The 243793-nt window shown below is 32.6% G+C and overlaps 9 protein-coding genes and 1 pseudogene across 23 annotated transcripts; 5 read left to right on the forward strand and 5 right to left on the reverse strand.

The window, feature by feature from the left end:
• The first annotated feature begins 10304 nt into the window (after positions 1–10304).
• Positions 10305–10793, forward strand: LOC139100598 (S-phase kinase-associated protein 1 pseudogene; annotated as a pseudogene).
• A 32944-nt stretch (positions 10794–43737) lies between these two features.
• oaf (out at first) lies at positions 43738–94583 on the reverse strand. The gene is made up of 5 exons (XM_070653251.1): positions 94107–94583; positions 68574–68687; positions 54899–55033; positions 53210–53390; positions 43738–45814 (listed from the first exon to the last, which is right to left on the reverse strand). Exons 1-5 carry the CDS (start codon positions 94203–94205, stop codon positions 45519–45521), a joined length of 825 nt encoding a protein of 274 aa, XP_070509352.1. The 5' UTR covers positions 94206–94583; the 3' UTR covers positions 43738–45518.
• Positions 94584–97318: 2735 nt separating this feature from the next.
• On the reverse strand, positions 97319–113877 carry Mad (Mothers against dpp). Of its 2 annotated transcripts, none has more exons than XM_070653103.1 (3): positions 113624–113877; positions 99296–99585; positions 97319–99229 (listed from the first exon to the last, which is right to left on the reverse strand). In XM_070653103.1, exons 2-3 carry the CDS (start codon positions 99560–99562, stop codon positions 98099–98101), a joined length of 1398 nt encoding a protein of 465 aa, XP_070509204.1. In that variant the 5' UTR covers positions 99563–99585; positions 113624–113877; the 3' UTR covers positions 97319–98098. The 2 variants fall into 2 exon arrangements, with proteins under 2 accessions (XP_070509204.1, XP_070509203.1); XM_070653102.1 differs by lacking the exon at positions 113624–113877 and adding an exon at positions 99758–99824.
• A 691-nt stretch (positions 113878–114568) lies between these two features.
• On the forward strand, positions 114569–116769 carry Sou (required for meiotic nuclear division 5 protein souji). 2 transcript variants are annotated; one of them, XM_070653124.1, is made up of 6 exons: positions 114569–114770; positions 114858–114906; positions 114978–115087; positions 115154–115864; positions 115965–116110; positions 116337–116769. In XM_070653124.1, exons 1-6 carry the CDS (start codon positions 114684–114686, stop codon positions 116425–116427), a joined length of 1194 nt encoding a protein of 397 aa, XP_070509225.1. In that variant the 5' UTR covers positions 114569–114683; the 3' UTR covers positions 116428–116769. The 2 variants fall into 2 exon arrangements, with proteins under 2 accessions (XP_070509225.1, XP_070509226.1); XM_070653125.1 differs by having other exon boundaries at positions 116358–116769.
• An 811-nt stretch (positions 116770–117580) lies between these two features.
• On the reverse strand, positions 117581–118503 carry LOC139100545 (putative defense protein 3). Its single transcript, XM_070653167.1, has 2 exons — positions 118054–118503; positions 117581–117991 (listed from the first exon to the last, which is right to left on the reverse strand). Exons 1-2 carry the CDS (start codon positions 118470–118472, stop codon positions 117760–117762), a joined length of 651 nt encoding a protein of 216 aa, XP_070509268.1. The 5' UTR covers positions 118473–118503; the 3' UTR covers positions 117581–117759.
• A 2778-nt stretch (positions 118504–121281) lies between these two features.
• LOC139100578 (uncharacterized) lies at positions 121282–129381 on the forward strand. Of its 10 annotated transcripts, none has more exons than XM_070653224.1 (6): positions 121282–121492; positions 126649–126717; positions 127322–127345; positions 127421–127514; positions 128348–128473; positions 128681–129381. In XM_070653224.1, exons 2-6 carry the CDS (start codon positions 126669–126671, stop codon positions 129216–129218), a joined length of 831 nt encoding a protein of 276 aa, XP_070509325.1. In that variant the 5' UTR covers positions 121282–121492; positions 126649–126668; the 3' UTR covers positions 129219–129381. The 10 variants fall into 10 exon arrangements, with proteins under 10 accessions (XP_070509325.1, XP_070509322.1, XP_070509326.1 ...); XM_070653225.1 differs by lacking the exon at positions 121282–121492 and adding an exon at positions 123694–124453 and having other exon boundaries at positions 126647–126717; XM_070653223.1 differs by lacking the exon at positions 121282–121492 and adding an exon at positions 123696–124456.
• A 1067-nt stretch (positions 129382–130448) lies between these two features.
• LOC139100577 (serine-rich adhesin for platelets-like) lies at positions 130449–133894 on the forward strand. Of its 3 annotated transcripts, none has more exons than XM_070653217.1 (4): positions 130449–130606; positions 130790–130963; positions 131550–133366; positions 133444–133894. In XM_070653217.1, the coding sequence occupies exons 1-4, from the start codon at positions 130536–130538 to the stop codon at positions 133605–133607; spliced, it is 2226 nt and encodes a 741-aa protein (XP_070509318.1). In that variant the 5' UTR covers positions 130449–130535; the 3' UTR covers positions 133608–133894. The 3 variants fall into 3 exon arrangements, with proteins under 3 accessions (XP_070509318.1, XP_070509317.1, XP_070509319.1); XM_070653216.1 differs by having other exon boundaries at positions 130452–130606; positions 130754–130963; XM_070653218.1 differs by having other exon boundaries at positions 130460–130597.
• Positions 133895–134978: 1084 nt separating this feature from the next.
• On the reverse strand, positions 134979–136095 carry LOC139100558 (uncharacterized). Of its 2 annotated transcripts, XM_070653187.1 has the most exons (4): positions 135869–136095; positions 135594–135803; positions 135345–135530; positions 134979–135285 (listed from the first exon to the last, which is right to left on the reverse strand). In XM_070653187.1, the coding sequence occupies exons 1-4, from the start codon at positions 136059–136061 to the stop codon at positions 135080–135082; spliced, it is 795 nt and encodes a 264-aa protein (XP_070509288.1). In that variant the 5' UTR covers positions 136062–136095; the 3' UTR covers positions 134979–135079. The 2 variants fall into 2 exon arrangements, with proteins under 2 accessions (XP_070509288.1, XP_070509287.1); XM_070653186.1 differs by having other exon boundaries at positions 135345–135803.
• Positions 136096–138018: 1923 nt separating this feature from the next.
• On the reverse strand, positions 138019–145694 carry LOC139100563 (uncharacterized). The gene is made up of 9 exons (XM_070653193.1): positions 145555–145694; positions 142567–142684; positions 140819–141250; positions 140513–140755; positions 140384–140443; positions 139974–140327; positions 139872–139901; positions 138944–139156; positions 138019–138862 (listed from the first exon to the last, which is right to left on the reverse strand). Exons 2-9 carry the CDS (start codon positions 142628–142630, stop codon positions 138753–138755), a joined length of 1506 nt encoding a protein of 501 aa, XP_070509294.1. The 5' UTR covers positions 142631–142684; positions 145555–145694; the 3' UTR covers positions 138019–138752.
• Positions 145695–160179: 14485 nt separating this feature from the next.
• On the forward strand, positions 160180–237883 carry LOC139100562 (tyrosine-protein kinase Dnt-like). The gene is made up of 4 exons (XM_070653191.1): positions 160180–160735; positions 234991–236294; positions 236368–236444; positions 236509–237883. Exons 1-4 carry the CDS (start codon positions 160624–160626, stop codon positions 236618–236620), a joined length of 1605 nt encoding a protein of 534 aa, XP_070509292.1. The 5' UTR covers positions 160180–160623; the 3' UTR covers positions 236621–237883.
• Positions 237884–243793: the final 5910 nt, after the last annotated feature.

A 243793-nucleotide genomic window follows, 5' to 3' on the forward strand; every position in this document is an offset into this window, starting at 1 on the left:
AGAGACACAAAATTGAGTTCAATGGTCATATTTCAACTATTATTATGAGAATATGAATCAGTCATGGTCCTGGATCAACAATAAGCCTCAATAATCCTTAGATCACCTCCTAAGGGAGGTCATGAGTCACAATTGATCTGTACAACCAGCGAAGTAAGCAAGTATTCCTTAGATCCAATTTAAGACTAAAATTTTCAATATTTATCCACAAATCATTCTAAAAATTAAGTTCCAATACCAAAGTCTTCATAATTATTCATCCCTAGCATGACATATGCTCAAACAAGCTTTGACACAATAGCATAGATTTGATGTCATGATTATGTAATTAGGCTTCATACATTCACCCACTCACTCACTCGTATGACATATAAGAGATGTTTCTATGTGAAATTCTACAATATATTTTTATTCCTCATCTATTCCGCATCTCATTGTACATTCATTGATCTTTTGATCGTATTATGCCTCATCCATTATCCAACTCAGTGTTTCATTTCTTATCCTGATTTTTTTTCTTATGTATGAATAAGAAAGGGTGAATGAATTTATCTTGATTTCTTGTTCTATATACGTTATTATTATGTACACTGGATGGATGGAAAGAAGACAAAAATTCAATGAATATATTGAATAAAACATTTTTTTTGTGTTAGGCAAGAAAAGGAAAACATGACTTTTCACTTCTTTTTTTTGGATCACATCGAATTTCGCTTGATGATAAAAGAGAAAAAAAAGTACGAAGAACTCTTTTTAAAAAGACGTGATTTTTTTCTGCTTAAATTTCCTTCGAATTGAGCATGAGAAACTTTGATTGAATTTGAAATTGAAATTAGGTATGCCAGCATTGACTGTGGTGATGAACGAGGTGTAGATTATGGAAGTTTTGAAGCATGTCAGTGGAATTTTTGGAAATTATGCTTGATTAGGTTTTGTGACTTTAAATTAGTCGTATTTTGACTTTAGTCGCTATATGAAGTCCTTAACTTGTCAATTTGACATCTTAGTTGCTAGGACAACTAGTCTTCCGAGTTAAAGTGTCTCAGAAGCATGGTCGACGCATCTAAAACTCAGGAAACACAAGCATGCAGTTTTGGACAAATTCTATCCAAATTTAAATCAAATCTGACTGATATCAGCTCCATGTATCCTGCCATGCATCTGTCTCCAAATCCCATAAAATATCCAAGCCAATCCACAGTCTTTTCTCACAACTTTGCACTCATGCGGTCATTACTCCGCTAGTTCTCGAATCCACCGTGAAAATCGACCATGTTAATACTAATTTATATCCATTAAATGAGAAAATAAAGCAATTGCTTGAAAACCTCTAATATGTACAAATGAATTAATTACACATTCGAGCACATATGTATGCATAGAACTAGACATAGATAGAACATTTTAAATTAATTCGCTATTAGTAACACCCACAAAAGCCATAAATTCACACTTATGTGGATATCATGATTCTCAGACATTGAATGCCGCACTTGAAAGCAAATCGTGCAGCATAAAAAGAAGAAATTCCTTTTTATTTCACCGACTGTCTCATTTATCTGCAAATTCTCGACAAATCTAATCGATAATAATGTTTGTAATGACACGAAATACAGACGACAAAAAAAGTATTTTGGCTATAAAAGGACACAATTGAGCTCAGGTCTTCTTGTTATTTTCTCAATCTATTGCTTCATTTCCATTCCCAATTTCTCTATGCTGCAATAAAAAAATGTCCGAATTTGTAAATGACATTGCCGTTTGTGACCTACAAAAAAAAGAAACAAGGGAGAAAAAAAAAATTGTCTATAGGATAATGGCAAGGAGACAATCAGATATAGACAAATAATCGATAAATAAATATTCATAGGAGAGAAATAATTTAATTTTCGATCCATTTGCTTGCTTTCTTTTCACCTTCGGTACATTTGCTATCTGTATTTTGTTGGGTTCCATGAGACTCGTTTCTTCTCTGCATCTGCTTTTGTTCTTTACAGATAGGGGGAATGTAAGTTGAGAAGACGATGGCTAAGATAAAGATTTCTCACATCTCAATATAGTACCTAATGACACCTTAATCATTATATACCATTTTGAGATGTGAGGAATCTAGGAACGGTTTTAGGCACTGTTAAATGAGCGATTTTAGGAAACAGTGGAACTTAAAGTTGCAAATTAGGGAATTTTGTCTGAACAAGGAAGGTTGACTCATGCAGGGCATAGCAGACAGGAGATAGCAATAAAGCCAGCTTAGGGAGACGTCTTAGGGAGATCATGGATCGCAATCGATTTGTATGACCAGTGAAGTAGGTAAGTAAGAAGATTTGACCCCAATCCTAACCTTTAAAAGTCTCTGTCTTTACCACAAACCTCCTTAATGCCTTACTTACACTTTTAGCCCATAACATTCACATCCACAATTACATGATTCTCCATTCCTTAACTTCCCATCTAATTAAAACCCCTTCAGTAAGCTACAACCACCTAACCTAAAACAATATTTTTCTTCATTCCAGCTCAACTTTTTTCCTTAACTTTATTGGTATTCCCCTTATTTTATTTTACAGTGCTTTGTGTTATTGTTTCTGTCATTATTTTTGTTGTTCTATTTATTTTTTCGATGTCTTCTTTATCTTTTTACTGCATTAGAGAAATACTGACACCCTTGGGATGAGTTTCGTCAGATTAGTTGAGAAAGGGAAATGAGGCTTTTAATATTTGCTGGGATAATTGCTGTATTAAGAGATTATTGAAGGCTGGCTTTGTGTTTAGATGGCTTTTGTCAGTTTAGAGTGTCCTGCATGTTGCATTGTTGCTTAATCAGTTGTTTGATGAGTTCATCAGTCTTTTTTGAGATGGTTTATGATCTACAAAGTCGGATGTTGTCAATCTCAACGCTCAGGTTTCTACATAGCTGTTCATGTCTTCCTCATCTCATAGATAGATTAAAAACTGTATCTTTGAGTCAATTCAAGTCAATGGACATGTTGTAATCTTAGTCAAATCAGGCAAAAATACCAGAAGACATTTCTATTTCTTTTCATAAATTTCAAGAATCAGCAAAGTCATCCACAAGCACATTACAAGAAAATAAACAAAAGAACCTCAAAATATGATCCAAACCTTCATCAAAATTACCTTTGATCCTCTCAAAAAACTTCACAATCCCAGCTAATTCCTCATCAAATTTTACCCAAAATTTCGTCTAAGATCTAAAAGCGAATATAAATTGCTCGAATATAGGAAGTAAGACTAAGTGGCTTGCGGTTAGAAAACACAAGCGAAACATACACAAGAAAAGTTTATTCTTCTTGAGCATATACAGTATTTTAAGATTAGGGAATTGGAGGATTATGATGATGATGAAAAATGATGTCACAAATTCATTTGAAAGTTTTCTTTTTATTTGGCATTTTTTTTTATCTTTTTTTTGTCGGTTCCTCTCATTGTTTTTCGGCAGCTGTTTCATGGGAGTCTTAAAGTTTCATTTTGTGCCTTTTTGTATTTGTATATGTGTGTGGGGTTTAATAAAAACATATTTTTTATTTTTTGAAAAATTATTGTACTTTTGGTGCGTTGGGTGATGAGAAGATTCGCAAGTTTCTGACGATTTTAGCATGGAGATTGATTTATTATTGAGGAGGGAAACAGAAAAAGTCAAACTTGATAAAGTTTTATGCTTGAGAATCAGAGGAAGTAAGGAGCAATTTTCAAGATTAGAAAAACTATAAATTGACACTAAGATTCCCATTTATTTCAATTTTTCGAGCAATAATTGACGTCACAAAGCTTGAATGCCAACTTTTCAATATGAAATGAGCAGGAAAATTGCCAAAAAGCTTATGCCAAAAAACATAAATCATAATTCAGAAATTATTCATTCAATATTTTTAGCAAGATATATAGATGTGTACATACAAAGTATACTCGACCATACTCGACCATACGAAATTTCGTATACTAATGTAAACAATAACATTTGAAAAATATTGTAAAATTTCATTCAAAAATTTTCAAACAAATATAAATAGATACATTATTTTTGAACTTTAGTCAGTTAGATTAGCATATAATAAAGCATTTACAATGCTTCTGTACTAACTAAACTCATCTAAAAGTAGAAAATTTTGCAAATCAAATTTTTATAAATTTTAGCAATTTTCTTTCGTAGTGTTAGTGTTTACAAAAAATTCAAATTTTTGACCGTTAAAAACGACCGAATTTTTACATGAACACATCTATATATCTTGATTTTTAGTTTAAAATCAATAAAATTCCTAAATTCAAATAGTTTTCAAACAATATTAATTTAATTAAGAATATGAAAATCTAAAATTGTTTGTTTAGAAACCAGAATAATGTTTATGATTTTGAGTTTAATTTATCTTATCATGTCTATGATGATGTATAGTTTGTGTATGAATTAAATATTTATTAGGAACAAATATGTTATAATGGTCTGCATTTGAGTTTAAAGTAGAATCATCTTAATTCAAATGAATTGCTGAATTCTACTCAGCTTTAAGCTCCCCGAGCAGCTCATATTAGTCATTAGAGTATGACTGCGTCACCACGCTGACGGTAAGTCGTGAATATTCCCTGATTATACCTTGACGACTGATTTAGGCCCACTTTTAAGGCAATATAATGAAATTTGCCTTGAAATTTGACACATCGTGCTGTTCGAGCTATGATCCACACATCTATATCTGCAACTCCTAAAAATACCGAATTCATTCTGCTATACAACATCCAAATGACCCCATAATATTGAATTATTCAACTGTATACATCCAAAAATACTCAAAAGGTCATAAAATGCATCGGAAACTAAATTCTATGTAATTAAATACGAGGCGCAAATAAACATAGAAAAACAGACACCAAAAAATACACGTAGTTGCTATGATCGTCATCACTTAATGACAGCAAAGCACTAGGCAGCATAAAAAACTGAATATTTCATTTTCCATCAGATAATTTCATTGTATTAGATGAAAGTACGGATAGGGAATGGGGGTAAATGAAAATAATAAAAATGTACGGCAAAAGCCCATTAATTTTCTCGCTAATGGAAATCAATTTGCATAAATTTGCGTTCGTAATCCTATAATAATAGAGATTTTATACAATCAAACTATTCGACAAATGACTATCATTTTTGTTTCAAGCATTTTCATCAAATCTAGTGTATATAATGTCTTTTTTCAGGCTTCATAAAATATTATTAGAGTTGCTGAGCTTATGGTGGGTTATGTGCGGATGTGTGAACGTAAATGTATTGCTAGGGGTTCTCAAGATTAGGAGGGTGGACATACCAACGGTAAATCTAGTAAGGGGCAAGCTGTAGGCCAGTCCTATTCCAATTTTAATGAATTTTTGACTGCTTTGCTTAGTTTTGTATCAGATTTGTCAAGCTAGGTAAGAAATATCAGGATAAAGGTCAATACAGCAGTCAATCGACAGCTCTATGGATCAGTACCTAGAAATAAAGTACTTGACAGACCACAACGCCATAATGTCGACATTTATCACCCATAGAACTAATCGACGCAACTCATATAGCTTCAATCTACAACAAATCTTCAACCTTAACCCCTAGAAATCAGCACATGCCGAAATCACTCTACACTATTGTCAGCATCGATTATAGCCAAATGGAAATGTATGACGATGATTATAATGAAAATAAAATGAATGAATGAGAAAAGTTTCATTTCGTTTCATTTGACAATAATCACTAATCATAAAATTTAATGGGCAGATATACTGACATTTTTTGATAATTCTCACTCACTATTCTCAGTCTGTCTCGGTCTATATCCTTTTTGCGAATATTGCAGATATCATTTAAATTTATTCGACTGTCATTAAAATTATGCATTATCGACAAATGTCTATATAGAGTGACAAAATTTAACTGCAATAAAAGGAAATTAAATTTAAGATGCAACAAACGGTTGTGCATTATGAGAGAGAATATTGTTCAGGATGGAAGAAGGCGAAGGAGCATAGAGAAAATGATAATAAATGTAATGACCTGATTAATGAAGTGAAGATAATTTATGATCATTATTTTGAGCATTCTCGATTCAGTAATCATTTTAAATTGTGCTAATAATGATTTAATGCTGTTTGGTAATTGTCTGTATTTAGTGTTCAGTTCTGCAGAAGTAATTAATCCTATTTAATGCAGTTTTGATGTCTTTTGACTAGTTTGTCTTAATTTTAATTAAGAAATATGAATTATTAATAAGATGACTAGGTGATTTGATGTTCTGGATGAATTATCGATGTCTTTGATCACTTTATGGCATTTTCATAGCTTGTAGCATGTATCAGATGTCTAAAATTGTCCACATAACCAATGATCTTTCATAGATGACCCCTAATACTGGTTGTTGCTTAACAATTTCCGATTCCAAGTGCAAAACTGTCTCAATCGACAGCTTCCTTTCTTTGGACGCCCACGTGATCTTATGCCATCCACAAAGTCATACATACCAACCACAAAACCTGACAATTTTGACGAACAACAATCAAATTACGAAAAAAATTCCAATTCAAGCGTAAAAATTAAATTTTAATTAACATTTTCTACCCAGAAAAACCCCGAAACCAACAATTTTCAATTAAAATCAGAAAGGAGAAAGGAACCAAAATTAAATAAATCATAAAAACTGAGCATTCAAAGCCTTGCATTCACCGAAAAGCCAATGCCAAACAATCTTCTCGTTCTTTTCAATTATTTTTAATTTACCGCTTGAAAAACATTTCATAAAATACAAAAGGAAAGGAGGCAAAAAATACATCATCAGGACTAAAAAAAAACAACAGTACGAGATGGGAATGGAGTAAACAAGTTGCGTTGGCGTATCTACAAAAATGAACGGTAGAATTTTTGATTAGACATGAAAAAAAAGTTAAACATAAACATGCCCAGTGCGAGTTGTGATTACATCAATTTTTTTCATTCTTCTGCCTCTTGTTCAGCTACGCTTTATGTAATATTTACTGAACAGTTCATTCGTTTGGCAAACAAAAGTTTATCGAGCACTCAAACAGCTTCAAGAGGTGAGAGGAAAAATGGAAAGTTCTGGGGATGAGAACTAGTTGAGTTATGGAACAAGTCTCAATATATAGGCAAAATTGCTGGGAATGGTTGATCAGGGTCATACTATAAGCTAGTGAATTTTTGACACTGACATTTGGAAGCCATATGGAGTCCATTTGGTGTTAGAAGGAGCAATAAAGCATCAAATTCATGGAGTCTTGAAGGGTCGTGTTCGGGTCTTTTTCGATCCACAAAATCCAAATAGAACAGGCTGATTAATCAATTTAAAATCTGGCAACAGGCCAGCGTGACTCTGGTATAATCTCTAGCCAGATTTATATCGAACCGGACACTAAGTAAGATTCATTCCAGTCTGTTACCGTATTTTTGATGGATTAATTGACTGTTTTGTGCAGATTGTGATGAAAAACTCAGTTCCGAACAACCAGCCCTTAATTAAGGCTAACCGTGTAAAGGTTCATAAATATTAAATACCAAGAAAGCATATGGCATAGAAATTGCTGAAAATCAGACACTAGTCAAACGTGACTGAGACTTTAGCCCAATTCGATAAAACCCAGCCACAGAAACGAGTAGGTTGGATTTTCAGTCGTTTGTCTGACGATTGCTTTCTTGAATAGTTCCCATACCTTTAAAAATCAACTCAGGTATGATGGAATTTTCACACAAAATCTGAATAAAATTGAACTTATTTTTTTTTATCCTGTATAAAATATCAAGCGTTTCCAAAACGGAAAAGAATTGAGGATTGAATAAATATTTTTGTAACCAATTTTCTCCTTATTCACTTTTTTTCACAAACTCATCAGGAACAACAACTTTTTTTTGCCTCACTTGATTGGATTATGCTTTCGTGTTTTTAATGTTTATGTTGCAGAATATCTACATTCGTATGTACACAACAGAAAGTTTGAATGGGCCGAGATTGATTTTGTTATTCGATGATTTTTCAGAATACTTCCAGCAAAGCTTCGCTATCGAATCCTCTTAAAATGAGTTTATATTTAAAGTACGTAAAAAAAGTGTTTTTTACTCTCAACATTTTGATGATGTTGTTGTTTATAGAATGGAAGTATGCTTGACTTTATAAATGTAAAATCGATGTTGAGGATTTTTTTTTGAACAGGTTGAGTGCCTCAATTTATTTTATGTTATTTTTTCGTAAATGAGGAACATTTTTAATGATGATGAAATGAATTTTGTTCCAACTATCAAGTGGTGCTTCAAAATTGTGATAATAATTGGGAATGTATTTATCTTTCTAGTAGTTATCTTAATGAGAGGTCAATGGAACAGCATTGATTAGCTAGGTCAGCAAAGATAAGCACAAAAAGGCCTCAAATGTGGAGTACGGTCATTTTTGGTGCCGCTTACTGACTGTTTTACATTGAGTTTAGCTTCACATCGACCCTAAGCAGACTTGGTATCTAAACCGACGTTTTCTCTAGCAACAAGCTTCACCAAATCTCATATTGCCTCCAAAATGCACAAAAACTAGTTATGATGCCGACAATTGGGTGTAGAACTGATCAAAGAATGCCCAAAATTGATAAAATGATGACTGATCAGTTCACACCCTTAAATGCCGGAATACTTCCATGTCACATAGATGTTTCACATCCAAAACGTCCACATAACAGTATTCCAGTAAATTTATCTTGCTGATCAATTTAATTTTATCGCATCTACAAATTTTCTCAATATTTATTACCCCAAACAAGTCAACAATCTCACTAATCATCCATAAAATTCCAACACATGTCCCATCGTCTCAACATCAATTATTTTTATTATTCAATCAACATTTTAGTTCCAACTCCATTATCATCGACCATATAATTCAGGGATATAAAAATAACTCAAATTACTCAACTATCGTTTTGACTGTGTTCAATTGCCTGAGTACTAACTCACCCTCATATTCCCACAATCACATTACCATCATCATCATGATCTGAAAAAAATAGACTGTCTAGTTTCATCAAATAAAAAAAAAGTATAATGAAGAAAATGGAAACAATAAATTGTAATCAACGCCATAAAGTTCATCTCACTGGATCATGTACACAATTTCATTTCATAAAAAATTCATCATGACAATATAGTGGAAGTAGAGTGTAGTTGTGTATATGTGCATATGTGTATAGCTATTAATGGCAAACAGAAAACCACTCATTCATTCTGTCTGCTGACCACTGCTGATGTTGCCATTTTTACCCAGGAGAATTTTTTTTATATTCCTGTACTAACCTCATCTGTAAAAATATAAAACATCATCATTGCATCACCGTCAGCATCATCATCATGATTGGAATGTATGTAAGTGTATTGATGAATAATTGAATGAGTGTTATATTGAAATGCACTGACCGTAATGTTATCGTGATTACATAAATGACATATCTAAAAGCTCTGATGGACTGGCTGGCTTTTTTTATGATTCATCGTGAATGGACAGGATTAAATACATAAATTTTGTGAAATATTTAACTATGCATTTATTTTTTGAAGCTTACGGTGGAGTTTTATTGAGTTGGGTCAAGGACATTGTTTAAAGCGTGACTCGATTGGGTTTAGAATTGTTTGAATTGTTTAGAAATTGTGGCATGATCTTAAGTTTAATGAAGATGGAAAGGTTGAACTTTTTCAACGGTTGACCTTATTTTGAACAGGATTTCTTGAAATTTCTGCAAAATTCCGAACAGCAAGATGCGGCAAATTCATTTTTGGTTTGAAAATGATCCAAAATAAGCCGTCACGGCTCTTTTAGGGCATTTGTGTACCTTGTCATCAACGTGGCTATTAAGCGATGATCCAGCAACTACAATTTTTAGATTGGGATTATTGGGGTAAAATTTAGGTTGGAGTTCAGTGAAATTGGCAAATTATTATCGTACCTGCACATTAGGAATCGTTATCCTGTAAAGAAATGCAAAGGAAGAGATGGGGGCGTCAAAAATGCTCAACTATCCATTATTGAATTTCTGAGATAATCAAACGTGTTTACAGGTAGATACAAGAAATTCCAAAAAATTTGCCGATTTAGGTAGAAAAAAAAGGAAATTTGTTGTTTTTGACAAGTTTCAAAAAATTTTGAAAGTCAAGTTTCTAAAGAAAAACTGAATATAAGGCAGCAAGATCACATTCATCCATCATAGTTCAACTGTCATCTCAACAAACAGTATCTATTAGTTTCGTCTATAAACTTACACTAAAAATACAAATCAACATGCAAATAATTAAGCTTAAATCATCAGACAACGTAATCTTCGAATGCGAACTTGCCGTCGCAAAATGTTCAGCTACAATTAGTACAATGTTGTCAGATTTAGGAATTGACGAGAATACAGAAGTTGAAGTCGTTCCTTTACCAAATGTCAATTCTGCCATTTTAAGAAAGGTCATTGAATTCTGTACTTATCACAAAGATGATCCAGTCACAACAACTCCAACAGATGAAGAAAAACGTACAGATGATATTAGCGTATGGGATGCTGACTTTTTGAAGGTTGATCAAGGAACACTCTTCGAGCTCATCTTGGCAGCCAATTATTTAGATATCCGCAGCTTATTGGATGTGGCTTGCAAGGCTGTTGCTAATTTGATTAAGGGAAAGCAACCAGATGAAATCCGCAAGATGTTTAATATTGTAAACGATTTTACACCAGCCGAAGAAGAGCAAATCCGCAAGGAGAATACATGGTGTGAAGAAAGATAAAGGAATTGTCATCTGTGCTATAAATTTCTCATCGATCGTAGGTAAAAAATATTAAGAATCCTTTGAATTATTTTGTATTAGCTTCATTTTGGAATAAAGTAATAAAATAAAGAGAATTTATCAAAAAACATCCTGTCTTTAAATAAATCATCCATCCCAGTCTGTTAATCACCAATTTCACAAGTCACTCAAGCATCCAGTCAACCAATCAGTAAGCTATCCATCGAATTATACGCTTTAAAGATATAAAAATTGGAAGTCATAAATGTCCAACAACAATTTATCACAAACAGAACCGACATTCCATAATTCTCATCAGTTGATCCTGCACACTTGTCGACTCATCCATGGCGAATTATTTCATTTTTCAATAATTTAATTGCATGAAATTTTTTTATTTTATTTTCCACAAAAATGTCCCCTCCCGAAAATTGTTGTTTCCATCCAAACGCACATCTGAGGCTATCCAATAATGTGAATATATCCAGTGACTCTTTATTTCACCGTTCATTGCATTATTATTGGCTCGAATTGAGCCTTTATTTTTTTTTTTGCAGGAAGCGATCACTATTTATGAGTGTGGCCACAACTTTAATTGCGGGTCACTGCGCAAAAATAAAGATAAATAAAAAAAAAGTTCATGCTTTTTTTTCGGGAATTAATTTTATGATATTTGCATGCTCACATGAGAGAAATTGGTTTGATATACAGGCCTTACATATCTCTAGGGTAAATTGACACAGAGAACTGAAAACTCATTTTTTTTGTTGTGCTGTCCTCGTTGGATGTCCTCATAAAATATCCCAATGAACATTATTATTATTATTTATTCATATACGTGTATGTCATATTTTGGTATTTTATAGCCAGTTCTCATATTCATAAACAAATTGATTGTTTTTGCATCAATAGATTTTCTATGCTACGGGGAGAATTTAAGTCATTTGGATGTTGAAAAATTTTTGTGCATCGACTGTGTGTTGAAAATTTTTTGATCAAATATTTGGGATATTTTGTTGAATTAGGTAATTGAATATTTTGAAGGGATATTAGGTCATTAGAGCATGCATTTATGAAATTTATATTGGTAATAATTTTTGGAGGTGATTTATGCATTATTGATGTGACTGTTTGGTATTTACAGTGTTACTTTGTATATTGTGATTTATATGATTACGTGCTATTATATAGGCTTGCTTTGTAACCTTAAATATCAAAAGTAAGGATACTATCCTGATCATCATACACTCATATGCTGTTATGGCGACAATATGGTAGCATTCCAAGAACTATGTGGCAATCAATAGGTTGATTTGTTATTTAATAATCTCAGCAAATGTCCAAAAATGACCTAATTTACCAATTGATGACTAAAAGACCTTGGTTTTCACTTGGCAATCAAGAGGCAACAATGGAGTCATTTTTAAGCATCATCTAAGTGAACACAAGAATCAAAGAGGACTGTATAGCCAACCAAATAACTGTAGGGTTAGCTAAGTAAGCTAGAACTGCAGAACATTTGCTTAATTCCAGAGCTTGAAGTCGATTCGGGTTTTGGTTGGAACCATCGGTTTGAGTCGATTTGATTCCATGCAATATATGAGTCGACTTTAAGCTCTGCTATGCTTTATGATGCAATAATTCCATTTAAGTCCATCCTTAATAAGAAAGCAAATAATGAAAATTGAGGTTAAAATTCCCAAATAAATACCTTTCCTTCCATTTTAAGCCATCAACATATAAGACACTCCTTGCAACATTTTCCAAGCCTATCACTGTCAATCCTCAACATCACCAGCTATAACGACTCATAAGTATTTTTTCAAAAGTGATAAAAACTCATTTTCCATCATAGAAACATAAAGTTTTTCCGGTAAAAAAGGCGACAATCCTGTTAGCTATAGACGAAGATACGAAAGAAAAAAGCTGTAAAAAATTTCATGTTATATTGTTTTTCTTTTTACCTAACACATTAAGTCCTCGCCTATGGGTTACAAATTATTAGTTAAAAGGAAGAAAAAAAATTAAAACATAAAATTTCCATTTCCAAGATTCTTTATGGCTGTGGCTTCGAAAAAAGAAATGGATGTAATTAAATTTTATTATAGTTTGCCTACATTTGCCTAAAAGTGGCTATAAATTCTCTTCCTTAAGTCCATAATAGCTTTTTATGACAAAACATGCAGCAAAAAAATTGTTTCCCTTCCTTTTTCATCGCAAATCTACCGTGACTTAATGAAATTCTTAATATTCCATGCCGAAGCAATAAAAATCCAATTTGGCTATTAATAAACTATAACATGTACAGGCCTGTAAAAGTTCATTTAAAAGTTAGCATATGCCGAGCTAATAAAATAAATGCTCATTAGAGCATGCGAGGAACAAAAGAACAGAACAAAAAAAAACTTCGGATGACAGTCAGTAAACTATTAATTTATTAGAAGGAAACAGAATGAGAAAGAAAAGTTTCGTGCCATATTGTGCAAGTATTGAAGCTACAATTCCCACCTCATTCTTTTAATAAATAATTTTCTCTTTTCTTCATCTTCGTCTCTCATTTCTGTACACAATATGGTCGTGTGACAAACTTTTTTATTTGAATTGATTAGCTGGTTTTGGGGTAGAATTGATGGAGGTAGTTATTGTGTCATTAAGTCATGAATGGAGTGTTTTCTTAGCTTTTTGACTAAATCATGGCTTTTCGACTTAATCGGAGCTTTTTGACTTAATCGGAGCTTTTTGATTTAATCGGAGCTTTTTGACTCAATCGGAGCTTTTTGACTGAATCGGAGCTTTTTGACTGAATTGAAGCTTTTTGACTTTTTCAGAATTTTTTGACTTGATCAATGATTTTTGACTGAATCGGAGCTTTTTGACTTAATCGGAGCTTTTTGACTTAATCAGAGGTTTTTGACTTAATCGGAGCTTTATTACTTAATCGGAGCTTTTTGACTTAATCGGAGCTTTTTGACTTAATTGGAGTTTTTTGACTTAATCGGAGCTTTTTGACTTAATTGGAGTTTTTTGACCTAAACAGAGATTTTTGAATTAATCAAAGCATTTGACTAAATTTGAGTATTTGGACAAAATTAGAGCCTTTGACTATATCAAAGCTTTTCAGCGTTCTATCCATCAAGCCCAGATAATTCCCCAACTTTCAACCTCATCTCCATACATGCTAAACGTCCATTTGTACGTCCATTCATAATGGCAAGCAAAATTTTGTTCACTCATCGAATGTGTACAAGCCAAGCAACAAACATACATACATACATACACAAAAATTTCACAAACTGCATTCCATTGTGTGCGCCAAGCTCAAACGATGCTTGAATCGACGTGACCAAAATAAATTTAATGGATAAATTGCTCTCCTTAGAACATTTCTGTACATTTTACTAAATGTGCACAATGGTGTGTTTCATAGAATTGAAAGCTGTTGTATGAAAATGTGTTTGAGGATATTAATGACCGACGTCAACGTTCATTAAAGATTAAAAATTAAATTGTTTGCAAGTTCGATATCTTAGTGCAGCGTTTCCTTCTCTCTTTAAATGTTTGCTTTCATTCTGTGCTGTTTGCTTTCACGCCCTCAACCGATTTTTAATTAATGAAAGTTTTCTTGTGCTTCTATTTGTGTGCCATTCTGGGAACGTACTGGGATACACTGAGAGGAAATGATATTGTTGTTGAAATTATGGGAATTTCTAGGAAGGTTAGGGAAGCATGGGACCAATATTCAATGTCCTCGATGTCAAGATGTAGTGCTGGAATGGCTTGAATAGTATAAATCAGTCAATCAATCTAAAATCCGGCACCATGTCGACGTGACTCAGCGATGGTGCCGGATTTAAACCAAATCGGGTACCAATTTAGAGTCGAACCGACTCGGGACCAAATTTTCGATCGTATAATCGATTTGTGCTTAACACGAATTATTTAAGCATTTATCAAGTCAGGTAGACAGTCATGAATCCAATTCAAAATAAATTTTAAGCTCATTTCAAAATAAAATTCAATTGACACTCGACTATGTCATGATAAAACAAGCCAATCATCCAATAAATGGATACTGAGAATCATATAATGTGATTTTGAGAGCTTATGCAGTATCAATATGCCAGTTTAGGATATATTTACTGGAAGAATATTTATTTCAACTGTAGAAACAGTGTGTTGAGGAAATTGATTGGATGATTGGATTTAAATTGTTTCCTAAATTACTCAATTGGCAGATTTACAAAATTTGATTGCTGTTGTTGATGAATAATTATTGCTTTTAGGGAAGAAGATGAGTTATGTCAATAATCACTTAGTCGTCATGTTCTATGAAGGGTTACATACTTTTACATCCTACTGCAGGTTTACTCCCAATCAAGGCTACCTCTTTGAGCAACCCTAATTCAATTTCAATCAAAATTCCTTCCAATCGGATCAAAAAGGCTCGAAATTAAACACTCAATTTGTCTTCCAAGAAGTCACATTCCTAGTCAATCGATTGGAATTTATTTTTATTTTTATCGATGACTTTCAAATAAATTCGTCTCAAGGTCGATTCCTTTTGATTTTTTAAGAAGCTTTTCTGATTAAAAATACATATTTTTTTTTGCAACATCCAACGACAAGCATTTAGGCACATTTGTGAAATTGCTGACATGTGATTTATTTTTTGTGGGGGATGTAAAATGATTGTAAGGTAGGATTTGGATCTTATGAATCAAAAAAATTGATTTTGACGTCAATGAAATTGAGAGTAGGTTGGATTGTAGCCTTTTGAGGTACTTTTTAAATATAATTGGATGAACAAATGATGTTTTGGGTGAAAGGATCCTGAGGTTATACCAAAATTTACTCCGAATTCATCAGGGCATATGCAAATTTCATAGGAGTTGTGCCAATGTCTGGCTTCAAGCACAATTGACTTATAGTGACACTTTCTACTGTCTTGTAGCTGATTTTGAGGCACATTTCACTACAAAAAATGGGTCGATGACAAACGTTTCGGTTCCCTAAGAACATATCGACAATACATCGACTTAACAGTGCCTAGCGAACCCGTTACTGGTGACAATCAACGTCATAATGACCTAGAATACATTCTAAGAACAGCGTTGAGCCAGCTTGGTGACTGGTCCACTATAAGTCTGGCTGAACACTAACAAGACGCGTGGATGATGTAAGATTATTCCTACTTGCATCTTTGGGTATTTAGCACTTAATTGTCTCCTCAATTCCATTTCTCTGAGTGTCGTCTTCTACTCAAGAACTCAAAAGCGAAAAATTTCGCAGGAAAAAATTGACATGAATCATATTGAAAACAGAGAAAGAATAAGAACTAAGCAGAAAAAACAAGGAAAACCGAGGGAGCAACAGACAAGCACGTTGTGCACGAGATGAGATCACGAAAGATTTTTCATTTTTGAAAGGGCAACGAAATGAGATTTTTATTTTTTTATGTACCGTGCACGAAAAGTTGGAATGAAGTAACAAAAAGGAGGGAGGGGATATTAAAGAGCAATGACTTTAATTCCTTTGCATGATCCTTTCGCTTTTTTTTATCGAGATTAATTAATGGAAATTTCAACTAATTGAAAACCTTCTCTTCTTCATCCTGATCTCTATGCTTCACATCCTTATCTTTTTTCAATCAATCTTTATTCGTATGTTTACCTTTCTAATGAAAAAAATCCAAATTGAATTAAGTTTCAGCACAAATGATTCTTCAATGAACCATATCTTTATGCTGCTACTGTTTTGATGCCATTCCTGATGTTTGCCGATATCAGAGTTTCTGTTTTTCAAGGGTAAAGAATAATAAAAAAGTACAAGAACGACGATGATGATGATAGAAATAAACTAGGGAAAAGTGATTAGAGGCATTTAGAACGTGGATGAAATTTTTTATTTATTGCTTTGAGCACGATCCAATGTAGATGCTCTGACTGTTTAGCATGCGGTAAAATGAATATAAAATCTATGGCATAAATTTTTATAGGTGAAAAAAATCTGGGGGATTTTATTGATAAACGTTATTCCATGATGGGAAGGATTTTAAGATGGATTAGCATGTTTTTCGTTGAGAAAAAGGATGGAGATGCTTAAGGCAGAGATGAGTCTAGTAATATTGATGCCGCAACACACAGATTGCCTACCACTGACTCACATAGACACCTAGATAGGGAAACGATGTGGAAATGATCGTAGACACCATCCCAGGCTAATTTAATGCTGGTACCAGTCTAGATTCTATTAAATCCAGTTTTAGGCCAGAGCCAAGTCGGTCTAATGCCAGATTATCGCTCATTTCAACGCCTTGTGCCTTCTGGACACGCTTATGAGTTAGAAATAAGAATTCAAATCTAAAATTCCAAGAAACATTGATTCAAACCTCAACATCCAATAAAATGCTTCTCAAATCCGCAACATCCAAAATTCCCTTCTTATCCACAGCTTTCCATGATGTTTCACGTACTGTTCTTCATAATATCCTTCATGAAATTTCATTATACTTTATTTTTCATACACATTCACTCACACACAAACAAACAAGCCATGCATAGCAATTTAATCCAAACATTCGTTCGATTTATTGCTAAAAAAAGCGAGCAAGAAGATGAAAATGGCAGCAACTGAATGTGAAAGAATAAAAATTTTTGAATGGTTAATAATTTTCCGTTCACGCTTACCTTTCTATCTACTGGCTAGGAAGACTAACAATCTTAGCAGTTTCTTTTCCGCTTCACACAAACTCAACTCATTTCGACTCGACGCTTCCTTGCTATTGCTTTTCTGAAATTATATGCCATTAGAACGTGCCTTGAATTTCATCCATACTTTTTTTTTGGGATTTTTTTATGATCCCTCCACCGTTTATGGCACTTCTTAATGCATTCATTGATGAATTTTACTATCAGTTTCGAAAGGTGAGGCTTAAAAGGTATTGAAAATATGAAATGAAAGAAAAAATGGAGATTATGAGGCTCGTTGAGTTTGTAGTTTACGATGGTTGTAGGATGTTGTGTCAGGTTTGTTATGCTGTATAGTAAAATAATCAATTTAATTTTTCATCATGGAATTTTGTTGTTCTAGTGAAGTAAGGAGAAGAATTTGTGTGATGATTGGGATATTAAGTTGGTTTATGAGTTTGGTGTAGGAGGTAGACAGAAGCTTAATAAGAAGAGCATTCAGTATTTTTCTTAGAGTAATTTAGACTCTCCAGGAGCCCAATAAGCTTCTTGTGTCGTAGCTAAATGTGTCAATAGACAATATCTACAAACTAGAAGAAGGAGTCAGCAACAGAGTCTGATGGAAAGCCTTTTGTTGCAACCTAAGCTCCATATATTAACATGGTTGCAGTAAGTAAGTATTTAAGTAATTTAGACGCTCGCTATGACTCCCTAAAGATCCTAAAACAACACAGGAATCTGACATGGTGTTGTCAGGGCAATTTCAAGTTTTACCATTAGTACGGCGATGTATAGTGTCCTAGCCACACTTGTGTTGCTCGGGGCAAATTCTCAAAATAAAGCAAAACTAATTACATTAAAAAAGGAACGAAAGCATTCACAATCACTGCACTTTCATTATAAAAATCACTCAAATAAAATTAAAATGAAGAAAATAATTCAATTGAACATTTTTTTTTATCAGTTCCCATTCCTCAACTTTTTTCTACACTTCCCTTTTGTACTTCTTCAAAATTCTTTTTTTCAGCACTAAAAAAAAAACTCAAACTCATTGAGCTTGAAATCGCAATCTTTGCCATTCCATTTGAGTAGTTTCTGTTTCAATTGAATTGTATTTTTTAGTAAAGGAATGAAATAAAGACAGCAGTGTGAGACATAGAAATGTACACGATGTGTATTGAAGTGTATAAATAAAAAGTTTAAAATTAAAAAGGAGGAAGGAAGACGATACCTGATGGAATGAAATGCATTTGTTGCAGAATAGAAAAGATGAAAAAGAAACAGAAAGTTTCAATAGAATTAAAAAGAAAGGAACTTAGAAAAAGGATTCATAACAAATCACTGCACAAATTCCATCTCATGTTTCATTCATTCAACAGAACTTTGGCAGCGTTACTTAAATAATTTTAAGTTTACTTGCGATTGAAGAAGGTTTAGTGCTAGGACAAGAAGGTGGATTGGAGGCTCTAATGTGGTGTTGGCTCGACGACTGATGAGCTTTTAGATCTGTAGCAGCTCCTTTAAATAAGGCCTTCAAGTATGACTTTGTAAGATGTCAAAATATCACGAGAAAGGCTAATAATCCATGGAACGACATCACTGCTTTGGTATTGGAAATTGGAAAATTTGATTTTTGGCTACTATCCTGCGATAGGACCAGTTTTAGGCGACATCTGAGGGAAACCATGGACTCAGAGTTGATTAAATCCAGGCTTTGTCACTTGCCACTCCATCTTCACGCATGTGGCCCTTTCCACAGGTTAAACCAAGTCATAGTCACGCGGACTTGATGCCAGATTACTGATCAATCATATCATCAGCAAAATAAATAAGTGAAAAAGATACTTTAAGATTTTTCATTCTCAATTCATTCTGTAAACAAAGTATGACAGCCAATGTAAGTAGATATAAGGTATCGAAGAGAGAAATAGAAGAAGAAGAATAAAAGTTTATTTTTATTTAAGAGCCCTTCTCAAAGGCACCTCAAGTAAGTACTTCTATGTCATAATATTTTATACCTACATATATATAGATGTGCTATTATGGTTTCTATCTAAGAATGAAAGAAGTAGAAGTAGGGTAAAGCTCTTTAGTATTAAATACCGTTTATATTTACCGCACACACACGTCAGTACATGAGAAGGAACATTTTTTGTGATAGGCATGAAGTGCTTTTAAAATAATGAAAACCCGCAAAGAAAAGGTGAACAGTTTTGGATGTTGAAGTTATGGATAGAGTAGCGATGATGAAGGCAAAGGGTGTGTTCCTGAATTTGTCAATATGAAGCATTAACCTGAAGTACCTCCTTATGTGTCTTCTTATACACCAAGCAATTGTAAAGCTCAAAGTAATTCTCGTCAAAGTCGATCGATACTTCAAAATATCTTTCCATTCATTTTTCACGTTCTTAACAGGCTTTGCATCACCGCTGAAGCATTCACCTCTAAATAATGAACGACTCAAAACTGCCTAATTTTAGCCTACACCGTTTACCGTAACAATCATACTAAATTTAGACACAAACGCTTACTGCTGCTTTTAAAAAAGCATATTGTTTGAATGTCTCAAGCTCCACTTTGTGTATATGTACATAAGCCCATCAAACATAAAGCGGAAAGAAAGAAGAGCTGTAAATAAGAAGCAACTAAAAAGTGCTTTCAAATAACTTTCCTCCTTTTTGACTTTCATTTCCTTTGAGGGTTACGAAACAACCAAAAAAAGAGAAAGAAAAAGGCAAAAAAGATGTGTAAGTGAGTGAGGAGACCTTAAAATATGTAATAAAATTAATAATAATGCTTTCCCATGCCAAAAAAGACTCATGCAGACATATTCTTTCTTATTATGGCATCCCTTGATATTTTAATATAAAGAAATTGAGGCAAGAATTTTTCTCCATATGCGATTTTGTTGTGAGAAATGGGAAATGGGGGGATGGAAATAATGCTACCAAAATATATACAAACAACTTTTTTTTGCTCATTTTTAGGAGGTTATAGACTTGAATGGATGGTGGCTTTGACCCCATAGGGAAATAATATAAAGAGGATGTTTTGTGTGGAAGTTAGTTGAGTTTTTTGAGGCTTGAGCGCATTTTTTGTTGATTTTTTTGCGTTGAGGTTTGACTTACCTTGAGTAGTTGCTGATTCGATTGATCTTGAATTTGCTGTAACTGATCATATTTAGGGTGCTTTGTAGGTTTATTCTCACTCTTATCAATTTTCTTTGATTTTAAATCAAACTGGAAATTTGATACTTTAGAATTTCAACTGTTGCTGAATTTTCTCATTTTTTAAGCATCCTTTGGGATCAGTTAGACTCCAAATTGATGACAAGGAGGTCAAGCCAGATAATTTAGAGTTCTTGATAACTGCTTCGTTGAACGTGTTGATCAATCGTGATTTTGATGACATTTAAAGCTCGTTTGATTGCTTAATTAAGCTTACTACTTGCCAGCTGTGATACTGTCCTGAATTGCATAAACCAGCTACTCGATTAACAGTCCGGCTCTAGACAGGCATGACTATGAATTGAATCTGGAATCATGACAAAATCACACTGATATGTTCTTGAATTTTGGATCGATTAACCGCATCTTCATCAATTTCAACAGCATACATCACAATCTAGACTCAATCAGACAAAATAAAGCCACAAAACCCCTTTCATTCCCAATCATGCTTGCACTAAAAATCCAATAAATGCGTATTATATCACATTATTATGGGATCAATAAATAAATCAATAAAAATCCATTTATTTTTTGATGAATTCCACAAAAACTTTATTCGCACATATGCTTCAACATTCAACAAAGGATGCAGTCATTCTTTATCGCCATCTCTTCCGTTTCATATTTTTTTCGGGGGAGAGAATAGCAAAAAAATATCCGGCAATAGAAAAATAATTTTTTTTGTGCCTTTTAGGCAGAAAATTATGCCATGAACATATGAAGCCAAAGCAAGCGATGATAAAGCAAACGAGGAGATTTATTAGTTAATAATCCCGAGTGTACAAAGAGCACGCTAAGAGCATGCTCAAATTTTCGCTGAGCACGCTAGTGTGAGCATGCTCTTTCATACAAAACCTGATGTCACTACTTTACGCTTCTGAGCACGCTCAGAGAGCATGCTCTTTTAACGTGCTCAGAGCACATCGTGAGCATGCTCTAGAATGTGGTGTGACATGAGACATTTTTTGAAAAGTGTCATGTGACATAAAGTTGAGCATGCTCAGAGCATACTTAGGAGCATGCTCAATGAGCATACTCAAGAGCACACTCATTGAGTATGCTCTAGAGCGTGCTCACTAAGCATGCATAAATATGCAAAATTTAAAAAAAATTAATTAATTTTCACTTATGGAAGAGAGAGAGAGAATGTACTTTTTTTAATCATATAATATTAGTTCTATTAGAAAATGTGTTTGTAATAAATTCTGTTTAATTAATAATCTGAAAAAACCAAAGTTAGAAAATTTCGCTTTTAACTGGATTCGAACCTGAGACCGCTTCGTTGCTATATAAGACCATCGCCTTAACCATTACGCCACCGCTGTATTTTACCTAATAATTTATATTTGGCAAAAACCATATATAAATGCTATGAATTTTACTGATTAATTTTAAAAGTTTTTGGTTATTTTTTTCGGTGTTTCACTGTATTTTCAGGTGGATAATTTTCATAGATTTTTCCAAGATTTTCCACATTTTCTTGTTGTGCTCAGGATGTGCTCTTGAGCATGCTCAACGATGTGCTCAGGTGAGCATGTTAAAATTTCATAAACTACATTTCCACGCTGTGCTCAGGATGTGCTCTTGAGCATGCTCAACGATGTGCTCAGGTGAGCACGCTGAAATTTCATACACCACATTTTCTCGTTGTGCTCAGGATGTGCTCTTGAGCATGCTCAACGATGTGCTCAGGTGACCACGCTGAAATTTCATACACCACATTTTCTCGTTGTGCTCAGGATGTGCTCTTGAGCATGCTCAACGATGTGCTCAGGTGACCACGCTGAAATTTCATAAACCACATTTTCTCGTTGTGCTCAGGATGTGCTCTTGAGCATGCTCAACGATGTGCTCAGGTGAGCATGTTAAAATTTCATAAACTACATTTCCACGCTGTGCTCAGGATGTGCTCTTGAGCATGCTCAACGATGTGCTCAGGTGAGCACGCTGAAATTTCATACACCACATTTTCTCGTTGTGCTCAGGATGTGCTCTTGAGCATGCTCAACGATGTGCTCAGGTGACCACGCTGAAATTTCATACACCACATTTTCTCGTTGTGCTCAGGATGTGCTCTTTAGCATGCTCAACGATGTGCTCAGGTGAGCACGCTGAAATTTCATAAACCACATTTTCTCGTTGTGCTCAGGATGTGCTCTTGAGCATGCTCAACGATGTGCTCAGGTGAGCACGCTGAAATTTCATACACCACATTTTCTCGTTGTGCTCAGGATGTGCTCTTGAGCATGCTCAACGATGTGCTCAGGTGAGCACGCTGAAATTTCATAAACCACATTTTCTCGTTGTGCTCAGGATGTGCTCTTGAGCATGCTCAACGATGTGCTCAGGTGAGCACGCTGAAATTTCATACACCACATTTTCTCGTTGTGCTCAGGATGTGCTCTTGAGCATGCTCAACGATGTGCTCAGGTGACCACGCTGAAATTTCATAAACCACATTTTCTCGTTGTGCTCAGGATGTGCTCTTGAGCATGCTCAACGATGTGCTCAGGTGAGCACGCTGAAATTTCATAAACCACATTTTCTCGTTGTGCTCAGGATGTGCTCTTGAGCATGCTCAACGATGTGCTCAGGTGAGCATGTTAAAATAAAATGTGACATAATGCATGAGCATGCTCAGAATGTGCTCAAGAGCATGCTCAACGATGTGCTCAGGTGAGCATGTTAAAATTAAAATTGTCATATTGCATGAGCATGCTCAAGACGTGCTCAGGAGCATGCTCAAGAGTGTGCTCAGATGAGCACATTAAAATTAAATTTGACATAATACACGAGCATGCTCAAGATATGCTCAGGAGCATGCTCAAGAGTATGCTCAGATGAGCATGCTAATACTTAAAATGCCATTTTGCATGAGCATGCTTAAGATGTGCTCAAGAGCATGCTCAGTAGTGTGCTCAGGTGAGTACATCAACATTTTGATTTTGAGTATGCTCATGAGCATGCTCAGTTGAACGTGCTCACCTGAGCACGCTCAAAAAATTTTATATTTTTCGAGAGCACATTCAGAGTGTGCTCATGAGCGTGCTCAGTTGAGCATGCTAAGGTGAGCACGTAAAACGATGAATTTGAGCATGCTCAGAAGCGTGCTCACAAAACTGAGCACGCTCTTTGTATACTCGGGAATTTTATTTATGACTTCTGCAATTTCTCTCTCTCTCTCCCTTTTCTTCCTCATTGGGTTTAATTTATGTATGTACATTTAGCATCCATTAAGGATATCCCGTACTCGTGTAATGTAACCATTATCTTTACTGAACACTTTTTATTTGGTCAATTTTAATTTAGTATCCTCCTCCATAAATACTTATTATTCGATAAAACTGTGAATTATTTAATGCTTAAAGGAATTGGGTATATTGGATATTGGATATTTATAGACAATTTTATTATCATGAGAATATTGAAATTGATTTAGATTAATTTGAGGATTGAATGGTGTTAATTGAAGGGATTAATTGAAATATTAATGTTGTTTAATGCGATGTATTAGATGGTAGATTAAAAGGATGAATGAACTAGTTGTTTGGTGTTGGTAGACTATGCGGGACTGAGATGTTATGTCAATCAATGTGATTTAATTTGTAAGTTTGCTGTAATGTTAAGTTTAGTTCATGAATTTGGGGTGGTTTTTGGATGTTAAATAGGAAGATTGATGTCATTTGAAGTAACGTACCAAATATTGAGTAAAGTGTTAGACCTGAGCTCAGAAGTTGAGATTCATCAAGCTGCTAAGTCTAATAACAGTATGCTGGCTCATTTAGGCCAATTTCTTTGGTACAATTGCTGCGTGCTGTTTTGATATAAGTCACAAAGAACATAAAAATCTTCTGATTCAGTTATGTCCGCATTTTATGAACCCATAAGTCATTTCAAGCTTGATTCTATTCCACAAACTAGTGCCATGCCAAATCATAAATTTAAAGTTAATAGAACTAAAATCCAAAACTCTAAAGTCATTAAAACATTAATCCATAGATCAAATATCCTTTTAATTCCCCACAGACTCCACTCAACTATAAATAATTTAAATTTCCATAAATCGATGAAACCATAAAGAATGTTTTCTAGCCAAAAAGAAGAAGAAATTCACAAACAGTCCATGCCATCCATCAACCTTTCACATTTTATATAGCAAGTCTCCATAGAAATCATCGACCACATTTACAAGCCTTTTCTATGTTCATTCGTGCATGAAGGATATAGTGTGTAGGACATAACAAATATAGCTAGATTATATTTACATTAATTCTTTAAGCTACTGACAAAACAGAGAGGATCGACCCGAAAAATAAAGGAGGAAGGAACTACTCATTTTTCTTTATCATTTCAACACTATAGTAAGTTCGAATAAATATTTTTTGTGTTGGATGAGGACTCTTGACATTCTTATGGATAGAAATGTAAATTATTTTAAGGCCAGCAGGGATAACAACAAGGAAAAAATCTCATCAAAAATTTGAGATTAGTTCTTGAGCCATTCATACACATCAAAAAGGTTTCCCTTTTCAATTTCCGTATATTATGAGCTATGCGGACCAAATGTTGATCCCATGCCAAATGACTCATTTAGTTTGAGGTATCATTTCATCACTTGATGTAATATGGAAGGCAATTATGCCTTTCTATCCCCTTTTTTTAAATGGCACATTTACCGCAATCCTTTAGATCTCCTCACTCATTAGTTACAGTCAAATTGAGTGAATATCATGCCATGAATGCTTAATGGTCCTCAAAAATATTTTTAATTTTACTTCTTTCTCGCTTGCCATTTCTGTTGTTACTTATTACTTCTCAACACCACATTGCACAGTAACCGCAATGTCCCCGTACTATCCCATCGTCAACATCATCACTCATTTTACCAGCAACACATAAAAATAGCTACAAAAAATAATGGAATGAGGATAGACTCTCTTTTTTCTGGCAGGCATAAAGGAATGTCTGGTGATGTGTGAAAGATTAATGTCGGAGGGGAATAAATTTGCCTAAAAGGTCCATCAATATTTTTCTTTTTATTCCTCCTGCCTCATCTATTATGACCAAAGCTTCAAGAACTGAACAAAAAAGAAAAAAATATTCTTTTATTTTCATTTTTGTTGAGAGACCTGAAAAAATATCATCAGCTATCCATTGGAATTTTTTTCTCTGTCCTTTTATTACTGTTATGGAAAGTGTAGGAATTGAGGGATGAGATGAGAATGAAGGACAGAAAATGTCATTATAGGTAAATTGAGATAGCGTGGTTGGTGAGGAATTTTAGGACTTGTAAGTTTAGATTGTTGGAATGCTATGCAGTGGGTTGTGGATTGGCTTGAGGTAGCTTTTGACAAATTTAATTTAGAAAGGATATTCTTGGGTTTGGATGACGACCTGCTGTATTTTTGGTAAGATATTGGTGTATATTTAGAACTATTTTGTCAGATGCACAGCCAGGAAGTGGATGAAGCATTCAAAAACTCTCACGTCTAGCATAACACACTCATCCCTTTCTTATAAGTGCTGCACGTCGTCAAAGAACAATACCAAAGCTAAACGAACCACCCCACAACTTGAAAATGTATTTCTTCATCCTTCCATTCCACCCTTTCTGATCAAATCAACTGACAACTGATCGTGTCCACAGAATAACCCATAAATAAAACACAATCAACTGTACAATCTAAATCATGACACTGAACATACATACCAAACTACATCCAACAATATCTCAATTATATCTCAACAAATTGATTCAATTTTCAATATTTCCGTATGAGAAATCAGCGCTAGAGAGAAAAGCATTCATAGAGGACACAAAAAAGGGAAAATGAGGGTAATTTTCGTAGTGAAAGACCGAACGAGCAGTCAGAGAAAAAGGAGAAAGAGAGAAGCATAAATGAATGAATACGAAAAAAAATACACATAAAAGGGTTTTTTTGCATGGCATGAAACAGTTAAGAGAAGAAGAAGTACAAAAAAGTGACAAAAAGCTTTTCGATAATTGCCGTTTGGCAGTCATTTAATGATTAAGTGCTGTATGGTTAAATGCTCGAGATATTCAATGGAAATATTCTCTCATTATGGAAGGGTAAAAAAGGGTAGCTGTGAAAGTACTTTACGCTTTATTAGAGTAATAAATAAAAAAAATGGCAATTAATCATGAATTTTATGTCTGAAAAGGGAAGGAATAAAAATTGTAATTCAACCATGTGTGCACGTTCCCTTCAAAATTTGAATTGTAAATTCGCCCAGAAAATGGAAAAGAAGAAGAAGAGCCAAAAAGGGTCAAAAAACTTTTTAAATTTTATTTTAATTTATTTGAGCTTTTAAACTTCTCATCGATCGATATTTTTTGCTGCTTTTATGAAAATACACAAAACCAGAAAATATTTTACATCTCTTTGATCTTCTAGTTTGTAAGCTATTCGAATAAAATTTCCTCTTTTGGATTTCTCAAGTGACCTAAATTATTATTGAAAATATATATTTTTAAGGGTCATAAAAACTTTTCATTCTCAATATGAGAATTGGAAGTGAATGGGAACAAAAAAAGGGACTGATTAATACAGTTTTGGGTCCCTTAAGTGGAATTTCATCTGATTTTTATGGGTGAGAAGTGAGGAGTTTTATTTGTGTTCGATGTGCTTTGATTTAGTTTGTGGCAGAGATTGAAGTTGATTTGAATTTTAGCGTGTCTCTTGCTCCAGGCCAGCTTGACTTCTGTATCAGGCCAGCATGACCCTTGATTTAGGCCAGTGAGACTCTTGACTAGGCTAGTGTGATTCTTGTTCCAGGCTAGCGTGACTCTTGTTCCAGGTCAGGATGACTCTTCATCCAGATCAGTTTGACTCTTGACTAAAACCAGTGTGACTCTTATTCCCAGACCATCGTGACTTTTGTCCAATGCTATCGTAAATCTTGTTCCAGACCAAGTTTGACTCATGCCCCAGGCCAGATTTGATGAAATTTGAGCTCAGGCTAGATTCAGGACGACCTGGCACTGAATTTTTGAATTTAAACTATACCCTTTTAAAATGACACAAGAAATCGTAAAAGTTTATCCAAAAAAAAAACCTTAAATTTATGATTATGAGAGCATCAACAACTAACTTAATATGCTGGTCATCTGTCTTTTTTATGTGCTACTGATGAATGAATTTATGAAGGAACTGTTTAAGGTTTTTATCATATCTTTAATCTTCATGCACTGAATTACTCTCGCAATGATGATGGAAAATTATGAAAATTGCTCGTAGCTTAATTAAGAAAAAATACTAAACGTAGTCATATAAAGTAATTAAGAGAATTTGTGGGACGGTTATAGTCTTCATCATAATCCACTTCAAAGGTACTTCAAAGCAATAATGACACTCGAGTGAGTGAGAAACATCGTCAGCTATAAACGATTGCAATTTAATGAGAATTGTCAAGTGTCGTTTTGGAATCAGACAATTTTAACAGAAATAAGAGGCTGTCCGAGTGGTTCTTGTAATTGCAAATGTTCTTAAGTGTCATGTATGAATCAGGGTTGATTGCCTGGACCATCATTGTAGCCATGACACTTTTATTCTTTTCAATTTCTATAACACTGACCTGCCTCAACAATTTCAGTTCAACAACTACACATTTATTCGATGCTTCTTTCATCTCTCGACATTTATGCTTGAGCCACTTGCCTCTTATCTTTAATTCAAGTTTTTTTTTGTGCTCTCTCTCTCGTACGACCATAAGACAAAAGCCTCTTTTCCGACCCGAAGCAATAAATTATTCTCTACTTTTGCCTTCTTTTCTTTATTTCACGTCTGTCTTTGTCTGTGTGTTTGTCCGTTTTCATTCATGTTTTTCAGCAGCAAAAACCACAGGGTGAGAGCAAGAAATAAAAAGTCCGGGCGAGAAAGAAATTATCGGTTGAATTAAAACGTTGGTGATTTGGGGTATCAAAAGAAGGAACAATGTGTGAAAATTGGAAACTGAAATAAATGGACGCAATGCAGTCTACATGTATAATTTTAATCATGATTTATTGTAGTTGATGTTGAATGAGTCCCGTGCAGATACTGACCCCGTTGAAAGATAATTGGCCTGATTTCTGGCATGAATTGTAAATTATTATATACACGATATTACTGAGGAATTCTTTATGGATGTAGGATGGAAGCAACGGTGTATGAAATTTTTTGAAAGGAAATTGTTATCTGATTTTGCCTGTGGCTAGACGTGGAAATTTAGAGCAGAAATGTAAATATTTTTCTTGAGTTTAGTCCAGACTGAATATTTTTTGAAATTTAAGGTACGTGCTTGAATAATAATTTTTTTTGGAAATTATAGTGCATGTGTACGTGAGATATGAATGCATATTTAGGTTCAATGACCCTTCTTATGGCTTTAAAAATTGAGGTAAAATTAAGTTGAAGCTAAGAATTCCAAAAATATTGAATTTTGATTACATAAATTGCATTGCTTGAGAATCGAGGAAGTGGTTAAAATTTCTTAGTAGCCTAGGAACTTTACATGGTTTCTTGGCAACTCAAATGGTCAAGGATCCTCCATAACTCCTTTTAGACTACGCAACAGACTCATTTAGTAGCTCCAAATGTCTTCAGCTAAGAGAGTAGCAAAAGTAAGTTATTGCTCTACCATACGGTATCACATATCAATGACGTATCCCCTGAAGGAGTCGCGAAGCCTATTTCAATTGTGTCAATCAGTCTGAGCTACTATGCATGCTATGACCTCTTTCAGCCATGTCAAAATCCAGCAGATGACTACAAAACATCACATATCCCAAACTCAATGCCTAATCTGAAATAAAATCATCAAATAAAAGTCTTATATGATAATGACAGCTATATTTCTTAATGACAGCATTATTACAATAATCAAATGACTATTACAGCTATTACAGCTTAACTGTGTAGAAGCATTCAATGGTAATTTGTTCAGTAATAGAATTAGTCATTAGGATATAAAAGCTTTATCTAACATTAATATTTCAGAAATAGCTCAAAAAAAAAAATTTTTTGAAGCTGTTTTATAATTAACAATGAGCAGCTGAAGGTTTCTTTATTCAGTGGAGGTGTAAAGGCGGAAATTATGATTTTTTGGAAGGTAATTTTTCATGTTATGTCTGTGGGCATTTATGATTTGTGAGCCCAAATTTTTATAGAGGCAAATAACTGAAGGCAAGATGAAAGATTCAAGATATGAACACCCACATGATGTACATAATAAGAATATTTCGAGGTTAGGTAATGCCAGCTTGTCTTGAGCATAACGGTATCGGCTCTGAGTTGAGCTAGATATAAGTTTACATGAGAAATCGACTTGCATTCGACTCAGGAAATGCAAATTGAGTACAATCGACTTGAATTTGCTTGAAGGACCCCAAGACCAACTCAAGGCAACTAAGCATGACATGAAGATTTCCTTTTATAATTTTAATCATCTCCAGTTTTGCTCGTTCATTCATTTCCATCAAAAAAAAAATTGCAGAAAAGAATTTTTCATCTCATTTATTATTCCTTTTCATGTTATTCACTTCCACGTTGTAATCTATTTATGTGGTTCTATTTCGTTCACAGCCAATGCTCTTTTTTTCTCTATCATTAAAATCTATTTCGAAAGCTGTCCGGATGCTTCCTTTTTTTCTTTTGAGGAAGGAAAATTATTGCTGTAAAAAGAAAAAGATGAGAAATTTTTTACGATAACACAAAATGGCTTTTTATCTAAATCTATTGCCTACATACGGACATACATTCTGACTATTTTTTATTATTCCTTATCATCTCTTCCTGGTCTTGGTGTATGCGACTGTTGAGCGGAAACAGTATTTGCAGTAAATCATAGATGAAAAATGTTGAGGACGGAATTTGCTGAGGGGATGCTGCATAGAGTAAGATGTTGTTTGGGGGTTAACGTAAGAAATTGTGATGCATATTTTGGAAGTGATTTCAGCTATGAATATTCAAAATGACATTTTTAGGATCAATGTCGGTTTACTAGGGTAATCTTGAATGGATTTATAACAAGTGTGGGTAGCCTGAGGGATGAGAATGGCTTTCTATTATTGAATTAAGGTTGTTACATATCTTTATTCACCATAATTCATGTGGATTAAGATCTGAACTTAATAATGGCTACATTTAATCCAATCGATCTAGTTCTTTGTTGATGTAGGACATTTGAGCTAGATTGCAATTAATATGAAAAATTATTGACATCATTCAGGCCAACTTCAACCTAAAATCAATGACCCTACCTCAATAATCTCCTCAAATGCGCCTCCACAACCTTAACCTACTTCCATCACCCAAATTAAACCTTCAACAAATTTTATTTTTATCATGAATGAATGAAAATTTCTTTTCTATTTTTGGGTTACTGCCTGTAGAGCTACTTCTTTTCTGTACAACATTACGCTTATCTAAAAAGCTCTTCGAAGACCATGAGACTTAATATAGCAAAAGCACAGAGTATGAATGAAATAAAACGAAAAATAATTTTTTGAGACAATAAAAATTTTCTCTTGCAATTATTTCTGTTCCTTCTCTTGCTTTATCTTCATCATGCAGTAAAAAAAGCAACAGCAGTCGCCTTTTTCAAATTACAATCGTATCTCATCTCGTTTGGGAATTTGGGGGTCGAGTTGTATTGGGGGTTTTGAAAGTTGATTTGTCGGGAATTGAAGCAAGATTGATTGGTGTATTCTAAGCTGTAGCTTAGTCAGAGAGACCTAATGTACTTATAGACTTGAACCCTTTCTGAGATTGTAAACTAGATCATGTTAAATATGACTGAGGTCCTGCATGAGGGACATATCAGGGCTCGAATTTTTATTGACTTAAACTTACAGATTTATAGTTTGCAGAGGGACATGCTGGATAAGTGTCCAATAATTCACCTCGAGTCACACACCCTGGCCGAACCTCTTCATCTCCTTTTACTCAGTCACCACAGGAACCCCCAAAAAACTCCAACTCCCTCCATCTTCCTGCCACATGTCCATTAAAGGAGTTGTTGCTTCATATCTTAACTCCTTGCTATTAATATCTTGCTTATCTCCTATGAAGATGTAGCACATAAAAATAATATGAAAAAGGAGCAAACAAACACAAAAAAAAAAATTGCAATATTTTTACTGCTTCCTTCCAATTCATGAGATCTGAAAATGTAGAAGACCAAAAATATATAAAAACTTCCATTTTCAGCAGGAAAATTCAGAGAGAAATTTTTTTTTATTTCTTCAGTACATGATTATTTCCTTATTCATGCCATAATACAGAAATGTAAATGTTTTATATTTTATTTTTTTCAGTTGGGCTTTATGTCTTGTTCAATTTTGTATGTATATTTTTATAACATGAGCAGCATTGAGTACAACAAAAAAAGGAACTATTTTAATACATTTTTGATAACATAAAATATAAATGGACGTATTTGTTTAATATTATCGCATCAATAAGCATGTTTATTTATTTTTAGTTTTCTCATTAAATTTTGTTTATTTATTGGATATCCTTTCGGGGCCTCCGATACATTGTAGGTGTTTATCTAAATATAAAATAAATTGAGATTTTAATGTTTACTTTGTAGCTGTAGCTAACAAAAGGTTACAAATTTGTGTTTACTCATTTATACAAATACAAAGTCATGCAATTTGGACATTTCAGCATAACAAAAATTCTTACTGGGATGTTTTCTTGTTGCTTGTTATGTAGGTAGAGGCTAGGTGTTGTACAAGAGCTTTCAAATCGACTATAAAACAGAGATTCAAACACATTACCATTTTAATGACGTCATTTGCAAATTGAGTGTGTGTACAGGTGCTTATGGCTCGTTACATCAAATCAGGCTACACAATATTCACACATTATCAGTAAAACAACTTTTATCCATTCCAAGAAACAGCTTTTGTGTCAATATCAATATGGAATCTACTCCATAAGACTGATTTCACCTCATCCATAAGCCGTGTCAACTCGAGCTTATCCAGTCGTCAAAATCCATAAAGTTTATCATTCTCAAGGAACTTCATGTAGCGCGTCGCATCCATTAACTTTCAAAACTCTTCTCTATGTACAGAAAAAGTTTTACGACGTAAAAGAAAGCTTGTTTTTTTTTTATCCTTTCTGGCCTGCTGCGTAGGAATTCACTCGATAAGAAAAGAAATTTTTTTAAAAAAGGCAAGGAAAAAAATGATTGAATCGACTTTGAGGCCATGTAAACACAATTCATGAGACGTTTGTAAAGAAAATTCTCGCTCTTTCTCGTCTTTTACAATCCCCCATCATCTTCCATCAGTTTCATCATCATCCCTTTTATGTGCATCGAAGCAAAGGCTCACAGAGAAAAAGTTTTTTTTTTCACTCTCGTTTGAGGAGTTTGATAGCTGGATATTGATGGATTTGTGGTTGTTGGGGATGGTTTGTCTGGATGGATGTAGGTGTATTAACTGTAATATTCGAAGTTGCATTGACGGCATATTGACAGTTCATTTCCATCAATATTTACAACGAAATATGCAATTCGCAGCATAATGCCGCTTGAAATACACTTTTAAATTTAAAACAGGATTAACAATCTCTTCCAGGGTGTGAAACTGATCAAAATTGATCCAAAAGTGGCTTATCAGTTCTGTATGTATCTGATTAAAGTAGATTTGCATGGCACAAATCGATAAATCGATCAAAACTCGATCCTAGGCCAGAATGACTCTGATTTGGTGCCAGACTCACCGGTTTGATGCCGGATTTCAAATCGATTAACCGGTTTGTTTTATTCAAGATATCACATTTAAATCAAGTAGTTTGGGTATTAATACATATAAAATGTTAGTCTGATATGCTTCGAAGGAGATTGGATAGGACTTCACGAGTCGAATTGAGCTGAATTCTAAATGGATTCCTAAATCTTCCCAATTCTACTTTAAATTCTCATCATTCTTAAAACTGAACAACATAAATGAATTGCCATATGCATGCGCCATTCAATCCAGAATCCCCATCTCTCATCTTCTCAACTTGTCTTATGTATGTTTACTTAAAGTATCGTAAAAAGAAATTCCAGGCTTTTGTTTGTCGAGGAATTTTTTTTCTCTCTTTGCTCTATTTTAAGAAAATTGAATTTTTGTGTCCTTGTGCATGTGTCGCTTTCACGATTATCAAGATTGATAGTCATACAAGAATTTTGATCCCATAGAAAAGAAGAAAATTGACATCGAAAAGCTATAAACATACATCTACAGAGCAATAGCTTATAAATGGGAAAATTATGTTCAGTAAATTTCCTTTCCATCCTGAAAGCGCACTGGGGATAAATTTATTTTCAATGTTTTGCCGAGAACCAAAAAAAAAACAGCAGTAAGCAGAACAATTTTTCTTCCGATTTTCTTCCACCCTTCAAGCTTATTTTATTGTTTTTGCTGTTGTAATTGTATATGAAAGATTAATTATTGATCAATAAAATATCCATCAGTTGAACTATAGAAATCGAAATTTTATGTCTTTCCATCTAAGGCTTATCAGATTCTATTTCTTTTTATTATTGTGAACATTAGAGATTTATCTTCTAATATAGACCCAAAAATATCCTCATTTTATTGTTATTGGATTATTCGATTTTCATTCTTACTCATTTCTTGTTTGATGTCAATGGGATGATTATTATGAGATCCTATTCTATATATGGGGATACGATAGACAGATAGGATTGTGGAAATTCAATTCTTTTTACCTTAGCTTAGCAAATGTTTTAATGAATTTATAAGACGATTGGATTTTTGATTGAATGATAAGGAGGTTAGGAGGTTAAGAGGTTGGAAAAGTGAATTTAATTGAGGCTATAAATGAGGTTCGACCAAAGAACTCTTGCAAGGAGGGTATACTTGGATATTGACGCTAATCAGCGATATGGCCTGCTTTCTGGGAGCCATCTGAGTAATGCCGTAGATCACAATTGACCTGTACGGCCAGTGAAGTAAGACAGGCTCGAATCATAGACTTCCTGCTCAAATTGACCATAATTTTTCAAAACTATGTCCCAATTCTACTACTTCAACAAGTCATTGTCCTACTTTCGAGTAAATTATATTAAAACTAAATGAATATTTCACCTACATCTTTCAGTTCCACTTCATTATTTGCTCTGCAATATTCAAATCCAAATTTAATCCTCATTTCATTTCAAGAAGATCAAAACCACAAAGCATTTCATTTCCTTAAACAAAGTTTAATTGGAATAAATTCCGATTAAACCTCAACCTCCCTAAAAACGACAAAGTTGAAAGCTGCAAGAAAAAAGTATCATGAAACTACAGCAATCTACATCCTCATCCTTCCATCTTTCCTGACTTCAGAAATAGAAGGAAAAATCCTTAATAACTTTCTTATTACATCTTCAAACCTGAATTTAATATCCACAAGAAGGACTTATTATTGCACAATAATTTCTCTGCAATTTTACTTTGTTAGTGAGAATCTAGATATTAAATTGAATAAAGTACAGGAAAATGAAAGAAATGTACAGAATGAAAAAAGACTTAGAGGTGGATTTGTGTAAAGATAGGTGGATTTTAGAGGAATCCCTGAGTCTTGATCTGTTGAGGAACATAATTTGAGGAACTAGTGGTGATGGTTAGAACCATAACAAAGTGAGGTTATACAAAACTGCAATGTCAATTTAGTTGCTTAGCAATTGAGACAACCTGGAAGACAGACAACTCTGATGACGAGTGACAAAAGTGACAAGCTTTGTCACCTGAGCTGTTTGCCGCTTCCTTGTCCTGGGACTGCCTAACATGAATAAAAATAGAATAAATATAAAGCACGTCGCACAATTCCTTGCATCCAAACCTGTGTACAATTCAAAAGCATCAACCAGAACTCGAAATTGACTCAAATTTCATATGGAGTCGACTCGACTTGATTCAACTTTTTCATACAAAATCCGAGTCGACTTCGAGTTCTAGCTTGAAGCTTCAACATTACAGCTAACTTCCCACAAGTCCAACTAAAACCAAGACCATATTATATGTTCATTTTCTTTTTATTCAGCACTATCACAAGAGGTTGAAAAAAAGGAGAGAAAAGTAATTGTCATAGTGCTTACAGCAAAGCACAAAAATATAAATTTAATACTTTATTCATGCAATGTTCGAGAGAAAAGTTATTCAATTCCATCCCATTCATGCATGCAAAATTAAATATTCTTCCTTAAATATATATTTTTTTCAAGTATGTACGTTCATGCAATAAGAAATAATACAAAATAAGAGCAAAGAATAAAAAAAGAAGAAGCTTAACGAGAATGATAAAGTGTAAGCAAAATGCATGTGCACATATCTTGAATAATTCTAAATATTAGATGAATATGAGGAGAAATAATTTATTTATGTAGATTTTCTCTTCCTTATAAACTTCTTTTCAGGTTTTTTTAGAGATTCATGACAAAAGCAATTGCTATGATTGTAATGCTACGAGAACATTTATTTTGAATTATGAGCAAATGCAACAAGTTTCTTATATGATTTCTTTTATGATTCTGTGGATTTTGGATTTTTTTTGTAAAAGAAGAGATTTTTAAAATTTATGTGATTTTATGGAGAGCTTTTGTGCTGGATACTTTATTTATAGTATTATTTTGAATATAAATTGATCAAAAATGTAAAGTAAATCATCAAGAAAAAGTAGGGTTCCGCCTAGAATTGCAGACATGCATTTTATAGGCACATGGCTGCTATTTTCTACTGTACCTAATTTGGTCCGTTCAAAATTGAAGGCTCGCAGTCTTAAACGTCCATAATTGCAAATTTGCTGCCTTGGACGTCCATAATTACAGGTTTTTTACGTCCATAATAGAAGGCTTGCTACCTTAGACGTCCATAACTACAGGCTTGCAACTCTTTACGTCCATAATAGCAGGTTTGCTACCTTGGACGTGCAAAATTGTAGACTTGTTACCTTGATTGTCCAAAATTGCAGATTTGCTGCCTTGGACGTATAAAATTGCAGGTTTACTGCTATATTTGTCCATAATTGCATCCTGCTGCCTTGGACGAACCTCATAGAAAAATCAGTTAATCTTGATCGACTATGATTTTGATTGGATTCATCGACTATAGTCAAACCAACTTCATTTAAAATTCTAGTCAACCTCTTGCTCCGACCACTGTTGATTCCAATGTGCAGCTCTAGAAATATTCAAACCTAATTGAATCTAACTCAGTTCCACACAACTCAATTACTCACATTCATTGAACTATGAACAAAAAAAATTGATAATCGTCTGCCAATATCAATTCCAATAGAATATTAAAGCTTCAGTTTCCATTACACATCAATATCTTAATTACATTCTTCATAAGCTCAATTCTTACATCAATATCAGTCAGCATTTTGATGGAAATATTAATCATGCTTCAGTTTTTCATAAAGATCTCTCAATTTTCTGACAATAATAAACCCAAGCAGATTCATAAGGAGTTAATTTATACGACACATCAATCATAGATTCTATCGATATTAATAATGAGTTATAATTCACCTTACATTAAAGCAAATTGATCATTATTGCTGAACGGTCTCCATAATATACCTCAAAAATCGATAATAAATTGTTTAGCTGACCTCATTGTTGCCACATTCAATCTATTGTTGGATAGTCTAATAAAGTTTCAGCCTAAAAATGTTGAAATATTGATGACTCATGACCAGTTTCTTATTTTTCGTCCTTATTATTCATTCCCCATATCTCAATATCCATTGTTATTGTATAATAAATTCCATTTTTTTTTTCATGGACGTATTCTTATATTACAAGTGGAATGCAGTGGTCATGTCATGGCTTTATTATGCTGAATAAGGATATGTGAGAAAATTCCATTAATGCTAGCTATTTTTAATATTTTCTCATATTATTGCATGGCTTGTCATGTTTACATAAATAATCAATATTTCTTACATTCCTGTAAGGATGTGTGACGGTTACTGAACATAAAAATGAGAAAAAAATAAACTTACAGTAAGTTTATAGGAATATTTATGTAATATTGCCATGTCATGATAATTTAAGGAGAACAAAAAGGGTGGTTGTGGTAATTCAAGGAGAAAGTTACATGGTAAAGGTGTAGAGGGGTCCTCGATTTGGATAAGTTTGAGTTTGATGGAATTTTTCTGAAAATAAAAAATTACTTAAGGGTGTTATAGGTTAATGTTGATGCCTACACAGCTTTGGGTTGAATTTCAATGGAACGAAGACAAATAATCTGGTTTGAGGTTGGATTTGTGCCATTTTTTGAACCGGATTTGTATTTAAATTCAGCTCTGAGCTAACACAAAACTAGGTTCATGTAGAATTAATCATTCTTATGGCATTCATGGAATATTAAGCATACAATAACTATTTTTTACTAGATAATACAAGATTTTGTCCAAAAATGCAGGTCTGCAGACAAAAAATGCTGGTCTGGAGCCTTGGACTGTCTATAAGGTACAATTTTAAATTACTGTCCTGCACACCACAACCTTAGACTCTTATTTGGTGCTAAGTCTGCTTCGCAACAAGACGACTAGTCACTGCTTGAACGACATTGCCGTGTGACATTAGTCTGGTCTATTAGACTACATAGTCATTCCAAAAACCTGAAAAACACCTGAAAACCAAAGAATTTAAAACAAATCTTCAATTTTTTTGGGATAGAAAATTTTTTCATCATTTTTTTTCTTTATTATATAGGAACAGGCATCAATTCAATGACATTATTCATAAACAGAAGAAGAAAAATTATTTTTCTCAGTTAAAATCCTTTTTTTTGTTTTATATAATGAAATAAAATATGTCCATAGAGATAATGATAGAGAGATAGGAATGGATACAGGATAAATTACAATTAGGAACAGGATAAAGTTGTTTCATATTCTTGAATTTACATAACAGTTTGTGATGAAAGAGAAAGTTTTGAGAGGTTTAAAAAGGACAATAAGAATTTCGGCATGGCGAAAAAAACAAAAAAATTTGATTCAGTTCTCTTGAATTTCATAAGTATTCATAAATTGTTATGTCCATTATAATTAATTGCTAACATAATTCTTTCCTTCCTTTTTTTGAATATATTCACATTTTTTTCGTTAATTTTTTCTCATTATATTTTTATTATTTATTTTTATTCTCTTTTTTTGTACAAAAATAGACATAATCAACACATTGTTGTTCATTATTCATGATTGTGATGTGTATGTGTGTGTGTGTGTGTGTGAATTTTTATTGATGAATGTCAGTAATTTTCTGCTCATCATTTTACTTCTCCTTCTTCTGCCTCGTACAACTTTTATTGTTCTTTCATTATACTTTTTTTGCTCTATATATTTTTTTAGTAATTTTCTTTTATTTTTAATTTTTTATTATTTTGTGATTTTTGTTGTTCTTTTAAAAGCATATGTATGACTGGTTATTACACTGTACAAAATTATAATCATAATTATGTATCTCTACAGGGACACATGGGGTGAGTGCTTTAGAGTTGAATTTTTGAATTAGAAGCAAGTAAATGATTGGAATTGTTAATGTCCTGTGGATGGAAACATTGCCACTCAAACGATGCTTCTTTCCTTACTTGAAAGGCATACGGCGTAGAAAAGTCGAATTATCCGGTTTGGCTTGACGTAAGTCTGCCTTGAGGCCGGATTTAACCGAATCTAACCACAGGCCAGAATGACCTCCCTCTAATGCCAGATCTTCAGAAATTTCCACCCCGTGAGCTTTCAGGGATGTTTTTTTATGTCGAATGCCACACTAGATGAGTGGTTTATGGCATTACATTTACACTCCTAACCTGCTTATGTTCTCTAAGCATCCCTCAATCACTCACCAAATTCAACTCTAAAGCATCCACACCTTGACTATATCATTAAAAGTTTTGTATTCTATTATCATTATTAATTTAATTATTATTGTATGCACTGCACGATGGGTAGACTGGTGTGACATTTTCATTCATTGATTATAATAACTTTATTTAGTATTTCCAGTAATAACTTTTTTGAACTTAATTGTGAATGTTAATTGAAAACTATGCAATGAGAAGCTGTTTTTTGTTGAAATAAAAGTAATTTTTGTGGTCATTACTTGATTGTTGATTGTATGACTTGACACTATTGGGGGTTGTTTTGAGGGTATGATGAGATGTTGCTGGTTTGGGACTTATTCGTTCATTATTTGACTTTGAGGGTATGATTTAGAGAAACATTTAGCATATTGAGGTGGTTTTACTCAATATTTCAATTTAAAATAGACATAAGGCAATGACGATAGCAGTGACATGAAACAATGACTGTAGCACCATCTTAGTCACTTAATATTGCAAAACAAGCTTTAAAGCCATTCCAAAAGTTAACTTTTTTCGAAATAAATTGAAAAATTCCAAGAAAAGAATGTCAAAGCAAAAGGTACGACAAGCAAATCTCCATCTGATTTAAATAAGAAGATACACAACACAATTTCAATATCTTCCAAGATATCCTACCCAACCTTAGTTGAAACTTTCAAATTCCATTAAAAAACTCATTCATTTTACATGAGATTGCTCATTCGAGAGTCAAATACTTAGCCCATTGAATTGTTTATTAAAATGAACATTTCTAGTCCCCAAAAAAAGAAAAAAAGATGAGAGGAAATCCAATAATGTGTTGTAAACAACCATTCAATGAGCTCAGCAACTATTTAATCTAATCAGAAAGGTTCCCTCATTAATGAAAATAAAAATTCATCTCTTACAAAAAAAATACTCAAAGTCCTTTGAATCCTTCTTCAAACTCGAGCTCTATATAAGCCCTAAAGGAAAAGGGTTGAGAAGCTTTCAATACATGATACTTTGATACATTTAGTAATCACACATGTATTCAAACTCACAAGATATAGGACTATTCAGAACATTGTGAAAGGGTTAAGTGCTATTCATTTTTCAACATGCTGGAAAACGAGATGAGAAAAATTGGATTGAAAATGAAATAAGTCTATAAGAAGAAAAATGTATCCCTAAATACTACACATTTGTTGGCTGAAGAACCATTCATGTCCTCTTATCGTAACAAATCAACACCTTTTTTTCTCTTTTTATTCCTATTTAGTAGACTTTTTTTTCTATATATTGGAATTACGTTTGTAGCTTGATTGGGGGGATAAGTAGTGGATGAGTCGACAGTTTGGGTGAGAATTTGTATCGGTTTCTTTGGTTGTTCATATTTAGAAGCTCAAATGTCAAAGAAAGTATCACAATTTGGATGCTATGGAGCTTTGGACGCTATGAAGGCTTTGGAGATAATTGAAGTTAGCTATGGACGTAACGAATATGGTTTAAAAGGCACTGCAATGAAGTTAGTTATCAAACGACGTTGAAGTGCCTTTAGAACAGTATTCTTTACGTCCGTTTCAACCTGCTAACACATTCAATGCCAAAACTAACGAAAAACTCAAAATTCTAAGAACAGTGATCCAATAGCTTCCACAATTCCATTTAAATTCCACAAAAACTGCACTCCATCCACCACCATCACTTCCTTAACCACCACTAAACTTCCTACATCTCTCACATACATGTATTTGCCACAGTAATTCTTCCAAGACTATTTGTAGTTCCCTTTTATGAAATATAAAAGAAGACAAAACTTCTTCATTTCATTTTCTAGTCATTGTTTCCTTAAGAAGAAAAGAATAAAGGAACAAAAAAGTTTATCGATAGGGCGAAAAAAAATGGCTTTGATAATAAAAATTCCATGAGCTTCTCATGCATAGAAAAGAGTAAAAAGGGATGATGGAATAAAGAAAGACCGGATTATTCATAGTGTAAGGATTTTAAGTGCTATTGAGACTAAAGTTGCCGACTATATTTTTTTGTATGTGATGTGCTTCCACCCCAACCTCCCTACTGCACGAATGTCTGTGAAAGGACTTTACACTCTGTTTTTTTGCACTGAAAATTATGTGAAAACTTTCTCATAAAAATCTGAAAGCTCCACTCTTATTTTTCATCCCCAACAACCCGTGCACTCATGAGAGACTTCACATTTCTCATGATATTTTATTGCACTGTTTGCCATTGTGCTATATGCTTGAATGAATAAGAAAAGGAAGCTAATCTTTTGTGTAAATAAAAAAGAATTTTTTCTTTTCAGCATTTGATTTTTTTTTACTTGCTGTGCTCGTCTACCTCCACCAATTTTCCACTGCATTGCATTCACATTTCTCTTTTTTGTCTGTCTGATCTTTTGGGAAGCACAAAAAAAAATCATTAATTTTGAAGTATTTTTCCATTTAAGTTCATCCGAAAAGAAGTCGAAAATGACAGAGTGGATGAACAAAGAGACACAGACAGAAAAAAGTTTCTCAGAAGTAAAGGAAGATGTAATGAGACGTGCAAATGAAATTAAAAATTCTAAGCACATTGAAGAGATTTTCACATTGCTGATTTTTTCTACTTTTTCAATTTCAATTGCAATTTTGAATTTCATTATTTCCTTTCGTCATCGTCTTTTTGTGTCTGATATTGAAGTGCTTTCATGCAACATTGAGTCTGATTGTAGTGATTTTTATGGGAATGCATTTGTACGTAAATTAGCTGTTAAATGGGTATTGGAATGAATTTTTTTAGGGGTGGTAGAATGGGGGTGCATTTTTATTGTGATTTGAAGCTTCTTTGTTGAGTTCTCTGATAAGTTTTTATGACAGAATCAAGTCTGGACTTACAATTTGTTTGAGAATCTCAACAATATCCTCTAGTTTGTTCGAAGTTCGTGAACTTTTCTTGTTTTTAGTTGGTTTCTTGATTTTATACTAAAAATCATCTGATAATCAGTATTGACTCTCAATTTGTCAAATCTGTTTGAAAATCAGAATCAGGTCCACAATTTCGTCCTATAAATGAGATTAGATGTTCAAAACTATCTGACAGCTAGTGCTAAAGTAAAATTTGCTTGAGAATCATTGATATGCACTCAATATCTCTAGAAACTGAGATTTTAATTGAAGCTTCATCAATTAACTGCATTCCTCATCAACAGCATATCTCAATACATCATACAGCACCCACAACAACATCTGACTTCCCGCTTTTCTCATGAAAAGAACTAATTAGTCTGAATCTGCACAAAACTTAATTTTATTTGCCATTCAATTTATATTTTTTTCCCACTCATATTTGACTTCATTCATTAAAAAAAATTATGATGATGTCGACAAACATTCATTGCTCATTTAGACAGCGTCAGTATGTCGATTATTTATTTTCTCCCATCCTCGACTTTATTAAAAATACTCGAACGAAAAAGGAAAAACTTTTCGTAATTTTTCAAGCTCACAAGCACATTCACTTCATCAAGCAAAACTATTTCTTGTGTTGTGATATCTGCTGCAGATTTTTCTCCTTATTCCTTCTGTCGTATCATCGTCATATTTGTGTTTGTTGTTTGCTTTCATCATTAAATTGAAAAAACTTTTTATTTTTTTATATTTTCAAAAGTTGATTTCAGCACAAACAAAAAAGCAATCTTTCATCTCTTCCTTTTTATGATGCAAAAATTTTTTTTTCGCTTAGTTTTTCAATTAAAAAAGTGGAAAACATCATTTGAATTTTAAATAAAGATTGATGGGAGACTCCATTGCAAAACTTTTTCGTCTTATTAAAATTTCTTTTTTTTTGTTTGCAAAATAGTGGTTTTATAGTCATTACTTTTGTGCATAAATTATTCATTATAGTGAAATAAATTATGCTTAAAAATAATTTATAATAGCTATGAATAAGACAGAAGATAAGCTGAATCAGTTATAAATAAATTAGTATTGTTTTATGGGTGGGGTGCTCGGTTCCGGTATGGAAATTATTGTATGACCGAACTAAGATTGTAGCTTAACAGAACATGTTCTGTACGCATTTTGTGTATTGATACTACCCCAGTAGCTGGTGTTTAACAGTTTTTGATTGACTCTTCTGTAGTCGATTCCTTTGAAGATTTTCAAATTAATTTTTTTCATCAATTCTAATTCCTTCCAATTTATTCTATTTTAAAGGCCCTCCATCTCCAAAAATTTCATGTGTTCTGCTCTAATAATCATCATTTACGATCGCCTATTCCAGTTTTTATGTCTTTCTAATCGAATTTATGCTTTCATTTATACTAAATAATTTATCGAAATTTTATTGATTTTTCAATCTCAATAATCCTCAAAATCATCAAATAAATATCAAGTCCGATGAAAAAAAAAGTCAAATTAACATACAAATTGTGTCCTCTAACAAGCACAAAATAAGGATAGTCTTATAAACATCAATGTTTATATCCCCAAAAGATCTCGAAAATTGGCCATTATCGTGAATGACAATAACAACAAAAAAAGACTCAAAACAATGGAAAATCCACTTCTTTAATTATTTAAATCTTCTCATTGCATTTTATAGACGTAATTGTCCCATTCACAAGAGTCGGAAAATGTTTAGAGAAATTGAAATTTTCCTCATTTTATATTGAAAAGTGTGGAGGAAGTGAGTGAAAAAAATAGAATTATATTCCACGCTATGTCACTTCAATCACATCCATCGCATTTCTAATTTATCAATAGACAAATTGATGTCAATTATTTCGATGTGGCAAGACGATAAAGACTGTTTTCTATCCAATAAAAATTGTATAAATAGAAATTTTTTTCTCATTTTTTTTTTGTGTTCGATTTTTTATTTTGCGTGGATTTTATTTTGTTAGCGCATTTCTTGGGGGAAGTTGGTGTTGGGTAGGTCGGCAGATTGACTAAATTAGAGATGTGGTAAGGAGGAGGAGGCAGTATTGCTGCATTTGCTAGGCAAGTCATTTAAAAATGTCTAGATTTGCATTTGAACTTACTTTTTCAGTTCAGATCAGTTTTTGAGGTTATGGACTGACAATCATGACATAAGGCTCAATTAACTTGCTCATACTTAAGTAGCCTGCTCTGCCGTTGACACTAGAGACTTCAGAAACTCGTCCTCTACCTTCTGAAGCCGTAAATTAGATTATATGTAATAAATCGAGTAGAATTAAGTGCCAAACCTCGGAAAATGTCTATTATTTATATCCAAAGAATAATCTGATCCCATGCTGAACTCCTATACCAAGTCACACCTCAAATTTCTCTTGAATTCCTCCCAAAAATTCCCCAACCAAAAAATGCGCCATCAACAAAATATTCATCCACATTCCATATAAATCATTTCACATTCTTTAAGTCTACGTATATGGCAAGATTTCTCAGCTTCTATATCGAGGGTGAACAGGATGGAAATGATTTCGTCTCGTAAGAGAAGCGAAAAAAAGAGAGAAGAATGAAAAATCGAGATAAAGCTTCTTTTATTTGAGCGCGCTTCACACAAGGACAAAAAAAAAGTTGTTTTTTTCCATCCTTAGCTTAAATTATTTCTTCGTCGTTGAAATACACACCGAAAGATGGGAATGAATTGAAAGATACGAAGAGGAAGGATGAGAAAAGAATAAATTGTGAATGACATAAACATTGAGCGCGCCCCAAAGGGACATAAAGGCAAGTTTTAGATGGAAAGAAAAAAAAATTACGAATAAATTTCATCAATTTCCGTCATTCTGTGCTGGCTTTCATTCATCGAAACGATGACTATGGTGTGTATATATAGTTCATTACTTTTTTTGCGGCTATAATAAATTAAAATCAAATATTTTGTGTAAATATCTATTTAATACAGAATGCGGATCGGCAGCTTTGGGTATTATTAATTTTCTCTTATTTCTAGTCTTACTATTACTAATCTTTCTTGGTCATTCATCCCACAGGCATTGTTGCTTTTGTCTTACATAATAACTAAAATTATTACATTTTCGACATGTCTTTATGCCACATCGATAGCTCGAATTTATTTGATTACTGTTTAATGGATTATCATTCTTTCCTTTACAATATTTTAGTCCACATGGATACCATCCAATGCATAACTCCAGCGAGCATATACATGGCGCCCATATACTTGATACTTCGTTACATCGTGATATCACTTTATGCTGTTGTGCATTTGGAAATGACGTTACTGAAGATTCTAATATTGACATTGATGAGCCTGAATAAATAGAAAAGAAGTAGAATTTATTATTTAAGGATATAGAACAAGGATTGTCAGTAAATATTGATTTTTATAATTTTCAACCGGATATTTGCAATCCTTGAAATCTATCAAATCAACATTTACGGATTGTTTTTTAATATCATGCATGAGTACCATCCATATCCAATGGAAATTAGATAAGATGAGAAACGCAAAAAAAAAATAAAGTAAAGGCTGTACATTTCCGTTCACAAACAAAAAATACACACAAAAAGAAAAAGAATCCAACGGATTGTTCCATATATTTGCCTTTTACGCTCTGACAGAGACTGATTAAATATTTATATAGCGCTAGCTAGCTGCCACACTGTTATTTTGTGATATCATTCGAAAAAAATATTCGTTGGATGTGTCTGCATGGATTACGAGGGTTGAATGTACACTTTTTTGGTAGGATTTTGTGAGTTGTATTGGTTGTTGTGCATGGGGTTAAATCACAGTGAGGGTTACAATTGCGGGACTTCTTTAGTGTGACTGGAAGGATTTTAGGTGTTCTGATGACTTCTTATGCATTTTAACAACGAACTTGCAAGCCTAAATGAATTTCGTGATGAATAAACTTAATCAGTTATGCTAAGGCTTATAAGGACGTCTATTGTCGTGCCTAGAACTAGACATACAGCTTCCCAAGTAAAGCTCTGTCTTCCTGGAATTATGACGGAGTTTTATGCTTAAAACCAATTTCTAAGAATAGATTTCGACCCAGAACAACCTTTCCGATAAAAATCAGAGCAAGTCTAATCAAATAAGGAACAAATCGTGAGATTAAGTCAGAAAAATCAGCAATCATATCGAGCTTAAAAATCTCCATCAATAAGTAAAATTGTTTACTCAATAGATTTGTTCTATTTCTGTTTTGAATGTGTATTTTGTTATGTATATCCCATGAAAAAATGCTTGCACAACATGTGCATGTCATGTATACATTAAGTATCACAGAAATAAAGAAGCAAAATCGAAAGAAATTGATGTCATGTATGGCAGAAAGAGAGAATAAGCCAATGAAAATTGCCATAAAATAAGCAAATTGGACAAAAAATTTGTTTTTTCGAGATAAGCAAAAAAAGAAGGGAATTATTGTTAGTAGAAATCTATTGAGATAATTGGAGGAGAGGAGTAGAGATTAGCAGGGAGTGGAATGTTGAGATTACAATTTGAATTGGCAATAATTTTGGATTTGCGGATAAAAAGAAGATGCGAATGGCGATGTGTAGAATATTCGAGTATTGGGCTGGTTTTGTGTTACTTTGGGTTGATTTTCTATCACGAATCAGGCTGTAAGCTAGTGCTGAGCCGACTCAGTGCTTAGATTTTCATGATGTCTAATTCCGGTGTTTAAAAGCTTCCAAATTGAAGGAATTTTGTATTTTAGGTACTTACTGGCTGAAAATGTAGCTTCATTTTGTCTTCAAATGTCCTCAACCCTAACAGCCAAAGAACATGCTCTTGAGAGCATGCTTACCTCAAATATGCTAGATGAGCATGCTCCTAAGTGTTGCTCTTTGCTTACTCTGCTATTGACAGCATACTCATAGTCTGTTAGGACAAGTTATGGCATGCATCGAATGCTGAACCTTACAAATACCCTTTAACTCACCAAATATCCCTCCAAAATATCGCAACACAACAATTAAATATCAACATTTCAATCTCATACTAAGCATCCCTTGTAAAGTCATCACATCCTATCTGTTCTATCTGAAAACTTCATCCAAACTCTCGACATATTAAGAGACCAACAACGAAAAAATCCTCAACATATAAAAAAAGAAAGAAATAAACATCACGGAACAGCAGAAGATGATTCTATTTATCCGATAAATGTTTTCCTAGCCATTCTCTATAGTTTCTTCTCCTTTCTCCCTGTAAGTGTACAAAATAGTGTGCACATATTTATGTCTATCTCGAGACCAAAACAACAAACAGCACATAGTAAAAGGTAAAAATTGCCAGCTAACAGGAAAAAAAAAACATTTTTTTTTCACATATTTTTGGACATTTTATGGGGATGAAAAAAAGCTTGTTGTTTGTATAAATGCTCCAAGCATGAACATTTATAGAGCCAATATTTATGCTGATAGCAATCTTTTGCGTACATTTAATCTGTTGAACGTGAAAACGATTTACCTGCCTTGAAGCCATTAGTCAGGAGGAGATAAAGTTGAGCAAAAAATGCTATATTTTTTTTATATATCTCGTTCGAAATGGACAGAATAAGACTTTTATTTACACAATTTAATTTTGCATCTCGAAAAATGTATTTTGAAATGCATGAATGCATGTTGAAGTGCTTTTTATTGGGGGGTCAGGAATGTTGAGGTAATGGGACTCGGTGGTGGTAATTTGGCACTTAGTGTGGTGTCTGACCAGAGTGGAATTTGGGGTATCGAGTCATATATAGGCGAATCTGTCAGAACGAGGGTAATTCCTGAGTAGCTGAGTGATTTGAGTACAGCTGTATTCAAAAATCTGTATGAATCTTTTGTGAGTACGTAGGTTCGATTCCACACGAGACTGACTAGTATTTGCTCTATTATACTACTTTTGGGCTATTAGACTAGAAGATCCAAAATGTATAAGAATCTACAAATTTCATAATTAATCATTGCTTAATTTGACTGCTTGAAAGCATCAAAAGCCAATATTTCGTCTATGTGTGCCGACAATCCTGCCTTTTTCTTCCATATCAAATGACCAACTGCATCTTCCCTATGATTTCATTCAATTCCAACTCTCAAATCCCTTTAACCTCCTTCATTCCCACAATTTTTCATCCCATTATCCTCAATTTTCTATTTATACCTTTCCATAAATGCTTTTGTACACAAAAGTTTTCTTCTTTTTTTTTTCCTGTGTAATTGCATTTGATTTCATATAAAAAATGGTCATTTGCAATATGTTCACTAAAAAACAACAATATATAGATATTGGATATGAAAATGGCAAAACATATTATCTGAATCTGACGATATGGAAAAATAAAAGAGACAAAAAAGAATTTTTTCTGTTATTATATTATCGATGCACAATGGGAGGAGAGGGCAGGTTTATGGTTATGTCCAGAATTCTTTTTTTTATCAATATGTTTCTATTGAGTAAATTTGTGCAATGAAAATTGAAAGCTTTGCATTCTTTTTGTATAGCAAAACAAATTTTCTAAATTAAAAGATTTGATTGCATTTTTTTGTGCAGACAATGGGATTTTTTTTTGGATATTCTAGATAGCCAATCAGCAGAAACAAAACAATAAATGAAATGAAAATTGAGGGATTTCAAAGGGATCAACGTTGAATTTTTATTGAAATGGATTTTTTTTGTTGAAAATTTTTTTAAATATATTCTTTTGTGTTATTGTATCGATTGAACTGGATGAAATGTTGCGTATGATGCAGCTGCATATGCTAGGGATGGTAGTATGAGTTGTTTGTTGGGAGACATTTCGAGTGAAAATTTTTGTAAAAATATGAAATATTGTTTTTAGAACTGCACATGAGGAGTTAAAGGGGTCATAAACTGAACAATTTATATACATTAAGTACCTTGACAGACAAAGAGCATGCTTTCATGGTACAGAATTGCCAATACGGTATCTAAAGTGTTCTCATTTACTATTAGGGATAGTGAGTCTTAACAACACCCTAAGGATCAAACTATAGCAATTTCTAACTTTCTAATTCACATCACGAAGAACTACGACTACCTTCACAGCAATTCTCATCATTTACTTTAACTTAAATCTTTAAAGTCTGTAAATATTTCAAAAGTAATTTTCCTCATCTTCCCCATTTTTTTAAATGAAAAATATTCCTAGAAAATTTATAGTAAAACTTTTTAAACAACCGAGCAGCAGTAATTAAAGCCCTCACTAATTGAACCTTGCTTTAAAATTCACCAAAGTGCTTTTTGAGTATTCGAGAGAAAAACACGAAAAAAAAAGTTTCATTAATTGCCATTTTGTGTCGCTAAGGTATAATTTACATTCTATGTGTTATTATTTATTGTTGAAACACTCGAGTCAAGTGTAATTATGACTTTAGTTAAAATTATCTGAACTAAAAGGAACAAGTTTTCTTTTTTTGGATTTTAATTAAAGTTTAGAGGAAATTTACGCGTATTTTTGGGGTGCAGAGTTGGTGTTGAGGTTGATTTTGAGTATGATTTGCTGTAGCTGATGTCAATCAAGTGTTTTATCTAGTTTCAGCTACTGTCGAATCGAGTTGAACATATTATAGATGTTCAAAGGTAGTGTAGAGTCCAAATACCTTTTTTGGATGAATTTTATTGAATAAATTTACATCCAAAACATTAAAAGTGCCATCAACGTACACCCAGACACATCAAGCAGCATAAAACATGTAATTTTTCAAAAGATATCCTCTAAGAAAATTCACAGACATTCAAATGCAAGTGTATCTTTTTACGACAAACACGACAATCCAAATGCTACAAAAGCTAATGGAAGATCCTTATTAAATATTTATTTAGAAAATTTGCACGTCAACCCTGCTTCAATATACACCTAATAAGCTTATTAAACCTTTATTCTGAGAACACCCAACGCCTCTTTAAGTAGCTCATACCCCAACTTATTCTATGCTGCTAATATTCAAGGAGAAAAGTTTCCATTTCTCATCATAAATGGTCGAATTAGTAATATGCTACGGATGCGTTTTGACGAGGGTCACGGATATTACACATTTGTCCTTTTCAGTGCACTTTTTATTTTTATTTTTATTATTGAATTATTTTGTAAAAATTTATGAATTGACATGTGCAAGAACTCTAATACCATTTTGGTAAAATAAACAAATCATCATCATCATCATAAATGTAAAATTTTCAATGAACTGTTCGAGCTTAGAAAGATCGAATTTCTCAAAGGAATCTGCATTGCTTATAGTCCCAAGGTAATTTCATTTTATGAAACTTTATTGACCTTGAATGCTGTAATCCTATTTTTGGAAATGAGAGCAATTTTTTGGCTTCGTTTCCATATGAAAAAAATGCTCAAATTTTCCTTCATTTTCCATTTCCAATTTTAACTAAAATTTATTCAACGAAAAGATTTTTCCTACATTTAGATTGGGAAACCCTTGATATGAAACAGCAACTGCAGTGTGGGGATTTAAACTATACGACTATGAGCTCATAGCTCTAGTTCAATAAAGTCATTCGTCCGTATACTGCACAAGATTATCTAACAAGTAATTCCCAATGAGAAATTTCCTTTCTTGTAGTGTTTTTTTTATTCTAGTTCCATAAGCAAAGGAAGTAAGAAGAAACAACATTTGTACATACAAAAGCACATATTTGCTGTAAGCATGTAGCAGATTCCTATTTAAGAGAATTATTGTTAGATGTAAAAAGCAAAAGTTTAGTATTCCTTAGTCTTCTTAATTCCCTTCCTTTTTTTGAATCAGATAAATATTGTTTGTGGCATTGAGGATGGAAACTTTGGAAGTCATTAAACTCAAGTGAAGTTTGGGTTTGGGTTTATTAGCTTTTGAAACTCTTTGTTCTGTTTAAATATTTTGGTTACTTTTTAAAGGATCGTAAAGATGTTAAGGAAGGCGCTAAGGAAAGTGGTGATGAACAGAATAGCATCTTAGATGGTCTTTGCTGGTAGTGCTGAATTTTGGCGAATTGACCGAATTTTATGATTTAATTTTGAGATTGATACGAATTGAACCTGCATTCACTCAGAATAGTGGACTACAGATGTGCATCTTGACGCCTAACCATTCGGTCCAGCCAGCATCAGTAGATCCTTCCAGAATCCACTGATCACCAACATTATTATCCAGAATCCTCATGATTTTTCATCAAAAATTACTCTCAATTCACCAATTTCAACTCTAATTTCATCCAATTTATTCCACATTCTCTGGCAACACTTTATCAATCTTATTCCACATCCCACCAAGTGTTCTCAAGATTTTTCACTCAACACTCAATACCCTCCAATTATTACCCAAGTTTCCAACTCTAACAACGAGTGTGAGTTGCGAACTACATTGAAAAATCTGCTGTTGTTATAAAAAGCAATAAAAGTTTTGCTTCTGCTGTTATTGTTTGAAGAATCCACTTCCACTTCCCGAAAAAAAAAGAAGAAACAACTACAGAAGAATAACATACATATTTATATACACAGAATGAGAGGAAAATAAAAGAGTTTTATGCTCTCAATTGTGCTTGCTTTAGCATATAAACTTAGTTTATAGTTAATTCAGTTCCCTTTTTTTTCATCCTCTCCATTCACTTTGTGTCTATTTTGTGTATATTTGACTCTTCAATTTCCACAGACTGAAAAATTTTTCATCATTGTCGAGTGAAGTGGATGCTCAAAAGTTTTTCCTTTCGTACTTTTTATCTTTACTGGAATATAAACAATTTTTATCCGCATTAAGTTCTACCACAGAATTGCCATGTGCTTGGGTATGGATGAATGAAATAATTTTTTGGTATTGGAGTGTCATGGAATAGTTGAGTTGAGATTAGGATGGCCGGATTGCCTTACAAGGGCTTTAGATTGTGCTTGTTGTTGGCTGCTGTTCGACAATTGGCTATACCGAATTGCTGTCTCTATTGACAATTTCATTCTATTAGTTGTTCTAAAGATATGTCATGAAGGCACATGCCATAGAAATGACAAAAAGTCCAGCTTAAAGTCTACCTGGTTCTAGTTGGAGGCTTGTTTCCTGAAATCAGAATTTGTACTCAAGATTGTCCTCAGGACAAATGCAATTTCTAAGTCATTTGCCTTTCAGGATGTCATAATAAGGGTCTGCTCTTAAGGTAAGCCTAGTCTAATAAATTTGCACGACATCCTCACATTATAGCGAACAGTATTGCCTGTGACTGCCTAAATTATCACCAACAAGTCCCATTATCCCTCTAAATAATAAACATCAGATGACAATGACTCCCAAAACATCTACATCATCCCTTAATTCCTCCTAAACTCGACTATACTTCCCAAGCTCGTCATCATCCACAATTCAGTATATTAGTCAAGTGAGCGAGACAAAAAATTCCAAACGAAGGATAAAAAGAAGCACAGAAAAAAATGCCAAGCAGCAATTGAATCAGAGTGGCAATAAAACCCAATTAACATGGACCAAAATTGTATTTGGTTTCTTCCGCTTACTGCTTCTGTGCTTTCAAGTTCCACTTTTTTTTTACTCTCATCTGACTCGCAAAATCCTTTTTTTTCTGTGCAGCTATCATCTTGTGGATATATGAATATGTAAAAGGCATCGTTGGATTAAAATAAATTTAATATTTTTGTGCTGGTTCTCATCATCTCATTTTCATTATAGCTGAATGGAAGAAAATTACATCCGTTCTTACCTGGCAATTCAGCCCATGATTTCAAATCAACATCACGAACATATGTGGAGTCTTTTGCCTCACTGCAAATTGATAAGTGTCTTGATATGGGCGATGACCGTTCCAAATTTACCCATCCAGTCATCGTAAAATTCTCTCGACCCTTATCCTCCTCCGGCGTTCGTATTGTGCTCGGATTTTTCTGTACGAAAAAGGAAAGAAAAATTTTTTAGTTTATTTTTTTATTTTCCCTCATTTCTTGCAAGCATGTCTATATCTTGCATGTGGTGATTCCGGAATTCCGGTATGTGTATGTGCTGCTGTACATAATGTAAAAAAGAAGGATGAAAACAAAATAAATCGAAAGTGAGGGTTGAGCAGGAATAAAGGAACGAAAAATTGTGGTACATATGATATTAAGGTAATTTGTTGAGCCACAAAAGTGAAATTAAGAAAAGCGGAAAAAGGCAAGTTTATGTAACAATAGTAATAAGGAAAGAAAACGTTTCCTACTGATTTCCCATTTATGTGCTTTCATTGTGGATAAATGTTGTTGAATTTGAGGTGAAATTGGGTGGGATTTTGTACTTTTTTTGGGGATTTAATCTCTTTTGTGGTCTATTGCTAATACTGGATTTTTATTTTGGTGTTATATAAAGTTTCTTTGCAGTTGTTTGAGGATTAGAATTGAAAGACTGTCAGCTGACTCAGCCTGACGTCAGGCTTCAAACTTTGTGATAGCTCTATATGGTTCCATATATATGGTTATAGCAATAAAATTCACTATATATTGATTCAGGAACCAATAATTCTAATACATATAGAAGAGTCTGGGGCCTGGTACAACTTAAAATGCATCAATCCCTAGTTCAACATAGAACAGGGATATTTAAATTGGGTACAGCAGCATTTTAAAATGATATACAGCACAATTAGGGGTAGATTGTCAGTTATATCTATTTTCTGGTATGCAGGGGTGTAACTATGGGGGCAATTTTGGCTCTCCTGCCTCTTTTCGGACGAAAACTCATCAATTTCCAAAGATTTTTCGATACTAAAGTCCCAAAACCTCCTCAAAATTCAGGAGTTCCTTCCAATTTCAATTTAAACTTCTATCCTTACTTCTTTATTCCTCAAAAAGTATCCAAATAAATTTCACTTAAGCTCTAAAAGACTCCAAATCCAATGCAAATTTTGCACAAACCTCTCCCATTTCTCAATAAATCCTCACCTAAGCGTTCCTTATCACTCTCATCTAAATTTTTAAACAAAAATTTCACTTCCTCTCTATCTTTACATAATTCAAAAATAATCTTGCCATTTTTGTCAACAGCCATACACATCCCAACAGATAAGAATTCTAGATAAAAATTTGAATGCTCAGTGACTGAGAAAAATATTTTTTTCCTTTCTATACAAAAGCTTTTCTGGGAAAATCCAGCCAAAACTTTTTCATCCTAAAAAATATTTCCATTCACTTTCTTCTAGTTCTTTAAGCTTAGCAGCCTATCTATCTGTATTTATCTTTAAAATGGAAAGAAGCTTTAACAAAAAGGAATACTTGATACTTAATTTATTCGTATCTCATCTCAAAGATACAGACGATTTTATAAGCCCATAAAGCACACAAAAAAAGAAAAAATCGATTTTCCGATGGATTTTGGTTCCTTTTTTGTTGGATGTAACCCCTCTTTTTTGAATAAAGCTTACCTGTCTTAATTTTGCCATGGCATCTGATGTAATAAAATCACCCTTTTGAAATTTCGTTACGAAACACATCACTTGATACTGACTCTGACCTCGTTCCTCTTCACCGAGCACAAGGGCCTTTAACACTTGCGCTTCCTATTATTTTACAATCAATTGTTTTTGTTTTTGTCGTTCATTTAGTAAGTGATGATGATGATAAAAAATACAGCAAATGGTCAGCAAAAAAAGCATGAAAAGAGAAGAAAGAAGGAAGAAAATTAGTTCAATGATTATAAAATCGGAAGTAAATTATACATCAAGGAAGAGTAGTGTAAATGCCCTGTGAAGTTTACAAAAGTTTTACTATCATTTAACGATTATGTTACGGATTATTAAATTCCCTTCTATTTTCCAATTCCTTAAAGCCTCTCGTTCCACTTCCTTACTTAAAGTTTGTCTGATGCAACAGAATAAACTTTTTCCTTCGTCTGTCTAAACTTTGAAGTAAAGTTCCAAAGATATAATAAAAAAGTTGGAAAGCAGTGCTTTTTATTGCAGTAGAATGAAGTTTGTTTCATGCACTTTGGTGTAGACACAAAGAGACATTGTCATTTTGGAATAAAAAAAGTTTAGAGCAACTTGAGGGGTGTTAATGATACTTCGGTGGTGGATGAAAAATTTGACAAAAAAGTTTGGTATAAAAAGAGTGAAGATGATTATGTTTCAGGACTCGAGGGATTAATTGGAGCTTTTGGGAACTTGCATGCTTTTCGGAATGGAGTAAATTCACATTCTAAGGTTGATATATGAGCGTCTAGCCTATATGACCCTCAAATTTCATGCTATATCAATGAACAAATGATAAAGTCAGCTTCAGGCACCATCCAAGTGAGTCACTAGATTGCAATTGATCTTCTAGTCCAGTGAAGTAAATAACTAAGCGATTCGACTCAAAATTCAAACCATTAAGACACCAAAAATGCGTCCACATCACCCAATCAACCATTCATCACCAGCCTCATCTGTCCCAACATCAAACAACACATCCATAATGAGAAAACTCTGTCTACATTCTCAATCAACATAAAATTATGTCAATCCTTTTCCTAGACTAAATTACAGGCTTCGTTATAAAATTTCACGCCTTCATGATTGTCGACCGACTTCACTTTTTTTTTATCCAACAAAGAGCAAACACCGGAAGTTTAAAAATATAGGAACGAGATTGTGAAAATTACAGGAACAGTCATACAAGCATAACATCGACAGTAGATGAAGAAATCTGCAGGGGAAGTTTATGAAAAAAATATTTCTAGTCATAGACATGAACAAATTGCATTTATATTTATTGTTGACACTTCTACAGCTTGACGTCTTCATTTTGTAATGTTGCAGTAGTAAATTGCCGTTTTACAATCGACAAATTTCTAGGATTTTTACTATGGGGGTGTTTGTAAGTGAGGTTTGATTTAGGATTAAAGCAGGAATTTGATCTTAATCTGTGTTTTAGTCAGATACGGAGTATTCAGTGCTTATTGTTCAATCCGACCTATTCCTAATTTATTCCTAAGATCTAAAACATTTCATGCAAGGATTTAATATAATTAGAGGTAAGGTACGTCCAAAACTGCATGTCTGCAGACCAAAAATGCTTGTCTTTAGCCTTGGATACCCAAAATTAGCAACTCACAACTTCAGGCTTATGCAGACCTGTTGCTCTTGTCCAAAATGTGTTAAATGGGTGTCAAAAACCCATAAATCTTCCAATAGACGTCATTTCCAAATGAACCCCGAAAAAAGCTCAACAATATGTCAGCAATTTTTTATTCTCGTTCACATCGATATTGCAAATTTCATCGCCCATTCCATCCTCGCTTTATCTTATTTTCAATATTTTTTCTTTCATTCCTTTAAGCTCTGTCGTCTTCCTTCTTCTTCTTCTTTTTTTTGTGGCAATGCACACACAAAAAAATGCTGTTATAAATCGTACGGATGGTGTAAAAAAGTAATGAAATATCTTTCACTCCAGAGAATATTAACAGGAGACGTAGAGCTTTTTTTGCAGCATCAGGAATCGAGGATGATGAAAAGAATGTCATTATTATTTTTTTTATTGAGCTAGTCGACAATCAAGTGACGATAGCGTAAAGAAATTCTTTTTCTCTCTTGATCATTTTTATTTTATTCGTCGTGAATGGTTCAGGGGGTGAGTAATGCTGAAATCAGCTTATAAGAAGCTTAAAAGGTGAAATTTTTTTGTGAGATGGAATTTATTGAATTATTTCCCATTCTACATGTATAGAGAGACAGATTAAGAGAGGAGTGAATAAGGAATAAATCCGTTAATGGAAATTACTGAGGGAATTAAAACTTATAATTGATGAAATATGTTGGAATCGATATAAAAAAAAAGTTTTCTACATGTTGGGGAGCTTTTAACTTTAGCTAAGCTATTTGAAAAAGTTGTGGTAGCATTTTTTTTTCTCTCTATTGGTTAATGGATTTACGAGGAAGTTTGTAAAGTACATGAGAGAATATTTGAATTAGGAATGTTGCTGAGGAATGATGGAAGTTTCAATAATATTTTCATTATTGGGAATAGCTTGGAATCTTATGCATGTTCATTCTTAGAAAGTTGTGTTTTAATTGGATGTTTATCCCGAGCCAGACATGTAAATCGTCAAAATATCGTGAAAAATTATTTTCCAACGTCATTATTAAGATATGCCACTCGGGATGAATAGTTGAAAATCAGATCTAACACAGTTTTGGTTCATTTTATTATTAGAAACACAAACAGTGTCTAAAATAAGACCTGAGGTTCACGATTCTATTCTTATTCTGAATTAACACCGACCTGGCGACGGTATGGTGTCAAATTTTGACCATTTGTGCTGGGTTGGCTATTTCATGGTTGTATGAGAGCCTGAAAAACTCAAAAAGCAAGAATTAGTGACGTGTGAAACGTCACGGATCATTGTTATACATCGAAGTATTTTAATGATGTCCAAAGGATGTTCAGGGATAGTTCAGAGACTACATAACGATTAGAGGTTTGCAGGACCTCCAGAGAGGGAGTCTAAAATGCAATTTTTGGCTATTTTTAGCGGTTTTTCGTGTCTTTCCGTCTTTCTTTCCCAGATTTATGGCACAAAACAAGACAGTCATCATGCACTTAAATATAGCTAACCCATTTCATGATTATAATCATGCTTTGAGATATTTTCATTCAAAATCCAAATTATAGAAGTTGTTTTTCACAAACCTTCCATAATTCCTCATTCAAATTTTCCTAAACAATGTTTATTTCCCACAATCATCAACGAAACAAAAGAGATTGAAACAAAAAAGCTGATTATTTTTTTAAAAAAACATCCAAAAATTCTACAACAATCTCATAAAAAAGTAAAGTAATTATGCTCAACCCTTTCAATCTGCATCCATCGCATGAAAAAAATTTACCCTAAAGCATCTTCAATAAGCGTAAGCTCAAAAAAAAATTAATCCACAATGATTTCATAATTTTCATTTTATTCAGCACTTTTTCAACCCCTTATTTTCATTTCCATCGCTAAAAAATACGAGAATTATTTTTTTTTGTTGCTTTGCAACATTTTGAACCTCGCCTGAAAGTTTAATTAATAATTTAATTCCAATATAATCGTCTCTCTTTTTTTATATGCCATTTTTTTTGTGTCTAGCCGACAGCTGTCGATCGATATTGATATAATGATGAGAATATTGTGAAATTTTTTGGTGAGATATGAGAAATTTATACTAGACGATAGTTCAGCATCACTTAAAATTAAATTACAAAATCATCAACGACAACGAGGGATGAAGCGACTTGCTGGAATTCTTTAAACATTGTCAGCAAAAAAAGAAGATTAATAAGATGAAGAATAAAGTTGTGTTGATGATGGTAGAATAAGTGGGAATGAGATACGAAGCTATGTAAACTATGGTAGACATTCATGTTATAGCACATTAAGGAAAATGTTATCTTTAGCGACCGCACACACACAAATTCTCACAAGCAGTAACAAGAAAATTTTTAATGAAAATTTATGCAATGCTTAAAAATAAAAGAAAAGAAAGCACAAAAAAGTCGACTGAGCAATTTTCCATTACTCATGCAAGAAAAAACCGCAAATTCCTTAAGCATGAAATGGAAAAAAAAAACTTTCTCGTTTCCATTTCGCTGAAGAAGCGAATTTGATAATCCTAAAGTACTTTATGGATATGCTATTTATTGCTGATCTGATTCACTTATTTTCGGTTTTTTATCTTACACGCATATCCATTATTTTTATTTATAATACGCTTCATCATACCTTATCAAGTTCTTAAGGGGGCTGGATTTAGGGGGTTGTGGTTAGTATTCGGAAGACTTTACAGACCTTATTTAAGAATGAGAAGCTGAAGTTGGTGATCTTATGTCATTACAATTAACAGTAAGACAGTCATGATTGCTATTGAGCATAATTCAAGCAAAAATGGCAATCCGGTGGCTGCAAGCAGGAAAAATCCCACCAAATCCCACTTTTTGTCGGCAGTCACTGGCAGTTGGTCGTAGTCGAGTGTTAATGACACCGTTCACCACCAGCTGCAGACAACCTTTTGTCATATCTACTTAGAATTCAGCAATTTATACGATTTCCATGCTTATGCATGAATGTTGACTCGCATAACTTGATAAGAGAATAAATGAAATCAGATGTGAGGAGCTTAATTCCAAAATTCATCTCAAATTCATCTAAACCTCATCTTCTACCTACATCCCTCAACATCTCTCATCTCTTGACTACATAAAAACTTTTTTTTAAGCATCGTCTGCCAATTTTCTTCTTAAAAAACGCAATCTCGTTGTTATTCTCATGAGATACCCACTCTTGCACATACAGATCCATTGGCTTAATCATTAAATCCATCAAGGGAGACTTGCACGTTTTTTTTGTAGCTTCAATGATATTTTTCTTTTAGAACGCAGACATGTGAATAGAAAATGACTTTGTTTTAACAAGCTTGTGTCTTATATTTTTGGGGGCGATGAATTTTAATTTTTATTGCTGCATGTTTTGGGTTTAGAATAATTTTGCTTGAGGGGGTTGAAGATGAATATTTGTGTGAATTCTGGTTAAAATAAAGTGATTTTCTAAGAAGATCAGACTAATTAATTTTTGGATAGAATGTACGATTTGATGTTATAGGCTAAGATGGGTTATTAATTAGATTATTATGGATCAGAATTAATAGTCTCAGAGCTTTATCTTTGTGGAATATGGATTGAGTTTAGTCAATGAGTCTGACTAAGGTGGTACGTGTTATGGTACCAGCATTAATTACCTGTACTACACACAAATCCATGTAATCCTTCAAATGAGATAGTTCACACGTTATACCAGTATTAGGCAAGAATAGAACCCGAATGTACAGAGAGCCTGGGAATTATTTGCTCTAAGCACGGACTGAGTGCATGCTCTTTGAACTACTACTGCTTTATATCCTAGGAACCTTAAAAATTGATCCGTTATGCCAATTTAAAGCCAGCTGCAGACCACTTCTCTCAAATAAGATCAAATTCAATTCCAATCTCATCTCAAAGTAGAATTCCGAGTGCCTGAATATTTACCAAACAACTCAAAACTTTTCATCTCTTGCCATTCTTACGACAATTTTTAAAATTGTATGCAAATTCTGTCAATGACATAAAACCTCAATTTCTTTCCATCTTCACAAATTTACATATTGACTCGTGACGTAATAATTTATGCAGCCAAAAATGAAGTGTTTATCAAGCGGAAAGCTTACTGCTGCCAAAGCTTTTAATTATATATTCCAATCCGCTTTTTTTCACTTTTAATGCTAATGACTCCATAATCCAACCGCATGCTGTTGTGACTTTTTTATTCCTGCATTTTCCTTCTTCTTAATTTTATTTCCACATGAATTTTTAATTAAAAAAAAGTTCAATTTGAATTTAAGTCGTGAGTGTTCACACAGCTTGGAGATAAATTTATTTATGTACAAGTAATTCAACTTTTAATTTTTTTACTGCTGCTTGGTGCTCATTCAAACTGTTGAAATGGGCAGAGAAAATATTTTGTGACATGTCATAATGTTGACACTGCAATATGGCATATAAAAGAGTCCTTCACATATAGCCACACATAATATAAAAATTGGTGAAAGAAGAAGACGCAAATTGGACAGGTTGTTTAATTTCACCTTTTGCTGCTGATGACAGCAATCAAAAAAAAAAATTTATTTTTCATGTATTTTTGCCTTCTTGTTCCATGACATGTCTACCGTCTCCGCAACAGCACATAAAAAAAAGTAAACTTTTCATTCCTACATCCTTATCTACGTGTGTTCATCATCATCATTAACAATTCTGATGTCGTACATTGCAGTAGTTGTTGTCTTACTTTACTGCTGATGATGTTGCCATAAAAAAAAATTTTTTAAAGGAAATTTTTACGAAGTGAATCTTAACGGCATAGGAAGAACTTTTTCTTCTACAGCATCATATGTGAGATGGATGAAAAATTTTATAAACGTTTGTGTCATTTACAGAAATGACGATATACTTACTTCTTAAAATCATAAGTAAGTGGTAAAAATGTATGTGTGCATGCATAAATTTGACTTCTTGTATGACATGGTAAGACACGGATTGATTATTTTTTTATAAGATGATGTTCATGGTGATGATGATAGGGGAAAATGGAAGAATTTTTTTGGATGTTAGAGCTTTGTTGGAATTTTGAGCTTTGACTGTTTGGGAACAGTCATTGACATGTAGGCGGAAAGCAGCATGAAGTAGTCAAATTGGTGTAAAGCCAGATTCAGCTTGGATCAGACATAAAGTCTACTTTTTCGAGCTGTTTAGAAGCAAAATGTGATTTGGCTCGGTTATGCATCAGTCTTTGGAATCTCAAAACTGCCATATTGTGCCAATCCACTCAATGATCCTGATTTTGTGGATAATCTTCATACTGTACATAAAAATTGATCAAATAGTAAGTTATGATCAACAAAAGTGCTGCTATAATGATTTTGGGGATTAGTCAGCTTAATCAGCATATTTGAGCTTATTCTACGTCCCACCAGTGTGTCGCTGCACAGTTTGGATATCTTTGCTCTAGATGCTGCATTTTTAAATCAGTTCATTGCAGATTTCTAATGCAAATTCTCCAAAATTCGCTCTAAACTCACAACCTCAATTTCATCCCTAACTTATTATAAATCATTCATTCCCATAAGAATCAGAACAAGATATGAAGAAATATGAACTGAATTTTACTTAAAACGTCAGACACGAAAAAGAGTTGACAATTTAAACTAGGTATGAAGAATACATCTACATAAAATTTTTATGCTGTAAGGTCGTTGACTTTACATATGAAACTTTTATGTCAAATTCCCTAATGCGAAATCATCATACCGTACGTGATTTTCAATTTTATCATTTTTTTATAAGCTTAATTTTTGAAAATGGAATTTTCAGCATTAAATTTTGCTACTGTCGAATTGATTCCCAGTCGATTGCTGATTGTATACGAGAATTGTATGATTAACATCATCAAGGTTTGGTGTTTCTTTGTAACAAGCTTTAGAAAATAAGAAGAAGCTTTCTTTCCATTCTCATGATGCCAAAGAGCCATGATTGGAGTAACTCGTGTGTGAGATTGAAGTAATTTGAATGTTCACAATTCGTATCTTAATATTAAGAAGATTTAATTTTAAGGCATGGCAGCTACTCTTTGTTACTTACTCATTGATGAAAAATGATGCTCGTGAACGGCTTGGGAATTGAAAAGAAGCTTTGAAAGTTTTTTTGATTGCGAGTTGGTGGAATTGGCTCGTTTGGGAGCTTAAGCAGTTTTCTGGCTTGTGGATTCAATGGAAAAATTTTATATTTTCAAAAAAGTTTATCTTTCATCGGAAGTTGTGGCTTAAGGGCAGAGGAGAATTAAGTAGAAGCATGTGACTGTGCAAAGAGTGTATTGTAAGATATTAAGGAGATTGTTTCGATTCTTAGTAATGTCGGCATAAACAAGATTAGTATACTTTTTAGGTTTTATAGAAATGCAAGCCCAAAAGGCACACGGTGTAGTAAAAATAGTCCTCCGGTCGAAGTGACTCTGGCATGAGAGTGGATTTCGATGAATCTGATTCTATGTATTACTACAACCAGACGCCGCTGTAGGCTAGTGCCACTCCTGGTTGTCCTGACTTTAGTGTGTAACTCAATTCGGATTATGCCTATAGAATGCTTTAAAAGATTCATTATTCCAAAATCAGTTCCAAATTGTCTCAAGAGTACCTCATTAAAAATTTGGCATCAACCTACCCACAGACACAACAAAAATCTTTAATACCTTCACAACTTATACCTTTAACCATCTTACTTATCATCCCACAATCCTTCAAACCTTCAAATCCTAATTAAACTTTTCAAAAACAAAAAAACTTCTTTATCATCCTCAACTCAACACGAGCTAATTCCTCATTCCTATCACAGTCTCTATGGTTATTTTTACTTTTCATTTATCCGGAAAACATAAGACTCATCATCCTGATTATTATTTTATTATTATCTATCTGTAAAGTGATTTAGTTTACAATGTATCACATAAGCTAGTCAGTTCTGATGAACAGGATAAGACAGGGAGAAAGACTAAAAAATTACAAAATGCCAATCTCAAATCAGCTTACGATGATGATGATGATGACAAAGAGAAAAGGGATAAAGTCATATAAACATCCAGCATATGGAATAAAAGTTAATTTATCAATTTTTTTATACGAAGTGACTTTTCATGTAGCAGCAGACGATGGCAGTAATGGCATGAGTTGGAATGTCAATCTTCTTTTCCTGTCAATACATTCTTTATCGTTTGTAAAAAACTTTGTTGCCTTTTTTTTCTCGCTTCCCTCTCAATCTAGTCTGTAGATTTATTCGAGCTAAAGGCTACGGAAGGAACTCCATATAATGCCAATAAGACGATTAATTTCCTTCCTTTCATAAAGATTAGCTTTTTTTTTCATTCTTTTCATCTATGCTATATGCTATTTATTTCACGTGTGCTTGTCTGTGTCTCTATTATAGGGATGGATGCTTATGGGATAATTTTATAATTGAATGGAAGTTGCTGTAAGAAATTGTTTTGAGATTTTGTTGGGAATTGTGAGAGGAAATTGAGTGGATTTTTTTGGAAGAGTGAATTGATTGAAGGGATTTGAGGTAATTATTGGAGATATTGTGATACATGCTGGGCTGTATTATAAGTCAAACTTATCTTACACAAGGGATGCATCTAAGGAAGGTTCCGCTCCATCCATTTGACCTCAACACGAGGGTGACTCCATTTGGTGCTGATATAAGAGCTTTAAGACCTCTGTTACAGAGCTTCCTTTCATATGAGTCTCTCGGGCTAAAAACCAATTTTTTGGAGAATTTTTGATATATTTTGACAGCTTCAAGTAAAAAGCTAACGACAAACTGAACTATTCCATCCCTTGCATCCACCCACTTCAAACCACACCTGCCAAATGCCCTGAAATGGGTTAACAGTTGGTTTAAAATGAAAAAAAGCAAATCTTCATTTTTCATATCATTCAAAAGGTTCCCTTCAATTTCAAAATGTGTGCTATTACTGCTAATTTTCATTCCATCAACCTTCGAGACGTAAATATACAAAAAAGTGCTTTTCAAAGCTATAAAAAGTGGATTTTTTCATTCATTCATATTTCCGTGAAGGTGTGAAAGGAAATGAAAATGAAAACACAAAAATATTTCGAGTGAGAGAATAAGGCTCTGTATTCATGTGAGTATAAAATGAGAAAATATATTGGAATTAAATAATAAACAATGCAAAAAGGAAGAAAAAGCTTTTTTAATAGCATTCTATATTCGTATGCATACATCACGTTTTATAATCATGTGAAATTCCCGGTGGATGAAAATGAAATGAATTTTATTTCTGTTCTGTCTGAATGCTTGTTGAGTGGATTTGCAACTTTTTATGATGATGATTGCAAAAAGATTGAAATTTTATGGATCATTTTGGGAAATGAAATAAATTATGTATGGGCTGGATTGGTCTTGGCTATTGCTTGGGGAGATTTGTTGTTGGAATTAGATTAGTCATTAATTTTTATGAGGTTTTAAGTAGGATTGTAAGTTAGTTGGATAGATTGTAACACATTTTACAAATGTGGACCTTAATTAGGTCTTTGTCAGCCAAAGCAAACCTCATTGTAGTCCAAAATATTCAGTCTTACTCAGAAACCCTAAACTCATCCAATAACTATGATCATAACAGTTTCCTACACAATTCACAGCCAATTCCATCCAAATCTCAATAACACATTCCTTCCCCTCTGGTGTACTCAACTCGTTTTTATATAGCTCTGTATTCAATTGCTTTATTCATTCACATATTCGCGTATTTTTATGATGCTACAATATACAATGGAATAATAATCACATTGAATTTTCATTTTCGCGTGTACGAGGAGCGAATAAGAATATCATTTCATCTTTTTATAGTTGTCTCGGTGTAAAATGTTATACACATTCATGCATATAGTATGAAAACCAGGAAGGCAAGGATAAAGAAGGGAAAAAATTCATTTTCATGTGTAGCAACAGTAATAAAAAATATTTTGTTTGCATTTCTCGTAATTCAGAATTATTTAATGTCTTCATTTATGGCTGCTGGGTTCGAAAAATGGGAAGCATCGAGGAAGAGTTGAGAGCAAAGTTGAGATAATTTTTTTGTGGAACGTGTAGTGTAGGTACAATAAAAATTTAAGGAACTGAAAAAATTACACAGAGGAATTATGTTGTTGTAGATTTTTTTAATGGTTTTATCATGCCACAGCTTGCTCTCTATCCGACGATGTTGATAACATGAAAAAGATATTTTAAATTAAAAATCCAATTATCTAAAAAGGGTAGTTTTTGCTGGTTTGTTAGTAACTGGATATTAATCTATTCAGAGAAATACGAAATGAAGCCCTTTCTGTGGGGGTCAATCGTAAGTGACGTCCAGCAGTTATAATTAGAAGGGATATGGTCAAGGGAAGATTAGCTCTCAATTCAAGAGGCTGTTGATGGAGCCTTTAGGTATTGGTAACGGACAAAAGGCGATCAGCTTCACAGTTGATATGTCCAACCAGCGAAGTAAGCAAGTAAGTAACTTGACATCATTCATGAACGACCCCCTCAATCATTTCTGTAAAAGCTTTATCCAGAACCGAAAAATTTCATTAACTTTTGCCAACTTGATGACCCTTCCTTATCTACATATGGCTCTTAGTAGATTAATCTACAATTTAATAATGTTTTCCGTTTTGGAACCAGCATTTAGTATGAAATTAAATGTGGTAAATACTGGTCAATTGAGGTTTTTTTTTGCTGCCTTCTCTATTTAATTGTATGCAAAGATACACAGAAGGGTCGATTCACAACAGCACAAAAAAAATATTTTATTTTTTCATGAATCGTATCCGTTACAATAGAGGATTAATGATAATGGAAATGATATGTCATTTGAAAATGAAAATTTTAACTTGGGTTGAACGGAATATATAATTTGTAAAACGTGCTGCATATTTAATCAAATTATATCTTTTTTGCTGTTAAGCCTTTGGTTTTGTGGAAGTTTGGTATGGTAATCTGAGTATTAGGAAAGCTAGCTAAGCAAGTAGCAAGTAAGCAAGTAAGCAAATAAGCAAGTAAGCAAGCTAAGCAAGTGACACGAACAGCACAATGTATTAGGTAGTTGACCGCTAAGTTAACCAGAAGACGCAAAGTTGCCCTGACGGTAACGTTTATGCTGATTTCGCTGCATTGTACAGCTCATGTAAATAACCTAACTGAACTCAAATATACCAGCTTAAAGCCTGATTCAAGCCAGAGTTAACAGGACTCTCAAAGCACTCTCCAGCATGCTTCAAACCCAGCTTTAAATTCTGCATCAAACAAATCATTTAATTGGATAATTTTCAAACCGAATCCATTACTCAATAACATAGAATTCCATTGAATTTCAATGGACAACATTACATCACAAAAAGCATCACATCTCATCGACATCCATAAATAATCTCAAATTCCAAATGCATTCACTTATCGCACATTACATACATTCATCAAAGGCCAAAAAGAATCATTCATTTTTCACAAAAGTACTTCACATTTCCCTTTATAGTTTTAATTCCGTATGAAAAGTGAGTAGAAGCTTTCAATAGCTGTGTATATGATTAAATTTCAAACGAACAATATGAATGGATATGCTCACTTTTTACTATGGTACAGAAAAATAATTTTCCACTCCGCATCGTAGAAATTTAATTTCATTTCACTTCTCCTTTTTCATCCTTCCTCACAATCACCTTTTTTTCTCAGTTTCCCTTTTTGTCGTCGTTTGAATGTGCGTTACATATCAAAAAAAGTGGAAGCAATGAGCACATTTCTCCTGTATATGAAGGCATTTCAAAGCATACCCAGCAAAATCGATAAAAGCAAATTTTCGGTGAGGGATTTTTTTTTGTTCCTCATGTCTGCCATTCTTCCCTTGCACATTCACATCCATGAATGTATGATAGAGAATAAAATAGTGTGAAGGAGGGGAATCTCTCGTTTTTTTTATGTGTTTGATATGCCAGTGAGATATATGAAACTTTTTTTTCATCCGACACTTCATGCATATCATTGCCGAGAAACATTTAAATTAAATTTGTACATTCTTGCTCATCAGTTTTTTTTTGTTGCTCTTTTTCTCTCTCTGGCTTGTATTGTTATTGTTATCTCATGTTATGCCCTCAATGTATTGTGAATATGCCGAGTGCGTTGTGGGGGTTCTGGTTGAATTAATGCTTTTGTGAGATTTTTTTTTATCGGAGTTTGAAAGCTGTCTAGACGAGATTATATGTATTTTTATGGTTTCTTGTGTGGTTTTTTTGGTTGGTAAGTCGATGAATTTTATGGATTTATGGACTAAAGCTTTCAAAGTTTATTTGCAAAGATTAATGCTGAATTATTCAAGCTTTTATAGTTATGCTAGTGAGGATAGTAGGGATTATTAGAATTAAAGGCAGTAAAATTGGAAATTTGCTTGATTTGAGGATGTAAATTCAATTTTGCATGATTAGTAGCTTACTTTTAGGAAAAAAATTGAGAATAAAGGTAATTAGGCGAACTGTGCTTGCCTAATCGAGCAAATGTGATCTGTGATCTCTCTTGGAAGACTCCTAAAGCTGTCTGTGCTTCGGAATAACAAAGCTACAATACTATCTCTATCAACAGCGTCCTTAGTTACTTTACTCATACAACATTCGACGAAAAGCTATAATTTGAACCCCTAATCTCTCAAAATCACTCAATTTAAACTCCGAATCCCTCATAAGCATCGAACTGCTACTTCACATCTACAACTAGAACCCCTAATCTCCCACAATCATCCGATTGCTCATTCGCATGCATCATGACGATGATGAGAAGGCTCACATCACAAAACAACATAAAATATTGTGTAAGAAACATAAAAAGGGTCGGGCACTGACATTAAGGATTATTGAGTGAGCATGAAGAAAAAGATGGGTCGATAATGTAATTTCTCAATCATCTCTTCCTTATAAAAAAAACTTTTAGTTATCATAAATGATATTATAATCGACTTACACTACGAAAGTCTATAAGTTGTGTTATTAAAGTGCCATCAGTCCTCTGGAACTCCAACATAATTATGTCATCATGAATATTTGATGTTATTGTCTCTTGTACCACCTCGCCGCCCTGTAATGAGAAAGAAAAAAACAATTAAAGCTTTTCAATATTTTGAGTATAGTCCATTCATCTCAAATGACCATGACATGTCATGCTGCTGCTCGGTTAGTTTATCAAAATGATGATATGGTGTTAATAACGGTAACATGAGGATATATGTAGACAGTATGAGGAAAAGAGGGGAAAAAAGCCATTAAACTATGCGATGTGTTTAGACTACCGCATACAAAAGTGGCAATGGTAGCTGCCTTTTGTATGCATCGAGAGTGAAAAATGAAATGAAATAAAAAAAGGAAAATTCTTCATTCCTGCTCGTGGCAACAGCAAACAATGAAATGTGCCAATGTATAATTTTTTTTTTAATATTTGCAACACACGTAATCCTATTATTTCATTTCAACTCATTTTTCATGAATGTTCATAAATTTGCTTTCATTTTCCATACTTTAAATAGTCTCGTGTCTATTTGCGTACTTCCTTTTTTTTCCTAGCAAATTTTCAATTTTTATTAGACAAGCAAAAATTTTATTTTAAATCCTTTTTTTCATACATTTGAATTTTAATGGAAAATTATTTCCCTATCGTGCCATTCGTGTGAATCGAGAGATTAGATAGGAAGTGCTGAAATTCATTTTAATGTTATATATTTTGAGTAGATAATTTTGATACGGCAAAAATTATTGAATTTTAAATAGAAATGCTTTGAAATAATTTGTCTGGTTTTGTTGATTTGTTTTATGAGTTATAAGTTTGAATTAGTCTGAGTATTATCGTGTCTGGAATGTATAGCGGCTTGTCAGGTGAATTGATTATTAATTTTAGGTGTAGTTTGTAGAACATGCTAAAGTTGAAGTTTGAATTTATTGCAATTTTAGGAAAGGATGAAGGAAATTTGAATGTTTTTGAATTCTAGTTGACTTTAGTCGACTTGTCGATACTTAAAGTCTTGGAAAACTTCAATTTCTGATATTTCGAGTGTGTCATGTGATTTTGTGATCTATTTATGAATGAATTAATAAAGAAAGCTCCGCCAAGAGCTTATAAAGCTCCGTTAAACCTCTTTCATTAACATCAAATGGATGCCACCCATTTGTGGCAGTCATATGGACGCCAAATGGACATCAAACGCTCCATGGCTCCCTTTTCATTTGTGTTTCTGGTTTCTTACAGTTTAGTCAACTTTTAACTATGTAAAATTGTACAAAAATTCAATATTTTCTCAAAAAACATGAAAATACTCTCATGAATAACTCTACATGCTATTTTAAGCTAAAAATAATAGTTCAGATGGGTTCAGACTTGGTTCATTCATAAAAATATCATTTCATCTTAAAACAACTTCAACAGATTCTCAGAAAATTTGTAATTTATCAACTTTTTCATCCAACAAAACTAGAGTTATGAATAACAATAAATAATTTTAAAATAAGAGCATCAGCATTCATGAAATATAATTGGAAAACTTTTTCAAGCCCTTAAGATGAAAATCCTACTTTGAAATTTTCTTATTTCAACTTTTCTCATTGAAGTCTTCAAAAGTAGATGGAAATATTGTAAAAATAAATAAAATCGCGTAAAAAATGACAGTCATAATTCCCACAAAAATCATTACTATAAGACTACGCACAGCTCAATTTTTTGATCATATTTCAAACATTAAATATCAATAATTTCCTTAAGCGATTCTACTTCGTGAACAATAAACAGAAATAATATTTTCAATATTTTTCGCCACATAATTTTGTAATTATTCGTATAATTGGATCGTCATTACTAGGCAGTCAATTAGCATTTATTACAATAATGAACGGCACGTTGTTTCAACAATGAATAAATATTGGTGGTGATAGGAGGAGACATAGACAGCTTAAAACTCATTAAGCACTGTTGGAGAGTAAATTTCAGGTTTTTGGAGTGTTTTTCAGTATTTTGAAGCAGTTGCTGAAGTGACGACTTATTGCTAATCTTTAAAGGGATGATTTGAAGTCACGCTTTAAAGCAAAGACTTAGAATCGAGACTTAAAGCTTCGATTTAGTCAAAAATTTGACCAACGATGAGTAAGCTTTAGAAGCAATGACTTAAAACTCATTTTCAAAGCGATGACTCAATTTTGAGTGATTTAATGACGAAAAATCAAGGAATCTTTAAAGCGACGGCTTAAATTCAAGAGCAATTGTACTGAGGACTGAAGCCTTAAAGCAACAAATCAAACTGAAGTCTAACAGAATGAAAACTTAATGTCAATCCTTAATGTCTAACCACAAATTAAAGTCAACTTTTATATCAGAATTAACCATACCTTTCAATTCATAATTCATTTAATTTAATTCATAAAAAAAGTCCAACATTTAAATAATTCACTACAAAAGCCTATAATCCCTAATTTCAGCCCCTCTATTCAATAAAATACATTAAAGACTCAAAGTAAATACACGTTTTTTTTGTGCTGTTGAAAATACACGCGATTATCGCCGTCGAGTAATTCAATCATGAAGCCTATTAATTACCATCGTAACCATATAATTCCATTTACAAAGCAAGCGATAAAGCACGAATATCTGCCAAAAAAAAAAAATACAAATTCTAAGGGCAAATAACACAAAAAAAGCGAATGCCATTAAAACCGAGCGACAAACAGTAAACAGTATAAAATATTTTGTACATCCGCACATAATATCAAAATTCATCAAGCTCATTATAAAGTACATTCGCGTTGTGTGCTGTCAATGAGTGAAAATTTTGTGTCAAGAGACATAAAGTGAGAGAGAAAATTGAAATTCAATATAATGGCGTGTCGCAAATGTTTTTCTCTGTCGGAAGAGAAATTTTTCCTTCCTTTGACGTGTCTATTTTTTTTACATTTACTGTTTGCCTTCAATATTCACGCTCGAAGGGTAAATTTCATTTCATTTCATTTTTTTGCCACTTCTCCTGTTACTTCAACTTTTTTTCCTTCTGTGCCTTCTTGCTTTCACGTAATTCGTAATAATGTATACAATTGTGTATAAGTCTATACAGTTTAAGCATATTTGATTAGGAAATGTGTTTCGTTTTTCTATTACTTATCTAATGGTATTTTTGGCGATAATAGAGTTCTGTGTTAATACAGTAAATGCTTCATATCTAATTAAGGCGGTGCATAAATTGACAAAAGTTTAAGCTTGATTAAGAAGAAGGAATGGAAAATGTGAATTAGGGTAGATATTTTTGGTAATTACTGATATGCTGTTATCATTTCTAACTGAAGGAATGTCAAGGTATACGTTGTGGAGTTCGAAAGCACATAAAGGCCAAAAATCTGAATTTAGGCTGATTTAACTCTATTCTGAGGCTATGATGGGACCAGAGTCTCGCTGGCCTGAGGCTCTATTTTCATCCATTACTGTGCCGTGTTCTTTCCAGCTTTATTTAGGTTTAATTACTCTCTGCCTTAAAACTTTACTGAAAACGAGCACCACGTTGCTTTAAGGTCACTTCATCGTCTTGCTTTTGAAGCGCTTCCCTAGCTACTACATTGTGCTGCCCGGGATTGCAACTATTGCTAACTCAACTCTATTAAATATGCATCTAAGATAACTATAAATTATATATTCTTTTCTAGATTGGTTATTCCACTTGGTTTATTCGCGTTTTTTGCGTACACAGTATCAATGGACTAAAGTCGACTATTTGATCTTTTGAAACCACCAAAAATACTTTTAAGCACCCCAATCCCTCAAATTTCTAACCAACTCCCACCTTCAAATCATTCCTCCAATTCTAAAATACACAGCCAGCTCAAAAAAGATTAATTGTGCGGATAATAGAGCTTTATTGTTGCCCTATACGTCGTAATAAATTCCATATCAATTTTTTTCTCTCCTTTTTCTTCATGTTTTTCGACTAACGAGCGTCGAAAACGCAAACTTTCTAAAGAAAACATTTTTTTTTTGTGACTTAAATATACAAGCTCTATGTTTTACATGATATTATGCAGAATATCAAAGGACAAATCAGCACATTGACTTAGAGAGTCTATGGATTGTTTGTGAATGATGTTTGGGGGTTTGGAATGGAGGGAGAGGGGTTAGGGGTCTATGTGGAAATGTCATGTTGCAAAAGGCTTTATAGACAGACATAACTTATGAACAACCCCTTTAAAAAATCATAAAAATCGAAAAAGAAACGAAAATTGTAATTGATCACGCTATGGATAAAAAAATACACAGTAAGATATGAAAAAGGAAATGGACAAAAGGAACGGAAAGAAAGGAAAACTTTTTGTGTCGATTGCCAACTTACACAGAATATTAATTTTGAAATTTTCATTTTTCTTATGAATGTAAAGAAAATTTACTATGCAAATCTACTTTAATGTAACGAGAATTGAGTGGGGGTGTAAGGATATAGCTTTCTTACAATTTATGAGATTATGTGATTAAATTAAAGTCGTTTAGAATAGAAAAAAGGTCTTCTATTGAAATTCAATAATATTTTTTTTGTGTCGCATGGACTTTTTGGATTTTCTTTGAATATTGAATTTTACTGAATAAGAATGAATGGCAAAGAAAAGCGATAAATAGGAACTTTCTCCATTTCCCATCAAATTTTCATTGTTAACGTCACAAAAAAGTTCTTTAAATGAAAACGAGAATATCCTTGAATTTATAGCGTGATAATGGTTAATGGGACAAAATCATGCACGTGTCGGAAAAATTTATGTCCATTTTTCGTTATCAAAAATTCTCATTTTTTTTCGGAAGAACATCCAAAAATTAAACATTTTTTAAATGAAACATCAGAAGAAATTAAGCTAATGGTGATTAGACATGAAATGAACTAGATATGAGGATTTCAGCACACGCATTAGAATTTAATTTGGGTAGAAATTATGACTGCGTAAATCACGATGTAGAGTGTTTTTTCGGACATGGTAAGGGGTTCCTTTGATGGAATTATAGCCGGTTGTTCTAGTTTGCGATGATTTATTCTTGAAAGTGGTGTTATGTATGGCTATATATCATAGATTGTTTAAAGATTGCATTATTTTTAAAGCTGTTATAGTTTGTAGTAGTATACGGATGTAGTATAATTAATGATATGATTTATTATCAGAGGTACTTAAAAATATGATGACTATTAAGTTTTCTGAATATATACTGAATTTTTTTAGAGAAATCAGAGCATTCTGTAGCTTAATCACTACAGCAGGTTGTTAAAACAATACAGTAATGTCCAGGAAAAGTACAGCAGATGTTCACCTTACTTAAAGCTCAACAGTGGGATTTAGACAAGGAAATGTGAGCTTCAAGGACCACAAAGTGCTTAAAACCATAACATTCTTATAGATTCTAGCTACATGCCGCGAAATCACTTGCAAAATTGCCCTAAATATGCACAATTTACTGAAAATCCATCCAAGTATTTCCCCATAAATGCATGTCCTTAAACTATACAACTGAAATTCCAACCGAAAAACAAAAATACAGACAGAAACTTTCCAAAAACTACAACACGTGTTCACAAAAATTCACACGACACCCATTCCAAAAAACAGCATAAAATCATAAATCTACCAACAAAATATTCAGCCATAAGTTCCAAATTTCAACTGACATACAAACCTCGATAGTATTTAAACTCTAACAAAAAAGAAGAATGTTTTTTATGTAACTTTTTTGGAACTCTCTTCAAGCAAGCATGTACAAGTAGTAGCAGGTAGATGTTTGTACGTGGTGAACATCAGGTTACGTGCTTCAATAAAAGCACAACATTTTGTACATGGCAGATATTTTATAGAATAAACTTTAAAGATGAATATTTTGTAATATTTAAATAATTAATTAGCTGAAGTATTTTAAAGAAAGGGTGGGTTGGGGTTGAATGAACGGTTTTGAGGTTATGGAGTGTTCTTGAGAGATTTGAATTGAAGGATGTGGTTGTTTCTATGGATTAGGTGACAATGTTATACAGCATTCGATGTTTTGATGACTAAAATTGATGAATTTTCCAAAAAACTGAAATTTATTCCACAGTCAACCTTAAATTCAATTCCATCCAACAAAATTGGACTCCAAACAAAACAAAATGCAGCAAATCGTCCTAAATTCATTACAAAAATTGGATTGAACCTCTCTCAATTCACTGCAGCACTCCCTTCACATCCTATTTACAATAAAACTATAAAGTTGAACTTTAAATTGCTGCAACATTTTTGCCATCACCTCGACAGCCCCCCACCCATCAAATTGAGTTTCAAAGTTTTATCCAAAAAATAAGTTCAAATTATTCTCATGTGTAATTTCAGCTTGCATAAGTTGATACATCTTTCATTCATTCATGTAATCTCATTCAAGTCGATAGAATGGAAAGTCAAAGCAAATAAATTTTATTTGGTTTACAGTCAATTTCAATATTTTTCTCGTTCAATTCTTCTTATTTTACTTTTTTTTGCCATTTTCATTCCTCCTTGGTACAATTTTCAATTTTTCTAATACATCAACATGTCTTTTGTGCTGAACGTCTGCTTGTATTGTTGATATTTCAGCATTTATTTGTGCAAATTGAATATCACTGTAATGATATGCATGAAATTAAAGAATCAAAAATCAATCGCAGGTGACAATCAGATTGAATTAAGAAGAAGTTGTGTCTGACTGCTGATTTTTTGGATTTTTGCTTGCAAGATTTTGATAAAAATCAATGAAAAGGTTTCAAGTTTGGCTTCTTTTTTGATCTTGTCTTGATTATTTTGGAAGGATTGAAAAAGAAGTGTCCAAAATGTGTCTGAGATTGCAATTGATTGCAGGGTTGGGATGTTTTTGGAGTCTGTACCTTCAGTTAAGGTTATTTAAGCGGCACAATTTGGCGAACCGCATTGTTTGTAATAATAATGGGCCGAAATCAGCCATCATGAAGTTGTAACCGTTAATAAAGGGATGTAGCAGTGCCCTAGCGTACACTTTGTGCTCTTCAGGCTAGAAAGTGCGTTATATTGTAATTTTGTTGGATTTTCTTTCAAAAAATCCTAGAAAATTAACGAATTCAGTCAAAAATGGAAGAGAAGGAAGTTTGAACTGCAGACCATGATATGCCTCTGCACAGGCTGATTCAAGGATCACTGTCCACTTTATTTATATTTCATCACTACCCCCACCTCTGCATCAATCATTACATTTTATTCAACTTGAAATTTCTTCAATCCAAACAAATTGAGAATAAAAAGGGAAAAATTGTCGAAACTACAGACACAAACGATGAGCAAAGGAGTAAGTGAAAAAAGGGCAAAGTGCTTAAGACAGCATTTATTTCATTACATTTTCTCTTCTCTGATTGTTTGCACATCATCATAGAAATTTATCTGGGTATTAAATGGATAGTTGTGATACTCATTTACATTTAAGAGAATTAAGCAACTTGAATAATATACATTTATTTTAGGGATGTCATAAAAAAGGGCATAAAAAATTTTGAAATAATTTTATATTTTTTGGCATAACAAATTTCTGTTGAGTAATCCGTTTTGATGGGAAGAGGAAATGTAAACAATTTTATGAATATGAAAGCGAAGCAGTTTGACGTGAATATTATAAAACAATCAATATTTGTCAATCTGAATGAATATTTCAAAATTCATTACGCACATTTTGTGAATAATAAACAGAACAAGCTTTTATGTTTATGGCAGGGGTGTTGCCAAAGTTCAGGGGTATGCCAATAAACTTTATGACAAAATATTCAAATTGACCCCATTGAATACCCCCCTGACTCTAAACATAAAATCAATGTCGCATAAATTTGTGAATATCAATCATATACACACAGAACTGAATGATTGTCAATTTAATAAAGGATTTAGATTGAGGCTTAGAAGTGCTTAACTTTATTGAGCCTCTTTGAGTCTCTCGACAGCATGAGATACTCAATTATTTTGCGATTTAAAATCTCATTAGAATTTATTCCATGTAGATTAACTCAATGAAATTAATCAATGTAATCCTCGTGGGCGCACTCAGCTCGAAAATTTTCTAGTCAGTTCTTTACAAAAAAAAAAAAAAATTATTTTTCTCACGAGATCTTGTCTTGATTAGTATAGAATTTAGGTCGGGGGTGGATTATTACTTTTATGTGATGGAATTATCGCTAATGACTTTCATGGTTTTATTACCTTTTCCTTGAATTCAATGTGGGTGGGATTTTTAAAGGCAACGGAGTGACGTTGAAGGACAATTTCTTCTTATTTTTATTAATTATAGAAGATTTTATTTGTTAAAGAAATGTAAATGACTGATTTTAATGAATTTTCTAAGAGGTTGTTTAAGATTCTTCCCAAAATAGCTTGTGCTATGGCTGTACATGTGTTTAAGTCTTAAAATAAAGCACAGAGTTTTCATGGTGCAGGTTTAGTTGACAACACGATTTAAATTAGGGTTTTTCAAGAATTGCAAGTCTACCAAGGCTGCAAACCTGCATTTTCGGACGAAACATACTTTAAATTGACTTCAGGACATTTCTGTGCCAGATTCATTCTTCATACGAGCTAGTCATGCTTAAAATTGCTCCAAAAAATCATACTTCACTTCCCTGACCTAATTAATTCCATCTCAAAGAAAATTAATTATAAAAATCAAAATCTTCATTGACTTGACAGCCCATCATGTCCAACAATCAGATTGATTATGGAACAATACCAACATTCACAAAAATTAATCATTATCAATAAAATTTGTCAAATTTAAATTTGATAAAATATTTTTTTTTGTCTAAATGAAATCTTCACTCAACATCAATCAAGATGAGAAGCTTAACATGACATTATATCATTCTATTAAAATATGGAAAGAATAAAAATATTTTTCCATTTTAAAAAGAAGGAAGTTTGAAAGGATTCTTCATCTTATTACTTTACATTTTGGCACAAATCATTCACTTCTTTTTAGCGTGTAAAGGATGAAGAAGAAATGCGAAAGAAAAAAAATCAAATCAATCACTCGAATAAAACATTTCAAAAGAATCAGTGAGAGAAAAGATGGCAGCAAAGTTTTTAGGAATACCAAGAAGAAAGTCACTGATTTTGAATTTTTAACGGACGACTGATGCGCGTTTTTTGCTTCAATTAATCAACATTCAGTCAAATTAACAAATTTGGTAGCTTTTGGATTGGAAATATAATTGTTTTATGCTTCGAGGAATGCGAAATTGGCATGTCTTGGGTGACAGGATGCTTTAGGTGTGAGGTAGATTTATTATGAGCAACTGTTGGCTCTGTTATCTTGATGACTGTTGCTCTTGGAAAAAGACTGTGGTCTTGGAGTGAAAGTGCCGGCAAATAGACTCTAATGACTCGATGTTAGGGAATGTTTGGTCAGATTCGAGTTTTTCTTCCAAATCCCCAAATAACTAGTCAGTTTATCAGTTAAGTGACCAAAAAACCATCTTAAAAACTATGATTTGTTCGAAATTGCTAGGTTGCAGTCTAAAACGAAACCTGCAATCCTACGTATCTATAATGCAGGAAATGCAAGCCAGCAATCTTGTCATATCTTGCAAAAACAAACATCCAACAAACTATTTCTCATTAAAACTTCCAATCCATCTAAAACAACAACAAATATAAAAATGGCATCAAAATTGATTGAAACTCTTATTGTATTTTTATTAAGTTTAACAAAAAAAATTGCATAGCTTGAAGATGTTTAATGTAACTGCAACTGCTACATCTTCATCTCCATCAATAGAATATTTCATTACAATGCATCTCTATACTTTTATTGATATACTTTTCACTTATTTTCCATTCAACGTAAATATATCTTCGAGGCTTCATATTTCAGATACTTCATACTTGAACCAACAATGGATTTGATGTTGAAAAAGGGAACAACGCAAGGTATGCAATGAATGCAATTTCGATGCTATTGTTATATTGTAAAATAAGTATATATACAGCATTCAAGTCGACATTGTATGCGGTAAGATGAGAAAATTACTTTTCAATAAGCTACAGCAAAAAAAGCTCATCTTTGTCGTCATTATAAATAAATTTAACTTTGCATCTCTCTATCCAAAAACCATATCTCATTTTATTCATAAAATTTTCATTTAATGCCACGGGAATGTCAAGGAAAAGAATGAGATAGAGATGGAGGAATGAAGGAGCGAAATGATGGTAAACCAGATGCTTAAAAATGAAAATTTTATGGTTTTGAAATAGCGAGATGAAGAAGGATCAGCAAAATTGTAAAGCAATGAATAAAATGAACCGATTCATCTTAAAATATTAAGGAATTTTCTTTTATTCTTATTTAATGGTTGTTGTGGGTTATTTTAGGGAGTTGAGTATCTTGTTGTGAGTTTGGATTGAACTATCTACTCACAGGACTGGAATCAGCATAGTAATTGATATCAATTTGAGGAAATTTGAGTATTTATCCAAAGAGTCTAGTCGGAAGTTTGTAATAGAATCTGAACATTAAAAACTGAGCATCTTAAAGAAGAATGTCCCTAAAATCTCCAGTCCATCCAATAACATGATCAATTACAGTCCACTCGTCTGCACAAACTCAATCCCAACACCATTTATCAAAAACGTTTTCATGCTTCAATTTTATTCGCAAATACAAGCTATAAAATTGAAAGAGCATGAGTGGGGAATTATAGAGCAATGATGCCAAACCACACTGAACGGGAGAGAAAAACGAAGACGAAAGGAAACAAACAGCAACAACTTAAAAACTATTGAAATAGAATAAGGAGCCAAAAAATGCATGCAAGAAGATATACTTAAGGTTGGAAAAAGGAGAAATAATCAAGCAATGGTTAACCAATGCCAAAAGTTTTGCTTATGCTGCATACAACTATAAAAGAATTTTTCAATTTGAATTTTAAATTGAGGAGGAAAATCTTATCGTAATGGCAATTATTCATTGCTTTTTTTACTCAATGTATGCACATTGGGATATGATGATGATGATGATGATGAAGAATTTATCGAGATTGAGGAGGGAGTCGTTTAGGAGTTATGGTCGTGATTGGAGATTGAAGCTCATGATGGTCAATTGTCGTGATTAGAGAATGTTTAAAGCCAGTTCTTGAAGAACAGGCTGCGATTAGTCGACTTTATTTCAAGTTATAAACTTGACATTTGCATTTGTATAATTTGACATGAAATGTCAAGTTTATAATTAGAAACGAGGTCAACTAATCACACTCTGCTGCAGTCAGTCGATTTTATACTTATTTACTTACTTCGTTGGCTGGGATACACGGGGGCCCATTTCCGCGTTTAAAGAATGTCTGTAGACAGCTCTATCTTTCGATAACTTCTGCCAATTTGAGATATTGAGAACTCTAGTGTCAATTTTCGATTTCATACTTTAAAATAATCTAGCACATGTCGTACCCAGCAATTCAGAAAGCTTCAGATGCCATTTAAGAATGCATGGATCACAATTGATCCAGTAATGGCAATAGAGACTTAAACTTCATCACAAATGAGCTTTTAGGCAATACATCCAACTAAATTAGCAGCAGCTGCTTGAAACCTCTCATATTCCATAGACATCATTTATCAAAGCCTCCAAAAAAAGGATGAAAACTTTAAAGAGCTTTTCATGGTGAACAGCAAAGATGTATATAAGAAACTGAGAAAATCATTTGTAAAAAGTTCATTCCTCTTCACGTACACGATGTATTTTGCATACCTCTGTGTGTTCCAGAAAGGAAATTTCTTTTCATTTCATTTCATTCATTCCTTATTCATGTATATTTTGCTTTCTCAAATGTTGATTTTTCCCATGCTCCCCCTTTTTTGATCCCCTCTTCGTTTGAATATATGATGATGTTGATAAAAGACAGAAAATGTAAACAACCATGACGTACAAGGCAGAGGATTTAAAATTTTCTTTAAAGTTTATTTCTTTTCAACTTTTTTTTACTCTACACAATCAAAACATTTTAAGGAGTGAGTTTGTAAGTGATGTATTACCAAGTTGTAGCTTGAAGCTCATGTCATACATGAATCCGCATAAAAAACAAAAACTTTTTTTTGTTACAAACAGGAACTAAACTTTGTTTTTATGGACGTAATTTATTCACAATGCCTTAAGAACTTGGAGACATAATGGATGTTTGTGGATCTTAAGGAAAATTTAGGTTGAACAAATTTTTAATTCCTCTTTTGAGTTTGTTGACTTAAGACCTGTCTTATAAAGGTTGAAAGATGAGATTTTGAAGACTACAAATACTTTAAATTTACCACTTATCTTCAATATGAGACAAAAATGGAAGGGATTATGCTTCGGGTCAATTAAGTACATTTAATTCTTATACATGATGTATTTTGTGTCGATGAAGGCTTGTGAGAGAATTTAATCTGATGTGTTTTTGGGGTTTATAGACTGGTATGTGCTGGTTAGAGATTATAGACAGCATAGATTCTAATGGTAGAGACTAGAGCAGTGGTGGGTAACCTGTGTGCCACAACACCCTTGTGTACCGTCAAAATCGTTGAGAAATGTCATGAAGCATATGTCGTGTTTGGTTTCAGTCAAAGCCAAGATGTGCCGTAACACAAAAAAGGTTTCCCACCACTGGACTTGAAGGTTTCTCGAATATTTTTCAAAATTAAGGTTTGTGATTTAAGTTTATTCTTTAGAAATCGCCACAGGACTTTCAAACTACAGCACCATTTCTACACCATCCACAATATCCCTCGAGACTTTTTTCCTTCTACAAAAACTTTTTCTACAAAACTCATCATAATAATTGTCCGCTATATCAGGAGGGACTCTAAAGTGAGTAGAATAAAACTGCTCAAAACATGAAATGGAAATGGTTAAGGATGAAAAAAGGATGAAAAGAAGAAAAAAAATCCAATTTAATGCTGATGGAAGGAACATTTTTTCGAATGGGAATATGATGCAGCAGCATGGTTTTAACATAATCAAAATGATGAAAATAGAGAAAAATATTTTTTATTCTGCATCTTGGATCTACATTTCCTGGTTGATGTGGCCTTGAGATAATATTGCTATTAAGGGAGTTTGAAACATGTTTCTGATGTACTATAAATATATACACAGTCCAGCATGAAATATTCAACACAATCATCCAAATCACAACCCAAACATCATTCAGCTCCTATCCCATCTATTAAAACAGAGCTAATTTATATTGACCATGATGAAAATCTGTTTAAGCCCCAAAGCAAAACGGTTGAAAGAAAAATGAAGGAAAAGTGTAAATTTAAAGAAGATAAAAGGTTCACCTTAATTACGTAGTAAACAAGGCCTTGATTAAATCTGAAGCTACTGTTGATTATTATTTTGGGATCATGAATGGTGGACTTTGATGAATGAAAGGATGTGTTGATTGAATTTTTTGGGATTTATATAATATTTTAAGAAATATTAATGTTGCCTAATTAAAGGCAAGGCTGCAAAAATATTTCTATGCTTCAGTAAGACTTGATAAACTTAATCGATCCATAATCTGGCTCTAGGCCGAATCCTCCGCTAAATTAGAGTCAAAATGGCCTGAAGTCAGGTTTCTGATCGATTAACCAATTCATACTACTTCGAGAACGCAAAGCTCAAAGTTAACTTAAATTTTGTATGGTGTTGAGTCTAAAGGACTTGACTTATACATGCAAAATGAGGGAAAATCCAAAATTATGAACTTTACCGATTCTAAAAATTAAGAGGATCTGAAGAATCTCAAAATATTGATTCCATTACACGAGCAACTACCAAAGTAGACGAAGAATTCATACAAAATCCAGCATATAGTCTTCAGTTACAAGAAGTCCTTCTAGATTGTTCAAAACTCTAAAGAATAAAAGTTAAAACCTATAAAAATTAACTTGAAACATAAAAGTCCCTAAAGAATTCATTACAATTTCCATCATCAAAGCATCAAGCTAATCTGCAAGCCCAATAAATTGCCGTCTATAATCCCAAAGCGGGTCATAAAAGAAAGTTAACGTAGACATCTTCTGGCATTGTTTTATTAGAATTAGTGAATCTTTTTTTCGTGAGAATTTCAACAATTATTGTTATGACTTGCTATATTTAACTTTGATAAATTCAAATTATTTACGATAACTTTTCAACTTGTCAAGTTCCTTTTGGCATTCTTTGTCTCCTCCATTTTAGTCTTTCGTTAATCATTTTTTTAAAAATAAAGTTGAAAGAGTGAAAGAAAAGGAAAGGATGAAAAATTGGTAAAAGGGTTAAAAAGGAAATTTTTTTTTCGCGACCTTTTTCTTTGTGCTGCTTTTTTGCTGTATCTAACCAATTTGACCTTTTTTGCTTGAACATGAGAATTTTTCTTCATCATTCTTTCAATTTTTTTTTGTTCTCTTTTAACCTTACCCTTCATCCGCGACATCTAATTACTTTTGGCAGCAAAATCCTTCCTTCTTCTTCCACTGTTCCTCAATATTATTTTTTTTCTTTTTCGTTAGCACAAAATACTTCCTAAATGGAAGGCAAACATTATTTTTTTTTCTCTCGTTTGTTCATTCTCACAACTTAATCTTCGTTTATTTCTTTCAACTCCTCCTCCGTTATTATCCTTTATTATTTTTCATCTTGCCTCACATGCACGACGCTTGTATGCGATATTAAAAATTTATTTAAATGATAGAACAAAAGTGAAGCGACAAGAAAAGGAAGGAAAAAAAGAAAAACTATATTATATAGAAAAATATCTCGTACGTAACACAGTCAGAATAATAAGAAGGAACAACATGCAACAAGTTGGAAAAATAGAGGAGATGAAAAAAATCACGAATGGCAGCAAAAAAAAAAACTAGTTGAAACTTTAAGAAACAATTTTCAGCATGAAGATGTAGAAAAGGGGATTTAAAGGCTGTTGGTGCATTTTGTTCTGCAAAATGAGGAAGGCTTAAGTGCTGCATTGAAATTGCTTTAGGAAAACTGTATGTCTTTGGAATTTTGTGATAGGTAATGGATATCATGTCTTATTATTGCTGGCACGAGTAGTTTTACATTCAATATTGATGATTTTTTATGTGCTTGTGCTGGATTAGTGAACATTTAGGTGACTTGAACTTTTTTGTCGTCTGTTCTTTAGGAGTTTCAATGGATTTGGTTGAATAATATCTCTGATGAAGTCTAGGATGATCTAATATACCAAAATTCAGGATTTTACTTCAGAAAAGGACACTTTAAATGATTTAGCGGACTTAATAACGTTGTCAAATAGCTATGGAACCCATTTGAATGCTTTTGAGTCTTTGGATCATTATAGACTCTCGAGAATCCTCAAAAGTTCAAAATTAAGTCCATCACTTGGAATTTTTATCACATTTTCCTGAGAACTAATCAGAAATCGACACAAAGACCGAAAAATCACACCCGAACCCCTTTTAAACCCAAAAGTCCACCAAAAATCTTCCAAACAAATCTCTTTGTGCAATTTATTTCTGCCAAACTTAACACAAATCTTCATCTCCTTTCTGTAAAATACAGTAAATATCCTCTTTGTTTTCATCTGTTACGAAAACACAAAAACGAGAAAATTGTCAGAAAAAAGGAAACAAGAAGAAAGGTAATCGATTGATTAATTTCACTTGACTTTCATGTCAATCATGTAATAAGAAAGAAAAGAAAGAAAAAATCGAAGACTGAACAAATTTTATGGATTACTGACTGATGTAAAATTCATTTGTATCGAAGCTTGTTGTGTTGAGTAATTGAAGTCACTTTGTATCGAATTAATACACATCTAAGAGGATCACTTGCAAAGATGAAGTGACCAATATGGTATCATGAAAGCTTGTTTCTTACACTTTGCCATGTTGCATGTCCTCGTGTTAACAGGTTTATTGACAATTTGACATTATTAGTCGAGCATCTCCATGTTTCGAGCAAATTGATTATGTGTCAATGACAGTGTAGTTGATTAGCTTAGTTTTTTGGGGTAGAGAAAGTTTTCAGTTTATTGATTTATTTTTTGGAACGGATGACAATTTTTGAAGCATATGAACAGATTTTGTGAAGTGAATGATGATGAAGGGAAGTAAATTGAAAGTTTAACAAAGCTTTGTGTGGGAAAATTGAGTGAAAAGTCTGTGAAATTCATGACTATGACACTTTATTATTGAATGAGCTGAAGTATTGAATGAATATTGAGCAGTAGAGAATCAAGTTTGCATGAATCTGGCTTTATCTATGGAAATTTTATTCAATTGAAGTGTATTGGGCCTTCAAATTGTCCAAAACAGTAGGAAAATGGGAAAATAGATTGACTATTCTAGGAATTAGATTGGAGATTGTGTCAAAATGGGAAGAAGGACTCTGGTCGACTTCCAGGCACCCTGATTCATCAATTTCCTTAAAACTATATCCTCAAGTAGCTGCAAAGCTCATAAAACCTCTTTTAATACAAATGTTAAGCTGTGAACTCTCAAAATCCGTCTTTCATGAAATTTTAAACAATTTCCAAGAAGTTTACATCAAAATTTCCATCAATCCTTTTAAAAAGCTCTTAAAAAATCTAGCTCATTAAAATATTCCAGTTAATGTATTCCAATTATCATCGAGCACATTTAAGTGTAATAAAATTAATTATTTTTAAAAAGAAATTGTCACATTCTTTTGATCACCATAGCTATATGTTTGTCATGCGTAAATTTTTAACATTTCTAGAATATTTTGTGCCTACACTCAGCCATTGTAATATCATTAAGTATTCATTTCAGTCTATGCCACATGTGAGAGCAACTTGAGATTTAATGAAGTCAATTTCAAAAAATTAACGTTTCTTGTCTGAATTTTAATTTAACAAGATTAAACTTGAGCTCATGTAATTTAATGAGCTACGCAAGTCAGCAACCATTCACAATAAAATAAGCAGATTCCTTAGGGTGAACCAAGAGTATTATTTATTTGTAATTAATGTTTCATTCATATTCTAAGAAATATCTTTGGGATATACTGTATAATGTATTGTTAAAAACATTTTTTAATGAGATTCAAGATATATTTAGCTTAACAAAGATGTATAGAATTTTCTACATGCATATTATGTGATGGAATGATAATAACGATGTTGATGAAATGGATATGCTGATATTCATTGCAAAGACGAGTGTTATCATGGAAACAAAGTCTTAAAAAAGAAATGGAGAGGAACATTTTCAAGGATTTTTTGGCGACGCGAATCTTGCTTTGTAGTATTGTGAATTTGACATGAATGAAAGGGACATTTTAGATGGAAATAAAGCTTGTTGTCGCCATTTTCAGGGGTGGGGATGTGATACGTGACGGTCATTTATCTAAAATTCTGCATATGCTGCACACTCGACATATGTTAAGCATAAAATTCAACAAATTATCTCAAAAGTCACAATAAAATGTCCTTAAATCCCCCAAAAGTATTAACCCCATCCACACCCAACCAACCCCTTATAAAACCTCTTTCATGCCTCAATCCCCATCAACGCAATTTTTCCAATCCATCACCATGACTCATGAGTCTAAAACTTAATAAAAATAAATTTAATCATTAAATTTTTCATCAGTATGAAAAGGTCAGACAGCCTCCCATTAGACATCAATTTCATTTCAGACGATAAATTTTTGGATTATTTTAACAAAATTAATTTACTTTACAGCATTAAATTTACATTAAGCAACAGAATGAAGGAAGTCAAATAGAAGTGAAAGAAAGATGCTTGTGAATGTCAAAGGCTACAGTCTTTGAAATTGACTGGAAGAAAAAAAGAGAGACTGTGAGACTTTTAATGACAAAAAAGAAAGTTTTTATTTTAGGAAGGGGGCAAGGTCAGGAAATGGGCTGACAATGAGAATGAAGAGCTTAATTTTTGAACATTAGATTAAGTTTTTTAGCTGATTTTTCAACATTTTGCTTTAAAAATGGATATATTAGGGCAGTGGTGAGTATCATACGTGTCGCAACACATTGTTGCCAGCATACAGTGCCTGACAAAGTCTCAGATGTGCCATGGCATTAGAAAAGGTTGCTCATCACTGTATTAAAGGCTTAGCTATAGTCTAGGGTTGTCAATTACAAATACCAATATTTGGGTATTTGGTCCATTTTGAAACTATTTGGGTCACCAAATAATTTGTATTTTGAAACCAAATAATTTGTATCAAACAACATAAGAGTTAAATGTAAAGCAAGTATGAAATTTTTCCTGAAAATCTTCAAATATAAAATTTTGCAATATTTTTTGAAAAATTTATGTAGTATTTTTTAGAATTTTTGAGCATTGTTTTGCTTAAATATCTAGTGAATACAAAAATTTAACACATGTTGTGGTTTTGAAAGTCAGGACGAAGAGATAGAAAATCGCACTTCATGTCCTTATGATTAGAATGACTGTATTCATGAATAGACATAGAACAATATATATAAAGTCATTTAAAGGTACTAAAAACAGGACTGAGAAGTAAGAGTTGCAGTTTATTTCATTGAAGCCCATTCAAGCTACGTTATCAAGTGTTGAGCCTTCACTGCATAGAAAGTTTTAAGTTGAAATTTCCTAATCATATGACTGAAAAGAAGTTAATATTTTAGTTATTTTTTGTTATTATTCTTTGGAAAATAATTAATTTCATTACTTCTATGTTGATTGTTATTACTAATTATACAATAAGCGTGAATATACAGGCAATTTTTTGAAAATTCAGATGTTTTTAGGGTCATATCCATACTTTCGAAAATATTTGGTATTTGTACAATATTTGGGGGTCTCGATATTTGGGTATTTGGTATTTGTACAAATAGTAAAAACCCAAATAATTGACAACTCTACTATAGTCCTTTGAATATAAAATTCTCAAATTCAAGAAAAATATTCAGGCACTCAACAAATTATTTGAACAATGTTCAGACATATTCAGGATCAGATATCGATTTTTCAACAATTTTCTTTGACACATTCCAAAATCTTTCATCTGATAGGTGTCAAAAATTTTGAAATAATATCCTATAACCTTAATTTAGTAAATATCAAGGACGAGATCACAAAAGTTAATAACCGAAATTTGATATCAGAACATAATAAAGAGTCTTTGAAAGGAGAAGGTTACGACATTATCTTTTGAGCTTTTAAATAGTAAGATAGATACAAGGTTATTGATTTTAACCTTATAAGACTTTTAACAAGAAAATTTTGGCATTATTTTATTCTATGTCTTCATGTCTTAACAATATTCATTTAAAATCCTCAAAGGGATGTTCAATAATAGATTAACACAAGAGATTACAAGAATATTGAATTTTGAATATTGAAATCTTTTGATGAAAATTACATACAATGTGACTTGGCAAAATTAATTTCTATAGCTGCAGACTAGGATTTTGTATAGAAAATGTCGAGTCGATTTCATTTGAAATTCAAGTCGATTTCAAGCTTTAATTAGCTTGATGTTGTATTTGGGAGGAGTTGAGAACACCCAGCAGCCTACTAAGCCACCAAACTCCTTCCATTTTTACGCACAATTTCCATTTGGTAATCCAAGAATTGATTCACAAAATATTTGTTAATAATTTCCAAGAACTCATACATAAAGCCACATTTTAAAACGAAATTTACGTAGAAAAGCATCCTTCAACTTTCCATGAAGTCTATTGAATTTCCGCTTATACATATAATGCCAAACGTCAAATCTGAACAGAGAAAATACAATTTTCCGAGAAGGATTTTAAGAATAACTTGTTATTTTTTTGGAAAGGTGCTTGTGTTTGAAAGGTCATTTGGAGTTACATTTTTGACTCTTTTGAGTTATTAGAATTCTAAATTTAGATTTTTGGGAATTATTGAGAGATTTTCTAGTCAAGCTTTTCTGAGTGTAGTTGCACAATTGCAGGATTTGTTCCTCTATGCAGGTACTTTTAGATATGCTCTGTGACACAATTCAGGAGCTTTTTTCGTAGTTTAATAGAAGCAAACTATTCTTGAACTTATTAGCGGATCATATCTGCATCATCAGCAATAATGACAAGAATTAAAATATCTGAGTAGTCTAAAGCTTCTGAAGCCTCACGTTAAGTATGTCGACACACTGAAATCGTCCAAAATAAATGGATTAGTGTGCCTTGGATCTATAAGAATTGAAAAGCACTACCCTAATCTCTATCTTAACAATACATTTAAATCAATATCCAAAAGGTCATAAAAATGTCATTCAAAAATCTCAACAGAATAACCTTGACAACTTCTATAAAATATCAGCTTACAATCACCGCATCGTCAGCATTATTTTATTTCTTAATATTTCCATGTCCAAAATTTCTTGTTTCTTCTTAAGTTCTAAACTTGTTTCATATTTTGTTATCACAAAATGAAGCATGTGCCTCAAATATAAGCTGACAAAATACAGCACGTTTTCTATAGCTGAGGTTTAAATTGAGATTCTTCCACGAATTTCCTCACAAAATGTAGTAAAACAATAAGATAAATTCAAAAGAGTATAAAGAGCACCGACAATAAAAATGTAGAATCACAAGATTCCTCGAATTTTCCTTTGTCACATTTGCCTAGAGTGAGCAGTATGAAAGTAAATAAATAAAGGAAGTTAAAAAGGGATGTGGAAAAGCTGAGGGGAGAGGAAAACTGTCAACATGGCAACATCATCAAAAAGGAAAGAAAATGTTTATGCTCAGCTATAAACTTGACTTTTTTCTCTTCTAATCTTTACTGCAGCATCAAGGCAAACGAAGTAAAATTATCGATTTATGAAAAAGAAAAAAAAGATATATTTATGCATTGAATTACGTATTTATGTAGTTTTCATATAGCTCAGGAGACAGTTAGTCTAGAACATGCTCGAGAAGAATCCTTCAAGTTGGAAGAGACTTAAGATTTGAAGATGACTTGAGTGACGCTTTTATTTGCTTGATTATTATGTGAAGCATAAAGCATCATATAAATCAGACTGCTTTACATGCATCAAGGATTTTTCCATTTCGAGTGATAATCTTAGTTTAAGACTTCGAGGAAGGATTGTCGAGAGACAGTTGTGAATACTTGAATATTATTGCAATTTCAAGTTGCTTTTTACTTTCTGAACAGGAGTCTGAGGAGCAGAATGGTTTAAATTGGCGATGTTGTGAAGCTTTTGCTTTGAACCTGCATAGACTACGGGTCAAGAGATTAAAGGAGAGTTCCCAAAAGCTATAGCCTAAATGGGACTCAAACTCTACTTTTCGATTAAATATTAACGGTTTCTACTTAATGAGTCACTGGAGGTTGAGGTAGAACATAGCACAATGCTCGTTTGAACTATTCCAGAGCAGCACAAGTGTTTGCAAGGATGCAAGGAACAATGTTGCCATGATGTCACTGTAACGAGTCATTTCTACTCATTATTATGACCGCAAAGGGCCGCTCGCGTTCTTTATGCATTCCTTACTGTATGACTGAAAGTGAGCTTTTGAACCTCATAATCGTGTTTATTCCTATAATTTCCTTAACATCAACAAAACAACATTAACGTAACTTCATGAAAAATCAATAAATCCCCTACCTCATCTAAATCCACATCCAGAATTCCAATTTATTCTACCACACACCATTTTTCCCCACTATTTCCAAAAAAACTGCCATCAAATCCCATCAACATGTCATATCCATACCGACACACAACAGCCAATAACACATCATTCCAAAGTCAAAAGCACACACAGCATACGAAGAAAGAAAGGAAAGTGAAATAAGGATGATAAGAGAAAAGTTATGTTGTTTTCCTTTTGCTCTCTTATTTTTTGTATGTCACAAAAAAAATTCCCATCCCTTACATCTATCTCCATCTCACTCATTTGTTTCCTCTTATCGTAGAAGTAGAAAATTATTATGATTTAAGTATCTATAAACATAGAGATATTTTTTAAAGAAAAAAAAAAAGTTGCAGGAAGTGATAGTAAAAAGTAAGTAGCAAGGCATCATCATCATCAGCATCATCGGTGGAAGAAAACATATAAAATTTCAGTCAATATTTGATACGATGAGATAGAAAAATTACATATATGAATTTGGATTTTTTTTTTGAAGATGATAAGGAAGCGAGAAACTTCCGTTTTCTATCTTACGGCTTGATTTTCTTCTTACTACTCACAACCTGACATATATTTTTATGATTTTAATGATGTCGCTCATGTATCCCGTATGGAATAGTACTGTTATGTATGCAGAGATGTTTTGGATGAGGTTTAGTGCTTTTTGGATGGATGGAAGTGATTAGATGAGGATTTAGGGCTTAGTGCTTGACGAAATTGAGACTACTTATTGTCAGAACTCGAAGTCGATATTTCATACAATATCCGTGCTGCCTTTGAGTTCAAAACTACAAAATGAACTTTAATCCACAAAGACATCCCCTAACTACATCCCAGCATGCATGTATGCTCATACAGTCAATGATACACGGGAGAAGATAAGCTTTTTATTATTATTCTACATTCTTATTTCTTTTCTTTTCTTTAATTTTCATCTGTGATTGTATGAATTGAGTTTTATGTACGTACACATGTATGTAGCAAATGAGGACGACTTGAAGAACAAAACTGTATTCAGCAGTTAATGTTGCAATATTTTCATTTCTCTCTTATTCTCACAAACATAACACACAGTGAGTTATGTATAGCTCTTAGTAGCATTGTATGTGAGAGATGTGTTGATGCCTGAATGAAAGAGGAAGGAAATTGCGAATAACACAAATAATGTATTGTGTCAATAATATTATTATTCAACAATATATTGTACGAATAAATGGCGTGAGGAGGCAACACAAAAAAATATGATGTGTGAATGATAGAGATTCCATGAGAGAAGTCACGTTGCCAGATTTTTTACTGCATGATTTTCGGGTGTGATATTTTTTTGAGGGATTTTCATAGAATTTTTAGATGGAAGTAATTTTGATTCTATTGATAAGGGTGATACGTGAATGTTGAATTCTCAATTTAGTGACTGAATCTTGAAGCCTACTTCCATATCAATTCTTAGTCTTCTTCGTGCTCTGATAGGAATTGCTTGAAAAAATTGTCATGTTTTGTTGCTTATCCTGAATAAATCACTCTATAAGCATAGCTACTTGATAAAGGATACATTCCCAATTTCCAACATTAATTCTCACAATTTTCACAGATTCTGGATCAAAAAACACCCAAAAAAGCTTAAAGCTTCATAAAACTCTCCCAAATTCAACATCCGTGACAAATGTCACACTATTAATTCCAAGATAAAGATCTAAATCATCTTAATATCCTGTCAAAATATCAATATCCCCGACTCTATTATGTCAATCTTAATAATAACTATAAACTATATCCAGAACCTGATGACAGCATTAGACAACATTCTTATCCATTAAAGATCAAACGAGAGAAGATAGCGATTGTTTGGATTCGCCATAAATACGACAAATCCCTGGAAGGAACAAAGAACAGAAATTTACACAAAAGATGCCGCAAACATTCCCACCCAACATTTCATATTCTTTGTTCCTTATGAAAATAAAAGAAGGAAATAAAATTGTTGTTCTATGTCTGAATAAAAGCTATAATTAGGCTAATGAAAGTAGCATAGAGGAAAAATATGCTTATCCATCACAATTTTCTTCTTCTTTTTTTGTGTTGCTCACTCCCTCCATCTATATCTTTTTTCCTTAATATTATTGATTTTTTTCTCATGCTGTGCCAAAGCTCCCTTCAACATTTCTTTTTCCTGTGAAATCGCATGTATAAACATACACACATTTATATCAATGTGCCGAAAATAGGCACAGAATTGTGAGTGAGAAAAAGTACATAAAAAAAATTTCATTTAACATTTTTATGTGGCTTTTTTATCATTTTGTTATCAGTCTCAGCTGATACTTTGTCTGTCTCATATAAATGTTGACTTACTTTATATGAATGAATGGAACTATTGAATTATTGTCTGGTTACTTCTTTTTTTCGAAGGGATTAACCATAAAACTACATAAGTACGAAGGCACAATCATGTTGTGCTTTGTTATGATGTATCCTACATTGAATTTAGGTCATAAACACGAAAATTGTTATGTTGTTAAATTAATTTTATGTATAGAATTATGGATGTTATTATTTTTATTTTTATGGTGAATCCTGGAGTTGGGAAATGCTGTCATATCCTGGTTTGGAATTGGGGTAAGTGGAATATGTTTGGTTGTTAGGAAATTAGAGCAATTCGAAGGGGTAGCTTTTTGGTATGCATGAGAAAATTTGGGTTTAGCTTTGGTCTGATGGTTCAAATACCAAATGTTCTTAAAATGCAGCAAATTTAAGAGAATTTCAAATTATTGATTTAGTTCTTGCGAATATCAATCAAATTGCTTTACTTATTTGATGAAATTTTTAAAAAATCACTCTGCTTTGATTCTAACTTGAATCTAATAAAATCTGTTAAAACAGAAATTAAACAAAGTGTTCTCTATTAGACAGAATCGAGACCGAGCTATCTCTGGATTGTGTAAGCTGTAAGAATTTGTTGGAGTCAAGACATGAAGCTAAACAGCACAATATGTTGGCTAGGGTACCGCTACGTCGCCGTTTAACGGCGGACTGAAAGAGCATTAAGCTCGAGTTCACGGCGGACTGAGACCGGCCTCCGGTGTGCCTTCTGAGTTTGCTTTTCGCGAAAATGAATGAATCGTAACTCATGACATTTAAATTTTCAAATACTAAGAAATATTAAAAAAAAAATTTGAAATTTACTTCTGAAAAATTTATATTTAAAATCCTAAATTTGCTGTAAATTTGTCAAAAGAATGAATTTAAAATATTCAAAATTTATAAATTTTTAACAAAAATTTATAGATTTGAAAACATTCACAAGAATCAAACCAATATTTAAACTCAATTTTGACAAGCTTTCTTCTTAAAAGGTTGAAAAAAGTAAACAATTCCAAATCTCTTAATAGGAAATTCAAACAAGAGTTAAAATCATCGCCTATAACTCTAACACAAAATTCACAAAATTCCTCATTAAGAATCTCACGAAAAAAGCCTCTTAAAATACTACTTGCCACACGGCAAGGTTATCAACTCAACCGAGAGAGCAAAAAAATCATCTTCTGTGCTCAGCTGTCGCAAAAATACACAATTCACATGCCTGAAACAATTCTCTTCTTCTTCCGCAATGCAATTTCATCGAATATTTTTGATATAAATAAATGTCTTTATTTTTACATCCACAATTCATCTCATTTATGTCCACTTTCCCTAAATTGATTCCGAGAGACAAACTCGAGGATTATTAAATTCAGACGAAAATGCTTCGCAGGCAATAACAATAGTAATAATAATCAATAATGTTATCGAGATGTATAGCTACAGACATTTTTTTGGTATAATTATTTTGTTACGACTTGCATGACATGTCTCACATGATGTATGCTTATGTATCTTGATTAATTTAATAAATTTACCTGATTTTGTACATTAATTGTGAGAAGTTCCGCACTTCCACATATAATTATTTGTAGAAAATAGATTAATTTTTGTATTTTTATTGTTGATAAATGCATTTTAAGATAATTTTTTATTCTATTTACAAATATTTAATTTCACTTATTATTTTCACTTTTCACACAAAATTTTTTTCACATTTTCTTCCTTTGCAATTTCCCGAAAAAAAACCTTTTTTTTTTGTTATTATTTTTTTACTCTCACAGTAATAATTTTTTTTTGTTGTGTATAAATATTTTATTTATTCTCGTATCACTGCATTATGGCAATTATTAGGCTCATTTTAGCAACAATCACGACTTATTTCACATCGTGCACGATACAGAATGACTTGATCACTTGAAATTGTTGCTTAAAATCACAAAACACAAACTTTTTCACCGATTGATAAATAAAAATTGAAAATGAGAAACGAAAAATTCCGTCTTGTCTTTATCAATGCTATTTTTACAATAGACTGAGTATAATATGAGGGTGACGGCTGTAAGTTACGTTTCGATGTTGTGGGTTCGAAAATTTGAATTTTTTTCAGCCGTTATGGAACATTTGCACAAGTTTAATTGAATTTGTGCAATTTCTTTGAGTTTTCATCAATATTTTTAATTGATAAAATTGATTCCACTTTATAAAGCCACACTAGCTTCAATTTTGGACCTTAATCATCAATTTAAATATTTTAAAAATTCATCAAATCAATAAAAATCTCCACTGAACGACAATCCTTTTGTTTACCTCAAAACCCCTTAAATGTTATTCCAAAAACCTCTCAAATGTTCTCATATCCTCAATATTTGATGAGATTCTACATGCTGTAGCCTTAACACGTGCGATGTTACTCCAACACATACAAATTATCCATTCACAAATTTATGATTAATATAATTATCGCATGGTGAAAATCATAAAGAACACATTATTTTTTGTAAAAGAAATTGATTGATTGCCGATAATTTATTAAGCATGACAATTTCATTCAAATGAATCATATAGTATGGTGTGTAATTAGTGCTGCTATTTGGTAATTATTAATTGACTTAATTAAATGATGCAGTATCAACTGATTAATAATTATGTCGATTTATATCAATTATTTTAGAATAATTTCTTAATAATGAGGTTATTTGAAAGGTCATGGCATGATTTGTGGATGAATAAAGGATGAGTTTGAAAAGATGAATATGTGCCATGAGACACGACACATGATTCATTGAACTTTGGATTTTGAATTAATAATGAGGGTTAGTTAAGGTAACTGAATGCATTCAAATTCTGAACTGCTGAGTTCCGAAAAATTGCTAAATATTTTGAATTTTGATGAGTAAAAATGTCAAATTGACGTTAAAATTTCAAAGATTTCGATGAAGTGACACACGATATTGAAAAGACGTAAAATAGCGATTTTGTGGAATTCGATCCTAGATCAAAGAATTTTAACAGGCATGAGCATTCATCAAATATCAAAACAATTCACAAACCTGAAATTTGAGCTCAAAGTAGATTCGAATTTTGGATGGAGAAGTGTTGATAATGATCACATGGGTGGCCATAGATCCAATGGAAAGAAGCTTTTCATCGAAACAGAATTGCTATTGCAATCAGGGATTGGTGGGATGGACGCCGTTCTGTCATGGTTATCTCGTCTTTAGATCGGGCTAAGAAAAGCACGAAGTAGTGTTTCACTGCAATTGCCTTATAACAAGAAGCAAGCAGCAAGGATTAGCTTGTATGTAAAAAATAAGCCTATCCGACAAACCCGGGGTCGCTACAAAAGTGCAAAATTTCGTTAAAACCTGTTTTAGGACACATCTATGCAAGGACATGGATCACAATTGATGGTACGACCAGCAGATTAGCAAGTACGAGTTGACATTTTGATACAAAATCAGAAAGAAGAGCTTCAGCCTGAAACAAATAACTAAACCTGAAAAAAGATAATTCAAAAATCCAACAACTAATTTACAATTTTTCAAATCCATTTTTATTGATTCAATATAGATTTTTAAGTAAGTATCGACAAAAAAAAATGTTTTCTATCTTAAACCTATTAGATGCTTAAGACAAAAATTTATTTATATATCTTCGAAGAAAAAAAAAGAGGTTCGTTATTCTAATCTTCATTAAATATATATATATTCTCATCATTTTCATTTAAATTCAAATTTTCCAATTTGCAAAAGACAAAAAGTAACTTTTTTTTTGTGTGTGTAAAATTGAAGGCGCATGAATTTTTTGCAAAATATATATATTTTTTATCAATATAGGAATCGTTATGGCATTAATAAGACATCAATATATCTCTGTTATCAATTGCACTTTACAAGTTTTTTTTTTTGTATATTACAAATTTCATTTTAAAAATAAAGTTTATCAAGGCATTCAAAGTCACTTAGCTGAGAAGCTTTATTATGGCAAAAATTAACATTAAACTAAGCATCATCGTATATTGAAATAAAAAGAAGTTATTTAAAGAAAAAAAATATATAAAATTGTATACTGAGTTTTCACTTCATTTTGTCATTCCTTAAATTATTTAACTGCACATTTTTTTTATATTTATTTAAATTTTATTTTCAATTCTTCGAGATCAAAACCATCAAATTCATAATTTTTTTATCATATTTATTTTACGTATGCCTAAGTTGAAGAAAAAAAATCAATATAATCAGTAAAGGAGCAAGTCAAGTATTCCTTTTCTTTTCAAAGAATTTCTTTAGTTTTTCAATAAAAATTTTAAACTTTTTTTTCTCTTTCTTTTTGTCTTAGAATTTATAATAATAAAACAGTTTTTATAAAAGAATTTTATCTAAAATATAAATCAAATTTTTTTTGAATTTCTTTTGAATTTTGGGTGGAATTGAAGGGGTTTAGGGTGTTTGTGAATCCAATTCAATTTTAGAAATTTCTTTAATTTTTCAATTAAATTAAGTAAATTTCTGAATTTTGAGTGAAAATCAAATCTTTCTAATTTTGTGAAAGTTGCAATTTTTGCTAATTTTTTTTTTTTTAAATTTCAGATTTTGAAATTATTTCTTTAATTTTAAAATGTCAAATTTTAAAAATTTGAAATTTTGAAAATTTAAAGATTGAAATTTTGACATTTAAATTTTGAAAATTTAAAATTTAACGATTTTAGAAATTTAAAATTTTAAAAATTTCACTTTTAAATGTGGAAAGCTTAAAATTAATTTTTGAAAATTCAAAACTTAAATTTTGAAAATTTAAAAATTCAAAAGTTAAGCTTTGAAAATTTTAATTTTGAACAAATTTCAAATCGACTCATTTTATTTGAGTAAACTCATAAATTGATCATCAAATTAAATTCCAAACACCCATCCAAACCCATATCAATCCACCAGAAGACAACTTCCATTACAAATGCACATTTTTTTTCAATAAAATTTTAATTTTTAATATAAAAAATTTCAATAGAAAAATACAAAATGTCAAGAAAATTTTTTCAATAAAAAAATCAAGCACCAAAAAGGCTAATTTAAAATTTTGGAAGAACAAAAGTAAAGATAATAAATTTTTTTTCCAACTTCCGCGCGGAAGTTTGCTCAAAATTAAACAAGTGCAAATGTTAAAAGGAAAATAATGAAATTTTTTTTAGTTTAAATCTCATTTTAGAAAAAAGAAGATTGTGCAGAAAATGTCTTTTCCATCTCTTACATGCTAAACATCCAAAATTAAAGTGGGGCATCTAAATAATTTCTTCATTTATAATTTCACTGACTGGACTCACAATCCAGGATCTCTCATTCTTATATCTTACAATTGGATTTAAATGTTTCTTTAATTTGTGTCCTGAATTGATCACGAAGCAGGAAGTCAGTAGCTGATCAATACTGCATAATTTCGAGTTGCTCTATTCCAACTTCCCAAAATCTCCAATATACTATTCAGGATACAAACTTCAATTACAAACTAATTAGAAATTATTTCGAGAACATTTTTATGAAACTGAACTAATAGCATTATGTGGTGAGCCCATTTGAATGAGAACCTTATCAAGCCATTGAAGCGGACCATGCAGATGAATTTCAATCCAACACGGTGTTGATGTGACATCCTGACGATGATATTCAGCTCCCCATCCTTTCACAAAACTCATTCGAATTGTACACATTTTTGTCAATTCATAAACAGCTTCAAATCCATGATTGACTGATTGTGACAATAGCTGCGCAAATTCCTGATTATTAAAAATTTTCAATGAGCATCCAGGTGGAATTTTACAAACTGTACTTGGATGAAAGCCATGATGATGATTACAATTTCTTGATTGAACGAAAATAGCTGAGTCTGATAAACATTCGGCATATACTTCACCGCCGACGTAGTAGAGATGTACACCTTTGCCTATATGTCGTCGAGTATTCTCAATCGTACTATTTCGATTTACATTACTCAATTGTCCCAAACAGAATCGATCAGAATTGTTGCTCGGATTTGTAAAGCCATCGACAATGATTGATGTTGAGTTACAATGAAAGACTTCTCCGACACGACAATTTAATTCATAATATGCAATACTGGCCCAATATGGTGGCTCTTGATAACTTACTGGTGCAACTTCACTCATATTTGTATCCATTGGTTGATCCTGATTACCGTTATTATTTCCATTATCTTCCGGCGGACTATACGCAGGCGGCGGTGTCTCCGCTAAATAGGGACTTTGAGGATTTGAATTTACAGGTCCCGGACTGGAAATTGAAGACATTGGAGATTGTGGTGCCATATTATGAGGCGATAAAGGACTTTGTGGACCACCCATATGCGGCGATCCAAAGCCAGATGATGAATACTGGACATTATGTGGCATTGTTGGTTCAATCATTTGATGCATTGGCAATAGTGAGTGTCCTGGTGCAAATTCAGAATGACGTGGAACTAGAACCGGTGGTAAAACAGGACTTTCGACACGCTTATAATGATAAGGATTTATGCAAACTTCTTTTTGTTTTGCACTAAATGGAAACTGACATGACTCTATTGGCTTTAATTCATGATGGCTTTGTAGATCAGGCCAACGCCATACACGACAATAAATGACATGTGGCAAGCCTTTTCGATGTGATACCTGAAGTGAAAATTATTAAAAATTATTATTTGATCCTGATTTGAAAAGTTTTTGTGATTATTTTACCTGTAAACGTCCGTCTAATGATCGTGGAATTGTGACACATTTTGATGGCTGTCCTGGACACGAAAGTGCTCTTTCTAGCTCCTCAATGGCTCCTTTCCGTTTCTTAAGCTTCTTTACTAAGCTATCAACAGCCTTCTCAGCCCATTTCTCTTCCTCATCACCTTGTTTCCATCCCAGCAACTTCTTCACAGCCGGACTTGTAAATGAGAATAGGCTGTTCAAACTTGACATGGTACTGCTCGTAGACGTCTCAACATCGTCATCCATTTTACGAACTTTATGATAATATACTGTAAATAACAAGAAAAAGTCTTTTGTCACGTTTAATTTATCAAGACAAAATGTCTACGAATGTAAATAACAATCTGTGTATGTGATTAAAATTGAATTGATCTAGTATATTTGTCGATATATATATTCGTGCAATCTATAAATACAACACTTGTAACTGATAAATCTTACATTTCGACTTTAACATCTTTTTTTTTTTTGTTTTGTTATTTCTCTCTTTATAACTTTCACAGCACAAATATTTCTTTTGAAATCTTCTAAAGTTAATTAAAGAATGAGATCGTGTGTCTCGAGTAGCAAACTTAAAAATCTTTATTTCTTTGACTTCTCTCTCAATTTTTATTTGTTACTCTCAAATTTAAATATTTCTAAAGAAACTTTTTTTTAGCTTATTATTTGTTATTATGGGAAATTTGATAAGCTTTGTACACTTTGGAGAATATGTTATCGGGGATGAATGATTTATTTAAACAAACTGAACTGTAGACAATATTAATATTATTTTGTAGAGTCGTTTGGGTTAACGTCTCTCTTGCTTATCATCGCTTATAGGTGTGAAGCATTTTGATTTTTTTATATTTCTTTAATTGAAATGAATAATAAAGAATGCAAAAGGTTATTTGACTTTTTTGAGTGGCTAGAGAGCATTTTTTTCGTAAAATATTATTTTTGCCGAAAGTTTGTGATTGGATTTTTGAGGATTTCAGGTAGTTATGAGAGAAATTATTGTAGGTTCTCTTGGTAAACTTATAGTTTCTTTGATTTATTGATGAATTCTATTCCAATTTAATAATTTAATCAGTAAACTTACGAGTAGACCGAAATACGTTTTAACTAGTTAATAGCTAGATAATGTCTAATGATTGTCTTATTCTTGTCTACTCGAGAATTGTAGTTTAATGTACCATTTGGGAAACTTTTATACTTGGGTGTATCATCCATAATATGAATGCTAGATCAAAACATTGAAAATACGTTAGAATTAGACATTAACTTTCGGTCAACTCCACATAACGTATTTTTGTCCACTCGAGGTTCTTATGGTATACTTTAGGCCTAGCTTCATATCCATGTCTAGCTCTACTATAGTCACAAAGTGTCCTAGGCAGATGTCGAAGTCAGCATTAGTCGACTAAAGTCAACTAACAATCATCCGACTTTAAGCTCTGGTTCTAGGTCGATGGCATCCAAAACTTCAAAATTCAACCAAAAAATCCAGTCATACCCTAACCAAAAAATGCGTCACAACCACAAAAAAAACCCATTTTTATGTAAATTTTTTTCATCACATTATTCTTAAGTGTAAGACTAGCTTTTGAAATTCTTTGGCATTATAAATAGTTAAGAATTAGATACAATGAGAAGAGTCTTTTTTTAAGGAAGACGCCTAAAAAAATTTATTATTTATTTCTTTTCGTTGTTCAGTCGCTTTGCTTTGCGCGTTAATATTAAGCAATTATTAAGTCACATTTAGTAAAATTAACGACCTTTGACAAAATGGAAAGTCCTTGGAGGAATAATTTTTTTGTGTTTAAAAATAAAAAAATCTCTTCAAATTATTTTAAAAGAGAAGCAAAAAGAAGACACGACCGAGACAAGATACTTGATACTGTAGTATGAATAAGTGAATCTTTTTCAGTCTATAAAAATGATCAAATACTTGTCTAATATTAAGTGGAATGTTTGGCTATAAAAAAAGCATGTAAAGAATTCTTGTTAATATGCCTTACGGACTTTATGTCCCATCAAGAAAATGAAATCAATCTTTAATCATGCTTTTTTTGCTAATATCACTCATTTCAAGATGATCAAATTAAAATATCTTTTCATTCTCTTTTCTCTCAACGAACTTTATTGCATTTAGAAGAGAAATTGAATCTTTTTTAAAATTGAGAATCTTTTGTTCATTTTGAGATGATCTACAAAAGCGCAATTTTCTAGTTATTCAGGTGAATTTATGCCAGTGGTGGGTAGTCTTTAATTTTTCGCGGTACACTTTGCTCATAAGCATTGACCGAAATAGGACACGGCATATGGCTCATGGGATTACCACCATATTTTGGGAACACACTAGTGTGCCGCGGCACACAGGTTAGCCATCACTGATCTTTGATAATCTGATGATCTAGTGCTCGAATAGTGTGTTCAAACATGAACATCACTTCAGTCATGAAAGATTCTACATCAGGAAGTAGAAATGGATTAAAGCCTATCCCCAGGCCATCGCGACTCTGGACTAAACCCAGATTCAATAAAATCCGATCACTCAAGTCGGTCTGTTGTCGAATTTTCGACTTTTGTTCACTCCGTGATTTTTAGGCAGACACGCCTAACCCCTGGCATTATAAATGGCAAAGAATTGGAAATTCTTATCAAATATTAAGCTCATAAGTCTTGGTTTTTCCCTTTCACTTTTCATGCTTCGCCAATCCATCAATACCCCACAATAAAATGTAAAATTTCCAGCAATTATCTTCAATACAGCAAAAAAAAAAAGAATTCAGTCAGATTATTATCGTAGAAACAACATTTTTATGCCGAATCAATCACACTCGAAACATGAGCCAATAAGATTACTAATAATAAGTTCATTAACTAGTTCAATTAGATAATAATTCCAATCTAATCGCTCATTAACTTAATTTTATGATTCACTAATCTTATCATCCAGTCAAACAAATCAATCAGAAAATTAGCTACTGTATCATTATTATAATTATGTAGATCCCATCCAAAATGAACATTGTTGCAGTTTTTCTTTATGCAATATGCGGTCGAGAATGTGTTCGAATAATAAAAAATCAAATACAAACCATTAAAATAATTTGCCATCGCGTCACGTTAATTTATATGCTTTACTTTAATTCCTGCTCTATCTATCTCTCTCTCACTCACTCACACTTAATGCTCTTACGATAACGGAATTTAATAAATAAAAAAAAGCTTGCAAATAATGTTATTTATGTATGGTAGGTCGATAAATAAGTAAAACAACTAATCAATTCATTTATATCAATTGCAAGCGAGAGATTAATGAATACTAAGTGCAAGATGTAAAATTAAATTAATTTGTTACAGCTTAAAGGAGGAGAGATAGTGAGCGAGAGTAACAAAATAGATGAAAATCGTCTATGTCGGGTATTAATGAATAAAATAAAGAAAAGTCATTGCACAATTACACAAAAAAGAAATAGCAAGCATAAATTAATTAAGAGCAACTTTATAGCGCATTAAAATATTTAATTTGATTATTCTGTGACTGAAATGATTTATAAAAAATCTGTTAGAAAACAATCTTGTGTTTGGACCACCCTAACTGTAAACTGATGCTTATGGTAAACATCCAACCCACGGTAAACATTTCAGGGAATTTTTCCTGAGTCAAGCGATTGAATTAATAATTTCTTTAAATGATTCAACAGAACTGCAACGATGTACGACCTTGAATGTTTTTATTTCTGGGTAAAAGTTATGAAAATGTACAAAGATCAACAAGTCTGAGTCAATAGAAGTTGGGGATTTTTTTTTGTTTTTGGATTATCTGTTAACTAGTTGCTGAATTGGCAATCGGTGCCTTTAATATAAGCTTTGTTCTTGGCCGACAATGTCGTCTATTGGCGGTTTAGAGTCTTATAGTATTTAATTTGCTTTTGTGTCTTGTTGTCTAGACTTAAATAGGAAGTAAAATCTGAATTGTAATTTTAAGAAACATAAAGTCTTGAAATCTGGAATTTTGTTCCTAATAAGAACTTTTATGGACTTAATTTGTATCCTTAAAGTTCTATTTGAAGTGAATAGACCCAATAGTAAGGCAAAAGTAGATTTTTCCAGTTTTTGTCACAAAACTTAGCATTGAAAGCCTTAATACATCATTTGACCTTTAATGGTGAATCCTTATGTCTTCGGCAATCACACATACAGCAATATCATCACTCTAGATATGCAGAACCTCCAAAATCTACTCAAAACCCCTCAAATACCACTTCATGAACAACATCAATACTATGGCCACCCAAAAAATTTCAGAATATTTTCTTGAATCACTCGAATGTAAGAAAATATGAGAATTTTTATATTTTCAAGAATCAACAGGTTTTTGGCAGCAAAACTAATTGAGTCACAAAAATTGCATTCAATTACACGCAAAACTTTCAGAATTCGAGACAAAAAAAAAATATCTCAAGGACACCCCATCCAAGGCGTTACAATTTTGGATTAATCATGTCAGATGAAGCACCACAACAATGATATCCATATGGCACCTCCTCTAAAATACTAACAGTAGCTTGATTTCAAATCAATCGATATATTTGAATATCAGCAAATCTTAATCGACAATCTGTCACCAAAACCATTTCACATCCAATCAAATTCTCATAAAATTTGGCTAATGAAAGAAATGAAAGAAAAATAATGCCAGATGAGAAAGAGAGCCGCATGATAAATTTAAATCAATTGACGATTTCTGCCACTACATTATTTGATGATGACGATGAAAGTGATGGTAGAAAATTTGGCATCAAAACTTGTAAGTTAAAGTTGAATATCCCGCTAATTATTTTCGGTGAAAGTTTAACGATTATTTTTAACGCTGTGAGATTCTCACTTGGCTTGTTTCTGCTACTGCGATAAACGTCACATTTATGAAATGTTAAGAAAGAATAAATAGAAGGAAATATTTTTGCTGTCTTTAAATTGAATATATTATAAAAAGCGCTGCAATAACTTGACATGCTATTTATAGATTTTAAAGAAACATAACTTATGTAGGAGTATGTTTGGGCGAAATGTCGCGAAGTGAATGTTTCTTTTTTTTATTATTGTGAAATGATTTAAGTGCTCTAAAGCCCCTGCATTTTGAGGCGATAATGAGATTGGATTGAAAGATTTTTGCTTTGCTTTGTGAAATCTAATGAGAAAGGATTGACAAACTGATTTTTATGATTTATTGGGTTTGGTGGGATTAGAAGCTTAGAGAGGCATATTTTGTAAAGTGGGTCTGTCCTTAATTAAGGGGCCGGAATCTACTTTCCGATCAGGGTTCTGCATTTTTCAGCTTCAAAACCTTGTGAATCCTCTTAACCAGAGCTCGAAGTCGATTTGAATTTTATATGGAGTCTAGTCGATTTAGTTCGACTTTTCCATACAGAATTCGAGTTGATTTTGAGTTCTGCTTTTATGGAAAGTAGGATGAACTCTCTTAAACCCTAATTTGACTAAATGCAAGACCATTTCCCATCCTTGTTATAATTGCCACAGCCTGAATGGCTTCATAATGATTAGAATTTGAATTTTATTCGAATATCGCAAGCAAAATTCGACTGAAAATTGCTTAAAATTCCTACAATACACAAATCAACTATAAGCACTGATAAAATAACCTCAAACAAAGAAATGCGCTCAAAATTTGCTAAGCGCAATAATCTGCAATCGGGTGTCGTAGAATGAAGCGAAGAAAATACATGAATATCTCTCACAAATGATCGTAAATCTTCGCCAATATGTATCTTTACATTCATACTTTCATATGCATTTCATTTTGAGCGAAGCTAAAGCGAATAAAATAAAAACGGCTAAAGAACAAGAAGATATACATTCAGTAGGAATGATATTATAAAAAAAAGCCAGAGACACGAGTGCATGAGAAATGAGAAACATTTGTTATTATTTTGTATCAATCTGATCACATTAATATCGCGATCAATTATAAGCGAATTGCGACGATTCTGATTTACAAGCGTATGTATCGTGTGCTTCACATTTATGTCTATACATATGTAAGTAATATGATTGAGATGTTGACTATAATGATTTCTTGCTGAATGTAAAATACATGAATTATGACATCTTTCAAAGATATAAACTTAGTTGATAATTTTCAATTTTACCGTTAAAGCTCTTATTAAAATCAAGTTTATGTTCGTTAATTTTAATGAGATTCTCTCAATCAATTTTATTACTTGATATATGTGAATACGCGCTCTTTTTATTTAGAAAGGAGGTGCATTTTATTTATCGTCTAGGAATGCTTTCGTCGAATTGACCTTCTTTCTTTTACATAGAAGCATCAAAACAAAGCTTAATTGAATTCGCGTGGAAGTTAAAATTGCAATTTTCTAAGGGGTTAATGCGCATTAATATTTGGGTCATGTAAAATGGGTTAAAACGTATTTAGGAGCTTGTTGCATTGATGCAGGGATCAAAGTTGACTGGGATGCTCTATGCGTGCTAAGATATGAGTCAATTAAAGGCTTTGAGCCAACTGAAGGTATATTTCAGTCCAAAGCAGCAAGGATGCTTGTATCTTACAGATAATTTAATCAGCATCGCTTATCAACAGCTTAATCTCTTACAAACAAAGAGAATGCTCGCCTAGATAAGCGTGCTTAAGAATTTCGTGACGATGCTCGTTGCATGCTACCCATCTAAATTCTAATGTCACAGACAACCTCCTTACAAATTTCTCACAAATGACACCTCAATAAATCAAATTATTTCACAACCTTTTCGCACAACTTAGCAACAAACAGAACAGAAATATGTCCATGTCAATCGATCACTGCCTCTAAATTGTGTATGACTGCATCGAAAAGTTCATAGAACAAGGCAAAAAATTAAATACAATACGATTCTTTAAAAACAATAAGTTTCCGCACACCTACAAAAAGTCATGTCATGAATCATAAGAATAATAAATTTTCTATTGTGACTTTAGAAGGAGTTACCACACAGCTAGTAAATTTTAATCAATATTAAATAGAAAACAGCTTTTTTCGCGGCATAAAATCCGTTAGGGAATAGAAGGTATTGGACCCGAGCGACACAATCGAAATTTTCGAAGTAATGGTCAAAGTAATGGATCAAGGTGCCTTCAGAGCAACTCAGCGTCTGCCCGTAGGGTCGGCAACATAACGGTGCCCTAGCAAACAGCTTGTGCTGCTCGGCCAGAACTCAAAAAAGTTTCTTATCACAAAAAAAAATGTTTATATTTATTATGAATGAAACAGCAACAATAATCATCATTATAATCACAATAATCGTAAAAATCAGATGAGAAACACCGCCGTGAAAATATGCATGCGATAGTAATAAAATATAAAATCTATATTTCCCATTGGCATTTCAATTTAGACTCTAATTGCCATCTAATATTAATAGTTTAACGATTAAAAATCAATTTTTGGAATTGAAAATTAAAAATTAAAAAAAAATTTTTGTGCCTTATCATGCTTGAATCGAAACTTCATTGCATAATTCTTTATAGGCAGCACGTGTTCAACAGGAAAAAGAGACTCAAGGACGGATTATCGAGTTGTTGAAGCGCTTACAGAACATTATATAATGCTGCATCTTCTTAAAGGTGTGATGTGCCATAAATGCATGCAATAAAGTCTTTTTTGACATAATTCGCGATATTGGAATCCGGAACTGGGGCATTCAACCGGATTTGTTGGTAAAATGATTAAACTGTTCGAATCATAAAAGTTGTAGTTTCGAATGACTGTCCTGCTGTTGGGACTGTTGGAAGTATGAATTGACCATCGATTTTGTGGTATTATTAGAGGAAGAAGAAGTGAGACAGAAATAAACAGCAGAGGTGCTGTTTTGATCGATTTTTCTTAATGTTTCGTGAGCTGAGCATTCGATTAATACAGTTTGCATGTTCGATATTGATTATTTGATAACTTAAAGTTGCTCTTTTGGATGTTTAAGTTAGAAAGCTGAAGAAACTCTGATAAAAAAGTTTTGAATGAAGGTTTTTTGTGATGATAATTTTTATTGAAAAATAATGAAGGCAATTTTAAGAATGAAAAGTTTTTTAATGGCTTTTTGTGTACATCTGGGGTGTATAGTGCTGCATGACACTGAAATTTCCAGTCTGAGAATGAGTTTTGTGTACAAATTTTGTGATTTTGTGGTTCAGATGCGTAGTTAAGAAGGGTTAGGGGTGACTTTAGGGGTTTTGTTGAAGATAGTGACTGAAACTGACTCTTATGCCATCGACCAGAGTGAATAGGTCTAATTGAGTTACTACATGTCTCATTCTTAAGACGAAAAATCGGATTACATCAGCTTTTTAGGGCTAGTTTGCCTCATTTTGAGCTGAACATCGCCTTAACTATTTCATAGATTCTAAAAGTGCCTAAAATCGTTTACAATCCCCAGCAATAATCTTCAAAACATTCCCATCTAACTCAACCAACTCCAATACACTGTCTAAACTCTCAAACACTCTAACCAAAATTCCTATTCCCCATCTCATTATTCATGACGACTAATGACTTCTAAAAAATGTCTTAATTAATACTCAAAAAAAATTCTCAAATGTAAAATTCTTTTGTCATTCCGCACATTTCAATTAACTAGTGAAGTAAGAAGTGAAAAGAGTTTTTGCTCCAATGATTCCATAATTCACTCAGCGACTATAAAGAAAGGAATTTCACACTTCATGAATAATCTTCACATGATACATGTGACATCTAATTACTATTTCGGTTTGGATATGTATGTGACTTTCATGGATGTTATTTGTATTTGACAGAAATACCTCAAAAATTTATATTTTATTATATTTTGCTACAGCAAACGACGAGTGAGATGGAGATAGAATTAGCAGATCTATAAAGAAGGAACTTCTATTTAAAGTGCAAATAAATTTTTTGCCGATATTTACTCAACGTCGTCACAATCGTCGATAGAGAAAAAAAATGAGAATTTCTCATAAGTGGAACTGGCTATTGAGAAATAGACATAACACAAATATGTATGCATGCAAAATCTGACAAAACAAGTGAAATTCAATATCGTTATTTATATGATTTTTTATAGCATATCATATAATAATTTTTATGTTCATATCACATTTAAATTGCACCATAAAGCAATTTTATTCCACTTTTTTTTTTTTTTTTTTTTTGAAAAAGATCCGAAAGATCCGATGATAAAGGAGAATAATGTGTGCTATCTATATGTGAATTTTTAGCACATTTGTTCTTATAAATGCAATTTATCATGGACTTTATTTGTGGCTGACAGATGCAATAAAAAAATCATTGTTATTTGTGGACTAAACTTGAATTTTTTCTTCATTTTTTTATTGACAATTTCGTTCAAGCTTAAAATTTCTTTTCAATCTGCGTTTCATTGAGTATGATTGAATAAATCGGATGAAAATCAGTCCTGAAATATTGAATAGAATGTGATCTACATAATCAATCTTGTAAAAATAGACGTATTGTGTTGAATTGTTTGGACTACTTTCGCGTTCTTATTCTTTTGAACGTTGAGGAAAATGGAAAATATTTTTTTTAGGTCAATATCGCTTGTGTTCCATTGTTAGAATATTTTTAGATTTTTTTCTGCTTTTATTTTGAATGTTTTGAGGGAAAAAAGTCGTCACTTTGAATTTTGACTTTGAAAAAAGTCGTTACTTTGTAATTTGAGTATCAAAAAGTCATCGCTTTGAAATTCAACTTACAATAAGTCATCATATTGAAGTTAGACCTTAAAAAATTGTCGTTGCTTTAAAGCTTGGCTTTAATAAACGAGTCACTTTGAAGCTTGGCTTTAAAAAAGTGTCACTTTGAAGCTTGGCTGCCAAAAAGTCGAAGCTTTTAAATTTCTTTTGTAAAAGAAGTGTTGCTTTGAATTTTGTACTTCATATAAATTTGTCGCTTTAAAGCATGGCTTTGAAAAGTCAATGCTTTGAAGCGTTGCTTTAAAAAGTCATTTGTTTGAAGTTTAATATTGAAAATTCGTCTTCGTAAAAGCACAACTTCTAAAAATCGACCCATAAAAAATTGAAATTCTCCTCATTACTCCAAAGTCGCTCAATCCTCAACAGCACAGAACACTCAATGCATTTCAAACCAGCACAAACATTTCATTTTCATTTATTTTGCAGCACAGCTCTTCAATGCCGCCAAAACATGTTGTTATTTTCTTAATTTTCACTCGCAACAGCAGAATACATAAACAACGGCAGCATATTATATTAAAAAAAAAAAAAAAAAACTTCTACAATTTCCGGCAAAAAATGAAATTTCATTCAGGTTTTTCATTCATGTCGTTTCTCTTCATCATCTTCTTATTACACTGTGCAATGTTGCTTATACTTCTCTTATCAATCATTTTATTTATTTTTATACAGTTCGTTCATATTTTTTTTTTCTGTAAGTCAATAGCTATGGCTTTATGTTATTTTTGTGTGAAGTTCAGCGGTTTCGCAGAAATGAAGACATATCATTTTATGTACGGGTTTTTTGGTCGATTGTGCCTCAAAGGTTTTCAATTACAACTCAACTGACTCCCACGTAATTAATTAAAATTAAATTAGGAGCAAACGAAATTGAGTAGGGAAAATGAGGCAGCAGACTTATCTATACTAATTGCTATGACACAAAAACATCAATCAAAAATTTTCTTTTCGTTATTTTTATCGCATTTTCTTCTCAGTTTTAAAAAAAAAATATTGAATAAAACTTTGTTGTCTTTACAATTCTCTGTCACATGGCATAGTGTTGATACTTTCTTACTTAATATTTTATTTATTTAACATTACAACGCAAAAGCCATGCATGAATCATGTATATTATTTGTTGTATGTTTTCAATCATTCTAAACTATTCGCGTGTTCACTTCTGTTTTTGGTATTTTTGACATGCTTATTCATACTCAATGTATTTCTACGAAATTTTCATGAATAACATTTTCCTATAAATGACTATAAATGTGTATGTTAAGAAAATAATAACAACGATATTATAATAAAGAAGAATTATAGTGATTGTAGATACTTTTTTAAATAAAGTTCTGTGTAAATTTCGATGATTATGGCGCATTGTAATTGAATGAATATTGAGTCTAAGAAATGTAGGCGCACGAGTGTAGTTTAATTGACATTCAGGGGTTTGGAATATACTTCAAATTCATTAATTTTTCAATTCTTAGAAATTTAGATCCAATTGAATTTTAAATTCAAAATTCTAAAAAATAAATGTGCAAAATTGAACAAAAATTCCAAATTGTGACTCAAAATTAGCTCATAAATCACCTAACAAGCCCGATCGACACAAATGAAGAAGGCTACGTCATGAGCTTCGTGTGTCATCGATTTGACTATCAAATTTTTGTAGCTTCATTTAATGCTGATTAAAGAGGTTTATCGGAGCCTTAAAGCACCTTGGTATACCCTTCTTCACTTGTATCATTCGGCAAGATAGCCCTAACCTCAAATCACCAAATTTAAAAATCAATAAAAAAGATCAAAAGGTCAAATATCAAGATTTATTGAAAGGTAATTGACTAGATTTGAATTGTTGATGATTTATTTGAAAAAATTGCACGTCAATGACAATGTGTGACTTGAAATTTAAGATTGTGGTTATTAGGCCATCAAATGACTGCTCTCAATTTCTTCAGTAAGTCAAGAACGTAAATATTGAGAAAAGTTACGAAATACAGCATGTAAATGATTCATTGTGACGCACATCAAAGTTTGTATTATTCAAATAATCATAATCAGATAAATTTCATTATATTATGGTAGAAATGTTAAGCAATGTGACGAAATGGAGTTTCGGAGGAAGTATAATAAGAGTCAATAGCTTCACATGCTCTTGAAATTGTTGCTAAGAGATTCAAAAGTATTTCAAACATAAATTCACATGCAGGATTGATCTCACTTGATCCTAAACTTCCGGAATTTGTCAAAAAAAAATACAGCACGCACTCGCAAAAGACATAAAGTCACAATCATGTTAAAACATGTTTAGACTGTTAAATTCAAATTTATTTGAATAAAATGTAGCCAAATGACCGAGTGTCGATCTAATCACATAAAAATGATAATAAAAAAGAACTGACCAGATGACCATTTACTAAATAAACCGTTATAATCATTTACAGCTATCATGAAATCGGACATTAATTGCATTTTACTGTCGAATGATTACTGACCCAGTCATTCTTATCAAATTCATTTAAGAATACTTAATTGCAAATTTTAATTAATTTTACAGCACAAAAATTAATAATTTGTCAATTTAAGGCACAAAAATATCCGAAAATTCCCAACAGATTTTTTATGACACCATAAGCTTGAGTTTATTAATAATTTTTTCCATTCTCTCTTTCTAATCCATATTTGAGATTATTTATAAATCTCTACCTGTCAAATAACAGCTCACTTCTTTATGATATCAATCTTAAAAATAACAAATCATAAAAATTCTGTATTTTTAGTTTATTTACATATATATATATTTTAAACTAGACCGGTTTAGAGGTTATTTTGTTAATGTTTACATTTTATAGGACAAGATAAACATTGAGGAAAGTCAGAGACGTGTGATCGGCAGTTAAATTACCGTAAATCGGTTGAAATTATGAAGTATGAAAATTATTTTCAGGGAGTTGCTTTAAAATGACGTTTAGGTAGAAGAAATAGGGTTCTGGGAGGTTCTCAAGTATGTTCGCTGATTTTATGAATATTTTGGGAATTTTTTGATGCACATGTGAGGCTCAGCACATGGGATTAGCCACTTGAAATGGAATTTGACACATATAGGGCCATTTCTTGTTTTAAAAGACTTTAAAAGATGGCTCTGCGCTTCATTTCTTCTATGTACAAAATAAGAAGTGACAAATTTAGGAACTTAATGAAGCTGAAGAAAGGTAGATGCTTATCCGAGGTAAATAATCAACATCAACATGACTTGATATGTATAAAAAGTTGCCATTTGAGTCCTCAAGTAACATTTTTTGATAGCATTATTGGAAATTTTGTTAAAAGACAATTTTTGTAACTTATTCAGGCTATCATGGACCCTTCATACACTCTGAACAGTTCCTGAATAGCACAAGTCAGCTAATCGATCTAAAATCCGACAACAGCTCATTATGACTCTAGTATGGTGTCGGATTTAAACCGAATTTGTCAAAAAGTCAAGGTAACGTCAGATAGGGCCGGATTTTCTATAGATTAACCGATTTGTGACACTCTGGATTTCACTGTTCCGAGTTTAAAATACAATATCTATTTACAGGTACTAGCCAGCAAAAAGCTAGCTTCAACCTCCATCTAAAGGAGACCTATGATCACAATTGATCTGTTCGACTAGTCAAAGTACACACAACACTAGATCAATTCACTAGAACACAGAACCAAGCCACATCACTCGACATTGGACTTCAAGACAACATAACATCAATAATCTCATTCATGTACACAAAATGCGTTTAAAATATTTACTTAAAAATTTCCTCCTTCCTCGACGTTATTCCTCTTTTTAATAAATAAAAAAAAAAAAGATTTCAAGAAAATAATATTTTCACATATAAAATGATTTATTAAATTTGACGCAAATATGTTTAAGTTATTTTGTCGTTGAATGAATAGGCATTATGGCACAAAATCATTGAGTCTATGATAACAGATATTTTCTCCATCAATATAAAATTATGACTCAGTACTTTTTAGTTTATTTTTGAATTAAAATTAAAGGCATAAAGAGAGTGAGTGAGTAAGAGACATTAAAATTTTAAATAATAATCATATCTGGACTTTATATCGTCGTTATTGATGCAAGAAGAAAAAAAATGTTGAGTTGTGTATGTAGGTTGATGAATAGAGGGGTTGATTTGTATTATTACAATAAACATAATTATTATGCACGAGTATCGAGATAAAAATTGTTGTTATTTTTTTTTTTGCGATTCAATGTGAAATTTGCGGGGGTGAAATCATCGAAGCATAAATTTTTGTTCATGTTTTGACGTAGAATTTTATTTAATGCATTCTAATTGTAATATATGATGAATATAAATTTATAATTTTGAGATTTTAATCAGGACTTGAAATTTTATGTTCATATAAAGCAACATATTGGATTTATGGAACCGATATCGTCCGTGGAGACGTTTAGCATAGATCCAAAATTCTTATTTACTTTTTTTCACATTTTTTTTGAATCTTGTTCATTCAAATTTAATCACATTAATCACAGCATAAATTTAAATAATATTCTCATTACTTACCACCTCAAATGATCAAACTAACTTCAAAAAAATTCCAAAAGACCAGCTTTATTCTCTCGATTTTTTTCACTGAAACAGGAAGCTTCTCTTCTAAGAAAAAAAAAAAAATCAATCACAAATTTTTTAATTTTCTCGAGAGGACACAATTTTTAAGGTAAATTTTATACACAAGACACTTTCTTAAATGCAATTTTATGTAAATAACAAGTAAAGAGCACTTTTTAATCTCAATTGCACTTTTAATCAATAGTTTTTTAAAGATTTTAAAGTAACTTGAAGCGAGAGAAAAAAAAACTTAAACCCTTGTAGAGGAAGGCGTTTTGACCTTGGTGGAAAAAGTTGTAAATGTGAGAAATTTGAAATTTTTTTGACCGTTATGAGTGTTTGCAGAGTTGGGATTATATGAGGATTGGTGAATTTTTGTATGAATTTTATGATATGTTGAGATAAAGCTGAATTACAGGCTGATAAGCCAAATTGATAGATCGACATTTTCTCTAAAAGCACACGGAATACAAATGACTGAAATTCTGGTGCCAGGCTTGCATGACTCTGGCTCCAGACAAGATTTGATGAAAACCGGCTTCAGATTAGAGTCAGATCGGTCTATGGCTAGATATTCTGCTGTTTCTTCACCATGTGTTTTGCAGGTTTACAGCGAACCATGCTAAAGTTCAAAAATTCCTAAAAACTCCTCAAAAAATTCAAAAAAAATCTAGTTTTTTCATCAAATTGTCATTGAAAATTCAAAAAACTTTGACAGTTAATTTTTGAATTTTGACAAATTTGTTCAAAAACTCAAAACTTTTCCAAAATTCCTTAAAATTTTTCAAATTATTAATAAAAAATCAAAATTTTCAATATTTCAGCCAACATTTCATCAACATCCGATTTCTCAAACAATCCTCAAACGGCCACCAAAAATTCAAACTCCCCAACAATCAACCAACACATCCAAAATCAGCAAAAAAGTTTATAAGATGTAAAATAATTTTCCTCTCTCTTTGTTTTGAATTTTTGTCATAATTTAGCATTTGTAAAACGAAATTGTCATCAAAAAATGGAGGCAATCGAGAAAGTATCAGCTGAAATTGAGAAAGTGATAACAAAATTTAGTGCTATAAACGACCATTCAACAAAACTTATCGTAAGCTCATTCTCACTGACTTTCTATTTTTTTTTCTGTACCTGGACTCAATTGTATTATTGCTTATCTAATTTTTCATGATAACAGCAAAATGAAATCAATGCATTGGAAAACATTAAGGCTACACTCGAGGAACGTAAGTTGTGTCATGAAATGTTTTTAGGGATTTTTTGCGTTTTTTTGTAAAGTCATTTTTGGTATTTTTAGAACCACCAGAGACACAGTTGACAGCACAACAGATAAATATGGTTAAAAGCACAATCTCAAGAACAAAAGAGAAGCTTCACAGATTAGCAATCGATCACAGAGACTTGCATGTAAATAATTCCTTAAATTGATGACTCTACGTGCTTTTTTGACTCATTATTTTGTTGTTGTTGTAGGGAACAGTCAGCAAAGTTGGCAAAGCAATAGATAGAAACTTTATCATGGAATATCATCAAGTCGTGCGATCAGATCTCTTTCAAAGTGACTACAACATACAGTTACTGGATGAGAATATTGCAAAGCATTTTTACCGTCAAGGCATGGAGGATATAGCAGATTCACTAATAAAAGAAGCTGGTCTACCGAGAGAGATCATCAATGAGGATCCATTCGCGGAACTACATAAAATATTTGAGGAAATTCATCACAGAAATTTAGCGCCAGCAATCGATTGGACTGAAAAATATTCTAAACAATTAGAGGATAGACACAGTTCATTGGAGTTTAAACTACATCGATTAGCATTTATGCAAATTATTCGTGGTGGACTGCAATCACAAAATGAAGCAATTAATTACGCTCGTATTCATTTATCAAAATTTGTTAATAAATATCAAAAAGACTTTCAAGTCCTGATGGGCTGTTTGCTGTATTTAAAGAATGGCTTGGACAGTTCACCTTACAATTATTTATTACGTGACGAAATGTGGGTCGAGGCTGCTGATGTCTTTTTAAAAGACTCATGCGAACTTTTAGGAATTAATAAGGAATCTCCATTGTCGACGATCGTTAGTGCTGGATGTATTGCCTTACCAGCTTTATTGAATTTGAAGCAAGTCATGTCTCGGGAGGTTCAAGGCATATGGAATGGACGAGAGGAGCTTCCGGTAAGTTACATCATCTAAAATGCGCTCCATTCCCTCATCATCAAAAAACATTCCAACTTGTCATCTCCAATTTTAATCAATTTAAATTCTCATCTTACAGATTGAGATTGACGTTGATCGTTATCATTCAATCTTCGCCTGTCCAATATTGCGTCAGCAATCAACAGAAGATAATCCACCGATGAGACTTAAATGCGGTCATGTCATCAGCAAAGACGCACTTAATAAATTAAGCAGTGCATCAATGTGAGTAGCTTGGGTCTCCAATTGGAAATTTTAGTGAAAAATCTTTTAGAATTTTTTGATTTTTTTGTAGCTTTATTAATTAATTTAATTGGCAATTTTTGATATATTTTATGCACGGTTTTTGAGTTACCGCAAAATGCTTGATTAATTTAGAGTGCCTAAAATAATTTTCACTAAAATTTTACTATGAAAATTAAGGAACAATTTATTCAAAATCTCTGATCAGTATGAACAATAATCATTACAGGTCGATGCTTAAATGTCCATACTGTCCAATGGAGCAGAGCGTCAACGATGCAAAACAAATTTATTTTTGATGTACTGGAGATTGTACTGTAATTTAAGCCACCTAGTGATTATTAACTGTCCTGTACTCGTGATGTGAGGAGCTGCACTACTTTAAATCTTCAATACACACAACTTAGTTCCTTCCGATGCTCTTCACTGCAATGAATTTAATCATGAAATGAAAATAAATATATAAAAAGCTAGTTCCTCTATTGTTGAGGATGTTCTGTTAATTTATTTAATCGTTTTCTTCTGGATGAAAAATCATGTTTGTTTTAGACTAACTTAAAATCTGTAAAAAACTACTTTTTTGAAATGTTTCATTCAAATATAAATTAATAAATTAAGTTATTTTATCCGAATCGAAAGAATTTATGCTTTTTGGTTTACATAATGGAATGTTTAATTCATGTTCAAGTCCGCATTCTGTTTTTGTTACTTTTCGATGACTTTTCAGAATTTTAGATTGGAATCTGAGATATTGAAAAAGTAAAAATGATGAGTTGTAATGCTGGAAATATTAGAAAGCATTGAGTTTTGCAAGATGATGGATATCCATTAATATTATGGTTGGATTCATGTTCAAGGATATTTGAACTGGGATCGATTGAACTCACAATCCCGAATAGACAAGGAGGATGTTCATGAGTATTAGCCTAAATGGAAGAGCTTTGGTCTTACGAACCAAATACCTTGGTTTCAATTTTCAAAGCTTTTTTTCCATTTAACCATTCTAGCTCATGTGTTGGGTACAGCTTTGATATATTTGGTCCCTAAAGTGCCTCCACTTCCAGGAATACAATAATATACTTTCTTACACAAAGTGTAACTAAGTACATTGAATCTCATGACGTATTCGTGTCCTTGCAATGTGCATAGTTTGTAATTGGTTCGGAACCCAAGCTACAGTAGGTCGAAAAGGTGTGGCACAATAGATTTTTAATCTTTGTGCCCCAGCTCATAAGGTCAATTCTTAAATGTCATTCATTAGTAAAATTCAATATAATCTTCCAACTGCTAAAATAATATTCTAAACAAATCTGGATATTGACTCATAATCGTGACTTAATATTAAAAACTTGTGTTGTGATTCAACTTCAATTTAATAGATATTTATCAAGATAAGAAAATGTTGTTTTGAGTTTAGAGTTTAATGCTTAATGAGTTAGAGATTAATAAAAATTAGAGATTGTAAAGCGGAACTTTATTTTTAACTTTTAGGGATTAACTTTTTATTGACTTTATTAGGATTTCGGAAACAGGAAAAGAGGACTTACTACTTAAATTGACTTAAAATTTCAATGTTCCTATTCTGATTTTGATTGAAAATTTAGAAAAAATGCTCAGTTCTTCAAATTATTTTAAACTTTTGCAAGACAATAAGGAACAGGATTACAGTTGCAATTGCAGTTACAATTACAATTATCATTAGGCTTAGGAGTTGTTGGTTCTTCTGGAGGCTCTTGTGTTGTAGTTGGTATTGTAGGCATTGTTGGACTTGCAGTTGTTGTAATCGGGTCAGATGGAATCACAATATTCATTGGTAATCTGCGTGCAGCCCAAAATGTTTGAAAATTTCCAGCAATTGTGACACTTTAATAAAATTTAAAGGAACTGATAAGATAGAAAAATTATTTAATAAAAATTAATCTTACTAAAAATTGAAAATAATTATTTCTGTGGTATTTGGTGCTATCCATGTAATATCTACTGCTGTTTTCTGAGCCATGCTTATATGTGTTGCACTTGATCCTGAGATATTTCTACAAGCTAATGCACCAACAACTTCAGATTCTAAAAATGTTCCTATAAGTTGATTATTTCCTGCTCGAGCTTGAATTAAAAATCCTCCAAATGAAGACAGACTGGTGGTACCAGAAATTCTGATTATTGTTGGCTGACCAGATATGATTTGTGTCGGAATTTCTACATTCACTGGAAGATTTCCAGGTTGATCTTGATTTGCACCATGACGAGGCATCATATCTTCACAAGAACTTAGCGGTGCACCTCCTGGCCTACTTACAACATTCAAAATGCAGAAACTTGCAATAAAAATTACTTTAAGCCACATTTTTATAAATTTTAAGTTTTGAGCTAAACGTCTGCAAGATTCAAAATTCACTCTTAATCTGATTTTATATCCAAAAAACATTTCGATTAAGAAATTACCGTGGATCGATTAACTGATAAAACCTGATAAAATATATTAAATTACTCATTAAAAATCGTTCAAAAATGACGTACATGCCTAAAATCAGGAACAATGTTTATCACTCCCGTCCTTAACAACATCAATGATTCACTGCACCTACATCATCATTAAATGACATTATTTGCATGGAATTCCTCAAACAATGCTTTATTCCATTGAATTCTCATGACAAGTCAGTCAAAATAACAACAATACTTCATTAATCTTTATGAATTATTATCCTACAAAAATCAAGCATGTAACAATGATGTTGAAGAAGCAAGTAAACAAGGATGATACAATTTATTCAAAATTAATCGACAATGTACATGATGATGATGCCAATTAATAAGCAATCAATTTAAGAACATTTTTTTGCAAAGAAAAATTGAAAATCAATAATAAAAAATTGCGATTCTTCATTCTTGGAGATCCCAGGGAAATGATAAGTCATTACAAAGCAAATTCTAAAGTTCAACACACTTGAAAGGTTTTTTCTCGAATTTTTAACTTCATAAATGAAATTAATTACTTCCACAAGACATTATTTTTTTGCTATTCTGGACACCAAAGTATGAAGATTTACGAATTATTGTTGTTTATAAGCTGAATTGTTGAGGCATGAGAGCGTGGAATGGTATTTTTTTGACGTCAAAATAATAGAGGGTTATTCCTTAATGTTTAGTCAGTGTTGTTGAATAAGATCTGGAGGATAAATCAGGTCATGCATTTATATACCTTACGTTGATGATCCTAATGTGAGGCAGAGTCATTGTCTTGTAAGCATACTCGTTGTTTGTTCATGATATTGATCTGTGGCTGAACCAAGTGACCTAAAAATAGTGAAAATTGTAATTGCTCGATAGTTTCTGTTAAATTCCGGATCATATGTTAAGCAGACAAAAGATTATAAATTATTACAGCTTAATTACGTAGCTTTATGACCTAGACTAACCCTACGACAGTAAAGGAACTCCAAGTCATCAACCCTGACTACACCAATTCAATAATAATCCCAGATAAACATCATAATCTGCCGGTAATAATTAATTTGTCTAATTGAAAAGCAGTCGTGATCGAAAATGCATGTTGATTTAAATTAAAATACATTAAACTAATAATAACTTCTCACTTTATAGTAAACTAATGATATGTATCAATCAATCAAATTAAATTTAACTGTGTGCCTCAATTCATAAAGCACAATGTAAAGAGTCAATCACGATCAAAAACACATGTTGACTTTAGGGCATCTAATTTTTGCGCAGTTCAACAAGTGTTTGGATATAAAACAGAAGTCGCAACTTGTTGATTGCTGGAAGTCTAGTTTGTCGCAGTTTTTTTGATTGTAACGAAAAATAAATGAAAGTAAAAGTTAAGATTTTATGACTTTCAGATTGTTTTTTGAAGATGTTTATTCGGTTGACAGTTTTATGAGCTGTATAAATTGCATTTAATTATGAATTATGACTTTTTGCAAGATATTGTGAATCAGAAGTTCATACTTTTTGAAATATGAGTATGATTTCAATTCATTCTGGTTAAGAAAGTCATCAAAATGGTCCCGAGTGGAACACAGGCTGCTATTAGTTGACGATTTGTCTAACTTTAAGCTCGACTCACGACAAGAGATTTACTTACTCACTTCGCTTTTCGTATAGATCATTTGTGATCCATGATCTCCCATACCAAGACACATAGTCGACTACTAACCAAAGCCTGCACCACTCGGGATTCTTATTGAACCCAGACTAATAACCTTTTTTCTAGGGCATGCGTGGGAAAATTACCCGACTGTGCTAAAGGTGGAAAAACTTTATGACACTTTATTTAGTCGCGGTATGTAGTTTGGAGTTAACTGCAGAAAAAAAAAACAATGACATAATAGTTAATTGTGCAATAAATTTAGGTATTTGATCACGACTTAATTTCAATTCTCAGGGATACTTAAGAATTTAAATAGTAAAGTAATTGGCAATATGAATCGTTTTTGAATTTTTAGGCTTCTTTTTAGCCTGGAGTGGCCTTTAAACTAGTTATATTCAAGTTATATCTAAACAGCATTAAACTCAACATACTGGATTCTTTCAGAATAATGTTTGCTACTTGCAAATAAGTTATTGGTAAATCCAGTTGACAATTGAAGACAGGCAGCTATAGAATATCGATCAGTTCACTGACATCATTCGAAATAAATTCACAAAAAATCTAAAGTAATTTATAATGCAAAGTCACAGAGTAAATAAAATTTACTGACCAAGACATTCCTAGAATCTCACAAAATCTGGAATTTCAATCATTTCTCATTGACTTTCATAAACATCATCAAACTGGAACCAAACTCAGAACCCCTAACAATCTATCTTGAACTTGAAAATGTGCAAACCATCAGATTGCATTAATTCCTGCTTAGAAAATACAATTAGAACATTTGTTTTATATTACCAGACGCTCTACGTCTTGATCATGATATTGTAGTGTAGTGAGTAGTAAGTATTCATTTCGAGAGTGGTATTCATCACGATGTTCATGAAAAATAAAGCCACAAAATATAAAAAAGGAATAAAAAACACACACTTACGTGAATTTTCTTTCATCAGTTCCATATATATTTCGTACTCAATGCGAAACATCTCTCAGTTTAATTCAGATACTCGAGTTAGTTAAACGTTCAAAATTAATTAAAGTGCCTATTTTAATTGGACAGTTATTGTCAATTTGATTTCTAAATTTTTATTCTATTTTATTGACATAAACATCAAAATTTTTATTGCTTTTGTCTCAATTTAAGTGAGACATCGTAGTTCTTTCAATTTAATTTTTACAGGAAAACAAATTAGTTTTGTGGATTTTTTTAGTGTGCAGTGGAATTAAAAGACAATAGAGAAGTGTTTATTGCGGTACGATCTTATTCGTGATATGAATCTATTAATTAATTTAATTTATTGATGATTGTTTTATTGGTTTATTTTGGGATGATTTGAAGGGCGCTACTTGATGACCTTTAATGGGTTGTTCTATGTTTATGGTGGTTCCTTTTTGAGAGATCTATCTGGTGTGTTCTAAATTGTGTTAATGACATCGAGATGTAGTTTTTCTTGACCGATTCCAAGTGGACAACTTGACCTACGATAGACTAATGACTAGTCTTACCCAGAAGATACACAGTTCAAACAAAAGATGAAAGTACAGCTTCCAGGCCAAAGTTACTCTGATTCCAGATCAGATTCCATGAAATCTAGCCTCAAGCTAGTCTCAAGTCGGCCTGGGACTGAATTTTTGACCATTTCTAAGCCGTATGCTTTCAGAATTAGATCTAGTTACTAACTAGACATTATGTCAAGTTGTCTACTCGAAAATATGCCGATAGTTCTCAAATCGTTTACCTTAAAGCGACTAAACATCTCAATCTACAAAATAACAATCAATAAGAAAGTCCAGACACAATTTGTCCCACTTGTCTATCCATAAATTGACATTTTTAATTCACAACTTCCATAATTTATCCAAAAACAATCCAAATTACCATTTATGCAAAAAAAAAACTTTCTTTAATTTCGTGGGTGTGTTACTTAAGGCAACTTATCTACTGTGTGTAACAGAGGGCATTAAGACAACTTTTACTGATGTCATATTGGATGAGCTAAATTACACAGAAACATTTTATTATCTCATCGGCTTTTTGGATGCAAAACAATCGATCTTTTGTTAACTGAGGATTTTTATTTGTATAAATTCCTTATTAAGATTTTGTGATTTTTTTGGTGTTTATTTTAACGAATCAAATATTTGAGTGACGAACAGCTTGGAGATAAATCGATATATTATTAAGAATGGAAAGTTTTATAGTCACATTAAAAAATTGACATTTTGTGTTAGAATATTTTGAAGATTAAATGAAGAACGAGAGGCATCATGCCACGTGCATGAGATATCATGTCTTAAATATGCAAATAAATCGGTTCCTTTGTTTTAAATCATGCCATATTGCTGGATATTTCCTAACATGCATACAATGAGCTCACAATACATCTTATTAACATCGTGGTACCATGAGATTATGCTGATTGTCTGCTCGGGATTGCAAAATTGGCTGATATACATATCAAGCATTTGGAAATTTGCATGCTTCATGCCTTGAATACAAGATATGTCTTAATGCCTCAAACTTATGAAAATGAAATTTGAATTTGAATTTCAATTGCTATTTTTTTAATTTTAGAATTTTTTAAACTTAATTTCCGTCAAAATATTCTAAATCTGTGTTAATCATCGCATACAATCTTCCATATATTTCTGCTAATCTTCCTTAATTCGCAACTTGTTTACTGCATCAAATTGTCTAAAAATTAATTTTCAAGGAAAAAAGTCTTAAATTATTCCAACGGTTAATAAACAACAAAATCTTTGTCATGCTTCTTTTGAAGTAAATTGACTGTTTTTTTATTCATGAAAATCTTGCAATATTTATCGTCATTTTTGACACATGAAGCTTTAATAGTGACGATAACTTGCATGACTTATGGGTCATTTATATGCCAGAGATGAATTCAGATGACGAATATTCTTCATTGTAAATTTTGATGCTAATTAGTTTAATAAATTGTTGAAGGTGTGCAGTAATGATGAGGTAGCTTGACTGTGATGTAATTATAGTCTTTTGGAGATTCCGTAGTGAATTCTTAGAAAAAACTAGTCTACAAAATGAATATTAGTTCATAAAATTATCATACTAGGTATGAGTAAAGTAGTCTTGCGTAGAACTCGAAGTCGAGTCGGATTTTGTATGGAAAATTGACTCAATTCCATTAAACATCTAGTTTTGATCTATAATATTCCAAATTGATATTGATTGGCTGAGCTATGGTTGATCCTTCATAAAATGTAAATAAACTATCGGGTTATGCCTAAAAAACCATAAAGCACAGAAATGAAAGTATGTATGACACTTTCACAAAAGACATGAAGCTTTCTTTTACAATTTATATTCCTCGCAGTTCCTTTGTCAGGTCGACTTTCATTCTTGACATTTTAATGTCTGCACATCAATTTAATTTATTGCCATTAATCCTGTAGAAATAAAATTTCCTAGATGCTGCAAATGAAACTAATCAACTCTTTTGTGCTTCTTCGAGATTTTATGTCTTTTGAGTATAAAACACAATTACTATATTGAATACACTAGCTTTATTTACGACCAATAACATTTACCATGTAGACTCTTTGTAGCCGATTCAAGATAAAGTCAAATAAAGACAAGAAGAATTAATTAACTTCATTACCACAACAGTTATTAGAAGAGGATTATAACGATTGTGATCACATTTCAATTTAATTTTTAAATTCGAGCTTTTTCTTGTTCTAAAGCTTTACGCGAATGAGCGATTAAGCGACATGCGAGAATAACAAAGTCTGTCGTTTCTCCTCTGAATTGTGTACTAAATTGTTGTGCTGTGGTGGGGATTTTCCGGTCGGTACTTTTTTATGTTTTCAAAACAATAACAAATAATGAAATACAACTTTTGTGCCTTTTTGGACTGAGCTACTCATCAAAAATTACGTTTACGTAAATTTCTAAGAACAAGAAGAACCAAATCGCGATTCAAGTTCCATTCGATATCAAGCAATAAAACCTGATGTAAGGAATATTTTAAATAAAAGAGAAACGACAGCAACAACAAAAAAGTTTCTTTTCCACATCGATTTTTGTTTACATTTAAGCACGATCATCTTTTAGATCTTCAGTTTAGTAGAGGAAGCACAGCCGACAAGACACAAATAATATAAATCTCTAGAATTTATTTACAAGACAAGAATTAAAATTTATTTAAATTACGAGAGTAAAATATAAAATATAAAAAAAGGTAATTAAAGTTTATTGATAAGGGGAACTAAGCAGCATGACATATTTATGGAACAAAATGTCATGGAATTTCCGATTTTCAAGCATTCAAAGTCACAAATGATTAAAATGCATGTTAATTAATAATTTATAATCTGCAAAATATTCTGAGAATCAAAACAGATTACATCATTGGTGACAATACAAAAAACAAGCTTAACAACCTGTTCTGTCACTTAAATAATCAGCGATAAAAAAAAACTGTGCAAAAATATATATTTTTAACAAAAAAAAAAAGTAAATGTCATTTAAGATCTTTGATCGGATATCATCACTTTAATGATCAATATTAGTTTACTGTCTTGAAGAGTTCAGGCTTTGTTTATTAAATTCAAGAAGCCGTCAAAGCCGGAAAAAATTATTATTTTAAGTGCGCATAAAGTTGACTCACATGTGATTTATTGGCTGAATAATATTATTTGATGCCATTTGCGCCTTTAGAATGTGCAGTTAATTAAGATTTATATTAGGGATCTGCTGGTTAAGGCATAATAATTGAGTAAAAGCATGATCAGATTAGGTATACTAAATCGATTCTAACGTTTTAAGTGATTAGAACACTAGTGTAGAAATTAGTATTTGCATTTCACATAGCAATTTATATGTCAGGATTAAGAAACTATATCGATGGTGCTAATAAAATAATTTTTAATTAACACGCATCAAGATCAATATTTCGTCTTGAACAAGGAATTGTGCTGCACAAAATTGAAAACATATTGCTAAAGTTTTGAATTTTTAGCAAAATTTTGAAGGTTTAGAAAGAGCCGCTGACATTTAAATTAGATTTGATTCAAAAAACACAAATAAATAGCTTCAAAATTATCGCATCTTTTACTGACCCTGGTCAAGTTGTCACGCGCAACGATAAAAAGTGAATATGAAATAAAAGAACGCCAATTTTTCGGGGTTTTGATAGCTTAAAAATCAGCAGTGTCACTGTTGAAAAGAGAAATCTGGACGTCATTTCTAAAATTAAATATTTAAGAATGTTCAGGCTGTATTTATCTGTATTTGTTCCTTACTTCGAAGTCAAGACGATTTTTCTCCACAAAACCTTAGTCAACAAGTGACAAAATTTATCCATTTGGGAGTCACATGGTGTTCGGAGTCCATTTGATATCAGTATGGGCTCCTTCACCTTCTTCGTTCCCCAGAAGCTTGTTTATTGAAATTTTCTTGAGTTCAAGACAAGATTTTATTACATTTGGGGAATCCCATCAATCTAGTAGGGAAAAATACTGTTACAGATTAAAATTGTTTACGTGAATCACATAGCTAAAGGCACTGATACATAATTTTCAAATGTTTTTAGGTCACTTCTGTTAATTAAATATAAATCAAAGATAAGAATTTGATTTCACAATTAAATGTCACTGTTTTGTCAAATCTGACTGATTAAAGCGTCCTGATTAAAGCTTTAAATGGAACTAAATTATCTTAAGCCTTATTTAGTTAATTTACGCTAGCTTTACAGATCAATTGCGTCCCATGCCCTCCCTTAGACGTCTCCAAAAGACTTTCTTTCTAAATTCCTGTCTAAACCTGATTTTACACATTAAAAACCAGGCATAAAATCTTAGAAAGAAGTCCATTTGCAATAAATTCTTAAATTATAGTCAAAATAGGAGTTTATTAACCGTTAAATCCATCGGGAAATATTATACTGGAAATTCCAAAATGACAAATCAAGCAATTTTCTGTTAACTAATTAGCAGCCATCCAAAATGTCCAATAACACATATGCAGATTATTTTACGATATTTTGCATCACGTGTCATTTATTCAAGTCCAAAAAACTCATCCATTTTGATAAAAAATAAGCAAAAGAACCTTTAAAGTTAAGAGCAATTAACGCTTGACCTTCTGCGATATTTGCTCAATGTTCTTTCAATGAAAAGAATCGACAAAATTAATATTTGACGAGCATCCACTCAGAGTTATCAATTTTGATTAATATTAAGTATAAAATTGCGTGTTATTTGCATTCAATTGATTCTGGAACACATAAAGTGTGTATGACTCTGCCCATATATTTAATATACTATAATTTACATATAATTGCAATCAATTGCAATAGAAGAGTATAATGAACTTTATGGTGACAAACTTTCTAATTCCTTGATTTTGTTTCTTTTTTTCTTTGTCTTGCAGAAGAGCACATCGAACAGAAAATGTTGACATTCGGTATCATTTGCGCTTTAGTAGCCACAACCAGTGCAGGTAAAACAACTTTATAATCATCATTTTAACTCGAAAACACGATTTGACATTGTAATGACTGACTATTAAGTTGAAAAATATTTAAAAGATTGTGATTAATTCCGACAAGATTGAAATTAGTAGCAAGCACACACAAAATGAAGAAGCTTTCTTGACGATTATGATTATTTTGGGAAAATCCCAAAGTTCTTCCATTGAACAGTCCGGTTATTGACAAATAAAAAACTTGATTTCTTGACTATACAATGACGTCACACAAATGCGACTTGACGTGATAGTGTTAATTAATATTCATACATCTATAGTGTACATAAGGAAGAATATACAATCGCACTTATTCGCAACACATTCACACCCGGCTGGCTATCCCATGCTCTATAGCTTTCACGATCAATTTAATTTATTTATACTCACTTACTTGTGATTCTTGAGCTTCTTTATACTCTAAAAATTTTGACCTTGAACATGACTCAAATTTTATATACAACGAAAATCGTGATTCCAATGAATTATTTTCTATTAAGACAAACGTCATTATATATTTATGACTCATTGTTGTTTACTAAAAAATGACTTAAACCTTGTCTTTTTTCTCTATTTTTAGGCTACTCTAGCTCTTCAGCTGGAGGTTCGGCAGGACTTTATACTGATAATTATAATTCTGGTTATGGTTCTAAATATCCTTATACAAACAATTACGTAGGTTACTCATCAGCTGGAGCCGCACCATATGTTCCTGTCGTTACACCATTCGACATACAACAGTATATAGCTCAATTAAATGCTTTTCAGGCTAAGTATGGTTAATCGTTCATTAGTTCTTTACTTGACCCCTTATACAAAATTCCTGTTTTGTGTTGTTTTCTTCGTGTTTGGTTTTTGTGATGTGATTATTGTTTTGTTTTGTGTTGTTTTTGTCTTCAATGTGTGTGCATTTATACGACTTTGTATATACAAAGCTAGTTTGACTTGTTATAATGTTTTTTTTTTTGTTTTGGCTAACACATGAGACCAAATCCTTTGTTTCGATTGAAGATTTCACTTTAGGGTTTGACTTTAGTATGATAATTTTATAGGTCACTCCATTAAGATCCAAACTTGTAATATTCCAGCAAATTATGTGCATTTTGGGTGAATATAAACCAAAACTTTTAGAATCTTCGGGGTTTGTTAAAGAATATATTTATAAATAAAATGAATGATGATCCAAACTGGGTATGGAATTATTTTAAGCACGGATTCATCGCACGCTATATCTGGGATCAATTATATGGTTGCACATATTCCTTTTGATTTAAATTTTGAATGATTTTCGAATGCACAAAAACAAAATTTTTGGTGATGGTTGACAAAAAGCACTTTTTGGAATCAAAATTTAGTATGTAAATATTTTATTGGTGGTTGTGTTGGTGTGAGGATGGAATTAAGCTTGATTGGTCAGGTTATTAGTTCACTTAGTTGCATTTCTGGTTCTAAAGGTTGACTAATGTCATCAAGATGACTCTAGTAGTCTCTAGAACCGGACATACAACTATCCAAGAGTTTAGAATACTTAACATTACTCTTAAGAATCCATACTAACAAAATTGTACAATATATCCATCTCATACAAAAAATTTCCTCATTCAAGTCCAAGTACAAGGTCATTAACAACAGGCTATGCAGGTGAAGGTGCAAAAGTTCAATCATATGCTTCTTTAAGTCCATCAAAAAGAAGTCAAGATAGACGCAATAATAAGAACAATAAGAATAATAAGTAATTTGGTGATTTACAGATGAATAATTTAACTTTAAAACATTTTCATGATGACTAATGCCTGTTAATACTAAAATTACATATGATTATAGAAGGTTTGGCAATTAACACCTGTAGTGACAATATTTAGATGCTTTGATGAATCGTGTAGTTGATTATGTCTCATAAAAATTCATAGCTAATTTAAAATTATTTACTTGCTTCCAGTCTTTGGTATCAAAACTTAGCACAACAAGCAGCAATTCAAAATTCAGTAGCCGCAAACTACAATGCCATTCGAGACCAAGCCCTCTATGGAAATAGATTTGGTTATGGTGGATATGGCGCTGGTGGCGGAGGATATGCAGGAAGTGGAGGATTTGCTGGAGCAGGAGTTGGAAGTTATGGCGGTGTAGGCGGAGGATCAACTTATGGTGGAACTTACAACAGTCCAGGATATGCAACACCAGTTGTTAATCGATTCGGAGGCGGTGGAAGTTATTCAGGTGGTGGCGGAAACTATGCAGCATCAGGTGGATCAGTTGGAGGTGGACACCAATCAGGATTTGCACATGTCAGCCCACCAAGATTAGACTCAAGATTCGGAGATGAAGGAATTGTTAGTCACAGTGTAGGACAACCAGGCGTTGTTGGAGTTTCATCATTCTCATCATCATCAGACATCAATGGATACAAACAACGTGAATCAGGCACATCAGTCAATAATAATGGAAAAGTGACAACTTATTACAATAGAAATAAGTAATGAGTTCATGTTGAGGATACTTAATCATAATTTTAAGAAGGTCCTTATTTTGTCAACTCAGAAACTTAATTTTAACTGTGGTTCTTTGATTATAATTTTATTGTCTCGATAATCATGTGTAATAGACATTAAGGAAGTAAAATTAATGAAAAAATATCGAAAATTATGCTGTCTTTTTAATTTTTATGAATCATGTTAATTTCCCGAATTGATTTTTATCCATAACTCATCATTTTTAGATTCCTTTGAATCAGGAACGAGAACATCGATGATCAAACACTCTAGTTGCTGTAAAAAATCTGAGATGTTCTTTGAAAGCTTTTCTAGAGCTAAGGTGTACCGTGGTACTAAAAAAGATTACTCATAACTGTTTTAAATAAACTGTCTGCCATGTTGGCTGCGTATTTGACGAGTGGACAATAACCCAATGCATACCGATACGTCAAATGGCTTCAAATGAGCTTGATTGAAAACATTTTAATATGAAATATGAGAATTCATATACCTGAGCGACAAATCGTGGATAATCGCATTTTTTGACATAAGAATTGATCAAAATCAGCCTTTAAGGTGTCGTCAGGTAAATTTATGTATTTCAGTTAACACGGCAATGCAATGATGTCTTAGCAAACACGTTATGCAGTTTAGGATGGAAACATATCTACAACATGGTTATAAAAGCTAACAAAAGTAATACATTGAATATAAAGCTAGTTACAGATTATTAAGATTTCATATTTTTAGTTCTGTCTAGAAATCCTTATCAAATTTTCGAATTCAAATTTTAAGACATAAAGTATAGTTTAGCTCTAAAACTAATACATTTTTCCAAAAATCCCACATCCTATTTCCTCATCTACCTTCATTATTCAAAAATGTGCTTCACAGTAGCTTTCTCAGAATTTTGAAAAATCCAATCATAACAAGTTACGTCTTTAAAAATTCTCCAGAAAATACATGCTCTTAAAATGTCCATAATCACAAAATTATTCAAAATAAACAAACAAACTGCACAAAAATTTGAGTAACATCCGATTGATAAGAATGACTGAAATATTTTGACTTCAATCGAACTCAACCACGAGTTCTTGGAAGAGCGGAACAAATACGTCTCAAATACTTGAGAATAATTCAATTGAGATGAGAAAAATAAAAAATCCAAGAGTTTGTTTATGAAGGAATTCAGTTCGAACACCGATAAGAATTACAGTATATAATTTGCACAGATCGAAGAGAGTCTTCAGTCTTGTGAGATCAATTGAAGAATAATCATCAAAAATATATTAATTTAATTAGAATTAAAACATTCTAGAAACAATGAGAATACTGCTGACAATTTTAGTCACGGCTGCATTAGCGCATGCTGATGTAGATAATAAGTATGGAACGTAAGTTTTAATTAAAGAAAAGCGTTTCAATTTTTGTGCATTAATAACATGTCATAAACCGTTTGAAAATTTTCTCTGATCAAAACTCTTTTTTCTTCTTTTTTTCATTTTGAAAAAAATTGGCAAAACTTGTGTTCCTTACAACAGGGATTTTAACAATCACCTTCTCTTTATTCATGATAGGCACTACTCGCAACATCAAACATCTGTCAATAATGCACGTCAAGGTATGCAAGAAAGATTATCAAAATTAGACAGTCAAAATGTCTATCAACGTCAATTTGGTGGAAATGAAAATTATGTTGCTGGATGCACAACTGGATGTTCAACTGGCTCATCATCTGCATACAATTCAAGGTAAAAACACATTTTATTCAGCTGACTTTCTTTGTCTTATCAATTGACAGTCAGAATGTAGATTTCTTAAAGAGTCTGATTGTGACATTCCCGACCTTATACTAGTTGATAACGATTGTCGAAGCTTCTGCTTTGATTATTGCAATATTATTTAAAATAATTTAATAATAGCGCATTTTGTGATGGCTTGTGGACTGTGTTTTCAAGTGAATTGATCATTTGAACCTGAAAAATATTTTTCATTATCATTGCCCTTTTGAAATATTTATTCCTGTACGGAAATCACTTTCGAATGAATCATCATGCTGAACATGATTAAACATGAATTATAAGCTTTAAATCTTAACCAAACTTTGTAACTAAGGACTAACTATTCAATTAGGAAACGGCTACTATCATGATATTAGCGTACCATGATAGCATACCTGTTAGAGATTCCTATTATATAATAGAAAGCCTTCATATATTCAAGCCATTCCCAACCAACAAAATGCGCTCTTAATCATCAAACCAAATTACTTCCCCTAACCTACTTCAATCTACGTAAATACAAACAATTCTAATCTTAATCAACAACTTATTTTAGATTGTCATCAAGCTTACAACAAAGCAGTGCTAGTGGTCTTGAGAATTCAGATTATGTAGGAGTTGGAGTTGTTTCCCACGGATATGCAAATGATGAAAATGACTTACAGCAAAGAGTATCTGCAAGATTTTCAGCAGGAAGTGCCAATGAAGCTGATGATTTACAACAAAGAGTAGTTCCTGGTGATTTGAGTAATATTCAGTCATCAGCTTATCGTGCATCATCAAGAAGTAGCCGTAGAGAAGAAGAAGAGGAGGAACAGGAAGAAGATTTGCAAACAAACATTGGTGCTGGTTACCACGACTTGTCAGTTAGCAATGATAATAGATATACAGAGACACAAAGAAGATTATTACAGCAACAACAATTGCAAAGAGAATCAGAATCAAGAGTTACTGGAAGTGGAAGAACAGGTCAAGTTTATTATGCTCCAGGAGGCTCAACATCAACATCCTATAGATCATCAGCACAGAATTCAGAAGCTCAATATAGTGAATCAAGAACACAAAAGCCTGTTCCAGTTGGTCAATATGTAAGCATGACAGTTCGTCCAGGAACATCAACAGTTCTTACAATTCCAGTCGCTGCTCCAGATCAAACTCAACAACGTGTTTATGCTAGCAACAGACAAGGATATCAAGCTGTTACAGAATCAAGCCGAACACGCGTTCAACCAGGCTATCAAATCAATTACTATCCATCATATGCATCAGACAGAACAGCATCATCATCCGGATCAAGAGTTGAATCAGTGACACAAAGAGTTGTAGCATATCAACCACAAAAAGTGACAACACCTGCCTATGCAAGTTCAAGATACAACGAAGAAGAAATTGACGAAGATGAGGAAGAAGATACACAACAAAGAATCCAACCAGCAAACGTTAATTTACGTCAATCCTCAGCATCAACAGGTGGTTCAACAAATTATCAACAAAGTTACACAGGCCGAGTAGTTCCAGCCGTTCCAATTCATACAGTTGAGTCAACATCATCACAAAGAACAAATGAAGACCAAAGAAGATATTATCAAGCACGTCCAGTCTATAACCAAAGAGTAACATCAAATAGAAACGAAAATGAACAAGCAAGTGGCAGCAACATTCAATATACAACTGTAAATCGTCCAGTAGTCACATCAAGCCGCATTGCAGGAACTCAGGATGGATCTCAATATGGAAGCAGTGGAGTAACTTACTATACAGCCCCAGTTACAACACAATCACGCATCCAAATGCAAGCACAAAATCAACAAGGATTAGCACAATCACAATACTTGGCTGGAACTGCTGCTCAAACTCAATACACAGCTGGAAGTGCTGCACAGAATCAATACGCTGCTGGAAGTACTTTACAAAATCAATATTCAGCTGGAAGTGCTGCACAAAATCAATACGCAGCCGGCACAGGATCAAGAACAAGTGGCTATGGATATCAGGCATATCCACAATCAAGATACTCAGGCTCACAACGTGGATCAGCTGGTTCCGTTAACCAAAGATTCAGTACACAAGCAATCAATGCTAATTCTGAAGATTTATTGCAATACATGTCAGAAAGTGAGAAGTTGGCAAGAGAACAACAAAGACAAATTGCAGGATCTCAATCAAGTGCATCACAACTCACAGCATCCGAAGCTAATAGACGTACAGTCAATACAGCAAGCACACTTGATAGTGCAGCCGCAAACTTTGTAGGATCAACAAATTTACAAAGTAGATTAAGTGATTTTGATAATGTTGAAAGCCTTGGTGGAGCTGGTGGAACTGGATTTAAGCGCGTTAAGTCATGGCAAAAACAATCAAAATGGGCAAGTGGTAAGTAATTTGGACATTAAGCTTCTAATGTGCTGAAAAGTATGATTAATTGCTATAATTAATTAAATTTTTAAAAGGTTCCGAATATGACAGTGACGGAAAAATCAAAAGCCATTCAATGCTCAGCACAGCCGAAGCAGAGAAGCATAACATCAATGGTGCCGAGACTGGCTACAAAGCAGCAACAACAACATTAGAAAATGATGGAAAAGTCTCAACATATTCCATTCATACACCATAGACATAAAATTTATGTCTTGACCCCTAATTTTTGATTAACTCTCCAAATTAATTAGTTACTAGTTAGTGTTAGCTATACGAAAATTTATGTGAATATGCATTTATAGATGGAATGAGTTTGGCTATGTATGAGAGGCTTTAAAGTTAGGAACGCATTTTTTTCATTAAATTCATACTTTTAGATTTAAAAAATTTTTGTTGGACATTTTTGGAGGATTTAAGGCTTTTGTATTTTTTTATGGATTGTTTGATAGTGAATCGAATAAAAACTTGAAATACTCAATTGAATTTGGTTTATTGGACTTTAGTTTTAATTGCAGTAACTGGAACTTGAGTCATTTTTGAATACACCCTGAAAGTCCCTTCTTAGATCTAATCAAGTAATATCAGATCTCGATTTGGATAATACTAAAGCTAGCCGTCAGCTTGAACAGCATTTGAGTACCGAAAATTGGCTCATGGCTCAGAATTCTATAGCATAATGGATATTTTACTACAAAATGAAGCAAGTAGCCCAAAATTCTTAAAAATCAAGCAACCCCTGAAACATATGCAACACCATGTCATCTTTACTTCATACACAAAACTTCAGATTAGTCTCACTCCAGCAAACATAACATGATCACAGACAAAATGCATCTAAGCTCTTCCAATACTCATGTTAAATCGCGCTTGAAAAATTATTTCGTACTTCCGTTTTAAGCACTTTATATATTTTTTTTTCTAAGAAGTTAAAATCAAGCAGATTTTTATCAACTTCATGTGCATTTGAATTTATTGTTTTCGTTCTCTCTCTCCGCTCACGAAAATAACAGCAGTAAGTATATTCATTAGAAATATATTCTTGTGAGAAACCGCAAGTGCTGTTGAGAAGCAAACAAAAACTATCAGCTATTTTGTGAATGAATTATTATCTGGCAACGAACAATCTCATTTTTGTGTCACATAAATTGTGCTTTTTTAAAGGGGGTTTGAGTGGAAGTGACGTCTACTTATGGAACTTAATGTCTCTACCTCAAAACTTACTATAATTTAGACCAGTGGTGGGCAATCTATTATTTTTCGAGGCACATCTTAGTGGTAAGCCTAGATCGAAACTACACACAGCATACAGTGTGGCATTTCCACAGTATGGCGAAGCACACCCTAACAGACAATGAGTAGACTCACTTAAATGAGTAGACAATGAGTAGACGCACTCATGAGCATATTCAATCAATTTGATTGAGCATGCTCGTGAGTGTACTCGTGATTATGCTCCTTGTCTGTTTGATTGGACACAGGTTGCCCACCACTGATATGGACGTAACTTCCGAACTATCCCTACATCTAAATAAACAAAAAATATAATAATGAATTTAATTATGTTAGATTTTTTTCTGTTTCTTACATCTTTATTACAACATTCATTCATTTGTACGCGTACGGGTAGTGCTACAAACAAGAATATAAATAAAAAATTGACTTACAAATTTATGTAGTCTTTGAGAAAGGTCTCTCAAGCTTATCATCAACTTTATTCGTTAGCTTAAATTCATTAGATGATGAAGACGGATGTTGTGGATTTAAAAGTGGCCCTGGATATTCTTTACAAGTGCATGGTTCCCATGGATGATGACGATCATGATGAATTTGATATGGTATGAAGTTTGATGGCTTTCTTAAAATATCAAATTGGCCTGAAAAGTTTTTATACATAAATAATTAGTTCCGCATGATTAAATTTGGACATTGCTACCATTTCGGTGATGAAAGACTGGTTCCTGATGGAATCGTCGATTGTTGTATCTTTCTGTTGTCCATATGGCATATTGTGGGATCTGTTTCCACGACTCATCGCTATGTCCACTGCCGCTGAATTGATTCCTGTCGTCCTGTCTATGAAATATTGGTCCACGTGTAGGTAATGACTGTGAAGGATTCTCTAAAGGTATGACACTCAAAATTTCATTGGCAATTGACTCTTTAACATGTCCACTACTAATACCTCCACGATCTGGTGTGCCTTTAAACACTGGAACTACTGGAATGCTTGCATTATCATCCTCCTTTCCAATTTCTTTCTCATCGACTGTTTTGGTATCATTTGTCTCACCGCTCGTTATCTCAAATGTTACGTCCGTACGAACACCGACTGTCTTTTTAGTTTCGGATGAATCACTTGAGGATGAGCTGTCACTTCCACTGCTTTTTGATTCTTTTTGAAAAATTTATTTAATTTTTTAAAAAATTTTTTTATTGTCGAATAATTTTTCAGGTCACCTTTTAATTCCGACGTATCAACTGTCACACGCAATCCTTTAATTTTTCCCGTTTTTATATCCTTTTTCACTTCAACGAGTCCCCGATTATCACCAAAATCAAGTTTCGGATCAATTGCAAGACTATGCGTTAATATTAAAATATTAAAAATTATCAACAGCACTAAATTTCGCGAGCCCTCCACTGAAGTCATCGTGTATTGTTAGGCGTCTAGAATGAAACTGAAAATTGTCTCGTGTGCTGTTGCAAAAATGCTTTGTTTCTCTTATTTTGAGAGCTTGATTGTTGTTGTTGTTGTTTTGCGTGTTAAGTGAACAAAAAATTATTCTCAATATAATCGCCAAACTCGGTAGCATTAATGTGGGCAATTTTTGAGGATTTTTTGAGGTAAATGAGTGAGTTGTGGTTGGCAGTTTGGACTTCATGGGGGTTGATTGATGTGTTTTAGGGATTTTAGTGAATTTTGTAGTTTTATCGCTGGTACTTATGATTGATGATGCTTAAAAATACGGACTTAACCTTTTCTTGGCTTAGTAACTAGAGTAGTTAACAAAGCATGGTCTAAGGAAGTCTACATGACTTTATATTGATTATAATTTTGACTTTTTTAACCTGCGGCATTTAGGAAATGCTGCTAAGGTTGTCCATCATTTCTAAAAATAGTGTCTGTTCTACAAAATAACCTAAAATGCGCTCTAATCCTCCCAAAAAGTATGAAATTTCAATAAAATATTTGGTAACTCATGGACATTACCGAAGACACAGTATGAAGACGATTATTAATAAATTTGTCGGTCTGGTTATTTCATGTTGATGATCTTTGGAACTAAAACTGGTAATGATCGTTCCTTAATTTGAAAAAAACCACAGAAGTCGGAATACGCAAATTAGGCATCACTTGATGATAGCATTCAAGACACAAAAAGAATTAGCCGATCACTTAATCAAGTACCTGTAAAACCGGATTTATAATTAATGTGTATTAATAACAAACTTCTAATGTGATTACAAGATTTATATCACTCGAAAATAAAAATGTGTTGAGATTGACATCGAAATGAGAAATTGCAATACTGAGTGTATGTTCGGCTTAAAATACAAAGTTTTTATTTTATGGCCGTGAGATATATGCAGCGAAAATGTGAGAGAAGTCATTAATTTATTTCATGTTAAAAATGTTGAATGCATTCATTATTTGTATGGCATGTAGAACTGAGTTTTCGAATTTTATTTTTGGGGATCATCAATCAAGTGAGATTCAGCGGGGAACAGGAAGATTGCGGTATACGAAGAATTTATGGAATTAATATGGATGAATTGGGAGGAATTGATACAGAATTAATGATTTTTTAATTTGAATCGTTTACTCAGCGGGGGTTAAGAGTCGGGGAATTGGATGAAAATCGATTATGACTGTTTGGTTTGAATGCACATGAAGCATAAAAATGTCTGGAGCATTATTCTTCAATTTTGAATTTGCTAAGTGACAGTACACGAACTTTGAAGGAATGTGGCTTAGTAGGGTAGTTCAGAGGGTCCTATAACCCTAGGAATCAAGTCCATTTTACACCCCGTGACTAAATCAATGCCTCACAAATATCTAACATTAATCGACACCTCAATCTACTAATTTTACTCATAACAAATCATCACTTACACTTGACATTCACACAGTTTTTCATGCACCAAAGCTGAAAAGAATTTTTTAATTGTCTGAAACTTGCAATAACTTGATGTCATTAATAACATGCTACAATGATTTTTTCGCTTAGGAAATAAAACACAATAAAGTTTTGACTTTACAATATTAAAAAGCTTTTTTTTTTTTGCATTTTTATTAGAAAAACTTACAAAAAAATATTTTTTTGTTCCTAATTCAAGAATAAATAAATAAAATTTTAATAAATAAATAATTTATATTCACTTATTCAATTATATTGAAATGGACAAAAATTTGTCATTAAGTAATTTATGTTTGGGTTATTCAATGACAAATTTAGTATCGATATCCATGGACTTCTCTTGGTTAGGCTGATTTTCTTGAGGAGAGATTGAATGAAGGGGGGAATGGGGTGGTATGGGCCTAGTATGGGGTCAGGTATAGTAACTGGTATTGTACCTGGTATATTCTAATATATTCTTTTTAACTTGAGATTTCTAGAGTCAAATTCAGTTGAATTCAGTTAAAAATAAGCATTTAGAGCCATTGACACTCCAAAAACTATTTAAAGGTCTTAAACGTGTCTTGTCTTCCAATGCTCTTAGCCTAGTACCACCTGGAAGATTCTTAAAGTGTCTTGCTTTGCTGTTTGACCCTTAATTTGCCCTTACACTCCCTTAGAGTTCTTAAAATTCTGTTTTCTAACTTTTCTACATGCTCAAATCCTAAAACTACCCCAAAAACCCTAAACTTCCTCATCTATCCCCAAGAAAATCTAGCATCGAGAAGCATTTAACCTGATTTATCCCAAAAAAAGTTGCATACAAATCTCTTTCGTGATCTTAATTCACGCTTTTTTGTTTGCGGAAGATTAAAATCTAAATCTCATTTAGAATACAATAATAAATAAATTAAAAATTTGATATTGCTTAATTAATTAATAAATAAATTATTTAATAATAAAAATGCAAACTTTATGTACAAACCAAAATTTTAGATTTGACGTTGTTGGTTGTTCTTCTATGTATAAATAATTATAAGTTAATGGCCATTGAAAACAAGAGATGTTAAAAGTGTCTTAATGAGTCGATAATAATGTTGGTTCTGTTTTTTTTGTTGACAAAACAAGAAAACATGACAAAATAGAAGAGATTTTGGTAATTTGCACTGATTTAATAATTTTGGTATCGGAAAGAAAAAATTAGAAATTTGTTAATTTAAGCGTTAATGAAAGAATCGTGAAAAGAAGTTTCTAAGGCCTAAAAGTGAAAGTCCAGAGTAGCTTGTTGGCTTGTCATCTAAATCATCATCATCATCGTCGTCGGAATCATCATCTGGAATTATTTACATTTCGATTCCGCAAATTATTTATTTAGTTCAACATGTTAAGGAAATATCTAATTATTCTTAATTACCATCGTCAACGACCGCTTCTTCTAGTTCTTGATCGTCAAGGTCATTCTCATTGTCGAGTTCTGCGTCTTTTACGCTACCTGTGACGTCATCAACTTCCTCTGCAACATCTTCTGCATCATCTTCTAATTCATTTTGTACAATTTCTTCTGAGACTTCGTCTTCTAATTGCTCTTCGGTACTATCGTCTTCTTCATCTCCGTCTGATATGAGGTCTGGAATGGAAGGGAAAATTGTTGTATAATTTGGTGCATTTAATCAAGAATTGAAGTTGATTTTGAGATAATTTAGCATTTTTTGCATGTTTCTTTTGCTTTTAGTAACTGAACCTCAAGAAATTGACTTATTTCTATGCATTTCTGACTCTATGACAGTCAACAATTCAAACAATCCATCCAAGCCTCTAAATTCCAAACCATTATTTACTTAAGAAGCTATTCAGTGAATTTTTGACATAAATATTCATGACTTCCAGAGATAAGAAAGTCGAAACAAGCCTTTGTAGATTCTTCACGGTATGAAAGACACTCGACCCGTATTTTATTTCTTCTCAAACATTTTCTGTTTGTGTTGTAATTGAAGATAAAGTCTTTTAAGTGGGATTACTACCGCAAAATTGTATTTCCATTATTTACGGTAAACCAAAGAGAGATTAAATTGGAAAATTAGCGATAAATTGTCTATTAACTACTGAATATTTGTAATTTAGCTTCTGGTGTTATGATAAGGAGGATGTCCATAGAAATATAACCATCATATTTAGGCATCCAAGTCACATTAATTTACAAACCCAAACAATCCCACCCGCTAATTAGAAATCTGATTTCTATTCATTTGCATAGAAACTTTGCCAAAAACATCAATCACCATAATTTAAGCAATAATGCACTTTCTTCAAAAATGCGCTAAATTATTATAATTAATACGTACCATTGAGAATTCCCAAAATGCCACCGTCCTCTGTAAACAATAAAAATCAAAAAGAATGTTAATTTTTGCTGGAATTTTTGGCAAACAAAGTAATTAGCGAACCTTCATCATCATCCTCGTCGTCATCACTTGAATCAGCTTGTGCTGGTCTTACTAATTCTTCCGGCTCTTCATCATCCAATGACCCATCGACCTCATTATTTTCTACATTTGTAGTTTCTTGTGGTTTAACTTGTTTTCTTTTTGAGTTTTTACGTGATGGCTGTGGTTTGGCATCTGAACTGTCTTCATCATCACCGCCCAAAATGTCATCTAAGAAGTCACCGGAAAGAAGACTGAGTCCAGTGTAATCAGCGTCATCATCATCATCGTCGTCTTCAGCAGCTGAGGTTTGTGGAACTGGGTTTGCTGATTGTCCTGTTGGACGGTCATCATCGCTATCACTGTCGTCATCATCTGGATTTTTTAGGGATATTATAATCTGTTTTAAAGTCTTTAGAGTCAAAACTTACCTCCAAGAATGTCATCGTCATCATCGTCATCTCCACCGAATCCAAAGAGATCATCGTCATCTATGAACATCCAAAAATAATTTAATATTCAGCTTAATTCATGCAGTCAGTCAAAAAATGATAAATTACCATCATCATCCTCATCTTCTGCTGGTACAGGTGGAAGTGGTTCAGCTTCAGTTACTTTCAAACCACGTGGACCAAAATCAAAGCATGAAACTCTCAAAGCAGCTTCAACTTCTTCATCAGCGCGTAATTCTAATCCTAAACAAGCCTTGAAGTTCTCGTTCTTCTTTGAAATTCCATAAATACGTCCACAGAAGTTAGTGAATCCACCAGGAAGTGGCAGACAAACTGGTGTTGATTTACGACCTGTTTAAATTATTAAAAATTATTATTTATGGCAATTAGTGTCATTAGCAGCTAAACACTAACCATTTACAATACGATTGGCCAAGACACGATTTCCAAACTTAATACCAACCGACAAACGATCACCTTCAAGATATCTAATGTTTGCACATCCAGGTCCACGAATAGGAACTAATGGCAATGCAAAGTCACGACAACAATCGCATTCAAAGCTTGTACATTTGCAGTAACGATTTATCGGATTTGAATCGTCCTCATTTGAAACGGTCGCTTCTGTTGATTCAGCTGATGTGATTGTTGTTTCTGCTGATAATGGTGCGACGGAAGTCTCAATGCTATTGTTATCTTCAGCTGATGCACTTGTTGTGCTTGTTGAAACTTCATAAACTTGAATATTTGCAACGGGAATATCGGAATCAACATCTACACCTTCTGGCTCATCATCTTGCTTACTTTGAAGTTTTGTTTTTCTTTTGGCTTCTACGGTTTGTGGTCCTGGATTTAAAGAATGAAGTTCAAGGTTAGAAATGACAGGAAATGAAAGAGAATTATATCTTCTTATAAAAAATAGCTTATTACAGCATAGACTAGCTTCATAAATTACTTAAGACGTTAAATGGAAAGTAAAATGCTTTGACTTCCTCGACTTCTTCTCTTCTTCACTTCTTGCACGCACATAATAAGTAAAAAATAAGTTTTATGGCATTTTTGTTCTCAATTCTTCAAACATGATGTGAGATAATTATTACAGTCAAGAAATCAAGCATTTCAAGTTCAAGTTCAATATGATGCAATTTGAATTGCTTATGAATCTCTCACACTTGTCAAATTTGGTTGTATTGTTGAGTTAGATTATTGGGAGAAGATTAGGAGAAGCTGGGTTAAATAATAAATATTTTAATGTGCAGAGCTCAAAGACGACGAAGATGAATGTATGAAATTATGTCCAATTCAATTGAAATTTTAGAACAGACTTGAAGCATGAACATGAATCTGTCACATGGATATGCTCAATTAAAAAAAATTGTTAGCACAAGTCGTTAAATCGATCCAAGATTTGGCAAGCTGTTGTGACTCTGGCATTGTTACAGATTAGTCGAACTAAGTCAGAGTCCCGTCAGCCTGGGGCAGAATTTTGATCTATCCACCGATTTGTCCCATTCGGGATGCTCATATAGGTGAGAATGCTGATTGTCTATTAAGGCTCTCCATTCAAAATCCATGACAGCTTCGAGCTCTGATAGCGGGCTTAGAGAATTCATAATCCCAGAAGATAAAATACAGCAGTTCCGCTATGTAAAATTCCCACGATTTTATTTCTACTGTGGATTAAGTTAATCTCGTTAGACTATAAGAATTTCCACATTTCTCGTTAGCAATCGATTAAAATTCAAATTAATTAAATTACATAAGCTTAACACCCTCCCTTCCAATACTTAATCTGATGAAAAGTTAATTGAAATCGATTCGAAAAACTTTCATTTAAACAAAAGTCTTAATTGTCTGAACATGACATGATGAAAAGCCCTAGAAACCATAACAAAACAAGAATAAAACAGAAATTTTTTGTGGGCTTTTTCGTCTGAAAATGTTTTAATCACTTTCAATGTTTTCTCTTAACATAATTAACGAAAAAAAAAAAAACATTAAAAATTGTAGCATTTAATCAGGTTTCATTTTAATTAAATGTAGATATAGTTCCAAATGACGAGTATCGTGAGAAAAAGTGACTATAATATTTATTTATTTTTTGGCTTCAATGACCTCATTCGCAAAAGATTTAAAGTAATCAGAATTATTTGTACACTTACCTACAACACGAGCAGCCGCATATGTGATGATTGATGCTATAATCAACAACTTTAACACCTTCATTTTTATTTGATTTATTTTCTAGTTATGTTTACAGGCTAGTCAGTGCACTTATTGCTGGTTGGAAAACAAGAGGAACAGAAAAGGAAAATTAGACATATTTATAAATTAGAAACGCGAATTAATTTATCAGTAAATCCAAAAATGTAGAATTTGACACACAAAAGAGACAGAAAGAATGTGTGTGCCTTGCCTCGTCCAAGTCACTGCGAATTTGACACGCTAAAAAAAATTGTAATATTTGCACTTTCTTCCGTTTATGTCTGTGCGCATGCTTTTCGATTAACAGTTAAGCGTGAAAATGAAAATTCAACTTAAAATGACGATTATATTTGGTAAGGCAATGAAATCGCATTTTTTTACGATGCGACGACAAATCGTCGAAGGGAAATTAAAGACAAAAACTTATTAATATATAAAGAATTTCGAAGCGATTTAACGGAATTTATTTGTGTTAATGTGACTAAAATAAAAAAATTTAAATAAATAAATTTCATTTGATGAAGATTCGAGACAGAATTTCAGAAGATGTCGCGATCAGGTCAGTAGCGAGAAGTGAAAGAGACTTGAATGAGCGCAAAGAATGTGCCATAAAACCCAAATACATTTAATTTGAATATATTTTCTAGAGAGTGAAAGATCTTCAAAATAAGTTTTTGGGTTGGTGATGTACGTACATTCTTTGAGCTTTATGTAGGCTGATACAGGGTTGTGGTTAGGAGGTCATGCTGAATTTTTGGAATTAATTTGCAAAAAGTGTCATATTGTACCACTATTATCATGTGATTTTGCAATTTTTGGAATTAAAACGCAATTTAGCAACATTCCAGCACAATGACGCCACCAGACTTCTTTTAAACTCATCGGTGAACCCCTAACTCCACCCTGAGTCAACACAACACATGTCATTTATCTTATAATTCATCGATATTTACATACATGACTCGATGACTCAATCTATGTTAAGAAGAAATGGAGAAAATCGAATAAGCACCACGATGGGGTAACGGTGATCATAAATGATTATCTAAAAAATACATAATGAACCACGAACATTATGGAATAGGAGAAAATTTTTAGCAAATCATGAAAAGAATTTAAGAATTGAATAATTTAGTTTTCCGTTTGTTTGTTTATTCTTTTTCGTTGAATTCTTTTGTGCCTGTTTTACTTCCAATGAGCCATTTTACTTTTGTTTTTACAAATATTTCAAAATAAAAAGAATAAAAAAAACAGGTTTGTGAATTTGGATTGAGAAATTCTGATCCGAGCTGTATAAGAATTTATAAGTGCACTTTGCATCACGTAGGTTTACTATATTTGGCAATATTCATTTATTTTGAATTGTTCTGAATCATCAAGCTATTATTGGAGTTTTATATTCTTCAAAATTGGATATAATTTTTGGAGATGTTTAAAAATTCATCATTTTTGGGAATAAATTATTCTCATACGGTATAAGCTATTCAAGCAACTGTAACTTGATCTCCTTTTTGAGGATTATTAAAATGATGAAGTAGTGATTTACATGTCTACTTATAAGAATTTTTAAGAACTATTTTGGGAGAAGATCTGTAATTGAGATGTGAGAAATTTTGGTAATGAGAAGGTGTTTAGTGATTTACTGAACAGTAAGTGTCATATAAGAGTATTTAAGGGCCATAAACTAAGATAAGTATGAGTATATATGACAAAATATTGAGTCAAAATGAGCTTTGTCTGGAAGGTAGGTGCTTCAGAATTTGAGACTATATTTAGGGATAAAGGATGCTTAGTCTAATAATTTCTCTTTAGCACAACTCATTGTAGTATTTTGAACAATACATTGACTGCAAGTTTCTTAGTGGATGTGATTTATTTAACTGATTGAATGGACAAATCTAACGACGACTAATGCCGTCTTAATTCGATTTACCATCCTTAGAACTAGCAACACTATTAAGGACAACTTAAGTCAGGTTAATGAGAATTATAGTCGTTAGATTAAGGTATTCAGCACTCTCTATAATGACACTAGTTGCCCTCAAAATTAGACCTATATATAGTCAAATAAGAACCTGTCTTATCAAGCTTTAAGCATGATTTTAATGAACGTTTGTAAAATATGTGCTCAACTTAATGTCAATATAAGCTTAAATCATTAACTTTAACGTCATAAAGAGGGAATGCCTACATAGAATATGAAGAAAACACATCAATTTAATGATCCTCAATGCTTAAACATTCACATCAATTATTTGACATGTAATCACGAGACATTCTTACATGATTTATGCAATAACTTCTCTAATGATTCAATTCCTAACCAACAACACTTTTGCTAGCAAGACACAAAAGTAGTCCAAATATTTTATTCATCCAACTTCCTTATCAGCTGATTTTGAAAAAAAAAAATTTCTCCAATAAAATTTGCACATTTCGCATATTTAGGCTGAATAAATTTTCCATATCTTCTTTTATGACCAATTCCAAAAAAAATATTTTGTGTCACAAAAAATAACTCGAAATATCCTCAATTTTCTTTTCGTCAAAACTATTTAGTTCATATTAAAAATTCAATTCTGTCTCATCCATAACTAATTTATATTCTGTGTCGCATTTTAATTCGTAACTTATTTTTTGATTCTGCTTCTTTTCATTCGTATTTCAAAAATTTGTATGTCACTTTAATTCCATCAATTTTTTTAAGGGAACTTAACACTGAATTTTTTAAGGCACTTGTGCAGTTCGGGTTAATAATTTAAATTCTGACAAAATTCAAAATCGCATGCTTTCGTGCACAAATTAAAGTCAAGAAGGTCTCATAATTTAAATCCATTCTGGACATTACGTATTTCAGTCATAATAACTGTGTTTGTTGTGATTGCGTTTTTTTGTTCTTTTGCACAACTTATTTACTTTTTTTTTCTTTTTCTCATTCAATTTACCTCAACTTAAAAATTCACTTTACTTTTTTTTATTTTTCTTTCACTACAAGGCACATCCAATCGAAGCAACGTCCATCCAGCAACTAACTCTTTTCATTCCAATATATTTTTAAATATCAGCTAGAAAATAAGCAGCAACTTAATGAAATGAAATGAAGAAGAAATGTGTGAAAAAAGAAATTTTTTTTTTTCTTCTCTGTCTTCTCTCTCGCATCGTTGTGCTTGCTTCTTGTCCAGTCAATTGTTGTTGTTGTTGTTCTATTCGTACACCCAAAAATAGAATCCATTCAAAAATAATTTTGGTGAGCGAATTATGGACAGTGAAATGAAGAAGAGACAATGAAATAATTTGAATAATTATGGAAGCTATAGAAATGGTTTGACGGACATAAAGCAATTGCTATGGAATCAGATCAGCATGGCATGTAAGGGGTATCGGGATCGGAACGGCATGAGTTGGGAATCAAGCATTTTAAGCGGTTTTGAGTGCCTAGGTGCCTGAATAGTCCGAATAGCTGGTACTAGGGGGTCATATCGGCGCATTTAAAATGAATCCGAAATCAAGTGAGATTCAAGCCGACCCAGTCCGAATTATTTACCTTTGAAATTATTTCCAAATTAGTGAAATCAATGTTATATTATATTGGCCTCAGCTACTTATCGGTCAGGTGATTAGATAAGCAATTACTCCGAATGCACACTGCGTAAAAATGATAAAAAGTATAACAATAGTTCAAGATAACTGAGCTTAAATTCGGCGAAATTCGACTTTTGTCGGGCTCAAGCCTGGACATCGTTCCCAACTTGTCAATCAGGATTGTTTAAAAGAACAAATTTTGATGCCTATCATTTCAGATGTCCAAAATAAAGAGAGTCATGCTTCACTGACATATAGAAGAACCGCAAGGCTATAAATTCTAATTAACTGATAAACCTCATAAACAAACGATTCCAAAGAGAAATGAGAATAACTAGTAAGAGAGCCTCTCCATCTCTAAAAGAAGAAAATAAACTGTTAAAGAACTTCGATTGGAAATATCTTTTAAAAACGTTATGAAGCAGATGTAGTAAAGATGTAGATAGAAGATTTGTAGATGAAGCAAAATGTAATAAAAGTGTGGAGATGAAAACGAGAAATAAAAAGCTTAATTAGCTTTGATCTTGAAGATTTTATAAAGTTCTAATTGAATTAACGATTTATCGATCAAGTGAAGTCATTTCATGAGAAACGTGAGCTTTGTTTACTTGACTATGTATTACATGCTGTAGAATAAATCACAGCATATAGTCAAGTAATTTTTAGTTCACTTAAAGTTCAACGATGTTATTGGGTCAGATCATTATCTTTATTACCATCGATGGTAATTTTTCAGTCTGTTAGCACCTCATGTCAGATGAAAGTGTTAAATTCTTTAAGGTAGGTGTGATGGCTGTATGGTTTATGAAAGTTATCTTGGTCATTGTCACTTTTTGTCTGGAATTATTTCTTGTTTGGATTGTAATATTTATTGTTTTAGGGATTTTTTACAGGATGACGTCAATGAACAATTGAATTTTGGGAATTTATGAGTATTTGCACTTAGTAAGATGAGAAGTGTGGCGCTACGTCATTTTCTATTGTACAATAGTGTATATGAGTCAAAAATACACTAGGATTTGCTATTAACATGCAAAAACTCATATTTCTCCAGTCAGGAATAAAGAAATCGAAAGTTATTAGTCACTCTAAGTCATTTGCAATCTTAATCACCAAATTTTTCAATCTAAAAGTGCAAAAAACTTAATTAACAAATTTCCTTTTAAAAATACATCCATTCACTTTAAATCATCAATTTATTCAATATCCTGATCAGCACAAAAAATAATCAGATATTCCCAAAAAATCAAGCAATGAATTATTCACGCGATAACAGCACCCGAGCGGCACAATACGGCAAATGTCATTTTTGTATGTGAAATTAGGTCAACATCAGCTGTCATGATGTCTTCGGTACAACTTCGAGTCTTAACTCTAATTCAGAGACATATCGGTGCCCTAACGAGCACAATACTGCCCGGGTCAATGATTAAGGCCCCAGAAAAGACACGGATCTGAAATCAGTTGTTAAGAAATTCATAAAAATAAGTTTACAGTCAACTTCTCTTCCACAGAAAGAAAGAAAGAAATTTATGATTTTTTTAATATGCAAAACAAAATTTTTGACATGTGAGTCATGTTTGAGTAATTTTTGAGTGAAATACTTTACATCTGCAAATTTTATGCAGAGTTATTATTGACCATAAACAGCGAAAACTTAAATATTTACTCACTTTATTATCACTAATTGAATTGAGTTGAGTTTGTTTTCGGTCGTTTAAATTTATCTTTGAATTCTCGACAGTCAAGTTAACTTGATGTGATAGTCAAGTCATATTATACAGTCAAGTAGCGGAGTCACACAGGCGATTCAAAATCTACTCAATCTAGTGAGTAGCATAAGTAGCTGCATTCTTTAGTTTTTAAAAAATCATATTACATTTTTCCCGTCCTTCAAATACTTATAAGTACAATTCAAAATGAAACAGGACTTATGATGAAGATAATAATAGCTAACAGAAAAATTATTTTCCAAACAATTTATTTTATTTACTCATTGAAGGGGAGGATGGCATATCAGATGGTGAAAAATAGTAGAAAATGAAAAGAATGAAATAAATATGATGAACGTCTTTCATAATTCCGCATTTTCTTTTCATGAAAATGTTGCAATATTTTAGTTGTATAGTTATTGAGGAATGTCTGTTAAGTGGAAGTGCTGGCTGGAAATGGGCATTTTTTGATGGTTAAGAATGTGCCTGTTCTAATTTGAACTATTTTAGCTTGAGTTTCTGGTCATCCGGTTCATCGTACACTGCCTGAACGACACTATCTTAAAGTACACATGGACATGAGTGACATGTATCCTAGTGAACACCGAAATAACTACCCTAAAAATGCAGATGAATCTTGAAATGGATAATTAGGCAACTGCATCGTGTCGTTCGGTTTCCTATTTACAATAATTTAATCTGGACGAATGGTTACCTCTTGACTATACTTTAGAGTAAGCACAACTCTAATTTAGTATATTATTTAACTATAACTCACCTAATTAAAGACTTAGAGTAAACCTTCGCTTAATCACATGAATCTGCCACATACCAAAGTTCACAGCACTTTGCCCAAATAGAACAAATCGTTTAATCGATCAAAAATCCAGCTTCAGGTATCATGCCAAATTTACTGATGATATTCGAGTTTACACAAACTTAACGACCAGGAGATCTAAAAGCTCCTTTTCCGATGTCAGCTACTTGGCAAAGAATTTGTACGAACTAGGGTCAGATGTAAAATCTTTTTTTGTAACCCAAGTTCAACATAGTAACATGGTTGCATGCAGTAAAAAGGCAAACTCAACCGAGCAACAGTTGCTAGTTCAATACATTTTCAAAAGTACATAAAGCACTAAACAATAATAGTTTTGTATATCCCATCTCAAGATAATGCCATGTCTTATAGTGTTCATACATACGCAGATAAATGCTGAAGGAGGAAAAAAAAAGAATCATTATTAACATCTCGGAAGGGTCCGAGTTCATCAATTGTTTTTTCGCAATGGAAAAAATATTATTGCTCAACATTTTTACGACAATGTAGTTTCTGTGGAAATTGGCGAGGGTTGAAGATGGAAAAAATATCATTTTCGTATTAACGAGTCGATAAAAAAATATTTTTCATCATTTTTTTTACAGTTCAAAATTGTTTGGGGGAAAATTTTTTATTGTTATTCTTTTTTTTCTCCATCTTCTTCTTGTTCTACAGGAACTTGTACGTGCTGACGTTGCTACATTTACAATTTATCACATTCATTTTTTGTTTGATTAAAATCATGTTTATCAATTTTTTTTACTTGCTCCTTTGTGGATTTTGTATCGATAGCAACCAGCCATGAAAGAGGCGATGAACATTTACCCAATTTGATGATGAAATAAAAACTTTGTCTAGGCATTGTGAGGGCAATGAAATATTGATTGTATAACTCACACTCTATTTCCCCTTTATTTTTTGTGTTGGTCAATTGAGTTTTTCGTTACTGTGATTGCTTTTTTTTCCTGCTGTATGATGAGTCATTTTTCATAAATTTTCACATTGAGCTTCGAAACGTGGATGAATGTTGAGAGGATTTGATGAGGGGTAATGCCCTTAGAAGAAATTAACTTCCATGCTATGAGTGGAAATAAGATAAATTTTTTATAGAACACGTTTTATTCTGAATTTATGAATTATTCATTAAAATGAATAGGAATCATTTAAATTCTAAGTCTATAAAGGAGAAATTGAAAATTTCTTAAATGTTTTACAATCTTGAGTTTTACTTTTTAGGGGAAATTTATTAGAGGTTGACGTAACTCTGACTTGATGACGATTTAGTTCATCCGACTTATTCCGGCACTTTGATCAAAATTCAGTCCTAGGTTGGATTGAAGAATAAGCAACTATGAATCTTCAATATGGTTTCTCTTTAGTAAACCACTCTTACACCATCCTAAGCTCTTTCCTTCTTGACCATCGATTCAATTCAACAAACAACATGGAAGTTGACCAACATTAACCACATCCTTCAACAATTTTCCTGTAACATGTACAGATTAAATTTTTTCATTATCATTGATAGGTTTGACCATTAATAAACAGCTAGCAGGCATAAAAATAATATTTATTATCATCTCACTTTAATCGACTACAAAGTAAATCCGATTTTAATTTATTAAATTAGAAAATAAATTTTCCACCCTGAATCTCCATCCCTCGAGTGTGTGTGTATATCTTAAGGATTATTTCATGCTATGTAGCACATACTCATATTATGTGTTATATGATGATAGTCATTTCATAATTTACCCATTAATGCATTATCTCTTTAATCTCAAATCCATTATAATATGACATACCGCATTGGGTTCGCGTTAAACCGTAAACAATTCACAGCTTTTATGAATCCTATTTAAGACTCTTATGTGATCATATAATATAATATTAATACTATTCCCCATCCCTAATCATACACGACTATATAAAATAAGGAAAAAATAAAGAATTTATCCATTTTGCCTCTCAAATGCAGGCGCCTTCTCGTGCTGTGCTTTAATTCCCTATTTTTTTCCCCGCAGTTTTCCATCAAAACCGACATATTCACTACAGTAGACACATTCAGTACAGTGTAAGTACACCGAATGATGTTTGATGTTGGGAATATCATTAATATTATGAAGCATAAGAATACGAGTCTCATTGAAATGTAAATTTAAAGATTGTGTATGCACAATGCTCACATATACATGATATTTGTCGTTTGACGCCCTCAACATGATATGCAGTCAGTCAGCTATTTCTTTTCTTCCGCATTTTCACCCCGCATCATATGTGCTATTGAAACGTGCAGCAATACATCTTGAGAATTTGTAATATGAGGAATTTTTTATTTTATTTTACGATTTTTTTCATATCATGATACTTCGTTACCGTATCATAGATCGAAGGAGCAAGCAAGCAAATAAACAGGAAGAGAGAAATTTTCAAAGATTGGATAAATTGGTACCTTTGTTAGTAGGGAAGATGATATGCTTGTCTTAGATTGCCTTCTATTTCATCGATTATTTTTGCCTTGAGGGTGTCAAGTTCTTCTTAAACATTTTTAAACATGTTTTTCTCTGTACTAAGGCAACAAGAACAATAAACCCCTTTCTCATCTTCCTCATCATTCACTTGTTTACGATTCATATGACATTAGAAATTGTAGGGAGTTTGGGAGTTGTTTTGATAAGATTTTGTGGTTGGATATGACGCATTTTTATTGGAATTAATGATTTTGGTTATGGTCAGAATGCAGACTAGGGCGAGGATAGCATGCATATATTCATATTGAAGCCCAAGTGACTCAAATGAGACAGACTGTGTCAAGGCTCTCTATGACCTCCGTTTAGTGCCAATAACTCGATACTTAATCATCAACTTAATTCAAAACAGATGAAAAATGAACAAAAAATCAAAATTAAATGAAATTTTTCCACCAGATTCCCATCAAGATGAAAGGTCCCTCAGCTAATCCAGCTTTCTTCATATCAACTTACTGCTAAAAATATAAATTAAACAAAAGTGAAGTTGAGTGGAAGTTGATTGAAGTTTTCACATCAGTTCATACTGATTTATGTACTAAGTTCATAAACAGCACATTAATCATTTGATGTGCGACAACATTAGCACTTGATATGAGACATTTTGAAGGATTGGCAAAAGGGTGCAATCGATTTATTATGAAAATATGATGTTGACTTGCTAATATTGGAACTAGCTTTAATAAAAATCAACAATAATTTAGAAATTGACTGTCTAAAAATCAGTGACTTAATGTCAAATCCTTTAAACAATTCCCAAAAAATATTCAGTCAGACAAACTGTCAAGGAACCTTAAAAATCATTTTACAATCACTTCAGGAAGTAAAAGTTCGTTTAAAATTGTGTCTCCCCCAAAAAAGTATATATTTTTTACGAATTGTTTCATCCAATTTTATGTTGTACAAATATCATGCCTCCCCTCAATATAATTCTTACACAATGTTTATAAGGTTGATAAGGAACAAAATTGCGTTTTGCTTTTCTAGTGAAAGCAACTCCTTTTTCCTTTTCATTTTTAAATGCTGGTTTTTGGTGAAATTGGAAAAAGTACATGAAAGGGAAGCCGAATCAAAAAGCCGTCAAAGTATGAAAAATAAAGCGGGAAGTTGATTGTTTGATGAAATTTCAAAAGGTCGTTGCTTTCTTGTTTCTTCTGTCTTCTTTGATTTTCATTTTAAACTTTTGTTAAAGCTGCAGTTTTTGTGGATTAAATGCTACTGTTTGTAATTTTTCAGTGTGTCTTTGTGGGTGTTCTAATGCTAGTTCTACGGTGTGTTAGAGTGTTATTCAGCTAGTATTCCTGTGGCTGGTATCAAGGGAAGACAAGAGTCGCATTCTTAAATATGCTTGAGGTATATCCAAGAAAACGAGGTCCTGTTCTTTTGTATTATTGCAGTTGTGTTCATATTCTTGTCTACCTGGTTGCTTGTCTTTCTATAGACCTGAGGAGAATGCTTTAATATCATATTAAATGTTTAGTTCTGAGGACATATAATATCGGAATGTTTAAATTTATGGTTAGAGTCAAACGTCATCATAGAAGCAATTAAGCGTCTATTGAATTAGACATAAAGTTAGTCAATTAAAACCTATTTAATTATAAGGTGTAAGTGGATTCAAAGGCAAAGATGGCTATGAATAAGAAAACAGTAGCAAACTGTATTTCATCCCTCACGGTACCAAATGCGCTTAATTCCATCACATCCCAATCAACTTTCATCCATTTAAAAAAGAATAAAAAGAAAATATCGGGAGAAAGCAGAAAAATACGGAAATATAAAGAATGTTTGTGGATTGAAAGAAGGAAAAAAAAAATGTGAATGAATGATGAAGAAAATGCTTACGGCATATCCTGTCAAATGAAATAATTCCTCTATTCCTTTTGTGACTGTGACTTTTTTTATTTCCACATCTTCGTCTCGCTTTCTATTTCATCCACAAAAAGAAGTAGCATTATTTCAATGAGTTTAATTGCAACAAAGTGGAATGGAAACTTAAAAAAATGTCGAGTCAAACAGCATCATCGAGTGGATGGAGAATAAAAAGTTAATTGAAGTCAGATCTTGTGATCATAAAAGATTAAAGGAAACGTTTGAAATGTGAATCCTTTTGTTATGCATTGCATATGTACATGAATTCGTATGATTTATGAAGTGTTATGACATTTTTGCCATGCTGTATACTTTTGGATGATGATTTTTTTGTTTGTTGATGAAATGAAATGTATCTTTTTATCATATTTTGCGCTTTGAGTTGCGTTTGTGGATTGTTATGAGCTATAGAGATGAGAATTTTTGTGTGATCTGATTTTGTTAAGGCAGAGAAACTCTTTACTAGCTTCAAAGAGTCTGAAAATGCTACTTAGGTGCATGAAGAGTTCCATTTTCATTTTGATAAAGATATCCATGTGATTAAGCCTGTAAACCACTCCAACATGATCTCATGGTTATCATACCAAAGCTTCCCATTACAGACATCAAATGCTTAAACACAACGAGCTATTCATGACTACATAAAGCCTATAGAAGTGCACTGAGCACAAAACTTGTGTAAGTAAAGTAATTTGATGATGAATCGCTAATTAAGGCATACATTTTGCTACACATTGACAATCACAAAGAGATTCCTCTCATGTTAATTATTCGCTGCTTTTTACATATTCGTGGATATTTTCCATATTCAAATCATCCTGTATCTACAAAGGAAGTGCCATCAACCCATAACAAATAAAAATAAAAAATAATTCAAAAGGGAAAAACTATTTTATTGCTTTATATCCGATACAGAAATGACAATAGATGCTGTTAACTAAATTTTTTATACTGCAATAAAATCCTCTGTGGAATTTATAGGAAAATTTAATTTTCTTTGGTGAGTAACGAATGTCAAATGGATGAAATTTATGAATGTGAATTTAAATTTTTTTGTCAAGGGGATGAAATTATGTAAAAGGGGAGAAAAGTCAGCAGGCATGCAAGTCAGTTAAGAACTTTAAAAGTAGTTGAACATCAAACTACTTCTCGTTATTAGAAATGAAGGAATTAAAATCCTTTCGGAGCTCACAACATGAAAGTCGACACAATATTCAAATTTTCTTCTTTGTTCAGGCACAAAATTACGTCAACGAGAGGAAGTAAGAGATGAAAATCATAAAAACACATCTAAATTACAGCTTTAATTAAATTCTATATACGCATAATTTATTACAATTGGGGTTCATTGAACAATGAAGTGAAGTTAACACAGAATAAAAATTTAAATTACGTTCCTCACCTTCCATCTCATTCTGCCTACTTGTCGCACGTAAAAATATTCATTTAATGTTCATTCATTCAGTTTTGAGTGCTGTAATGTGTTTATTCTTTGAATGTATTCAAAAAAATTATTCAAAAATTATATTCTTGAAAAAGAATTGTGTAAGTGAGATAGAAAATTGTTATCAGGACACAAAAGGGAAGCTGATGGGTGTCAATTTGAGGACTATAAGTTGGGATAGTTGTGGGGTGTGAAGGAGATGAAGCGCATAGATTTTAATTGATGCTTGAGGCATTAATTGACTGAATTGTTGGTTGTATATCTAAATTGTGTCAAAATTTGACTTCAACTGATACTATTTGGTGGAAACAAAGACACGACATGCTGGTTAAGATGCTTTGTTGGGTTTTGAGCTTAATTTCCTCCAGTTTTAGTGGTTTACAGATTCTAAAATTGTTATAAAGCACAAAATATAGTAAAGTATCGAAAATTATTCAAAATTCAATCTAACCTGGACATAATATCCATGATTCCACAACAATTCATGCTAACTTCATTCCGAGCTTAAGGGACATTCCATTTCTAACAAAACTGTTCCATTGATGACGAGAGGGTGAATTGTTAGCAAATTACACAATATTGAGGGTGCCAAAAAATTGAATGACGTAATGGAACAATGAATAGGCCTTTAATGGATCTCTTGAGAATGAAATTTACGAGTCAAATGCAGAGAAGGATTTTTATCACTCACTGCTGTTGCTGTATTTACTCGTATGAAAATTGTTTCATGATGGGTTCTAAACAAGACAACATTATTATTTGAAGAAGCACAAAAATCCACTTTACAATTTGTTTACTTTCATTAATCGATATTTTCTGCTTCCATTCCCTATTCCATAATTATTCTTTCAGTTACACTTCACTTGCCTGTTTACTTCTTATTCTAATATTTGTCTGATATTACTTTTCATTAAATAGATAAAAGTGTGAGAGGAGCTGAGATTGAGGAATGAATGACAATAGAAAGGAAGCTAAGTGACATTAAGATGATGATGATGATGCGATTTTTATCATTCTGGAGATTTTTATTGAAGATTTTTTTATTTATTTCGTGTTAATGAAAGTCATTTGTCATTAATGAGTCAGGCACTTCACGTACAGGGTTTGGTGGAAATTGGATAAGAGTGAAATGAAATTTGATTTGGATATTTTAATTAATATTGAATGCAGGGATAAATGAATGGAATCGGGGTGTTAAAATTGGAAAACAGTAGGAGTTACTGCAGAAATAACAAGATCTTGACGTGTGTCTGGGTTAACAGCATGCGTAGAAATCTAAAATTAAGGGAATTTTGTGATATTTTTTGGCAAAATCAATGCAGTTTCGAAAAAATTATGTGTCAATTCCTCAATATAAAACCCTTATTATATCCACTCATTCTCAGCCTGAACAGTACCCCAAAAATCATACATCATCCTCAGCCCTGCATCTACATCACATAATCAAGTAAAAAATGATAAAAAATCGTAATTAAATTTTTCATTTTCATTGAATTGCCATCATATCTTTCAGTTTCTTCAATTTTAGCACTTACGGCTGCATAGCGGAAATGAGAAAAGCAATAAAACTTGATAATTCAGAAAGAAGCGAAGACGAAAATTTGTTTAAAAAGGAAACGCAATGTTCTGTAAATCATTTTTTTTTATTTGCTTAATTTTTTTCACTCCTCGTTCGCTTTCTCTTTTTTTGCTATCCTGAAGGGCATAAAAATTGAAGAGAAATGCTTGACAAGAGTCGAAGAAATTTAAATCAATTTTCTTTCCCTTTTTTTTCTTGATGTTCTTAAATTTTCTCTTTCATTTGCTGCTGTTCTGATAAAAAAATAAAAGAAAAAATAGATAGAAGTCGATGAATGAAATTATGTCGAGGAATCTGGGGGGTTATTGGATAAGGAGGAAGGGTGCTGGTTGGGGAGAATTGTTGCTAAAATGTAGGTTATTGACATTTTAGCCAGTGTTGCCAAATTGCTCCCTTTCAAATGGTACTTAGCTGCATCATGGTAGCTTTTGCGTTTGTCTAGGCATTACTGCTCCATATAGGCAAGCCTACAAGAAGCCAAACTAGTTTGCCTTTCTATAGAGAATGTCTATGATAGCTTCATGCATTTGAAGATGACAACCCTGCACTAAATCCATCTTAAATGCAAAATTTGTGACAAAATCTACCAAAAATCCTCCAATTCTACAACACCCGTCACTACCAGCTAACCCCATTTATATCTACACCAAGAATAATGCGAAAAAGATATAAAACGAAATTAAAAACTGTGAAAATCAGAAGTGAAAATTGCAAGACGAGAAAATTAGGTTACGATAGCAACTCGAGGCAGCAGCAAAAAAATTTTCAACACCTCATTTGACGAAAAATTATTATTTTTTCATATAATTTTGCCGAGGGGTGTTGCAGACGAGAAGGAAGGAATATTTTCATGCTGTATTTGTTTCAATAAAGTCATCAACAACACAGAAAAAATCTACTCCTGAAAAAAATATATTTTTCCGTCATCATCATTAAGCAATTGCTAGTTTAACCGTGAAACGAGCAGGAACAATTTTTTTTTTCAAAACATATCATTTTCTGCTGTTTCTACAAGTCGGAAATACTTTCGAGCAATGAGTAGAAAATGAAAATATGAGTGCAAACAATTCTTGTTGAACATTGAGAATGTGAGGCTGGCAAAAAAAAAAGGCAAGGAAACTTCCGACAACATTGTTTTCTTTTGAACTTTTTATTTGACTTTAATGACGGCAGTTCTAGTCTTTAAAAATACATACTTTAATTTTTATGGGGGTTTAATGAAGAAAGCTTGCGACATGTTGTCGATATAAACAGTTTAAATTGTTTTAATTGCCCTAAGAAATTCCTAAACAATTTAGAAACGTTTATGTGTATATATGGCATGTGCTTGATTGTTTTTCATCTTATGTAAGATTTAATTTTGTTGTTGTTACATGGAAGACTTTAAAGGACGTAGGAAATTTAATTTTACGAAAGAATTTTCACCCATTAAAATTTTATAGAGAGAAATTTTTTCATTTATGTTGCTTTTAATGATTATACAATGGATTGTTTGGATGAGGAATTTGTGTCAAAAATGTTCGATGCTTGAAAGAAGAATCTTAGGAATATTTTGGGATTAAAATGTGCAATGTGATGATTGGTAATTTATTTAAATCACCTTAAAGACTTAAATTTTGTTGAATTTTGCTGTGATGAGAAGGCCTTAGTATTCGAGTAAGGTTGTTGATATCATATGACAGGAAAGGATGACAGGAGTTCGCTGAATTCCACTTATTTTACGTTGTAGGCCTAAATGGCACAACTCGATAAATCGATCAAAAAACCTGCCCAAGACTGGCGTAACTAAGATTTGATTCGTCCCAAATCTGGCACCATTGTAATACCACGTCGGCTTTGTGCCGAATTAAGGATCGATTAACCGACTTGTGCTGTTTGGAAGAACCCTCTAGTCATTCGTAAATCGCAGCAAATGAACTAATTTCCTTGGTCGACGCAACATAATGGCTTGGTCATAGTTAAATCACTTTGTTTCTGATAAAACGTCCAAATGTCATGAATCTATCAAATCTGCTGCTTACGCTTATTCTCCCTCACAGTCAACAGTTAATAGTGAAGAAGCTAATCCAGATCCTGAAATTGGGATGCTTCACACAAATTAAATTAAGAATAATTCCTATTCCCAGCGTATAATTGAACCTATCCCAGCACAAGACATCCAGACCATAAACTCTCATTTTCACCCATAAAATCCATAAACTCTTAACACTCCCTTAACTAAAAATATCTCCAAAAATCTCACATATTGCGCATAAATAAAATCCAGATTTTTAGAATGAACAGTAAATCTCGTGATACTATAATTCCCCGTCTTAAGGCATTTTTATTGATTATTTTCGAACGGCAGATGAAATATAATTTTTTTTGGAAACATTCTCAAGACTTTAACTTTATTCCTTCACATTACAACTGGGATATGTCATTCAGCAAATCCTTACGATTGGAAAATTTCTTTACATCCTAAATGTAAATCAAATGTATGTTAATGCAACTAAATCCATAAATACATCCATTATTTGTGTCATCATCTCATCCTCCTTTTTCCTACATTTTATTTATATATATATGGAATTCAATGCCGAGAAACTGAGAAGGAGAGATAGAAAAATAAATAAGAAATGAATAAGAGACAAAGCAGACGACGAAGACATAAGAAGAAGAGAATAAAGTTTCAAAGAACGTGATGACGATTTTAAACATCCAAATGTCTGCACATGCACATTATAAAATTTAGGGGGAGTGGGAAATAGAAAGACTTAGAAAACTCAATGAAAATTCATCATGTGGAAGGATTATTATGTGATCGAGGAGTAGGAACTGTTGGGAATGTTTTTATGAGTGGTATGAATATATTGATGCTGAGTATCTGTTGGTATGGTTTAGAATGATTGGGAGTGATGTTGATGGGTTAAGTGTGTGACTTGGTACTGACAATTGTTAAAGGGCAGACAGCGGTAGAGTCATTTAAGACGTCAACTGATAGAGGCCATGGATTACAGCTGATCTGAACGGAATGTGAAAGTAAACAGGCAACTGTGTGCCTAGGAACTCTAGGAAATTCATTAATCAAGTATTTTGAGTCTACAGATCTATATGTGACTAGGTTCACGTCTAGTTGTTAGTATACCACCACAATATTAGTCGTTCTTGGAACCAGACCTCCAATTAGTCACATAATATAAATTTGGAGTCAAGTCAACGTTTCCAAATAAAATCCGAGTCTACTTCGAGCTCTGTTCAGACCAACTCGGTACTAAGAAGTTAATCCCCCTTAACAAACCATTTAAAATTCCAGCAGCATGACCAATCTTCAACTAACAGCTAGCTCTAAATTCAACTTCCACTCCCTTTAACAAACAATGTGTCACATAAAAAATCTCCTTCCTTGTTGAAAACAATTCATTATGAAAATTATTCAATATTCATACGAGAGGAATTAAGAAGAAAAAGTTTTGAGTGAGTATGTTAGGGACATACATAAAGATTGTTGAATAAATGAAATGTATGATGATCCACTTATGGCACATTACGACATGAAAATATTAATGGATTTTAGTACTCAATTATCACATTTTCAACAATATTTGCATATCTCAATGAAATCTCATTCTACAATACTAGAACCCATAAAAACATTCAACATAACGATGGTGGGCTGTGCGTGTGACTGAAAATAAATTTAACGCATTAGATGCGAATGGATAGGAAAGGGACATTTTCAATTAAGGTATAAACACAAGCATATACAGTCAGGATTAAATAATTAATTTTATGTATGCATAAATTTACTTGAAAATTGTAAAATAATGCTTAAATTTATGTGTGCGGGGGTTGAATTTATAATGTTACTGTAGATTGGGTGACACTGTCACTATAACGATTTATGATGATACCTTTGAACGAGAATCTCAGAACCATACATCATTGAATGCTCTGAAAAACATGAAACGCAAAATACATGGACTTGTGTAAACGACCGGAGCCAACTTCACGTTGCTTCTCTCCCATTTGTTTATGTTCGATCAAAGATAATGGAAGTGTAAATTATTTCTGTGAAAATTTACCTAATTTTCCGGGTTAATCAATAATATTATCAATGTAAATTGATGTTAATTCAATCATCAATAGTGAAAATATTCATCGACTAAATTTAATGTAATTAAAAGTTCATTAACAGTGCGAGAGTTCAATTAATCTATTTAAAAAGAAAAAAAAAAATAAGAAGTTGCTCGAATGGAAACGGAAGAAGAAATTTTTTTCTTATGAGAACTGAAAAGTGATCGATCAAAAAAAAAAAAGTTCTTATCAGTTTTTAAGGCAAGAAAAAAATTTATTATAGATAAAATATGATATATCGGTTGTGCTTCGAAGCCAATAGATAAGACGACATAAACAGTGTCTCATTTTTCATAAAGGAAATAAGAAGTTTGAGAATTTTGGTTACAATAAGCAAATAACATAAAAAATATAATAATAAACAATGTCGCATTTATTTAACGCCGCTATCATATTCGGATTATATTTATTTGTCTCGACAACACAAGCCACTTACAACTTGTATCTGAATGAATATGAAACCATGAGATTGCTAGGTGAGTTAATTGTAATTAAATTTTATGACGGAAACATGAGACAGTCAGTAAAAAGCCACAAACAATATTATTTCTCTCTCTCTCTCTTTTACCTTAACTGGATTTTGTTTATGCCTTTTTTTAAAAACTTTATGTATATTGTACAGCAGATAGGAAGACAGTGAAACACAACAAGTTAATTAAATATTCATGAAATATTGCGTTATCGTTGGGCTGTAACATGAACCTCGTTATCTTTTTAAGCATTTATGTTGAATAAGCCTTAACAATTTCCTTAACACTTATTGCTTACTGCTTCTTTTTTGATAATGAATTTTAGTCGTGTTTGTATATTCTGATGGTGAATGTCAGGTTTTGTTGAACATGAACTTGGTGTTTTTCGGGTGGATTATGCAGATTGTTGTGGTTGGGATTAGTCGTCAAATCTGATGGTGGTTTTGCGAGCGATGTCACTTTTAGATGATATGATGCGGTTGGATTTAAATTTGAATTTTGAGATTACAGTGATGAGTATTGTCGGGGATTTATGATATTCTCAAAATTTGAGCAAATGATTTACAGATTTTTGCTGCATCTGATCCAAATGAAGATCTCAACGGTAGTCTCTGGTTGGCAATAATCCAACCAGAAATTAGACCTCAATAATTCTCAACAAAATCTTTATGCACCATACCCAAAAAATTAATATTCCCAAGCAAGTACACAAAGATATATCCGATTATGTCATGTGTCAAGATGAGTAACCAAAATAGAATCTCTCAATATCTCTTGTTTTTGGAAACAATGCCAAACTGAGGAAAGGAAGAAGAAGTAAAAAGGAAATTTTAAAACTTTTTGTTTAACTTCTTCCTAATGAAATTCGCATTATCATTCGTAGCACCCAACAAAATTCGACTAACGAGCGACCCATTCAACCCAGGCATTGTTTACTCAATAAGAAAACTTTTTTCTCGTACTCGTACGTTTCCAATCAGGAAGGAAGCTTCAAGGACTTAAAGAGAAGTAAAAGACATTCAATCAAGGAGAAGTAAAGTCAGTCAGTTAGCTGCTGTGTGAAAAATAAGTTGGAAATAAAGTAATTTAAGTTTTTAATAAACTCATCTTGCTTCTTCTTGCTGTTTCTTAATTCTTTGAATGCAGATCCTTCCTAAATCGTTTTATAACCAAACAGAGAAAACAAACAATTGAGCCTTTTTTTGGCTTTTTATTTCTTAAGGCCATAATATTTATGCTTGAGCATATTAAAGAGAATTGTTGTTGATATTTAAGGATTCAAAAGATGTTCCAGAACGAATCATAAATCAATGTCATTGAATCTTTTTTTATGTTGGTTCATTCTTTCCTTTTCCTTCTTATTCTTCGTCTATTTCTCTTCCAAAAATATACACAGTCTATTCGCTTACCTGCCTCAATGACAGATTAGGGATTTTATATTTTTCTTAATGTCCACGAATGCTTAGAATTTTTAATGGATTTTGAAAAAGAGTAGCAAAAAAAATGGAAAGTCATAAACATTACACAAACACACGTGAATTAACTCACAAGAAATGATGGCAAGTTATGAAGTTTTGGAGTATATTGCTTGAAGACGCATTTTTCTGGTATTTGCTTATGGATAACCCGTATAATGACTGACTTATTGGCAGATGTCTTCCAAAGCTGCATATTATAGAAAATCTTATTTTTCGTCAATAGAATGTAACAAAAACAGCCATTACGACGCTTCATTGTGTCGTTCAGGTTACTTCGATGCTATTTTGATGATTCTTCCTTTTGGCTATGCTGTGATAAATTAGTAAATAGATAAACTATTTAGACTAAAGGACAAACTCATAAATAGACAGAAGGACGAGCACACTTACAAAAGGACATACAGACAAAACATGACACCAATAACTCAATCCCATTCCAAAATCTGCACAAAATAAACTTCTTTAAATTTCACAGTACGAAAAAAAAAATCTTTTATAGGTCAGAACACAGCACAACAGAAAAGGTAATTTAATGGACACTCACAAATGTCTCGACAGAGATTGTTCATTGAATAAAAATCAATTCATTGCGTGTATAAAAGAGTAATTGTGTAATGGCAGGAAGAATTTAGGGATCTAATACATAATTTATTAATTAAAGTGAGAATATAGTTCGACAGTCAGAGAATGAATTGCTTCCGGTTTTTGTGCTGCAATTGAAATAATTTCTTATATTATATGAAGTAGATTTGGAGTAAATGTGCTGTGTGGCAGAGATGGTGGAAGATTTTTATCGAGATTTTCTCAGTTGGATAAAGATTGTGTTTATGTTAGAGTAAAAAAGAACTGCAGTGCTCTTGCTGATTGAGCAGATTGTGTGTTTTTTTGGAAATACATGTGTAGATACTTGTGTAGTCTTTAGTGTAAAATCTGTTTCATTCAGTCTGGATTTTCATGAATTGAGAATCTTTTTTATTTTGTCTATTATGCTGTGCAGCTATGTAGAATGAATGTTTCAAGACTGCTTGCTTACTAGATGTTTGAATTTTGAACAGCGCTTGGATAAAAACAGCTTTTGTACGGGTGTACTTGATGCCATATTGCTTCGTGGGGATAGCACACTGAGTAGAGCACAGTCGTGTTGACAATTAAACGTCAAAATGCCATCAAGATGCCCTGACTGCTGTGTATTGTCAATTTTGTTGCCTAAAATAACATAAGCCACAGTTGGCCGCTTGGATAGATTGTTGAATCCCAAACAGCCAGCCTCACAATGTCAATGTCCACAATATTCTCAATATTCCCCATAAATCAGGTTCTCACAACCCTTCTCACATTCATTCACGCTTCCTACATCTACAAAAAAAGTGTTAATATCTTAGTCATTCCACACATCTGTGAAGTCATGTCTAGCACTTGATAGACGGGATTATCTATTCAAGTTGTTCCTTTTTGTACAGAATTTTGTAAGTCAAACTTGTTGTCTGTCTATCAGGGATTATCTAATGTGTTACAAAATTCTCATAAAATCCTTTGAATGACATGTAAATAAAAATTATTCTATTTTAAACAACCTGCTACATATTCCCTGACACAAATAAAAAACAGTATCTCCATAAATATTCTAACAAATGAAATCAATACTCCCCTCATGGCACCATACTCATCATCATAGTTACACAATTTTCATATATGCATGTTTCAAAAAATATGTAATTTAATATGCATGATCTAATTCCAACTCTGAAGTCATCCACATATATTTTTGTCGAAACACAAACAAATTTTCCCAAATAAATGTTTAATGTAAACATTACAGTAATCACTTTCTCAAGATGATACTTCCCTCGTGGACAATTAATATCAGTTTCATTCATGCTTACTCATTTATATATATTTTTCAACTTGATTGTTTATGGCTGCAAACAGACAGACGAAAAGGAATTTACTCTAATGCGGAATGTACTGAATAGAATAATATGAGTCTAGAATGAGTAGGAGCTGGAGAGACTGAATATGACTATGTAGAATGAGAAGTATGGGAGTTGTTTGGATGTGACGTCCATGGTTTAAGGGACAGGCTGTTTAGTAGCTTCAAATGCATTCTAATGATGGACAGTAAGGTGAATGAATCACAATGTTACTTGACGTCATTTATGGACGACCCCGAAAAAATAGAAATAATATTTTCATATTATAAGAAAATAACACAAATAAATAGAGCTGGAAATTCTTTTCATCCGTTGAATGACGGAAAATATATAAGAACTGTTTTTGTTGATGCTTGAAATTGTGTGGAACGAATGATGATGTCTTTTTCAATTATCCGTCATTTCAGTTTCAATTTTTAACCCTCTTGAGAAATAGCTTTTCATTCACTTTAGTCGAGAGCGTTGATGAAGAAATAAGAAAATAACACACAGAATGAGTAAGAGAAGAATGAAAATAAGAATGAAGTAAAGCTGGTTTATGGCACTACTTGAAAGACATTTTAATAGATGCCATAATCGGTTTTGTGTCAGTGATTCAAATGAAAAAAAATTATTGTGAGAAAATTTTCTGTTTCCAACTTGCATGCTCTTGAGTGCGAGGGCATGATATGGAAATAATTTTTAATATTTTTATACTTTTGTGTCCATTAAAATATTAATTAAAGAACATAAGTGCCGAAACAAATATCTCTATTAAATAACGCTTCATTTTACTCCCTTTTGTTGATGCATATTTATGAGAAAATTCTTTGATGCTCGCTTTTTGACAAGCTGTCTGTCTATTGCTTAGTTATGATGAATATTTTGATTTCTATTATAGAATGACATCAATCAGTCATTAAATTGTCGTGAGTGAGGGCGATGAGTGTTGATATTATGTTATGTGACATGCAAAATTTGCTTCTGAAATTTAATGGATGATCTTGTTGGCATGCTGGTCATCTGTTGGAGTTTTTGTACAATTTTTGACCATTTTGTCTGTATGACTGCCTTTTAGCTTGCTGAAATTCATATCTATGGATGATTTCTTTAGGAATATAACAAGTTTTTGCAAGGTACACCTTATGGTATCCAAAAAAGCATACATTAGCTTAAGATTAGTAAAGAAAGGCCCGATTTATAAATTTTGCGAAGTTTCGGGATTAGCCTAATCTTGGACAAACCTTTTAAATTAGTTAAATCTATAGAAACAGGAACTAAATAGTATTTCCGACAAATGGATCAACAACAGCCACCATGGTTGATTATGACACTTTTAATACAATTCGACGTATTGCCGTTAACATTGAGAACCCTAAGTCTAAGTTCTAATACTCAATAGTTGCTCATGATGAACAAAGAGCATCAATTTAGGTGCTCCTCCCTAAGTCATTCCCACAAATATGCAAAAATCTAACTTTACCCAACAAATTCCACATTAAGTTATTCAAGAATCATCCAAGCATATCTTTATCTCAGCCTTATTTTGATTACATCTTCATTATTCCCACAAACTGATACAATTCTTGAATAAATCGATAACACGATTATCTCATAAGATCTAATAGAAAATCGATCATCACTGTAATCACCTCAAGCTTCATTTCTGATTACTATAACTGTTCTAGTTCATGAGTAAGCCGAAAAAAATCGTAAACTACAATCGCCTCAAGCCACATATTTAATAACTCATAAATATCTTATCGAACAGCATTTCCATTTCAGGGCATGTTGCGATTTTATAGTATTGGCATTAAATATATCGAGGATGTCTAAATTATTTCCTACACAATCGATAAATGATCATAAAATGCGCTCAAAATCATTGAATAATTTGTGTGCCTTTTTTTGAAAAATTATTTTGTTGCCATAGACTCAAAATGCATTGAGAATGAAGTGGAAATGAGTCGAGAATCAGAGGGACATAAAGATAGGCAATTTTTTGCTTGAAAAATATATAAATTCTCTACAGTATTTTATATTATAATGCATAATGTTGTGTGAAATATTCATGAAGAGAGTGTGGAACAAGCATTTAATGGAAATCATAAATATTTCAATATGAACATTAGGAAAACATGAGCATTCGTTTCCCCGGGCCTTCTTCTAATGTGAATTTTATTGCTCCAATGAATTTATATGCTGTGAAATGCAATGATGCTGCCGTTCGTTTTCATATTAATTCTCATTTACATTTGCCTAATCGGAATTTTTTTGCTCTCTTTTTATTTTAATACTCAGTGAATATGTCTGGTCCTGCTTACTAGTGTTGCTGTTATAAAAGAATTTGTTCACAAATCGGATCATAATCTGTTCTTTAGAATCCAGGGTAATAAAATTCGTTTCTTCATTTTTGGAAGGTCATATACAAATGGACGCAGAGCTGAGACAGCTTGAATATTGTATAACAATAATAAATGTAAGGCAGTAAAAAAAAGAGAATCAGTTCTTTCAGTTGATTTTTTTTAACTACCTATAAATCACTGACTTGATTTTATTGCCTTCTTCTTCTTTTTCTTGTGTATATTTTCTTTATTATCTGAATTGCCAGATGCTGATGAGACATATATACATATATAGCATCATATAATGACGATCATCCATATGAAAATAATAAAAGAGAATGTTTAAACTTTACAAAAAATTCATAAAAATCATCTAAAGGACTTGGATGGAGTTGGATTGAAATTTTTGGGAAAGGGATTTAAATTGCTTTTTAATGGATATGAATTTTAAATGGTAAATGAAGCGGAGAGGCAGCATTGAGCTGACTTGGTACTACTCCATCCCTGAAATCACTTTTCTACAGCTTGATACCATCCCGGTTAAATGGGATTTTAACCCAAAAACTGGGTGATTGCTGTTTAAATCTATTCATGGTCTCCTTCAGATTGTCGCCTGAAACTGACCCTATCGCTGGGTCCCACCTGCCAATTTCCAATCCCAAATACAATACTGCTTCTGTCAACAGCTTCCTCTCCTATCTACTACAACCATCCAAAATTTATCATCCAACAGAAATCTCATGCCAACTTCCAACAAATCACATACAAAAGATAGTTTATGACGAATTTCCCGAAACTTGTTTGTTTTATCAAGTGTTGTGCAGTATGCATGCATAGATTTACCATAAGACAGAATCACACGTCGATGTGAGACTTTCCTTGCTGTTAATTTCAAAATTTCTCAATTCTCTTCAGCTTCTCATTCGCATTAATTCCACACATATTCTGTTTAATGAAACATGAATCGCGTTAAAAAGCCAATAAAATGAGAGGATTAAAAAATAATATTTATAAACAGACAGACACAAAAAAAAGATAGAGCAAGAGACGATGATAAATAAGAAGATGAAAATGCGAGATTCAGGTAGCTGCAAAGTGATTATCATATAGTTTATTTCATATCTTATTTGTTTTACGACGTCAACAGATGAGTTGATTTGAGGTTTTTATTTTAGTGAATGGAATGAAGCAGCACAAGGAAGAAGAAAATTATAAATCGATACGACAAAGTTGCGGTCAGCAATCTTGTATGAATTTCTTGTTTGTAAAGAACTTGAGTATTAAAAAAAAAATGAAAAATTGATAGCACCTCATGCACTTGTGTTGTTTGCACACCTCTCCACTCCATTCACCATCTATACTATCTCCTCAAACACGCTCTGTTAATTTCAACATGCAAATCGGCTTTGAGCTCATGCTGATGCATTCAAATATTTGCAATATATGCAGATAACATAAAAGAGGTGTTTAATTCACATCTCTCCAAGCACTTCTTTTTTTTATTTTTCATTATTTCAAGTACCTATGCAAAGTGCTTTTGTATACATCCACATGTATATGCACAAACGTATGTACAATGTAAAAATAAAAAAAAAGTGTTATGTGTAGATAAAAAAAAATTGAAAATTGAAAAGTGTGCTGTAGAGAAAATAGGAATGAAAAAAGAAAGAATAGATTTGCAAACAAGTTGAGAATGGTTGTAAATAAATAAGAAAGTCTGAAATCCCTAATGAGTCGAACGATGAGAAATGCAGCGATTTTTTGATTATTCTGCAATGCGGCGTGATGTAGTATGCATGATGTATGGTGTTGGTTATTGATATGGAGGCTGATGTTGTGAATATTGAATTGGCTAGGCGTTGATCATTTATAATTGAAGATGGCTTGCGCTTAAAAAGTTGAGAAATGATTTAATAGCCAAAGCGTATCCTATAATACTATAAAAGACCATTATGGTACCTAAAACCGGTCTCTTTGCCTGCTAGAGATGGAAGCATCTGGAATATGTGACCAGCAGAGCTCACTTCGCACTAAAATTGCTTTGTTCCTTCATCAGCAGGAACTTGCATGTAGACGATCAAATAAAACTTCTCATTTATGCAATCAAGAATACAATGCCTGAGGCTTGTAGCTTCATATTCGAGTGCATCTCATCGTATCATTATAGTGTGTCTTATTGCATGCTGTTGATTAACCCTTTGCTACACTTCTTGGCTTTGCTTCATTCATGTATTTTCATGAGTTATAAAGCTGTAACAGCAAAAAGCACTAAAATCCAAATGGTTATTCCTTACCCGAGCAGTACATTCTGGTCTTCAGGATAGTGTCAATTAGTCACTTTATTGACGAATAGACTTGAGGGTTTCTTAAAATGAAATTTGCCGCACCGAAATATTCGAATTAGGAACTGATTTGTAATTGGCTGGATTAATTCAACAATACTTACTAATACAACACTGCTACATCAAAATCATAAGCCTCAAAATTCAATTCATATCCCAATAACAACTACCAAGACAGCCATCCAAACCATAAACATCCAACAATCTCATTCATCATCAAAACCGCCTCAAAAATTGTCTCTATATTTAAACTAAAATTGACTCGTGTTGAGAGATGTAAAATAAGTGACATACTATTGGTAAGGCGGAGATAATCAATTTTCGAGTGCCATTTATTTGCCTTTTTAGAAGCTTTTTTGCTAGTTTTATCATCTAGCATACAGCTATGTGCTTTGCCTTTTTTTTATGCTTCACAACCCATCACTTTGGCGCCTCGGATGCTATGTATGTATATACTCTCCTCAATTCTTCTCTATTTTTATTTCATATGAATTGTGCTGCAACTTGATGTACGGAAATTACATTCAATTTAACTTAAATGTACATAGACAAAAAAAGGCAAAAGGAAAAGAAAAATATACACAGAAAATGTTGATGCTATACACTTTTTATTTAACATCCATTCAGTCTTTTGTGTACATCTTCCTTCTCATCTTCAACTACTGTCAATATGTCATTTGATGATGATGATGATGATGATGATGATGCTGAATGAATATTGTACAATATTGAAATGGAGTTGCAGAAATTTCATTAAATATTGTGATATGATCGATTGATATGAATGAAATACAATAAATATATATAAAAAAACGAGAGAATGGAGAAGTATGATGAGTAACGACGGAGAGGAGATGGAGGAGATAGAGGAAATTCTTTTTTATTGTGTTACGCGAAAATGCTTTTTAGTTGCGCAAAAATGCATTTTAATTAAATGCAATTTAAAATGTTGAGTGGAAGCGTGGTAAAAGTATTATTATATTTCTTTTTAGCGTGTGTTCGGAATATATTTTTGGAGTGGATGTGGTGTGAAGTTTATCGGATTGTCTGGGAGAGAGTGGGGTACTTATCTCCTTACTTTCTTAGTTTGGGTGCTTACCTGAGTGACATGTTGTAGGAAAATACATTTTTCGTTGTCAATATGAGTCATAATGATGCAATTTGAGCAGTTCCAAGTAATTTTGAAGTTTTGGCATCAGCATGTCAACTTAGTAGAGCCTAAACTGCTGTGGTGCACCACCTGAGTACCTCACATGAGTAGTATTAGAAGATAGTTCTATATTCTAATGAAAATCGAGTTATAAGAGTTTCTGGTGTCAAATTTGAAGTAGTTCTGGCCTTGAATGCTACACCTTTAAGCCCTAAACGACTTTTACAGTAACAGTCAGGAACAGAATTTGTCTTATAAAAAAATTAATCCTAAAGATCAGAAATTTAAATAAATTTCCCAATTAAAAATCATTTGCTGACATCCAAAATTTGCCAATTTCTAATATATATATCAACAATCTTTTCCAAAAAGCTGATATCTATCACAACTGCGCTTCATAACCCCCGAAAAATCTATGAGATTCCCAATCACTTCAATACATTTTTTTATTCCACTCTCTGTGTCTGTTGCATAGCATCAAAGGAGAGTGCTATGGTAGATAGGAACAAAAAAAATATATAATACATAAAATTTTCATGCAAATGGAATAATAATTAGATTTTTCATGAATAAATTTTCGAATGACGAGCGAAATGCATGAAAAAAAAAATTTATTCCTGTTGAAAATTGCATCAAAAAAATAAAAAAATGGGAAAGAGAAATGGAGAATGCATTTTATATTATTAATATTGCAGCAATGTTTTCACTATGATAATGAAAAAGACGATAAAAGTTATGCACTTAATATCTCTTCCCTTTCGTTTCACGATGACATGCCATTTCTTTAATAATTGTGTGCTTTTTTAAGAGGATGAAGAAATGAAAAAAATAAAGAAGGAAGTGCAGTGTACACTGTTTGTCTTAATGATTTATAGCGTCAAAAATACTGAAATATTGTTGTTGATGGTTATGATAAACTTAAGTTTAATTTATGTCGAGAAAGATAAGTGGATGTGATGTCCTATTTTAATGAGAGTTGAAAAGAATAATTAATGATGAAACTGAAAAGTTTCGCTGTAGTTTTCAGTTATGGGAATGTTTTACATTTAACCCATTTATTTTAAAAATTATTTTAATTTTTTTGCGCTTGTTTTAATTTTTTTTATGCATAAAATTGTGGATTTTTTAATGCAAATTTGGCCTGCAGAAGTTGTTTTGTTGGTTGAATATTTTAGGGATGTATGAGAGTCCAGAAATTGAGGAGATTTGGCTCTGAACTCTGTATTTAGGTAGAGGAAATGGGGCTGCATCTCAAATACACAACTGCAATAAATTTAACATTATAAGGCACTGATCGCAGTGTTGCAGTTTTACAAACTATGTCATTCTTATTCCTAACTTCTTTTAGAAAAACACAAAAATGATTCATTTACTAGACATAAGTACGACTGATCGCAGTGTTGCAGACTATAATATCAGCAATTCCACTAGGTCGCATGTATTCTTATCCATTCTTATTCTTAGCTTCTTATTAAAGCAAAGAAAAACACAAAAATGATTCATTTGAAGAACAAAAGGCACGGAAATCGATTATCTGTTGTACAACCATAATTGATGGCAGAAAGATTAAGTAAATTTCCTGTTGCAATCAACAATTTCATACTGTAAATCGCGGCACTTTCCAATCTTCACCTTAAACTTCCATAAAAGAATTCACCTCAATCAATTACCGCCTCGGCGACCTTCCAATTAACTAGTAACACTTACCAAATTCACTACAATAAACCAATCATTTCCGATCATATTCACAGATCTATAAAACAATCATATTGGAACCAGTTATATTGGTGATATCACCATAGACACTTCAGATTTTTCAAGTACCGTAATTCCATGTAACAATTCTCAAAATTTGACTCTCTACCGCCACTTGAAATGAAAGCCGACATGTATTGCTGATTTGTGTCAAATTCAATAAATTTAGATTGGAGCTATATGCACAACAAGCTCATAAAATGATAATTTTTATTGACTTTTTTATCATCAGGGAGACGAATTAGTAAAACATCAAATATCCACTAATTTCTCAATGGATATTCACGAAAATTGCATTCAGATAAATTCCATCAATTTATTGATTGAATAATTTGCTGAATTTACATACTAATTGAATGTCCAACATTGCAAAAATTAATCCTGATCAGACCAACAAAAAAAGGAATTTAATTTCATTTGAAATAATAGAATTTTTGGGTGAAATTAAAATTCCAAATGATAATTGACCTGCAGGTCGTTCATTAATTTGTTTATATAGATATCATGTTCTGTGTTTCAAATTAGTTTAAAAGATAATTTTCATGTTTTTGAAATGCTCAGATAAATTTTAATTGTAATTGATGTTGACTTTAGGCAGACAATTTGGGAATTTTTGGTGATATTCAATTTATTTTGGATATTTTTGATGCTATTTTAATGGAATTTATGATCAAGTTCCGTTGGATGTTCCTCTTCCTTCACCTTACACTCCTTTAGTGACATCATCTTAAAAATCAATAAAATTTTTACAAATTTTATCACCAATTTCCAATAAATTCAAGAAATATCAACTGACACTCAAACCTTAGGTCACTTTATTGCCATAAACCTCTCAATTACAATCACTTCTCCCCAAAAAAAATCTCAACAAAATCCCATTTCAAATCACACCATGACTTTATGATACCCAACACCCCATAAAATCCACAAAATATTACACAAAAATCGATAAAAATTTCAAAAAAATATTTAAAGTTTTGCAGAGGTTGAGCAAATTTATTATAGATTAAAGAATATCCACCTTCTTATAATCCATAAGTAAGTCCATTTTACGTTATACCAATTTGTAATTCCGATGCAATAACATTCTGTAATGCAACAGCTTTAAAAACCAAATTTCCATTATTAACACATAAATTTTATCAGGTTTTTTACATCACTGAAATATATTTTTTAAATATAGAAAAAAATTAAATATTCATGAAATCGCAACTGCATATCCCTGAGTCTAAGTTTATCTTCTTTTCGTTTGGGGCAGGTTAGGAATGACGTCTAATGTTTAAGTTACTCAAGTTTTTCTTCATTTTGTTTGATAATATTGGAAATTAAAATTGAAAAGCCAATTTTTTGATGTCACGACCTGTCTCCTAGTTGATGCTGGTAATCGATGCATTTTCAGCAATTGCCAAAACTGCCATGACACTATGATTTCTTTGGGTTTGAAAATGCGATCCAATTAGTGACTCAAACTAGAAACCGAATACCAACAAACCCAGTATTTGGCAAGATTCGAGTCTGACTAGAGCTTGATAATTCGCCTTTTCATGTATCATATGGACGCCCTTGCAAGTTATTGACCTGACTTAGGTTATCAAGGTATTCGACGAGCTCAGACTAAGCAAAAATATAAATGAGATTTTGTGTACCACGTCTTGTTCCTTTGTAAGTCCTAAAACTGCGAACTTCATGTAAATCTCCAACAAAACCACTACACACACCTAATTGACGTACAGCCCCACCCGTTTATGCATATTTATTTACATAGAAAAGCAGTAAGAGGAAATGAAAATTATTATAAAGAGCGCATTTGTAATCAATTAATGTTAAAATTTATTCTCATTCAGAATATTAAAAAACAAAAGAGAAAAAAAGGAACGGGAAGCGAGGCGCAATATTGCTAAATGTGAAGTGTAATAAATTTCCTTTATACCTCTCACCTCCTCCTCGTTCAACATATTTTACGTCTTTCTATCTCTTCATTATTTTATTCATATTCTTATGTTTCTTATTATTCCTTTGTGTCGGCACTTCTTTTCATTCATTTTTCCACGAGCATATTGTGCGCGCGAGAATGAAGTGCAACGAATATTAAAATGACTCGCTTTGAACAATTAATATGAATGATCGTTCTTAGTAGAAATAACCAAAAAAATTGTGTATATAAAATAAATTCAAATGAAAGAAGATGAAGGAATAAAATAAAAAAAATTGAATCTGCCCAGCACGATTCTTTGTTTGTTTTGTTTCCATCGCCTTGTTCTTCATTTTCATTCTACTTTTGTTTTGTGTATTAAGCTTAAAATTTCATGTACGACTGACCATCATCGTTAATGAAAATAATAAGAAATCGTGGCCAAATGTTTTATTTCTCATTACTAGGGTCGTATTCTCGTTAAGCATGCATCGGATGTTGTGTGTGTTTTTTTGTTAATTGGATGATTGGTGTTGTAACTAATTTAAAGAAGAGGAGTTGATGTAATTCAAGGTGTGGGGATTTAATCGTGGGATTATTTTACAAATGCGGGAATTTTTTTGAAATTTTTAATTTTTTGGGTGATTTAAATTGCAAAGGTTAGGAATTTTGAGTCATACGGTGCCATATTGGGTCTCCTTAGTATCCATGGGAGCTGTTTCAGTTTACTGGCCCTTATATTAGCTATAACCCTCAGTGTTTACCTTAGGATGAGTCGTACATGATGAACAGATAGCATGTCATTTCAAGTTGAGTACTGGAATGATCCAAATTCTCAATAAACTGGCCTTTATGCCACAAACTTAGTCTACGACAAGACCTACGATAATATCTGAGGTATTCATCTTCCCAATGACAGATATTCTTAAATCCATTGCGTAACTGATCCACGATATCCTCAAAATTGATGCAAGCAACGGCCTAGAACTCAAACATACCCAGATGCATGAATATCTCACATTCCTTTTTCAAACCACAATCCTTATTTTTCTACTTAATTACAAAAGTGGTTAGCTCATCACTTACGCGACAGCAAACACGATCATATTAATAAAAAATAATTATTTTCAGGATCTTCCAACCACAAAATTCACGTGCTTGCCATCCATAACCTATTAGCATGTGCTTAGTCTGTGGCTAAAATTAATATTCTTCCTTAATAATCCGCAAATTTCAAATTAAGAAAATTATTTAACAAGAACGGAATAACAAATGAAGGAAGTGATGATGAAACAGAATAGGGACTATCGACGTACTTACACAAAACATTATCTAACTACATGTGGTCTTTGAGATTACGAGTAAAATGTTTCTTGTTTCTCTCCTTTTTGTATCCCTCATTCCCGTATCATGTTGCTTAGCGCGGACGCGCTTGTGTATACTTCTCTTTTTTTATTAATTTATTTATGTTTATGAACATCGTTCCTCAAAAAAATAACAAGGCGCAAAAACGAAAGACGAAGAAGAGAAACTGAAAAAAGAATAAGAATACATAAGGCTGTAATGCTAAAGAGATTTCAGGGATTTCGATATGGAAATCGAATATATTTAACATTTTGTTGGTTTTACGTCTCCACACCATTCGTGATCGCTGGCTTACTGCTGCCTTCTGGTTAATGAGTTGAGATCGTTTTCTTAACAAAACATTATACACTTCACAAATCTTTATCCATTTTCATTTTGTTTCTTGCTTTTTTTTACTTAATTAAAACTTTAAGAAAACGTGAAGAAACAAAAGAGAAAAAAAGTTTTTTTTATTTCTTCTCATTTCTGTGTATTAACAATTTTTTTTGAAGCCTAACGAGCCGACAACATGTTTTCTTATAAGATTAGATTATTGAGTATATTTCCTACTAATCGTCACAGTTCAACAGTTCTTCATTAACTTACTTCGAAGAAGAATTGCTCAAGTAGCCTAAAAAAATCATTTTTTTGGGTGTCATGCGTCATTGGTGTTCAATGTTTGAGGCTGTATCAGCCACTTTGAGGTTGTAAGGCACTCCATAGAGTGGGTTGAAGGATGGAGTACAATCTGAGCGTCACGTAATCTGCGAACGTTCCTTAACTTAAGCACATCATTCACAAACAATCCCATACCTGATTTCGACGTTTCCTTTCCATTTTATCGACATTATTCGTTCTACTGCTCTCGCTTTAAATGAGAAAAAAATTCTACATTCCCTTCTGTACTCTGATTTTATGTTTGATTAATTGGAAAATTCATGCTGTGCAATGTAAGATATGTTTAAAAAAATGGCAGCAGGAATGACATTAACAGTAACAAAAATGAAATGTAAATGTATTTTTTTGCATTTTTTAACTCATTCATGAGTGACTTTTTTGTGTAAACAGTTAGTTGTTATCGGGACTTATATGTATGAAGGTATTGTGAATGTTTCGTTGTTGGTCTCGGATGGTTGTTATGACTGGAAAGTAAGAAATGTTAATTGGAATGCAATTTGTCCGAATTGCAATTCAAGTTGAAATGTGATATTGATTTTAATTGGGTTTCGGGTTGAAAGGTATGGAATACTAAGTATGTTGCTGTATGTCTTGTATCATCATGCTGTATCATGTGATCAACATGATGTAAATGTATTGATTGAATGTTCAAACGGTTTAGAATGACTAAGACTGCTGGAAATAGACCCTAGAGCTCTGGAATTCTAGAAGTTATTGAAGGCCAAACCAGGAACAACCTTGTACCTCAAATATCAAATCCCACATTCACAAGAATTTCCAAAAATAATAAAAATTTTACAGCCTTTCAATAACAATCAAAATTGTAAATCTATATCCACCATCTCAAGTACAATAAAAAAATATTCCTCAAATTACAAAAATATCGTTGAATAATTTCAATGACATTCCTACACAGCCTACAAAACAGCTCGCAACAATCAAATCAAATTACAAAAATCATTTGATCACTCAATCTGATGATCAAATCGACAAATTACTTTTTTGTTGTTTAAATAATCACATTAAATTCCAAAAAAAGAATCAAAATATTTATAAATATTGAATAAGAAATTCACATTAATCCTATTAGTCTAGTATCGAATTTCACGACTGATTTGATGTCGTTAAAACATTGCTTTTCATTTCTGCTTCAATAGCTGCGATAATGCGCTTTGGAATATTTGTTCAAATGACTTCTTCTTGTGTATGTCTGTCTGTAGCAGGATCCATACACCAAACAAAAATGAGAAATTGTGAATATTCAGTATGTGTGCTCTACGGGTGTCTCAAAACCCCAAAAAAACGAGAAATAACAGACATTGTGAGACACACAGAGTGAAGATCAGAAGAAATTTGATAAAAAAATGAAGGAATAAATTTACAAAAAATAAAATAAAAATTAATAACAGAGAACAGAACCAGATTGAATCAATGAGATAACGAGTGACAATAATTTTTTAACTGTGTCTTGTTCTATAGCATATGTAATATGAGATGTCATGAATTTAAGCAAGAAATATAAAAATTGAGAAGAACAATCTCTTCACGATCAGAAATAATTTATTTATTCATTTATGGTTGTTTGTTGTATGTTATAACTTGAAACTCTTATTCCTTCATCTCTCTCTGTTTTCATTCTTCTTCTTCGTTGTCATCTTTTGCTTAATTTGATTAAGGCAAAAAACACCTTTTCGGGTTTTATTTTAAATCTCAATGTGAGCAGGAATGAAACATAAAACCACTCGCTGAGCTCTCCACTTGTGATACTATCGCGCTTTCCTGTATATATGTGCCACATCTTTTTTTTTACCACACGATATGTGCTGAACTGACTGTTGTCTTGCTTGCTCGAGCGAAAAAATTGTGACTTGAGTTGAGATTGTTTTTCTTTTATGTTTCAACACGCAAGCGATTAAATCTCTCTTTTTTCTCAGCTTTTTAAATCCCCTCGCTTAAATAAAAAAGGCAGATGAACTTTAAGCACTAATTAAAAATCACTTAGAGACATTATTTTTCTGTTTTTCTGTTCGTTTTTCTCATGGTTTAATGCTTAATAGTCCCAAAATTGTATTTAATTTTGTCTCACTCCCATTTGTGGTATGACTTTTTGGGGTATTCGATTAGAATGGTGAGTTAGAAGTTGAGTTCGGGATGTCTTGAGGGAGTTTGAGGTGGATTGTCTATTGAAATGGTTGGATATAGCCAAAATAGCATCCTTATTGACCATACAAGGATGAGATTCAGTTTATGGGTCTTCTGTGAAGTATCAGACATGATTTTCCAGCTTATGTCCCAATTTAGAGGACATAGGGTGCTTATTTGTGATTTTAAACATAACAGTCTACTGATGAAACTGAAAATGCATGGTGTTTTGCCCAATGCTGATCCAGTGTCTTCTGAAGTTCCATTTTAGAACAGGATCTATTCATAAAATAGCATCAACTTCCTCCTACTAACCAGTCATTGTCCAAAACTTACACAACACACTAATCCCATCAAAATCCATCCCGGGAAACTCCGACAAAAAAATCCAAAACACACATCACCCCCTACCATCAAATTACTTTAATGCTTTGTTGATGTATAGCATAAAATCATGCGACAATAATATGAATATTCATTCATCAGTTAATACCATCTCTTGAATTGCACTCTAGTCGGTAAATAGAGGCGAAAAGACGTCCGTCAATGTAGACAAATTTAATTAAAATCAATTGAATTTAATTAAATTTTTTTTTGGTATACTGTACATTAAAGCGAGCCGTTGAGCATCAAAACAAAAAAAAAAATTCAGCATTTCTCGGTTCTCATTTCCCTTCATTTGATTTGTTGATTGTTGAATTTTTGGACATTTATGGATCGAGTATTTGACTTCGATTTAATTTTCAATTAAATGCTTTGAATGAGCCATAAATGGAATGAAGCAATTGCTTGTTAAGAATCTCGTTCTTGACTTCACATACATAAAAAAAGCAGTTTTGAATTTAAATTAATTATTCCGTTTTATATTCATTAAATGTGCTCCACTTGGATCTTCCTCCTAATATACAATTTTGAATGCATCTGACATATAGTCATGTTGTTCTATTGAATTTTAAACATTGAAAATATTTCCTTTCTCTCCCTTAATTATTCAAATTGATTTAGATACTCTTTATCTCGTGACTTTTGTGAAGTTAGGCTTGATGCTTGCCTCTATACTTTTTTTTGTGGGCTTGATTTAATTTAATTAAAAAAATATTTACATTGTAAGTAATGAGATGAACATGTAAAAATTGAAAGGTTTATTGACTGGAGGTGTGGCGTGGCTTTTAGAGGATTTATGCCATTTATGCTTTCAAGGTTCCTTTCAACCTGTTGTGGAGTTATTGTATGAATATTTTAGGCAATTTATTTGCTATTTTAGTATTCTATTCATAAAGTTAGACTAGATTGCGTGAAAGGATGAATATTAATTGACAAATGGAACTTTACTGGCTGTATTAGTGGACTAGGCAGATTCTAGATTCCAAATCCATTAATCAGGACCTCAGCAAGCAAAGAGCATGCTTTTATAGTACACAAATACCTCTAAGATACTTAAAAGCGGAAGCTGTGCTTGTTAGGTGTCTGTCTACCCCAAAAGTGCGCAATAAGCCAAGTCATCCACTCCTCAACATTCAGTAAGCAACTTGATATGCTATTCAAATCCACAGAACTCTCAATCAATCCTTAAACAACAATAAATATCAACCTTCAAATGAAAATAAAAATTAAAATTCCAATCAAGCTTCATCCAAGTCATTCCCAATGCATGTATTTTTTCTATTTTTCGTCACATAAAAAAAGCCACACAGAGACACGAACAAGGCAAGTTTCTAGGGTTTAAAATTATTTTAATTTCAATTTTATTTTGTTGTGTTTTGGTTTCGTTTATTTTTTCTATCCAAAAAAAGAGCCAAAAGAACAAAACAAAATATTTTCATTTCCTTCAATCAAAATGTCAATGGAGTTAGGGTGGATCCACATTGAGATGAAATATCAAAGCCTGAACCGTAAACTGTGATTGATATTTTTTTACTCTCTATTATGTCTTTTATTTTCCCATTTAAATAACAAAAGGCAAACTAATTAAAATAAATCGCCGCCTTTTTCGTGTCTCTGTTTTCCTCACACACACACACGTACCCTAAATATGCTCGATATTGCAGAGCAGATATAAGGTGAAGTTACTTGTATGTTATTATAACGATCATCAAAGGCAATTTATTTGACTAAGGCAACATCATAAACTGTATAACACAAACACTATTGCTGTGGGTTTTTGAATGAAATCATTTTCAGAATTTAATGACTTTTTTTTTGGGTATCTAAATTGTATACAATTTTTGTGGCAGATAGAACAAAAGACGAAACAGTTTACGTAACGTGCAATTGAAAATCATCATAATCATCATCATCAGTCATATATCATTTAATCTTTAACTAAATGAAAGACTTCTTGATCTATTGAAATGACAGAGAAACGACTGACTTGAACAAGACAATGACGGGTGCTTTTTTTCGAGCATATTTGCTGAGTTTTTGGAGGTGAATGTGCTGTGAACTTTAGATTTGTCTATTATTATGCTGATTTTGGAGTTAAGTGTTGTGTTGAGTTTGATTTGGCTTTGAACTATTTCATAGGTTATGAGGGCTTTGCTCAGAGGGTGGCATAACCTCCTTAGCTGAATTATATGGTTTTAAATCTATAAAACCTATGTTAAACCATTAAAACCTTGAAAATTTTGACACATTCTATCCAAAATTGCTAAAAAGCTCCTCTAATCAAAAATGCGCTTTATGTCATCACCACCCACAACAACTCCTTACTTCCCACATCTCAAACTTCTGTCTTTTATATTCTTTCATGTCATGACAAATAGGAAATAGGGATCAGCAATTTAAAATTATATTCTTTCTTTATAATTGATGATTTAATAAAAATGAGCTGCGTGGGAAGTTCCACGTCGTTGTTATGCCTGATCAATATGCAAAATAAATAAATTGACTTTCTTGGAAGACGAAAATTATTTTTAGCGAATAAAATTAAAAATTCCTTGAATTCAATGCTGAAAATAAATTAAATGTGACATTTAAATGACTTTAAAGTGAATAATTTTCATTTGGAGTAATTTACTGTTGATGGAGAGCTTTAAATTTCACTCGAGTATGTGACGAATTTAAGATTTTCTTGGAAGGCATAAATGAGATGTTTAGCTTGCGTATTACACAAACAAATTTTAGTTGATTTTAAAGTTAGTGCAAATTTAATGCTGATTACGAAGAAAATTTAATCTTAGCTCGAGGTTGTTTGTGAATTATTGTTAATAACTTTGTGGATTTTGAAATCTTTAGCATAAATTATTTTTGATAATTAATGGGTGGATGTGGGTAAGATAGAAGATAAGGTGAGAAGTTAGTAAATACGATTAGGGTTGTCTGTGAGAAAGTTTACAATAAAGCATAAAATTTGGTGAAAATTAGAATTTTTGACACGATTCATAAGTTCAGGATATGAGGTGATTGGATGTCATTTTGTCAATCTATCATGGCAAGATGTAGTCCATCTCTCATTCAAAGTTACTGTAAACAGCACAAGTCAGTCAGTCGATCCAAAATCCGGCTTCAAGTTAGAGTCACACCAGCTTGGGGTCGAATTTTCGATTTTTTAACCGATTTGTGCTATTCGGATACACTGACTCAAGTTGATGACTAAGTCAATTTCGTTTAGCTTCAAACTGCAAACTAAACTTTGAATTTTAACCCCATTTGACCTGAAAACTTGAAAATTAATTCTCAAACCTTCAATATTGTCATTTATTGCATCCTCAACTCATCAAATTAACTTGTCTGTGGCTTATAAAATTCAAAATTACCTTTCAAGATTCCAATTATTCACAAATAAATCAAAAACCGCAAATCAAATTCTACTTTTTAAATTGAAAAAACATTCAAACTCTTTTATTTATTCATATGACAAGAAAATAAATGAAAATTACGAGTCATGACAAATTTCAACAAAAAAATATAAAAAATCCCCAACAGACAAGCGCGATTTTTCACTCCGACCCAAAAATAAATTTGTCACTCTGCCTGTCTAACTTCATCACAAAATATAAATTTTCTTAGACATACATATTAATTTTGATGTGTGAAATGCTTATTTCAAATTAATTATACCACCACGAAATCAGTGATAGAGTGAAAGTAATTTGCTAAAAAAAATTGCAAAATGTGTCAAATTATTATCTACCACGATGTATGATACTTATCGCTACTTTCAAAAAATATTAAAAATAAGAAATTTCTAATGTTTAATGGAATGAAAAAAATTATATATTTTTAAAAAAATATGAATCATTTTCTTGAGATTGAAGAGTGTAATGATTGAAGGCATTTTTGAGTAGCAGAGTTGAGATGGGTCAGTTGATAATGACATGATGGGTCATGATCTAGATACGTGCTGCTCATCTTAAGATGAATGTTGGATTGATTTGAGAAACTTTTTGAAAGGAAGTGAAAATGTGAGATGGATGATTGTGAATTAAATTGATATGGATGAGCATGAGGACTAGATTTTGGTATTTCAAAGAGTGGATGAGGTTAGGATTGAATTTGGGTTTAATTTTGAGGTTAGTTAAATAAAGTTTGGTTGTATACAACAATTATAGAATTTAAATGGTCAAGTTCCAATTCAAATTGACGCTGGATAGGGATTATTTGAGATTTATGTCTATAAAAGTAATCAGACATCCTATCTGGAACTCTAGGGTGTCTGGTGATGTGCAGGAAGCTGAACAATGCAAAACACGAAAGGTACAGCAGTCCAGATCATCCATTTGACCTATCAAATGCATTTAACAATTTATTCTTCACCCAAGCCAACATTAGAAGCTACAATGCAGCTCATAAGTAAGTCCATCATTCATCAAGATCATATTTAACTCCAAAGTCCAACAAAATTCAATCAGATTGACTCTCAAAACACCCAATTCAAATCAAATAAATCATTCTTACCAACCAACTCTGTCCCGAAACGTCCACAAAAGCCAAAACACACTTTCATAATATAGATTCTAATCTCACCGTCATATACTGCTTATGAGTCTCGTTATGATCTCTTTTCATATTTTTTTTTTCTTTCCTCTACAATTTAAATACATAAATTGTCGTCATACTTTAATTCATAACGATTCATTTTAACTCGTTAGTGAGATACATCTACATACTTTCAGTATCAATTTAAATAAATCGCTAGAATATAAACTTCATCATCGTATTTACCTTCATCAACTCTATAGACTCACTCATTTTTCATAATAACTTTATAAATTAAAAAAAGCAGCTTTCCAATTAGAGGAATAAATTTTTTTTAAGGTTGAGAGATCGAAATCATTTTTGAGAGTCTGACGAGTTTACAAAACCATTACCTTAAATGAGTTTAAACTACTGAAAAAGTTTCATCGCCAAATTAGAAAGAATAGTGAGTATAAAGACGGTAAAAAGTCAACAAAGTAGAACCGACTTAAAATGTCATTAATTTTCCATTCAATTCATTTAGCTTTTTCTAATACCACATAATGATGTTTGTTGTCTTCTGATAGGCACGAATTAATTTCAAATGATTAATTTCTCAATTTTCGAAGCGATGGAAATAAATTTTCTTTAATGTTTTACGTATTTTGCCTTTTTTTTAAACATATTTATTTTATTTTACTTCTTTCTGAAATTCAAACTGGTTTTCTTGCTGACGGGAATTCTAATTTATTCACGTTTTATTCTGTCTAATAATATTTTCTTTCTCTATCGCGTTCCATGTTGTATTTAAAACGCAAAGTTTAGCGTACTTTTATTAATATTAGAAATTTTTCATATTGTCTGGGTTAAATGATGCTCATTTTGTTTGAAATTGTTTTCTGAACTAGCTCATTGCTATTTCATTGAACTCTTGCCATCTTTTTCTATTGGAATTCACTGAAAACTACTCGAATTGTGCAATTTAAAGCTTTAAATTTAAGAAAAACTTTTCGAAGTGAGACGAAAAATATTTTGAACTTTGAAAAACCGTTAAAAAGTTAATCAATTTATTTTTCATCTAAAATACTGTCACAACCTTAGAAAATTCACAAATGTCATCCAATTTGTTTTAATTCAATCATCTAAACTGCGCCATTTTCACAAGTTAATTGCAACAATTTGACTCAACTTCCATCTTCATCTCCGCACCACTCTCATGTTGTTTATATTGTAAGAAAATATGCTTAGAAAATAAGAATCAGACGTGAAATTTGTTAGACATGAAAGGCCTCAACTCTTTCTCTTCTTTCGCGCGTTATAGAAGGCGCGCGCCGCTTGAAATAAGCGAAACAAGGAACAATCAATCGACAAAATGATGCTGTCATTTCTGTTTAAGAACTCAAGATTTAAGAAATATATAAAAAGATGAATAAAATTGCTCTAAAGCAAAATGAAGAGAACTTATTTATTGTTTTATAATGTACAGACAGACGTACATCCAACCAACCAGTCAGAAAAGAAACAAAAAAACTGAAATTGAAGAGATTTTTGTCGTAAACGTTTCAATCAATCAATCGCTGGAACACATTACATTACACATATCTGGTTTCTTCCCAGCATTCGTTAAATTTTTTTTTTTATCTCTTTTAAAGTTCGCTTCACTTCTATTTCAATCTTTTGCTCTCCCATCAACCGTCCCTACGTGATATGAACATTATTTGGAAAACATTCGAGTTTGAAATGAAGTTTATTGTGAGGTTAGGGAATTGGAAAGCGATTAACAAGTTTGGAATTTTTTGAATTATTGTTATGAACTTTATCGTTTTTAGGTTAACGACTATTACAATTTCAAATAATCTAAACAATAATTTTGTATATTTCGTCCACTTCGAAAAGTTTTTTGCTAAATTTTTGACATTTACGTCCATAATCTTTAAGTATTCAATCAAAATGAATAGAAAAAAGTGGCAAGAGTTTAATAAAGCAAAAACTAGCTTGTTATAGGTCAAAAAACTTAGTTTAAATGTAATTGTTTTAAAATTATCAAAACACGTGGTCCAAAACCATAAATTCAAACCACAATAGCCAAGTAGACATTCGTGCAACATCTAAAAACCCATCTCATTCCAAAAGACTCAACACGATAAAATAACAAAAAATTAAAATGAAATGGAGAAAGGAGAGATGAATGTTGGAGTGAGTGAACGAGAGATATATTGAGAGAATCCCCAACCGAGATGATGGAATGATCTCAAGATGAGCTCTTGGTGCGTCGAAATTAAATAAATTTTTCAATATTCTCTTTCATTTAACTTAACCATCACTCGTTTTTCAATATCTCTGTTATTTTATATATATACAAGAATTTTATGCATGTACCACCAGCTGCTAAAGGACATCCTTTCTGTATTTTTTTGCCATCGCTCATTCTCATACCCACAGACTCTCCGATTCGATTTTCATTAATTCAAGCACACACAAAAAAAAAGATTGTTGCTGGAAGGCCACATAGTGTGATTGAACATTTTTGTGTACGCTCATTTGACTTTTAGTTTAGCATTAAAAAATTGTTTATGATTAAATCCAATAGCATCAGTTCCCGTGAATTATAATGTAGACTCTTTTTTATCTCTATACAATAAGTGGAAATAAAATGAAAATTTTAAAATTGAAAAGGATTTTTTATTTTTATTTTGGCAAACAACAAAAATACTGAATTGGAAACCTCGAATTGCAAACAATTGAACGTGTTAATATCAGAAATAGAGGGTATTTCACATTCATTTAATATTATATATTTTAAATATTTAGCAGTTTTTGTGTGTGTGCAAAAAAGTGGATATAACGAGTCGGGTAGGGAAAAAAATCCCTCAAAAGCAGATAAAACCGCATTTTTCCCAAAAACTCATCTCTCTCTCACTCACTGCCGTGTGTTTTACTCATATTTCTCTCGATATAACAATTTTAATTTTAATCTAGTGATGGAAACATCATGAATGAGTGAATGTTTGTGTAATGTAATATGTGCAATTTTAAGGGAATAATTTTGGTGGGAATTTTGTCGATTGTTTTGCATTTTTGAGGGATTTTATGCTACAGATTGCTTGAATTGTGTGAAAATTCTTCACTTTACACTTGTTCCCTAGTTTGATGTGAGTTTTGAACGGTTTTGTTCATTTTAATGAGAAAAATTCGATATTTTTGTGCAATTCTTTAAATATTTTACTGTATTTTTATCTTAAAGACTTCATTTTAGTTTTATTGAACGTTTGCCATCTTTTTCTAATGAAATAACAATAGTTTTAAGCCTGAAAGTATTTTTAAAGCATCAAAAACTACAAAAAACTTTTCGAAGTGGACCAAAAATTTAAGAAAGTTCAAAATGGTGGATCAAAAAGCCGGTAATTACTGAAAAACCATATTTAAGAGACAAAATTAGGAAAACCAGTCAAAAAGTTCTCACCTCCAGACTTATTTACCAAAAAATATTTCAATTGTGAGAGATATGAGTGGACATGAACAAAACTGGTTTCGAAAATAAAATATTTGCAATTAAAAATTAATTTTCCGCTATGCATAAACAGGGATATCCATTTAATTAATATTTTTTACTCTGTGAATTCGAATTCAGTCAGTTTTTTTTTTGTATTTTGTGCATCCTCAGTTCAACGAGAGAGCCATATCATCATCATGATCATCATAACTGTGAGATAAACATTTTCCAACTATAAAGCATACGATATATGATATTCATTGTGAAGGATTTCTGTGGTCATGTGGCTACACAATATCATGAGGTTTTTGTTTGCACTTCGAGATTGAAATGAAATATAGTTGAGAGGATAAAATGGCATGTTAGTAGATATTGTAGTGATATGAATGTGCATATGAAATGTACATGAAACATCATCAGACAATTTTTTTACAAATAAAAAAAGTGGATTTTTTTTTTTCGCGCAAAGGAATGGATGAAGGATGAATTTTTTGAATGAATTGGTGGATTAGGGGTTGTGAATGGCTTTCTGGTTAACTGATCAGATTTGTCACAAGTTACTCAATCAACTTCTCAACTGCCCAATTTTGTTCAAAGTTGCTCAGTTTAGTTCATTATTGCTCAGTTTAGTTCATTATTGTTCAGTTTAGTTCAAAGTTGCTTAGTTTAGTACAAAATTGCTCAGTTTAGTTCAAAATTTTCCAGATTTTTAGTGCAGTTGCTCATTTTTGCTCAATTTGATTCAAACTTGCTTAGCTTTGCTCATAGTTGCTCTGAATTGCTCAATATTATTCTAAAATTGCTCTAACTTCAATCATAAAAGTTCAACTCGATTAGAATCCCCAATCACATCCACCAGACACATCATACATATTTGCCAATGGTTTATGAATTTCTATCACAGCAAACACACAGCTGACTATTATTTCTTTTTTTTTCATCAGAACTACGTGCATCTAAAACTGATATTTTTTTATGTATTTCATCCATATAAATGGCTCACATGCCGGTAGATATATTGAGATGAAAGTTTATATTACAGAGTGTCTGCGATGTCCGATAACGAACTGAAAAATGATGTAATAAAAATTAATATCTCGTTTGCTTTTATCATGTACTGCGGTAATAGCCCATAATAACGTTAATGGATTTATCTGATGCTATAATGCATAAACAAACTTTTTTTTTACGAATTATATTCTCATAGATAGTTGAATGGATTATTATTGTGATAAAAAAATTGTCGTTCCAATATGTCTGATTTATTTTATGTTGACTTGCAATGTGGCATCAGTTTTACTATAGTCCTGTCTCACTGAATTGCAGATGAAAATTCCATGCCATTGCAAATATTTTTATGGCCTTGTGCACACACGTAATTTTTGTTTTTCACAAAAAAAGTGCATTTAACAGTCGAGCTACGCTGAAAAATACGGCTTGTGGAGACAATTAGTAAAGTGAGGTGATTTTTAGGAATTTATAGGCGCATTTTTGAGTGTCATGCATCCATAAGCTAGTAAATTCTCGAAATTACACTCTGAAAATTTGGCATTTACCAATATTCAGCTAGTTCAACTAAAGATACACAGCAAAAGTATTCAAAACGGTTTCCAAAAATTCAAATATTCACCATCCGCCATTTTGAAAATTTTCCTCCACTTCAACAAGTTTTCTCCTCCGAAAACCCAATTAAAGCTTCCACATACCTCAATTCATCAACAATTCAACAGCAAAAAGTAGCAACAATCACATGAAAATTAATCAATTAAATTATTCCGAATTTTAATTACCAGTTGAAGCATTTTAACCTATAATTGAGTTCATTGTATGTGCCTTTGTATGCACATTAAGCATCAGCTTCATCATTACCACCCTCACATCCTCAATCCTCAAAAAAATAACAAGCTATCGAGCTATCAACTATTAATTAAACCCTTCATTCAAAAAAAGGAACAAAATGAAAATCATGAGTACATTTGCATTGGACAAAAGTGTGTCATGAGTATCGTACCAAAACTTGCCACAAAGCTGGCTGCAGATATAAATATAATGAGATAGATAGAATAGAGTTTTTTGGCAAGCGCTTTGGCGGTTAGTTTAACTTGTCTGCTATCATGTTCAGACAGGTAATTTAGATAGAAATACGAAATTCTTTTTCTGTGGGATTGTTCGGATGTTACGTCACGCAAGAATCATTAGACCTTACTCCTTTAAATGGAATTTAATTTGAATTAAGCTCTAAATTCCTTCAAAAAGAGAAAATCGAGGCTTTAAAGCACTACACAACATCCAAACATCCCCAATCGTGTTCTATGTGATGAGCTTTCTCCTCATCCACTTACTCTTGTGTATTTTGGTCGTTCATCTCACTCACCCATTCTCGCACAGATGAAGCAATTAAAATTCCATTTAAAATTAATTATTTAAAAAAAAAAGATGAGGAAAAATGTGTTCGACATTAAAAAAAATGCTCGAATGTTGGATAAAATAAAATTAAATAAATTAAAGTACTTGACGGTTCTTGCTGTTTTGTATCCAATTCCCATTTAGGTGAGAAAAATTTGCAATCTAAACTTGTCTAGAAAATAAAATGGAAAATGTTTAAATATTTTATCAGGCAATGTCGCTTTAACATTAATGATTTTATTGCTATGAAAGTTGTCAATTAAGACACCTTTGCATTAAATGGATTAAAGAACATTTGCAATTGCTTGTTTTAAGACATAACAGCACGGCAGCAATCTTGCTTTAGAGTAATTTAAATTATTCATAGAAATTCAATTAAACAAGATGTTTAAGTTGCTTTTAATGACATTTTTAGCTGCCTATAAACCTGACATTTTATTGAGACTTTGAGTAATTTAATTGACACATTGAATTGCAACTTTTATTTGACTTGTTCGAGACATAAAGTAGTAAATTTATTGATTATTTATTGAATAATAATAAAAGAGAGACTTTTTGCAATTGTTAAAGATCATTTAGGTATTGAATGGAGAGAAAAAGTCAATAATGTTGAGTATCACTTAACCGCTCACACACATGCGATGCCTGTCATATTAAAATATATTGGATATCCTCTTCGATTCATTCATAATAAATTGCTTTCATGCGTTGCGTTATCATAAGCAGCAACCTCAACATGTCAAGTTCATCTTTCACTTTCTCATTTCACACAAAACATACTGATAATATTTTTTTGTGTCTATAGCTGTGCTGTTGTTGGCATTCTGATGTGTCTAAAAGCATAAATCACTTCAACATAAAATTGTTCTTCCTAACTGATTTGGGTATGTTCATTGATAACCCTTTTTAATGTCGATTCTTCTTGTTCTCTCAAAATATTTTCGTTATGATAGGTTATGGAGGTGATTGTGGTTGGTATGGATGGCAGTTTGTCTGGTTGGTTGGAGTTTCTCACATTAAGGCTTGGTTGAATATTTTTCAGATTTTAAGAGTTTTATGAATTTTTAAAAATGCACAACAAATGCGCAATCAACCCAAATTACTCGATTACTTCCCATGCCTTCCCAAAATGACTCGTCCATCTGTGATCCAAACAACAAAAATATTCTCAATTATCACACGCAACGTATTCATGCTGTATCTTAAAAAGGGACTGTTAATGATTATTTTTATGAGAATTTTATTCGATAACTGATGTGATTCTCACAATTGGACCATTGACCTTATCTTAAATTCTTCTGTCTCATTCTCTTTTACTTCCATTTCTAACTCATTCAATTCCTCTTTACACTTGCTTCATTCAAATAAAGTCAAACAAAACATTTTAAAAATCATAAATTGTTGTGAGAGATAAAAGACTGACTAGAAACAGCAGAGAATTGCGTGGGTGACGAGAAGCGACAAAGAAATGGAAATAATTAATTTGAATAGATCCACATGGATATTTATTGACTTCTTCTATCGATTTTGCCGCTAGCTCATCACGAATTCAATCAAAGCTTGACAATATTGCTGTACTTATCGATTAACAGCATCAAGCATTTATGTAATCCCTATCTTAATGTTGCTTGGTTCCTTTACGTAGCTAATTTAGCATCAACATAACGGGGATTAAGTATCGCGTCATACAAAACAACAAACTTCTTTTTTGGCAAGTTTTAACTAACAAAATTACAAATCTTTTCATTTATTGTGACTAACGATGTGCCATTTTTGAGATTAGAAAGATGAAGAAGAAAGACAAAAAATTTGTCGGTGCTGAAAAGAAAAGACACAACTTGCCTCGTTGTTGCGTATTCAAAGAGAAGCGAGTAATAAAGAAGCATTTGATTAATGACTATCCAATTTATCCGTTTTGTCTCATTGTTAGTTGCTTACTTAATTCATATACAAGACCGAATTTATTATCGACTCTATGAGAATGTATTCATACAAGACTCACGGAACCCGCATTAACTAAGCACAATAAACGCAGTTACTTAGCAGGCATAACGCGGTGAACAAAATAAAAAAAAGTTTCTCATGTGAGACGATCTCGGGAAATAAATTTCAATATGTTTAAAACAATGCAGAGGTGTTCGCAATGGGCAGTCATAGCGCATTTTGTTCTCAATTGAAATTTATGTGCTGATCAAAATTTATTGAACTGAATTGTTGGCTAATCAATTTGAATGTTGTGAGCACTGCTTGATTTTTTGTGAGTTTGAGGAATTCTTTGAGTCATGGTTTAGGGGGGTCATGAGCATTTATTGATGGAGTTGACTAGATGGATTGATTGAGTTGGTCTATGTCCACAAGATTGCTCAAAAATCCCAATTTTAGGTGCTTAGATTGATTTCATTCGAAATTTTCTCTAAATCTCAAGTTTAATTGCTTATAAGACTACTAAGCAACAGCTTACCAAAGCTATCAAGTCTGCCGGACAACCAGTCACATCAAGAACTCAATCTTCCCATACTAGACCCGGAAACATACGTGTAAAATAAAAAATTCACTGCTTGATGCACAGAACACTTAAAGAGCTGTTTGTGAAACAAAATGGCACCAATAAATCAATATAAATTATGATTCTAATCATTTTTTGTGTATGGGCAATAAAACAAAAGACTTTAAACAAAATAGTGGATATAAAAATTGAAAACTGCGGGAGACATAATGAGCAACTTGAATAAAAATGATTAAAATATGTTTGATGACCAAAAAATTGTATTTGACCATAAATAGGGAGGAACTATTGTGATCAGCGTGAACATGCCAGCACTTCCAGAAATGAAGCTATTCCCCATGAGATAACTGACAGCACAGAACGGCTAAATAAACTCAATGCTTAAATTAATTTTTATTGTTCATGATTATTTTATTGAATATCATAAAACTCGCGATGATTTATGGCACTTGCTGCTTTCCATCTCTTCCTTTACAGCTCTGTTTATGCTGTTTCTCAAGAATTTAATATTTTTAATTATTTCGTTCTATTTTCGTTCTGGTGTCTCGTGTATGTGATGATGACAAGTTTCTTTACAGTAAATTAAATTTTAATTATCTCTTTTTTTGTTTCTTTATAATTGCAGGTATGTAACATGTGATGACATTTGCAGTGTACTGATTGACATGTTCCTTATTCAAGAGGTTTGTTGGTGAATTTTAAGAATTTTTGATGAAGTCATTAAGTAGGTTTGGCTGTGAAACGTGTAATCAGCTAGTGAATATGAATTTCTAGTTCGAAGCTTAAGGCTAGGTGTATAGCCAGCAGTATGAATATCTACATTAAATCCTTACATATGGCTCAATCACACTCAACCAATAACAAATCAATCAAATCAGTCAAAATAACATCAATCTACGCTCATTTCATGCCTTAATTCACATATCAACTAAAAAAATCACAACGCCCATTTCATTAAATTCATTTTTTACTCACTTCTGTTTGCATACCAAAAAGCAAACACCAAGTGACAAAATGCAGCATGCCAGTAAATCCCTAAATATCCATAAAAACATTAATTTTTTCTCATAATTTTTCACACGACTATAAAAAAAATAAGTAATTTTCCCGTAATTCCAAAAAAAATATTTCTCTCTGCAAAAATGCAGAACAGTCAACAACAAAAAAAGGCATAAAAATTGGAATAAAAGATGAAATGAAATGTCATAAATTATGCATTAAAATCCATAAATAAATAACGAGACTGTGAGCATTGCATTGGAAGGAGAACGAAGAGTCAATAATACGAGAGGTATTTAAAAATACATTTTGCATCAGCAACAGCAACAGCACCCCTCTATCCTATCATCAGGCATGAATGAATGAATATTGAGCGTATGTTTCAATGTCTATGCCGTAATAATGTTTAGATGCGACTGGAAATGAGAAAAAAAGGAAGAATTTTGAAGTTAGAAATTATTGCATAAGTGTGCGAAAAGTTAATGATGCATTGCACAGTGCAGCATGTCTCTTGTTTAGAATGCCATTAAGGATGAGTGTTCTTACCCTTCCTCAAGGGATTTACGCTTTTAAAAAATTGAAAGAAACCCGAATAAAAATATCCTGCAGGTTTTCTTTCTCAAAAATTAATTTCCATTGACGCATTTTTGGATATGACTGGAGGGACTTGAATGTGCAATAAAATAAAATATGTGAAAAACATAAAACATTCATGTTGTGCTTCATTGAAAAGTCAATAACAGAAAGTAGCAAACGGGGTGGAGTTTATTACATTAAATTATCTGGATGGAAGTTTGGCAGTCGAGGAAGAAGTAAAAAAAATTAAATTTAGACTTTTATGGTTCATTAAGTGTCGCATTTTCAAAAATTTCTAAGAAATGTAAATAAATTTATTTATTTTGTTTTGCATATCGTCGATTATGAATCTAAAGTAGGGACATAAGAACCCCGTTTTTTGTACTTGAGGAACCAACATTAACATTCATAACAAAAAAAGAACATTTTCGATACAAAAAGGGCAAAAGAAATGCGACATAAGACATAAATCAAGTGACACATAATAAGTGGGTGTCTTTATACATTCAGGCTTTTGCAAAAACGACATAAGATGACAGAAATGGCCATAAACATAATGTATTCGGATATGTTAAACAAAACAGGCAAAACTTAAGAAGGCAGAACTGCTTTCATTGTAATTATGAATAATTAAATGCTCAATTTGTTAATGTTAAGTGATAAGTAATTGTTATTTGATGCCTTTAGTTCTTAAATGATGATTATTAAGGAATCGTTGACTACATTTTTATGGATGGCAATGAATTTCTTCATTGAAACTATTTATCTAGTTTCTTTTTTGTTGGATGTCGTGATGGGTCTTTGTTTGAGTTGTTGACATGCTTGAATGAGGACATGTGAGCAGTTTGTCTGGTTTTGAGACTCAAAAGTTAATTTATTTGGGATTTTAGGATGTTTTTACCTGAATTTTTATCTGATTTAGATCATTTTTGGACATAAGTTAATCAATCACTCGAACATCTTGTAAACATTTTAGAATCAATTGTAAAATCTGCATTAAGATTTGTTCTACTGCCCTTCCATTCTTAAACAACGCCAACATGATGTTGACTTTACGCCGAAGTCTCAATAGTTTCAAGTTGTAGCAAGAAAATAGCAAAATCAGTGCTCAAAGTGTCTGTTGTAACAAAAAAGTCCATAAATTTCACGAATAATTAGTTCCTCCACCGTTTAACCCAATTTAGAACTTCATAACATTTTACCTATAATTTATTGTGTATCCTCATCAAATCCCATCCAGATGAGCACTCTAACTCATAATTTTCAAATAATACCCTCAATTGTTCACTTACTTCACCCATTAAAGTCCTTAAAAAACGCATACTAATCCCTCTGAGACATTATTACTTGCACATTTATTATTATACTCTCTTTAAGATCCTTCCTTAAGATTGAACGGAAAATGAGAAGCAATTTATCAAAGTTTTTTTCTATGCCATTTTTTACCATCCATACTGTGACCTACATTATGATTAAGATATTTTTGGCATTTTTTTTTAAAGACATCCTTAAATATATAACATCAAATTGAATGAATTGAGTGAATGGTAAGAGGAAATTTTTCCAATTTAATACGGGTCATAAGAGCTGAAATGACTGAAAAGAAGGAAAAAAAAGAAGAGAACTAATGATGAGCGATTAAGGATATCAATGTTATGAATGGAACGTTAATTTTGTAAGGAAATGTTTCAATATGAGCAATTGCTCAACGTCGTCGACGAGACATGAGTCAACGAAATTTCCTGTCGACCACGTAATTTATTGTACTTTAATTCCTTATTAGCATTTGTACCTTGTACCTGTCTACGTTCAAAAAAATTTAATTTCTCACTTTTTTACAACCCAAAATAATAAAAATTGAAATGCAGACATGAAATTTAATGAAACTATAATTGCAATCACATTATTAACGGACATAACATTTAGGGGTGTGGAAATCACAATCAAAATAATAACAATCGACAATGACACCAAGCTCAATACGATTATAATCTTCACGTAATCATAAACGCGTGTTTAATAAATTAAAATCATGTTTCATGTTCAAAAAAAAATATCAATTTCAACATCAAAAGCAGGAAATTGAAAAAAGCAATTTTGAGCATGAGAAATTTTCTGCATTTTTGTGGCTTTAGCGTTGCCATTGACATCGAGTTCAATTTTATATATTCCTTTTTTTCTGTGGTTTTTACTTTCAAACCATTACCAATATTCAGATTATTGATCGATATTCATGAACTGTATTGGTGCGTTTCACTGCGACATTGTACATGCATAATGCTTCTTTACAACACTCACTTAGACATTGTATAATGTCATGCAGGTGACAAAAGAGACACCATTACAAATTCCTTTTGTCATATTTCTTTTTACTTACGGGATCAATTCCATTCCTATGAAAACACACAAAAAAAAAGTGAACAAATCGTTCAATAAATCAGTTTGCGTTAGAGAAGACGTGTAACAAAAACAAAAAGTATTGAGTTACATGCAGGTTCGGTGAATTATGCAGGCTAAAATATCTCTGAGATTTTTATGCTCTCGTGATTTTTTGGCACTTTATGCAGATGAAAAAAAAAAGTTTTAATGCAAAACGATGGCAAGTGGGGAAGAATTTAGTGCGGATATACGATTGTGGCGAATTTTAATTCCTTTTGGGAATCATTAAGGAGATTTATGGGGATGGAATGTGTATGGGAAAATATTTATGTAGACATATTTTGAGGTAACAGGATATGCAGTTAATTTTATGGGTTTTATTTTGCGTTGAATGGGTCTTTTATTGGAGCTGTAATTTGCAGAGAATTTTAGGGTTTTATTCTTTCTTATTATCATAATTTGCTGGTAGGAACGATTAATTTTGCCATTCGTAGCTTCTCATAGATGTCTATAAAGCTGATTCATACTATTTTAAGCTTTGTTTTCGTGCCATGTAGACTCAGCCTCAGTTAGTCTAAGTTAAAGGGCTCTAACATTTACGTTTGATTAGACTGAGTATTTTTACAACTAGCAATATAGCCATGGAAGGCTCACGGAGTAGAAACGGCCAGAAACACGACCAAAAGCCAGCTAGAATCTAGTCGCAGTCATATTCAATGACACCAGGCCGTAGGTTAGAATCAAGTCGATTTATTGTTGGAATTTTACGAGAGTAAGGCCTGACCTTAGTTCAAAAACATCTAAAGATAATATGGACTAATTCTAACCAGCTGGTACTATAATACTGCAATGTGCTGCAGTGCAAAACTTGAATTACTTCTAATGCAGCACATTTTACAATGAAATAAAAAATTTCAAAAATTCTAAAGCTGCAATTTGTAATTTTTGTCTAACAAAAGAACATAAAATAATCTTAAACTACAACAATCCAGCCTCCTGACATTCCAGCATAAAAGAACCTCTTAAATTTCATACGCAGATTTGCCACATAAAATCATGCTAAAAAAACTACAACATAAATGTAGTATAGAGAAGATGGCAAGTACGAGAAGAGAAGAGACCTTTAACATGCAGCACTGTTCATTCAACCCATTCATTCTCTTGGTGATAAATCGTTCAATATTAATTTACATGGCTCGGAGCCAATTTGTTTTACTCAATATGTTGGTTTTATATTTCACATTCAGCCCCAAACACGTAAAGTGAGAAATTTTTTTTTTAATTTTAATTTTGTGCTGTTGTTATTCTTATTTACCATGTGCAAATGTCCAGGAACAAGCAGCCCTTCTTCCATCATCGTGTGTCTGCAGAACGTGTTTAAAACTTAACAATAATCAGTTTTTTTATGAAATTGCAAAAAAATGAGTAATTTTAAACAAGCTCTTATGGGTCGAATGTCTCATGGATTTAAACCAAAATTGAATGAGTATATGTGCGGTGAATGAGTGAATGGCACTTTTTGATTGCTTCTAAAATTACAAAGTTTTTATTGACACCACCACTCTGAATTTATGTATATATTTTTTAGACTTTTGCATTTATGATTAATGAATATAAATTTGTTTGTGAATATAATACGGAATGAATTTTTCACGTGAAAAATATAAAGGGAGTGAAAAATATGAATCTATACGGGCTCATTAGTCATCGACAATATTTTGCTTTTTCAATGAGAAATAAAAAAAAAATTTATTTGAAATTTGACACTTTTTTTCCTGAAAAATATCTTCAAAAAATTTTTTATTTTCTGGTTCACCCCTGTCATTTAATTTATTTATTCATTCGTCTTCTTTGTTGCCACAAATTTTTCTACTGTGAATTTTATACATATATTTTTTTAGTAAAAATTTATAAATTGCTTGTTTGTTTATAACACAAAAAAGATTTATTTGAAATTAATTCGTCCATGATTGAGAGCTTTAAATTATTTGGAGTGTTGGAAAGACATATTGAGATAATATTTGTCAACTTTGTGTGTATAAGGCGCATTTACTTAGTTCACTGATCGTATAGATCATTTGTGATACATGTCATCTCTCATTTGGCGTCTAAAAGTGGCTCTATTGCTGGCTATCCTTTGCAAATTATCAATATCAAATGGTTCACTGTCTCTTTCAACAGTACCTCTCTAAGAGCCATATTTGACAGCCAAATGGACCCGAAACGCAACTTTCCTCATAAGTGTCGTTCGGAACTATGTCATTAAGGTCTTTATTCAGCTTGCACACAGTTCACGTCGGTCCGTCAAAGGGAACAGACGTGTTTTTGATTCGCTCCGCAATTAATTCAAAATTCTCAAAAGCTCCAGATAACAACAACAGAGATTAAAGTTTCGAATCTCAGTTCAACTTGTTCAGACGTGTTTTGACTTGTTCGGCAAAATGGTAGAAACAACAACAAATCTCAACAACGAGGAAAGTAACCAAAAACTTTCGGAAAAACAACCTGAATCTCAACAACAAGATTCAGCACCCGTGACAACTCTCATCACCGAGGATATAAACAACGAAAAGCAACATGACATTGAGATGGAAAATCTCAAAACAAAACAGACAACAATGGATCAATTCGTCCAACCATTAAGGGCAGAAAAACGTCGCAGCCAACTTGAAATCTTCAGTGCGCCAGCCAAAAAGATATCTAGTGCTAGCAAAAAGAAAGATGACAACAAAAAACAATTTGACTTCTCAAATGCCAGGACGAATCTGTACGATGACAGATTGTTCAACTTCAGCGGAGATAACAGCAAAGCACCAGAACAACCAAAACAAAGTGAAATATCATCATCATCGAAAGACAACAACGTAACATCACAGCAGAAACCAAAACCACCACCGATCCATATAACTAGTGGTGGAGGACAGGAGATCAGAAGGTTGATGAACCAGATCAACAACCAACCCAGGAGTTTTATGATCAACGTCAAAAAGGATAAACTCAAAACAAAAGTTGTATCAACGGAGAGTTGGGACGACTACGACAGATTCATCAAACTCCTCAGAGAAAAACAACACCACTTTCACACCTATGCAAACCAGGAACCACAGATGAAATTCGTGCTCTACGGACTTCCAATGATGGAGATCGTAGACTTGGAAAAGGAGTTGAAAACGGAAAACATATCACCAGTTAAAATTGTCAAAATGACAATGAAACAAAGGAGACACGAAAACGACGACGACCAGAACTACCTTCTGTATTTTAATAAAGTACAGGAAGGTAACATTTTGGAAAACCTTCGAAAGGTTAACTGTGTCTACGGCTTCAAAGTAAAATGGGCTAAATACAACAACAAGCGTAACGGACCTTCTTTCTGTTCGAAATGTTTGCAGTTTGGTCATGGACAACGTGGTTGTAACAAACCACTAATCTGTTTCAGATGCTCTGAACAGCATGATTCAAAAACCTGTCCTTACATTTCGATTGAAACCAACAAGGTCCCAATCGAAAAACTAAAGTGTCACTTCTGCGGCGAGAAACATACAGCAATCTCACAAGAATGCAACATCAGGAAACAAATAATCGAGAAGTGGAAAGCTAAATCAATGAACGACAACAACCGAAATCAAAACAGACCATCAGGTGAACAACAAAGGAATTCACGAAATCCTGCTGGACAACAAAGGAATTCACGAAATCCTGCTGGACAACAAAGGAATGCTCCACCAACATCAAAAGCAGGTGAACGATCAGGCGGATCTGATCAATTTACATCACAAAGACCAGCTAGGAGTATCCCAGAACCGGTACCAACAACATCTAGAAAACCAGCTTCTGAAACCTCCGCACCAGTCACCATAAAATCGCAAAATAATCATCCACAACAGAAACCCTCAAATCAGGGAAATCAAAACAAAACACGAAGAAACAGGAGAAGGGGAAGGAATGGAAATAACAACAGGTCAAAGCCAAAGACCAATAACAATCATCAACAGAACTCAACGCAGGTTGTAGAAATTATGGACCTAGACTTCAATTCACTAACCTTGGAAACAAACAAGGTCGATCCTGAACCTTCATCCAGTGGTAATACAAAGGAACAAATTTCACCAGCCCAAGGCACAATCGATGAATGCATGTTCTTCATCAACTCATTCATCGAAATCATCACCAAAAAGCCAGAGTACCTAAAAGAGGAACAGGTACAACAAGCCATCGGCCAAAAAGTTGCCAAAATCTACATGAGTCAACATGGATTGTAGTCACCAAAGAATCAACGTAATTTACTGGAATGCTAACAGCCTTGCAGATAAGATGTTAGCATTTCTCGACTACCTCAGCATGCAAAACGTTGATGTTGCGTGCATATCGGAAACATTCCTAAAACCAAACTCCAAAGTAGACTCGCATCCTGACTACGTAATTCATCGATTTGATCGCATTGATAGACCAAAAGGTGGTGTTGCGATCATTGTCAAAAGAAATCTAAAACATCAGCTTCAACCAAGTTACAACACAAAGCTAATAGAATGCATCGGAATAAAAGTCTTCATCAACGAATCAATAAGCTGCCACATCCTCTCCGTCTATCTTCCAGGAGGAAGCAAAGGAAGGGAAATAGACGATCACCTAAGAGATGACATCAACAAAATAACAAACATCAGAGGAAACTACTACATCTGCGGAGACTTCAATGCAAAACATCGAGAGTGGAATTGCAACGTAGCAAACAAAGCCGGGACAATACTACAGGATATGTCCGGGGAGTTCATGATCTACTACCCCGATTCACCAACGTATTATCCAGAAGATCCGACGAAATCTGTATCAACAATCGACCTGATGCTCTCAAATTCCAGTCTGAACACTACAGAACTAAAATGCACAGAGGCAATGAGTGACCATTGCGCTGTGTATTTTCAAATCAGGACATCCAAAGTTGACAGAACAGACAACACAGTTTACAGATATGACTACAGAAATGCCAACTGGAAAAAATTCAAATCGTATATAACTCGTCGCATCGAAGACAGCACTCTGGAAAACCCATGCAACACAGTAGAGGAGATAGAACATCATATCAAAGTATTCTCAGAACTCATCATGGATTCCAGAAACAAAACTGTGAAGAAGAAAAGATCAACTTTGAATCGACAAAGCTCACACCAGAAATCAAAGACTTAATCAGGACGAAAAGAAGTCTTCGACGAAGATGGCAACGTAGCAGAGATAATCAAATCAAAACTGAATTAAACATTCTACAGAAAGTCATCAAAGACAAAATTAAGGAACTCAAAAATACAAACTGGAATAAGCGGCTTTCAGAAATCCAACCATCAAACCAAACAGTCTGGAGGATTGCAAAGCATTGCAAGAAAGGTTCAAAATCGATGCCACCGTTGATTGATGCAGATAGAACGTTCATCACTAATAAGGAAAAAGCCAGCGTTCTCAGTGACTATTTTCGTAAAGCTCACGAAAATCCACTTGAGGACAACAACCCAGTACATACCCAGGAAGTAGACAACGCAGTGAAGGAAGCATTGGAAGGAGAAAATAGTGACTGCACAGAACTTACAAATGTAGAGGAAATCTCATACATTGTAAGAAATCTGAAAAATCCTAAAGCACCAGGATTAGACGATGTCAACAACATACTCCTCAAAAATCTTCCACCAAAAGGCTTCGAATATTTGAAGTTCATCATCAACACGTGTCTCAAACTTAACTATTTTCCGAAAGTTTGGAAAAAAGCTAAAGTAATCCCGATCCCAAAACCTGGCAAACCAGCAAACGAAGTGAGCAGCTATAGGCCAATAAGCTTGCTTAGTTCCCTAAGCAAAATATTGGAGAGAGTATTGCTGAATAGAATAAACGAGCATCTGGAGGATAACAACATCATTCCGACTCAACAGTGTGGCTTTCGCACAGGACGATCAACATCTCACCAACTCATCAAAGTAATCAAAACAGCAAAGGAAAACATAAGCAGGAAGAAATCAACAGGAATGATCTTCCTAGATGTGGAGAAAGCATTTGACAGAGTCTGGCATAACGGACTCTTGTTTAAAATGATCAAATTAGGGTTTCCACTACCACTTATAAAAACTGTAAGATCTTTCCTAAGTGAAAGAACTTTCTCAGTTTTTATTAAAGGTCAGTTCTCAGAAACCAATGAAATCAAATTCGGAGTACCACAAGGAGCAGTGCTTTCACCAACTCTCTACAACATCTACACATATGATATTGTAAGAGAAACAACCAACAATATCGCACTCTTCGCAGATGATACTGCATTGTATCATTCTGCAGAAAACTCAGCCGATATTGTAACACATCTACAACACACTGGAAGAAAAGTACAACAATACATGAACAAATGGAAAATAAATCTCAACAAACAGAAGACTCAAGCCTTATTCATCACAAATAGGTACTCCAGGCAACTTCCTAGAGACAACATCAAATTCCTCAACGAAAACATCAAATGGGAAACCGAAGCTAAATATCTGGGAATGATAATCGACAAGAGAGTGACATTAAAGCAGCATGTAGAATATGTGACCAACAGAGCTCACACTGCACTAAGACTACTTTATCCCCTCATCAGCAGGAACTCACATCTCGACGTTCGAAACAAACTTCTCATCTACAAGCTAGCCGTGAGACCCATCTTCACATACGGCTGTCCAGCATATGAACGGATGGCAAAAACACATCTACAAAAACTACAAGTACTACAAAACAAATTCTTGAGAATTGTTCTCAACAAAACAAGATATGAAAGGATATCAGATCTACATACTGAAGCAAAAATACCCTCTATTGAGGACTACGTCGGAAAGTTGCAAGCGAACTTCAACACTCGTCTTGCGTCGCGAAACACCGAATAAACCACAACATAAATTAAAGCAAAACAATTTCAAAATAAAATCAAAAACTAAGTGATGAAGGCGATAAGTCAGAATCCTTTAAAAATTTAAATACAAATAAAATGTATCCAAACTTTGTACATAATTAAGTTAAAAATTTAATGAATAAAAAGTTTATTTTAAAAAAAAAAAAAATCTTTATTCAGCTTCCAGTTGTAAGGATCAGTTTATGTAAGCAATTTTAAGGCTAATTTCTAATTTCTGAGCATTTTAGAATCTAAAACCCTCAAAAAGTTAGTTGATACAGAGAAGTATAGTAAGTTAGGAACAACACTCAGGGGCATACTCATCTAAACTATTTAAGGTTTCGAGAGCATGGACTTTGCATGTTAGGGATCCTTTACAACATCTCCAATTCACCATGTAATGCTGATAGAATATAGAATATGTAATAATGCAACATCCCTGGACAATCTGACATCACATCTTCCGGAAGCTTCCCAAAAAATTGTCCTCTCCAAAAAACCCCACTCAAAATAAATCATTCAAAAAAACATTATTTTCCAGTTTCACTTTAAAATGAAATTATTCCTTTTAATTCAAATTCAACTCAATTCGCATGAATAAAAAAATCTACAAACAAAATGTGAATGATAGAGACGATAGAAGCAGTAGCAGCAACAAAAAAAATGTATTCAAAGTGTTCACTGATTCAAAATTATGTTAGCACATCTGTTTGTTTTCTGATAAACATTTCACAATTGGCATTGCTGATAGACATGCCATTTCACGTCTCGAATTTTTAATTAAAATTTACTGTGTCTCTCAAAAAAATTTATTTATGTACAGTTTCACTGATGATTCTTTATTTATGGATATACAGTTAATAATAACGACAATAATAACAATAATAATGATGGCGATGATGACGATGAGACACACAAAAAAAAAGAGTATATTTTAACGTCTTCTGTATGTGACATGTTTCATGTCCGTTTCGGGCAGCCAATTTGAATAAATTTTAAACGATTATTATTATTTTAACAAGAAGGAATGGCCTCAAGAGGAAATATCTCTTCTTTTTTTCATGTTTAACAAGCTCAAAACTGCAAAAAAAGAGACTGAAGAATAAGAAGGAATTCCTTGGTAAACGAACCAGAAAGTCGACACCAATTGGCCGAGCTTGCATATATAATAAAGAATATAAATTAAATTAAAAAATATATTCGACAAAATGTTTGTTTATAGTCAAAATAAATTTTCGATAATTAATAAAAAATGCTAATCAAATGATGAGACTACAACACACACGAGATGATAATTTTGGTATAAAAATGCAAAGCTGATTCATATCTATCGCTCTCTATGTCGTTACTCAAGTGCCTCTTGTTTTGTATTTCAATATATTATGTTAGAAGTTAGTCTATACCTATTTTTATTTTTCGTGAGGCTATAGCGCAACTGGGTTGTCAAGTGGACGTAAAATAATGGAATGGATGTCAAGGAGGTCAGACTTGATTGATTATATTGGGCTATTTAGGTTTTAATTTATAGGCTTTTGATTAAATTCTTATTTGCTGTGTCCAGATGTTTCTATAGACTATTTTATTTGGCTTATAAAGGCGAATTGTGTGTATTTTTAAAATGTATGACCTACTCAACAATTTATGGCATTTTCTGTAGCATAGAGTACAATTTTTTGAAGCTTTTATATAAAATTGATGGAAATTTTTAAAGAGAAATGTATAAAATTGTAGAAATGTCAATCTATGTCTTTTTTGGTAGAATCTATTATATTCTATAGACTATTTGAGCTGATGTGACTAGATAGTGCATTAGTTTAGTGTTCCATACAAAAATATTATTGGCACGGTCCAAAAACTGTAATTTCTAGAATAAATTCTGCAAATTTTTATTTTTTAAGAAATTCCGAGCAATACAATAAGACAAACTGCATGACTTGCCTTAAAACTGGAATCCGTCGTCATAGTGCCATCAGGGCAATCTTGTGTTTTACCGTTAAGAAATTTACGCAGCGGTGTCTCGGCAAATACCGTTGTGCAGTTCATGGAACGTCCAGTACAACAAGTTATTCTTTGCTGATCAGATATTGAACTAATTGTTTTATTTTGAAGAAACTAAAGATCTAAAATAGCTAAAAATTCTAATAAGCATTCAAAAATTAACAAAAGTCCTTAAAATTCCATGCCTTGCCACACATTCCCTCCAAAACCACGCATCTGTGTCCAATAAAATACAAAAAACAGTCAATTAAATTAGTCACTCCAACCTTAGCTCATTAATTAAGACAAAATGCCGTCACAGCAACAACAACCGCCCCTAAAAATATTGCATATCAAATAAACTGCCACCAAATCATCATCGTCGTCTTCAATATTCATGAGTAACATCGAAACTTATCACTCTAATCCGATCAAAATTGCTTGTTTGCAGTTGTTAGTTTAAATTTATTTTTGGTCGTTTCTCTTTCACTTCCAATTTCTGCCTTTTTGGTCGCACACTTTTCTTTCATTCTCTCTTCTGTCTCATTTCTCATTTCCATAACAAAGTTTTTTTTTTTTTATTTTTAAATATTTATCCAATTAAATTATTTAAGCTGTCGTGCTGGCTTTCAAACAGCCTTCGTTTATTTTTTTTTGTTTTTGTTCATTTTTTATTTAACTTTTTTGTGTGTTTGTCTCAAAAAGAAATAGAAAGAAAGCACTGGACTTGGATGAGAGAGAGAGATACAGTACAAAAGGTGGCATAACGATTTTGTTATCGTGCCATTCTCGATAAATGCTGTGTTTCTCATTATGTTGCTAAAGGCGAGGAGTTTTATCGCCTATCAGGCATTTTAATTAAATTAATGAGACTTGGACACAACAAAACAAAATATTTTTTTTTGTCTTTTTTTGAACTCGCTTAATTCACTCATTAAAAATGAAATAGAGATGGAGATATAACAACGATGCAATTTAAAATTCAAATTTTTTCTTTTTTTCTCGTGCTCGCGGAGTCATAAAGTTGCTAAAGCTATGAGCATTACTGCTCATTAACCATATAACATTTCAGGAGTATACTCAGGGGTCTGTCTATCATCTGACTGTTAATTAAATTTTTTTGAGATTCTTGGAACTGAATTGTTTGGAATAGCCCCAAAATATCCTAGGATATACCCTAAATTCCCCTAAAAGAGGACTCTACTAGGATCTTATCTACTTAATCTTTGCAAATTGCATTGAATTGTTCAAGCTTACTATAAGATGAGACTTAGGCATCAGAGGGCAATTCATTTATTACGTATTGCGACCTTCCCGCTCCCTAATAGCATTACGGCACTAGATATGTCCCTGGTGACATATATTTGGTTTGTCCTAATGGTATTCAATTAAAGATTGATTAAATCATCCTTAAGATATAGTCAAGTGCTAATTTAGAGTATGCACTAGTCTATATTCAAGGTTATAGCTCAGTACAGAACTAGAGTAAGAACTTTGAGTCAATCCGAATATTCCCTCTCTACCAGGCATTCAAACTCTCTGAATAAGGCACTAACATCTTTCAATACCAAAGCTACAGCCCTGTTAAAACCTCAAGACATACCAAAACAATCAAACCCCCTGAATACAACCTATCATAACATCTGTGAATTATCATTAGTTGTTGTTGTTGTTCTGTTTTGTCTATTTGTGAATTATTTTATGAAAATTAAATTCTTTGCTTTTTATTACATCCATCAGAACTCACCCTGTTTCATTACTTTATTTCCTCTATCTGCTCGGCATTTTTAATGAAATTGATTGAACATGAGCTACGTCGTTTTTTTTTTTGGTCTGTTATTTCATGAGAAGCATAAGGAAACTTAAATTTATGCGAAAAGTTTTTCGCGACCATAATTCATTATTCATAAAATACTTTTTTTTATGTGAAAAAAAGGGGAAAAAGACTGAAGAAGAGCACGTTGGGTGGGCTTGATAAAAAATATTATTTTGTAGGGAATTTTTTGATGTTATCTAATCGTGAATAGAAATTTATTCAGTTTTGAAATTGATACCTCAATTGTTTTATTAGTGTTGGATATGAAATTTAATAATGTTGCTGATTAGGAGAGATGTTTATGGGATGTTGTTGGCAATTAGTTATATTGCTATTTAGGGAAATGAATGTGGGCTAAGTAGGGATTGAGAGTCGTTAATAAGTGGTGTTGAGCTTCAATTTAGCATTCCCTGACAAGCTGTATAGCTGACATGACAAATTTTAGAAAATTGTGAATCAGCAGTACGAAGATTTGAAATTCAAAATATCGATGGACATTGTTTGAAAATAATTCTTTACTTTTCCAAGAGACATGATGATGATGATCATGTTCCAGCCGTTAAGGTCATTTTGCGTCTTTCAGTAGCATGGCAACGTAGAAGTGTCCTAGCGAACATATTGTACTGTCCGATTCTTTGACTTATTGATCAAAAAGCTTAAGCAAAAAAAAATATTAAAACCACTACCACACTAGAAATAGATGATGAATAATTTGTGAGATTCGAACTCACCGTTTTCATCTTTTAAACATTTCACATTTATACAAGCTTATATTTTACAAGCTAACATATTTTCAATATTCGATATGAATTTTGATTGACAATATTCTCAATACTTTATTATCAAAAACCCAAAAACTCTGCCATTCAAATTAATAACCAACCAGAAAATTGATATCCAAACAAATATGATACTGACAATTTGCAAATTTATTTATTATCCAATATTTCATCTTATCATCTCGTATCTCGATGTTAATATCTAACGTCAAAACTAATAAGCAATTTATTGTCGAAGAAGTTTCAAATTTCAGCTATTAGCTCATTAAAAAATATTTTTATATATTTTTGTGCAAATTCCAAAAAAATATTCAGCTTCATCTACCATCATGATTTCTTCTCCATTCCCATCCAACAAGTAAATATCGTTAAAATTGAAAAAAAAAAAACTTTAAAGAAATTTCTGAGAAAAATCAAGATCATGAAAAGGAGATGTGTCTATAAAATGCGCGCACCAGGTGTTCCTGAGTCTCATGAAAGAGAAACACAAGACAGACTCTGTAGTGAATTAATCTGTAGAAGTGAATGTTCAAAAGGGAAATGAAGATAAAGAATGTGCTTCTTTAATGAAAATGTATTTTTATGTCGAGAAATTATTATTTTTGATAACTCAGATGTGTACAAGCTTTTTTGGATCCCTTACTCGACATGATACGATGAGATTGTTTTGATATTTTTCTTGAGAAATTGGAGTTTTGTGGGAATATTTTGGATGGAGAATCTGGGGATTTGAGAGGAAATTGTGACAAATTTGATTGGAATTTGTTAGAAGCTGTGTGGAGCTACTTGTTGATTGATTGCAAAATTTTGAGGTTATATTGAAGAATCTCGAGGTTTTCATAGGAACATTTGAGGTTAGAATTGAGGATTTGCGAAGTTAAGTCAAATTATTAAGGATTTCAGTAACTTTTTGATTGTCAGCTTTACGTGCAGATAAAGAATTTGTATAAAATTTGTGTCAGAGCCAGCAACAGAGTCAGATGGAAAGCATTTTGAAGTAACTCAAGCTCCGCATGGTTTTAGCAAGTTGGCCCATCTCGAATCACGAATTTGTCGACGGTTCAAACTAAAAATTTGAGATTTTATAGCTAAACTTTTAGAAACTAATCAAAACGAAGGATTAAAATTTTTGAGGTTAGGATAAAAGTTTGAATCACCTTCAAAACCTCGAAAGTTCAACATCAAGCAAAATAAAGTCATTAAGCAAGTCTTATTCACAAATCACCAAAAAACGCGGAAGTCATAATCTAAATTAAATTTCCTCGTTAAAATTCAATCAGTAACACCCAAACAAGCCTCCAATTTCAACAATCACACAACCTCATAAATACAAACAACAATGTCAGACAAAACAAATCACAAGCTAAAGTCAGCCTATAACTTACAACTCACAGTCCATGAATCACACTGCAGTGAGCTCACATTAAAAATGATTTGTTGTAACTGCATAGTTTAGTATGGAAATATGGCAAAGACTGTCAACAGCAACAAATAGTTCTTTAACGAGTTCTCAACTGGCTTTATTTCCTCCGCAAAACTCCAATATAAATGAGGAAAGAAAAAGAAATGAAATTAAAAAAATTAAAAATTAACTTTTTAACGTCATTCTTGGGAATTTTTTTATTCATTCCTTTTCAACTCTCGTTAACTTGTGCTGTATAATCTACAACTTTTAATCAAATACAAATCTAAATTATTTGCTTGTTTTTCTCTCGACTTTTTATGTTTTTTGATGTTTCTCTTGATATTTCTTTTCTTAACTTCTCATGCCATTTCAATTTCAATTTTTTTTTTGTGAAGTCGATGGAAGGGAAATGAAGAATCGTGGTCAGAGAATGATGAAGCGCATTTTAATATGATTGAATGTTTTGAAGATCACATGATAACAATTTTAGAATATCATTCAAACTATTGTTCTATAAATAAATAATGATTTGTTGTAACGGACTTTTGGGATTTGAATAGATTTAATTTGCTGATTTGATTCGATGTCAGTGATGTTTTGTTTTTGTTTTGCTTTATGCTGTTTTTTTTTGGTTTTTAATTATTGTTTTGGGAGTTCAATGAGATGAGTTAGGATCTATAGTACTTTATATGTACAGCAGAAGTTAAGAAATACTATAAATTCAAGTTTTTCATCAGAAATTATCAAAAATTCTGTAAAAAATGACGGATTTGCAATTTTTTTCTCACCTCAAAAAGTATTTTGTCAATTTTAAAGGCACTAAGCCTTATTTTGATCAAATATTTATTGAAATCTGTAGAAAAATATGGCAAACATCGAAATACACTAAAAGTAAAAGGCCATTCCTAAATTTAAGCTCATTAAGACACAATTCCCAAAAATCCAAGACATCAGACCTTTATTTACTCTTTCACATCAACAAACTATTCTCATTTCAAGCCATTCTAAGACAACAAAATCTCAAGACATCCACAAATCAAAGCAATCAGCGATTGTCTTGCATGGCGTCGACATAATTTATGCATAAATTATGCACAAATTATGCATAATTTTGCGTGAATTATGCATAATTTATGCATAAATTCTGCATAATTTGTGCATAATAATTCTGCATAATATTTCAAAAAAATTATGCATAAATTATGCATTAATTTTTTCAAATTCTAATTTTCAAATATTTTTTTCAAAATTTTTCCAAAAATTATGCATAATTTATGCATTAATTATGCATATATATTTTTTAGAATTATGCATTAATTATGCATAATAATTCCACACAAAATATGCATAAATTACGCATAATTCTGCCCAAATTATGCATAAATTATGAGAAACGCATGTATAAATTATGCAAACCGCATGCAAAAATTATGCAGAACTTTTGCAGAATTTTCAAAATTTGTCGAAAAAAAAAGTTCGCCCATGCCAAGGCTTGAACCCTTGACCCATATATAAGTTATCTACAAACCTTAGCTATATTCATTACGCCATCCAGACATATCAATTCATAATTGTATAATGGCAATTTTCATATATAAAAAATTTGTTAAATTTGTCAATGTAATCTTTCCTTCATACGATATTTCTAAATTAAAATCCTCTTGTGATGTATATAATTTCATATAAAATTTACGAAAAAGTATCCTCTTGTGAAGTATAGAATATCGTACAAAATTTTTGGTCATCATAATGAAAATTTACGGAAAATCTATTCTTTAATCATGTGAAAACAAATTTAAATATATTATAATTAAAATTATAATATTTAACAAATTTTTTATATATGAAAATTGCCATAATACAATTATGAATTGATATGTCTGGATGGCGTAATGAATATAGCTAAGGTTTGTAGATAACTTATATATGGGTCATGGGTTCAAGCCTTGGCATGGGCAAACTTTTTTTTCGATAAAGTTTGAAAATTTGCAAAAGTTCTGCATAATTTTTGCATGCGGTATGCATAATTTATGCATGCGTTTCTCATAATTTATGCATAATTTGTGCAGAATTATGCATAATTTATGCATATTTTGTGTGGAATTATTATGCATAATTAATGCATAATTTTAAAAAATATATGCATAATTAATGCAAAAATTATGTATAATTTTTGGAAAGATTTTGAAAAAAGAATTAGAAAATTAGAATTTGAAAAAATTAATGCATAATTTATGCATAATTTTTTTGAAATATTATGCAGAATTATTATGCACAAATTATGCAGAATTTATGCATAAATTATGCATAATTCACGCAAAATTATGCATAATTTGTGCATAATTTATGCATAAATTATGTCGACGCCATGCAAATCCCCCAATCAGCAACAAAAAAACATGGCAGCAAATAAATCTTGCAATTTCTAAACTGTTAACTTACTTCATTTTCTTACTTATGACATGTTAACTACTAGTAAAACTATTCATCAATCAAAAAACCTACAACATCAATCACACATGAAACAGTCATTCAGTCAGTGAGTTGGGCAGTCAACAAACCTTCGCAAAAAGTCTGCTAAAGTGGAAATAATAAGAACACTGTTTTTTCGTCTCTCTTCCTTCATCTCCATTTTCGTGTTATTTTATATATTTTTGAAGAATTGAAATCTCGAGTGCTTGTTAACGATTTGATTTATTTTTATTTGCACTTTGGAGCCCTTTTTTTCCACGAGATCGAAATGGTAGTAAAAGGCAGACAAGTAAGCAATGAGAGTATATAAATATGGATATGTAAGCCACAAAGAGATTCGCAAGTATTATAAATTTGCTTATTCATAAGCATGAAGTTATAATAAAATAAAGGAGAGTAAAAATATTATTTATTGTACAACAAGGCAGTAAGAAGAATGAAGGTGGTAAGATGAAATAAGAAGAAAATCCACTATTGAAGTCACTTTTGTGTGTGGTTTATTATTGTACTGCACACTAAGCCTTCATATTCGCCAATTCTACACAATGTCTTGCAAATTTTACGGTAGAATATGCAACAAATTTGATTTCGATTTATTTCATGTTTCTTTTTTGCTCTTTATTACTACCCATTTTCCAATGTAATTTATTGTTTAATATTATTTATACACACAATGGATGTATATTCGAGAGACGGAGATGGAAAATGTGATTTATGGCAATTGTAAATTGAAATTAGAACTACATATATGTACGCAAATGATACACTGCCACGGCGACTTGATTTTCATGTTCACTCCTCTTACTCTCACTTACGTGTGCTTACTGCTTAGTTTTGTGAGACTTTGCTAAGTATGTGGTACGATCTAGGGGTGGACATGTGGCTTTGATTTGGTATTTTAGTGAATATTGGATGTTTGTAGTGAGTTCTAGCTTGGATGGAGTTGTAACTGCAGTTTGTCAGTCATTTGGAAGTCTATAAAATGCTCGGACAGGTCTAAATAGCTTTACAAACTATTTTAACAGCGAATTCATTCTTAAAATTCTCCCAAAAAGTCACCATCCCTTGCATCAACTCCAGTCATTTACACACATGGCTGTTGAAAGTGGGCAACCAACCACTTCAATAACATTATTGTAAATCCAATAACACAATATCAAAAGACATACGAGAAGGAAAAAAAAATGTAGAAAATTTACAGCTGCACGGTTTTTGCGGCAATTTGTCTCTCAATTTTTTTTTCTCTACATTCTATCCACAATCACAATAATTATTCAACGTCGATGTTGGTACACATGCACTTATTTTGCATATTATTCTAGATTCAGCTCACCGTAAAAACTGTTTCTAATTAATTAGCTAGTAAAACACACATGAAGCGTTAAATGTAAATTACTTTATGCATACATGCTGAGGTCTTAAGATTCTTGTGCAATTCTTTCTCACTTCGTTTGCATTTTTTTTCATTCGTTTGCTCTTGCTTCTCATGAGATTTGCATGTTTTAATTTACATAGTATTAAATTCTAACGAGATGTGTTTCAGCGATGTGATGAATGATAGTCTTTAAATTGAGTTGGGATGATGATGATGATATGGGATGGAGTCTTGTGGATTGGTTGTGCTTGAGGTTGTTGATCATTGATTGCTTTGTGTGGATTTTTCAATTGATGCCTTACAGAGCTACTTGATGTTATTATTAATTAAAGACTAGAGGTAAGTCTGCATATATTCATTTAAAACTTAACGAGACATACTCAAACATAACCTCCAAAAATCCAAATTAACCTCTAAATCAAGATAACCCCTTCGTCAATCTCTAGCATCCCGTTAACCCATAACAATCATCATCACAATCCAAATATAATTCCATGTTAGTTTTTCTGACAAATTTGCACTATAAAACATCGAGCATCCTCGGAGCTATAATATTATATTTTAAGAATCTTTCCGCGAATTCCCTCAACAAAAAATAAAGCAGAACTCAACTCAGCAAATAAGTATGCGGGTTTATCAAGTGCTATGCAACATTTTCATGGTAATTTATATTCCATGCATTTTATGCCGTGAATGGAGAAGCTTTTTCATCACTTTCGCAAAAAAAAAACTGTTGAGCTCTCATTCACGTCGATGATGAATGCAATAAACGTATGTACGTATTTACTCGACAATTTTACTTGCTTTTACTTAAATTCAATTCTGCGAATAATTATGGTAGTGTATAATATAATTTATATGAGTGCACGCGAGACTGCATAAGCATGAAGAATGAGGGAGATTCACAATTTTATGGTTATGTTCTTTATGTATATGTGTATATATTACATTGATTAATGTAATTAAAGTTGCATTCACTTCTCGTTTGTACATAATTTTAGCAGGAATTGATGGGAATTTGGGATAGACTGCGGATGATCTGGGAAGGTGGCTTTGCATGTTCAGGAGTGTCTTAAAGCATGCTATTGCACTTTAAAGGAGTCTGATGCATTGTAGTTGGTTCTATGAAGATTTTTAATAGATCCTGAGTAGGTGCCTAATGGTTCCTAAGAGTATAAAGCAACTGACCGCTAAAATAACTCACAAAGACTCAAAACAGCTTAAAAACGACCAACTCCATTGCAGCCTGACTCAATATATCAACCCAAATCACTTTCCCTAATTTAAAATCATGTAAAATAAATCTCAGCATGTTCATGTCTCAAATTAAAGAAAATTGACTCGTCCATTCATCATTAACCCCACGAAAAAAAAGAAGAAATGCTCTACAATAATTCCACCCACAATGACCTATATACTTGCCTCACATTTATATATTTTATTTCTATAAACATCACACAAAAAAAAATATCAAATTGATGTGAAGTCATAAATCCAAAACAGAATAAACCCATCTAAGATGTTTGCGTATAAATTTCTCACATGATAAATCAAAGACAGAGGCAACAAGGCCTTAATTGCATTTTTCACAAGATATTATCATGCAGAAGTGAGTAAAATGGAAATATGAATGGCGATGAGAAGTGGAAGTAGAAGAGACAGAATCTGAGAGTAGTGAACGCGCTCGGCATATAAAAAAAAGAAGTTGAGGGAAACATGAGAAGCCAATTAGCTGTGTGTGAATATAAATCATCAACTTTTTTTGCATGTCTATGCTCTGGTTCTATGTCTATTTTATATGTACGTGCCATAATCTAAGAATCTAATTTCAATGCTTGGGATTTTGCACAATAATATTAAATCTCAAAACACCAGAAATGACATTTTTATCCCAATGGAAAATCACATTACGTTGTGGTTATAATGTTTATGTTATGTTATTCTTGTATGTATGCCTAAAGATTTTCTGTGTATTTCATTTGCAATAACACAGCATAATTTTGTTCTCTGGAATAAACAGATGAGATTGAGATTACGAAATATAAATAACAACAGAACTAACAACTGATATTAAGTCTGGAGATGGATACTTGTTGGGATTTTCTTGTGTAGTGATTAAGTAGTTGTTAATAATTCTTGGAATGGCTATCCTACTGATAAGTAGTGTAATTTGCTTTGGGTTAATTGGATTGAGTGAATATTATCGGCATTTGATGATTTTTTGCATGCTGTCTTATGGTGACTCGACTTGAAGTCGACATTTCATGCAAAAAATATCACCAAGTCTGCTCAAACACTACAAGTCCAACCAGGGTGATACTTTAAACAACAACTGATTTTATGGCAACTCAATGGTATCATGGCCTCTTGTATATGTCATACCCTGTTGTACCACAATATATGCCTTAGTGTAGTTGTCACGGAGTCTAGAATTGCAATATTGTTCTGTTTAAATTGAGTAAAAGTGAAAGAACCGTCAGAACGCCGTGAAGTCATTAATTGTCGCTCTTCCAACTCGAGAAGTCGACTTCAAACCTAATAAATTGACTTGAGTCGGCCCAAAGTCGATTTTGTTCGAATCAAGCCAAGTCAACTTCAAAACAGCTGCTTTCCACCTCTGACAGAAGAAAATTGATCAACTAGAATTCGTTACTTAGCAATAATCATCTTAAATCGTTTCAATTCATTACAATTCTACTGAATCACATCCCATCAACCCTAATTCATCACTCTATCTCCCCTAAAACTCATTATATACATGCACTTGCACATAAAATAAACAATAATCATCAAAATAATCTCAAAGAGTTTCCACCTCAAGAAAATTACTATTCATAGAAATCTATGGTACATACGTACCTAAAGATAAATAGATCTATATCTGCATCATGTATAGATTATTGTTGATATAATATATTCAATGACTATGTTGTTGTTGTTAGTGTTTCACTCTGTGTGTGTTTCATAAAAAAGCCATGAATTGCGCTTCCAAAGAAATATTATTGCTTTGCTTGAATAAATACAATTTCAATTCTGTGGCTGTATATTATGAAAACATTGAGTTTTTATATCTCAGAAATTAGATTCAAAAAAGGGTATTTTTTTTATATTTCATTTCTTAATTCCTCATTTCTTCATTTTCTTATCGTCTCAATTTTCTGTTAATATTAACATCGTGAAGGAATTGAGGGAATTTCATTCAGCGAATGGATTGTGTTTATTTATGTTCAACAACGTGCACATGAATTTTAAATGCTTGCAGCACACTGGTATAAATAGTAGAAAATTTGTCGGAAATTTGTAATTTTCCCTTTCCGACTCTATTCACTCACCTCACTTCTTCTTCTTGAGAATCTATCCGTTCTTGCTTTTCACTATTTTTGTCATGTCATGCTGAATATTTTTCTTTCTATCATGAGAAAATTATTTATAAAGAGAAAAAAAAATTCTAGAACATGAAAAATCGACGCTAAAGTCACCTGAAGACAGATTGAGATCAGTTTGTATAGGAAAGAATGCGGTGATAACTCAAACGACGGACCACAATTTATAATTTTTTCTATCTTGAGATTTTTTATTTTATTTATTTTAACGCGATTTTCACGGAAAACTGTTTATTGATGGGAAATTTTATGGTTGCTAGGATTATTTTTGAGAAGATTTTTGGATTTGACTAAAAAATTTGTCTGATTTTGACCATAATAATTCAATTATGCAGACTATATTGAAGTAAGAGAAGAATTGGAGAAGAAAAAAGACTGACATATGACTCAACAGACAATGACGAGGCAAAATGTTCAGTTTTTGACCCATAATAATAAGTTAACACCCGTTAACACCTGACAGTTCATGATATTTTGAAGTAAAGCCTTCAAGTTCTTATCTGTTACACAACCCTGAATAGTTCAAATTGGGTAGTTGATTCAAAATCTAGTCCTAAGCCAGCGTGACTCTGGAGTGAGGTCGGATCCCACACAATGTCAGAATCACTCCAGAATGCGGATTTTTGATCGATTTGATCGAATTTCGAAAGAACTAGTTTTAAATAGCAGCCAAGCGACATTTTAGATCACACCAATGATCTGTCTGTTTCCTGAAGTATCTAAGTCAATGACATCAATTTGTTGTGATTCCCACATAATAATCAACCTATAAAGACATACTTACATCCAACAATCAAATCAAAACTACTCAAAAATTCCCATTTACTTTAATTTCCCCCCAAAAATTCATTGATTAACTTCGAACATATCATAAAAGAAAATTCCATTTTATGCACGAACTCTCGTAAAAATTTACCCATAAAAATCATTTACTTAACTTCACCCAAAATAAGCAAAGTCAAAAATCAATAAAACAAAGAATTTGTCGGAACACTAAAGAACTTCCTTCCGACATGAAACTTTAAAATTATTTTAATTGAATTCTTTCTCTCATTCCTTATTTTAAAATGAATTGTTATGGTGAAAATCGCGTTCATTACTTAGCACGTCACAGTCTCTGACTTTTCTCTTCCTCTTTCATTACATTTGTTTTATTTTTAGTGCATTTATTTTGTATTGAGGTGATGTGGTTTATTTGTACAGTTTGGGAGTCGATTTAGTTGGATAATTGAAGTGATAATCGAGATGATTTGATGATGGAGTTGGATGGGATGATGTGTGATTGATTAGAATTGTGGATAATTGACCTGGTTTACGGATGACAGGATAGATTAGGGATTTTGATGATGTTGATAGTATTTCTAGATGAGTAGCTCATTTGTAGGCAATTTTGAAGGGACAAATCCATTTAAACGATATCTAGAAGGTAGCTAATAGTTGACAAATCAGGTAAAAAGTCCAGTTACATTGCAGAAACGCTAATGTGGTGTTGAGTCGGCTAGTCTGCACTTGACGAGTCGTTAGTCTAGTTTCTGGTTTTATAGACGACTCTTGTCAATGTAGAGCAAGTTTATCGTTCTTAAAACCAGGCCCACAACTAGTCAAATGCGGTCTTATCTCCTCGGAGTGTATGGACCTGATATAACTTTAAAATTTGACTCAACTTTGATCGAGATCATAGAATCTCCTAATTTTCTGACGCAACTATCGAATTAATCACATATTTTACCCAAATTCAGGCCAACCGTAAGCAACTTAGTATGAAAAATACAATCTAAATCAAATGCGCTTCAATCCCCATTAAAACATTCAGCTTCCTCACTCAATTTCATTTACTAGTTCACATCTCATTCCGATTTATTTTCTAACAGAAAAAAAAATGTAAGAAAATAGAAAACTCAATTTTCCTTCACACCGTCTGCATTTTTTCCATAATCGTCTTGTCTTACTCGCTTGGAATGAGTAAGAAAAAAAATAAACATACCCAAAAAAATACTCTCGACTTGGATAGAATGAGTGATGAAAAAATGCCATAGAAACAAAAACAAAAATAATTAAGTTTTCATGTCGCTGATATTTCAAGCACTGAACAAATTTATGAAGTGTCAGAACAATTTTTCATGATTGTGTAAAAAGGCACAGAAGAAGCAGAAGTAGAAAAGAAAACAGAATTTAGAGACAATTTCTTCCGATTTTTGTTGAAAGAATGCTGAAAATATTCACAGTTTTCGTGATGTCATTAAAAAGAGTTCAGCATGAAGATGCGCGTGCGACAAGTTAATTTTAAAATACCACAAATTTCTCAATAAATATTTCAGCAATTCTCATTGCATTCCACAGCGGCATCGAGCATTAATCGGTAATTTGATGTTCATCTCTTGTCTCATTTTATACTTTTAACTGTTTGACTGCCTTGTTACTGTTGTGTACAGCGGTGAGATTCTCAATGCTTCATGCTTCCATTACTAGTTACTTTTTTATTGTTAATGTTAAGATCATACCGATCATGCCGACAAATGCCGCCAAAAAAAAAAAATATCTGATGAATGATTCGCATAATGTACACACGATCGAGGGGATAGAGGAACGAAAAGAAATGAGAGATGAAAAATCATCATTTCATATTCACACAAAATTGTGTGAATATATTGTTTTTTGTTTTACAGAAATCTACTTTTTTCGATTTACTGCCTCAGCCTTGCCGAATTATAAAAAAAGTTCGGTCATTCAAAGTTTGTGCTTCGTATTACCTATCAAATGGTAAAAACTACTTCATGATTGGTGCTTCCAGTGCCGAGAAATCGCAAAAAATCACGTTCTGTCCTTTAGCAAGTTAGTTAGTTTCCGCGAAAACTCAATTTTAACACAAAGTTAAGACTTCCGGTTTTTTCTATCGATAGATATTGGTTATCACACGAGCTGTATAGTTTTTGGGGTCATGAGATGCATCCACTGAGGCACAAAATGCAAAAAACTGAAATTTTTTCCCTAAATATTAGCCGCTTATTCCAAAACACGTGTTTCAATAAACGATTATTTCAAAACATATTTTAATTGGTGAAAAAATAAAAATTCAGTGAACTGGATCTCACTGGATCTCATTTTGAAGGTCTAGAAGTGGATTGGATCATACTGGATCCTGTTTTTATGTGTCTAGAAGTAAAATGGATCCTACTGGATCTTGTTTTAAAGGTCTGGAAGTGAACTGGATCCGACTGGATCTTGTTCCTCCCCTTGGTGCATATAAAAATTTTTTTTTCTGCATAGGGAATCTCCTATATCCTATGAAACACCATCCAAAAAGTTTAAAGTCATAATCACAATTAATAAAGTCATAATCACAAATAAAAATTTAGTCCACTGGATCTTACTGGATCTCATTTTGAAGGTCTAGAAGTGGACTGGATCCTACTGGATCTTGTTTTTATGTGTCTAGAAGTAAAATGGATTCTACTGGATCTTGTTTTAAAGGTCTGGAAGTGAACTGGATCCGACTGGATCTTGTTCCTCCCCTTGGTGCACATAAAAATTTTTTTTTCTGCATAGGGAATATCCTATATCCTATGAAAAACCATATCCAAAAGTTTAAAATCATAATCTCTTCATATCTCTTTAATCATATTCACACAAAATTGTGTGAATATATTGTTTTTTGTTTTACAGAAATCTACTTTTTTCGATTTACTGCCTCAGCCTTGCCGAATTATAAAAAAAGTTCGGTCATTCAAAGTTTGTGCTTCGTATTACCTATCAAATGGTAAAAACTACTTCATGATTGGTGCTTCCAGTGCCGAGAAATCGCAAAAAATCACGTTCTGTCCTTTAGCAAGTTAGTTAGTTTCCGCGAAAACTCAATTTTAACACAAAGTTAAGACTTCCGGTTTTTTCTATCGATAGATATTGGTTATCACACGAGCTGTATAGTTTTTGGGGTCATGAGATGCATCCACTGAGGCACAAAATGCAAAAAACTGAAATTTTTTCCCTAAATATTAGCCGCTTATTCCAAAACACGTGTTTCAATAAACGATTATTTCAAAACATATTTTAATTGGTGAAAAAATAAAAATTCAGTGAACTGGATCTCACTGGATCTCATTTTGAAGGTCTAGAAGTGGATTGGATCATACTGGATCCTGTTTTTATGTGTCTAGAAGTAAAATGGATCCTACTGGATCTTGTTTTAAAGGTCTGGAAGTGAACTGGATCCGACTGGATCTTGTTCCTCCCCTTGGTGCATATAAAAATTTTTTTTTTCTGCATAGGGAATCTCCTATATCCTATGAAACACCATCCAAAAAGTTTAAAGTCATAATCACAATTAATAAAGTCATAATCACAAATAAAAATTTAGTCCACTGGATCTTACTGGATCTCATTTTGAAGGTCTAGAAGTGGACTGGATCCTACTGGATCTTGTTTTTATGTGTCTAGAAGTAAAATGGATTCTACTGGATCTTGTTTTAAAGGTCTGGAAGTGAACTGGATCCGACTGGATATTGTTCCTCCCCTTTGTGCACATAAAAATTTTTTTTTTCTGCATAGGGAATATCCTATATCCTATGAAAAACCATATCCAAAAGTTTAAAATCATAATCTCTTCATATCTCTTTAATCATATTCACACAAAATTGTGTGAATATATTGTTTTTTGTTTTACAGAAATCTACTTTTTTCGATTTACTGCCTCAGCCTTGCCGAATTATAAAAAAAGTTCGGTCATTCAAAGTTTGTGCTTCGTATTACCTATCAAATGGTAAAAACTACTTCATGATTGGTGCTTCCAGTGCCGAGAAATCGCAAAAAATCACGTTCTGTCCTTTAGCAAGTTAGTTAGTTTCCGCGAAAACTCAATTTTAACACAAAGTTAAGACTTCCGGTTTTTTCTATCGATAGATATTGGTTATCACACGAGCTGTATAGTTTTTGGGGTCATGAGATGCATCCACTGAGGCACAAAATGCAAAAAACTGAAATTTTTTCCCTAAATATTAGCCGCTTATTCCAAAACACGTGTTTCAAAAAAAATGCGGCCTCGCTTCGCTCGGCCGCAGACAATTAAGTGTATTTCTTCTATGTTTTTCATGATCTAAAAATCATTAATTTATATACATGTTTTATCCAAATTATTAACAATAAATTTTATTGAGATATGGCTGATTGCATTTGGTTACAAGTAATTGAAATCTTCAGGTTGTTAGATCGAATCCTATGAAATTCTGGAATTTTTTTTTTTTCATTTTTTTTGAGTTTTTTTTTGAGTAATTGAAGTATACACAAAAAAAATGTAAATAATAAATGTAGATATTAGAAATATCTATCCATTAATGTGCTTAATTATTAGAAAACAAAAGCGAAGTGAACAAGTTTAAATCAAAATACTCCTTAAGAATCAATACATTTAGCCTAGTTCGTATATACACAATACGAATATAATTACTCAGCCGAGCTCGTATAGTGATCTATATAAGTACTGTAATCTACCCAAGTCGGGCGAGCGAAGCTCAGCCCGGCTCGTAGAGTGATCTATATAAGTACTGTAATCTACCCAAGTCGGGCGAGCGAAGCTCAGCCCGGCTCGTATAGTGATCTATATAAGTACTGTAATCTACCCAAGTCGGGCGAGCGAAGCTCAGCCCGGCTCGTATAGTGATCTATATAAGTACTGTAATCTACCCAAGTCGGGCGAGCGAAGCTCAGCCCGGCTCGTATAGTGATCTATATAAGTACTGTAATCTACCCTAGTCGGGCGAGCGTAGCTCAGCCCGGCTCGTAGAGTGATCTATATAAGTACTGTAATCTACCCAAGTCGGGCGAGCGAAGCTCAGCCCGGCTCGTAGAGTATTCTATATAAGTACTGTAATCTACCCAAGTCGGGCGAGCGAAGCTCAGCCCGGCTCGTATAGTGATCTATATAAGTACTGTAATCTACCCAAGTCGGGCGAGCGAAGCTCAGCCCGGCTCGTATAGTGATCTATATAAGTACTGTAATCTACCCAAGTCGGGCGAGCGAAGCTCAGCCCGGCTCGTAGAGTGATCTATATAAGTACTGTAATCTACCCAAGTCGGGCGAGCGAAGCTCAGCCCGGCTCGTATAGTGATCTATATAAGTACTGTAATCTACCCATGTCGGGCGAGCGAAGCTCAACCCGGTTCGTATAGTGATCTATATAAATACTGTATTTTCTAAAACATTAGAAAATGCATATCTATGAAAATATGTTGCCGTGAGTAGACAAACAGTTCGAGCGAAGCTCGAACATTAATAGTTCGAACGCAGTTCGGACTTGGTTGAGCGAAGCTCACAAATTTTTGCGACCTGAACGGAGCGAAGCGAGTGAAGGCGTGAAAATTTTCTCAAACATTAGAAACTGCATATCTATGAAAATATGTTGCCGTGAGTAGAAAAACAGTTCGAGCGAAGCTCGAACATCAATAGTTCGAACGCAGTTCGGACTTGGTTGAGCGAAGCTCACAAATTTTTGCGACCTGAACGGAGCGAAGCGAGTGAAGGCGTGAAAATTTTCTAAAACATTAGAAACTGCATATCTATGAAAATATGTTGCCGTGAGTAGAAAAACAGTTCGAGCGAAGCTCGAACATTAATAGTTCGAACGCAGTTCGGACTTGGTTGAGCGAAGCTCACAAATTTTGCGACCTGAACGGAGCGAAGCGAGTGAAGGCGTGAAAATTTTCTCAAACATTAGAAACTGCATATCTATGAAAATATGTTGCCGTGAGTAGAAAAACAGTTCGAGCGAAGCTCGAACATCAATAGTTCGAACGCAGTTCGGACTTGGTTGAGCGAAGTTCACAAATTTTTGCGACCTGAACGGAGCGAAGCGAGTGAAGGCGTGAAAATTTTCTAAAACATTAGAAACTGCATATCTATGAAAATATGTTGCCGTGAGAAAAAAAACAGTTCGAGCAAAGCTCGAACATCAATAGTTCGAACGCAGTTCGGACTTGGTTGAGCGAAGCTCACAAATTTTGCGACCTGAACGGAGCGAAGCGAGTGAAGGCGTGAAAATTTTCTCAAACATTAGAAACTGCATATCTATGAAAATATGTTGCCGTGAGTAGAAAAACAGTTCGAGCGAAGCTCGAACATTAATAGTTCGAACGCAGTTCGGACTTGGTTGAGCGAAGCTCACAAATTTTGCGACCTGAACGGAGCGAAGCGAGTGAAGGCGTGAAAATTTTCTCAAACATTAGAAACTGCATATCTATGAAAATATGTTGCCGTGAGTAGAAAAACAGTTCGAGCGAAGCTCGAACATTAATAGTTCGAACGCAGTTCGGACTTGGTTGAGCGAAGCTCACAAATTTTTGCGACCTGAACGGAGCGAAGCGAGTGAAGGCGTGAAAATTTTCTCAAACATTAGAAACTGCATATCTATGAAAATATGTTGCCGTGAGTAGAAAAACAGTTCGAGCGAAGCTCGAACATTAATAGTTCGAACGCAGTTCGGACTTGGTTGAGCGAAGCTCACAAATTTTTGCGACCTGAACGGAGCGAAGCGAGTGAAGGCGTGAAAATTTTCTCAAACATTAGAAACTTTATTTCTATGAAAATATGTTGCCGTAAGTAGAAAAATTGTTCGAGTGAAGCTCGAACTTTAAAAGTTCGAACGTAGTAACTGTACATGTTATACTCCATCTAAATAATTTTAGTTAATGTGCAAGTAATCATTATTTATTTCATAAATCTCTTATTTTGTTCAAGTTGTTTTATTTTTATTTATTCCTTTTCTGTACAGTTTTCTGATCTACGTATTGTGTGAATATTCTCATGAAGCGTGATCCGCTTCATTACTAGTTTGAAATTGTTTTCAGTCATGTCTGAAAATATGTCGGGTGGATAGAGAGAGATGGAATAAAAATTTTGTACTTTGAGTTCTGAAGCAAGTAAGGAAGGTCATTGAAACTGAGGAGCTACAATGTAATGAGTGTGTGTATTTATAGGAACATGAGGCATAGTTGTGAGTTGATTTACTTGTTGATGGGAATCAATTAGAGAAATTAATTACAATGTGAGTTGCTCACTTATTGTGTTTACGATTTTAAAGCGAGAGACGCCTGAGGTGATGCAAATGTAGCTGTTGAGAAGACATTTGTGGAAAAAATTGGTTATTTTTTGGGTTTGATGTTTTTTTATGACTTAAGGACTTAGTTTGGAAAAAATGTAGTTCATGATGGGCTAAGAGGACTCATGGAATCGAGGACGAATGACAAATGCCAACGAAATGGCTGCAAATAATGATTAAAAGTATGACATGCAACTAGAGTCACGCCGGTTGGCAGAAGCGATTCCAAAGAATGGTTACCTCACACAGCTAATTCTGTTCTACCTATTTGCATGAAATTCTTCAAATTTCTAGGTTTTTAAGCTCAAATTCCCAATTCTCTTCAAAATTTTCAATCTGTACCCTATTAACACTATTTGGTCATTAGGTTGATACCTCTACATTATCATAATAACATCAAAAAGTCAAATAGACTTAAAAGTACCTTGATGTCAATGTAGCAGCTCCCTTGAACCCATTTAATAGCAAAATATTAGATTTTTTACAATTTTTATTATATATCATGCAAGATTCATGTAGAAACCAATTACTGACCCAGAAAAAAATACTCAAATATTGACCACCCAAAATGACCACGATTGCATCCAACTCCGTTCACAAATCCCAAACCAAAAATGAATCAATTCTTGAGCAAGAGCAAAACAAAACAATCAAAAAATGATTGAAATATTTTGAAATCAGAAATTATCTTACAAGTCCAAACATTTCTTTTATCACTCAATCAGCCCCGAAAAAAAAAATATACGAGTATGAAGAAAAAATTACAAAAGTCCTCGTGTCATTGATCGAGGAACTTAAGCGCATTTTTGTCCCAGCGATCAGTAATTGGTTAATAAGTCACTTTTAGACCTAAAAAACAAGATCCAGGCTACTTCCAGACCTAAAAAACAAGATCCAGTAAGATCCAGGACACTTCTAGACCCAAAAACCAGATATAGTAAGGTCTAAGGCACTTCTGTCCGCTTTGCAAAAATAAGATCGATATTAAGAATATTTTGAAAAAACGTTTTTCTGAAATTCAAATTTTTTAACGGATTTGAAAATTTCAAAGCTTTCTCGCAAAAGTTTGTTTACATTTTGTACTGAAATATAAAATTCATTAATTATCGTATTTAAAGATTGTTTTAAGATTTTTAAAATACTTTGCGGCCAATAAAACAATGGAACTGATCTTTTAAAACCATTCCGAGCTCTCTACAATGTCTAGTTAAAAAGTTTTTCTTCGCCCGAACAGCCGAACAAAGTGTCTTATTAAGCTACCTTTTTGAAAACAAGTTTCAAAAATGCGCTAAAAAGTAAGATAATTGCTGAAAGGTCCATTGTGTACAATTTCGGCATTTTGAAAAATACATCTCTTTAGCGATATCGCTGAAAAGCCACAATTTATCGTAATTAGAGTGAGGTTTCTCTTTTCCATTCTTCCTCTCTCTTCTACTGACTGTATATCATGCGTTACTTTATTTTTTTGCTTGCTTCTTCTTCTTTTCCTCTTTCATCAAGCAATAAAAATTCTGCTCGTTAAGAAAATGAGAAGAAAAAAAAGATTATAAAATAAATCGATCAGAAAATGAAGAAAAGAAGTAAAAAAAAATTAAAATTCGATGGATAACAAACTGAATAATAAAATAAGACTGTATGTGGAATTTCACAAGAAATCTAATGCGATTGACATGCCAGTGATGAAGTTTCTTCTCACTCTGAATTAAAATATACAATTTGTTAGTTTTTGATGAATTAACAAGATGACTGGCGATAGTTTACTACGTAGTGATGTGTGGTTTGTTTTGCAAATGATGTCAAATTGTTTGTGGATTTGCAATAGAAGTGTAGGATGGAGATTGAGGACTATTTGGTGAAATGGCATTAGTGACCTAATTGGTAGAGCATTGGGCTTACGTACTGAAGTCAATTCTATGTCATACTAAGTTGGAAGTTTAAAGTTCAATTCATCGATCAAGTGACAAGACTTATTTTGGTTGAAGCATTGAAGCTATGGACACATAGACATGGATTTAACAGCGTTTGAATGCTGTTTGGCATGACAATTTGTTCACATTATTGAAACTGGATTCATTTTGAGGTATATCAGGTCTTCTTTACGTATTGGTGTTCTAAAATATCCAAAAATCACAAAAACACACGAAACTTGAAGGCACACGGCATAGAAATGGCCGAAAATTCACCTAAAGGCCAGCGTGACTCTGAATTTGATCCAAATTCGATGAAACCTGATCTCAGGATAGTGTCAAGTCGACCTGGGGCAAAATGATGATAAAATTGCATAACAAAGTCCAAATTATCAGCCTCCTAATTCCCATCATTTACAAACAACTCCCCATTACATTATTGACGTTTTCCTTCTTTCTATTTCCATTCAAATATTTGTTTTACGATTACTATCAGTACAATTAGCTTAGTCTATGATTATTATTAAATGGAAATTTCTATTTACATTTTTAAATTGCAAAATAAAAAGTAACAAAAAGGTAGTAAACGAAAGAAAGAATAAGAGATTTAGAGGTTCCGAGTGATCGGAATTTTTAACGAGTCTTGAGTCAATAAAACAAGAAGAAATGAGCAATATGTTAATGTTCTGTTTATGATCATTGAATAAATTGGTTGTTTTGTCATCGATTTCACAGGAAATGTTAAAGTCAAGCGAGAATATTAAAAGATTTTTTTTGTGCTTGTTTGCTTAACGGAGCGCATCTGGCTTTTAATTTTATGACATTTTGGTGACGAATCAAAGATTTTTTTTTGTGTCTATGAATATTCATTAAAGTCATTAGTAGAATTTAACTGGAATTGCATCTACGGACACATTTAAATGACTATTTTTGATTTTTTTAATGACTGAAATGTGAATTCATTGGAAGAGATTAAAATAGAATTTATGGCTGAAATATTTGTGGATTTTTTTAGGAATATTGATTGGCTGGAATTGATCATGATTATCTCTATCATAAAAATCAGGTATAATGATGCTAACGGGTCTAATTAAGATAACAAGGTGTTGGAAAGCACAGAATTTCGTTAGTTTAAGCTTGACCAGCACAATGTGATCGAAATCGGTCATTAGAAAGTTGTCAGAGTTACTTCGCGTCTTACCGTCAATACGGCGATTTAACGATGGCCTAGTGAACACGTTGTGACTTTCAGATAGAGTTGGCTGACTTTGTTGAATTTCAAGGATTCATAAACTGAGTCTGAATGATCAATACTGCAAAATCTGTTAGACTAGCTTCCTGCTAGCTTCTAATAGAGCTCAAAGCAGACTTCACTGAAGTCTCAAGTCGCCTCGACTCAATATTAGTCGACTAAGAATTGATTATCCAAGTTAAGCATCTAATCTCAAACACTAAGCCATTAACCATAACCAGAATAATCTAGAAATGAATAAATAATAGAAAATATCATCAACTGTAAATTACCATTGACTCCACATGATATTAGAGAGCCAAGAGTTTAAAGGAAACTTCAATTTCTTCTTAAAACCATCCCAGACGCTCGCAAATAAAGAAAAAAAAGCATCAAACCATAATTCATGTCGAGACAACTCATTTCGTACCTCTAGTGACGCTGTATGTACATACAAATGTATTTACATCTTGATGATTGCAGATTATGATTATTATTTTTCCTTTTTGTTAAATCTCTTTTCATTTCTTTGTACACCATAAGATGAAAATGTTTCTTTTATAATATGCCGACATTCATTGGTTGATATATAGAGATTTTTGGCACCATTCGTGAATAAAATCAACATTCTTTTATTTTCTCTTCCCTGAGATTTCCTGTCTTTTTTTTATCACTAAGCATTCACATGAAAGAACTTTTTTTTTTCCTGTATGTTGAATTTCAAAAAAATAAATTTATTATTATATTTGCTTCTGAGACGACAGCAATCAGAAAAATTCTTATTTTTTATTCTTGCTTGCTTGTTCTCATTCTTTTCGTATATATTTTTATTATAATATACATTTTCTCACTCTGCCTTGAATATCTCAATAATAATTTATGCAAATTTAAGTTTGCTTTTGAATAGAGAGCACAATCATCAACAGCAGCAACAGCAAGACAACTTTCTGTAGATTTAGTTTCTTAAACAGACTCTTTTCTGGAGCTTTATTAGGGAAAGCATATGCGGAGAAGTGTGGAGCGTTTTGGGAGGGCTGGTGGAACAGCTGTTCATTTTTTGTGAATTTTTGGAATATTTTATGGAACTTAGTGGAATTTAAAGGAATTTAGAATTATTGGTAGATTAAGGCTGTATTTATGGATAATTTAAGGAACAATTCAGGGTTGATTCCTCTCCAAAAATCACAATTTGTCATAGAATTCACCAAAATAGTGCAAATCGGTTAATCAATCAAATATATGACACCAGGCCGTCGTGACACTGACATGGCGCCGGATTAGGCTTGAATCCGGCATTGTACTAGAGTCTTGTCAGCCTGGTGCCAGTTTTTGGATCGATTACCTGACTCATGCTATTCGGGTGACTAAAATCTATCATTTTACCATTAAATTACATTTGTCCGAATTCTAGTACTTATCCCTCTCAAATATAGGTTAATACATCTCTTTACATAACATCCCTTGCATCTTGACCTTGCCATCTTCTCCAATCCAACCTCATCCCACGTCAACCTCCAAAATGCGCTTTAGACCACAAAAAACCATTCCCAAAATCAATATCTCCTTACAATATTCATATAATATTTTTGCGAGTAAATATACATAAAAATCTTCGTGTGTGCTCTCACACTGTACAATATGCGACTGAATATGAATAAAAATTGAAAATATATAAATATATATTTTGCAAAAGTGAACGAAAAGAAGGAGGTGTGACATAAAAAGATTTTTTTTTTATTATTATTATTGCAAAGAAATGAAATGAATTGAATTTCAAATTGAATGCAACTGCCAAAAACACCTCCGGAATGGCAGCTCATAAGCACAAATAGAGGATGAAAGAATTGTGGAAAGAAAAAGACTTTATAATGTTCTTTGCATTCGTGATCACATCATACTCTCTGTGATGTTAAATAGATTTGAGGATGGTGAGTTATTGAGGATTGTGGATTTTTGGGGCGCATATTGGGGATTGCTTGGGGAGGATTTGATGCTTGAATTGGGGAATAAGTTGAAAATTTTAGACAAAAATTTAAAATTTTTTAAGAAAATTTAAAATTAAAGAATTTTAAAATTTAAAAAATTTTAAAAAAAATTAAAAAAAAATTTAGAAAATTTAAAAAATCTAAAAATTTAAAATAAAATTTAAAAAATTTGAAAAAAATTCAAGAAAATTTCGAAATCTTAAAAAATCCTTAAAAGTTATTAAAAACCCATTTTCAACATTATCCTTTATATCCACTCCAAATTTCTCAGTTCACAAGATTTTGACAATCTGCCAGCACAACCCACTCCATAACTCAGTAAACCGCATCATCTTAAGTACCTTTCGAACTCTTTTGAATACAAATTTTATATATTTTTGAGATTTGAATTGAATTTTCGCATGTATTTATGAACTTCACTTTCCTTCTCTTTTTTTATATTATTTATTCTATAAAAGATTTTCAACATTTTTATTCATAAAAGAAGTTCATTTCTTTGCCTATTGATGGCTTTCTTATGGCTTCATATGGCTTTAGAATTAAGAATCTATAAAGAAAAAGGAACTGAAATCAAAGAGGAGAGCAGAAAACGACATAAAATTTTATTCACATGAATAATAAAGTTTTATTTTCGTTTCCGATTTGATTGGATTGCATCCGGCTATATGAATTTTATGATTCAGGCATCAATGTTGTTTTGTACGCGTAGCTGTAGCTAGTTTCTTTGTTCTTTATTTCTAAGGCTCTAAATAAGAGTCTGCAAAGGATACTTATTTAGGATTTTTTTTATTCCTCATTCTTATTACATTATTCTGTGCTGTACGTTATTCTTACAACATAAAATTTATTTATTTCCCCAACATGTCTATCAATATTTTCCTCCTATTCTTTTTATAGTCACTAAAAGAATATTGGCGCTAGTTTATTTGCCTTAAATGCCGGAAGTTTTCAACGAAAAAAATATATAGTTATGAAAAGTTTGTTTTCCCCTTCTACGATTTGGCTCTACTTCTTCAAGTTGTTAACGTGGATGATTTAAATATATTTTTCATTGACTTCAACAAGTTGGGAATTTAAATTGGAATTGTTGGGATTTTTACAGCGATTTTTGTCTGTTTCTTAGAATTTATTGACATTTTTCCTGTTGTTCGTCCTTCCTTCCATGATTTGTTGCATTCTATTCTTTGATTTACTAAGCACATTCCTCGCAAAATCCTTAAAAACGGCTCTGGAAGGTATTGAGGTAAAGTAGAATCCGTATTTTGTATTGAGTCATAGACAAGCAAATCTGTGAATACGATAATATTGAATTTCTGACCTAGAGTTAACAAAATAGGTCATATGTCTGCAAATTATGGCTTTTGGCTCGATAAGGGATCAAAATGTCTCAACTCAAAATCTAGAACAGAGCAGGATAACCGAAGGCGCTGAGAGGACAGTCTTAAGGATTCTTAGTTCTTATACCATCAAATGACATTTTCCTTGGAACTGTCCATTCAATTCTTATCCTTATAACACTTAGCAACACTAATCATCAATTACATAACCTCAAAGTTCATCCAATCACAAAATCCAACAAAGCACATAAATACACTAGAAGACCTTTCGGATCAATAAATTGTATCTGACACTGTTATCACTAAAATCTTGTCTTAATCAATCCAATGAATCAGAAGTGAACGAGGTTCAACCGATTTTGACATGAGAAAATACTGTAAACTCAAGAAAGGTCATGTTAAGGCTCAAATCATTATTAATGCAATTCATTCATCTAATCTGACCTTTTCATCGTCCACTGATATTGGATTATGTTGGGGCTACAAAAGTTTCATATCATCGTGACTTCTATGGAAAATAAAAGTAGATTATATCCAGTCACCCAAAATGCATCAACATAAGTTTCCACTCAAAATCACAATTTCACAGGAAGTAAAGTCAGAAAAGTAAAACAAATAAGTTCATTTAAACACGCGTAGACTGTCTCGTGTCAGGAAGTAGTTTTTAAGGAAAAGAAAAGAAAAAAAAACTTTGACATTTTGAATAAACTTCTTGAACATATAAACTCGACAACGACGACGATGATGATTATAATGACGGAGAATGTGCTCTGTTAAAATAAACAAAAAATTATTGGATAGACAATCGTGAGACAGAGAGGAGAGTGCAGAGTGTGCAAGTGAGGTATTAATGTAAATATGGTCAATTGTGGTGGATTTAGAGCGCATTTTAAGCTTAATTTTGAAGGAATCGAACTGAATAGAACTGAATAGAACTGAATAGAACTGAATAGAACTGAATAGAACTGAATAGAACTGAATAGAACTGAATTGAACTGAATAGAACTGAATAGAACTGAATAGAACTGAATAGAACTGAATAGAACTGAATAGAACTGAATTGAACTGAATTGAACTAAATTGAACTGGAATGAACTAACTGAATATGACATAAACAAGAGCATTAATACCTCCGAGAGCTTCCAGACAGACAGACGAAGTAGTTCAAAAGAAGACAGATTACTTTCTTCGTCTAATAAAATCATTTGAGAAGAAAAGTATAGCATAATAAGATATATGGGCAAAATGGATATCACATTATCTTAAACTTGATCCCTACTCTTCAGAGACGTCATATATTTATCCATAAAGACGATTGTATGTACATATAAATTGAGTAAACGAAGAAGAAATAAGACAAGGAGCGAAGAACATTGACAAGTTATCAAGAAACCTGTAATATGATATTGAAAACATAGCAATAATATTATACAGAATGTACACTCGCCTCGATGGAATTATCGTCGAGTTTCGATGAGACTTTAGGCACATGGTGCTTATGTGTTGTTCCCTTGACATGTGGATTATTTTCTTTACTTTTTTTTTCTTCATTCTTGAAACTTGATCATTTACCAATAATCTAAATGGAGTCCTGAATCAATATTTATTTAGATGTTCATTCTATCGCTTCACAAATTGCTCGTCATACATTCCAATTTAGCTCTATTCTATCTCTCACTCTCGTGCTACTCCTTGTAATCGTCTCGATTTAAATTGTAAAAGCAAATTTTCGTCCATTACATCCATCGCCCATCCATCTATTCAATTTATCGTATCGTATATCGTTGGGGTCATTCCAATTCCTTTTTTTTACCATCCTTAAACTTTTTTTTTCTATTTTTATTTTTTTCGATAACTAAATTGGATGAATAAACAAATTATGTAAAAAATTCGATTTGATTCTATAATGCAGGCACGCAAGACCTTCACACAATTTAGAGCAAAATGTTTATGCCTTTTTATTCTTATTATTTTGTTTGCCAAGCAGACATCAAGATATGTATATGAGGGATATTTACTTGTTGTTTATATAATTTTATGTCGATTTACTTTATTGTTTGCATTGTGCATGACTTTGATTATTTTTAGTATGTATGTCAATTGGGTGGTATTGGGTTTATTTTAAAGGGAAAATAATGGAATTGAATGGTTGTAAAGTCTACGACTTTAAGGATATTGCTTTGTAGACGAAGGAAATGGATTTAAATTTAGTTCTGGATATTTTGTTGTCTTTTGCCTTTTTTGTCAATTCTAAATTCAAAGGCTGTGACGACTTGGAGTTTTTTGAATCGACTCGAGTCGACTCAGCTTTTTCCAAGGAAACCATCACTAGATTCAAGTCTACTTCAATTCAGTACACCCAATACTGACCTATTCTTCTGTCTACTTCTGCTAAATCCTTTACAAATACGATTTTTATCTATTTACATTGTATCTTCATTTTCAAGTCACAAGAATCAGCAAAACATAAAAAATCTCAAATGACATCATTTTCTAGGTAAGAAATAATCGATTGGAAACATCTAAATATTCTCAGAAAGGTTTACCATTTGAGATCTCTTATTTTTTAGTTCAAATAATTTCCCAATTTTTTTTTAATAAAGTAAAGCACTTCTTGACACCTTTTCTGCTTCTTCAGATGATATATTTACCATTAATTTGATATTTTGTATTTTTGGCGATGAAATTTGAGACTTTTTGTGTTTGAGAGCACTACGAAGGTGAGAGAGTGTCATGGAAATTGTCAAGTGATGCCAATTAGATGCGTTTGGTTGAGCAAAAATTTTTGAGAAATTTTTTGAATAATTGGAAGTGAAGGAACTTGAAAATTAAATTAATCTTTGGCAACAAAGTTTGTTGGGTACAGCTGACTGGATAGAAGTTAAATAACAGTATTTTAGGAAGCTATTCGATTAGAATATGCTGTAATTAGACGACCGGGCCTTAACTGGCTATCAGGTTGACTAATTGAAGCTTGTCTCACTTGGGTTATGTAGATAAGACTGTATTGCACTTTATATTGGCTACTGACAAGCAATATCTAGCAATAAAGCTACAAAGTCAAGTTCAGGTAAGATTTGAGGGAGCACAAAAGTCACAATTGATCAATAAGTCCCTAAATAACCAGAATATTCAGAAATTAGTTGGACTTAAGCTACTGATAAAGATTAATTTATGTAGATTAGCTATTCTTGCTAGGGAACAGCTTATTAACCACAAAACAGCCTCAAATTCGCATATCCCAACGCACCACACATCCTAGTACCTTCCAATTTATTTACATTTTTATGTCCATGAAAATTGAATTTTTCTCTTCCTTCCTTGAACCCATAATAATTTCAACAAAATATTCACAAATGTAGACGAAGGTAAAAATAAGTGTATTACACATATCGTAACAATTTATCCCAAATCCCAAACAAACCTAACTAAAAAACATATCCACATGTGTGTATTTGTGCGTATGTCTATGAATTAACGTGCATGAATTACCTGAAAAGGTAGATAGAAATGTAATATTGCGGATTGAAATGAAATTAATCATAAATTGAATAGGAATTAGATGTTGCGTAAAAATTTTGTTTTCATTTCGTGCCGTGCCTGGAATCCTCACAAATTTTATTTATGTATGTTGCACGGAGGGCTTTAAGGAAATTTAATAGATTGAATTCTGTACTTAAAGAAGGTATAAGACCTGATAATCCGATATCTTTTTTTTGTATTTCTTCACTATTCATTCACAGCACTGTATGTGCCATTGAAGATTGATCACTGAGAAACCTCAGAAATTAGGATATTAAGAAATCAATCTTTTTTCTCCTATTCTATTCTATACTCTATTTCATCTTGTTAGTTGCTTGTATTTTGAAATAGGAATTTAATTTTCTTTGCTTTATTCCATAAATAATTTTACCATAAATTTAATCCCATTTTCACATCTCATTCTCATTTAATAGATGTGAATAGGGTAAGGATAAAAATTATTATATTATTTTGTTCTGGTTATGAAATTATGATGGATGTACGATTTTATTTTTTGGGGAGCAATTTTTTTTATTGAAATTTAAAAAAGTTCTCATGTTTAACTTACCTGGATGGATGGAATTCTTTTTTCAAGTGATTGATTCGTTCGGAAATATTTAGTTCTGATGAAATTCAACTGATTTTTTAATAATTGGGACTGATTTGAGATTCGACAGTTTTGGTGATTGAAGACACAAAAGTGCTTGATTTAAATTGATTTGTGGAAAGGATGTGTGTTGGAAATTTGAAGATTTTTGATGAAGAGGATGCAGAAGTGACTTTTTGAATAAATGTTAAGGTTAACCCGATCGGTAATCAATTGTCTGTTGTCAATGTGGCGCCAAAGCAGCAAAAAGGAGCTTGAAGTTGATTCGACTTCAATTTTTTATGTCATTTCGAGTCGTCTTCAGATTTTTGAGTCGATTTCGAGCTTGGATGCAAAATTTGAGTCAACATTGAGATCTTCGTGTAAATCTATAGGAATTGAAATATTTAAATGCTGGTAGCTATCAAACTCAATAATATAGCTCAATAAATATCTAAACTCTATCCTACTTACCATATCAATAGACTCAAATTTCATGAGAATTCTCTAAAAATCCTCAATTTTTAAAAAATCAAGCCATTCACTCAAAAATGTCTATGAAGAAAAAAAATCAATGCTTAACAAATTATCCATAGCTACCTCAAATTACAAATAATAGCAAATAATAATCTATTGAAGAAAAAAATCCGCCATACCAGCAACTATTCATCGTTCCCATCCTCATCATCTCAATTTCTCATTCTTTAACAATCAAAGAATCATCATAGTACGATATATGATATTTAATACTCTATCTCATTCATCCAATTTTCCTATTCACATACCTAATACAAGAATAATTTGTTCTATGAAAAAATAATGAAAAAATAAAATAAAATAAAAAATTACTCGGAATCAAAAGAAAGAAAGCAAAATGCATTCGAATAGAAATGAAATCTTTGCAATCACATAGCAATATAATCCTTGAGACATGGCAAAGAGAGCAATGGAAAGGAAGAAGAAGTAAAAAAAAAATCCAATTATCTTCTTATTTTCTCTTTATCTCTGTTTCATGCAATCAATGTGATAGAATTAAACTTTAATTGACAACTTTATTGGAAATTCTTTACCGCAAGCCGTGACCAAAATGAGGAACATTGAATAAGGAACAACAAAAAAAATAATTAAAATAATTTGTCTAACCTTGATTTATGAGAGAACTTATGTCTAATTCTTCTTTACCTCCACAGGGCTCTCAGCTGAGATGTATTATGTCCGAGACGGTCATATAAATAAATATGCGTTACAATTCACAGTTCCAGTTGCAGCAAATATTAATGATATTGTATTTACGTGGCAGAGCTTAGCCGGTCGTACGCTACCGTATCGTATTAATATTGCTACTGCAGATCCAATTGTATTGCCACGACCTCAACTCAACATCAGTCGAATTGGCGAGATGCCGCAAGAAATTGAAACCTTTTCAATTGAAATGAAATGTTCAGGCATAAGATCTGGTGAAGTGGAAGTAACAATATCCATTGAGATAACACTCAATCGAGCCACAAATAATGTCACGGAATTGGTTTTTACACGAAAGAAGATCTGCTTACAGAATGAAATATTAGACGAGAGTATGGATAATGCGACAATGTTTACAACAATTCCCAAGCCATCCAATGATATCATGACACTTATTGTGGGTGGATTTCTTGCGACTATTGTGGTTGTACTTTTTATATCTATCGCATATTGTGCACGGAAGCCGGCAAAGAGGAAGCCACACGTAGCACAACCAGCACGAACATCTAGTTTTCAGCGACTTCAAGCAGCACAGGCACAAAGTCCGTCGATTTGCCCAACAACGCCACGTTTAAAATGTACGGAACCGGAAGAGTTACAGCGTCGCATTGCTGAAATTACCGTAGAACGTTGTCGCGTACGATTGTCAAGCTTATTACAGGAAGGAACGTTTGGACGTGTCTATCGTGGAACGTATAATGACGATCAGGATGTTCTGGTTAAGACTGTTGGACAGCAGGCAAATGAAATGCAAGTTTCACTGCTTTTACAGGAAGGAATGAATCTTTATGGAGCTTTACATGAAAATATTTTGGCTATTCTTGGTGTGTCTATTGAGGATCATACAGCACCATTCCTCCTCTATCCTGCTGAAAATAATACAAAGAATCTTAAATTGTTCCTACAAGAACCAGTTGCCAGGACATTAACAACAATTCAAATCGTTCGAATGTCATCAGAACTTGCTGGTGCACTTTGTCATTTACATGCATACGGTGTCATCCATAAGGACATAGCTACCAGAAATTGTGTCATTGATGATGATTTATCAGTAAAGCTTACAGATCATTCATTGTCACGTGATCTCTTCCCACAAGATTATCATTGTCTTGGTGATCGCGAGAATCGACCCATTAAGTGGCTCTCACTTGAGGCATTAAGTAAGAAGCAATTTAGTGAAGCATCTGATGCCTGGGCATTTGGTGTTCTCATCTGGGAATTGTGTACACTGGCAAAGCAGCCGTACATAGATGTAAGTAACAAGCACTCAAAAAATGAACAGCACTTTACGATATTAAATTTCATACCTTTTTTTTTGGCTATAGATTGATGCCTTTGAGATGGAAAATTATTTACGTGATGGATATCGATTAGCCCAACCACTTCATTGCCCCGATGAACTGTAAGTATTGAATAACATTTCAGCACGAACAAAAAACTTATTTCCTTTTTTATTTCATTCACAGATTCACAATTATGGCATATTGCTGGGCTGTTTCAACGTTCGAGCGTCCAACGTCCCAACAACTTCAATTATGCTTGCTAGACTTTTACAATCAGCTTACACATTTTGTATGAGGTTTAACCAAAGCTTTCGTTCATAGTGATTTTAATACAATTGACTATGAATAGTAAAGTGAATTAAAAATGTCTATGAGTTTGAGATGTGTTTTGGGTTGTGACTGAAGCGCATGGAAATTATTTGGGGGATGGATGTGAGAGGGTAAAAAAAGGAGAGAAATTAAATGACTTGAAAATTTCGCAAAAAAAAATTAAAATTTTTATGGATAAATTATCTTAGTTTTTGGGGGGTTTTGAACCGGCATTGACAAAATTTCAATGCTTTCTGATTTTTTTAAACATTTAGACCAACAAGGCTACATATTGATGTTGTTCAAATTAGCAATTTCACTTATATAAGACTAGATTGAAGGAAGAAAACAAAAGTTCAGTAGATTTTAACTTAATGTAGTATCAAATCGACTCTTTTCATGGATGCACTTCCAGTATAGAGCTCAAAATTGACTAGAATTATGTAAGAAGTGATTGGACTGGAATTCACGTAAAATTCAGAAATGTCTAGAATTTTGTGAGGAAAGTTAGACTAAAGTATACGGAAATTCATGCAAAAGTCATGCTTTAGTCGACATGGAGCTCTGAAAGTACATCATACACAGGGTCACATGCATTTATCTCACAATTTTGCAAGTAATTTAATGAATTTGATGATAAAAATGAACTAAATTTATCCAAAAAATTCTCAAACCCTCCCCAAAAAAGCTCACATCCTCCCTAAAAAAGCACCAAACAACACTACTCAAAATGCTCAAAAATACCTCAAATAAATAATTCTACAAAAAGTGCGCTGAAAAAGTCTATGTATGTTTGCCAAAAAAAAAACTAATAAGAGTGAAAAAGAGGAAACTTTTAATTGAATCAATTTTTATATTGCATGCGAATCAAAAAAAAGCTTTAGAGAGAAATTTGCTAGAAAATTGCAGTTTTTTGCTCATACAAAAAAAAAAAAAAGTGAAAAGTTTTTCAATGTTGTGAATAATTCAAGTTTTTTAATACATTATAAACTAATCCCATCGTATAACATTTAGCAGAAAGAAATCAACTTATGACAAATTAAATAATTTTTTATAGATAGGATAGGATAGGATGACGAAGAAGAAGTAAAAAAAAAATACTGTGATATTAAAATTAATAATAGAAGATTAAATATGGAGCTGCTCAATGTTCCTATAGAAACTTTTTCTTTCTTTTTTTTGATACTTTGTAATGTAATAACACAACTTTTTTTTCATTTTATTTTAATTTTAATGTTTTATGTGGCCATGTCTGTATGATAAAATATAGCAATTGTAATAATAATAAATTTTAGCTAATAAATTAATGAGATTAATTTCATTTTTTATTAATGATATTCCAGTCATAAATTATCAAATTTTCTATTACAGTGAACTTTCTGGGTGGCACTAAATATTCGCATTTTATGCTTTTTAATGGAGTTTGGACTTTAATGGTGCTTTTAAAAGTAGATCACGTTGTGGTTGGAAGGTTGAATATTTTTGGTCGATTTTTAAAGATTTTTGTGAATTTTCAGACTCAAATTTATTGTTTTTTGGATTTGAAGCTGCAATTTGGTTAATTCTAACATGAATTTCAGCTGTCTAAGAAGTCTAGACTAGCTAAATCTCCATATACGTCAATATAGACTACTTCAAGAACTTACAGAGACAATCTACTTATTAATTACCCAAACTAGAGTCAATACTCCTCCTTTCTGGCAACTCCACACAAAATCAACTCAACTTCGACCTCAGCTCATCTAATTCATCACACCAGCCATTTCCATCCTCTAAACTCCATCCATACAAACATTGACACTGAAAAATAATTCATTCATGTTGATTATAAGCTCTTTTATGAACTGCAAATAATGATAATGATAATGATCTTGATGATGATGATGCTGAAAAAAAGGCATTCATTTGTGCTATTTTTATGCACTTTCGCAGGATGTTTGTGATGAGGTGTGAAAATTACACAGAAAATTAAGCTTCATTTCATTAAAAAATGAGCGTTGCGATGATGATGAAGGAAGAAGGAGAAAATAGAGAGACATTTATTATCTCCATCATTTTTTATTATTATATCATCTTCTATCAAATCCGTTTTATGTATTTGAAGTGTTGGAGTGGTTACTTTGTGGTTGGGAATTAGGTTCATTTTAGGGATCATTTGAATTAGGTAAATTAGGTTGATCAGGTTAATTGCCTAGTTAATTAAGGAGTCCTTGCAACAATGCATAAAATATAGATTTTGTTGATCAGGCACAGATGTTGTTATCAAGGATCAGACCCAATTGTCACCCTATCGACCGAATGTGCTCAACTTATTCATTTCCGAATGAAATAAATCGTTTAATAGCTCAAAAATCCGGTCAGAAGCCAATGTAGCTCTAACTTGGTTCCAGGTTCAGTTTGAATGCTGCACCAAGTCAGACACATGACGGTCTTGTGCCAAATTTTTGGGCAATTAATTGACTTGTGTTATTTAGGCTCAGTTCATGGACTTTCACTGCTATTATTATAATCTAGCAACTACAATGCTCTAACGGACCAAGATACTGTTTTAGATACGTTTTGTCTATTAGGGATGTAGAACATGATTCATATTCAATTACCCAATAAGTTGTCATCCCCAGAATCCTTTAAATGTCTCTACATTTTCATCCTTCAATGTCTCCATAATGAGGTGCAATTTAAATTTGCTTCAGAATGTCGAGTCATTAAAATTCATAGTAAAATAGAAAATAAGATAAAAAAGTAGAAAAAAAACTTTTGTCATATTTTTATGATTCTCAGACCAAAAAAAAAGCAATTTTCCAAGCGCTGATTTTCCTGTCCGGAAAAAAGAAGAAGAAAAAAAGTTTCACAAATAAAAATAATAGAATTACGAATGAAATGAGTAGTGTCTCTGTGACTGAGCTATGTTAGAGTAAAAGAATTGAATGAGATATTCCTTTATTGCGTCCTCCATCTTCAATTCCATTCTCCTTTTGGCTATATTGAAAATTAAATTGGAAGCTGGATTATCTGGTACAAAGAGCAAAACGTAATATTACCGTTTCTGTTGATGCAATTAGGAATCATCAAATTGTTCGTACTTGCTCTCTACTTCTCGTTTTAATCTCTTTCAGGACTTTTTTTTCTTTTCTTTATGGTCTTATTGCTCATTCTACCTTTAGAATATAAAAAAAAGAAGCTTAACAGAAAAGTTTTATTTTCTTTATATGTTATTTCTATTTTTATTATTTTTATGATAAAGATATACATTCTGTGTCTTTTCTGTATGTGTACCTTGTCAGGAATGGATACTGAAAGCATTTAATCCTATTTGTAGTCTTTAATTATTTTATAGTCGGACATAAATCTCATCTGATTCTAATTTCACATGCACGAGAAATGGTTTTAGAGAAGGAATATTGAGTTATAATCGGGTTACAAGTTGGAAAGGCTATAAAAAGCTGGTGTTGAGGTTAGATTGGTGTGAATGGGATCTTAATTGAAGATTTGGAATTGGGATGTCTGGGTGTTGAGTTACACAAACAGACAAGGAGCATGTTGATGAGTATGGTGACAAAATTGAAGACGTTCAATCATATTTATAGGATATAATCATCAGCATGGTCATTTGGGTGAGTATACTCATCAGCATGCTCATATAGGTGAGTATACTCATCGTCTGTTAAGGTTATTATAGATAACAAGATGAGATCGAGACATCTTGAGACAGTTAAAGCTCAATCCTAATATTTACGATACTTTATGTCCTTGGCAGTAGCTCTGAGCTCATCAGTAGGGTTGCACACCCAAATATCCCACAAAAATCACTATAATCACAGACACTACCAAATATCACCTACCTCCTCTAATTTCAGTCATACCCAAAACCCAAAGTGCATCCAAAACTCCTCCATTACTTCATCTTTCCACCTCCATCAACACTTAAAAGCACATTCATATCATCTTGACCTGCAGGTTCTGCAATAAAGCTTAAGTGGCATAAAATTGCAAAAAGAGATAAAAAAAAATTTTCAATCTTAAATCTCTGCAGCAATCTATCGCTATCAAATTTAATTTACTAGTTGACGATACCGTCCCGACTATCTTTTAGAAGGAACATCACAAGTAGACGACGACATTCAATAGATGGCAAAAAATATCGGATATGATGAGTGAGCGTGTAATGGATGGAATCGATAATGGACCATAGCAAATATATAATATATTTATTATGAAAGATGATGGCTAGAAATAGCTATAAAAATCAATTTCAGCTGATCGCATTAAAGTCCCATTTAATGCATGAAATGATTTTTGTTTGGTTTAGCATTTCCCATAAGGCATCTCTAACAATATAAAATTCTTCTTCTTTTTTTCTTGGACTGCTGCCAATGATGACTCAATCATCAATATCTCCACATGTAGAGGAAGAAAATTCTTTATTGTTATTCAATTGCTGACGATTTCATTTCAATTTGAACAATCGTTTTGTGAAGTAATAATAACAATGGTGAAATAGAATGAGAGAGATAGAGAGAGAACAAAAATCCTTATTTTTTTATTTCATTTGAACTTCATTTTGAGTGACTGAATGAAGCAAATGAGGAACTTGTAGTCAACCTGGGTGATTCTTTGAATTGAATTTATCTTCTGGGAATTTTATTTTATTTATTTTGTTGATTTATGATCATTAATTGTCAGTTGTCAATGAAATGTTTGCAGATATTTTGTTTGTTTGAGATTAGAGTCCATTAGAGTAAATGATGATGATGAATTTTTGCTTCTTTTCTGATTGAGATGACTTTATTTAATCCAAAATAATCCAACTTGACTCAATCTGAGACGATCAAACTTGAGTAAATTTGAGATGATCTTACTTTGACTGAATCTGAGACGATTTACTGGACCAATTCTGAAGATAATCTAACTTGATGAAATCTGAGCTGATCGAACTCGACTGAATCTGAGATGATCTAACTTGACTTAATCTGAGATGATCTAACTTGACTGAATATGAGATGATCTTATTTGGCTCAATCTGAGATGATCTAACTTGACTCAATCTGAGATGATCTAACTTGACTCAAACTGAGATGATCTAACTTGACTTAATCTGAGATGATCTAACTTGACTCAGTCAGAAATGATCTAACTTGACTCAATCTTATATGATCTAGCTTGATCTAACTTGACCTAACTTGACCTAATCAAAGATGATCTAACTTGACTTAATCTGAGGTGATCTAACTAGATTCAATCTGAGATGATTCAATTTAGCAAAATCACCTCCTTTCAGTCACTCCCCTTGATATTATCCTTTAAAATTCATATTAATCAAGCTCTGTTTATTAAAAACTCATTTAAATTCCATAAACTGACCCTCGGATTCGCCCATTTACAAATGCATATATTAAGATTTAATAGAAAAAGAACTGAACGAAACGTATTACAACAATACCGCATACCAATTTGTATTTTTATTATGTAGATGCTTTAGAAATCTGTTATAAATCGTGACATGTGTGAAATGAAGGGGAAAATATCTTATTATTTATTCAAGAGAAGGAAATATTTTTTTATTTTGGGTCTGTAACATTCAGGAACAGTGAGATGCATGTATACACTTAGCTGCTGAACAGAGAATGTGTCATGATGCCGTCAAAATTGATATAAATTCCTTTTAATCCTCTGGTAATTTCTTTTTAGCTGCTTTTTAAAAGGAAACAAAATTGAAATCCAATTGGCGTTAAGTAAGGGTGATGAAAAGGACATTTTTGTCGGGATTTAAATTCATTTTCATTTTTAAAACTGCAATAATGTTATTTACCACTGTCAGTGCTCATGATTGTTCAGTAAAAATAAAAAATACATACAGCAGCATCTGAATATGTACATATTTCACAACAGATGTCGATGTGTGAATAAATAACAAGTTTTGGCAGTGATATTATCCTACAGTGCAATGAGGCATAAAAATGTATTAATGTCAATGAAATTTAAAATAAAATTACTGTTTATATACAAAATAAAAAAAGGAATTAAAAGGTAAATGCGGAAGTAATGAAAAAATACATTCATATATCTTATTTTAATCAGATGCATATAAATACTGCTGCATGTCATTTTCTCCTTGCTGTGCAAATGCAATTTATATAAATATATAAGAAGATTTCAGGTTTATTGAAATGTCTCACGTTAAATTCATTCATAAATTATTATTATAAATGATAAGTATTTAAATGTTCACAATTATTAATGAATATTAAGATTTGAGGGTATTAATGTTCATAAATTTTAATTGCTGTCTTGTGGTGACGATTTTCGAGATAAAATTTTACGAGTCCGGATTTTGAGACTTTTTCTTGTCTTGTTATTAAATTCGAATGATGTTATTGGATATTTTAATTTTCAGAAATTGGTCATTAATTTGTGTGGTCTGTGGTCTCTCCAGACTTCTTAAGACAACTGTATTGATAAGAATCAGTCTGTTTTGAAAACAAAATTAACGAAGGCCTGGATTTGCTAATTATCTGGATATTTAAGGTAGATGCTGTCTTTTGAGTGTTGTCATTTGCTGGACATGGTATCAAATTGAAGGTTTTTGAGTCTTAAGGATGTCGTTGATAAAACGTCGATTCCAGCAAAGATATATGAGAACCTTTAGTTGGGGGTTGTCAGAGGACTTTTGCTAATTATTGACTATGTAGGCTCAAATTGCTAGTTTTACTTAGCAACATTTTTACTATGAATTATGCAAGTCAGATCTAAAATAATCTTAGTTATTGTTATTGCTCCTATTTTAGAGCCGGAAAGTATCCCAAATAACCCAAATATCAGCTAGTTTTTCAGCTATGTTATGAAAATTTCTATTCAAAGTGGACTTGAATTTTGTACGGAGCAATTGTCCCAAAATGACTCGACGTCGTATACAATTTGAATAAATTTTGAGTTCAGAGATCAAAGAATATAATTTTGACAATACCCAACCTTTTGGGGTCGATTTTGAGTTAATCTCCTAGCTATACTCTTAGTATGTCAGTTAATAGCTACAACCGCTACAACGCAGCAAGACATAAATGCAGCCTAATTAATATGGACTTAAACAATTTCTACACTAGCTAAAAATCAAATGAATATCACTAGGGAGCGAATTATCACATCAAGATCACAATAAAAA

This window comes from Chironomus tepperi, unplaced genomic scaffold (assembly GCF_022539635.2).
Source record: "Chironomus tepperi strain 1889 unplaced genomic scaffold, CSIRO-AGI_Ctep_v1 contig_67, whole genome shotgun sequence".
NCBI classification, from domain to species: domain Eukaryota; kingdom Metazoa; phylum Arthropoda; class Insecta; order Diptera; family Chironomidae; genus Chironomus; species Chironomus tepperi.

Bases quoted from the DNA above. Each gene is read 5' to 3' on its own strand.
- LOC139100578 (XM_070653221.1), top strand. From the start codon at position 126,669: ATGTTGACATTCGGTATCATTTGCGCTTTAGTAGCCACAACCAGTGCA. The intron at 127,515-128,347 runs GTATGGTTAATC...TCCTCATTCAAG, and splicing joins TTAAATGCTTTTCAGGCTAA to TCCAAGTACAAGGTCATTAA. The intron at 128,474-128,680 runs GTAATTTGGTGA...ACTTGCTTCCAG, and splicing joins AAGAACAATAAGAATAATAA to TCTTTGGTATCAAAACTTAG.
- LOC139100562 (XM_070653191.1), top strand. From the start codon at position 160,624: ATGTCGCATTTATTTAACGCCGCTATCATATTCGGATTATATTTATTT. The intron at 160,736-234,990 runs GTGAGTTAATTG...TTACCTCCACAG, and splicing joins TGAAACCATGAGATTGCTAG to GGCTCTCAGCTGAGATGTAT. The intron at 236,445-236,508 runs GTAAGTATTGAA...TTTCATTCACAG, and splicing joins CTTCATTGCCCCGATGAACT to ATTCACAATTATGGCATATT.
- Mad (XM_070653102.1), bottom strand. The intron at 99,230-99,295 runs GTAAAATAATCA...TTTTCACTTCAG, and splicing joins CATTAGACGGACGTTTACAG to GTATCACATCGAAAAGGCTT.
- LOC139100563 (XM_070653193.1), bottom strand. From the start codon at position 142,630: ATGAAGGTGTTAAAGTTGTTGATTATAGCATCAATCATCACATATGCG. The intron at 141,251-142,566 runs GTAAGTGTACAA...CTTTAAATCCAG, and splicing joins TGCGGCTGCTCGTGTTGTAG to GACCACAAACCGTAGAAGCC. The intron at 138,863-138,943 runs GTAATTAAGAAT...AAATAATTCCAG, and splicing joins AGAAGCGGTCGTTGACGATG to ATGATGATTCCGACGACGAT.
- LOC139100577 (XM_070653216.1), top strand. From the start codon at position 130,536: ATGAGAATACTGCTGACAATTTTAGTCACGGCTGCATTAGCGCATGCT. The intron at 130,607-130,753 runs GTAAGTTTTAAT...TCCTTACAACAG, and splicing joins GTAGATAATAAGTATGGAAC to GGATTTTAACAATCACCTTC. The intron at 130,964-131,549 runs GTAAAAACACAT...AACTTATTTTAG, and splicing joins TCATCTGCATACAATTCAAG to ATTGTCATCAAGCTTACAAC.
- LOC139100558 (XM_070653186.1), bottom strand. From the start codon at position 136,061: ATGACTTCAGTGGAGGGCTCGCGAAATTTAGTGCTGTTGATAATTTTT. The intron at 135,804-135,868 runs GTGACCTGAAAA...TTTTTCAAAAAG, and splicing joins TGATACGTCGGAATTAAAAG to AATCAAAAAGCAGTGGAAGT. The intron at 135,286-135,344 runs GTAGCAATGTCC...AAAACTTTTCAG, and splicing joins AGTCTTTCATCACCGAAATG to GCCAATTTGATATTTTAAGA.
- LOC139100545 (XM_070653167.1), bottom strand. From the start codon at position 118,472: ATGTGGCTTAAAGTAATTTTTATTGCAAGTTTCTGCATTTTGAATGTT. The intron at 117,992-118,053 runs GTAAGATTAATT...ATTTTATTAAAG, and splicing joins ATAATTATTTTCAATTTTTA to TGTCACAATTGCTGGAAATT.
- oaf (XM_070653251.1), bottom strand. From the start codon at position 94,205: ATGCATTTATCAACAATAAAAATACAAAAATTAATCTATTTTCTACAA. The intron at 55,034-68,573 runs GTAAGTCGATTA...GTAAAATAATAG, and splicing joins AACTTATAGACTTTCGTAGT to GAAGCGCAAGTGTTAAAGGC. The intron at 45,815-53,209 runs GTAAGAACGGAT...CTATTTATTCAG, and splicing joins ATCATGGGCTGAATTGCCAG to GCTCATCAATGTCAATATTA.
- Sou (XM_070653124.1), top strand. From the start codon at position 114,684: ATGGAGGCAATCGAGAAAGTATCAGCTGAAATTGAGAAAGTGATAACA. The intron at 114,771-114,857 runs GTAAGCTCATTC...TCATGATAACAG, and splicing joins ACCATTCAACAAAACTTATC to CAAAATGAAATCAATGCATT. The intron at 115,088-115,153 runs GTAAATAATTCC...TTGTTGTTGTAG, and splicing joins TCGATCACAGAGACTTGCAT to GGAACAGTCAGCAAAGTTGG.